The sequence below is a fragment of the Hypanus sabinus genome, chromosome 5 (assembly GCF_030144855.1).
Source record: "Hypanus sabinus isolate sHypSab1 chromosome 5, sHypSab1.hap1, whole genome shotgun sequence".
Lineage (NCBI taxonomy): Eukaryota > Metazoa > Chordata > Chondrichthyes > Myliobatiformes > Dasyatidae > Hypanus > Hypanus sabinus.
In genome coordinates this window covers 110,778,528-111,066,885 of record NC_082710.1, presented here as the reverse complement: position 1 = coordinate 111,066,885, position 288,358 = coordinate 110,778,528, and the positions used below count along the sequence as shown (strand labels likewise).

Below are 288,358 nucleotides of genomic sequence, written 5' to 3'. Positions count from 1 at the left end.
AATTTCCATGTAAGAGAAAAAAGCTTGCAGTGTTTTGCTATGAGAACAGAAAACAATACAAATATAGTTCCCTGGGACCATGTATGCCAGTTCTGCATTTTCTGGCATTCTGTAATGCTGATCTATAACTTGTGTGATTGGCTCTGTTAAAACTCCATGAGCAGGGCTGTCGTGCATTGCCTTTAAAAGAAGAAGAATATGGAATTCTGATATATAATATCTTGTAAATTAGTGAAAAGTTTGTATTTATTTCACAGTTTTTGTACGAATGCAGCTTTTTTGATGCTGTAAGGCTGTAAATTACAATTGGTTTAGGCACTAGAAAAATAACTAAGTTGTTTCAAATACTGACATGCAGCATTTTGATGATGTACCACAGTTTATACACTACAAGTAAGTTTTCATTGTACATGTGCATACAGAAACTGTTAAGACACTGGAGTACAATTTAGCCATTTGACCTATTGAGTCTGCTCTGCCATTCCATTATGGCTGATTTATTATCCCTCTCTATCCCATTCACTGTCCAAATTGATTCTTGGGGTGAAGAGGTCCAACAAGGAAGGATCGAATGGAATGATGCTGCACTCTCTAGACCAGCCTTTCTCAACCTTTTTGCCCTGGAGGAACCCTTGAAATAATTTTCAGGTCGTGGGGAACCCCTGCGCAAAAAAAAATATCTACAGCTCACGATACATTAGCATGATCTGTAAGTTGTAGATATAATAATCCAAAAATAACTTTCAATGCTCTTTTAAGTAGAGAAGGAATTTTTAGCCAACTTTTTGTGAAAAAACAGGTAGTTAAGCTTAGCTTGCCTTTTATTGAAATTAATCTTTCTTCCCCTTTCATAAATTTTAAAAGCTCATGAGGCAAACTTAATACATTTCTGTTAAATAAGCCAAAATGGGATTTAACTTTTCAATGATTTACACCTGATTCTGATTCTAATTAGGGTGAAGGATAAGCATACCAAGGTTCGGGAACTTTGACTGACAAGAAATATTGAGGCTCTGGTCAAGAAAAAGAAGGAAGCAAACATTGGGTCAAAATGAATGAGTGAATATCTTGTTGACTATAAAAAGATTAAAAATACTCCAAAGAGGGAAATCAGAGGGCAAAGAGACAATATGATGTGAATCGGGTAAGTAGGGTTAATGAAAGTGTCTAGCTGTTCTATATCTATAGCAAGGGTGGCAAGGAAGTGAGTAAGTCCTCTTGGAGATCAGCAGAGATGTCTATGACTTGAGCCAAAGGAAATGGGTGGGATTTTTAGTGAATATTTCTCCTCTGTTTACTGAGTAGAGAATTATGGCTGCTCAAAAGATAAGGGAAACAAATGGTATATTTTGGAGGCTGTTCATGATACCAAGGAGGAGGTTTTGACCATAAGACATAGGAGCGGAATTAGGCCAATTGGCCCATTGAGTCTAGTTGGTCATTTCATCACACCTGATCTATTCTTCCTCTCAGCCCCAATTTCCCCCCCCCCCCACGTATCCCTTCATGTCCTGACCAATCAAGAACCTATCAACTTCTGCCTTAAATATACATAAAAACTTGGCCTCCACAGCTGCCTATGGCAAAGAATTCCACAGATTCAGCACTCTCTGGCTAGAGAAATCCCTCCTCATTTCCATTCTAAAAGGATACTCCTCTAGTCTGAGGCTACGTCCTCTGGTCTTACACTCTCCTACCAGAAGAAACATCCTCTCCACATCCAAAGGCATTTCACCACCTTTCACCATTTGATCTCTTTCAACAAAATCACCCTTCATTCTTCTGAATTTCAGTGAATACAAGCCCAGAGCCGTCAAACCACAGACTCAACTACAACTTCCCAAGCCCCTTTGCCCTTCAGATTTTTGTATTTTCTCTACATTTAGAAAATATTCAACCCTGTCATTTATTCTACCAAAGTACATGACCATATATTTCCCAACACTGTATTCCATCTGGCACTTCTTTGTCCACTCTGCTAATCTATGTAAGTCCTTCTGTAGCCTCTCTACTTCCTCAAAACTACCTGCCCCTCCACCTATTTTCATATCAAACTTTGCAACACAGCCATCAATTCCATCTTCCAAACCATTGACATATAATGGAAAAAGAAACAGACCCACCACACATACAATCCTGTGGAACAGCACTAGTCACTGACAGCCAGTCAGAAAAGGCTCCCTTTACTCCCACTCGTTGTCTCGTGGCAATCAACCACTGCTTTATCTATGCCAGAATCTTTCCTTTAATACCATGGGCTCATAGCTTGTTAAGTAGTCTCATGTGTGACAACTTGTCAAAGGCCTTCTGAAAATCTGATTACACAAAATTAACCGATTCTCCTTTATCTATCCTGCTTGTTATTTCTTCAAAGAATTCCAACAGATACGTCAGGCAAGTTTTTCTCTTGTTGAAACCATGCTGACTAAGGCCTATTTTATCACGTGCCTTCAAGTACTCTGAAACAACATATTTAACAATCAACTCCAACATCTTCCCAATCACTGCTGTCAACTAGCTGGCCTATAATTTCTTCTCTTCCGTCTCTCTCCCTTCTTGAAGAGTGAAATGACATTCTCAATTTTCTAATCTTCTGGAACAATTCCAGAGTCTAGAATCTAGCCTCCACAATCTCTTCAGCCACCTCTTTCAGTGTACACCATCTGTTGATTTATCTACCTTCTGACCTTTCGGATTCCCAGGAACCTTCTCTCTAGTAATGGTAACTTCACACACTTCATGACCCTGACACTTGGAACTTCCACCATACTGATAGTGTCTTCCACAGTGAAGACTGATGCAAAATACTTACTCAGTTTGTCTGCCATTTCCTTGTCCTCCATTACTACCTATGCAGCATCATTTTCTAGTGGTCTGATATCCAATCTCTCCTCTTTTTTTGCACTTCACATATCTGAAGAGTCCTTTGGTATCCTCTTCAATATTATTGGCTTGTTTACTTTCATATTCCAACTTTACCTTCTTAATGAGTTTTTAGTTGCCTTCTGTTGGTATTTGAAAGCTTCCCAATCCTCTAACTTTCCATTAATTTTTGCTCTATTATATGCAATCTCTTTGGCTTGTATGTTGGCTTTGACTTCTCTTGTTAGCCATGGTTGTATCATCTTGCCTTTGGAATACCTCTTCTTCTTTAGGATGTATACATCCTTCTGAATTGCTTCCAAAAATTCCAGCCATTGCTGCTCTGTTTTCATCCCTGCCAGTGTTCTTTTCCACTCAATTCTGTCCAGCTCCTCCCTCATGCCTCTATAATTTCCTACATTCCACTGTAATACTGATACATCTGACTTTAGCTTCTCCTTCTCAAGTTTCAGTGTATACCTGATCATATTATTATCACTTTCCCCTGAGGATTTGTTTTTCATCAAGCTCTCTGATCAGCACCCAATCCAGAATAGCTGATCCTCTCGTGGGCTCAACCATGAGCTACATTAAAAACTACCTAGTAGACATTCTAGAAATTCCTCCTCCTGGTATCCCACACCAACCTGATTTTCCCTATCTACCTGCATATTGAAATCCACCATAACTATTGTACATTGCACCATTGGCATACATTTTCTATCTCCTGTTGTAATGTGTAGACAACATCCTTACCACTATTTGGGAACTTTGCATATAACTCCCATCAAGATCTTATTACCCTTACAGTTCCTTAGCTCTATCCACAATGAAACAACACCTTCCGACTTCTTTCTAATGATTTGCTCTCATTTTTTACCAACAGAGCAATGCCATCCCCTCTACCTTCCTACCTGCCCTTTAGACGCAATGTGTATCTTGGACACTGAGCTTCCAGCTGTAATCTTCTTACAGCTGTGATTCAGTGATGCCTACAATATCATACATGCCAATCTGTAATGGTGCTACAAGTTCATCTACCTTATTCTGTATCCTGCATGAATTCAAATATAACACCTTCAGTCCTGTATTCACACTTCTCAATTTTGTCCAACTTTTACATTGCAAGTCATCCTGTTGACTGCAAATTTGCCCTAACATCAGCCTGTCCTTACTAAGAGTCTCACTATGCATTGATTCTGGTTGCAAACCAGCTACCTCAACTTAATCAGTATCACTCCGGTTCCCATCCCCCTAACAAGTTAGTTTAAACCCTCCCATACAACTCTATCCAACCTGCCCAGAAGGATATTGTTCCCACTCGGGTTCAGGTGTGACCCATCCTTTTTGTACAGGTCATACCTTCCCCAGAAGAGATCCCAAAGATCCATATATCTGCACCATATATATCCATATATCTACCTCCTGCACCAGTTCCTCAGCTGCATACTTAACCGCCAAATCATTTTATTCTTGCCCTCACTGGCATGGTGCACAGGCAGAAATCCAGAGATTACTACCCTAGAGGTCCTGTTACACAGTTTTCTACCTAGCTCCCTAAAATCTCTCTTCAGGATCTCCTCACTTTGTCTATCTATGTCATTGGTGCCAATATGTATCAAGACTTCTGGCTACTCACCCTTAAGAGTACCATGGACCAATTTGTAAGATCCCTGATCCTGGCACCAAGGAGGCAACATACCTTCCGGGTGTCGCTATCATGCCCACAGAACCTCATCTCTGCTCCTGTGACTAAGGAATCTCATATTAACCCTGCAGGTTTCTTCACCTCTCTGTTCTTCTGAGCCATAGGACCAGACTCAGTGCCAGAGACCCGGTCTTACAGCCTTACAGCACATTAAGGTGGATAAATCCCCAGGGTCTCACTGAGTACATCCCTGGACTTTGCGGGAAGTGAGAAGGGAAATAGCTGAGGCCGTTGCGGAGAAACTTCCTTCATCGCTAGCTGCTGAAGAAGTTCCCAGTGACTGGAAGGTGACTAATATTGTTCTATTATTTAAGAAAAGTAGCAAAGACATAACAGAGATACAGGTTAGTCATCTTGATGTCAGTAGTGGAATTCTGAGGGACAGGATCTACCAGCATTTAGAAAAACAGAGTCTGATAGGAGGTGTCACTGATGCTGTGTGTGGAAATGTACCTGATGAACGTTCTAGAGTTTAGTGAAGCGATAACCATAAAATGTAGATGAGGGTAGGACAGTATACGTCTATTTGAGGAAGTTTGAAATCATCGAGGAGGGTGTAGTGGTGAGCAAGTGCTCAGCGCAGTCTGCCGCCAGAGGAGGGTGTCTACATGTGATGGTCTCTCTCTCCATCTCACTTGCTGCGTCCCAGAGAAGACATCTGCATTCAAATCATCCCTCCCTCCCTGAAAGCTGTTGGAGGATGGTGCCAGCCAAGGTTTAACCAATGTAGCTTTGGATTGTTTGATATCCTGTGTTTTCACTCTTTTTCTTCTTGTGTTTGCACAATTGTTTTTTGCGAGGGATTGTGGTGAACTATGTGCCTGTCTGGACACGCCCCCTGCTGACTGCTCCTGCGGCTCCTCCCACAGGCCCCTGTATAAAGGCGATCTGAGGCCTGACACTCGGCCTCAGTCTCCAGGACATAGTATGATGGACACTCACTCCTGGTTCCTTCTTCCAGTCAATAAAAGCCGATATCTCGCCTTACGTCTCAGAGTGAGTTATTGATGGTGCATCAGGGATTTATGAAGATATTGTCAGGACTATAGAACATCAGTCTTAGGGAGAGATTGGCCAAGTTGAGTTGTTATTTCTTGGAATATAAGAGAATGAGAGGTGACCCTACTGAAATGTATAAAATAACGAAAGGCAAAGGTAAGGGGGATAGTAACTGTCTTTGCCCCAGGAAAGGAGACTCAGACTTGGGAGAAATAGATTTAGGGTGAGAGGGGAAAGATATAAAAGGAACCTGAGGGGCAATTTTTTCATACAGAAGGTGGTGAGTATATAGAACGAGCTGCCAGAGGAAGTGGTTGAGGCTGCTACAATAGTATAATTTAAGAACCACTTAGATAGGTACATAGAGGGAAAGGTCTCAAAGGGTCTTGGCTAATTACAGGAAATTGGAACTAACTGGGTAGGCATCAGGGTTAGAATGAACTGGATGGGCTGAGGGGAGTGATGTTGACTATAACACTGGCCCATTGTGAGAGTGGGCCAGTGTAGGAATGGGAACCCTACATCTAAGATGTACAAGAAAAACTGTCTGCAGCAAGTTGGAAACCAGATCCATGCCTATCCAAGGAGCATAATAAAATGTTCATAACTATGTTAAACAAAATCAGAGAAAACAGTTTAAAATAGGCATTGATGCATCTTAGCCGTACTGTTCTCAATAAGGGTGCAAGAGTCAATGTAATGAGGTTCACCAAAAGGCCACCAACACCTATCTGTCCTAATGCATTAACAGTATGCCTATGTTCATTGGAGCCTAGGCTCAAGGGGCTTCAGCGAGAAAGCAAAGGTGAGTAGCAGGTAAGAACAGTTAAGTATTTTTTATAGTTAAATAAAAAGACATCTAATTACAATTATTTAAATAAAGTAGTGATGCAGGATCAGGTGGTGTTTGCACATTGTGGGAGCTTGTAGCCCCCATTGTGATTCATGGCGCTTGAGGATCTCAGGCTCAAAACTGATTACCTTGAATCAGAGCTTCAAACACTGTGATGCATCAGAGATGGGGTGGGGTGGGGAGGGGGGGATTTACCGGGATACCGTGCTTCAGGAGGCAGTCACACCCATTAGATTAAGTACCTCAAATTCAGCCTGTGAGCAGGGACAAGAAGGCGTGACTGTGAGTGAGGCCGTTGGTTGGGGATGTCCTTACGCTTGTCGATAGACAATAGGTGCAGGAGTAGGCCCTTCGGACCTTCAAGTCAGCACCACCATTCACTGTAATCATGGCTGATCATCCACAATCAGTACCCCATTCCTGCCTTCTCCCCATATCCCTTGACTCCACTATCTTTAAGAGCTCTATCTAACTCTTTCATGAAAGTATCCAGAGAATTGGCCTCCACTGCCTTCTGAGGCAGAGCATTCTATAGATCCACAACTCTCTGGGTGAAAAAGTTTTTCCTGAACTCCTTTCTAAATGGCCTACCCCTTATTCTTAAACTGTGGCCTCTGGTTCTGGACTCCCCTAACATCGGGAACATGTTTCCTGCCTCTAGCATGTCCAATCTCTTAATAACAGTCCAACAGGTCTGAAGTTCTTGCTCCTTGTGCAGGTAGGTGGGTCCGGAAGCCATTCAAGAGAAATGTGACTGGAATTGGGAATAGAATAGTCAGGGGAGTCGACACAATTCTCTGTCACAAAGATCAAGGTTCCAACTGCTGTGTTGCCTGCCTGGCACTCAGATTCAGAACATCTCATCTGACCTGCAAAGGAATTGGAAGTGGGAGGAGAAAGATTCAGTTGCTACAGTCCATTCCTTTTGAGGGGACTATAATATAAAATCAAGGATGTAAGGCATTTTAAGGCATCGGTCAGACCACATTTGGAGCATTGTGAGTAGTTTTAGACCATAAGACATAGGAGCAGAATTAGGCCATCTGGCCCGTCAAGTCTGCTCCACCATTCAATCATTGCTGATCTTTTTTTTCTCCACATCAACTCCAGTTCCCGGCTTCCCCGTAACCTTTAATGCCACGTCCAATCAAGAACCTATCAATCTCTGTGTTAAATACAGACAATGACTCAGCCTCCAAAACTGCAAAGGGCAACAAATTCCACAAATTCTCCACCTTTTTGCTAAAGAAATTTCTCTGCACCTCTGTTTTAAAAGGGCACCCCTCTATCCTGAGGCTGTGCCCTCTTATCATAGACTCTCCCACCATGGGAAACATCCTTTCCACATCTATTCTGTCTAGGCCTTTCAACACTCAAAAGATTTCAATTAAATCCCCCTATCATCTTTCTGAATTCCAGTGAGTACAGACCCAGAGCCATCAAACGTTCCTCGTATGATAACCCTTTCATTCCTGGAATCATCCTTGTGAATCTGCTCTGGACCCTCTCCAATGCCAGCACATCTTTTCTAAGATGAGGGGCCCAAAACTGTTCACAATACTCAAGGTGAGGCCTCACCAGTGCCTTATAAAGCCTCAGCGTTGCATCCTTGCTCTTGTATTCTAGTCCTCTTGAAATGAATGTTAACATGGCATTTGCCTTCCTCACCACTGACTCAACCTGTAAGTTAACCTTTAGAGTGTTCTGCCCAAGGACTCCCAAGCCCCTTTGCGTCTCAGATTTTTGGATTTTTCTCCCCATTTAGAAAATAGTCTGTACATTTATTTATACTACCAAAGCGCATGACCATGCATTTTCCAACATTTTTTTTCATTTGTCACTTCCTTGCCCATTCTCCAATCTGTCTAAGTCCTTCAGCAACCTACCCGTTTCCTCAACACTACCTGCACCTCCACCAATCTTCATATCATCTGCAAACTTGGCAACAAAGTTTCATCTACCTAAATCACTGATCTGCAGCATAAAAAGAAGAGGTCCCAACACCAACCCCTGTGGAACATCACTAGTCACTGACAGCCAACCAGAAAAGGATCCTTTTATTCCCACTCACTGCCTCCTACCAATCAGCTAGTGCTCTATGTTAGTAACTTTCCTGTAATACCATGGGCTCTTAACTTGTTAAGCAGCCTCATATGTGGCACTTGTCAAAGGTCTTCTGAAAGTCCAACATCTTTCTGACCACTGGGATCAGGCTAACTGGTCTATAATTTCCTTTCTTAAAGAGTGGAGTGACATTTGCAATTTTCCAGTCCTCTGGCACCATGACAGTGTCCAATGATCTTTGAATGATCATTTCTAATGCCACCATAATATCTACCTCTTTCAGAACCCTAGGGTGCAGTTCATCAGGTCTGGGTGACTTATGTACCTTCAGGTCTTTTAGCTTTTTGAACACTTTCTCTCTTGTAATAGTGACTGCACCCACTCTTCCTTCACACATTACAACATCAGGCATACTGCTGGTGTCTTCCATAGTGAAGACTGATGCAAAATACTCCTTTAGTTCATCAGCCAACTCCTTGTCCCCCATTATTATTTCTCCTGCCTCATTTTCCAGCGGTCCTATATCCACTCTTATTTTTCTTTTATTTTTAACACACTTGAAAAATTTTTACTATCCACTTTGATATTATTTGCTAGCTTGCTTTCATATTTCATCTTTTCCCTTCTAATAATTTTTTAGCTGCTCTCTGTTGGTTTTTAAAAACTTCCTAATCCTTAATCTTCCCACTAATTTTTGCTTTGTTGTATGCCCTTTCTTTTGCTTTTACAATAGCTTTCACTTCCCTTGTCGGTCATGGTTGTACTATTTTACCATTTGAGTATTTCTTCATTTTTGATATACATGGTACCTTCCTCATTTTTCCCAGTAACACACATCATTGCTGCTCTGCTGACATCCCTGCCAGCAGTTCCTTCAAATTTACTTTAACCAGCTTCTCTCTTATACCACTGTAATTTCCCTTACTCCACTGATATACTGCTACATCAGACTTTACTTTCTCCCTGTCAAATTTCATGTTGAACTGAATCATATTGTGATCACTGGTTCCTAGGAGTTCTTTTACCTTAAGCACCCTAATCGCCTCCAGTTCATTACATAATACCCAATCCAATATAGCTGATCCCCTAGTAGGCTCAACTTTGGGCCCCATATCTAAGAAAGAATGTGGTGACATTAGAAAGAGTCCAGAGGAGGTTCAAAAAAATAATCCCAGGAATGAAAGGGTTAGCATATGAAGAGCTTTTGGTGGCTCTGGGTTTGTATTCACCGGAGTTTACAAGAATGGGATTGGATCTTATTGAAACCTATCGAATATTGAAGACAGTGAATTTTGAGAGGATGTTTCCAACAGTGGGGGCATCTAAGACTGGATAGCAAAGCCTTTGAATGCAAGATATCCTTTTAGAACAGAGGTGAGAAGGAATTTCTTTGCCACAGTAAGCTGTGGAGGCCAAATCATTGGGCATATTTAAAGCAGAGGCTGATAGGTTCTTTATTAGTAAGGGTGTCAAAGGTTATGGGGTGAAGGCAGGAGAATGAGGTTGAGGGGGAAAATAAATCAGTCATGATCAAATAGCAGAGCCAAATTGATGGTCTGGATGGCCTAATTCTGCTCAGAGATAAAGAGCAACTTAAAGATAAGAAACATAATGTGCAATTTCATTTCAGCCATTCCCACTATTCAGGAAACTTAGAGAGACAAATGAGTAAATAAAGTCCCGAAGGATCATTGGGGACCCGAGTCACCCCGACCACAAACTGTTCCAGCTGCTACTATCCAGGAAACGGTACCGCAGCATAAAAGCCAGGACCAACAGGCTCCGGAACAGCTTCTTCCACCAGGCCGTCAGACTGATTAATTCACACTGATACAATTGTGTTTCTATGTTATATTGACTGTCCTGTTGCAGATACTATTTATTATAAATTACTATAAACTACACATTGCGCATTTAGACGAAGACTTAATGTAAAGATTTTCACTCCTCATGTATGTGAAGGATGTAAAAAATAGTCAATTCAATTCAATTCATTCAAACAAAAACAAGGTGTTTTTATGGCTTTGAGAGATTTATTACTATTCTACAGAGTGCAAGGTTATTACAGACAACTGCAAATCATGATCTTATCACAATTTCTCTATTATTCAGTGTTACCTATTTAGGAGTTTTTAGGTTTGTTACACAGTTTTGAGTAGTAGGTCTAATTAAAATGGAGACAGAATCACAGTCACTGCAAATAGATTCCCATCTAATAAGCTGGCTGTTGACTATGACAGATGTACAATTGTTAAACCACCACCCCCCTCCATAACTCACTGCACAATTACCGTCAAGATTTCCGTCATTGTCCTTATCTTGAGTAGAAAACATCATGTTATCATTTTGAAGCAATTCCCTATGATAATCAGAAACATTGTGGATATTGACGGGAGCCCCCAGCCTTAATTTGTAATTATTTTCTGACCCTTCAACATTAAAACTGTCAAATTTAATATTCACAGCGTTTTTACCATGTTCAATGACAAATTTAACCTCATAGCGCTCTTGCTGTGTGATGTTATGGACGTATGAATTTCCAAGCCAGTAGTTGCTGTTTATATCACCAAAAGTTTTTTCATATTCTGACCATGTTTTCTGGAAGGATATGGTACCGCCTTTCACCACCCTTTGCACCAGAATCCATCCACCGTTTTCAGTTTCCATATCGCAGTAGACCAACAGGGGTGAACTGTTCTTGGGCTTAATGGCATAGATTCCACTGGGCTGATTCACGAAACGGCTCAATGGCCTGCAGTCTTGCTGAAGTCGCACTGTTAAATCAATGAGATTGCACAGAGTTATACCTTTTTACACACAGGTGGATCTGTGTAATACAAACCAATCAAACGTGAGCAAAATACTACAGACATTGGAAACTTGCAAAGCAGCCAGACAGTGCTGAGACTGGTCAACAGGTTGTGCGGGATATCTGGAACAATAAAATGAAGCAAGAGAAATGGAAAGAGCGAGTTACAAAATAAAGATTGAAATGCTGGGAAATTCCCGAGTATTAACTCATTTTCTTTCTGCAAAGATACTTTCTGACTTGCAGAGTATTTTCAATATGCTTTGCTTACATATTTAAAGTAACAAAAGCTGTACATCTGCTTTATGTCCCCAAAGGTTAGACTATAAGACACAGGGGAAGGATTATAGAACTCAGCCCATCGAGTCTGTTCCACCATTCCATTATGGCTGATTTACTATCCCTCTCAACCCCATTCTCCTGCCTTCTCCCAATAACCTGTGATGCCCTTTTACTAATCAAGAACTTAACAAATTCTGCTTAAAATATACCAAATTACTTGAGCTCTACAGTTGACTGTGGTAACAAATTCCACAGATTCACCATCCTCTAGCTAAAGAAATTCCTCCCCAACTCTTGCATCCAAGTGCAAGGCACCAATAAATATGGTGCTTGATTGCATTTTACAATTGTGCTAATCAAAACTACTTCTTAGTTCTTGGAGCAATTTCCCTCTTCATTGGTCAAAAGTAGTGTAAACGTATATGCTGGTTTATTAACAAAAATAAGAAAGGTCAATGATTTGGAGAAATATCCTTTTGTATCAAGTTCAGACAGAACCAAATCAAATGGTTGAATATTAGTACTGTGCCAACATAATAAAGAATAAAATTATCTTGGGCATTTCTGGAATGTCAACATGATATACACTCAGTGGCTACTTTAGTAGGTATCTCCTGCACATAATAAAGTGACCACTGGGTATATGTTCATGCTTCTGCTGCTGTAATACATCCACTTTAAGGTACAACATGTTATATATGCTGAGATGCTCTTCTGCACACCACTTGCACTGTGTGGTTATTCGAGCTGCTGCTGTTTTCCTGTCAGCCTGGCCATTCTCCTCTGACCTCTCTCATCAACAAGGTGTTATCACCCACAGAACCACCGCTCATTAGATGACTTCTGTTTTTCACACCATTCTCTGTAAACTCTAGAGACTGTTGTGAGTGAAAATCTCGGAAGATCACACCATTTCCCTGTTGGAGGCTATCACTGCACTTTATACTGAGTATCTTGATATAAAGTCAAGATATGGCCCAATTACACCCAATTTTACTTCCAATGGAAAATCAGAAATATTTGTTATCAACACAGACAATTCAGACATCACATCTGTACAGCTAAGATGATTGAATGGTGAAGGTATGGAAAGCAGACACTAAGACCAAAGCTAATTACAGTTATTTACCACGTCCATTTTTGCTGTTCTTTAAATTCTGAATTTCCAGTTTCTGTTCAGTCGAAAATGCATGTGCATTCACAACTCCCTCGAGGAAGTTAGAAATGTCACCAGACATAGCGGAACATTTTCCAATCACAAAGATTGTAAGAAGAAGCGAACCCAATATTTTAAGGGAAGCCATGCTTCAAAGCTGAAATAAAAGTAAGTAATATTCATTAAACATTTCAATAGTTAATTCTTAAGCCAATATAAACTACTTCTTAAATTAAGACAACTTACTAGTGTTGGTCCTTTATGAAGGAGCTGGTGGAAACATATAGTGTAATTCCTGCAACCCCACTACATTTTATACCTCAAGCAGACTGGATGTAAACTCATTAACATGGTAAATATTTACATAAGTTTTATTGACCAATCTGAAAGTTTTATTGTCAAGTACACACCTTAACAGCTTGAGTATACTGGTTGGTAATAACTGCTTATCTGTTGTAGTATAAAATATAAAAATTCCTTTGCATTCAGAAATTTCCCCTACAGAGATTAAGCAATATCCAAAATATAGCTTATCAAAGTATGAATTGTAATGCTTCTGGGGTTCAGAGCCAAATGGTGGGTAGAGTTGGCACAAAAAGAACTGCAAGCTGATGCTAGAGCTGTAATCCATAAGACCATTAGACATAGGATCAGAATTTGGCCCATCAAGTCTGTTCCGCCATTCCATGATGGTGATTTATTTTACCTCTCAACCCCATTCTCCCACCTTCTCCCCATAATATTTGGCACCCTGACTAATCAAGAACCCATCAACCACTTTAAATATACACAATGACTTAGCCTCCACAACTATCTGTGACAAAGTATTCCACAGGATCACCACTCTCCGGCCAAAGAAATTCCTCCTCTTCTCTGTTCTACAGGGGCCTGTGTCCTCTTGTCCTAGACTCCCCCACCATAGCAAATGTCCTCTCCACATCCATTTTATCTAGCTGGTGTTCACGGGTTCATGGACTATCCAGAAATCTCATTCTGAATCAATAGGAACTTCATGGCATTAATTCAAACTGCAGTTCAAAACACTCCACCCTTCACTCAAGGAAGTATATAGTTGACTTGGAGCAAATACAGATGAGGCTTAATAAATGTGTTTTTAATTTAAAGCAATTATTTTATGAGAAAAGATTGAGTATATTGGCCCTGTATCACAGGAATTCAGAAGGAGGGATCATCTTTCTGAAACATATGAGGTAATTAGTGGGAGGAAATCCAAACTGATGAAAGAAAGAGACAGTTGGTAAAAATTGAAATGGAAAAGAAATTGTTCTCTCAGAGGGAATTTTCTTACTTGGAAAGCTATCAATGTAATTCTGTCATGGACGGTCACATGGCCAGCTATGAAAGGAAGAGAGCTGGGCATGGGGCTAGCAACCCCATCCTGTAAAAACACAAAGCTATAGAAAAGCCAACAGAAGCTCCAATGTCCTCATCCCTGAGAGAGAAAAGATCTTTGAAGACGGGTTACACCTGGCAACTGATCCAGGACAAAGCACTCTGGTGAGCCACTGTTGGCGGCCTATGTTGCAGTAGGGGTTATAGAAGGCTGTCCATGTGGAGTCACTGAACGTGCGCAAGACTGAACAAGATTGATGTTCAGGCTACAGAGGAACCAAGAGATGTAAGGAAAGCACCCGGCAGGAAAATGGAATCACGGCCAATCATATCTGTCATGATTGTACTAAACATCCTGTTCCAATTCCAGTGCCTTGTGTACATCAGAGGGAAACGAGGGGGATGATTTCTGAAATGTCAGCCTTTCTCCACAACAGTCCCACGAACTGGGTGTTCTTCTGGTGTGTGAATGGACTATTTTAACGACAGACCAATTGGGAAATGTTTTCATGTTTGTGTGTGTATATGGATTTATAAATATATTTGATTAAATACCATCTTACTAGATTTAACAACTAAGATGACACCTCAGACGAAGGATTGTCTAAGGGAGACAAGCTACAGAGCCATGGTAAATGGGGCTGTGTTTTGGGCTGAAGAGAATTACACAGTCAGTGTCACAATTACTCTGCTGTATTAGTACCCTGAACTAAGAGTCACTGAACTCTTCAGCCCATGTAGCCTGTGCTGAACCATTAATCTGTCTAATCCCATATTGCCTTCATTCTTCTAAACTGTGGAGAGTACAGGCCCAGCATGCATAATCTCTCTTCAAAGTAAGGTTCCCCCAACACAAAAATGAATGTCTTGGGAACTGGAATTGGTTTATTACTGTCTCATGTACCAAGGTTGGCTATCAGCACACATGTGATGGGCTGAATGGCCTCCTTCAGTATTGAAAATCTTTCTTGACTTCAGTTTCTTAAGTTCAAATTTATTGTCATGGAATTGGTTTATTATTGTCTCGTGCTAAGATACGGTGAAAAGCTTGTTTTGTATGCTGCTCATACAGTTCAGATCATTGAGGTAGAACAAAAACAGAATGCAGAATAACTTGTAACAGTTACAGAGAAAGTGTAATGCAGGTAAACAGGAAGGTACAAGATCAGCTGCTGGAAATTGGATAAACACTCACAAAATCAACAAGAACAGTTTACCCTCTCATCCCTCAGAGGCTGGCGGGTAAACTGACCTTATGGGGACTCAATGCTCCTCTGTGATGGAGAGACACCAGTCCGTCCGAGTTGTCACGCTCCATCTCAGTGTGCCCTCGGGGTTGTGTGCTCAATCCGCTGTTGTTCACGCTGCTGACTCCCGGCTGTACTGCCAGATCCAGCTCAAACCACATCATCAAGTTCACTGATGATACAACAATGATGAATCAGCACACAGAGAGGAGGTAGAGAGGCTCATCAGCTGGTGGCAGAATAATGACCTTGGTCTCGATATGGACAAGACGAAAGAGATGACTGTGGGCTCCAGGGATGTACAGATCAACCACTCTCTATTGCACATCAACGGCTCTGCCAGGAGTTCCTTGGTATGCACAATACTGATGATCTTACCTACACCCACAACAGCCCCTCAATAGTCAGGGAGGCAAATTGAGGTGTACAAGGCTCCCTGCCCCCTTTTACCAACTTCCTGCAGGAGCACCATCAAGAGTGTTTTCCCTGGCTGCATCATTGTGTGGTTAGATGCTGCAAGACCCTACCAGAGGACAGTAGAGAAACCACTGAGCCGATCACCAGGGTCTCCTTCCACCCCCTATTTGTGGCATATGCAGCGCCCAAAAGCATTGTTGAGGATCCCTACCGCACATACCACAAACAACTTGACCCACTACCATCAGGAAGGAGGTGCAGGAGCATCAGGACTGGGGAACAGTTTCTTCCCTCAGGCTCTGAGACAAATGAATACCCTGCCACCACCGAGGTCTCGTCACTGGGACGACGACCTGCTTTCTGTTCACCAATGTTCAAAATACAGGCATTTTGAATTATATTTTATTAACTTATTTATGGTAATATTTCAATTTCTGTGCTATGTGTGAAATATGTTTTGTGGGAGCACTGTGGTCTGGAGGAACGTTGGTTCATTTGGTTGTATATATGTACAATCAGATGACAATAAACTTGAACTTGAACCTGAAAATGCTGGAGGAACTCAGCAGGTCAGGCAGCATCTATAGAGGGAAATGAAAAGTGGATATTCTGGGTTCAGACGATACATCATGACTGATAAAAGGAGAGTCTCTGTACAAAAGGTTGACTCTTCACTTCCCTCTGTAGATGCTACCTGACCTGCTGGGTTCCTCAATCAACTCAATGAACCTTAATTACATTTCCCTTTTCTAAGTCCTTCCTTATCACTCCCAAGGGGTAAGACTTGTAGAAACTAACCCAGCTGTAGTGTCACCGGAGCTCTTTGTCATTTCTATACGGCTTCTTAAGTCTTGCAGTCAGATTTTTTCACAATAAGGACCATTTATCTAAGGTACCAACTTTAAGCAATTCATGTACATGGATACTAATTTCATTCAGAGCATCATTTTTTAATTTCTCTCTATTTAAATAGTATTCCACCACTTTCCCCAAACTGGATGTCCTATCTCTTTCAGTGACAAAATCCACCCACTATGGTCCTCATGCTATTCTCTCCCTCCTTCCAATTCCATTCTCCTTCCAATTCACACTGCAAGACTGTATGCAATGCAGCCAGTCTCATCCAAATAAATAGGATAGCTGGTGAGTATCTGGGCTGCAGCGCCAGTCCCTATGGAATGCACTGAGCCTCCGAACCCGTGTTGGTTGAGCTGCTGAGTTCCTCCAGTAGATCGCCTCTGGCTTCGGATTCCAGAATCTGCAGTCTCTCGGTGTCTCCACCCTTTGTTTGTTGGAGAAATGCAGAGATAGTTAAGAGAGGTAAGTCTAAGTGCACGATATCAAGCAGAGCAGATGGTGTTGGAGAGGCTGTACTGATAATTGTAGATCCTGGTAATAAATGTGGGAGAAGACCATGAAACTTGCAAGCACAGTGTACCCAGTTCAGAGTGCAAGATTACACATCTCCAAATTTTCTCTTTCAATTGCTTCTGGGTGTAAATATCATCAACACTTACAGTACAATGCAATTATTTCAGAATGCCAAACGCTCATACAGAAATGAACTGGGACATCAGCAGGGTTTGTTGCCTATTGGGTGCACACATAGCTTTATGTCTTCTGTGCCATAATAGTCCTATGATAATACTATGCAAGCTAAGTATTCAAATTACATCTTAAAGATTAAAAAGTAGCTTTATTTGCCATATGTACGTTGAAACATACAGTGAAATGCATCGTTTGCATCAAATCGATCAGTGAGGATTGTGGTGGGCAGCCTGCAACCATCAGCACCATTCCGGCACCAGCATAGCATGCCCTCAATGCCATGCTATGCATTTTCAGTACGTGGGAGGAAAGCAGAGCACCCGAAGAAAGCACGGGCAGTCATGGGGAGAACATACAAATTTCGTATAGGCAGCGGTGCAAACTGAATCCCCATCAGTGATCACTGGCGCAGTGGAGCGATTGCACTAACCACTATGCCACTGAGCCGCTATAGGAAACCTTGCACATTCTGCATCTCTCCAGTGCCTCATACGTTGCACCACTGCAGTAAATACAAGAACGGACTGCAGACCAGGATGAGCTTCAGCCTGGAACAGACATCAGCGACGTCTTGTGCTTCACAAGATGCAGCAGTGTGGTGATATTCGAAGTTCAAAGTAAACTTATCACCGAAGTATGCTGTAAATGAGCCACATGTACTCCACCGAGATTCCCTTTCTTGTGGGTATTCACAGGAAAATAAATACAATAGAATCAATGGAAAACTACAACAAGCAAAGACTGACAAACAACCAAGTACAAAGGAACAAATTGTGCAAATACAAAAAAAATCATAATATAAATAAATATATAGAGAGAGAACTGATTGACTGACTGACTGAGAACATGAGTTGGAGAGTCCTTGAAAGTGACTCAATATGTTGTGGAATCAGTTCAGAGTTGAGGTGAGTGAGTTATCCACACTGGTTTGGAAGCCTGATGGTCAAGGTGTAATACCTGTTCCTGAACCTGGTGGGGCATCTTTAAGGCAGTTGTACCTTCTTCCTGATGGCTGCAGCGAGAAGAGAGCATGGCCTGGATGGTGGGGTCCTTGATGATGGGTGCTGCTTCCTTGTGGCTGTGCTCCTTGTAGATGTGCTGAATAGTGGGGAGGGTTGGGCTGTATCCACCACTCTTTGTATCGGGCATCTAAATGGCTCTGTTCACTGGGAGACACAGATTTAACGTGTGTATCAGGCGCATGTTTAAAATGTGAACACCACATTAGTGGAAGTTGAAAAGTCACATTGCATGACAAGTTTCACAACTACTTCGTTCAGTGACTTGGAACCCCATGGCAGACAGTGGTGGAATTTAATCCTAATCTTACAGCAGGTGCAGTAAAGGGTTACGCGACCGCACTGCCCCTATCAATGTTACCATGCCAGATCTGCTAATATTAACTGTTCACAGATGTTTCAAAATTTGGTGGATTTTTGTTCATTTTCTCCTGAGCCTGTTCTGACCAAGGTTTAGTTTAAGTTGGCGTCATGGTCGGCACAAACCTCAGGCGCTATGATAGGATGGTGTTTAGCACGGCGCGATCACAGCTTGAAGCACTGGAGTTCCGAGCTCAGTTCTGGCGCCATTGGTAAGGTGCTTGCATGTTCTTCCTGTGACCCTGTGTGTTTCCTCTGGGGGCTCTGGCTTCCTCCCACAGTCCAAAGACACACAGGTTAGTAAGGTAATTAGTCATTGTAAATTGTCCTGTGATTAGGCTAGGGTTAGTAGATGTGTTGGGCCAAAAGGGCCTGTTCCACACTGTATCTCGAAGTAAATATTGATTCTGGCAAAAGAGGTTTGATAGATTCATTTACCCTGTTTCGCTTTCCATGGGTGCTGCCTGAATTGCTTATTTTTTTCATAATTTTCTGGTTTTGGTTCAGCCATGACCACTGACAAAAGGATCCTAACAACTGGAATATGACATTTATGCAATATGAATCAGAGGGGATTGGAAATAGGCAGAACCATGCACTGCTGACACAATTTGAGATCATTAAAGAAAAAAGTCTTTCGTACATATTTTCACAAGTATTTCCTGATACAAGTCCTTCAGGTTTCCAAAAAGCCTTTTCCATTCATTACTTCACATCAAGGGTTCCTAACCTGGGCTCTGCGGACCCCTCAGTTCATGGTAAGGCTCCTTGGCATAAAAAAAGTGGGAACCCTTCCATGATCTCTATCTGACAGTAAGCTTTTCCAGTATATACCCACTTCAATCTTCTTATTCTTAGATAATACAGTCTTGGTGTTAAATGCAGCATTCCAATTATTAGAAAAAAAGAAGTTTTGGAGTTCAATTGTTCTTTTTTTTTGGTCCAATTTTTTCAGATGGAAGCAAGACATATATCTTACGAAATTGATATGGAAATTACGAATTCAAAATTGAATGAATAAAGCTCAGCCTGAGCAGAGTTAACCAACTGCAATGATCTAATTGTATTTAGTAATTGAGACTTTGTCATCATATGCTTGTTGTTTATTTGAAAAGATTAGAATCAATACACTTTTATCCTTTTATTGCTGTTACTTGGAAATGACATGAAAGTGAACAGCTACATTGCAGCTACCAGCATTAGCAAACTGCTTAATGTATCTGGTTAATTATCATTTGATAAAGGGTTTCGATATTTGTTTCCAAGAATATCAGTTATTGCTCGACCAGAGGGTGGGTACGGGCAATATCATTTGAATGGAAATTGCATCTAGCTCACTATCAAATTAATCAAATAGCTGTGTTGTGATGTTCAAATAGTTCTGATTATAGCAATGAAAAGAAATGACTACCACCACCTATCATCTTTGATATAGGTAACATATACACTCAGTGGGCTTTTTATTACATACCTCTTGTGCCGAATAAAGTGGTCACTGGTTGTATGCTTGTGGTCTTCTGCTGCTGTAGTCCTCGTACTTCGAGGTTCAACGTGTTGTGCATTCAGAGATGCTCTTCAGCACACACCACTGTTGTAACGTGTGGTTGTTTGAGTTACTGTCACCTTCCTGCCAGCTTGAACCAGTCTGGCCATTCTCCTCTGACCTCTCTCATTAACAAGGCATTTTGCCCTCAGAACTGCCACTCACTGGATTTTTTTTTTGTACCATTCTCTGTAAACTCTAGAAACTGTTGTGTGTGAAAATCCCAGGAGATCAGAAGCTTCTGAGATACTCAAACCACCCCATCTGGCACCAGCAATCACTCCACTGTCAAAGTCACTTAGATCACATTTCCTCCCCATTCTGATGTTTGGCCTGAACAACAACTGAACCTCTTGACCATGTCTGCATGCTTTAATGCATTGTTACTGCCATGTGATTAGCTGATTGGATATTGGAATTAAAGAGCAGCTGTACAGGTGTACCTAATAAAGTGGCCCTGAGCGTATGTGAGTGGTAACGCAATCACTTGCATTTAGTAATTAAATTGAAAGCTGATGTTTTGTTACAATGCCAGATGCTCTAGGAAAGTCATGGTTGACTGAAGGGCCTGAGTTATAGGGAAAGCTTGGCCAGGCTAGGTCTTCATTCCTTAGATCGTGGGAGCATGAAGGACAAAGTTGTAGAAGTGTTTACAATTACGAGACATAAGAAAGGTGGATGGTAAGAGTCATCTCTAAAACTAGGGGACATAGGTCTAGAATGAAAGAAGAAAGATTTAGAAGGGCCTTGAGGAGCAACACCTTGTATTCAGACCGGGTAGCCTCCAACCTGATGGCATGAATGTCGATTTCTCCCTCCAGTAAAACAATTTCCCTCCCCTCCCCTCTTCGTCTATGCCCTACTCTGGCCTCTTACCTCTTCTCCCTTACCTATTACCCTTGGGTCCCTTCCTCCTTCCTTTTCTCCTATGGTCCACTCTCCTTTCCTACCAGATTCCTTCATCTCCAGCCCTTTACCTTTCCCACCCATCTCACTTCACCTACCAACCTCCAGCTATCTTCCTCCCCCTCCCCCCTCCTTTTTATTCTGGTGTCTTACCCCTTCCTTTCCAGTCCTGAAGAAGGGTCTTGACTGTTTATGCATTTCCACAGATACTGCCTGACCTGCCGAGTTCCTCCATCATTTTGTGTGTGTTGCTTTTGGATTTCCAGCTTCTAGATTTAGAAGGGACCTGAGGAGCAACTTTTCACCGAGCGAGTGTCCATGTATGGAATAAGCTGTCAGAGGAATTAGTTCAGCCAGATACAATCTGAGAAGCTATTAGCTAGGTACACAGAGGGTGGGGCTAAATGCAGGAAACTGGGATTAACTGGGTGGGCACTATGGTCAATGTGGACTCATTGGACCGAAGGGCCTGGATTCATGCGTATTTGCTCAATGGCTCTGTGACTCTTTATGTGATCCATTCAAATTCCCACAGCCTACTATTTAGCTGTCCACCTGCCCCACCGATAGAAGGCTCTTACAGTTCCCAAATTATCTTCATCAGCCAGCTCTGAATCCACAAGATCCAAATGGGAGTAAGTCATTCTAAATCCCAAGGAGCTGTTTAACACCAAACCTTCTCTTGACATACCTGCCTCACACTCATTTTCAGTCGTTCTTTTATCTAGCTCTTCTCTCCAATATAATCTCTCTTTCTGCTTGATTTTTCTGGATCTTCATAATACATACCTTTATTTTATTCTTTAATTACAAGGTTATAGAAATTCTCAGTACACATGGTGTGATGAAACTACCAAACCTGTTTTAATTCCCTATTGCATACAGTTCATTTTTCTCACATAGTTTTAAATTACTTTAATTTCATCTCAAAGCTGCAGATAGCTGTCCTTTTTCTCATTCCATCGAGAGCCAAAGACAAAGTTTTGAAGGTTGTAGTTGAATTACAGAGTAAGAGAAACACAAAGAGCAGAAAAGTAAAGGTCAAGGTTAAAAACATGATAAAATATGTGAAGTAAATTCCCTTCAAAGTGTAACTAATATACTTAATATACTTGAATAGGAATTGCCAATATATCTTCCCATGACATATGTAAGACTGCATGGTTGTCAGTTGAAGTCCTCTTTGGTACTATGGTGACAAATTAAAATTTGCTCGCAAAACGTTTCTGAGTGTAATGGGCCAAATGCTAGTGGGAGAAAGTTCATCCATGAATTGCAGATTGCAGTGAGTAATGTCAATTGTGACATTCCACAGTCAGAATCTTAAAATGTAGCAGATCAGCATTAACCTTTCTGTGTGCTTCAGGAAACTGATAATGAAAGCTATCGTAATTTTGTAAATGACCAAAGTGAATATCAAATCACAAGATAATGTCTATTAAAAGATAAAATAAATAGAATTGCTGCGTTAAATTAAATATTTTTATCACAATGCTAAGATTGTAAGTTAATGATTTACCTGATAACTAAGTTCTAGTATTTGTTGACAAATGACATTAATAAGACATGAAGAAGTGATTCTAACTTCATCCTGGTGATAAGGGTGTTAACTTGTGACATATTATGTGGCTTACTATTTTTACAAAATTGGTATCCAGTTGCCACCTGGCAGTACTGAACTACACTGTAATTGTTGAATAAATTAGAAGTATTTCATGCTCAAGTTCAGGTTCAAAGGTCTCAAAGGTCAGAGAAATGTATACAATATACATCCTGAAATACTTTTTCTTCACAACCAACCACAAAAACAGAGGAGTGCCCCAAAGAATGAATGACAGTAAAATGTTAGAACGCCAAAGCCCCCCAGCAGCTCCCCCCATGTGTAAACAGCAGCAAAGCAATGATCCCACTCCCCCACCAGCAAAAAGAGCATCAGCACATGCCACCAGGCACTCAAGTGTGCAACAAAGCATCAGCAAAGTCTTTAGGGACTTGCAGTACCCCGAAGACTACTCGTTCACCCGGTATTCGACATACCACAGGCTCTCACTCTCCCTAATAAGGGAGAAAGAGGTGTCTCCGTTTCACAGCAAGAGGAGAGACATAACAAACAACTCCCTGATTTATGATGTTAAAAGTCTGTTGCGTTGCTTTTTCCGAGCTCTGTGCCCAAAGAACTTGGTTCTCTGGTGCTTTCAATCTTCCGTGTACTCCCACAACACAACGGATTCCTGCAGAGACACCGACATTCAGTCCGCCTGTCTCCAGAGTGAAGAGCCGAAGTCAGCATGTAACTCGAAGTCAGGGTCTTCAAAAGAATCCTGAAAGGGAAATGGCGATATTGAAGATGGAAGCAGAGCTGTTTTGGAAGATGCAAGGTAAGAAGTTGCCGTTAGGTGCCATTGTCTCCTCCTAAGTTTAATTGCCATCCAACCATACAGCCAAAGGAAACAGCGTCCCTCCAGGCCAAAGGTACAAAACACAGTACCAACTGTCAAAAACAGCGCAAGGCACAGATTGGTGTTATTGTTCCTCTCCGAGCCTTGTGGCACATCGGGCGGCAATCTTGCCATTTCTTTAGTATTTTGTCTGTTTTATTTTACAAGGCCAAGTTGCTAGCTTGAGATTAAACCCGGCACAGATGGAAAGTCTGCAAAGAGCCAGCCAGATTCGAACTGGGGACCACACAACCTCCCCCCACCCCGCTCCAAAATCCGGTGCTGGTGCCACTACACCACCTGCTGGCTTATGCAGCACATATAAGATACATACAGTCAGATAGAAAAATATATGTAGCCCAGTCTTCTGAGTGCTATGTTTTGTATATTGATGGTGCATGGGATCTTGTCGACAGGATCAAGCCCACAGCGGACCAATCATCATGAGCTAAAATATAGTGCAGCCATGGATAATCGCAATCCAGCTTGCCTTCCACGGCACAGACTCTAGAGGGCAGTGCCAATGGGGAGAACCAGCCACCAACGCAGCATGGAGGCCATGCCACATTGCCTCTGGCTATCTCCTCCCCTGGGTGACTGCAACCAATGGCCCCACAGCATGAAATGCCAGTCCACACTACAACTGAGGGCATGCAGTTTTCCTGTCATCAGTCTTACCAATGAACCAGTGAACCAGACTTGCAATATTCCACATTACTAGTGTCCAACAGGGTCTTGTAACCACAAGAAAAATGTCCAAGACAATCACTTGCATCATTTGTTGAAGCATTGTACTGCCTCTGACACCTTCTTCCCTGGGTGGTTAAACCTGGCTGATGGCGGAACAAATCCAGCGCCATTGCTCTTGAGCAACTCCCTACTGGGGTTAAAGGACTTACGGTATGATAACATATATACCTTGCCGTGCGCTTTGTAAATCTGCTTCATGGAGCCCTTGGCCAAACTCTAGCCATTAACAAGTTCTGCAAAGTCCTTTGCATTGTGTGTAAGATGTCAAAACGTTTATATAGCAACATTTAAGAAAATGCAAGAAAGTTATTTTACAGGAACATTGCCAATTAAATGTTGACACTGACAAGAAGCAAGAAATTAGGCAGAGTCCCAAGAGCTAGGTTTCAGATCCACCTTAAAAGAAAGGATGTACTTGCTCAGAAGCTCGGTTTTATCAACTTTGGGTGCACTAAATAGGAGGTTTGTTTCACCTCAGTACCTAATCGGGAGATCTATCAGTTAGGGTGTGTCTCCGGCATTTTGGTATATTGAGCTGCCTGCACATATCATTATGGTCACCTCATTGACACTACAGACATAGGATCTACATCAAAACCTTTAAGAGTTCTCTCTCCATGGCAAACCACTTAACTGCAAGCAGAGCAGTGACGTCTGGTGCAAATCATTCCTGCAGACACTCACACACAGACAACTGATCTGCTAAACAGGCAGCCACAATGAAGCGGAAAGGCATTAACATCCCAGCAGCTAATCTGCAAAAGCTGATTCCTCAAAAAAGCAGCTTCCACCATTAAGGACCTCTACCATCCGGGACATGCCCTCTTCTCATTCGGGAGGAGATACAGGGGCCTGAAGACCCACACTCAATGCTTCAATGATTCTTCCCTGCTGTTATTAGATTTCTGAATGGTCCATGAACACTACCTTACCATTTTTCTCTCTTTTTCACTACCTATTTATTTATTTTATATTTTGTATCATAACCTATAGCACTTTTTATGTATTGCACTGTACTGCTGCCACAAAACAACCAAGTTCACAAAATATGTCAGAGATATTAGTCTTGATTCTGATTCTAATTCTAATACAAAGTGCACAGCTTGGTCCTTGTTTGTGGGTGGAAGCACAAATTGAAGGTTGCACATCTTGCAACAATTTTGGTCATTTACGAGTAAGTGAATGTCACACAAGATTGCTGATATCATCGGAATGTGTGAATGGCTCCAGGAAGATTGCATCTGTCATGGGATGAACTGGGATGTACAATTACTAGGTCCAATTTTGCAATGGGTAGAACTGGCTGCAAGTGCATTGAAATGTGCTGAATCTATTTTGTGTTATATAGGAAATAGAAAAGCAGATAGTTGAAGGTGGAAATGCAGAGCTTAAGGCCCAGATGAAAACCATTCCCTGTTGTTTTTACTACAGAGGATTCTGGTTAATTGGGACACATTGGAACCAGTACAATAAGCTGCCCCAATTAGGTGAAATTTCATGAAAATAGTTAAAAAGATATAAAAAACAATAAACTGAGTAACAACTCATGTATTGAAATAAGCACCACTAATAATACTAGAGTACTATAAAACTGTGTATTAGTTCCTAATACTTATCGATGGAAGAATTCATCCAGTGTAGGCAATGAATAAAATGAGCACAGACACCTGGTGCAGATCATAGACTGCTTTTATTCAATGATATTGACAATTGCAGCCTCTAAATCTTCATTTTCATTGTAACTTTCAAGATGACTGTTGATACCTTCAAATTCTAAGGACAGTACTTTCTAAGGACAGTAGTTGATAAGGACGGTAGTTGGTAAGGACGGTAGTTGGTAAGGACGGTAGTTGATAAGGACGGAAGTTGGTAAGGACGGTGGTTGGTAAGGACGGTAGTTGGTAAGGACGGTAGTTGGTAAGGACGGTAGTTGATAAGGACGGTAGTTGATAAGGACGGTAGTTGGTAAGGACGGTAGTTGGTAAGGACGGTAGTTGATAAGAACGGTAGTTGGTAAGGACGGTAGTTGGTAAGGACGGTAGTTGGTAAGGACACTAGTTGATAAGGACGGTAGTTGGTAAGGACGGTAGTTGGTAAGGACAGTAGTTGATAAGGACACTAGTTGATAAGGACGGTAGTTGATAAGGACGGTAGTTGGTAAGGACGGTAGTTGGTAAGGACGGTAGTTGATAAGGACGGTAGTTGGTAAGGTCAGTAGTTGGTAAGGACGGTAGTTGGTAAGGACGGTAGTTGGTAAGGACGGTAGTTGGTAAGGACGGTAGTTGATAAGGACGGTAGTTGGTAAGGACGGTAGTTGGTAAGGACACTAGTTGATAAGGACGGTAGTTGGTAAGGACGGTAGTTGGTAAGGACGGTAGTTGGTAAGGACACTAGTTGATAAGGACGGTAGTTGATAAGGACACTAGTTGATAAGGACGGTAGTTGGTAAGGACACTAGTTGGTAAGGACGGTAGTTGATAAGGACACTAGTTGATAAGGACGGTAGTTGGTAAGGACAGTAGTTGATAAGGACAGTAGTTGATAAGGACGGTAGTTGGTAAGGACGGCAGTTGGTAAGGACGGTGGTTGGTAAGAACGGTAGTTGGTAAGGACGGTAGTTGGTAAGGACGGTAGATGGTAAGGACGGTAGTTGCTAAGGACGGTAGTTGATAAGGACGGTAGTTGGTAAGGACGGTAGTTGATAAGGACGGTAGTTGATAAGGACGGTAGTTGGTAAGGACGGTAGTTGGTAAGGACGGTAGTTGATAAGGACGGTAGTTGGTAAGGACGGTAGTTGATAAGGACGGTAGTTGGTAAGGACGGTAGTTGGTAAGGACGGTAGTTGATAAGGACGGTAGTTGGTAAGGACGGTAGTTGGTAAGGACGGCAGTTGGTAAGGACGGTAGATGGTAAGGACGGTAGTTGATAAGGACGGTAGTTGATAAGGACGGTAGTTGATAAGGACGGTAGTTGGTAAGGACAGTAGTTGGTAAGGACGGTAGTTGATAAGGACGGTAGTTGGTAAGGACAGTAGTTGGTAAGGACGGTAGTTGATAAGGACGGTAGTTGGTAAGGACGGTAGTTGATAAGGACGGTAGTTGGTAAGGACGGTAGTTGATAAGGACAGTAGTTGGTCTTCAGTTGGTCTTTACAGTAGTTGGTGGTCGTAATCTATCAAATGTTTGGCAAAACTGAAACATAACCTTCCAACTCTTATTCCTTGTGCCCAACACTTGAAGGCAATCACACTACATGCCTCTTTACAACCTTGTTGACCTGTGCTTCTGAGCAACGTTTTTAAACTTTCAGCCAATTTTTCGTAGCCATACCACTGACCCATACTGATATGCAGTGACACAATTGAGAAGCATGATCAGAGATTGAGGAAGCTCCTGGAGAGAGCACGTGAGTACAATCTAAAACTGAACAAAAGTAAATGTAAAATCAGAACCACAGAGATCAAATACATAGGTCACGTACTCAGCGCTGATGGGCTAAAACCAGATAAGAAAAGGTCAGGGCTGTGGTACAGTTACCACCACCCAAAGATAAGCAAGAACTGTTGAGGTTCATCGGCATGATACAGTATCTTGCCAAATTCATTACCAACTTATCGGAGGTCAGTGCTCCACTTCGAAAGCTACTAGAGAGCAAAACTGAATGGCATTGGGAAGATGAACAAAAGAAAAGTTTTGACACATTGAAGCAGTTGGTTACCAATGCACCAGCACTCAAGTTCTATGATGTCAATAAACCGGTGACGATGTCTGTGGATGCAAGTTCAGAAGGAGTAGGAGCTGTTATACTGCAGGATGGGAGCCCTGTGGTGAATGGATCATGAGCACTTACAGACTGTCAACACCGATATGCTCAAATCGAGAAGGAATTACTTGGCATAGTTTATGGGTGTGAGAAGTTCCACCAATATGTATATGGCAAAGAAATCCAGGTTGAGAGTGATCACAAACCACTTGAGAGCATCTTCAAAAAGTCACTTCATCAAGCTTCTATGAGACTGCAAAGGATGCTTCTCAGGCTACAGAGGTACACCTCACAGTCACCTATAAGCCAGGAAAAGAACTGCACATCGCTGATGCTTTGAGCCATGCTTACCTCAAAGAGCAAAAGGAAGAGTTGCTAGGAAGAGAGCTGGAGGTCAACTGGATTACACCTCAGCTACCCATCTCTGAGGAGAAGTTGAACATGTTCAGGAAAGCGACTGCAGATGTTCCTGAAATGCGAATGCTAAGAGACATTACAATGAATGGATGGCCAACAGAAAGTAAAGATGTTCCAAAGGAAATGCAGAAATACTGGACATTTAAAGAGGAAATCAGCTATGCATCAGGACTAATGTTCAAAACGGCAAAACTCATCATACCAAACCAAATGAGACAGGAAATGCTCAACAGAATTCACGAGTCACACCTGGGGATAGTGAAATGTAAAGAAAGAGCAAGATATGTTCTCTATTGGCCAGGTATGTCAACTCAGATAGAGGACATTGTGTCTCCGTGTGCTGTCTGTAATGAAAACAAAAGCAGCAATCCAAGAGAGCCTCTGCTTCCCTACCCACTACCAGGAAGACCATGGGAGAAGATTGGCACAGATCTCTTTCACTACAATGGTGCAGAATATCTGCTTTGTGTGGACTACTATTCAAAATATCCAGAGATCACCAAGTTAAGTGACACATCTAGTCAAGGTGTCATTCCCACAATGAAGTCGACATTCGCAAGACATGGTATTCCAGATATTGTCGTTAGTCACAATGGTCCACAATAGGCCAGTGGTGAGTTTAGAGGGTTCTCAGAAAGCTGGGAATTTCAACATGTTACTTCCAGTCCTGGGCACACTCAGTCTAATGGACAAGCAGAGAGAACGGTACAAACGGTAAAGAACATGCTCAGGAAGGCACAGAGCAGCAACGGTGACCCTTACATTGCTCTGCTTGAATACCGCAACACACCGATTGAGGGTGTAGGGTTGTCTCCTGCACAGCTGTTGATGGGACGCCGTCTGACATCCAAACTGCCAACATCCACAACTCTACTGACTCCTGAAGGTAATGCTCAAGTACATGATAAGCAAAAGTACAAGCAAATAAAGCAAAAGAGCTACTATGACAGACATACAAGACAGTTGCTAGATCTGCATATAGGTGAAAATGTCAGAATACAGAGAGGAGACACTTGGCAACCAGCTGTGGTGGTGAACAGACATCAGCAACTAAGATCCTTCATAGTTCGCACGCCGGTTGGAAGAGTCTACAGGAGGAACAGGAAGCATCTGCTGAAGGCAGGTGAGAGGGTGTTTCCACGTACAGACACACAGGACATCTCCATGGATACAGACATAGAAACAAACGACACCAAGAGTGATGCAGACTGCAAAGACACAGAGTTCTCTCGAGAGACTGACACTGATGAAGGACAAGCACAGTCACAGTTGTATCACACACGGTCTGGGAGACAAGTCAAACTTCCAGCTGGATACAGAGACTAGATCGACTGACAGTCTCACACAGTGTGAGGCAAAGTCACACATGCTATAAGTTCCAAGTTGTGAAATAAAAGGGTTAATAGTCTATGTTAGTAAAAGAAAATACACTGCTGTTATTATTGTAAGATACAATGCAGAATACAGTATAAGAAGTTAAGATGTTTGTTTGTAGTTTGTGTTATGGCTGTTGCAATGTAAGAAAGGCATACCTAGAGGCATTGTTTTTGTAATTAACAGTGTTGTAAAATGAAATATCTTGAGAAGGGGGATGTAATGTATTGTGTGAGTATTCGAGGGTCAGAGTGCGTATGACATCAGGACGGGGGTAAGAAAAATGGAAGTCTGTTGAATAAACGTGGTTGTTCAATCTACAGCGGTGTCCGAGTCACGTCAATACTACAGTGAGATCATTTCTATGGATCATTGGCCTTTGGACTAGTTGGCAACATAACCATCACCGAGCCAATGTGCTCCGTGCTTGAGAGAGTGGTAAAAGTACATCAATATTGGCCTTACTCAGGATAGTTCAGGTGAACTCTGCCACCTAGTGGATCATTGTAGAATCTAATATTTTCGAGGCTTGCTGAATACTACATTGTAAGTGCGGGTCACACTGAGCAAACCCTCATCACTGATGTGGGTTAGTTTCCGATTTTAATTAACACACACTCTCCTTAGGGCCATTGTTACCACAGCAAATAATATTTCTAAGGAGACTCACTGGGAACCATTTGGTGGTTAATAGATGCATGGTGACAACATGGTTTAGCAGGAATAGCATAATGTTCATTTTCTCCAGGCTTGAAGTGTCAAGGTAATACTGAAATAACCTCCTGGACCACTGCAAGGACAACTCTTTGACATACTGTGGTGAAAGTTAACGTGTAGTATGTGTGGATCTGGGAATGGATGCCAGAGATCTGAAGATGCTCCAAGCCATTTATTCCTGCATTAACCCCATTGTACTGGGTAGGCTCTGAACGGTCACCCTGGGAGCGTAAAATTGTCCATTTTAATGTATAAATTTCTTCGTTGCAGCATTATTACTGTTTAATTGATTTCCTAGAACTCCTGAGAAATTGAGGCAGAACAGGAGAATCAGAACAGGTTTAATATCACTGGCAAATGTCGTGAAATTTGTTGTTTAGTGGCAGCAGTACAGTGCCATGCATAAAAATAAAAGCTGTAAATTATAGAAAGAAATATATAGATATATATTTAAGTAGTTAGTACAAGAAGAAGTAGCGAGGTAGTGTTGATGGGTTCAGTGTCCTTTCAGAAATCTGATGACAGTGGGGAAGAAGCTGTTCCTGAGTTGCTGAGTGTGTGACTTCAGGGTTCTGTACCTCCACCCTAATGGTAGCAATGAGGAGAGGGCATGTCCTGGGTGATGGGGGTAGCACTCAGCCAGCAGTGTGAATCTATTGTTTTGTTACCTGCCTGAATTCACAGTACTTGTGCTGAGTTACTTTGCAGACACTTTAGTGCCCTGTTTGGTCAGAGAAGCACGGGTACTCTTTGGACCACAAGATGGCCAGAGTTAAGTTTTACAGAGGAGAGAATCACATTCAAGATTTATTATCACTGATATAACTCATGAAATGTGTTGTCTTGTGGCAGCAGTACAGTGCAAGAAATTTTTTAAAAAACTTTAAGTTCGATCAATACTGCAAAAGAGGAATAGCAGTATTCATGGACCATTCAGAAATCTGATGGCAGAGGGGAAGAAACTGTTCCTAAAATATTGAGTGTGTGTCTTCAGGTTTCTGTACCTCCTCCCTGATGATAGTACAGAGAAGAGGACATTTCCCAAAAGGTGAGGGTCCTTATTCTTGACTAGTAAGGGTGTCAGAAGTTACAGAGAGAAGGCAGAGGAATGGGGTTGAGAAGGAAAATAGATCAGCCATGATTGTTGCAGACCCAATGGGCCAAATGGCCTCATTCTGTACCTATGTTTTATGGTTAATGATGGATGCAGCTTTCCTGTGGAACCATTTTTTGAAGATGTCCTCAATGGTGAAGGAAGGGGAATGTCTGCAGGCAATAGTGGTAAAGAAGATGGTGAACAGTGTATTCAGTGTCATTGTGGAAATGCCGTATTTTAGTTTGTGGTATTATTCATCTTGCACACTGGTTGAGGCTTCATGGTTTAACAACTATGGGAGCAGAAAAAAATAGACTTTTCTCATTGCCTCACATGAGGTTAACCATAAAACTTGGTGAAATATGGGTTAATTAATAAATGGATGACGAAGGCTTCAATGCCAGCCAATGATAAAAATGAATTGATTAAGGAAATGCATCCAATCATGTTAATCTTAATATTAAATTATAAGAAAAAAGAAACCAATAAACAAATTATATGTCACTTCTCTACTGACTGGTGGCACAGAAACACTATCAGTAATACTGGTAACTCACAGCTCAGCCACTGGGCTCAATCCTGACTTCCAGCGCTACCCGAACAAAGTTAGCATTCCCCGGTAACTGTGTGTGTTTGTTCCATGTGTTCTAGTTGCCTCCTACATCCCTAAGAGACATGCAGGTTAGTGAAATAATTGGCCACCAGTGTGTTGGTAAGTGCAGTGGTAGAATCGGGGGGAACACAGAATATAGAATACAGTACATGCTCTTCAGCCCACAATGTTGTGTAGAGCTGTCAACCTCTTCTAAGAACCATCTAACCCTTCCCTCCCACATAGCCCTCAACTTTTCTATCATCTATGTACCTATCTAAGAGCCTCTTAAATGCCCTAATGTATCCCTTCTCCCAACACCCCCCCCCCCCACTGGGAATCACAACCACACATCGTAAAAAAACTTTCCTCTGTCATCCCTCCAATACTTTCTTTAATGACCTTAAAATTATGCCCCCTACTGTTAGCCATTTCCATCCTGCAAAGAAGTCTTCAGCTATCCACGTGATCTACCTCCTTATAACCTTGTATGTCTCTATCAAGTCACTTAAACCATAAGGCTATAAGACATAGGAACAGAATTAGGCCATTCAGCCCATTGAGTCTGTTCTGCCATTCCACCATGGCTGATCCCAGATCCCACTCGACCCCATACATCTGCCTTCTTGCCATATCCTTTGATGCCCCAACCAATCAGGAAACTATCAACTTCTGCCTTAAATATACCCATGGACAGCCTCCACTAGTCTGTAGCAGAGTATTCCACAGGTTCGCTACTCTCTGGCTAAAAATATTCCTCTTTTCTAAAGGGTCACCCCCCCCCCCCAATTCTGAAGCTGTGCCCTCTAGTTCTGGATGTCCCCACCATAGGAAACATCCTCTCCACATCCACCCTATCTAGTCCTTTCAACATTCAGTAGGTTTCAATGGGATCACCCGCATTCTTATAAATTCCAGTGAGTACTGGCCCAAAGCTGCCAAACGCTCCTCATATGTTAACCTCTTCATTCCCAGAATCATCCTTGTGAACCTCCTCTGGACTGTCTCCAATGACAACGCATCCTTCCAAAGATATGGGGCTCAAAACTGTTGACAATACTCCAAGTGTGGCCTGACTAGTGTCTTATAAAACCTCAGCATTATCTCCTTGCTTTTATATTCTACTCCCCTTGAAATAAATACCAACATGCATTTGCCTTCTTTATCACAGGCACAACCTGTAAATTAACCTTCTGGGGGTCTTGCACGAGAACTCTTAAGTCCCACTGCACCTCTGATGTTTGAACCTTCTAGTTCGCACTATTGTTCCTTGTACCAAAATGCATTATCGTACATTTCCCAACACTATATTCCATCTGCCACTTTTTTGCCCATTCTTCCCAATTTGTCTAAGTCCTGCAGCAATTGCATTGCTTCCTCAGCACCACCTACCCTTCCACCCATTTTCATATCATCCAAAACTTTGCCATAAAACCATCAATTCCATTATCCAAATGATTAAAAAGCGATATGAAATGTAGCAGTCCCAATACAGACACCTGAAGACTTCCCAATTTCCTCTTGTCCAAGGGGAAAAGCTCAATCTTGCTCAACATATCCTCATAAGACATGTTCCCCAATCCAGATAGTAGGCAGCCATCAATCCCAGAGGATCATGGGTTTGCACTTCTGGTGGACCGTGTCCTCTCCAGGGAACAAGCCTGGGTGGGAAGATTTGAAGAACCGGCTGTTGCCCATGCAGCGGGTTCTCCCCCTCCAAGTCACTGATGTAGTCCAAGGGAAGGGCAAGTGCTGATACAGCTTGGCACCAGTGTCATCGCAGAGGTTGCCAGAGTAAAGTTGTGAATAACATCAAACGGCCTTAGGGACCCCGGCTCCAGATTTCTTCCTCAGGGTTTACTCCTGAAGCCTTTCCCATTGGTGGATATGGCCACAAGGCAGCAGAGGTTTAAAATCAGAGCTTTCTTTCTCCTAGGTGGGCTGCTGTCCAAGGCCGATGAGCCCCACCTGCCTAATCCAGGTAGCATCCTGATAAATCTCCTCTGCACCCTCTCTAAAACTTCCACAACCTTCGCATAATGAGGCAACCAGAACTGAACACGATATTCCAAGTGTGGTGTAACTAGGGTTTACCTGTGGCTTTCAAACTCGATCCTCCAACTAATGGAAGTCAACAGACTAGTCACCTTCTGAACAGCCATATCAACTTGTGTGGGAATGGCTGGGAAAGATAACTGGGATTCGTGCAAGATTGGTATAACTGGGTGCTTGATGGAGTCAGTGATCTAAAAGACCTGTGTCCATGTTCAATGAACAGAAATATGTTTATGAACAGACTTAACAGTACCAGCAGCAAGAGTAGCAACAGCATTCGAAATAGATTCAGATCCAGCTGCCTCATCATTAACAGGAGAAACAAGAATTACAGATCCTCTGTGCATGAATTTTGGCCCAACATGGCCGATGATATGACAAGTGTGGAAGATTATGTCTGTCAGGAGCTTCACACACTCTTAACCAGGGATTCCCAAACTTTTTTTGCCATGGCCCAATACCATTAAGCAAAGTTAATCTGAAGACAGAGAGATCACCTACTCTGGCTTCCTGGCAGAAACTTGGTCTCTGGGTAAGTTAACTGATTGTTACCATAGCCACGGACAATTCAGAGACTCTTAGAGAGCTGATGCATGACAGAAACATGGAAGGCTATGTGGGAGGGAAGAGTTAGATTGACCTTACAGTAGCTTAAAGAGTCAGCACAACAGAATTAAGATCAGAATCAGGTTTCTTAATACTGACATAGGTTATAAGATTTATATTTTTGTGGCAGCTGTACAGTGCAATACATGAAAGTAGACAACAAATTACAATGAGAATTAGTGCAAAATGGGAGATCAAAAAGGTGTTCATGGTTTTATGACAACGGAGAGATGGAAGCTGTTCCTTGATCATGCAGAAAAGGGGCTGTACTGTGTTGTAGGTCAAATGTTCTATGTTCTAATGCCAGCAGCACCTGCAGAAACAGGATGAGTACTGTGCTGGACATTCTCTGTTCCAATACCAACTGTACCACAGGATAATAAGATGTAGGAGCAGAATCAGGCCATTTGGCCCATTGACTCTGCTCTGCCATTTCATCATGTCTGTTCAAATTTTCCTCTGAGCCCCAATTTCCTGCCTTCTTCCTGTATCCCTTCATGCCCTGACCAATCAAGAATCTATCAGCCTCTGCCTTAAATATACATAAAGACTTGGCATCCACAGCTGCCTCTGGCAATGAATTCCACAGATTCACCACTCTCTGGCTAAAGAAATTCCTCCTCATCTCCCTTCTAATAGGACGCCCCTCTATTCTGCGGCTGTGTCCTCTGGTCTTAGACTCTCCCACCATGGGAAACATCCTCTCCACACCCACTCTATCAAGGCCTTTCACCATTTGAAAGGTTTCAATGAGGTCACCCCTCATTATTCTGAATTCTACTGAAAACAGATCTAGAGCCATCAAACGATCTTCATATGACAAGCCATTCAATCCTGGAATAATTTCCATGAACCTACTTTAAACCCTCTCCAGTTTCAGCACATTTTTTCTAAGATAAGGGGCCTAAACCTGCTCACTATACTCCAAGTGAGGCCTCACTGGTGCTTTATAAAGTTTCAACATTACATCTTTGTTTTTATATTCTAGTCCTCTTGAAATGAATGTTAACATCACATTTGCCTTCCTCACCACAGGCTCAACTTTCAAATTAACCTTTAGGGAATCCTGCACAAGGACTTCCAAGTCCCCTTGTGTGGTGTCTGTGCACAAGTACATATCAATTAAATAAACGCACACACGCGGGAGATGGCTTTAACTGGTGTATTCATTTTGCAGCAAGAGAGAGAGAGAGAGAAAACAATGCACGTGCGTAGACTCCAGATCAATATGTAGATCCTAAGGGAGGGGGGAGGGGGTCATTGCTCTAAAAGAATTAGATCCATTCATTACCCTTCCTCGCCCTTTAGATTAATGCAACATAAAATGTATATGTACAAAGTATTCAATTTTTCTTTCATACACCCATATTCCAGATAAACATGCTTTCACAATAACAGTCCATAACTAATTTCACAGTTCTAAAGGTTCAGTCTTATGGGTGGTGCTCTGTTTCTTTCAGGTAGTACCTTGGAACTGTGGAGTGGCATCATGCTTGGCAGGTGTCTTGTCTAAGACAACATTCTCAGTTTCTGGTGTCACGTTGCTGTCAGTGACATCATCACTGAGAGATATGTCCAGTGACTGTAATGTGTCCGTCTTGTTGGATACAGTCGACTCAGGAGTGCTAATCGATTGAGCATCCAATATCTGGTGCATATGACATCTCCAGCTCTGATCTCCAACATCCTCTATGTGCATTGGTGGTCCAGTTCTTGTAGCTATCCTACAGGGTGTCCACCTATCTCCTCGGTAATCACGTGCTAGGACTTCCTGTCCATTCTTAAAGCCCCTTGCTGCTTCACTTGGCAACTGGCTCAACTGTTTATTCTGTACTTCCGTCCGAAGGTCTGGTTTCAGGAGGTCTATGTCAGAATCAGAATCAGAATCAGGTTTATTTCTGACATGTTTCGTGTGTTACGAATTCCCGTAACTGGATCACTTACCAGCAAAGATAGAGAGGTCCGTTGAAGTCTGATGGTACTATTTTTTAAAAGTATTTATTGATAAAGGGGCACAAAATTAAGATTAATGCAAACATACAGATAATATACGTCGTCAATACTACATCTAAAGCGCAGGTATGATCATAACCAATAAAACGTAACTCTATCGTTGTCAAGGGGATAACGTATTGTCCGATGGAAATATAAAAGTCATTAGCTCGTTCAGGCTGCAGCATTTTGGGTTTAAGAGAGGAAGGCGTTTAAACTTGCCCAAGTCTTTTATGATGTCAATCCGTTGAGTCAGGGGAGCAGGTTTCCCCATTGTTAGCTAAAAAGCCATTTTCCGTGGTTTCAGCCACCAATTCCAGCCATGGAATTGAACGCACGTGGCTTGGTTTCCGATGACCGTCTGCTGTTACGTGGTCGCTTAACATTTCTTCTGGTGCGTCTGAGGTGTTGTTCCTACAGTCCCTCTTTTATTCTGACTCGCAAGGTCATAGATGTCAATCAGGTTGGGGGGTGATGCAATCTCTCCCTCAACCAGCCCACTTTGCCCGAGGGCATTCACGTAGCAGAGCATCTCAATCCACAAATCTGTCTCCAAGAGACAATGGCCATGTCCCGTAGCTTTACATTGCTATGGGGGGGAGAAATGTGACATCCTGCACGTCTCCCCCTCATGTCTTGGGCCCCCCGTTTGACTCAACCCAACAGTGATCTGGCGATTCTCACAAAGGAGGGGGCTATGGACGTAACACGTGAAACTTGTTAAGTCATCTATTCCCGGCCACCACATGTAGTTCCGGGCGAGACTCTTCATCTTGACTGTACCCAGCTGTCCTTCACCAATTTTCTAACACTCTAGTGTGCAGTTTAGAGGGAACCATGACAGTTTACTGTTCATGAGTTCCAATACACAAAAAGGAAGTTGTCCATCTTGTGCTGTACAGCAATGTCCTCCTTGTTCATTGCTTTAATGGACTTCTTGAAGGTTTGGATAAACCTTTCAGCTAAAGCATTCGTTGCTATGTGGGGAGGGGGCTGACTTGAAATGTCTGATATCATTTTACTTCATGAACTGTCTGAATTCTTCTGACGTTTATTGTGGTCCATTGTCACTCACAGTTTGTTCTGGTAAGCCATTTCTGGTGAAGCTAGTCCTCAGAACAGAGACAGTCTTTGCTGATGTGGTTGACTTCACTGGTACACAGTAACCTCCGGCCACTTCGAATGAGCATCCACAGCAATCAGAAATGTGGAGTCCATGAGTGACCCAGCAAGGTCAATATGTACTCTTTGCTGTGGTGACAACGTGTGTATCAGTGCCTGTGGGGGTGCATTTTGGCATCCCAAACAGCTTTTGGTGAAGTATTCAATCTGCTATTTACGCGCGCTCACCACATGTAGCTCCGGGTGAGTCTCTTCATCTTGACTGTACCCAGGTGTCCTTCATGCAGATTCTCTAACAGTCTGGTGCGCAGTTCAGAGGGAACCACAACACGAGAGCCACACATCAGTGTTCAGATCCATCTTTGATAATGTGTGACAAAACAGCTCCAATGTCATAAGGGGACATATTGCACGCTAGTCTGGTGGGCAGAGATGGGTCATAATAGGTGAGCAGTTCATCTGATGTTATTAGTCTCTTTGTTTCCTTGAATGCTCTTTCACATCTCTCTGACCGTTCCCACTTTGCTCCTGTCTGTAACAGTGTGGTCAATGGGTGCAGCACTGTAGGAACAGTCCCTTGTGAGTGTCGATTATACAGGAACAGTCCCTTATGAGTGTCGATTGTGAGGAACTTCCTGCTTGACTCCTGAATCTCCGTTTGCAGATAGGCTTGTGATAAGTCTGTCTTTGAAAACCTCTCCCTACCTGTCAAAGGTGTAATATTTGAGGGAAACTGGAGGCAGTAGATTACAACGCCCAAGTATGACCTGAGTTGTGACACGTTTTCTGGTTTGAATAACTGTAGCCCTGCTTCAATCTTCTTTTATGACTTCTGTAAGCCATGCTTGTCAATGACATGTCCATAATATGAGATTTCAGTGTTGGAAAAACTCACATTTCTCCCTCTTTGCGTGCAAACCACACTCACTCAGCCTGGCCAGCACTTTACCAAGGTTCTGCAGGTGCTCTTCATCATTTTTTCCAGTCACGATGATGTCATCAATGTAACGTTGTGTTCCTGGGATATCCTGGAGCATTTGGTCCACTGCTTTTTGCCAAATTGCTGGAGCTGATGCGACGCCGAAGATGAGCCAATTATACAGGAACAATCCCTTGTGAGTGTCGATTGTGAGGAACTTCCTGCTTGACTCCTCAATCTCCGTTTGCAGATAGGCTTGTGATAAGTCAATCTTTGAAAACCTCTCCCTACCTGACAAAGATGCAAAAATGTCTTCTATTTGTCGCAGGGGATACGGCACAGTCCACAGCACCAGGTGGATGCTCACTTTGAAATCCCCACATATGCAAACGGCTCTGACTTTCCCTTTCTCAATCACAGTGACAATGGGCATAGCCCAATCACTCCAATTAGCCTTGGAAAGAATTCCAGATGCCTCCAAGCTCTGAAGTTCAGCATCTACTTTAGGATGTAGTGCATAAGGAACAGGGCGCACTTTATGCTGTTTCAACCAGTTCAGTTCTGGCCTTCATGCCTTTGAGTTTACCAATCTCCTTCTCAAACACCTCCTCATTAGCATTCAGTGCTGTGCCAGTCTCGAGTTAGAGCTTCCGTTTGGGCTGCTGCCGCCTGTTGATGTCACTCACACTGAGAGCTTTGATTGAGTGCCAGTCTAGTTGGATCTTTCTCAACCATTCACATCCAAAAAGTGCTGTCCCTCCACTTTTCAATTCATGAAGCTCTAACTGCTGTGTTCAGCCTCTAGACATCACAGTTACTTCCAGTTTGCCTTCGGGAGACATTTTTTTGCCTTGTAAGTCTTTAGCATTCCTGAGGTCTTAGAAAACAGTCTGTTGTAGTCAGCCACTGGAATTATGGACAAAGCTGACCCTGTATCCAGCTTCACTTTCAGTTTTACACTAGACACATCTATTGAGATCCAGATGATTTTCTGATCTGCTTCAGTTATACTCTGCATTTCTAGTTTACCTTTGTCAGATTCCATATTGTCTGATTCTGTTTTACATTCAGTATCTTTATGCATTTGCTTAGCTTTGTGTTTGAGACTTTTTGCTTGGTTATGCTTTTTGTCTGCCTTGCACACTCTCTCTAGTCTATCTGACCTTGTCTGTGACACTTTCTGCCGACTATTTCTTGAACTAACAGTCATTTGTATCATAGGAGGATTTGCAACATCTTTGGCTTTTTGCACCATTTAGGGACATCCTGCACCTTTCACATTCTGACCTCTCTTTCTGTAGTTCTGCTGCAGTCTCTAGCGATATTGCAATAGTCAATGCCAATTCTAAGATTATGTCTCTTTTGGACAAAGGCTCTTTTGAGTGCTTTGACTATGTATGCCACATACAGTATAAGCCTGTACCTTAATACATCAGAAAATCCATCTGTAAAGTCACAGTACTAGGAAAGTTTGTGCAATGTATTCAGAAATGCTTTCATTTTTTGGCTGGTTCCTTTTGTAAAATCTAAATCTCCCAGTTTTTGCCAGTGGTTTACAGCTCAAGTGATTTTGTAAAGTTGTAACAATTTCATCGAATGTCTTACTTGCTGGCTTTTCAGGGATTACGGGATGCGTGAGAGACTGTGGGTTCTTGCTCCCATTAGGCTATGAAGTGTACGGGCTTTCTTTTGCTCCTCCACATTGTTCACATTACAATAGAGTTCAACCCTCTCGATATACAATTCTGAGTCTTCATTAGTGCTATCAAATTCAGCAACTTTCCCGACTGAAGCCATCACCATGTTATTTTTACTCTAAATTCAGCACGTCTTTCACTGTTACTATCTCTGTCCTCACACAGTTGTTGGTGTCTCTGATGGCCTTCCCGTGCTGTTTATCTCTCGCTGTTTCGTCCCGCAAATGTCGGTGCATTTACTGGTAGTCTCTGACATTCAGCTTTGTACTTGTCAGCAATTTGTTGTGTCTGTACACAACTACATATCAATTAAATAAAAGCACACAGGAGATGGCTTTAACTGGTGTATTTATATTGCAGCAAGAGAGAGGGAGAACACTGCAGACAACAGATCAATGTGTAGTACTAAGCGGGGGGGTCATTGCTCTTAAAGCAATAGATCCATATATTACACTTCATACCTCAGCTTTTTGTATTTTCTCTCCATTTGGAAAATTCCCATCACTTTCATTTCTTTGACTAAAGTGCATGATCGTATACTTCCCAACACTGTATTCCATCTGCCATTTCTTTGTCCATTATCCTAATCTGTCTAAGTACTTCTGTAGCTTCTGTACTTCCTCAAACTACCTGCCCCTCTACCTATTTTCATATCATCTGCCAACTTTGCAACAAAGCCATCAATTCCATCATCCAAATCATTGACACATAATGTAAAAAGAATCGGTCCCAACACAAACCCCTGTAGAACACCACTAGTCATTGGCAGCCAACCAGAAAAGGCTCCTTTTAATCCCACACTTTGCCTCCGGCCAATAAGCCACTGCTCTATCCGTGCTAGAATCTTTTACTGTAATACCGTGGGCTCGTAACTTGTTAAGCAGCCTCATGTGTGGCACCTTGTCAGAGGCATTCTGAAAATCCAACTACACAACTTCAACCAATTCTCCTTTGCCTATCCTGCTTGTTATTTTTCCAAGGAATTCCAACAGATTTGTCAGGCAAGATTTTCCCTTAAAACCATGCTGACTATGGCATACTTTATCATGTGCCTCAGCACAGTTCAATGTTCCTGTTCCAATACCAGCTACACTTACAACAAGAGGTCGAGTAACTGTGCCGTACAGATCTACATTCTGTGTTCTATCAACACTGGCATCTGCAGAAACAGGCCAAGTAGTGTGGAGTACAGATCTCTGTTCTATGTTTCAATACTAACAGCACCTGTTCTATCACCAGTGGAAACAGGTTATGCACTGTGCTGCTCAGATCTATGTTCAATGTTCACCAGCTGAACTTACAGAAACAGTTCAAATACTGAGCTGTTTAGATCCATCTTCCATGTTCCAATTCCAGCAGCAAATGCAGAAACTGTGGAGTACAGATCTATGTTCTAACACCAGCTGCACCTGCAGAAAAAGGTCAAGTACTATGCTGTAAGATCTATGTTTTATGTTCCAATACCAGTGACTCCTGCGGAAACCGGTCAAATACTGTGCAGCTCAGATCCTTATTCGATGTTCTAATGGAAGCAGCACCTGCAGGAGCAGGTGTATAGTTCTATGTTTTACATACGTTTTAAAACCAGCACCATCTGCAGAAACAGGTTGTGTCGGTAAGGCATCAAAGTTAGGAATGAAAAGGTTGAGCATGGTACGACTAGAGTCCTGAGCTGCGAGTGTGTCAATACAAGAAGTATCATCGGAAAGGCGGGTGATAGTGCTGAAGTTGAGGTGGCTGGTTTACAAACAGAGGCAATGTGTGGTGAGGAGAGACTGTTGATTGGGCAAAATTGCCATCAACAGGATGACTTGCCAACGTAAGAGACAGACAAAATCAAAAAGGGTGAATACGGGACTGAAGGTGTTATAGGTGAATGCCCACAGTATACGGTATAAAGTAGCTGAACGTGTTGCACAGTTGTAGTATGCAATGTATGATGCACGCAATACTGAATCATAGCTGAAAGAAGATTATATCTGGAGGTTTAATGTCCAAGGATACACATTATATCAAAAGGACAGGCAGAAAGGCTGAGGGGGTGGAATTGCTCTTTTGGTAAAAAATGAAATCAAATCATTAGAAAGGGGTAACATAGGGTCAGAAGGTGCTAAATTATATGGATAGAGCTAATGAACTGTAAGGTTAAAAGTACCCTAATGGGAGTTGTATTCAGACCCCAACACAGTAGCAAGGATGTGGTCTACAAATTACAACGGGAGGTATAAAATGTATACCAAAGGAGTAATGTTACAATAGTCATGGGGGATTTCAGTATGCAGGTTGCTTGGAAAAATTGGGTTAGTTTTGGATTCCAGGAGAGGGAATGCCTACAAAATGGTGTTTTAGAGCACCTCATGGCCGAGCCCATGAGAGGATGAGCTATTCTGGATTGGGTGTTGTGCAATGAACCAGAATTGATTAGAGAGCTTACGGTAAAAGAACCCTGAGTGGCAAGTGATCACAATAAGATTGAATTCACCCTGGAATTTGAGAAGAAGCTAAAGTCAGATGTATTAGTATTACAGTGGAGTAATGGGAATTACGAATAGGCCAGAAGTGTTTGTTAAAGAACACTAGCAGGGATGATAGCAGAGCAGCAATGACAGAAATTTCTGGAAGCAATTGGAATGCGTAGGATATATACATCCCAACGAGGAAGAAACATTCTAAAGGCAAGATGACACAACCATGGCTAACAAGAGAAGTCATCGCCAACATAAATGCCAAAGAGGGGGCATATAACAAAGCAAAAATTAGTGGGAAGTTAATGGATTGGGAAGCTTTTAAAAACCAACAGAACACAACAAAAAAGTCAATAAAAAATTTAAAGATGGAATATGAAAGTAAGCTAGCCAATAACAATATTAAAGAAGATATCAAAAGTTTCTTCGGATATATCAAGGGCAAAACAGAGGTGAGAGTGTATATTGGACCACTGGAACACAATGCTGGAGCAGTAATAATGAGTGACAAGGAAAGGGTGGATGAAATGAGTCAGTACTTTGCATCAGTCTTCACTGCCGAAGACACTAGCTATATGGTGGAAGTTCCAGGTATTGGGGTCATAAAGTTTGTGAAGGTGCCATAACTAGACAGAAGGTTCTTGGGGAAACTGAAATAGCTGAAGGTAGATAATGTACCAGATGATGTACACCGCAGGGTTCTGAAAGAGGCAGCTGAAGAGATTGTGGAGGTATTAATAAGGATCTTTCAAGAATCACTAGATTCTGGAATGGTTCCAGAAGACTGGAAAATTGCAAATGTCACTCCACTCTTCAAGAAGGGAGAGAAGCAGAAGGAAGGAAATGATAGGCCAGTTAGTCTAACCTCAGAGGTTGTGAAGATGTTGGAGTGGGCTATTGAGGATGAGGTCTCGGGGTACTTGGAGGCACATGATAACATATGCTGTAGTCAGCATGGTTTCCACAAGGGATTATCTTGACCTGACAAATCTGATGAAATTCTTTAAAGAAAAAGCATGCAGGATGAACAAAGGCGAATCGGTTGATGTTGTGAACTTGGATTTTCAGAAGGCCTTTGACAAGTGCCACACATGAGGCTGCTTAACAAACAACAAGCCCATGGTATTATAGGAAAGATTCTGTCATGGATAAAGCAGTGGCTGATTGGCTGGAGGCAAAGAACGTGAATAAAGGGAGCCTTTTATGGATGGCTGCCATTGTCTAGTTGTTTTCCACAGGGGTCTGTGTTGGAACCGATTCTTTTTATGTTATATGTCAATGATTTCCCAGATGGGATTGACAGCTTTGTTGCAAAGTTTGCAAATGATATGAAGATAGCTGGAGGGGCAGGGAATTTTTCCAGAAGTACAGTGACTACAGAAGGACTTAGATAGATTAGAAGAATGGACAAAGAAATGGCAGATGGAATAAATACAGTGTTGGGAAGTGTATGGTCATACACTTTGGTAGAAGAAATGAAAGGGTTGATAATTTTCTAAATGTAGAGAAAATGCAAAAAATTAAGTTTGATTATACATGCCATCTCTCTCACACACACACACGTGTGTGTGTGTGTGTGTGTGTGTGTGTGTGTGTGTGTGTGTGTGTGTTTTACAACTTTGAATGAAAATGGATTTAACTTGGCTTTTTTTGTCACTGATCAACAGAAAAGTTCTCTTTTGTGTCAAAGTGAAAACAGATTTCCACAAAGTGATCTAAATTACAAGTATAAAACACAAAATAATTGATTGTATGAGTACACACTCCCTCCCCCTTTAATACGACACACCAAATCACCACTGGTGCAGCCAAGTGGTTTTAGAAGTCACATAATTAGTTAAATGGAGATCTGTTTTTGGACAACACACACAAAATGCTGGTGGAACACAGCAGGCCAGGCAGCATCTATAAGGAGAAGCACTGTCGACGTTTCGGGCTGAGACCCTTCGTCAGGACTAACTGAAAGGAAAGATAGTAAGAGATCTGAAATTAGTGGGGGGAGGGGGAAATGCAAAATGATAGGAGGAGACTGGAGGGGTGGGATGAAGCTAAGAGCTGGAAAGGTGATTGGCGAAAGTGATACAGAGCTGGAGAAGGGAAAGGAGCATGGGTCGGGAGGCCTCAGGAGAAAGAAAGGTGGGGGGAAGCACCAGAGGGAGATGGAGAACAGGCAAACAACTAAATATGTCAGGGATGGGGTAAGAAGGGGAGGAGGGGCATTAACGGAAGTTAGAGAAGTCAATGTTCATGCCATCAGGTTGGAGGCTACCCAGCCAGTATATAAGGTGTTGTTCCTCCAACCTGAGTGTGGCTTCATCTTGACAGTGGAGAAGGCCATGGATAGACATATCAGAATGGGAATGGGACGTGGAATTAAAATGTGTGGCCACTGGGAGATCCTGCTTTCTCTGGCAGACCGAGCGTAGGTGTTCAGCGACATGGTCTCCCAGTCTGCATTGGGTCTCACCAATATATAAAAAGCCACACCGGGAGCACTGGACGCAGTATACCACACCAGCCCACTCACAGGTGAAGTGTTGCCTCACCTGGAAGGACTGTCTGGGGCCCTGAATGGTGGTGAGGGAGGAAGTGTAAGGGCAGGTGTAGCACTTGTTCCGCTTACAAGGATACGTGCCAGGAGGGAGATCGGTGGGAAAGGATGGGGGGGACGAGTCGATAAGGGAGTCGCGTAGGGAGCGATCCCTGTGGAAAGCAGAAAGGGATGGGAGGGAAAGATGTTCTTGGTAGTGTGATCCTGTTGGAGGTGGTGGAAGTTATGGAGAATTATACGTTGGACCTGGAGGCTGGTGGGCTAGTAGGGGAGGACAAGGGGAACCCTATCCCGAGTGGGGTGGTAGGCGGATGGGGTGAGTGCAGATGTGCGGGAAATGGGAGAGATGCGTTTGAGAGCAGATTTGATGGGGAAGAATGAAAGCCCCTCTGTTTAAAAAAGGAAGACATCTCCTTCGTCCTGGAATGAAAAGCCTCATCCTGAGAGTAGACGCAGCAGAGACGGAGGAATTGTGAGAGGGGGTAGCATTTTTGCAACAGACAGGGTTTTTTTGTTTTCTGTTTTTGGAGACCTATGTGCAGTCAAGGTGTTTCAATTGATTGTGGTAAAAATACACCTATATCTGGAAGTTCCAACTGCTGGTGAGTCAGTATCCTGGCAAAAACTACACTATAAAGACAAAAGAACACTTCAAGCAACTCCGTGAAAAGATTATTTAAAAGCCCAAGTAAAGAGATGGATTCAAGAAAACTACCAAGTCACTGAATATTCCTTGGATAAAAATAAAAACACAAAATGCTGGCAGAACTCAGCAGGCCAGACAGCATCTATGGGAGGAGGTAGTGACGACGTTTCAGGCCGAAATCCTTCATCGGGAGTGAAGTAACATGGGATGGTGGAGAGGGGATAAGAAGTGGGGGGAGGGATGAAGTAGAGAGCTGGGAAGTGATAGGCTGAAGGGAAATGAGCTAGAGGGAAGGTGGAGAATTATGGGAAATAAAAGATAAAGAAAGGTTGGGCTAGGGGGAGATTATAGTGAAGGGGGAAAAAGAGAAAGAGAACCAGACTAAAATAATAGATAGGGATGGGGTAAGGGGTGGGGGGGAGCAGGGGTATCAATAGAGGTCTGTGAGTTGAATGTTCATGCCGGCAGGAAGGAGGCTACCTAGGCAGAAGATAAGGTTTTGCTCCATCAACCTGCGTGTGGCCTCATCTTGACGGTAGAGGAGGCCATGGACAGACATATTGGAGTGGGAGTGGTCTGTGGAATTGAAGTGTGTGGCCGCAGGGAGATCCCGCCACTACTGGAGGACTGAGCACCGGTGTTCGGTGAAACGGTCTCCCAGTCTGCAGCGGGTCTCCCCAATGGCCACATCGGGAGCACCGGCTACAGTATATCACCCCAGTTGACTCGTAGGTGAAGTGGTGCCTCACCTGAAAGGACTTTCTGGGGCCTGGGATGGTGGTGAGGGAAGAAGTGTGGGGGCAGGTGTAGCACTTCTTCCGTTTGCAGGGATGAGTGCCTGGAGGGAGGTCCGCGGGGAGGGATGGGGGGATGAATGGACAAGGGAGTCACGTAGGGAGCAATCCCTGCGGAAAGCCGAGAGTGGGGGGGGAGGGGAAGATGTGTCTGGTGGTGGGATCCCGTAGGAGGCGGTGGAAGTTACGGAGCATTATACGTTGGAACTGTACGCTGGAGGGTGATAGGTGAGGACCAGGGAGACTATCCCTGGTGGGCTGGCGGGGGGATGAGATGAGGGTAGAGGTGCGTGAAATACAGGAGATGCGATGGAGGGCAGAATTGATAGTGGACGAAGGGAAGCCCCTTTCTTTAAAAAAGGAAATCATCTCCTTTGTCCTAGAATGAAAGGCCTCATCCTGAGAGCAGATGCAGCGGAGGCAGAGGAATTGAGAGAAAGGGATAGCATTTTTGCAGGAGACAGGGTGGGAGGAGGAATAGTCTAGGTAGCTGTGAGAGTCTGGTAACTGCATTCCTTGGAGTACAGTTGTCAACCATCAAGAAATGGAAAGAATATGGCAGAGCTGTAAATCTGCCTAGAGCAGGCTGTCCTCAAAAACTGAGTGACCGTGCAAGAAAGGGACTAGTGAGTGAGGCCACCAAGAGACCTAAAGGAGCGACAAGCTTCAGTAGCTGAAATGGGAGAGACTGCGCATACAACAACTGTTGCCCGGGTGCTTCACCAGTTGCAGCTTAATGGGAGAGTGGCAAAGAGAAAGCCACTGTTGAAAAAAAGCTCACATGTAATCACGGCTAGAGTTTGCCAGACGGCATGTGGGAGACTCTGAGGTAAGCAGGAAGGTTCTATGGTCTGATGAAACCAAAACTGAACTTCTTGGTCATCAGACTAAACACTTTGTCTGGCGTAATCCTAACACCATATATTATTAAACCACACCATCCCTGCCATGAAGCTTGGTGGTAACTGCGTCATGCTGTGGGGATGTTTCACTGCAGCAGGCCCTGGAAGGCTTGTGAAGGTCGAGGGTAAAATGAATGCAGCAAAATACGGGGAATCTTGGAGGAAAACCTGATGCAGTCTGCAAAAGAACTGCGACTTGGAAGGAGATTTGTTTTCCAGCAAGACAATGACCCCAAACATAAAGCTAAACCTACACAGGAATGGCTTAAAAACAGCAAAGCTAATGTCCTGGAGTGGTCAAGTCAGAGTCCAGACCCCAATCCAATTGAGAATTTTTGGCTGGACTTGCAAAGGCCTGTTCACTCACAATCCACATGCAATCTGACAGAGCTTGATTGAGCAGTTTGTAAAGAAGAATGGGGAAAATTTGAAATGTCCAGATATGAAAAGCTGATAGAGATGTATCCACATTGACTCAAGGCTGTAATTGCTGCCAGAAAGGTGCATCTACTAAATATTGACTTGAAGGGGGTGAAGACTTACGCAGTCAATTATTTTGTGTTTTATATTTGTAATTAATTTAGATCACTTTGTAGAGATTTGTTTTCAATTTGTCATGAAAGAGTCTTTTTCTGTTGATCAGTGTCAAAAAAGCCAAATTAAATCCGCCATGAATCAATGCTGTAAAATGATAAAACACGAAAATTTCCAAGGGCGTGAATACTTTTATAAGCATTATATATACAGTATATTATACAATTACTGTATGGACATCAACAGCATAGAGAATTTTAAATTGTCCCATTCACTCTAATGATTTAACCACTATGGAGGATTTCTCACTCTTGGGGGAACATCTTTCCTGACAAGGAGTTGGCAGGTGAGACTTGTGGTTGTGAAAACAATCTCCTGTTCTGGATCCTCCACCGTAGTTTTGTAGGAATTGATTCTGAGACTGCAAGAAGTTGTTCTGACAACTCTGGATACCTTTCCTCTCCTTCCTTTTTCTTCTTCTGGTTTGTGCACCCAGATCTTGGGGAAGTGCCTCTGCTTCACTGGAGAATTCTCTTAATAATTCTTCTATTTCCCCCTTTTCTCATCCACAGCATCATCTGACAAATGCTCTGTTTTCGTATCTCCATTTACTCCATTCTTTTTGGCCCTCCGTTCATCCAACTGGGCTTTGGGCTTTGCTCTACTTCTACAAGGAGCTTTGTGTTTCCCACTTAGAGTTAATGCAATAACCTTAATGCACGCAGGGTAGATTCTGGTTCTTTATACTTACAAAATCCAAATGCTTGCAACTTTCCTGAACCTCCTTGAACTCTCTTCCAGCTTAAGTTCAGGCCACATTTCACAAGTAACTGGCTGATAAACCTAACAGAATCTTTCTCAGATACATTGCCAACAAAAACTGTTGTAGTCGGACCACTACAACAAATTTTTCTTCACTTCACACTTCCTGTGAGTGGCATGGTTCTTCCTTGGTCCAAAATGATCTCCCAACCAGAGGCGGAGAGGTAGGCACCAACACCTGTTTGCCCCCTGTTGAGCAAAGCTTCATTGTGTATGGCATCATTCAATACTTTTCTTAATTCACTTTCAATTGGGGATCTGGCATGCAAATGGTGGGTGGACCTTCGGTCAAGTTGTAGTGTCTCAGCCAATCATGCCCCATAATGCTGGCCGTCCTGTTTTAACCACATACAAGCCCAATGTGGTTTGTTGGTTGTTGTATTTCACTATTATGAATTTCATTCCCACTGGAGTTATCTTTTCTCTAGTATAAGTTCTTAGTTGGATATCTGCAAGTTTCAATTCAGTATCTTTGAAATGCCATTCAAACTCTCTTTGTGGAATGATTGAAATCACTGAGCCAGTGTCCAATTCCATTTTAATTATTTTTCCATTCATTCCTGGTCTAAGCCATATTGCTTGTCTCATGCTACCTTTCACATTGTAAATCTCAAGGATTCCCAGTCCTGAGTCACTCTCATCATTATCAGAATTTTCATCAACAACATGAAGATTAGTGCTTTTTAAAATTGCAACTTGACTGTATCTCTTTTCCTCTTCCACATGAGAACATATATTTTTATCTGCCCAAGATGCTCTTTGTATGTGTCCAACTTTGATGCATTTTCTGCAAGTTTCGCCTATAAGTCTCTTTTGGTCTGGTTTATGTAAGCCCTTGCCACAATGGCAACACAATTTGATTGGCCAGGCTAGTTTCAATTTTTCAATTCTGTTCATGCTCACTTTCATCCCTAACTGCAACTCAATTTCATCTCTGTCTGCTGTTTTGATTGGTACAGCAATTTCAACTGACCTTTAAATGTGAGGTGTAAGTTAGTTAAAAGCCAATTTTGAATGTTTTCTTGTAAGATACCACAATCCAAACAATCTCTCAGTGCATGATTAAGCCTATCATTGAAGTCACAATGCTCTGACAATCTCTTCAATTCAGCCACATACACTGAAAAGGACGCCCCTTCCTTTGATTCCACTTATGAAAGCTAAAGCATTCTGCAATCAACGGTGATTTTGGTTCTAAATGTTCCTGTATTACTTTCATGATATCAGCAAAGCTCATTTCGGTTGCTTTGGTTGGAGCAGTCAAACTTCTAAGCAAAATTGGCTTTTCCACTCAATGTGCTCAGCAAAACTGGTAATTGTTTCTCAATGGCTATTCGATTTGTTTTAAAATATTGCTCAATTAGTTCAATATACATATTCCAGTTAACTATTGTGTAATCAAACGTACCTATCTTTCTGATGCTGCCAGCCACTTCAGCTCTTTTTTAATGATTATTCTCACCCAGTATGTAATGTTTATGAACCTGTGGATTCTTCCATTTTCGGCCTCTTTTTTCTGTGTTTCCTTTTCTGAAGAAGCGAGTACTGCTGCTTTTCACTCAACCATTTCTCACAACACTTTTTTTTCACTCAGATGTCTCATTGCATTTCAACATAGGTAGTCATCTCAGGTTCCTTTAGAACTTTATCTTTGCCACTGTTATATATTGTAACTCCAAAACATTAATCTTATTGAAAAGAAAAGGCAGAAGTTCAAAATAGAAACATAGAACATAGAAAACCTACAGCACAATACAGGCCCTTCAGCCCACAAAGCTGTGCCGAACATGTCCTTACCTTAGAAATTACCTAGGGTCACTCATAACCCTCTATTTTAATGAACTCCATGTACCTGTCCAGGAGTCACTTAAAAGACCCTATCGTATCCACCTCCACCACCATTGCCGGCAGCCCATTCCATGCACTCACCACTCTCTGCTTAAAAAAACTTAAACCTGACATCTCCTCAGTAACTACTCCCCAGCACCTTAAAACTGTGCCTTCTTGTGCTAGCCATTTCAGCCCTGGGAAAAAGCCTCTGACTATCCACACGATCAATGCCTCTCATCATCTTATACACCTCTATCAGGTCAGCTCTCATCCTCCATCGTTCCAAGGAGAAAAGGCCGTGTTCACTCAACCTATTCTCATAAGGTATGCTCCCCAATCCAGGAAGCATCCTTGTAAATCTCCTCTGCACCCTATCTATGGTTTCCACGTCCTTCCTGTAGTGAGGCAACCAGAACTGAGCACAACACTCCAAGTGGGATCTGACCAGGGTCCTATATAGCTGCAACATTACTTCTCAGCTCTTAAACTCAATCCCATGATTGATGAAGGCCAATACACCGTATGCCTTCTTAACCACAGAGTCAACCTGTGCAGCAGCTCTGAGTGTCCTATGGACTCGGTCCCCAAGATCCCTCTGATCCTCCACACTGCCAAGAGTCTTACCATTAATACTATGTTCTGCCATCATATGTGACCTACCAAAATGAACCACCTCACACTTACGTTTTGGTACCAACGACATAGGTAGGAAAAGGGAAGAGGTCCTGATAAAAGACTACAAGGAGTTAGGAAGGAAGTTGAGAAGCAGGACCACAAAGGTAGTCTTGGGATTACTGCCTGTCCCATGCATCAGTGAGTATAGGAATAGAATGAGGTGTAGGATAAATGTGTGACTGAGGGATTGGAGCAGACGGCAAGGATTGATTTCTGGATCATTGGGACCTCTTTTGCGGCAGGTGTGACCTGTACAAAATGGACGGGTTGCACTTGAATCCCAGAGGGACCAACATCCTGGCGGGGTGGTTTACTAAGGCTACTGAGGAGGGTTTAAACTAGAATAGTTGTGGGGGGGGGGGGGAACCGAACTGAAGATACTGGGGAAGAGGAGGTTAGCTCACAAATAGAGAAAGCTTGTAGACAATGCAAGAGGGAGGACAGGCAGGTGAGAGAGAAGGGATGCACTCAGACCGAAAGCTTGAGATGTGTCTAATGCAAGGAATGTTGTGAACTAAGTGGATGAGCTTAGATGATGATGTGGTGGCCATTACAGAGACTTGGATGGCTCAGGGACAGGATTGGTTACTTCAAGTGCTGGGTTTTAGATGTTTCAGAAAAGATGGGGAGGGAGACAAAAGAGGTGGGGGCATGGCACTATTGATCAGAGATAATGTCACGGCTGCAGAAAAGGTGGAAGCCATGGAGGGATTGTCTACGTTGGGTGGAGGTTAGGAACAGGAAGGGGTCAATAACTTTACTGGGTGATTTTTATAGGCTACCCAATACTAACCGGGATATTGAGGTGCAGATAGGGAAACAGATTCTGGAAAGGTGTAATAATAACAGAGTTGTGATGGGAGATTTTAATTTCCCAAATATTGATTGGCATCTCCCTAGAGCAAGGGGTTTAGATGGGGTGCAGTTTGTTAGGAGTGTTCAGGAAGATTTCTTGGCACAATATGTAGATAAGCCTACAAGAGGAGAGGCTGTATTTGATTTGGTATTGGGAAATAAACCTGGTCCGCTGTCAGATTTCTCACTGGGAGAGCATTTTGGAGATAGTGATCATAATTCTATCTCCTTTACAATAGCACTGGAGAGAGATAGGAACAGACAAGTTAGAAAAGTGTTTAATTGGAGTAAGGGGAATTATGAGGCTATCAGACAGGAAATTGGAAGTTTAAATTGAAAACAGATGTTCTCAGGGAAAAGTACAGAAGAAATGTGGCAAATGTTCAGGCGATATTTGTGTGGAGTTCTACATGGGTATGTTCCAATGAGACAGGGAAGTTATGGTAGGATACAGGAACTGTGGAGTACAAAGGCTGTAATAAATCTAGTCAAGAAGAAAAGAAAAGCTTACAAAAGGTTCAGAGAGCTAGGTAATGTTAGAGATCTAGAAGACTATAAAGCTAATAGGAAGGAATTAAGAAGGAAATTAGGAGGGCCAGAAGGGGCCATGAGAAGGCCTTGGCAGGGAGGATCAAGGAAAACCCCAAGGCATACTACAAGTATGTGAAGAGCAAGAGGATAAGACGTGAACGAATAGGACCTATCAAGTGTGACAGTGGGAAAGTCTGTATGAAATCGGAGGAAATAGCAGAGGTACTTAATGAATACTTTAATTCAGTATTCACTATTGAAAAGGATCTTGGTGATTGTAATGATGACTTGCAGCAGACTGAAAAGCTTGATCATGTAGCTATTAAGAAAGAGGATGTGCTGGAGCTTTTGGAAAGCATCAAGTTGGATAAGTCGCTGGGTCCGGATGAGATGTACCCCAGGCTACTGTGGGAGGTGAGGGAGGAGATTGCTGAGCCTCTGGTGATGATCTTTGCATCATCAATAGGGACGGGAGAGGTTCCCGAGGATTGGAGGGTTGCAGATGTTGTTCCTTTATTCAAGAAAGGGAGCAGAGATAGCCCAGGAAATTATAGACCAGTGAGTCTTACCTCAGTGGTTGATGAAGAAGATGAAGAAGATCCTGAGAGGCAGGATTTATGAACATTTGGAGAGATATAATATGATTAGGAGTGGTCAGCATGGCGTTGTCAAAGGCATGTCCTGCTTTGCAAGCCTGATTGAATTTTTTGAGGATGTGACTAAATACATTGATGAAGGAAGAGCAGTAGATGTAATGGATTTCAGCAAGGCATTTGATAAGGTCCCCCATGCAAGGCTTATTGAGAAAGTAAGGAGGCATGGGATCCAAGGGGACATTGCTTTGTGGATCCAGAATTGGCTTGCCCACAGAAGGCAAGCAGTGGTTGTTGATGGTTCATATTCTGCATGGAGGTTGTTGACCAGTGGTGTGCCTCAGAGATCTGTTCTGGGACCCTTACTCTTCGTCATTTTTACAAATAACCTGGATGAGGAAGTGGAGGGATGGATTAGTAAGTCTGCTGATGACACAAAGGTTGGGGGTGTTGTGTATAGTGTGGAGGGCTGTCAGAGGTTATCGCGGGACATTGATAGGATGCAAAACTGGGCTGAGAAGTGGCAGATGGACTTCAACCCAGATAAGTGTGAAGTGGATCATTTTGGTAGGTCAAATATGATGGCAGAATATAGTATAATGGTAAGACTCTTGGCAGTGTGGAGAATCAGAAGGATCTTGGGGTTTGAGTCCATAGGACGTTCAAAGCAGCTGCACAGTTGACTCTGTGGTTAAGGAGGTGTACTATGTATTGGCCTTCATTAATCATGGAATTGAGTTTAGGAGCCGAGAGGTAATGTTGCAGCTATATAGGACCCTGGTCAGTACTGTGCTCAGTTCTGGTCACCTCACTACAGGTAGGATGTGGAAGCCATAGAAAGGGTGCAGAGGAGACTTCAAGTCACGTCAAGTCACTTTGATTGTCATTTCGACCATAACTGCTGGTACAGTGCATAGTAAAAATGAGACAACGTTTTTCAGGACCATGGTGTTACATGACACAGTACAAAAAACTAGACTGAACTACGTAATAAAAAAAAACAACACAGAGAAAGCTACACTAGACTACAGGGATTGGGGAGCATACCTTATGAGAATAGGTTGAGTGAACTCGGCTTTCTCTCCTTGGAGCGATGGAGGATGAGAGGTGACCTGATAGAGGTGTATAAGATGATGAGAGGCATTGATCATGTGGATAGTCAGAGGCTTTTTCCCAGGCCTGAAATGGTTGCCACAAGAGGACACAGGTTTAAGGTGCTGGGGAGTAGGTAAAGAGGAGATGTCAGGGATACGTTTTTTTACTCAGAGAGTGGTGAATACGTGGAATAGGCTGCCGGCAATGGTGGTGGAGGCAGATACGACAGGGTATTTTAAGAGACTTTTGGATAGGTACATGGAACTTAGAAAAACAGAGGGCTATGGGTAAGCCTAGTAATTTCTAAGGTTGGGATATGTTGGGCACAACTCTGTGGGCTAAAGGGCCTGTATTGCGCTGCAGGTTTTCAATGTTTCTATGTTTTTATCTGGGTTGATCTCCATCTGACTTTTTTTTTACTTTAAGCAAAGTATCATGTAGTTGCATTATGACATACCCCATTTACTTACTTTTACATATACTGTAACCCATAATGAATTATTTAAACAAAGAATCAACAACATATTTACAATATTAACAATCAACAAAATATCTACAATATTACTCACATATTACTGAAGTATTAAATTCACAACATATCCATTGCAAATCCATAGATTGTCTTCTGTTCTGGAACAGCAATATCTTTCACAACAGATACATATATTTGCTCTTGGAACATAAAGTTACAAAGAGTTGCTAAAGGTCACACACTCTTTGCTGTCTCGGTCTCTTTATTGTACAACTGCTGCAGCATTAGGAGCAAGCTTAATGTGCCCTCATATAAAATAACGGAAATAACCATTACTGACTGTCATTCCAAATGCATAATAAGGCCAAGGGATTTGTTGACATAAATTTTCCAATCACGCCTGCCTGATATCTAATGAGTCTTCCTGTCTGCTATTGAAAAAGTCACCAGGAACCTCAGCTGACTGCAGAGAGCACTACAGGACAAATACAGTAACATATGGTCTTTTAAATGGTTAATCCAAGTGATCCACAGCTTCCTCACTGTCAAAATGCACTGCTGTGCTTGTGCCAGCAAAATGCCCAAATTTCCAGTTAATGGGATTGTTATGATTAGATGGCAACTGAGAGGAGAAGTATCACGCTCAAATCTCCTCCCCACCGGGGTGCATTACTCCATGAAAAGAACAGAAATATGATCATATAATCTGAGTATTCATAAATACAAGAGATTCTGCAGATGCTGGAAATCCAGAGCAATAAACACAAATGCTGAAGGAACTCAGGCAGTATTGATGGGACGGAATAAAAGGGATACATGCCCTTCAGAATCAGGTTTATTATCACTGACATATGCAGTGAAATGTGTTGTTTTGCAGCAGCAGTACAGTGCAAAACATTTTTAAAAATTACTGTAAATTACAATATGAAATATAATTTTTAAAAAACAAATAAATAGTGCAAAAAGAAAACAAAAATAATGAGAGCGTACTCTTGGGTTGGTTCACTGTCCATTCAGAAGTCGGATGGTGGAGTGGAAGAAGCTGTTCCTAAAACGTTGAGTGTGTGTCTTGGGGCTCCTGTACCTCCCCTCTGCTGAGAGTAACGAGAAGGGAGTGTGTCCTGGGTGATTGGGGGTGCTTTATCTTGAAACCTTGTCTCTGTACCTAGGTAGATTTAAAAATATATCATTGCACCATTTTGCTGAATTGTAAGAAATTCTTCGAATGTTTTGTTAAATATTTATCTTTCAGCCATATTAGCAAATCAGATCATTGCCTTCCCTTTGACTGAAGGATCCCATACTGCTTATGGATATGAAGTGCACTAAATATATCTGTGACAAACGACATAAATGGATTCTGATGTATCAGATATCCAGAGGATGTGAATGTCCTTACATAAATGCATCACTTCTATTTAAAGTTTGCATTCACTAAGGAGAATTGTTAATGTTGTGTTGCTCAAAGATATAGCTTCTGTTTTTCTTTTACATTATTCGATGGCAAAACAATATTTTCATTCCAATAATGCCTTATCAAGTTCAGTACATGTTCATCAAAGTATCAGAATCAGTCATAAATCAGACAGTTTCAGCTGACAGAAGACCATCACAATGATCAAAGAGTCTCAGATAAGGCATCACAGTGACACAGAACTTTATAGCACCAGGAATCGGGTTACTGAACCCGCCGCTGCCTCTATGAAGTTTGTTCATTCTCCTGATGACAGTGTAGGTTTCCTCCAAGTGCTCCAGTTTCCTCCCATATTCCAAGTAAGTTGTGGACATGCGATGCTGTGCTAGAAGCATGGGTGACAAATTTGTTGGTTCTTGACGCAAGCAACGTATTTCACAGCACGTTTCAATGTTTCCATAAGATCATAAGATAAAGGAGCAGAATTAGGCCATTTGGCCCATCAAGTCGGCTCCACCACTTCATCATGGCTGATCCTCTCAGCCCCAATCCCCTGCCTTCTTCCCATATCCCTTCATGCACTGACCAATCAAGTATTTATCAACCTCTCCCCTTAAATATACATAAGGATGGCCTCCACAGCTGCCTGTGGCAAAGAATTCCACAGATTCACCACTCTCTGGCTAAAGAAATTCCTCCTCACCTCCATTCTAAAAGGATGCCCCTCTATTCTGAGGCTATGTCCTCTGGTCTTGGACTCTCCCACCATAGAAAGTAACTTCTCCACATCAACTCTATCAAGGCTTTTCACCATTCAATAGGTTTCAATGAGGTAACCCGTCATTCTTCTGAAATCTAGTGAATACAGGCCCAGAGCCATCAAACTCTCTTCCTATGACAAGCTATTCAAGCCTGGAATCATTTTCGTGAACATCCTTTGAACTGTCTCCTATTTCACACATCATTTCTAAGATAAGAGACCCAAAACTACTCACAATACTTGAAGTAAGACCTCACCAGTGCTTTATAAAGTCTCAGCATTACATCCTCGCTTTTATATTCTAGTCCACTTGAAAAGAATGCTAACATCACATTTGTCTTCCTCACCACAGACTCAACCTGCAAATTAACCTTTAGGGAATCCTGCACAAGGAAGTCTGTCCCTTTACATCTCAGTTTTTTTGTATTTTCTCTCCATTTTCTTAACCCTTTCATTTCTTCTACCAAAGTGCATGACCATACACTTCCCAACACTGTGATCATCTGCCATTTCTATGCCCATTCTCCTGTCCAAGTCTAATCTGTCCAAGTCTTTCTGTAGTCGCTCTACTTCTTCAAACCTACCTGTCCCTCCACCTGTATTCATATCATCTGCAAACTTTGCAACAAAACCATCAATTTCATCATCCAAATCATTGACATGTAACATAAAAATAATTGGTCACAACGCAGACCCCTGTGGAACACCACTGGTCACTGGCAGCCAGTCAGAAAAGACTCTGTTTATTCCTACTCATTGTCTCTTACCAATTAGCCTCTGCTTTATCCATGCTAGAATCTTTCCTGTAATACCATTGGCTTGTAGCCTCATATGTAGCACCTTGTCAAAGGCCTTCTGAAAATCCAAATACACAACATCAACCGATTCTAAGAGCAAACACGAGGAAATCTGCAGATGCTGAAAATTCAAACAACACACATAAAATGCTGGTGGAACGCAGTAGGCCAGGCAGCATCTATAGGGACAAGCACTGTTGACATTTCGGGCTGAGACCCTTCGTCAGTACAAAGGGTCTTGGCCCAAAACGTCGACAGTGCTTGTCCCTATAGATGCTGCCTGGCCTGCTGTGTTCCACCAGCATTTTGTGTGTGTTGTGTCAACCAATTCTCATTTGTCTATCCTGCTTGTTATTTCTTCAAATAATTTCAACAAATTTGTCAGGCAAGATTTTCCCTTGAGGAAACCATGCTGACATTGGCCTGTTTTATCATGTGCCTCCAAATACCCCAAGACCTCATCCTTAACAATCAACATCCAACATCTTCTTCCCAACCACTGAGGTCAGACTAACTGCCCTATAGTTTCTTTTCTTCTATCTCTCTCCTTTCTTACAAAGTGGAGTGGCATTTGCAATTTTCCAGTCTTCTGGAACCATTCCATAACCTAGTGATTCTTGAAAGATCATTACTAAAGCCTACACCATCTCCTCATCTCCCACTTTCAGAACCCTGGGGTGTACACCATCTGGTCCAGGTGACTTATCTACCTTCAGACCTTTCAGTTTCCCAAGAACCTTCTCTCTAGTTACGCTAACTTCACTCACTTCATGACACCGGACTGCTGGAACTTCCACCATGCTGCTCGAGTCTTCTACAGTGAAGAGGATGCAAAATACTCATTCAGCTCACTTGCCATTTCTTTGCCACCGATTACTACCTCTCCAGAATCATTTTCTAGTGGTCTGATATCCACTATCACCTCTCTTTTAGACTGTATATACCTGAAGAAACTTCTGGTATCTTCCTTAATATTATTGGCCAGCTTACTCTCATGTTCCATCTTTACCTTCTTAATAACACACACAATCTGTTGGAGGAACTCAGCAGGCCACACATCATCAATGGAAAAGAGTACAGTCAATGTTTCAGGCCGAGACCCTTCAGCAGGACTGGCAAGTAAAGACTGATTAGTAGATTTAAAAGGTGGGGAAAGGGGAGAGAGAAAAACACAAGATAGGTGAAAACTGAAGGGGGGAGGATGAGGTAAAGAGCTGGGATGTTGGTTGGTGAAAGAGATACAGGGCTGGAGAAGGGGGAGCCAGATAGAAGAGAACAGAAGGCTATGGAAGAAAGAAAAGGGGGGGAGGAGCACCAGAGAGAGGCAATGGGCGGGCAAGGAGATAAGGTGAGAGAGGGAAAAGGGGATGTGGAATGATGAATGAGAGGGGGGTGGCATTACTGGAAGATCACCTTATCTCCTTACCTTTAGGTTTGAGAGCCTGTAGTGAGAGTGTCTCCAGAATGATGCCTGCTTGTTGTGCTGAATAGAAACTTTCATATCATCAACTTCAGTGTCTCTGCAGGATTTCGATCACAATCACAAGAGGATTGAGTTTTCCAAAAAAATTAAAAAGAAAATAATTTACACTCGTGAAGATAGAAGGAAGTCAAAAAATTCTTCGGAATTCTTTGAAGTAATGACAAACAGGATAGACAAAGGAGAAACAGTTGATGTTGTGCGTTTGGATTTTCAGAAGGCCTTTAACAAGGTGCTACACATGAGGCTGACTAACAGGTTAAGTGCTCATGGAATTACAGGAATGATTCTGGCATGGCTAAAGTAGTAGCTGACTGGTAGGAGGCAAAGTGTGGGAATAAAGGCAGTCTTTTCTGGCTGGCTGCCAGTGACTAGTGGTGTTCCACAGGGGTCTGTGTTGAGACCGCTTCTTTTTACCTTATATGTCATTGACATGGATGACAGAATTGATGGCATTGTTGCAGTTTGCAGATGATATGAAAATAGTTGAAGAGGCAGGTAGTTTTGAGGAAGTAAAGAGTTACAGAAGGACTTTAACAGATTAGGAGAATGGGCAAAGAAATGGCTGATGCAATACAGTGTCAGGAAGTGTATGGTCATGCACTTTGGTAGAAGAAATAAAAGGGTAGACTATTTTCTAAATGGAGAGAAAACTCAAAAACCTGAGGCAAAAAGAGAGACCTGGACATCGTTGAGCAGGATTCCTAAAGGTTAATTTGCAGGTTTAGTCTGCGGTGGGGAAGGCAAATGCGATGTTAGCATTTCTTTCAAAGGGCCCGAATATAAAAGTAAGAATGTAACTTTGAAGCTTTACAAGTCACTGATGAGGCATCACTTGGAGTATTGTGAGCTGTTTTGGGCCCTTATCCTAGAAATGATACGCTGATACTGGAGAGGGTTCAAAGGAGGTTCACAAAAATGGCTTGTCATATGAAAAACACTTGATGGCTCTTGGCTGGTATTCACTAGGATTCAGAAGAATGAGGCGTAACCTCATCGAAACCTATTGAATGGTGAAAGGCCTTGATGGAGTGGATATGGAGAGTATTTTTCCTATGGCGGGAGAGTCCAGAACCAGAGGACACAGCCTCAGCATACAGCAGTGTCCATTTACAACAGAGATAAAGAGGAATTTAAGGCAGAGGGTGATAGATCTTTGATTGGTCAGGGGTTGGTGAGGCTGAGAGGGAAAATGGATCATCCATGATGAAATGGCAGAGTGGACTCGAGGGACCAAATGGCCTAATTCTGCTCCTATGTCTTATGGTCCTATGATCTAAAATAAAATTCAATCCAATTATAATATCCTAAGTTCATCTGAAATTAAAGATGCTTTCATTCCCTGTCGATGTGAAACTCTTTGTATTTTCTGGTGATGTATTATTTACCACTGGATGGCGCTGTTAGAAGCCACTGCATCTAGGATTTACTTCCTCGGTCTAATGTAAAATAATAGATGATTGTGTACGCTCTTTAATGAGAGAACATAATCCAGGCAAGTGAGTTTGGGCACAGTGCCCACCGGCAGTCCAAAGGTTATAATACAAGAGGCTACCCACTCTTTGTACTTTACGCTAATCAGCAATCGACCTGAAATCACTGCCAGAAACTGTTTCTTTGAATAATATGGGCTTGTATATTTTTGGTGAGTGTTAGCGTTTGTAATAAAAAGTGAAATCTATCCTCGCAATTAGTATTTCTGACCAATTTGTTTTTAAAAATTAGTACATATCTTTAATGATTAGCAGAGGAAAAGGCCTCAATGTTGGAGTTTTGATTATGATACTATTCCAACGCTCTCCTTCCTGGCATCCTGCCTCGTAATCACTGTAAATAAACACTCAGACAGAAAACGACTGCTGTATCCTTATTTTCTCCATATTTTACAAACTCATGAACCCTGTGCTTCCTGGCAAACATTAGTTCTCAGTCTAGCAATGCCCATGATCTTAAAATTCTCATGCTTGGTTTCAGATTCTCCCCCTACTAGTCTGTGTAATTTCCTCCAATTCTGCAACCTATTACGCTCTGCAAATTCTAGTTCCTTGTGAGGCATTCTATGTTTTCATGGTTCTATTACTGACTGTTCTGCTTGAGCTAATTGTGTCTTATTCTTTGTGATTTCCTCATTAAACCTCAAAACTTGTCTGTGAAACATTACTTCTACCTCCCTCCTCCTGTAGTATGCTCCTTTAAGCTTACCATCTTGAATAAAATTCTGCTTACCTATCCTAACAGCTCTCTAACCGTCACTTAAAGCAATGATGGTGCCTGGGAAACCTTCACCTCCTATCATAAGCCTTCCCTCTTCATCATCTCCCTCTCTGCAACTTAAAACAGACCTGTTCTTTCACTTCTCCAATGACGATGAGAAATTGTTTACTCAACTCTTTTAATCCCCACAAGATATTCTGAAGATGCTGGAAATCTTGAACAACACTCATACAGAGCTGGAGGACCTCAGCAATCACGAAGGGCAATAAACAACCAACTGTTTGATGTCTCGATCCAGAAGTTGGATGCTTATTCATCTCCATAGATGCTGCCTAACTTCCTGAGTTCAAAGTTCAAAGGAAATTAATTATCAAAGACGTATGTGTCACTACACACAGTATAATACCCTGGGATTTATTTTCTTGGTGCATTCACATAGAACAAAGAAATACAATAGACTCCATGAAAAACTGCACAAGCAAAGAATGACAAGCGATCAACCATGCAAAGAAGACCAACTGTTCAAATCCAAAATAAACAGTGAACAAATAATACTGAGAACACGAGTTGTGGAGTTCTTGAAAGAGAGTCCATACGTTGTAGAATTAGTTCAGTGCTGAGTTGAGAGAACTGATTCAGGATCCTAATGGTTGAGGGGTAATAATGGCTCCTGAACATGGTGGTGAGTTGCTCCAGCATTTTGCGTGTCTTACTCCCCACAACTGCTGACTGACCCATTGATTGATGCAGGATCTTCTATCTGAATTTCAGGTCCCTAGAACCTGCAGTTCTTTTGCATGAATTCTATTCTCGCTCCCTCTCATTGTCACATTTTGTTTGGTAATGCTCTTGTTAAGCGCTCAGTGATGCTGTATTATATCAAAGCCATCACAAGTGCAAGAGGGTGTTGATACATATTCACGTGCTGTCCTTTATAGCTGGTTCCTAAGGTTGTTATGGCTGGGGGGAGGTAGTGGGGATAAACTCCCACTATCTATTAAATGCTCTCAGTATCATGCATCTCAAATGACCTCTGACAACCAAGTTCAACTCTTGGCCTTCACATGTGGCTTAGCTACTAAACCTGGTGGAACTATTTCTTCTGGCAGGAAAAGAGTTAAAGGCAGGTTACTGGCGCCTTAAACCCAGTCACCTTGGGCAGATTGGGCAGCTGATGGTTGGCAGCTCATCTACGAGAACAAAAACTCTGATCTCAAATCTTCGCTACCAACTCATGGGGGAATCTTCGGGAGTAAACCCCAATGAAAATTCGGAGCTGGAGTCCCTAAGCAGCCCTAAGTTGAGTTCAATGCTGACTGGAAACTCCTGCAACGCCACAGGTGCCTAACTATATCGGTCTCTGCTGTTCCTTTGGATTCAGTAACTGTGTGAAGAGGGGGGATCCTACTGCACAGGAAACAGCTTGGCTTCCATATTGTTCAGTCCAGGTTTGCATACTGGCTTGTGTCTACCCTGACCAACAGAGGGCCTCTTCTGTCATAGCCATGCAACAGCCTATACCAATCTGGAAACAATTCCATTGACATTTATGTGTATTTATTCCAGCAGTCCACATGATCCTAAAGTAGTTGATAAATTCTTGATTGGTCAGGGCATAAGGGGATAGGGGGAGAAAGCAGGAGATTGGGGCTGTGAGGGAAATTGGATCAGCCATGATGAAATGGCAGAGTAGAATCAATGGGCCAAATGCCCTAATTCTGCTCGTATGTCTTATATTTTCTGAGGAAGGAACTGTTGAGTCAAACTCACATTTTTCTGTATAGATTGTTCAGCCAGTTAACTGTGATATATTAGGTAAGATTACCAAATGTCTTGTAGCAAACTGTGAATCTTTGAAATAAATCCATTTATTAGCATTCACCAACTGGTCCAAGTTTGAAGCATAGCAGGAAGTAACAATTAGTTAACAGATGACAAACCGGAAACAATTGTTCTTCACCAGTGAAGACTCAATGATATTCTTAATAACAATCTGTCAGCCTCTGGGATAAATATTTTATGAACAATTGTCAATTTAAAAAATGTGTGCTTACATCTCTTTCAGCTAACAGTTTAAGAGGACTTAGAAAGGAACAATATATTAAAACATTTCTCACCCTGTCAAGGGACTACATGAGCAAAAGGTGGTGACAACTGAATTAATTATTAAAGTTCATTAATTCTGGAGTTTAATCATAAGTAATATCTCCATTATATTTTGCATACTTTCAGAAACATGATCGAGGCAGAACAATTTCATAGGAATAGTGGAAATACATTTTAAAAACATAATGTTTGCTTTATACTGAAACAAAAACATGCTGAGTCATCCAAACAAGGGACTGTCATACCTAAAAAATTTAAAAGAGAAAAAATGTAAGAGTGAGATTCTTAATCAAGAAGTATGGACACAAGTACTTATATGAGCCTCTGATGATCTTAAAGAAATTGATCAAAGACCCAATACAGACATGCATGAAATAAAGTGTGGCACTAACTGGTCAGAAAGTGAAACAGAAATGCAGCAGTTAATGTTGCTGCCTCTGATCTCCAGTGATCCTGGTTTGATCTTCATCTCAAGTGCTACATGTGCCCTCCAGTGCTCACTCAATCCTGCCCTCAGAGTTTGCTCAATGCTGCCCTCTGGTGTTCAATCAATGCTCATTCCATGCTGCTCTCCAGTGTTCACTCGATGCTCCCCTTTAGTGTTCGATCAGTGCTCACTTGGTGCTGCTCTCCAGTGTTTGCTCAGTGTGAGAGCAAGCGGAACCAGGCCATACCATCAATCTCATCATGCCACTTAGGGACTTGGGCTATATTAGTATTGTTATTGTTTTCTTTTTATGTTTTTTCTTGAAACATAACCATACGTGCTATTTGTGCTGTAGTATGTGCAGTGTGCTGTTGGTAATGTGTTCTGTTTCCTTTAGCTATATCCGTGTATGGCTGAATGATAATTAAACTTGAACTTGACCTCTGGGTTGCCCTGGGTGCTCACAGTGCAAAGTTGATTGTTCAACAATTGATAGTAAATAGCCGAACAGTTGTACGGTCAGGAGATTCACTGGAACAGTGGGAGTTGCTGGGTGTGTTAGGTTGCTGAAAAATTAGTGGGCTGATGGAAATACTGCAAGACAATGCTCTGGACAGCCCACTTCAATACCATGAGAACATATGAAAATAAATATTCAAGTTTCAATGTTCAGATGTATTTATCACATTGAAACAGACAATAAAGTGCACTACTTGTGCTAACAACGAACATAACTATGGATGTGCTGAGGGCAGCTTGCAGGTGTCACCACACTTTCCAGCGCCAACATAACATGGCCACAATGTTCAACAGAAGAACACAGCAAGTGAAAACAAACCCTGCTTCTCGCTCCCACGCACGTACTCAATCCTCCACCCCCAGCACAACCCATCTCCATCTTCCAGCCTCCAGCAGACTCGCACTCTCAGACATCAGACTTCCCCAGAAGCTTCACTGAGATTCGAGATCTTTCGATTGGCTTGCTTCCAAATGTTCTAAATCGATACCGGCTTTTTCAAACACACGGGGATGGGGTGGGGGGGGGGGAGGAATGAAAGAACATCCCGAGTGGGTTATATAAACATAGGAACAGATTTAAATTCAAAATAGCTCATTGACATCTGTACCAGGGTGCAATGAAATTCCTTGTAAATCTCACCGAGTACACAGTCTGCGTGGTAGTTTTAAATACAATAACAAATAGAGGCATGAGCACGAAACAACAGAACGGCGCAAAGATCATCGAGCAGTCTGAAACCGTGCTGAAAGAAAAGCGATAGTGACAAAAACAGAATTACCAACAGAGTTGAGGAGTCTGAGAACATGGCAAGTGGGTGTAGAGGAGCTCATAGGACAGGTGTAGACTGCTTAGCATCTCAAATCTGTTCTGCCGTCTGATAAACCCAAGTCCCCTTCAAATGGAGGTTACATGCTAAGAAGGAGTTACTTACTGCCTGTTTTGCCACTGGTGTTCAGTACAGCCCCTACAAATGGGAAATACAGATTCACTCTAATCTCTCCACTACAAATAAGGATCAAGTGTACAAATTTAGCTTCTAATTTTTAGATAAGCAGCAGAAACAGGATGGGGAGGGGAGATGGTAGGGTAACGGGAATGCAAGGGTTATGGCGGGGTGGTGGGGGTAACGGGAATGCAAGGGTTATGGTGGGGGTGGTGGGGGTAATGGGAATGCAAGGGTTACGGTGGGGGTAGTGTAGGTAACAGGAATGCAAGGGTTACGGCGGGGTGGTGGGGGTAACGGGAATGCAAGGGTTACGGCGGGGGTGGTGGGGGTAACGGGAATGCAAGGGAATAAGTAAGCAATAAATATTGAGAACATGAGATGATAAGTCCTTGAAAGTAAGCCCATATAGGTTGTGGGAACATTTAAATGATGCAGTGAGTGATGTTGCGTGAAGTTATTCCCTTTGGTTCAAGAGCTGACGGGTAAGAGGTTGACAGGTAATAACTGTTCCTGATTCTAATGGTTTGAGTCTTGAGGCTCTTGTACCTTTTTCCTGATGGCAGTGTCAAGTAGACAGCATGGCCTGGGTGGTGGTGGGGAGGGGGTGGTCCTTTACAATGGATACTGCTTTCATGCACAATAGTTGTGAAGGCTTTACCCGTGATAGACTGGGCTGTATCCACTACTTTTTTTGTAGGATTTTCCATACAAGGGCATTGGTGTTTTGCTGTGATGCAGCCAGTCAATACACTCTGTATCTACAAAAGTATGTCAAATTTTTGGATGTCATGCTGAATCTTTGCAAACTCCTCAGGAAGTAAAGGTGCTGCCGTGTTTTCTTCAGAATTGCACTTACAGAATTGCTGGGCACAGGGCAGGTCCTCTGAAATGTAAACACCAAGGAATTTAAAGTTGCTGACCCTTTCCACCTCTGATCCTCTGATGAGAACTGGCTGATGGACTGAAGTCAGTAACCTGCTCCTGTGTCTTGCTGACACTGAGTGAGAGGCTGTTTTTATAGCACTCAGCTAGATTTTCAATCTCCCTCCTATGTGCTGATTCATCACCACCATTGATTCGGCCTATGATAGTGGTGTTGTCATCAAGCTTAAATATGGCATTGGAGCTGCGTTTAGTACACAGTCATAGGTCTACAGTGAGTAGAACAGTCTTGTGGAACAGTTGAGGATGTGGAGATCGTAGAGATGTTGTTGTCAATCCAAACTGACTGTCGTCAGCAAGTGAAGAAATTGAGGATCCAATTGCACAGTGAGGTATAGAGATCAATGTCTTAAAGCTCACTAATTAGTTTTGAGGGGATGAAAAGGGTTAACATATGAGGAGTATTTGATGGCTCTGGGTCTCTACTCACTGGAGTTTAGAAGGATTATGGGGGAGATCTCATTGAAACTTATTGAATGATGAAAGGCCTCAATTGAGTGGACGCAGACAGGATGTTTCCAATATGGGGGAATCTTTGACCAGAGGGCACAGCCTCAGAGTAGAGGGTCATTCACTTAGAACCAAGATGAGGAGGATTTTTTTTGCCAAAGCATGGTGAATCTGTTGAAGTTATTGATAGTCTTAATCTTAATGCATGGTGAACTGGTTGCTGATTACAGAAATATTGGTTGGCTGTGAGTTCTTCCTGGATTTTCTATTTTTATTTTATCTGTTTATTTAGATATAGAAGATACCAGAGCAGAATTAGGCCATTCAGCCCATTGAGTCTGCTCTGACATTCCAACACGGCTGGACTATTTTTCCTCTCAACTCCAGTCTCTTGCCTTCTCTTTATAACCAAGAGTAAACAAGCTCAGCTTTAAATATACTCACTGAACTGGCCTCCACAGCCATCAATGACAATGAATTCTACAGATTCTCCACCGATTGTCTATTGTCTGGATCCTCATCTCTGTTCTAAGTGGATGTCCCTCTATTCTGAGGCTGTGCCCTCTGGTCCTGATCTAACCTGATTTTGGAAACATCCTCTCCCCGATTACTCTGTCTAGGCCTTCAATAAGATAGGTTTCAATAAGATTCCCCCCATTCTTCTAAACTCCAGAGAGTACAGACCCAGAGCCATCAAACACATCCCATCCCTTAATCCTCGGATCTTTCTTGTAAACCCTCTGGACCCTCTCTAATGTTAGCACATCTTTTCTTAGATAAGGGGCCCAGACTGTTCACGATACTCAAAATGCAGTCAGACCAAAGCCTTATAAAACCTCCGCATCACATCTTTGCCCTTATATTCTAGTCCTCTCAAAATGAATGCTGACGTTGCATTTGCGTTCCTTACTCACCCTGCAAGCAGGCACAGTAACCGGCTCTTCCGCCCCAACCAGCCTACTAACCCAGACATCTGTGGAATGTGGGAGGACACCAGAGCACCCGGAGAGAACCCACTTAATCATGGGAGGTAGGGAAACTCTTTACAGATAACATAGCTACATTGCGCAGGCCGAATTATGTGTACGGCCACCATTAGACTCCAAAAAGAGCCATTATTTCAAAGAGATTGCCAAACATAAGATTTCAGGGTATCCCAAAGCTTCCTTGAAGATGTGAAGTATCCTTACCAAATCCTGGACACCTCTGTTCAATGTAGAAAAGGAATCACTTAGGTCAGTATTGAGATTCTGGAGGTCATTGATCCAACCCATACAGGAGCCCTAGATCTGGTGGAAGGAGCAAACCACCCACATTCTTGCTCCATCAAGACTCAATACTCAGTTCAGATAGCTAACTAATGTTACCTCTCAGCGATCCCATACCCAACCAGTCCTCACAAGATAACGAGTACATATTCTTCACTTAAGAGATACATGTTTACACACAACTCAACTTCTTGCCATAAGGATGAAGTTCAAAGTAAATGTATGATTGACGTACATAGATGACACCATGTGTAAACCCTGAGATTCCTTTTTTTGCAGGCATTCACAAGAAATACAGAAAAAATATTAATCAGTGAAAGACTACACCCAACTGGGTAGACATCAACCAATGTACAAAAAAATCCCAACAAACTTGCAAATAGCAAAAGAAAGAGAAAATATAAATATATATAATAATAATAATATTAATAATAATCATAAATAAATATCAAGGGCACAGATTTTTCCATACCAGGCTCTGTTGTCACCTGTCAATATACTCTCCAGCACACATTTACAGAAGTTAGTCACTTGGATGGGTACATGGATCAGAAGTATACAGAGGGATATGGTCCAGATGCAGATCTGTGGGACTAGGCAGGAAAATGGTTTGGCTCAGCCAAGAATTGCCAAAAGGCCTTTTTCTGTGGTGTAATGTTCTATGGTTCTAAAGTTATAGGTGTAATGCTAAACCTTCACAAACTCCCAAGGAAGTAGAGGTGCTGCTATGCTTTCTTCCTAATTGCCCTTACTGGACCCAGAGCAGATCCTCTGAAATAATAACACAGAGTAACTTAAAAGTTGCTGACCCTTTCCACCACTGATGAAGACCTCCAGTTTCCACTATCTGTAGTCAGTAATCATCTCCTGGGTCTTGCTGACATTGAGTGAGAAGCTGTTGTTGTGGCACCACTCAGCCAGATTTTCAATCTTCTCCCCCCCCCCATATGCTGATTCATCACCATCTTTAATTTGGCCAACGACAGTGGTGTTGTCAGCACATGGGAGGGAGCTGTGTAAAACGAGTAGGGCAAGCCTGTGCTGATGGAGACCTTGTTGCCAATCTGAACCGTCTGCTGTCTGCAACTGAGGATCCATTTTCACGAGGAGGAATTCAGGCTTATTGATTAGTTCGGGGGGGGGGGGGGAAACACTCTCAGCCCCGCCCCTTTGCAATGAGGGTCACGTGTCAAACCCGGCGCCGCCCCTTGGTATAAGGATGATGTAATCCCATCCAGCCCCACCCCCTTGTCATGTGGGCAGTCACGTGCGCTGCCAACCCCCGCCTCCTTTCCCGCAACAGTCACGTGCCCACTCTCCGCGCCTCCGCTTTGTTCCGGCCTCATTCTAGTTCGGATGCCGGCAGCCCGGCCTCGCTTTCGCTGGGCTGTGGCCGGCTCCCGTTGATTGGAGGGCGGCGCGCAGGCGCCCTATGCCGGGGGGAGGGGAGGGGGGAGTTAGCAGAAAGTGTAGCGACGGTATCCTTTAGGCCGGGTGTGAGTTGGTGTCGCGCCGGGGAGGGGGCGGGGGTTTAAAATATAATAAAGCAGAACTTCTCTCCCTTTAACGCTGCGGGTTTCCCCTTCCCAACCCGCCCCCCTCCCCGCTCCCTCACCCCTCCCTCCCTGTCCCCTCGGCAACTAACGGGGAGCCATGATGTGAAAGTGAACGGCGGGCGAGTGGAGGTGGAAAAGCGGACCGAGAGGTAATGGGCCGGCTATCCCGAGGGGACGGGTTCGGGCCAGCAGCTCCCGGGGTGCGGGGCGGGACGGGACGTACGGGCTGAGGAGGGGACTGGCTCCGGAGGCTGGCCGTGGCTGCAGCTGTCGGGGGCACACGGCATTTCGTAGCCGGTGTAACCTCACGCTTTGCTACCGCAAGAGTGTCCCGCACATATAAAACATCAGGCTGCACGCATTGCAACACAGTCCCGCGTTGGTTTGCGTTTGTAGGGGAGAAATCGTCATTGCAAAAAAAAACAGTAAAGGTTAATCGTGCAGAAATCATGGATTGGAGTTGGCTGTGAAATGTGTTTGTGCGCTTTCGGGAATGTGCACAGTTTTAAATGTGCTGCAGCGTTGCAAGTTCTGGGGGAGAGCTGAAGACTTGAATACAAAATCAGGGAATGAGATCATGTTGATACCATTCACAGCAGGAATAATGGTGCAGTGGAGGAAAGCATGGGAACTGATCCTTTGGGGGGAGTGTGGTGGTGTGCGAATAAATTCACGTTAAATTGTATTATAACGCGCGATGTGCAATTGGCGAGTAGGGGAATGTAAAATGATGCATCTGATTGACATTTTAGTAAAAGTGAGAGAGTGATGTAGTTGGAAAAGAGCCGCAGTATGATATAAAGCCTGTAATACACTGTTAGGTATGAAATAGATTGTTTAATGTCATTACCAGAACACAAGTGTAAAGGAGATTGAGATGATTGTTACTCCGGATTTTAAAAAAATAAAATAAAGAATGTAATAATTTTTAAAAACAAATATCAGCACATTAGATTTATTGTATCTCATTTAATATATTGCAATTTTTTTGAGCTTATACAGTACATTGATTGTATGTCCATAAAATGACGCCAGGTACAAAGTGTCTGTACATAAGATGCTGACAGCTAGACAAAATATTTTAAGTTAGTGAAATGACGTTTACATCAGATAGTTGGGTTCATTAGTAGCATCACTAATAATCGTGCCCCGATACTCCCAGACTGACTGAAAGATTAAGCGATACAGTACCTCTGAGCCTGCAGCAAAATCGTGGCAAGAATGCACAATCTGTGCTTTTAAAAATAACACACATTTATGAAGAAAAATTAGGTCTGGATTTTGATTGTGACATTGCAGTGATTCGGGTGGATTAATAGGGAGGAAATGATTCAAGATATATGAATGAAAGTGGGAGGTCGAGTAGAAAAAGCTAGTACAGTCAGGCGTCTGCACCTGAGCTCTGGGGGAGGGGTAAGGTGCTGAGAGGGATGTTGCCTGAAGGGATTCAAAGGATGCCGAAACAGAAATACTGCAATAGAGAAATGCCGATGAATTGTGTGAACTGAAGTCTACTTGCAGAAGAATAGGATCACTGCTGCATTAACAGCCAGGAATAGGAGAGAGGCAAAACAAAACTTGTGTGTCATTAAGAGCAGCAAGGATTTTCTCATTGCTGTGGGAGGAGAACGTGGTCATTTCAGATTGTATGAATGAGGTGTTTTTCCTGAATGAAGCAGTTTAGCTGACTGGGTAGGAACGAGAAAGGAAGACAGAAGGCAATGTTGATGTGCTAATTGGAGCTGAAGGGACAGCGAGGCTGTGAATATTGTATTTTTCTGCAAGTCCTGAGAGGAGAAATCTAGGCTATTCTTGGGGTGAATAGATATGAACAGGCTTTATTGGTGTTGGAAATCTGGCATACTGAAGTTTTTAGGAGCAAATGAATTTGTAGTTAAAACAATGAGTTAAAACAGAATGGGTGGTTAGAAATTTCTTTCACTTCAGCAAGTTCTGTTCTGCATTTTAATTTTTCTGTGGCTTTGACATGTAGTTGGACTGTGAGTTATTTGACCTTTATGTTTCTGTGCTGGGGCAGATATTTCAGATTTATCTTGTATATTCAGTGCAACTTAAGTAAAACGTTTTTTTGTATTGTAGCCTGTGACTTTTCTTTGCTCATCTTTCTCTCTTCTCTGTCACCCTCCAGTCATTTGAGAATCAACTGGCCAGTGAAAATGCATCACTGAGACATGAATAATCTACTGCTTGCCTGGCTCTGATGTAATTTTGGCATCTTTTTGGGCATTATTGAGAGTAAATTTAATCTTGTTGTAAAGCAGAGGTTTAAATCATTTAAGGTTTAGTTTTGCATTCTGCAAGGAAATTCCAGAACTGAGGAGCTTGACAGTGAAAGCACCAGTGATGGGATTTGGAAAAAATAGTTGAGGAATCTCAAAGGGCTAAGAATGGAGAAATGCTGATGTCTTGAGTACCGGTGTTAGAGCAGTTCAAGAATGTGGATCTGGTGGAGGAGACAGGTATTTAAAATAAAATGTTAATATTAAACAATTGATTAATTTGAAGCCAGTATAGCTCAACAAGGAAAGGGGAGAGTAATGAATGGGACACTGAAGTTGTCATCAGAGCTTTGTTGGACGTTGGTTTTCAGAAAGGAAATTGGAAACCATTTGTAATGTCAAATCTAGAAGAGATACGGGAGTGAATAAGGATTTCAGTAGCTGAGCTGAAGCAGGGTTGTGTGTCATAAGAAGATGGAAACGGCCCCCAAGGTTGTGATTGTTTAATTTTAGACATTTGCTATAAAGAGGAATGTTGCTGGACTTAAATGGTTTGTGGCAGGACCAGTGATTTTTGATCTTGATATTTAGTTGGAAGAAAGGTGCTTATCCAGTGTTGCAGGAGAAAATCTGAGAATGAGGTGTCAGGAAGAGGTGATGTAAGACTTAGCATGCTTAAATTGAGTAAGGAAATGTCAAAAGACAGCAATGAAGGAGACTTTGCTTGTAAACTACTGCCATAACTTTCTTGCCTTATGATATGTTCCAAGAAAGGAAAGGAAACAAGTATATTGCTATGCTGGTCTTTGTACCTGTGAGTAATTTGTCTGGTTTGGAATGAATTCAGGAGCTATTCTTTAACAGAGGTAATTTAATCTTAATCATCATTATGTACCTATTGTATGATGTGGGTGATCATGATCTCATGACCACAATTCTTCTTAGCAGTTGTTTCTACAGAAGTGATTTGTCGTTGCTGCCTTCTCAGCAGTCTTTACGAGGAAGGTGACAATTCGCCCTCCCCATATCAGTACTCTTCACCATGTATGCCTGGTGTCAGTGGTTGCATAACCAGGACTTGTGATGTACACCAGCTGCTCATATGACCATCCACCACTCGGTCCCATGGCTTTACCAGGGAGTTCTCCACTTTCAGTGGCTTGCACTTACATTGACTAGAAGTGAAAGTGGACCAGCCACATAGGGTACAAGAGCAAGTCAAAGATGTCCTTATTCCTGAACTGTTCGGAGTGGTAAGATTCCAACGTACAGTGCTCTACTTGTTTGGTGAATGTAGATCCAACAGTGCTTTACAAATCCATTTCCATCCAAGACAAAAGTGCCTCAACTGGTATTAAATATGCCACTATAAACATTCCATTTGCGTTCGGGGCTGCAGTGTGAATAATCTACAAAATTCACTGTAGAAACCTCTGACAGCACCTGGAGCCGTGAATTCTATTGCCAAGAAAGTCAAGGGCATCAGGTGCTTTTCTAAACCATGATTTTCAGTCTCTGAGAGTTATGGAAAACACATAGGTGACCAACACAATATTCTCTTAGCAATAACGTGATCTTCAGCCTCTGAGAGTTATGGAAAACACATAGGAGACCAACTCAATATTCTCTTAGCAATAATGTGGTGTTCAGTCTCTGAGTTATGGAAAACCTAGGTGCACAACTCAATATGCTCTAAAATTTGCAGAGGTTCTAACAGGTTGCTCTCCACCCGCCTCCTAAAGGAATTTGGAATGGATATCCCCAGCAATATGCACATTCTGTAAATTGAATGTTTGAATTCCAATTTGTGGGACTTTGTGAAATGTCTGATTGAGAAATATGGTTATCAACTTTGAGTGGATGGTTGTGACAGGAAGATTAATTCATTCGGGTACTTGAAATGTGCAATATTTATTTTTAACCACAATATTTTGTGGTGAGGATGGTGTTTTGAATGAAAATATAAATAAACTTGATTCAATGGGTATGTTTTTTGTATGTGGTGGCTGTTTAAGATCAGTGGGATTGATTAAATGTGGAGTGGATTTTTTTGGAACTGGGTTAAAATTGAACTTTTTGAAAAGCAGGAATAGTTTGAGTTCACCAAGATAACACAGTTTTGGATAGCACTGTACTGTTTATTGATGTGACCATTTGAAGTTGAGTAGGGAAAGGATGATTGATCAGCAGCTGAAAGAATCTGACTTAGTCAGTTATGAAGGTGATCCAAACTTGATGTTTGTGATGTTATTAAAATTGATGGCATTTGGGAAAGGTTCATGAAAACAATTTAAAATGTGGTAAAATGACTTCCATGCATCATTACCTTAAGTAAATTTGACCTGGGTGGGCAAAGCAGAAAATATTCAATAAAAAAGAAAAAAGTAACAATAATAAATACATAAGGAATCAATATTGAGAACAGGAGATGAAGAGTTCTTGAAAGTGAATCCATAGATTGTTGGAACAGTTGGGGCCAGTGAGGTTATCCCCTTTGGATCAAGAGCCTGATGGTTGAGAGTTAATAACAGTTTCTGAACCTGGTGGTGTGAATCCTGAGGCTCCTGTACCTCCTTCCTGATGGCAGCAACAAGAAGAGAATATGTCTTGATTGGTGGGGGCCCTTGATGATGAATGCTGCTTTCCTGCTTCAACACTGTGTAGATATCTGCAATGGTGGGGATGGTTTTACCTGGATGGACTGGACCATATCCACTATGTTTTGTAAGATTTTCTGTTCAAGGGCATTGGTGTTTCCATACCAGGCTGTGATGCAGCCAGTCAATATGCTTTCCAACACTCATCTAAAGACATTTTCAAAGTCTTAGATGTTATACTGAATCCTCACAAACTTCTAAGAAAGTAGAGGCACTGCCATGCTTTTTTTGTAATTGCACTTGCATGCTGGGCCCAGGACAGGTCACCTGGAATGATAACACTGAGGAATTTAAAGTTGCTGACCTTCTCCATCTCTGATTCCCCCAGTGAGGACTAGTCTATGGACCTCAGGTTTCCTCCTCTTCAAATCAATAAGCACCCCTTAATCTTGCTGGCATTAAGTAAGAGGTTGTTGTTGTGGCACCACTCAGCCAGATTTTCAATCTCCCTCATATGCTGATTCATTCCCACCTTTGATTTGGCCAACAACAGTGGTATCAGCAAACTTGATTATGGCATTGGAGCTGCATCTGGCCAGAGAGTCATAAGCATAAAGCGAGTAGAGGAGGGGGCTAAGCACACAGCGTTGTGGTGCACCTGTGATGATCGAGATTGTGAAGGAGATCTTGCCAATCCAAACTGTCCTGGGTCAGCAAGTGAGGAAATCAAAGGTAATGGTGCTATTAAGGGGGTTGACCAGGTGTGCGTTTATTTGAGGCCTTAAAGGAGAAGATAAACGGTGATGAGGGAATGTCAAAGCATGAGCCTGAAGCAAGGGATGGTTGTAGTGTTCAATGAATGACTCATTTGGGTAATACTGTTCCGTGTGGTAGCTGGCTGACCCTAATTAAATGGAGTGGGGGGAATGAAAAAATGTGCAGTATGAGATTGAACAGGAATAGGACATTTAATTATAGTTCAACCATGGACATAATGATGGATTATGGAGACTAAGGATGGGTAATTGATGGCAGTAACATTATGAAATATGCACATGGTTGTGAAGAATACGATGTAAAAGATGTTGACATGTTTTAACTGATACTCGTTTTTGTATGCAAGGTACTGTATTTTTCTGCAAACAGTTCGTATACAAATTCAATTAATGTAACACTGTTGATACTAGAAAGCAAACTCTGCATTTGGAACTGTGAATTTGTTTCACACTGCTGGGAAACCAATGTGTGTTCTGCCTCAAACTTTTACATATTGGTGTTTTTTTTTTAGTATCAATATTACTATCCATCAGTAACAGAAAAAGAATTGAAAGTCACTGAATCAATAAAAAAAAACAAGCTGGATCTGGAGATCCGATTGCTGGAAATGTTCAGGGGTTTATATAGCATCTGTGAGAAAAGAAATGGTCTCAAACTCAAATGGGATCTTCAATCTTTCCCGTTTATTAGTGGGTTTGTGATGATGTCAGAAAACAGAACAAATCTTCCCAGGGACTCGATATCAAATGTGACATGAATAGAGGAGACAAGTTAAGTTGCATTCCGCTATGTGGCCTATTACAGTCATAAGCGGCACGGTAGTGTAGTGGCTAACACAACACTTTACAGTACTGGTGACCGTGTGGGTTTTCTTTGGGTGTTCTGGTTTCCTCCCAGTCCAAAAATGTGTCGGTTGGTGGGGTCATTGTAAATTAGGCTAGGGCTAAATCGGAAGGATTTGCTGGGTGTTCTTTTCTGTTCTTATTTCTTCACAACCCCTCTTCAACCAGTACCCTCTTGCCAAAAGAAAGTTATTAAATATTTACTTTTAAACTATTTCAGTCTGCTTTAATCTTCAATTTAAACTTCTACCTCCCTCTAGTATTTCCCTACCTTTCCTTTCTAATTAAATGGACTTTTGGATACTCTATTTGAGTAATGTAGAGCTGAGAAATTTTCAATTAATATTTGGCTCATTTGTTTGCTTATTTGGGTTATAATTAGTCACAAACCATTTGTATTGCTTTATTTGTGATCACAGCCTATTTAAATTTATTTGATAATTGATTAGTAGGCCAGTTTTACAACTCGGATCTTCAGTCACTTGGCATTGGGACTGGATGTTTAACATGGTAGACATCTTGGATTGAGTCCTCAGCATTTTCAGTTGAGAGGATGAATAGCTCAGAAGTTGTTGTCCATGCAGGTACCAATGACCCGGGTAGGACGAATGTTGTTCTGTATGGGGATTTCAGGGAGTTGGGTGCTAAGTTAAAGGGGAGGACCTCCAGGGTTGTAATCTTGGAATTACTACCTGTGCTACATGCTAGAAATAGGAAGGTTATACAGTTTAATAACATGTGGCTAAACAGCTGGTGCAGGAGGAATTTTAGATCATTGGGCTCTCTTCCAGGGAAGTTGGGACCTGTACAAAATAGGTCTGTTTGTATCTGAACTGGAAGGGGACTAATATCCTAGTGTTTGTTAATACTGCACAGTGGGTTTAAACTACAGTTGCAGGGGATGGGAACCAGAGTGCCAGAAAAATTAGTGGCAAGTTTGTGGAGACAGATGTTGGTAAGACCTCGGACAAGTCAGGAATCAAAGTGGGAGAGGCAAGTGAGCTCAGGGCATGGATCAATACCTGGAATTATGACATTGTAACCATTAATGAAACTTGGTAGCAGGAGGGGCAGGACTAGCAGCTGAATATTCTGGGATGCCATTGTTTTTAATATAACAGAGTGGAGGGGTGGAGTTACTAATCAGGGAGAATGTCACGGCAGTGCTCCATCAGGACAGACTGGAGAACTCATCTAATGAGGTGCTTTGGGTGGAACTGAGAAATTAGAAAGGTATGACCACGTTAATGGGGTTGTGTTACAGGTGACCCTACAGGAATTCAGAGGAACAAATTTGTTAAACGATCAAAGACTTGCAAAAAACACAAGGTTTTTACAGTAGATGATTTTAACTTTCCACATATTGACTGAGAATACCATAGTGTAAAAGGACTAGATGGAATAGAGATGGTTAAATGTGTTCAGGAAAGTTTCCCTAATCAGTACTCCTGAAGTCCCAACGAGAGTGTGTGCGATACTGGATCTACTATTAAGGAATGAGCTGGCAGGTGACTGAAGTTTGTGTAGGGGAACACTTTGCATCCAGAGACCACAGTGCCATTAGTTTCAGTGTAATTATGCAAAAAGATAGGTCTGGTCCGCGGGTTGAGATTCTAAATTGGAGAATGGCCAATTTTGATAGTATTGGAAATGATCTGGTAAGTGTGAATTGGGACAGGCTGTTTTCTGGCAAATGTGTCCTTGGTAAGTGGTAGGCATGAAAAGTGAAATTTTGAGAGTATAATGCTTATATGTACCTGTCTGAATAAAAGGTAGTATAACAGGTATAGATAACCTTAGAGATAATAAGGCCCTGGTTAAGAGGAAAAAGGGGGTGTGTAACAGGTATAGGCAGGTAGGAACAAATGAGGTGCTTATGGAGTATAAGAAATACAAGGGAACACTTAAGAAAGAAATCAGGAGGGCTAAAAGAAGGCATGAAGTTGCTCCAGCAGACAAAGTGAAGGGGATTCCTAAATGTGTTAAGAGCAAAAGGATCGAAAGGATCAGAGTTGGTCCTCTGGAAGACCAGAATGGTAATTCATGTGTAGAGCCAAAACTGATGGGGGAGATCTCAAATCTTTTGCATCTGTATTTACTCAGGAGACAGACAGAGTCTATAGAAGTGAGGCAAAGCAGCATCAACTTCATGGACCATGTACAGATTACAGAGGGGGTGGTGTTTGCTATCCTGAGGCAAAACAGTGTGGATAAATCCCCAGGGCCTGACAAGGTGTTCCCTTGGATCCTATGAGAGACAAGTGCAGAAATTGTTGGAGCTCCAGCAGAGATACTTAAATTAACCTTGGTGACAGGAGAAGGTACCAGGGGATTGGAGGACAGCCACTGTTGTTCCACTGTTTACAGAAGGCTGTAAGCATAAATCAAGAAATTATAGGCCAGTGGGTTTGACATCAGTTGTGGGAAAGTTATTAGAAAGCTTTCTAAGGGACCGAATATATAAGTAGTTGGATAGACATGGACTGATTAAGGATAGTTAGCTTGGCTTTATGCATGGTAGATCATATCTGACCAACCTTTTTTGAGGAGGTCACCAAGAAAGTGGATGAAAGTAAGGTTGCAGATGATGCCTACATGGACTACATACAAGGCATTTGACAAGGTCTTGCACAGGGCGTTTGTCAAGAATGTTCAGTTGCCCAATATTCACAATGAGGTAGTAAATTGGATTAGGCATTGGCTTTGTGGGAGAAGCCAGAGAGTGGTAGTGGATGTTACCTCTCTGACTGGAGGCCTGTAACTACCGTAAATTCCGGACTATAAGCCGCTACTTTTTTCCCACGCTTTGAACACTGCGGCCTATACTACGGTGCGGCTAATGCATGTTTTTTTTCATGCCGCCAAAAACATTTTGCCTCGTAACAGTAGACCAATAAAATTGATGAGTAGTTCACAGAGGTCCAATGAAATTGTGCGATAAATCAAGCGCACTTTCACAATTAAATTATTGTAAATCAGTCATTTGTACTCACCCTCATCAACATGGAAAACACTCGACGAAAAGCATATGATGCAGCTTTTAAGTTAAAGGCGATCAATCTGGCGGTTGAAGAAGGAAATCGAGCTGCTGCACATAATCTTGGCATAAATAAATCGATGTTGAGACGGTGGAGACACCAGCGTGATGAACTGAGTCAATGCAAAAAGACGACAAAAGCTTTCAGAGGTAATCATAGCAGATGGCCCGAACTTGAAAACTTTCTTGAAGACTGTGTTAACACACAGAGAGCAGGCGGCCGCGGTGTTTCCACCGTGCAGATCAGACTGAAGGCTAAAGCAATCGCCACCAAAATGAACATCGAAGATTTTAGAGGTGGGCCATCGTGGTGTTTTAGATTTATGAGACGAAAAGGCCTGTCCGTCAGGGTACGCACGACTCTGTGTCAGCAGCTCCCTCCCGACCACGAGGAACAACTTGCTAACTTCCGCACACTCACTCAAACAAAGATAGTGGAGAATTCCATCAGGCCAGATGATATTATAAATATGGATGAAGTACCTTTGACGTTTGACCTGCCTCTCACTCGGACTGTTAATAAAAAAGGTGACTCGTCCATCACACTGAAAACAAGTGGCCATGAGAGAACGCATTTTACTTGTGTTCTGAGCTGCACAGCATCCGGACTAAAGCTTCCACTGATGGTGATTTTTTAAGCGGCTGACAATGAAAGTTCAGTGAAAGCTGCCATCAAGAGTACAAACTCAATTCCAGCTGTGATTCCTGGGGGCACCATGAAGTATTTGCAGCCACTGGACATCAGCGTGAACCGGGCATTTAAAGTGGCGCTGCGCGTTGAGTGGGAGGCTTGGGTGATGAGCGGCAAGAAATCCTTTACCAAAACAGGACGCATGCGAAGAGCATCTTTAACTCAAGTCTGCCAGTGGATCCTAAATGCGTGGAGCGGTGTCACAACTTCCACCATCACCAGCGGGTTTCGAAAGGCTGGACTGCTGCGTGATGAAGAGGACCGCGTGCGCTCAAGTGAGAGCGACAACGAAGAGACTGAAGTGAGTGACGAGATCCTGAGGTTTTATTCCATTCGGACACTGAAGGACTTTGATGGTTTTAGTGCGCAGGAGGAAGATGAAGAAGGCGATCAATAACTTTTCCTGGTAGGCTGCAGTATATATATTTTTTTTTACCAGTCGTTAGGAGATATTGGAATGTTGTTCGTGCACTGTTCAGTAAAAAAGTATACGCAACATAATTTGTGTGTTGCGATATGTATGTATATTTAAAAGTAGCTGTGTTACAGGCACTGTTCGAAAAAAAGCATTTACAATATATATTTGTTACCATACGGATTTAATTAAAAGTTAAAAAATCCTCACGTGTAATATCTTTCTGTGTAAATATCTCATATTACAACGTGGGACGCCTGCGGCTTAAAATCCGGTGCGGCTTGCACAAGTACAAAATTGATTTTCTTTCTAAAATTAGAGCGTGCGGCTTTTAATCAGGTGTGCTCTGTAGTCCGGAATCTACTGTAATAGTGTGGTGCGGGGATCGGTGTTGGATCCTTTGTTGTTTTTCATCTATTATCAATGATCTGGATGATAATGTAGTTAACTGGATCAGCAAATTTTCAGATGACACAAAGATTGGGGGTGTAGTAGACAGCAAAGAAGGCTATAATGGCTTGCAAAGGGATCTGCATCAGTTGGAAAAATGGAAAAAAGCAGATGGAATTTAATGCAGACAAGTGCAAGGCTTTGCACTTCAGTAGGACCAATCAAAGTAGGTCTTACACAGTGAGTGCTAGGGCACTGAGGAATGTGACAGATCAAAGGGGATCTGGCATCACATGTAGATAGTGCCAAAAAGAAAGCTTTTGGCACATTGGCCGTCATAAATCGATGTACTGAGTTCAGGAGATGGAACGCTATGTTGAAGTTGGGTATGACGTAGGGTGGGTCTAATTTGGAGTATTGTGTGCAGTTTTGGTCCCCTAACTACAGGAAAGATGTAAACAAGTTTGAAAGAGTACAGAGAAAATTTACAAGGAGGACCTGGGATATAAGGAGAGATTGAATAGTTTACAATTGTATTCCTTGGAATGTAGAAGATTGAGAGATTTAATAGAGGTATGCAGAATTGAGGGATATAGATACTGTAAATGCAAGCAGGCTTTTTCCTCTGAGGTAGGGTGGGACGATAACCAGAGGTCATGGATTAAGGGTGAATGCTGAAAAGTTTAAGGGGAACACAAGGGCAGTGGTCCTGGTGCAAGTTGATGGGAGTAGGCAGTTTAAATGGTTTTGGCATGGACTAGATGGGTTGAAGGGCTTGTTGGGAGAAACCACACACGAGAACATTATATTTGGAGCATCGTTGCTGGGGATATTGTCCTGGGAGAAACCACACATGGATTTTCTTATCTGCTTGGAAGGTTAAGGCTGCAGTGCTTTGAATTGTATATACCCCATGTCTCAAAATTATATAGGATGATATTGCTGCTACATGATGGCTATAATGTCATCCCAGTGAAGAACCTTGGCCTGAAACGTTAACTTTTTATCTTCCACAGATATTGTCTCACCTGTTGAGTTCCTGCAAAATTTTGTGTTACTATAGTTTTTGATGCTTCTTCATCCATTTCCTTTGAAACTAATGCACTGTGCTACTGCATAGATGGGATCTGTTTATAAGACCATAAGGCATAGAAGCAGAATTAGGCCTCTTGGCCCATCGAGTCTGCTTTGCCATTAGATTATGGCTGATTTATTATCCCTCTCAACCACATTTCATGCCTCCACCCTGTAACCTTTAGCACCCTTACTATTCAAGAGCCTATGAACCTCTGCTTTAAATGTGCCTTTTAAAGGAGAAAAATTAGTACCTTCTTTTAAACCTCCTTTTTAAAGTAAACCTTAGTTGAAAGCAGTAGACCTGGACCTCAATAGGGAATGAATCTCCTAGTTCATCCATGGTTTCTGATTTGGAAACACCTGAATTGTCCTCTTGCTGATAAAGTCCATGATGGTAGTGGCATACTCGCCTAGGCTGGCAACTAAATAACTCTTCCTAGGAAGGGGTGATTAAGAATAATCATCATGACTTTCTCTACTGCAGACAGCAGTTGCCAGTTGGGTAATTTCTTGAAAAGTTCGCAATTCTGCTGTGCAGCAACTAATTTCCCCAAATGTGAGCTGAACTCAGAATTTGTGGTGCAAGTTTTAATCTGTTAATTTTAGAATTTGGTCTTTCTACTTTGTGGTTTTCCAGTTGATGTAGCCTCAGCATCTGTGTGTAGTCCCTGTCTGGCTGGACTGGGAAGCTTAATGTGGTTTGGAGCTGAATACAGAATCACTGTCGAGTTAAAAGTGTTTCTTTCTGCAAGCACTGACCGTCTCCTTTCTGTATTCTTGGCCTTCAGCTGGTTGGGACCTGTTTGGACTGAATGTGGTGTTGATACTGAAGAATCCATTTCATGGCCATGAAGTTTTTGGATCTCCTGTGTCATTCCTACTCACTGTCAGTTCTTTGGGTTGAAAGTTAATCTTCAGGCACCTGTTTTTGCTTTCTCCTGACGTGTAACATGACTTGTCTTGTATTTCTTGGTCATTTTCACTAAAACAGTCTTGGTGGTTTATGGTTGAGGAATCTTTATTGTAGTTGCTAATTATGTTAGATGACAGGTCACTATAAGTATTGAGGACATTCTGCCCCCTGATGGTTAGAGTTTTTCAGGTGTCTGGGTATATTTTTTGTTAAGACAAAATGGGAAGACTGCATTACCTCCTTCATTTTCCCTTCTAGAAGGTAATGTACCCACTGGTTTTCTTTTACCTGTACCTTGCAGAAGCCAACTTCAGTAATGAAGGGATTAAGATACTTCTGTTGGATTAAGATCTTCCCTCTACAGCCTCCAACCTGATACAACCCCAATGTCATTCTCAATTAGTAATCATAGAAGATTTATACAGATTGAAGAAAGGACTTTTTTGGTTATGACAAACAAAACTGCAGAATGTAGGAGAGGGAAGGAGTAAGCAGGTGATACATGAGACCAGGTGGGGAGGGGAGGTGAAGCTGGGAGAGGATAGGTGGATGAGGTAAAGCTGAAGAAGGAATCTAATAGAAGTCAATAGATCATGGAAGAAGAGGAAAGAGAAAGGGATCTCAAAGGAGGGTGATGTTTCTACACTCTGTCTTCTCCAGCTCTGATAAAGGATTGTGGCCTAAAATGTCAACTGTTCACTCTCCTCCTTGGATGCTGCCTTACTTGCTTGGTCCCTCCAGCATTTTGTGTATGTTTCTCATGGATGAGAAGTTAAAGTAGTCTAGTGTACATTGGCGAATGCAGTAGGAACCCTTGCAAATTGAGTGCAGGTGTGCTATACAGCAATCACCCAATCTGTATTTAGATTCCCTCGTGTAGAGGAAGCCATGTTCGTTGCAGTAAGTTAGATTGGGAGAAGTGAGTGAATTGTCACTTTGTGTGGAATGATCGGATCCATGATGGTGGAAAGGAAACTGGTGTATGGATATGTGTTGCACTTCTGACTTTTGGGAAGATACGTGACATGGCATTTGGTAGGTAGGACTAGAGAGTCACAAAGTGAATGGTCCCTACAGATGCAGAAAGGAGAGGGAAAAATGTGACTGAAGGGAAAGTTGGATCACGGTGGAACTGGTGATAACTGCAGATTACTGTGGGTGTAATGGTTTTATCATCTGCTTGCACAGGGAATGGTTACTTGGCCCATCAGTTCTGTGCCTGTTCTGAGCAGAGCCGTCCCTCGAGTTCCTTTCCCTTTAGTTATGTCACATTATAGTTATGTAGATTTATTATTGAAGTACCCTTGTTACCAGATACAATCCTGTGATTTGTTTTCTTGCAGGCATACTTAGCAAATCCAAGAAACATAATAGAAACAATGAAAATCTGCACCCAACAGGATGAAAAAACAACTGTGTAAATACAAAAGAAAAAAATAATGAGAAATAAATTTTGAGAACATGAGATAAAGAGTCCTTGGAAGTGTATACATTTGTATGCAAAATCTGAGGCCAGAGCATTCAGACTGATATTAAAAATCTTGCTTTTTTTCATATCTTAAGAAAGTAGAAAATAGTTTAAGCCTGGATTCTCTCCTCTCAGTTGAAGTCTCTTTAGATCATAAAGATTCTCACAGATACATTGCTTTTTATCATCAAAATGGATATAATATATGGCATCTCCTCATTCAAGTTATTGTTGTAATTTATGAACAGTTGATTACCTAAACACTGTTCCGGTGGCACCCATTTAATGCAAGCTCATAATACAAAATGACCCTTTTATTCTGACAATTTTCTGCTCTTAATCAATCACTGTCAACATTTTGCTCCATTTGCATGTCTTCTATTCTTACTCTTTCTCTACCAATTCCTCGTTTCTCTATGATACATCTCATTCTGTAAGAGATCATCTGATTTATTTTTTAGAAGCCTTTAGTCGTTTTTTGTTAATCACACATGTTCTGATTTCCCCTACAATAGTATCTTTGTGAATACTGAAAATGACCTATTACTGAGGCTTTCTATTCTTCAAAAAAATGAGCCTTTTCCTTTGATTTAATCTGTTTAATTTGTTGGCCATGGTTGTCTTAACATGTATTGTAAACTATGTATTTGTTAGCAATTACGTGTAGTGATGTTTCTCAGTCTACCATAGCCAGCTTGTGATTCATCCCATCATTATCTATGTTCAAGATCTTCAGATTGAACTAAATCACCTCCTGTCTTTTGTCCCACATGCATGGAAAACTAATTTGAACCTTCCCCCTCCTATGTCAGGCAAGCAACAGGCTGGAGAACGAGTTATTTCAGAGAATAATATGTTTTAACGTCCCTTCTTGGCATTTTGTACTCCCTGCAACTCTGAGTATGATGAGATGGACTCCTGACCTCACAATCTATCCTTTCATGACCTTGCATCTTATTCAAAGTTCAAAATAAGTTAATTATCAAAGTACATATGTCACCATAATGCAAACCTGAGATTCATTTTCTTGTGGGCGTACTCAATAAGTCCATAATAGGATAATAATCACAGTTGAATCAATGAAAGACTGCAACATCTGGGCAGTTAACCAATGTGCAAAAGACAAATGGTGCAAATGCAAAAGGAAAGGAATAATAATAATAATAAATAAGCAATAAGAATCGAGGACATGAGATGAAGTGAGTCCATAGGTTGTGGGTACATTTCAGTGATGGGGCAAATGAAGTATTGTCTGTCTGCATTGTATTTCTTTGTAACTGGAATGCATTTCTGCATTCTTTATTATTGTTTTCCCTAGTATTACCTCAATGCACTATTATTAAATCAATTAAATGTAGAACAAAGTTTTTCATTGTACATTGCTATATGTGATAATAATAAACCAATTTAACTCTACATTTCTTATCACTTCCTTGACAAATGGTGCCCTGGTCCCATGGTGATGTGGTCAGTTGGTCAATACGCCTTGCAGATTCTTGGCTGAACCACAAAATCTATGAAGGTCATTTTGTGATGCTTTCTCTTGACATAGCTTTTTCCTCTCCATTGAGCTTTCTGAAGGTGTTGCTTCCTGATGGTCTGAGTTGTGGCTGACTAAACTGAGTCCATAACTGAGAGGTATAAAAGGAACACAGCAAATCTTAAGTGTTCTTCTGACATAAATGTTTTATACTTTTTAAGCACAAAGATAAACTCTAACTGTAATCACTTTTTAACACTTGGAATGTAGACAGGTAATTTGCAGAATTAGGTATTTACAATGATAGCAGAATGTCATTGAATATTCATTACTTGTAGCCTGTCCAAAAGACAGAAAACTAAGACTTGTTCTAAATATGAGGTGGCATGGTTATGCCTTTAATGCTGTATTAATATGGAGGTGGGCATCTAATGCCTTCCCTGATCTCCTGAAGATTGCAATGACAAACAATTAACATGAGTGCTCATCGATTATTTCCCACTTTGTGATTTCAATAGAAAATAGTCAGATTCTCCCACTCCCTAGCAACTGGTTTCAGTAGCCTTAAAGTACCAGTTGAAGTTAAATTTTGGGCAGGTTTTATTTTCTGAAGGCTGGTTCTGTAGTCTCTATCCTTATTTAATATCCATAATTTCATAACCCCAGCCAGATGTGCACCAAAATCTTGATTAAACAGTGAATGGTCAACCCAGAAGCTCTGATCGTTGCCGGACTCTTCAGCTAGGCTAACCTCAGGACTGGTACCAAAACATCATCAGCACATCTCCTCCATCAGAGGCGCAGAAAGTTCAAACTCTTCTACACAGCTATTAAAGTGGACTACTGACCCACCTGTTGCCCACAATTTGGAAAATCAAACCATCAGGCTGTGCTCTTTCTCCCCCTTTACATATAGACTTGAGGATCTGGTACAGAAATTGAACAGTGCTGGTCTGAGGAAATAGATGATTTGAATTGGTGGACTGGTTCATATTCAAGGACTCATCAGCAAATCTAAATGAGTCATTGTCACAGACTTGATGAGCAAGTTTGCATGGAGTTGTGTACCAAAGAAGTCAATCTGAAGTCACTGGAAGACCATATATTAACTGGAAGGTCCACTCCCTACTGAAGTCCATCTCTAAGGGGTTTAAATTCGGTGACCCTGTCTTATCTAGGTGCAACCTTCACAAGCCTCTTAGATGCCAAGAGATAATACCAGACCAAACTTGAATTGCAGACTAGCTGTTAGTTATGGCAAGGCTTGCATGCTGTAATGGGGAAAGTAGGGCTGAACCACTGGCAGCAACGCTTCCCTCACAGGAGAATTCAAGGCAGTCTATGCATGTTAGAATGGTAGTGAAATGACACCTTCACCACAGCCTCCAAATCATGTATGGGCCTTAAGACATGGGTACAGAATTAGGCTATTCAGCCCATTGACTATTCAGTCGAGGTCAAAGACTTTAGATCTGCCTTTTTGCGAGTGAACCTGTGAGAAGCAAATGTCTGAGATGGCGTCTGTGTCTGTGCTTTCAGATCATATGTGGATCTACTGGTAGGAGTATTCACAAACAACTTTACCCCCTCTCTCAGGTTCCCACCTGCTTTAGAGAGACTATTGCCAAAGAAAAATATGTTCTTCAAATTTGCTGATGATACTAAGCTGGGTGGCAGTGTGACATGTGATGAGGATGTTAGGAGAATTCAGGGTGACTTGGATAGGCTGGGTGAGTGGGCAGATACTTGGCAGATGACATTTAATGTGAATAAGTGTGAGGTTATCCACTTTGGGAGTAAGAACAGGAAGGCAGATTATTATCTGAACAGTGTAGAGTTAGGTAAGGGAGAAATACAAAGAGATCTAGGAGTCCTTGTTCATCAGTCACTTAAGGTGAATGAGCAAGTGCAGCAGGCAGTAAAGAAGGCTAATGGAATGTTGACCTTTGTTACAAAGGGAATTGAGTACAAGAGCAAGGAAATCCTCTTGCATTTGTACAGAGCCCTGGTGAGACCACACCTGGAGTATTGTGTACAGTTTTGGTCTCCAGGGTTAAGGAAGGACATCCTGGCTGTAGAGGAAGTGCAGCGTAGATTCACGAGGTTAATTCCTGGGATGTCTGGACTGTCTTACGCAGAGAGGTTAGAGGGACTGGGTTTGTACATGCTGGAATTAAGGAGATTGAGAGGGGATCTGATTGAAACATATAAGATTATTAAGGGATTGGATAAGATAGAGGCAGGAAATATGTTCCAGATGCTGGGAGAGTCCAGTACCAGAGGGCATGGTTTGAGAATAAGGGGTAGGTCATTTAGGACAGAGTTAAGGAAAAACAACTTCTCCCAGAGAGTTGTGGGGGTCTGGAATGCACTGCCTCAGAAGGTAGTGGAGGCCAATTCTCTGGATGCTTTCAAGAAGGAGCTAGATAGGTATCTTATGGATAGGGGAATCAAGGGATATGGGGACAAGGCAGGAACCGGGTATTGATAGTAGATGATCAGCCATGATCTCAAAATGGTGGTGCAGGCTCGAAGGGCCGAATGGTGTACTTCTGCACCTATTGTCTATTGTCTGTTACTGCTTGATGGAATGCAAAGGTAGGGAGGTGTAATATCAAGACATTTGGGAGACCAGATTTTGAGTTGCATTTACATCATCTCCTTATTTAATGAGGGATGTGAATGTATTGCAAGATTTACTAGTTTATTAAGTGTCTTAAGTGGGTTGTTGTATGAGGAATGTTGAAGAGACTCACATCTGCTGGAGTTCAGAAAAGAGAAAACTTGTTGAAATTTTGAATGTAGAAGAGGTATATCCTATGCAAAGATTTACAAGCAACAGACACAAAATGCTAGAGGAATTCAGCAGGCCAGGCAGCATCTATGGAAAAGAGTGCAGTCAACATTTTGGGCTGAGACTGGGAAAAAAAGTGTCAGAATAAGAAAGTGGGGATAGGGGTTTAGAATTAAAGGATTTGGAGTTAAGGTTTTAATTTAAAATGAGAGATGAGGCAGGTTGTTCTGTAACAAGAATCATAGGCACTTTTAAAGTATTGAAGCAGAGTCTAATGATGGAAGCTACTTCAAGATGGAGGGGGATGAAGGATCACTGCAGGTAAATATTTCTAAGTAACTTTATTATCAAAGTATAAATATGTCACCAAATACAAATGAAAATGAGATTCATTTTCTTGTGGGCATTCATAATAATTACAATGAAAGACCTTACCCAACAGGACGAACAAACAATCAATGTGCAAAAACAACAAACTGTGTAAATATAAAAAGAAATAACAATAAATGAATAATCAATAAATATTGAGAACATGAGGTTGATGAGTCACAGAGAGTGAGTTCAGTGACGGGTGAGTGAAGTTATTCCGTCTGGTTCAAAAGCCTAATGCTTGGGTGGTAATAACTTTTCCTGAACCTGGTGGTGTGTGGTTCTTATGGATCTTGTAATGTTTTTCTGATAGTGATGTAGAGTTTATGTAGTCATTGTCAAGGAAAATGGCGAAGTCGGCTTGTGTTGTGACCTACTCTCTTTATTTGTATGTTTGTGAACATTTGCCTCCAAGGATATGAATTCAACTATTTCAGCTAAGATAAACAAAACATCAAATTCTAGGCAGTGAACGCTATTGTAACCAGTCCATATGTTGTAGCACAATACAGAGGTTAAACAAGAGTTGGTGTGAATGGAATGATCTTGATGGAAGTCTACCTTAATCATTAAAGAGGCAGAAATTGAAGTTGCTGCGGTTGATGAATTAAAGAATGTATACAAAGAAATAGAACAGAAAGATTTGAATGGAAGAAAGGATAAGAGTTGAGGGAAAAAGGTATTTCTACTTCAATATCTGGCGGCTTTAAACCTGAAGGAATGTAACTACATTGAATAGTTTTCATTTATAATGTTGATAGATCTAGACTTGAGTTAGTTGAAAGTTTAATTCTTACCTTTTTGTTCACTTCCATTAGTGAATGTGCCTCTAACCAGGGATCACCAACCCTTCTTATGACGTGGACCCTTACCTTTAACCAAGGGGTCCATAGACCCCAGGTTGGGAACCCCTGCAGTAATCCCATTTTCACAAAGTTTATTGCGGTAAAAATCTCAGCTTTTAAATTTCAGAGTTGCAGTGTTCCTTGCCTTTTGAAACTTTTTTTGTGTATGTGGTTAAATGCCATTTAATAATCTTCAGCAGTTTATTTTGGTAGCTGACTCTAGGCCATAAAATTATTTGAATTAAAGTAAGCTGAAGTATTTGATTTGTTAATGAATTGAGTGAATTAACATCACTTTCTGATGGTGTTATACATTGAAATTTCTGTGTGAAATAGTTTGTTAAATATGAATATCTGCCTGTAATATAACTATTACGATGTTAAGTGTTTAAAATTGGTTTTGAAATGTCTGTAAAAGGGATGCAAACTATTTGAGGAACTAGTCAAAATACAGCTCAGAAGTTCAAATGAAGGTCATTGATCTGCACTGCCAACTGTGCTTCTCTGTACAGAGATACTGCCTGACGAGGCTGAGTGCTTCTAGCCCTCTTTTAAATTTCATGTTTCCTGCATCTGCATAATTTTACTTTCAAGCAGACAATAACACTAGCTTGACATGAAGATTCAATATTATGTTCCTAAAACAGCCTTGTGTTTAAACTGCAAGTTACAGCTGTTTTCCTTTCTCTTGAGGAACATATAGGTTGAATTTTGTGATTGAAATGGAGATGGAAACCGGTAAGAATGTAATCTGAGAAGATGGCATTATAAAAACTGAAGTGATCGATGAACTTGAAATTTGTATAATTTTTCATATGCATGACATATTTCTAATCATTTAAATGACAATCTGTAAATTTTAAGGCATCTATTGGGCATAAAAAATTATCTTTCAGAAATCCAGAAAATTAATTTTTTTCTATTATACTGTTCAACTGTTCTATTCGAGTTTTTAAAATATTTTTACATTTAGGGTTTTTTAAACACTATGTATTCTGAAGTGTTTCAACATATTCATCTGTGGTTTGGATTTTTTCTAATTTGGTTGTAGATTTGATTTCAATTAAGACACTTGTGGTGTTTGCCTTCTGCAAGGGTTGTAAATAAGTTTTAGAAATTATGATCCATTATCCCCGTAGTACCATTAGAGACAATGCAAAGATGTTTTAAAGGGATGATGCTCCAAATGCAAAGGTGTATATTTCCAAAAAGGATGAATAGACTAGGTTATCTTGCTCTTGTGGGGGTGGGGGAAATGACTTGATGCAATATTTAAAAAAAAATTGAGGAAGAACATAATTAGATGTTCTCTCTGTAAGACAATAGGGAGTTCATAGGAACCACTTTATTCAAATAATGTTGAGAATGTGAACTCAGTGCAATGTATTGTTTGAAACCAATAGTATTGATGTATTTAGAACAAATGTAGCCCTTTTTGATTGAGAGAAGAAAGAAAATTAGGAGAAAGGTGTGTGTGTGTGAGTATAAATGGCTGGTTGGATTGAATGACGTGTTCCTGTGCCATTGCCTGTGTAACTGTTGAACAAAATAATGGAATGTCTATCTCTGACTTCTGTAGGTAGGACTGAAATCTTTCATTTAGGAAGTGCTGTGAATGAAATAGTGAATCAGTCTTTCTGTGAGTAGTTTCCTACACACTTGCATCACATGGAATTTCTCTTTCATTACCTCCAGATGAATATAGAACTTGATCATGGATGACCACGTTCACAAATTGCATTGTACATTTGTGGTAAGACCCTAATGCCGTCAGATTTTTGACTGGACAATGAACCAATGTATAGTGTCTCACTTTTTATTGTTCCCTTTTTGCACTACTTATTTAATTTGTATGTTATTGTAATTTATAGTTTTATGTATTGCAGTGTACTGCTGCCGCAGAACGTATTTCACGATGTACGTCAGTGATACTAAACCTGATTCCGGTTGCTTGATAGAAAAGTAATGGCAAAATGTTATAACTGACTTAAGATGGGTATTTGTGTGCAGTGTTAATGCTATAACTTGGACAAGGCTACTTTATAGCAGAAATACAACTTGAATTTTTCTTTGTACCCATGGGTTTCATGGTTTTAAAATTTGCTTCATCACTCTTTTCATCAAAACTCCAATATAACTTGTAAAATTCTGCTGGTTTTTGATATGCACTCAGCTCATTGAGCGACGGAGGATGACAGGTGACCTGACAGAGGTGTATAAAATGATGAGAGGCATTGATCGTGTGGATAGTCAGAGGCTTTTTCCCAGGGCTGAAATGGCTAACGCAACAGGGCATTGTTTTAACGTGCTTGGAAGTAGGCACAGAGGAGATGTCGGGTAAGACTTTTTAGGCAGAGAGTGGTGAGTGTGTAGAATGGGCTGCTGGTGACTGTGGTGGAGGCGAATACAATAGGGTCTTTTGAGAGTCTCTTGGAGAGGTACGTGCAGCTTAGAAAAATAGATGGCTTTGGGTAACCCTAGGTAATTTCCAAAGTAGGTGCATGTTTGGCACAGCATTGTGGGCTGAAGGGCCTGTATTGCGCTGTAGGTTTTCTGTGTTTTCTAACATTATTTCCTTTCTGAACAAGCCAGACACTTGAATTGTGGAAGTGAAATGGCATGTCAACTGAGTGTAGGTATGATTTGAGATGAAGTAGTTATAAATGTATGTGATCTAGGGCTGACCCCTCTGGCATGTTTATTCCAATGATGGTTTTGTTCTACCCTGAAAGGTTTCTGCACTCATTCCAGTACGATTCTTTAACCATGGGACAGAAAAATGAGAGGTGCTCCCCTACACTAGGTATGTGCCTTTTGATGCCCGCTTTCATAAGGGGCCTTATGAGGGTGGGTGCCATTCAAATTCTGCATATTTCTTGAGTGGTAAATCTGTAACATTCTGCTTTTCCATTGGGCTTCAATCAAGGGCTTGTATTGCTAGTACAATAAAGGGATACTGTGATTTTTGAAAAAGAGCAATTGCTGGGATGCATATGCATTTATTTTCAGTGTTCTCCACAAATGCTTCAAGATTGTCATTTTTGATGGGGAAAAATCTAAAACGAATGATGTTAAGCATTTATTATTAAATAGAAAACCATGATTATAACAGTCATTTCAAAAATCTAGGACTTTGTCGTGTCAAGACTTAACATTCCTTCCTGGGAGTTCTGGAGAATCTGAGAATACAATGTGTTCATTATATTTGGGGTGGAATGAAATGCATCTGGTGTTTGAATTTGAGATGGGTGTGCATGAAATGCATTGAAATTAAGTGTGTGCTGTGTGCCTGTTTGGCTCCAACTGCTGCATGTTTGTTGCAAACCTTTTTCTGAATGTCCTTCATGTATTCAGGACCACCCCTCTCCCCCATCTGTCTACAAATAGTTGTCAATTCTCTGTCATCTGTGAACACCAAAACCATATCATAGAGTTACAACTAAAGGTGAAAGACTAAGGGAGACTGGGGAACAGTACTTCGTTGATTGATATTAAAATCAAACATTATAGGCAGCTATGGGATACAGGGGCATATATAATCTCTGAAATCTTGAGTAGATGCTTAGAAATCATTTGTAGAATTAGCAGAACTCTGAGGTGAAATATTTAACAAACTTGAAAGTATGAGGTAATAGCAAAAGTAGAAGAATTAAAATCTTGAAATTTATAGTGTTTTGCTCAAGCCTTTGCAAAAATGGATGACAGAATTGCAGAGGGACAGTTATAAACTGAGCAGTTTTGAAAGGTGAAACTTAACCACATTCGTGAGTTATTTAAATCAAGCTTTGAAATTGCCTGTTTAATTTATTTAAGTAATTACACCTGACCATTTTGAGGGATAGTACCTGAACAGTCTGACAGATACAAATTATCAAGTCATTGTGGCTCTATCTGGGTAATTCAGTGATATGTAGTCTTGACACTTAAGTAAAATACGGTGATGAGGGAGTAGGCATTGTAATGAACATTTTTATTAATTGGTCACAGGGCTGCAGTTTTGGAATGCACTGTGAATGAGATGAATCATAAACCCAAATTTTCCCCATTTTGCTTGAAGCGGCTTACAGAATCAAACATTCTGAGAGAAGATCGCAGAAAACACCATTCTGTGGTCAGTCAAATGGAGAAGGACTGATGGGTAGGAAGATGAAGTCATTCACAAATGATGAATCAACCATCAAAATGGTGCAAAGTTCCAGAATGTGAAAGAGTAAATTATGTCCCTGTTCATAAGCCATTTAAACTAACAGTTCATTCATCAAAAACAGACATGTAAATGTTGACAAAGACTACAATTCTGGAAGTAGTTGCCAGATAAGGGAAAAAGTCTGTACAAAACAGGTCAACAGCCTGTAATTGAAAATAAAAGTAAACTACAAATGCTAGTAATCTAAAGTTTTTAAAAAACACAAAATCTTGAGCAGTTTGGGCCTTAAATCCGTGAAGAAAAAATGGTCAGATTTTCAGTTTTCACCAGAGCAATGTACAGTGTTCACTGCATCTGAACTTGATGGTGAATTTACTTTACTTTGGTTTCCTGAAAACTGGTAGAATATAATTTTGTTATATAGAGCTTTGATCAGATCTATTTAATCTTCACTTTTGGACACTTGTGAAGTGGTACATGCTCTCCCTGGATTACATATAAATTCCTGTAATATTACATTCCAAAGTCTTGTGTTATTTCTCTGTACTATATTACCTAATTACTTTTTGACAATTAATTGTTCTCGTAAGTCCTGTGTGCTTTGATACCATTACAATACTATAGACCATCAACTAATCTATTGGAGGAACAGTAAAGCAGCATCTGGGGCGGGGAAAATAGAGTTGTGGGTTTTGACCTAAAACATTGACTACTACTTTGCACCAGAGATGCTGCTTGAACCACTAATTTCCTCCAGAATTTTGCTCCGGGTTCCATCTGCAAAGTATAGATACCATGTTGCTCATTTTTTGACTTCTGAACAAAGTTGATTTATGTACTTCGTAAATACACTATCTATTCATTATACGGGGTAGCCTTCATTTTAAGATGGTGCTGTTTAACTTTGTCAGACAGTAATAATTTTTATCTGTCAAACTGTCATTACAAGTGGGTTAGAAGGTAGTGTGGTGAAAGTGGGCTTCCACCTGCAAAAGCCAAGTGATTGGATTCTCAGTGTGAAAGCAGCAATTTCTAACACTGAGGTTAAGGTAGAGACTGTGCTTTGCTCTACGTGAGGATTGTCATTTCATCTTTATAATTTCCTCATTAAAAAGGTAATATTAATTTAGCAGTGGCAATAGTTCAAACGCTAGGGAAGATATAGTCAGCATTTGGAAATGCGTTCATAGATGACAGTGGTTCAAGGAGGGTCTTGGTATTATTGACAAGACAGCAATTTGGGATAGGCATTAAATTCAATCTTGACAGAATTGTTTGAGGATTTCTATATTGCACATAAAGGCCCCAGAAGATGGTATCAGTTTCAGTGTGTACTAAAGCCAGTGCTTGTGTTATCATTGCAATTGAAGAAACTTTCTTGTTTATTTGCCCTTGTTGACTGCTGAATACATTTTATTTTTCTCAATAAGAATGAAACTTCAAAGCTAAGTTTTCATTTTGTACAAGGGAATGGGGGATATGGACTTGGTGTAAAGTTGCACTGAAATAAAACAATATGTTACTGTTGTGGCAATTGTGGTAAGAGGTTGAATGGCCTATTCCTGTTCCAAATCTCTAAATTATTGCAGAGTACATTCAGACTGAAAATACTGTGACCACACTATGCTAGTGGTAAAGGAAATGAATATTTGCCCCTACAGATAAGTGTCAAGCAGATGAATTGTTTGCCCCAGTTATGGAGCTGCTTGATTTGCTGGTGCAGTCAAGTGGACAGTTTGAAGCTGTGGAGTGGTGAAGAGAGTAATGAGCTGAGAGATGTTCCTCCTCTGACTTGCTCCAATAGGCACTGTTTTAATGTGGCTCTTCCAGCTAAATTTCTGTTGAAAGATAATCTTCAAGGTATTTGTAACTTGAATGAAGAGATGGTTTGGTGCACTGTGATTGGAGATGAGTAGTGACTGTTATGCACGGCTTAACTCATTTTTGCATGTCATGTAAATCTTGATGCATGCAGGCATGGAGCAGTTCCATCTAAGGAACTGTGTGGGGTGCTGGATATTATGGGGGGGGGGGGAAGCAATGAAAATGCAGCTTTTGACCTTGTGAACAAGACATTGTCAGTGCCGTGGATAATTAAAAAGTACATTTTGTAAGCTATATTCTGGCACTAATCTGTGAACTGTTTCAGAAATATTCTGACTTGTAGTGCTGCTATGATTTGGTTTCTATGCAATATGTAAAATTTTGCAGGTGATTGACTTGATCATGTTTTTTTATATATATAAAAAAAGACCATAATGATACAAGATTTCTTGTGCATAGCACCATCGAAAATGCATTTTGCTTCAGGTAATTTACATTGACATTGAAAGTTTAAGTGCAATGTCCAGAGTCCGAACAAATGCATCTATATTCAAAGTGCCCTATTTGTTCACTTGAGTATGTAATACCATTTTTATGTGTTCAATTAGACAAATAGACTTTCATCAATATTAGAGGATTTAATTTTGCTTTTTAGAAAAATAGAAATTCTGATCTAAACATCTTTGATAAACATGACAAGAAAGGTTCAATGGGCTTGGGAACATTAGTGGGGAAAGAGTATTTCATATTTATGACCTTTCATTGGGGCTCATCAACTCTTTCCACATGATGTAGGGGTTCACTTGTGTTATCCACCTCCAGTCTTCCCATTTTTGGTCCCTTTCCCATAACCCTACCACACCCCCACCAAAATGTGGTTCACCCACCTGTTATCTTTCCCTTATGGTTCCCTTTATCATCTTCCTTGCCCAGTGCTAGCACTGATATTTTGAGTTCTTATTCTTAGCTGTCTCCACCTTAACCCTCCTCTCCCCCTACCTGGTACTATCTGCTTTTATTGTTATCCTTTGCCTCTGTCTTCCATCTTTACCTCTCCCTGTCTCCTACATGGCTCCATCTGTCCGCCATCCTTCACAACCCCTCTTTTCTTTGGTCCTGTCATATCACTCCCTCTCTTTTTTTATATAGGCTTCTCTGTAGGGTTTTGACTTGAAATGTCCCCACCAGTGCTCAACCTGATGAGTTCCTCCAGCAGGTTTTGTTGTTCCAGGTTCCAGCATCTGTGGCTATTTGTGTCTTCACTTGGATTACTTCCAATTTAACATGCTGCATTTGGAGCTCGTGCACTGGTCTCTGCAACATTCGATTCCCAGCAAGAACACCATCTCAGTTCAGACTGAAAGGATCACCCTGAACTTGTAATTGTTTGTCACTTTAATGCTGTATCTGACTCTGGTCCCTTTAGCTGCTTGCACCTGAACTTGAACAACATCTCATCTTCCAATAAGGCATGTTCCTGCCTCCAGGGCTGGACACTTTCAGACAGCTGGCCTTTCTAGTTTGTATCAGAAATGGCCAGTTCTGATAAATTGCCATATGTAAAATCAGTTCATTCTGTCTTTATCCATGACTGGCTGAGTAGTTCAGCATTATTTTCAGATTCTGTGGTAAACTGAAAAGTGGATTCTTCAAAAATAACATTGCTGTGCAGTCCTTGGTCTCTAATTACTCTATAATCCATCATTAGTGTAATTAAAGTTAAAACCAGAGACTACCTCCCCTGCGTGAGGTGGAAGGGAGGGGGTACTAAGTGGGGAATGGCAAAAAGAGCAAGGAGATCATCGAAAGAAATAGGATTGTGTTTTCATTAACTAAGCCTCGATTTAAAAATATTGTGACTTGAGTATTTATTCACAAAAATTCCTGATCTAAGCAAAGAAAACTTGGCCAAATAGTATATTTGCCAAGATTGTCGTCACTTATGTGTGGCAGCTGGTGTTTAAAAACACACTCCACAGGACAAATGCTTATTAGACAGGGTGTCAGAGAACTGTAGACTTGGAATGCACTATTGCAGATCTTGAGTAATTTGTGTTCACTCATTTTTTTTGCTGTAAGAGCCTACTTGTCAGTAGCTTTATTTTTCCTTTATTTTAAATATGCTCCTTATTGTAAGAGTAAGTGTTTAATTACTTGCTTGGCACATTGCCTTGAAATTTAGCAGCATTTTAATGATTCATTGTTGGCTGACTGGAGTAAAATTTTTTGTGCTCTTTGGATTGTACATGCTGTGACAAGCAACACATGTTTCAGTCCTGGATGATGTCATCCCCTTTTTGTAGAAGAAAATAGAAAATCAGTATATTTTAAATTGTGCCCCATTGGAAAGTGGGGTTCAGATGGATCTGTTGTCCTTGTAAATGCATCACAAAGCTAGCATATAGTTATAGTAAGCTATTAGGGACCAAATGATCTGTTGACTTTTATTGATCATAAAAGTAACAGACATTATATTAAAATTATATAGCTCACTGGTGTGACTGCACCTGAACTATGGTGTAACAGTCCACTCTCTACCTATTGCTGTAATAGTGGGAGAACAGCAGAGGTTTATCAGATTGATATATGTGGGCATGGGTGAATAGGTGGAGATGAATATTGCCCTCTGTCTAGAGATAACCAGATTGAATTACAGAGAAAGAAAAAGTACATCTCAATTTCCAGCCAAGAATAAAAAGATATCCAGACAATAGGAACAGAAATTGTTCTTAATTGCTACCTTAACAGATCCTTTGAACTAACCTCTTTTATTCAAAGGTATCTTGGCATTGTTGGACAAATTCTACATGATTCTTTTTGAGAGTTGCTCATTCATAAGCAATTGTATTTTAATCAATCTGAATTGAATATTCTGCATCCTGAATACATTGGTACAATTTGAGGATTTACATTGTTACTTTTAAATCAATTTTTATGATTCGCCCATCTTGGTACATGCCAGTGTTGTAGTTGTGTATTTGTAAGCTGATTAATTTCTCAGCAAACTTATCATCTTCTTAATATTGACAAAGAATTGCTTACTAAGAAATACTAAACCAATGACCATTTGTGTTTCATGTAACTACGACTGTGTGGAAGATGGGGAGGGTGGCGTGGGTGAGGAATGCTTGCCTTGTTAATCAGCGTTGAACATTTTGCCCTCACCTTAAACCTATTTCTTTGATGATTTGATTTCTACCCTGATATAAAAGCAGTCCTATGTTAGTGTCCTTGGAATGGCATCATCCCTTTGGCTGCCACCATAAGCACTTTTATCCTGAAGTCTAAGTTTCTAGAGTAAAGTGTTCCTTTCTAAGACTCCTCTTGCTCCTTAGTTGCTCTTAACTTGTTGAGATTTATACTGAGGTTTTCGATTAGCATGGAGGACCAGGTTTGATGGGCTCCCATTTAACCTAAATGAATCTGTATTTAGGACATAAAGCTTCCATTCACAGGTCCCCTCATATCCTATTATTCCAACATATAACAGAGGAGACCAGAATAATAATTCAATGCATCTTGGGTCAGAAACTGTTAGGTTCATGTGTGAAGGATATTGTCATTGGTGACTTGGTAATTGTGAAGTTACTTCAATGTTATTGAGCCTCTAGTTTTCAATCAAATTTTGATTGTATGACTCAGATATAAGGAATTAAAAAATTCAATTTTGGATCTGTTGGGCTACATGTGCTAACAGATATTTATACATAAAAAGCTATAAAATTACCTTTTGTATTTACCTTCTGAAATTAAAACTTGTAATTTCAAATATATTATTTGAAATGGAAATGACATGTCAATTTATCATTATTAAATAAAACTTGGGCTTGTAGAATACAGAAAATCTAAAGAAATTGAAGTTTATTGTTATTGCTCACAATTTCACTGTCTCGAATGATCCACTGTTTGAAAAGATTGTTGAAGGTCAGCTAGGTTTTCCTGGCACGATGGAGCTAGAGATGTTTCTTCCAACACACAGGATGGTTCAGGTTCCAGTTGCAGCGAGAGGTGTTGAGACCCAATTAGCACAATTTACCCACCTGCTTCTGACCAATGATTGCAATAAACATGAGCTGATGTCAATTCTGGTGTATCGGGCACTATTTCCAGGTGGGACAGGACGAAGTGGAGTCCAGCGGCAATGGCATCATCAACGGACCAATTTGAGTGATAAGTGAACTGGAAAAGGTCCAACGTAGTAGGAAAATGGATTAACACAATCCATAACCAGTTGCTCAAAGCATTTCATTATTATTGATGTCACTGCCACTGGATGATGGTCATTGAGAGAGTTTGCTGTCACCCTCCTGGGGACCATGATAGTGGTAGCCATCTTGAAACCTGAAGGAGCAGTGGAATATTCTGGGGAGTTGTTGAAAATGTCTGTTGGAACGTCTATTAACTGGGCTGCCCAGTCCCTCAGCTCCTGGTTAGGTACGTTATCAGACCCTGCAATTTACATAGGTTGACTGGCTGGGGTGCCTGTCCCTTGGTGGTGGGGGGTAGGGTCAGTGGGGAGAGGGGTTACGATAAAATTTGCCAAAATTCAGCATAATTTCCTTAGGGGGAATTCATGCTGAACAATTCTGTGGAAATCTTTTGAAGAAATAGCAGATATGATAGGCAGTCAGTGGATATTGTTTACTTGGATTTTCAGAAGGTCTTTGACAAGGTACTGCACATGAGGCTGCTAAACAAAATAAGAAAGATACCAGCATGGATAGAAGGTTTGGCTAGAAGGAGGCAGAGAGTGAGAATTAGGGGCCTTCTCTGGTTGGCTGCTGGTGACTAGTGGTATTCCATGGGTTGATGTTGGGACTGCTTCTTTTCATGTTATATGTTAATGATGTGGATGAAGGAATTGATGGCTTTGTGACCAAGTTTGCAGATGCTATGAAATTAGGTGGAGGGGCAGGTAATGTTTAGAATGCAGGGAGTCTGCGGAAAGACTTGGACAGACTGGGAGAATGGTCATAGAAGCGACAGATGCAGTATAGTTTTTGGAAGTGTATGGTCATGCACTTTGGTAGAAGGAATAAAGGCATAGACTGTTTTCTAAATGAGAAGAAATTCGTAAATCAGAGTTACAAAAGTTTTTGTCCAGCAGCTCAAATGGATAATATACAAGCAGACGCAACCAACGCCATTTTAAAAACTTTAGCTCTAGGCACAATTTAGTGTCTAATGGCCACACAAGGAAATACGACTGACGCTAGTTAGAAACTGTTCAGTAACAGTCTCCAATCCCAAATAAGCAGTGTAGTGTCCCAAATAAACAAAGGGAATCTGCATGCATCCTCAAAGGTTATAAACGTTCATTCCAGTTTCTGAGAATTGAAGCAAGCTGGTGTTGATCTTCAACCAGTTGTTTCAGTGGCATTTTGACAGACCAGGTAAAAATTAATATGCATTGACTTCCTCCATTTGATGCTCGTCAGCACAGAACTACTGTTGAATGAGGAAGCTTCAGTAAAGAATTATTAATAGTTTTATGCAACATCCTCACCACATTCTACAGGGGTTGTATCGAGAGTATCCTGAGCAGCTGCATTACTGCCTGGTTCGGAAATTGCACAGTCTCGGATCATAAGACCCTGCAGCAGATAGTGAGGTAAGCTGAGGGGATCGTCGGGGTCTCTCTTCCCACCATTACAGACTTTAGCACCACACGCTGCATCCGTAAAGCAAACAGCATTGTGAGGGACCCCACACACCCCTCATACAAACTCTTCTCCCTCTTGCTATCTGGCAAAAGGTACCAAAGCATTTGGGCTCTCACGACCAGTCTGTGTAACAGTTTCTTCCCCCAAGCCATTAGACTCCTCAATACCCAGAGTCTAGTCTGACACCAACCCCCACACCCCCGTACCTCTCTCAACTGAGCACCACTCCACTCACTTTGCAATTTTTGCTCATTTCTTTCTCAATTCCTGATAAAACATTGTTTATATTTACATTATTTATTATTATATTGTAATTTGCCCTTTACTGTGCCTGTTGTCTTATTTATTAATTATTGTTCTGTCTTGCACTGTTTTGTGCACTTTATGTAGTCCCGTGTAAGTCTGAAGTCTAGTGTAGTTTTGTGTTGTTTCATCTAGCACCATGGTCCTGGAGGTATGTTTTGTTTTTACCAGCAGTTATGGTTGAAATGATAACAAAAGCGACTTGACTTGAAACATCCTGAAGACTTCTTTCAAGGATATCTGAATTCTACATGAATTGACTTTTCAGAAACTTGAAGATCTTGCTCAGATTCATTTGAGTAGATTTAATGAGTGTCTGAGAAAAAGCTGGAATGGCATTAAACTTGTGGCTGATCTCATCTTTGGCTTACCTTTAACTTCTGTGGTTTAAAATCGATCTTGGCCTTAAATTGTTACTGACTCAGCAATGGACATTAAAATCTAAAATTTTATAACTACCAGAAGGTCTACCTCCCCTTCGGTTTGGTCTCTTTTTGCTAGTTGATTATGCCATTCAGTTGTTATGGTGCTTGTCCCTCAGTTGAAATGTTTCCTAACTGTTCATGAATTTTCTTTTTCTTCCTTCTCCTTGAAATAAACTTCTTTTTGTGGTGATTTTGTTGGACTACGTGTATATTAAAATATAATAGAGCTTCGTTCCAATGACTCTACATTTGGCATGCAGCACGAGCTGATGTGCTAAGATATAACTGTTAAATGCATTTTGTTTTGGCAGTTGAACTCCTTTTTCACTTGCCTCCTAAGAATTACTGGTGAAACAGTTAAGATGGTAGTTTTATACTTATTGTCTCCACTCGTTATTACTCATAAATGCTATGTTCTAAAGAGAAATTATATCGTGCTTTTGTTGGACTGTTTAGCTGTTGTGTTTGAGCAGTGAGTGAACATTCTTTCACTGGCTGGGTTATTACCGTATGGAATATGAACAAAGCCATTACTGTTTGAGTATAATGGTGTTGAACAAAGGGAACCATTCCATCAAATGTGCTGGTGTTTTCTTTTGTTGGACTGACTTGAAAGTATTTGGGCTTCATTGAAAATAAAATATCAGCAAATAGAGGCTGTTTCATAATTCTGATCGAAAGAATATCTGTATAGGATATTTTATGAACATTAAGTATTCTATTTCAAAGTAAATAACAATTTCCTCAAATTGACTTTTTGGCCATTTAAATCTTGAACACTGCAAGTTGGAAGTGATGTTTTGAAATACATATTTCAAAAAAATTGAACAAATTAGTTCAGATTTTGTCTGTATGCGTCCTTAAAGATTGAACCATGAATTCCAACTTGCCCATGGATGACACCATCAGCCACCTTTTACTCTTTGTCTCAAAGCTTTCTGATAGAACTTTTCGCTCCTTAACTGTGGTGATCTCTGCTTTTGGCAAACCTAAACCCAAGTTGGAATTTGCAGAACAGCTCACAAGGGTGATCTTGAACTTCCAGTTGGCTTTGCTTTCCCCCCATCAGTTCTGATCTCCGCTTTTGGTTTCTTGCATTATTCTTACACAACATCTTATGTCAAGGTGTGGGAACCACGTATTGATTCTTTATCTGCATTGTATTCTGTGTTGTGTGTTTATTATGGTAACGTCACATGAATAGGGGCTTGGTAAAAGCGAAGGGAATAACTTTGGTATTCTTATTTCATGGCAGTTTGTGGCTTGAAACCAACAGAGGTTATATCCTTGCAGACCATTTAATATTGCTTCAAACTTGAATGTTTGCTAATTGCCATTCAGGGATTGAATAAAGGGTTTGACTTTTGGAGCAATCATTGGAGCAGTGAGCATGTCATACAAGTGTAAGTCCATACAGTCGAAGCAGGCAAGAATTGTTTTGTTTCAGTTTGGATCAGTTTTGCCACTACATGTAGGTGAACTTCAGACGTAGGGGCATTGAAATTTTTTGGATAGCCAAGCTTTCCAATTCAGAACTTGCTCGTTCTGATGTAATAGCAGAAAATGCTGGGTAGCATCTATAAGGCGAATGCAAGGTTTAGCATTTTCGGTTGATCCTGGTGTTTGGGGATTTTTGGTCTGGGATATTACCTTGCTCCATGGATGCCTATGTTTTTTAGATTTCTAGTAAATGGTCAGTTCTGATGTAACCTGATCTTTGGTGTTTGATTTGGTGTCTTTCCATAATTTTACACCAGATTTTCTGAATTGTCTTTTTTCTCCATTTGGACCACCTCTCAGATATCTGCCATTAACAAGTTTTCTGTACTCCCCAAGTATACATCATCTGTGTCTGTCTCCAACTTATCAAATATTCACTGTTCTCTCCATCCTACACCTTTCTCTGCAAGCTCAAATATGCTTGTTTAATGAGTTTTCTTAGTTTTGAAGTCATTGGCGGAAAACGTTAATTTGGCTTTACACTGTAGATGCTGACCTGTTAAGTATTTTCTGTTTTTCATACATTCCTGCTCGAAGGTTAGTTTGTTCCATGCTGCAAGGTGTAATAGTCATCTCCTTTTATAGTGGGTTTCTTTGCAAATTTAGTAGTATGTGATCTGATGGTCATTAACTTTCCTTTATTCTGCAAACATGCTAACATAGCTACCTTTTTTCGAGTTTTAATTGAAATTACTGTTTTCAATCTTCACCTGTTTCAGTTTGGTTGTTGCAACTATAGCATCTTTGCTTTCTAATAACATATTTCAGATTTGAGTGTGTTGAGTGGAGTATGAATGGAATGAGCTGTACAACCCATTATTTAGCAAAATGAAAATTAATATGTCAGTAAAACATTCCAAGGCATGTCAGGACTGTGACTATACTTCTAAGTCACTCCCACACTGACCTCTTGTCCTCTGCCTTCAATGCTACAAATGCAAATGAAAAGAATAACATCTCTCATTCTACTGAGTAGCTTACAACCCAATGTTATGAACACTGAATTTTCCAGTTTCAGATAATCCACAGCCATGGTGTTCTTCATTCACCTGCCCACCTAATTATCTTGTTCTTTCTTTTTCCATCTGCCCAACATCCCCTCCCCATCCTCACAGGTATATACTGGCAATCTCTCCTCAATCTTTCTAGATGCAGGGTCGTGACCAAAAATCTCAGCTGATGCCTTTTGTCTGCAAAGATATAGCTTGCCCAGTTGAGTTTATCCAGTATTCTGTTAGTGAACAAGAGACTGCTTGATCCAGGTGATTATGGCCTTGTGATGAATAATTTAGTTAAGTAAGATTAACAAAAAAACTTTCGTCACAATCCTGTATTGATTCTCCACTGAAAAGTAGAACCTGCTATTTGCCCAATTCTAAAAGCACTTGGCTGTATTAGGTTGTATGGGATCAGGTGGGTATTCTGAACAAACACTGGAAACTAATCCATTGATCAGAATTCGAAGGGAGAGAATTTTCATCCATAATTAAATGTGACATTGTATAATCACCTTGTCTTACAACTAAGTTAGCTGTTTCTGTTGTTACTGTGATGAGTTAACCTCATAGTAAACCTGATGAATAAACCTCATAAGAAGTAGGAGTAGGCCATCTGACCTGTTGAGCTTGCTCAGCCATGACTGATATGGCTATGGGCTTATCTCCAACCTGCTTTTTCCCCATAACTCTTAATTCCATTACTATGCAAAAGCTATCCAACCTTGTCTTAAATATGTTTACTGAGGTAGCCTCCACTGCTTCATTGAGCAGAGAATTCCACAGATTCACCACTCTCTGGGAGAAGCAGTTCCTCTTCATCTCCATCCTAAATCTACTCCTTGGAATCTTGAGAGTATGTCGCCTAGTTCTAGTCTCACCTACCAATGGAAACAACTTTTTCTGCTTCTATCTTATCTATCCCTATCATAATTTGATACGTTTCTATAAGATCTCCTCTCATTCTTCTGAATTCCAGCAAGTACAGTTCCAGGCGACTCAATCTGCCTTCATAGTCTAACCCTGGAATCTCTGGAATCAACCTGGTGAGCCTTCTCTGCACTGCCTCCAAAGCCAGTATATCCTTCTTCAAGTATGGAGACCAGAACTGAACACAGTACTTCAGGTGCAGCCTCACCAGTACCCTGTACAGTTGCAGCATGACCTCCCTGTTCTTAAGTTCAATCCCTCTAGCAATGAAGGCCAACATTCCATTTGCCTTCTTGATAGCCTACTGCACCTTCAAACCAACCTTTTGTGATATATGCACAAGCACTTCCAAGACCCTCTGCACAGCAGCATACTGCTATTTTTTTTTACCATTTAAATAATAATTTGCTCTTTCCTTTTTCCTTCCAAAGTGGATGAGCTCATGTTTACCAACATTGTACTCCATCTGTCAGACCCTTGCCCACTCACTTAACCTATCTATATCTCTCTGCAGACTCTCCTTAACTTCTGCACAATTAGCTTTTCCACTCAATTTAGTATTATCAACAAACTTGGATTCACAGCACTCAGTCCCCTCTTCCAGATCATTTTTGTGTATCGTGAACAGTTGCAGGCCCAGCACCGATCCCTGTGGCATACCACTCACCACTGATTGCCAACCAGAGTAACACCCATGGAGTCCAACTCTCTGCTTTCCTTTAGTTAACCAATCTTCTATCCGTGCTAATACATCACCCCTAAATCTATGCATCCTTATCTTTTGGATAAGTCTTTTATGTGCACCTTATCGAATGCTTTCTGGAAATCCAAGTATCCTCTGTCCACTGCGCTCATTATATCCTCAAAGAATTCCAGTAAGTTTATCAAACAGGACCTGCCTTTGCCTTTGCTGAATCCATGCTGCCTTTGCCTGATGGATCCTTTTCTTTCTAGGTGCCTCACTATTTCTTTTTTAATGATGGCTTCTAGCATTTTCCCCAACTACAGATGTTAAACTAACTGGCCTATAGTTACCTACCTTGTACAGTACAGTTCCAGAGTTGGTTTCATATTCTTGTTACATTTACCTACTGAACAGAACCGATTCAGTCAACTTTTTTTTAAGAGCATCAATGTAGCCCAAGATAATTTGCCTCTCCTGTATTTCATAAACATGGTAGAAACTGCAGCTCTGCTTGGGGAGAATGGACACTTTTTGGCATTGGTAGGAAGTGGTTGAGTGGGAGATTGCACACCTATTGTCAGTGCTGCACATAGATTTACAGAAACGCCTGATAGTTTTTCATTGTGTAGCTGGAAAGATGGACTTCTAACCTGATAATGTCATTTCTGAATCTAGGGCCAATGGCTCATGGATTTTCAAAATCATTTGTTTAAATTTAGAGGAATATGAAAAATATCATTTTGAAAATGCGCTTGACGTGACTGATAAGATGTCTTGGCTTGTATTCTTTTTCTTCTCTTCTGTACTATTTAGCAGCAGTAAGGTGCGCTGACATCTAATCTCTTTAAGTTACTATTTTTAGGTTTGAAAATGGTATTTATATCGATCGCAATTTATGCAGTTCTGTGATCAGTTTTAGAGACAGCTGTTGATCAGTGACAGAAATGAAAGTAGTGCAATTTTATGTACAAAACCTGCAGAGCACTTGGAGGTGCAGACTATAGTGGGGTTAGCACCTACAAGTATTTCCTGTGAATTTCAGACAGGATGTCCTGTCCGAAATTAACCATCATCGGGGTTTTGAAGATCTGACTATGAATCCTGATACTACATTCAGGTGAGAATGTTTTGCATTTTAAGTTCTCCTCACTTTATAATACTTGGCAGGTTTGAAGTTCATTTACTGACCCTGATCCTGCTTCCTTGGGGAAACACAAGTAATCTAGTCCCTAAGCATGAGATTCTGCAGATGCTGGAAATCCAGAGTAATGCACACAAAATGCTGGAGGGACTCAACAGGTCAGGCAGCATCTCTGAATAAGTAAATAGTTGATGTTTTTGAGATAAGATCTTTCATCAGCTCAAATCATTGACTGTTTATTCATTTACATAGGCGCTACTTGATCTGAGTTTCTTCAGCATTTTGTGTGTGTTAATCTAGTACCTAATTTTTGTTCCATTTGAGTCCATCTTATGCTTCAAAATTCCACTGCAAATGTTTCCAGAGTTTGACATTTTAGTACACTTCCACACTAAATAGTTCAGGATTTTTACAAATTGATAGTCTATTAATTGACTATGATGCCATGGATCCCAGAACAGTTTCCGGGATAGTAATGTTCAGGTCAAAAGTGGATGCAGATGATCCAGTTGCTAAGCTTGCAAAGTAACTTGATCTTCAGATGGCATTTATGAAATGTTAATGTACTTGAAAATTGTTGTAGTTCCTAATGATACTGCTTGTTGTAACAGGTTTTGTATTGATCAATGTCCTTGGAATTAGGATCTTAGAGTAATTTTTAAATTACATACATTGCACATGACATTTAGGAACTCTTTCACAGTTCTGCTCATTTCCAGTCTGCTACATTGACATTTGGGAGCAACTGTGTATAACGTTTTATTGGTCAGTGGATCTAAGAATTTACTTAAATACCAAATTAATTTGTTACACATGACTGGCTGTTTTCACATCCTCTGTGGGTTAATAATTCATTGCCTTATTTTGCCCAAAGATAGTGTGATAGGCCATTTGGAATTTATACAGCTAATGGGGTGAATATCCCCACATTCTGTTAATAGTTGCATTTTCTATGCTTGTTCCTTTATTTTCCATAATTTATTACATCATACAACATATAAACTGGCCCTTTGGCCCAACTGGCCAATACTGACCAAGATTCTCATTTTTTTTTTCAAAATAATATATTAAATTTAGAGGGAAAAAGTTTCAGGATTCAGGAAGACCAAAAGTCTGCAGGCACTGAAGTTGGTGGTGTTCAGCTGCAATGGGATCTGTAGAAAAGTTACCTAATACCATGCAATTACCTAATACAAGTTCAAAGTTGCTCACGATAAAGCAAAATGTGATTCCATTAACTTAGAATGGAAGAATGAGCGGTCATGATAATAATTGCATATATAGTTCAATATCAGCATGTTTAAGCTAAATCGTACTCTGATAAATTATTCAATGTGTTCTGCAGCCACAGTTGTTGCTTACACTCTGTATAGAACCTCTGTTCAGGCAAAAGCTGAATGAGTGAAATCATTGTCATATATAAGCTGAGGTTTTCAAATCACTCAGTGCATGCAAATGTTTCATTATAGAAAAATTCTTGGGTATACCACTCAAGTGCTCAGTAATTAAGGTACAAGTTTAAAAGATTTTTGAAGTGTGGAAATGCAGCAAATTAAAGATACTTTTAAGATGGAGTACCTCTTTAAGAAAAGACTTCCATAAAAGTTAAGTAAAGCAAGGGACTGAAGATCATGATTAAACTTTGAGAAGGGCACTGGGAAGCTGTGCATTTCTTTCTTCAAAATCAGATTAACAATTTTTTTTGACTAATAGTGCTTGTATTTTTCATATTCAGCTCTTTGTTTGGAATTGGGCTTTGGGAATTTTCATAGGATGTTCAATATCTCCTGATGTTATCTGTTGTGTTTTCAAAATGTGCATGATGTGGTGTTTCCTTGGTTTGGATAGATGTTTGATTCCAAATCTGCATCTTCATTTAATGAATAAATATGAAGGGAATACAAAATTAATGACAGTACAAATGCACTAAACAGTCATGAATAGTTGTTCTTCTGTTTTGCAGCAAACGTTATGCATGATGAATCGAGTTTATGTTAAATGTAATCATATTTGTTACATTAAATAATTCAAATTCAGACCAGCAAGTTGTACAGTGTTGCAAAGCTCCTATTGTAGTTGTGTACTGATGGATATTTTGCAATGTAAGTTATTCTGGCTTTTCCCGTGTTCTTTCATTGGTCAAAAGTTTGCAGGAATTTATCAGTTGCTGGTCTTATTACTTATTGGAAAATGTTACGTTTTGAATTTGTAAATAAATCACATTCATTCTGTGAAATTTGTCATTGCATAAAGAACATTTTAAGGCTTTAGAAAAAAGTAACAATGTGAATTTATATTGTTGAGTTGTACATAGCAGAGAAGCAGGACCTTCAGCCCACTGTGTCAGTACTAACATGCAATCCCAATTGTCACCATTAATTCCATTTCCTTCTCTGCCTTGCTCGTTGAAGTAGCTGTCTAAATGCCTGTTAAATATTACTGTTCCTCATTCTTGTTTCAGATTTCAATTACACTTTCTATGGAAAAAGCTACCCCTCAAATCCCCTTACAATTCTATGCCCTCTAGTTTGAACATTCTAAATGATGACACCGTGGATGAGTTATGCGGAGACTCTGCCCATCTACCTTATCTATGGCCTTATGTTTTGTATGTTCTGCTCTGGTTTAACTTCACACTTGAACAGTGCGTGCTGCAGGAACTCCCAAGTCAGACAGCATCTGTAGACGGTAATAAGCATTCTATGTTTCAGACCAACACTCTCATCTGGAGTAGAAGGGAAAGGGCAGAAGCCAGAATATAGAAGTTAGGAGACAGAAATATTGATAATTTATTCATTTGCATATATGCTGATTGACTTGCTGAGTTCCTCCAGCATTTTGTGTGTTACTCAAGATTTCCGGCATCTGTAAAGTCTTGTGTTTATCACTTCACACTTGATTCAGTTAAATTCCATCTGCTATTCCCTTGCCCAGTTAATATTTATCTTGTGTCTTTGAGTAACTTTCAGTGTTCTCCATAACACCAATTTTGGTGTTGTGTCAAAACTTAGTAATTGTGACGCCTTCATTCTCATCTAGATCATTAATGTACATGAATAGAGGATCCAGTACCATTCACTTCACCACCCCACTGCTTGTGGTGCCTCAAGTCTGCCCTGCCATTCAGTGTAATCACTGATCTTTGCTGGTCTCAAATCTTCTATGCCAGTCACTCAGAACCATAAATTCCTCTATCTTTCAAATATTTTTGTTTCTGCACCATAAATATACTAAATGTTCTGGCTTCCACTACCCTTGGGGAGAGAATTCCAGTGATTAACTCCTGCTGTGAGAAGATCTGTCTAAGCATCATAGTTTTAAATGATCAGCACCCTCCCCCCCCACTTCAATTTTCTAGATGTGTTCTCTTGTTTGTGGTTAAGTCTTTCAACCTTAACTTGCATTTTAAAATAAGGTGACCACTCATTCATGACTCTTAAGAAGTATAGACCCAAACTGTCTAGCCTCTCTAGAACAATCCTCTCGTCCCAGGAATTAATCTGGCAAAGTCTCTTCAGACTGCTTACAATGTTAGTTTATCCTTTGGTAATTGTACACTATTCCAGATGTGACCTCAATAACAACTATAACAAAACCTATTCTTAATTTCTGAACCATATGTAATGAATGACAATCTGCAGTTCTCCTAAAGTACTCAGTGGGCCTGCTTGCTAACTTTTTATGATTTGGTCCTTTTAAGAAACATGCTATAACATTATGGGAAACAGTATAACTGGCTAACTTTTTAGTACCTACATAAATTAAGTTATTGATCATACATTTGTTATATGATATGTCATATGATGTGGGCAATCATGGTCCCATAACCATAATTGTTCTTGGCAATTTTTTTTTTACAGAAGTGCTTTGCCATTGCCACCTCCTGGGCAGTGCCTTTATAAGACGGTGACCCTAGCTTTTATCAGTACTCTTCATAGATTGTCTGCCTGGCATCAGTGGTTGCATAACCAGGGCTTGTGATATGCACCAGCTACTTATATGACCATCCACCACCTGCTCCTATGGCTTCATGTGTCCCTGATCGGGTGGGATGGGGGCGGGGGGAGAAGCTAAGCAGGTGTCATACTGTGTGCAAGTGACCTGCAGGCTAATGGAGGGAAGGAGTACCTTATGCCTCCTCTGGTAGAGCCATGTCTCCACCCCATCACCCCTAAGTTCTAGATAAATATGATGTCCTTAAGCTGTTCTCACTGTTCTGCTTCTCAGCACATGATGGAGGCAACATGGGCATGACAATTGACAATTATTGTTTTATTTAATAAAAGGAGTTCGCCAGTGACACTGGATCTAGCTAGTCAGATTTGGGTAAAATAGTGTAACTGAGATGCTCAGTGCCAGAATACTGTTGTGAAATATATTGTTACAAACTGAGGAATGAGGTAGATTCAGTCATTTGCATTTAAATATTTGGGATGTATAAATCATCTTGTTTAATAATAGCGCAATGTTGCTAATTCTTTGGCAGATTTGATGGTAAATAATCCAGGTCATGTTTTTGCCTTGTGAGGAAATGATATAATATTTGTTGGATTCTGATGTTTGTAATCCAAAATGTGTTTGGAAATCAGGAAAGAAAATTTCCAAGTATAGTGGTGCTAGAAAGTTTGTGAATCCTGTAGAATTTTCTCTATTTCTGCATAAATATGATCTAAGTGTGATCACGCATATCCTAAATCTAGATAAAGAGAACACAATTAAATAAATAATGCACAAAGCATTATAATTGTTTATTTATTGAGAAAAATAATCCAATATTACATGTATATGTTGGGAAAAATTATGTGAACCTTTGCTTTCAGTAACTTGATCAATCCTGCACATGGGCTTGGAGGAATTTTAGGCCTTACAAAACTGCTTCAACTCTGGGATATTGGTGGGCTTCCTTGCATGACCTGCTTGCTTCAGGTTCTTCCACAACATTTCTATTGGAGTAGGGTCAGGACTTTGACTCGGCCATTCCAAAACACAAATTATCTTTTAAAACCATTCTGTTTTTGATTTACTCTTATCTTTCAGATCATTATCTTATTGCATTATCCAACTTCCATTAAGCTTCAGGTGACGAACTGCTTCACTGACATTCTCCTGTAAAATATCTTGATATAGTTTTGAATTCATTGTCCTCTCAACAATTGCAACCTGTCCACTATATCAAAAACACTGAATAATAATGGTGTTCATGGAAAGAAACCGCTGCTCTCCAAAAAGAATTGCTGCATGTCTCAATTTTGCAGAAGACCACCTGGATGTTCTACAATGCTGAGTTCAGTCCCAGAGCTTTGTAGAACATCCAGATGGTCTTTTGCAAACTTGAGATGTGTAGCAACGTAAGGTCTGTTTATGTGCACCATGCCTTGATCTTGGAACAGTATTCTGTGGATAGATGAGACAAAAGCTGAACAACTTGGCAGAAATCCACATTGCTGAGTTTGGAGGAAAATGGCTACTACTACTATTATGTCGACTCAGGCCTAGGGGGCCGGCATCGGGCAAGGAAAAGGGCACTGCGCACCAACACCATAACCTCATCCTAACTGTGAAGCATGGAGAAAGGAGCATCATGGTTTGGGGCTGCTTTGCTGCCTCAGGGCCTGGACAGCTTGCAATCGTTGAAGGAACAATGAATTCAAAGGTGTATCAAGATATTTTACAGGAGAATGTCAATGTAGCAGTCCATCACCTGAAGCTTAATGGAAGTTGGATAATGCAACAAGATAATGATCTGAAAGATAAGAGTAAATCAAAACCAGAGTGGTTTAAAAAGAAGAAAATTTGTATTTTGGAATGGCCGAATCAAAGTCCTGATTTTTATCCTATAGAAATATCGTGGAAGGATCTGAAGCAAGCAGTTCATGCAAAAAAGCCCACCAGCATCCCAGAGTCGAAGCAGTTTTGTTTAAGGAGGAATGGCCTAAAATTCCTCCCAAGCCAATGTGCAGGACTGATCAACAGTTACTGGAAACGCTTGGTTGAAGTTATTGCTGTGCAAGGGAGTCACACTCATTACTGAAAGCAAAGGTTCACATACTTTTTCCAACAAATACATGTAATATGGGATCATTTTTCTCAATAAATAATTGGGTTCTCTTCAATAGGTACATTGAATGTCAGAAAAATGTATACAATATACATCCTGAAATTCTTTTTCCTTTCAAACATCCACGAAAACAGAGAAGTGCCCTGAAGAATGAATGACAGTTAAATATTAGAACCCCAAAGTCCCCCCCAACTCCCCCCTCCCATGCATAAGCAGCAGCAAAGCAATGACTTGGGTTTAGGAACTGCATGAAGATCTGATCACATTTTAGGCCATATTTATGAAGAAATTGAGAAAATTCTTCCTGGACTGATTGCAAAGGTGAGCTATCTCCATTACTGTGGACTCACTTTTGCAGACTCTGCGCTTCATGTTCTGTGTTATTTGTTTACTTTTTTATTATTTGCACAATTTGTTTTTTTTCCCCACATATTGGTATTGGTTTTTAATTCATTTTTATTATGTTTCTTTGTTCTGTGGCTGCCTGCAAGAAGGTAAATCTCAAAGTTGTGTACAGGATACATACTTTGATAATGTACTTTAAAATTGATATTGGAAAATGCATCTAAGAGTTATAAGACCACTTGACCAAAGACAAGAACAGGAAGGCAGATTACTATCTGAATGGTGTCAAGTACAACGAGATCTAGGAAGGACTTTCTTGCCATCGAGGGAGTGCAGCGTAGGTTCATAGGGTTAATTCCCGGGATGGTGGGACTGTCATTTAGAATGGAGTTCAGGAAAAACTCTTTCACCCAGAGAGTTGTGGATCTATGGAATGCTCTGCCTCAGAAGGCAGTGGAAGCCAATTCTCTGGATGCTTGCAAGAAAGAGTTAGAGCTCTTAAAGATAGCGGAGTCAAGGGATATGGGGAGAAGGCAGGAATGGGGTACTGACTGTGGATGATCAGCCATGATCACATTGAATGGCGGTGCTGGCTCGAAGGGCTGAATGGCCTACTCCTGCACCTATTGTCTATTAATACCATTTTTGCCTCAGAACTAATCAGTAAACTCAAGGCCTGGGCCTCAATACCCCCTCATGCAATTGCATCTTGAATTTCCTCACTTGCAGACCCCCAGTCAGTTCAGATTGGAAAACAAAATCTCCTCCACACTCTCCATCAATGCAGGTGTACCACAGGGATATGTGTTTAACCCCCTGCTCCACTTGCTTTACACCTATCACTGTGTGGCTAAGTACAGCTCCAACACCATACTCAAGTTCACTGACGACACCACTGTTGTGGGCTGTATCAAAGGTAGTGTTGAATCACCATACAGGAAGGAGATTGAAACTTTGCCTGATAGGTGTAATAACAACAACCTCCCACTCAATTTCAGCAAGACCACGAAACTTTGTAGACTTCAGGAGAGGGAAACCAAAGGTCTATGAGTCAGGACTTAATGGAGGATCAGAGGTGGAGAGAGTCAGCAACTTTAAATTCCTGACTGTCAGAGGATCTGTCCTGGACACATCATATAAATGTAATTGCAAAGAAAGCACAACAGCACTTCTACTGCCTTAGGAGTCTGGAGATTCAAATGGCTTCAAAGAACTTCACAAACTTCTACAGGTGGAAAGTATATTGACTGCTGCATTATGGCCTGGTATGGGAACACCAAGGCTTTTGGGCAGAGAATCCTACAAAAGCAGCTGAAGTCAATGTATCAGTATTACAGTGGAGTAAAGGAAATTACAGCAGCATGGAAGAGAAGCTAGCCAAAGTTGATTGGAAGGGGTCACTATCTGGGAAGATAGCAGAACATCAATGGCTGAGATTTCTGGATGTCATTCAGGAGTCACAGGAAAGATGCATCCCAAAAATAAAGATCCTCCTCCTAAAGGAAGGATGTGGCCATTGTGGCTGAAAAGGAAAGTCAAAGACAGCACTAAAATAAAAGAGGGCATTTAATAGCAAAATATAGCAGATGGCCTCTTCGTACAACACTCCTTCCATTGACATCTTCTGGATAGATCATGAAACCATACATTTCACTTCTTTTCCATCTTATATGTTTGCTTTCCATCTTGGATATGATTCTGGAACTATTGAAGCCTGTCATTTGCTGATTAGAGATCGTCTGGGTGCTCCAATGCTCTGCAGTCTCTGAGAGGATTCTGGGAGAGGCAGAGTGCGTGAATCTCATGGTGGGCAGACTGTGGGATGGGGCTCAAACCGATGTTCAACTCCACTGATTAAAACGACAAGGGAGATTCAAACATCAAGACAAATGCGGAGTGTGAGAGCCTGCCACTTTGCCTAGAATGTTGTCCAGGTTTTCTGTGTTTTGGATGTGGACTTGGACTATAGACCCTTTTTTCCAGTTTTATTTTTTATATTCTGTGTTTTTCGACCTTTCTTCTTGTTTTTTTTTTGTGAGAGGAGGGGATTTGGGGGTTGATGTGCCTATTCCATTTTTGTTTGTTTTCTCTGTGCGGGGGGTGGGGGGATTTGGGGGGTGATCGTGCTCCCTTTCTTTTCTTTCTTGATTTCATGGCTACCCAGAGAAAAAGAATTTCAGAGTTCTGTAGTTTGATAACAAATGAACCTTTGAAATTAGTGGGAAGCTTGAGGATTGAACTTTTAAAAACGAACAGAAGGCAACAAAAAGAAAAAGCCATAATGAGAGAATAGATGAAAAATGAAGGTAAGCTTGTAATAATATAACAGAAGACACAAAAAGGTTTTAATATTAATATTGTTAAATGAAGTTTAGTTTATTTAGCAGTCGTTAGTCCAGATAAAATGTTCCTCAATCCAAATAACATAATGCACTATTTATACCATATTTGTTTGTCAGTGTCCCATATGTTTAAAAACAAATGCTAGATTAAATGTCTAACACCTTATGATTGTGACATTTACATTAATTTTTATAAAAACAATAAGTTATTGACCGTCTCAACAAGAGCTTGAAAATGGTTTTTGTTGGTTTGCTGATAAAACATTCACAATTCCCGGTGTACTGTTGAACACAATATGACATGGTGTTAAATGGAATGTAGGCGCTACTTGTGGAAAGTAAACCATAGTTTGTGTAATTAAAGCAGTGACTTGTAATTTTATATGAAGAATAGTTGTAAATATTCTGAGGCTGATTTTTATAATGCTATTCATTTTGTTATGCTTAGCCTAAAATCTATGTTGAACTGTCCTGTATCATGATTAAAATGCTACATATAACTGCAAATAATTGTTCTGAATTACAATTTGTAGACGGAGAAATATCAGTATCAGTTAAAGAACATATAGTTGAAGATTCTAGAAGTTATTTTTTCAGTTTATGTTAGAATTTGTGTCTGTTCTTCCAATTCTCTGGTCACAGCCTGTATTAGAAGAGGTTTGGGTAATGTTGCACTTGACTGGTAGGCTTCCTTTTCATACACTAATGAGCAGGCATCTGGCTGCTGGTTTGTTTCAGCATAGAGACCCATCCTGTAGGAAGTTAGCACTCAGTTACCCAGTGTGACTGGGATCTCAAAATTGATTTTTTCCCCCTTTCAGGCGTGAGGCGTTACAGTTTTGGAACTGCTGTGGACTTCTGCAGAATACTAGTTAAAGTTCATTGAAACACTTGAGGCACGCAACAGACCTTCGTACTTATACTGATGCTATACAGTGGGCTCAGTTCAGCACTGTTAGACATTAGATCTGTAACTTTAAAAGCCATTTTGAAGATCAAGTACATTGTTTTTAAAGGGATCGGTCTTTGGCTGTATTTCCGCAGCTTTCTTTCAGAGAAGCCAGTCATTCCTTTTTGATAATGCTGAGGAATTTCTAAGATGATATCAAAACCAGTAATGACTAAAGCAGGCATGTTGGATCTCGCTCATTCTGAGATGTGTGGCTTTGGGTGAAGATGCTTATCTTAAACCCACCGCCAAAATCTTTCTTCACTTAAGTCATTAGAGATATTGAAAAGTACTGCACAGGAGCAGGTCCTTCAGCCTACGATGTCTGTACCACTGGCACATGGCGTGAATCAGTTCATTCCCTACACCATCCAGCCCCAGCAGCATATTCCAGGCATCCTGCACTGTTTTAGAAAAAACTTTGCGTTTCCTTTAAACTCTAACCTTAACACTATGCTCTCTGGTATTCGGCATTTCCACCCCCAAGAGAAAACATCTGTTTATCTACAGTGTCTCTCATAACTATGTATTTCTGTAAGGTCACAGCTGTGTCTCTGATTCTCCAGAGAAGACAATCCAAGTTTGCCTCTTTTTAAAGCTAATGGTCTCTAATTCTGGTGAGCCTGCACTCTTTCCAATCCTTCCACATCCTTGCTGTAATGCAGCGACTGGAGGTGCACATACTACTTTGAACGTAGCCTAACTAAAGTTTTATACAGCTGCAACATGGCTAGATGCAAGATGCTGAAGGAACTCAGCAGGTCAGGCAGCATCTCTGGAAATGAATAAACAGTCAATGTTTCAGGCCAAGATCCTCCTTCAGCACTGGAATGGAAGGAGGAAAACGCCAGAATAAGAAAGGGGGAGGGGAAGGAGGACTAACTAGAAGATGATAAATGAAGTCAGGTAGGTGGGAAAGGTAAAGGCTGGACATGAAGGAATCTCATGGGATGTGAGAGTGGACCCATGGGAGAAAGGGAAGATGGAGGGACACCATGGGGAGATGGTAGGCAGGTGAGAAGAGGTTTGAGGCCAGGCTAATAGATGAAGAGGGAAGGGGGACGGGAATTTTTTTTTAACTGTAAGGAGAAATTGATGTTCATACTATGAAGTTAGAGGCTACCCAGACAGATAATGAGGTGTCAATATGGCTTGTCAGCTTTGATGCTTAATGCCCTAACTAGAAAGCAAAGATACTGTGGGCTGGCACCCTCAAATCGTCCTAATTATAACTGCTACCATTTACTGCACTTACTGTATTTGACCTTCCAAACTTGCCAGTCTTAACTCTAACAACTATTGTTCTGCCCAGTTTTCCATCTGATTTATAACCTGTTGTTTCTTTTGACAACCTTTGGTATTTGCAAATCATCCACTGTCCTATCCTCGTCAGTTATCTTCATCACCTCCTCCAAAGGAAACCTCCCACTTGACTCAGTTAGGATTTACCTCCCTCTGAGATAAGCTGACTACGCCTAATAAGTATATGGTTTACTCAACTGCAGGTAAGTCATGACCCTGAGAATCTTCAAAAATATCCTTACCCTCTCACTGGCCTATAAATTGCTGAGTTTGTCCTTGTTGCCCCTAATCAACGTTGGCTCTTCAGTTTTGTCTTCTGTGGCTAAAGAGATGTTCCTGCAATCTCACCAATATCCTGGGATGGATGCAGTCATGCTGTGGGAACTTGTCCGTCTTAATATTTTTCAAAGCAGCCAATGCCAGCTCCTCAATATTGCATTTCCTAGAAGGACCCTCCCTATTGACATCATTCTGTCTTTGGTGATTACTTATTCAAAGTACTCATTTACATGCCTGATACCTTTGACTTCAAAGCTCAAAGTAAATTTATTATCAAAGTACATTTCTTTCACCATATACAGTTGGTCCTCCTTATCCATGGGTTCCGCATGCACGGATTCAACCAACCGCAGATCAGAAAAACCCGGAAGTTCTCTCTCCAGCACTTGTTGTTTGAGCATGTACAGACTCTTTTTTTTACTTGTCATTATTCCCTGAACAATACAGTATAACAGCTATTTACATAGCATTTACATTGTATTAGGTATTATAAGTAATCTAAAGATGATTTAAAGTCTACGGGAGGATGTGTATAGGTTACTATGGATAAGGATCGAGAAAAAAATGGAAGTTCTCTAAGTCGGAACAGGTACATTCGGTATTATGTAGTGTCAGTCAAATGTTTGTCTTAGTGTATCGTATATATTTTACCTTCCTATGCATATAAAACACTTAAGAAAGGTATGTATTTCAATAATTAAACCACTGCTTTGCTTAGTAATAATTGTAGCTTTCATTGGGGTAGGCCTTCACATGCTCCATTATTCTCACTTTATCCTTTAAAATTGTTCTGCTCATTGACCGACTGTAGCCTAACGCTTTTCCAATGACCGATGATGTTTCACTTCTTTCCGATCACTTTATTATTTCCACTTTATTTTCAATCGTGATCGTTTTCCGTCAACGGAACAGAAAGACTGCGGGTGGCAGGTCCTGAGCTCCGCTGGGTTCTGAAGTCTCAGGTTACTGAGACAGGTTAAATAAGGTCCGCAGTTCCATCGGGTCCTAAAGTCCACCGCACTGAGACAGGTTAGATAAGGTCCGGAGCTCCGCTGGGTCCTAAAGTCCATCACACTGAGACAGGTTAAATAAGGGACTTGAGCATCAGCTTTTCTTGGTATCTGCAGGGGGGTCCTGGAACCAATCCCCCGCGGATAAGGAGGGCCGACTGTGCAACCCTGAGATTAGTTTTTTTTGTGGGTATTCACAATAAATACAAGAAAAATAATAGAAACATTGAAAGACTGCATTTAACAAGTTGGGCAAACAATCAATGTGCAAAAGGTGACAAACTGTCCAAATACAAAACGATGAAGAAAAGGAAATAATAATAATAAATACGCAATAAATATCAAGAACTTGAGATGACAAGTCCTAGAAAGTGTGTCCATAAGTTTTGGGAATAAGTAGTGAAGTTCTATGCACAGGTTCAAAAGCCTGATGGTTGAGAGAATAGCTGTGCTTGAACCTGGTGGTGTGGAATACTCTTTTTGTTCACTACCATCTTGTTTCTAATATGCATATAAGTGCCTTGGGACTTATTTTAATCCCACTTGCTAAGGACATTTCTCAGTGCCTTTTAGCCATAAGACCATAAATTTTCTTTTTTCCTTCCTGTTTCCTTCAAAAGCATTGTCTGATTTCAGCCTCAAACTGTACATATGCTTCCTCTTTCTGTTTGACTGCTCAGATTAATTGGCCTTTCATTTTAGAAAACCTCCCATGTCCGATGTGGATTTGACCTTAAATACTAACATCTGCTTCATTACCTGATACTGTTAGGATTGGCCTCCCCCATCTCCTCCCCCCCACCCCCATTTTATACTTGACCTGAAGGCCATGTCTTACAGAATTATGGCCACTGTTCCCAAAGTCCCCAACTGTAACTTGGATCGCCTGGCCAGGCTATTTCTATAGTATAAGTTCTTGTACCTCACTATGTAATAAGGGCTATGGTCAGGGTGCCAGTTGATGGGGCAAGGAAGGTTACTGGTTCATCACAGACTAGATGTCGAAGGGCTTTGTTTCTGTGCTGTAGCAATCTATGACTCTGTCCTGTCAGTGAAGCAGCGATATTCTTCTTTATCATTAATTTACATTCCTTCACCCTGGGGTGTTAAAGTTGCAAGTCCTGCCTTTTTCCAACCAAATTTCTTCCCCTAGGCAGTTAATTTGATCAACCATTCTTGTTAGTCCCCCTCACCCTCTCTCTGTCTATTGCCTGAATCACTGCACTGTAAACACCTTAAACCAATTTTTATAATGCAGTTTACATTGTAAGTACATGCTTGTATTTATGCACATTTCATTCCATATCTGTACTTCTGGCTTTTTATAGAATTCTTTATTCTGTGTAATTGTTGTATATAGAACTCGCACAACACAGCAAAATGCTAATACATTCAAAATGTAGATACCAGGTGAATAAAATTGATCATCAGCCTTACCCATTACACTCATTGCAAAGACTGGAACATTGTTGTACCTAAAAGCACTTTAGACCATATCTTATATTTTCGATGTTGGGTATTGTTTTGCCCTAAATACATTATGTCCATTACAATTTGATGGTTACATTCATTTTGCAGAAAACACTTTCACCAAAAATTATTACAGGCTTGAATGGACTATCGAATATTGATAGAGATCAGAATCAGGTTTAATATCACTGGCATATGTCATGAAATTTGTTAGCTTATTGGCAGCAGTACAATGCAATATATTATAGAAAAAGAAAACTCTGATTTACAGTAAGTATATGTATATGAAATATTTAAACAAAATAAGTTGTGCAAAAAAGAGGACATTTTTAAAAAAGTAGCGAGGTAACGTCCATTCAGAAATTGGATGGAAGAGGGGAAGAAGCTGTTGCTGAATTGTTAAGTGTGTGCTTTCAGGCTTCTGTACTTCCTTCCTGATGGTAGCAATGAGTACAAGGCATGACCTGGGTGATGCAAGTCCCTAATGATGGACACCGCCTTTCTGAGGCGTTGCTTCTTGAAGATGACTTGGATACGACAGAGGCTAGTGCCCATAATAGACCTGACTAATTTTACAACACTCTGCAGTCCCGTACAATAGCCCCCATATACCAGACAGTGATGCAATCATTTAGAATGCTCTCCACAGTACATCTGAGACATTTGCAAGTTTTTTTTTTGATGACATACCAAATCTCCTCAAACTCTTCATGAAATATAGCTGCTGTTTTGCCTTGATAGCTGCATCAGTATGTTGGGTCCGACATTGACACCCACTTGAAATGGCTGTCCACTTCTCAACCCTTTCTGAAGTCCACTATCAGTTCTTTGATCTTATTGATGTTGGGGACAAGGTTGTTGCTGCAACTAGCTGGGATATCTCTCTTCTGTATGCCCTCTTGTCACCCATTGAGATTCTGCCAACAATGATTGTATTATTAGCAAATTTATAGATGGCATTTGAGCTGTGCCTTGCCACACAGTCATGGGTGTAGAGAGAGAGCAGTGAGCTAGGCGTACATCCCTGAGGTGCACCGGTGCTAACTGTCAGCGAGGTGGAGATGTTTTTTCCAATCTGCATCTGTTATAGTCTCTGTTAGGAAGTCGAGGATACAATTGTGGAAGGAGGTACAGAGGGCCAGGTTCTGGAGCTTTTTGATCAGGACTGATGGTGTTAAACACTGAGCTGTAGCCAATAAACAGCATCCTGACATACAGTAGGTATTTGTGTTGTCCACGTGATCCAAGGCCACGTGGAGAGTCAGTGACATCGTGTCTGCTGTAGATCTATCGTGACAATAGGCAAATTGCCGTGGGCCGAAGTCCTTGTTGAGTCGGGAGTTGTTTCTGGCCCTAACCAACCTTACAAAGCACTTCATCACCGGAGGTGTGAGTGCTACAGCTCACCTGCTCTTCTTGAGCACTGATATAATTGTTGCCCTTTTGAAGCAGGTGGGAACTTCTGACTGTAGCAATTAGAGATTGAAAATTTCTTTGAATACCTCAGCCAGTTGTTTGGTACAGGTTTTCAGAGCCCTAGCAGGTACTCCATCAGGGCCTGTTATGTTGTGAGAGTTCACCCTCCTGAAAGATGGCCTGATGTCGACCTCCAAGATCGAGATCGCAGGGTCACCGGGTGCTGCAGGGATCCTCCTAGCTGTGATTTTATTCTCCCTCACAAGGCAAGTATAAAAGCCGTTGAGTTTGTCTGGGAGTTAAACATTGCTGCCCTTCATGCTGGAATAGTTCCTTGGCTCTCGAATTAGCCCTGTGTATGTCATACCTGGTTTTCTTGTACAGACTTGAATGCCCCAGATCTAGCTCTCTGCAGACTATGAACATCCTGGTTCATCCACAACTTTTGATTTGGGTATGAACAATAAGTTCTCATAGGCACACACTCATCCACGCAGGGTTTAAAATTATGTATAGAATTAGAAGCATTTAGTCAGTCTTCCTAACGCAGGGATGTGAAAAAATATGAGCACATGCACTTAGGATGAGAGGAAGGAGCTTTAAAGGGGGATCTGAGAGCATACTGGGTGGCATGGTAAAGTGGCGGTTAGCCTATATTACAGCATTTAGGACCAGTTCAATTCTGCTACTCTTGGTAAGGAGTGTGTACGTACTTGCAGTGACTGTGGGTTTCCCTCAGCTGCTCTGCTTTCTTCCTGCATTCCAAAGATACATGGGTTAGGGTTAGTTGTGGATATGCTATGTTGGTGTGAGAAGCATGGCGAATCTTGTGGGCTGCCTCCAGCACATATTTTGATTGTGTTGTTGTGTTAACAGCCAGATGTGGTTCTTGGCAAAACTAACCTCTTAGTCACAGTTTGTTTTTTTTTACATGGCACTCAGTTAATATCTGGAATTGATTACAGGTGGAGGTGTTGGAGATGGATACAATCATTGCATTTAAAAGACATTGAAACAGGCACTTGAATAAGGCATGGAAGAGTACCTACAAGTGTTGTTAGTGTAGATGGTCAGAAAAGTTGGCATGGATGTGGTGGGCCTTCTGTGCTTAATTTAAAACATTTTTCATGCAAATAAGGCTTGTAAAGTGGTGTGAGGCACATTTGAAATTAATGTTCTCTTTGAGCACTGCAGAAATTAGTGTTTTATCCTTGGGTGGGTAACAAATGTGTAATATAACATCTGTTTCTGTTTCTATTTTGAGCAATGTTGGTTACTAAGTAAAACAACGAGCACTTAGCACCAAGTATTTGTTCGAGTTTACTGTTGAAAATATGTATTTGTATTAATTTGGGATTCTGATTCTCTGTGTTTGCAATACTTTAAAACTTGCTGTTGATGTAAGTTTGGAAGTCAATTTAGCACTTGATGTCAAAGGAAAGGAGGTCTCCGATTTATTGTTAGTGCACTTCAGATTTAAATCAAACTAAAGGCATGTGGACTGTATGGATTTACAAAACCCCAGCTATGGAGTTGATTGGATTAGATTTTGCTGTGAAGTATAAAATCCCAGAAGCTACTGTTTGTTATTTCAAGATCCAGGGAGTGCTGCTTTACAATCTTTATCAGCAAAGTCTTCAATGCAGTGGATTCCAGTTAATTGGGGCACATAGGGACTAGTACATTTTGGCCTAATTAAGTAGCTGCCCCAATTAGCTAAAGTTTCATGAAAATTGTTAAAAAGGTATAAAAAAGACAAACTACTGTTTAACTGAGTAACACATTACATATTTAAATAAAATACAGAATAAATTAGAACACTACCGATAGTACTTTAAAACGGTACAAGTTCCTAATAGTTATCAATGGAGGAACTCATCCAACTTATGCTGCCGTGTTCTTTTGACTGTAAATGAACAAGATCAGTGCAGACACCAAGTGTAGATGGGTGTTGTGGCATCTTGGTAAAGGTCTGATATTTTAAAAGTCAAAATTTTAAAAACCTCTGCTTTTTGAATCAGTATCTGTTGGTCCAGATGGATAACTTGGCAGAAGCACACACAGAACTGAAACCATTTTAAAAATTATTCGACGATAGTCTCTGGCAAAATTAAGTGACATGGTGTCCCAAATAAACAAAAGGGATCTCAGCTATTTTCTTGATTTGTTTTTGTTTTTTTAAGAGTTTGTCCCAAATAAGCAGCTGTCCTGATTAACTGATGCCTAGTTATTCGGAATCCACTATATATCAAAAATTAATTTATTGTAAAGTAACTTAAATTTGCTTTAATAGCATGCGGTGTGATATATATTGCTTAGCAGTCTTTGGACTTAGTTAATTCTCTATTTTCATTTTTAAAGTGTATAAATCAGGATCTACATTGTGTGAATATTTCAGTCTTTTCTGTTCTGCGGCAAGTTTTACAATAGCTAAAAGTTATGCATTTCACTTCTGATTTGACTTTTGTTCATAATATCACCGTTGGCGTACACAAGGTTTTCTTGACTGGAAAGTACTAAACAGTGCAATTTCATTCCACACAGGTGCACCTAGTTATTTATAGTCTGAATGCCCCTCTTTGACTACAAAATTTTCAGGCATTGTGTGCTAATTTCAAATGCAAATAGATTTACTGCCATCTATACTGTAGTACCCAGTTCTATTTTGGAAGAGGGAATATTTCATTTAACTTTACAGTACTAGCATGTGCTTGAGTTCATTTTGTCTGCTTCCATTGAAAATGATCTCACTCTGTGCAGAGAAGTCCTACCCGATTTACTTGTAGCCTGTACAAGCAGAATTGAGGTGGTGGGGTCCAGGCCCCAGTGTATTGAAGCAACAGAGCCCAATGTTTGGATGATGACCCCTGTTTCCATCCAAGGGGTCAGTGTGGACATGGTGGAGGATTACAAATGACTGGGGATACGAATGGACAATAAACTGGACTGGTCAAAGAACACTGAGGCTGTCTACACGAAGGGTCAGAGCCGTCTCTATTTCCTGAGGAGACTGAGGTCCTTTAACATCTACCAGACGATGATGAGGATGTTCTACGAGTCTGTGGTGGCCAGTGCTATCATGTTTGCTGTTGTATGCTGGGGCAGCAGGCTGAGGGCAGCAGACACCAACAAGATCAACAAACTCATTCGTAAGGCCAGTGATGTTGTGGAGGTGGAACTGGACTCTCTGACGGTGGTGTCTGAAAAGAGGGTGCTGTCCAAGTTGCATGCCATCTTGGACAATGTGTCCCATCCACTCCATAATGTACTGGTTAGACACAGGAGTACATTCAGCCAGAGACTCATTCCACCGAGATGTAACACTGAGCGTCATAGGAAGTCATTCCTGCCTATGGCCATCAAACTTTACAACTCCTCCCTCGAAGTGTCAGACACCCTGAGCCAATAGGCTGGTCCTGGACTTATTTCTACTTGGAATAAGTTACTTATTATTATTTAATTATTTATGGTTTTATATTGCTATATTTCTAAACTATTCTTGGTTGGTGCAACTGTAACGAAACACAATTCCCTCGGGATCAATAAAGTATGTCTGTCTGTGTCTATGATTTAGGCACCAGGTTAGATTGAAAAGGGCAGGATGTCGGGGCCTGAAGTGAGGGACGGGCCAGTTCAGTTCACTGCTCTGTGCTAAACTAAGTGTCCATGGACAAGACTGTCTTTGTGGACTTATGTTCTAAATGCTATTTGCTGTGTTAATTGTTTGCATGAGTTTTTTTCCCTTCTGCACATTGGGTGTTTGACAGTATTTTTCATGTTTTTTTTTTGGGGCTTTGTTTCGTGGCTGCCTATTAGACGAATCTCGTGGTTGTATAATGTACACATACTTTGATAATAAATGTACTTGGTACTTTGAACTTTTGAACTTTGATATGAATGAGTGTTTAGGAGACCAGTGGAATGGGTTTGCCAGCTGTTGTTGGGCTGCAGGTGACATGAGCTGGGTTTTTACTATATTGAATTCAAGAAGAATACATTCACGTCAACACAAGTTCATTTTACAAATCCTGTCTTAGAGGCACCATCCAGCCCAGCAACAGTGTCCATTTTAAAAACTGTCAAAAGCATTTAAAGCCTTGTCCACCATAAAGTATTTAAAAATAATACATCATTAGCCTGAGTTGGGCTCAGGTTAAATTTGTTAATACCAGTTTTATTATTAGAAAATGGCCAAATAAGATGCTTCTCCAGAGAACACACTTCTGCAGTTATCCTCTGCTCTGTGGGAACTTTGTGACTGTTTGACTTCTGAGCTGTTTGGGTTACAAAGTTCTTGGGGACAGAACCCTGCTGTGATCTTGTGAATGCTTGTAATGCCATTGACGACAACATACAGGATTGTAAAATTTGTTGTCCATTGGCGACTTAATCCCTAGTTTAATTGCATTCAGCCACTTCACTTTGTCTCTGGGAAGTGGGAAAAAGATTAGGAGAAATGATTAAAAACAAATTGCAAAGAAGTTTTGAACTTTTTAAGAAATGCAGAGGTCCTTGAAAGCCTAAGCTATCTGGGCCCCCATCTATGGGAGTTGGAATCAGTGAGGTCTATTCCTCATTGGACTGGGTTTGCAAAAAGTAACATTTGTTTTACTGAATGGGGCAGAATATTGCAAAAGCTGAATATCTGAAAAACCTGTAGCATCTGTTGGGTATGATTAGAGTAGCTATTCGCAGATTAGGCATATGAAGTAATACAAAATTGATTTTAATAGAATTTTTAATGTAGACTCTTGCTGCCTCAGTGTTGGAACATTTACTATATACAACAAATGCTGACTTTGCTAGTGATGTCTATCCTTTGATTAAATAAAAAAGACAGTATTTGTGCATTTTTTATTGTCTTCTAAATGCCCTGTAACAGTTGTATTTCAATTTGCAGTGTTTGTTCACTCTAATTCCAGATAATGTTATAGGTGAACGTCTTGAGCATTAAGATGTTTGTCTCTGCAGATCACCTGATGTGATTATTGCCAGCATTTGCTGTACTAGTGCTTGAGCATTTGATTGAAAGGAGTATGATTTTATTGATAATTTTATGCAAAATGTATTATTGTAGGGTAATTTATTAAGATAATTGAAATTTTTTTGCATCCGCTTTTGATTATAATTATACTATTTTTAATGTTACTTGCATGAAAAGCACTTGCTTATCCATGAAATTTGAATGATGAAGGATTTTTCTTCTGTTTATACGTATAGAATAATTGATAATATACTTGTATTTTCAGAATTCAACCATAAATAATCCTTTCTAAATTGATATTCATGTTTTGTGACTCATTAATTTCAAAATGGCATGGGAAATATTCTGATGATACTCTTAAGTTGCTGCCTGGATTGGCTCCTTTCTGGTTGCTCTAGTTACTTTCTCCATATCAGTCTTCACTGAGGTAAACCATTTTAGCTGAGATCAAGAACCCAACCTGAGATCTGTTTTTCCTGGTTCCCTTACTGCAAAAGGTATCAGGGGACTCAAATACAGATGAACTGTGTTACAGCCATTCGGGGAGTGGAAGTGAATGCCTCATGGCATTCAGAAATTATCACCAAAAATGGTGAGAAACGTTTTTTTTGGTGTTTTTGACATGGATAAATAATGTGGTGTTACATTATAGAAAATCCTATGGACGGCTTTCTCGAATCAGTTGGCCCGCCCCCTCAATCACTGGAATTGCCTGTACATATTTCCATCTACATGATTATATTAAGGCTCTGGGTGGAGTGAAGGGGAAGTAATGTTGTAAATCTGACATTTTGCTTTTTTCCTTGAATTTTGGGCAGTATTACCATTCATGATACAAAGAGCATTCTGTTTGAATGCAATATGATCTTGTCATTTTGTCATTTAGTACCTAGAACAGTTGTCAAAGAGTCAAAGGTACAGCATATAAGCAGCCAAGAACATACTGACCATCAAACACTCATTTTTAAATAAGTCCTTCCCAGTTACATACTTGAGGCAATTTGGTGGCCAATTAACCTACCAACCTGAGCAATTGTGGTATGTTTTTACTGAGGAATAGAGCCAGATGGTCACAGGGGGAGTGTGCACACAGTATTGCAAGTCAGGATCAACCCCGAGTCACAGGAGCTGTGTGGTAGCAAGATCCTTAAGCATCTGAAGAATTTTGGTATTAACTATTAATTTTACTTGTATAGATCCTGTGTGGACAGTAATGACATCACGCTTCCGGTTGCCAGCTGGCAGGACTTACAATGTGCGAGCATCTGAACTGGCTAGAGATAGACAACACACAGAAGTGGTGTGCAACGTGCTTCTTCTGGATAACACTGTTCAAGCATTCAAAGTTAATGTAAGTTGATAATTTATTTTCTGAATTTGAAACAGTTTAAAAAAAAATTGGCTTCCATTCAGTAACTTTGGCTTACTCACTGAAGGTTGATCGAAGAGACCAAACAAATGGCAGTGTAGTGATTGAGTGAGGGTGTGGTTTGTTCCGTGGTCTGGTGTAATGTGGAAGGGTGTATGATGAGTCTGATGAGGTATTTGCTTTCTAATTCCGAATAGAGAAAGAGATTGTGTAAGAGTGCAGTGCCCGTTTAGTTTTGTTTTGGGTTCTGCTGGTGTAAACAAAAATATCCGATCCAGTGGAGATACGGAGTTAAGTTCATGACAGAGCAGACTGCAGATTCATTTGGCTTTCTCCTGCTCAAAGTTTTCTTTTGCAGAAGTGCTTCTGTGGGGAAAAATATAAAATCCATTTTGCTAATTATGTTATTTGGATGCAGTATTCCAACTTCAGGGAATGAAATTCTTGAGATTGGCAGAAGACAATGCTGTACAGAGAAATAGAGTCTATGCCATCTTCAGTTGGGTGGCAGTATTGAGAATATAGACAAATATTTTCTTTTTAAGTTTGAAAAAGTAGTTTTCAGCAATAAAAGAAAGTGTAGTTAATTAATTTAATTATGCATCTTAGAATATTATATATGCAGGTGAAATTATTATGCAATGAGTAGTATCGACTAAAGAATCATCAGGATTTCCTGTGTAATCCTCCTGTAATCCTTCTGGAGACAAAAAACTGCATTTATTGCAATGTGGAGCGTCAATCCATCCAGTGGATTAATTTGTGGTCGAGCAGCTTCCATGGAAGGAAAGGGATTGTTAATGCTCTGCCTCGATCTTGCATCAGGACTGTATCTGCATATGGCAGAAACTCGGTTTTGTGGCAGGGGGGTGGGGTTGGTAGCAAGGTTTTCGCCTTCAATGTGGTGTTTCAGTATGCTTAGTGTTATCAAAGTAGTTTACATGTTGGTACTCTGATAATAAAGTTACTTTAAGCTTTTGAACTCCCCTAAAGAGGTTTGCAGTGTTTTTCCTTTCAAATGTTCCTGTTTAAGCATTGTAAAGACCAGAACAATGTGAAATGTATTTTGTCACCACTTTGCAAAATTCACTTCTGATATGTCTGCTCTTTCCATTGCTGCTGCTTTTTTCTAGTATTAATTTTAACTGATTGGATACTATTGGTTATCCCTCATGTCAGAAAAGGCTTATCATTTGAACAAGGGTGTGGGAACATTTTTGCTTATTGCTGATGAGAGAAAGCAGTTGTCGTAAAGGAAGGAACATAGGGGGGATTGGAAAGAAGTTACTCTTGTCTTTAAACACTATTGTTTCTGACAAAATTGGATAATTATTCAAGAAGCCCAAATAGGGCATTTCTTCAAGAATAATTTGCATTTTCTTTGATTCATTATTCTCTGCACAAAGAAACCTTTCAACTGAACTTTGCCTCGTCTGTATTGGGTTGCTCTCAAGAAAAATGTAAGATGCCTTGGTCTCCATTCTGATGCAGTGATTTACTGAACTTGGAAATATTAAGCTTGTAGCAGTTAATGACCACTGTTGCATCTGGAAAAAGAAATTTCAGTATTGGTTTTCAGGTGGTAATGTAGCATTAAAAAAATTGCATCTAATTTTCTTAGTATTTTGGTATTTTGAACATTACTTTTGGCCCACTGTTAATGAATGCCACAATTAAAACCAAACTATTAACTTTTTTTTCTGTCATCTTTAATTTTAATGTTCTGTGTGGAGCCAGTCAGACAAGGAAGGGCTTAATTTCCAGTACTTTCTTTATATAACCACTCCTATTCTGATATTGGTCATTCTCTAACTTAACTTAAAATCAGGGAGGGTATAATAGATCAGTATTCCTATTTCAGGTTACAGTACAGCAACTTCAAAAACAAATTGTTCAGACTTCCAGTGACGCTGAATAAGATACCAGTGATGTGCCCATACTTGAATTTCTTGCTCAAGATTGAACATAACCTGTAAACACAAGATTTCTGGAGCTGTCTCCCTGTAAGAAATCAATTTTTGAAATGAGAAGAGAAACATTATTTGGATAAAGTATCAAGAAAGGAGTGTCTTTAACTGGCTGGTATAAAGATACCAATATCCTGATCCTGAATACAATGCTGTGATTGGGCAAGATCCCCAGAGAGAAACAAACGGACCATGTTTCAGATCTGTGACCTTTCATAAAAGAAGAAAGATTAGCGATAATGATGAATAAAACATAGAAACATAGAAAACCTACAGCACAATACAGGCCCTTCGGCCCACAAAGTTGTGCTGAGCATGTCCCTACCTTAGAAATTACTAGGCTTACCTATAGCCTTCTATTTTACTAAGCTCCATGTACCGATCTGAAAGTTTCTTAAAAGACCCTATTGTATCCGCCTCCACCACCGTTGCTGGCAGCCCATTCCACACACTCACCACTCTCTGAGTGAAAAATCTTACTCCTGACATCTCCCCTGTACCTACTCCCCAGCGCTTAAACCTGTGTCCTCTTGTGGCAACCATTTCAGCCCTCGGTAAAAGCCTCTGACTAACCGCACAATCAATGCCTCTCATCATCTTGTACATCTAATAGGTTAGAGAAAGGACAAATGACAAGGGCTACGAAAGGGGAAGGAGAAATAACAAAAGGTTGATAATGAAATGTGGATGCGGGACAAGTGCAGAAACAAAGATTAACCCAGAAGCCAAGGAAATGGGGGCAGAATTAGTCTCTTCTGGCAGGGGTGTGATAGTTTTACTTTTGCCATAGTGGATACCATTCTTAAAGACAAAGTTCCTATCTCAATAAAAATAAAAAGAGTAATTGGAAATAAGGAATTCTTGTGGCAGAGGAGGATGATGTAGATGGTGACAAGTGGAAAGAATGGAAGTTAAAAAGAGGAGTCATTTTTAGGTGTGAAGTGTACTATCAGAATATAAGATATTAAATAGTTCTGGAAGATGGATAGCATACTGGTGCAACTGTCCCACACATTCAGCAACCTCTGTTTGAGTTGGGCTTCCCCACTGCTGTCTGTGTAATATTTGCACATTCTCCTTGTGACCATGAGGGTTTCCCCTGAGTTTTTCAGTTTCTTCTGCCAGCCCAAAGACATACCGTAAATTCCAGACTATAAGCTGCTACTTTTTTCCCACGCTTTGAACACTGCAGCAACACTGCGGCCTATACTATGGTGCGGCTAATGCATTTTTTTTTCATGCTGCCAAAAACATTTTGCCTCGTAACAGTAGACTGTTATGAATCCCGTAACTGGAGAACTTACCAGCAAAGATAGAGAGGTCCGTTGAAGTCTGATGTCACTATTTTCAAACGTTTTATTTATAAAGGGACACAAAAGTAGGGTTAATACATACATTCAGATAGTGCACATTGTCAACACTCAATCTAAAGCGCGGGTATAGTAATAATCATCATTAAGAAGTGAGCTCTGCTGTTGTCTAGGGGTTAATAGATTGTCCGTTGGAAATATAAAAGTCACTCAGAAAGTCTGCAGGCCTCAGCCCTTTGAAAATCGCTGGGTTTCACGTGGGGCGACCGAGAGAGAGAGATTGGGGAAGAAGAGAAAGAACTTGCCGAGTCTTGATGAATCTTCCGTGAAATCGGGGGGGGAGCGTTGGTTTCCTCGCCCCAATGTTAGTTAAAAGCGGTTTTCTGTGATTCCAGCCACAAATTCCAATCCCGGAATCTAACGCACGTGGCTTCCTTCAGAATGGCTTCCCGCTGCTGCGGGATCACTCTCGTGTCTTCTTGGTGCGTCTGAGGGGGCTGTCCCCCTGAGACTCCCCTTTATACTTCCTCACGGGGTCGCAGGAGTCAGTCAGGTTGGGATGATGCAATCTCTCTCTCAACCAGCCCACCTTGCCCGAGGGCTTTTCACGTGGTCTCCATGAGACAATAGTCGCTGTCGCCTTATTCTGTATCCCGGGTGGGATGTGCAATTTGGCACGTTTCTCTCTCTCTCTCTCTCTCTCCTACTGGGTCTACTGACCCCCCCCCCCCCTCGACAGGTGCTCTTGCGATTCTCACAAAGGAGGGGGCTGGGATCATAGCAAGACCAATAAAATTGATGAGTAGTTCACAGAGGTCCAATGAAATTGTACGATAAATCAAGCGCACTTTCACAATTAAATTATTGTAAATCAGTCATTTGTACTCACCCTCATCAACATGGAAAACACTCGACGAAAAGCATATTATGCAGCTTTTAAGTTAAAGGCGATCAATAACTTTTCCTGGTAGGCTGCAGTATATATATATTTTTTACCAGTCGTTAGGAGATATTGGAATGTTATTCATGCACTGTTCAGTAAAAAAGTATACGCAACGTAATTTGTGTGTTACTGATACGTATGTATATTTAAAAGTAGCTGTGTTACAGGCACTGTTCAAAAAAAAAAGCATTTGCAATATGTATTTGTTTATGTTACCATATGGATTTAATTAAAAGTTAAAAAATCCTCACGTGTAATATCTTTCTGTGTAAATATCTCATATTACAACGTGGGACACCTGCGGCTTAAAATCCGGTGCGGCCTGTACAAGTACAAAATTGATTTTCTTTATAAAATTAGAGCGTGCGGCTTTTAATCAGGTGCGCTTTGTAGTCCGGAATCTACGGTAGTTTACTGTTGTAAATTGCATCAAATGTGGGTCAGAGAATCAAGTATTTCAAAGAAAAATGTAACAGGGAAATAATTTGGGGAATGGAATTGATCTGTAATTACCCTCTACATCATGGGGAGGTATGGGGAAAAACTAAATATTTTTAGAACTGTTGTATTACAGGGGCATGGGTGTACATGTACTTAATTTCCTAAAAAGGATGTCATTGGTAGATGGGTTGGTGAAGAAAGCTAACAGTCATGCTGACTTTCATTAGTCTGGGCATTCTTACCACTTTCTGCATGAATTGCTCCCTCTGCGATTCCCTTGTCCATTTGTCCCTCCCCACTAATCTCCCTCCAGGCACTCCAGGGTCCAGCTGTTGTGTCTGGTGCTCCTGATAAGGCCTCCTCTACATTGGTGAGACCTGTTGCATATGAGCGGACTGCTTCATCAAGCACCTCCACTCCATCCGCCAAAAAGTGGAACTTCCCTGTGGCCAAACATTTTAATTCAGATTCCCATTCCCATTCCGACATGTCAATCCATAGCTTACTCTTCATGAGGAGATGAGACCACCCTCAGGGTGGAGGAGCAACACCTTATATTCTGCCCGTGTAGCCTCCAATCTGATGGATGGAATATTGATTTCTCCTTCTAGCTTTAAATAAACCCTCCCCCACTCTTCTATTCCCCCACTCTGGCCTCCTCCAGGGTTCCCACATTCTTTCCTTTCCAGCCCATTACCTTTCCCATCTACCTGGCTTCACTTTTCATCAGTTTCTCAAACTTAAAGTAATTGCACCCCCCACCCCCACTCCTTCATTCCCATTTTTCCCATTTCTCAATCTCACCTTATTTCCTTATCTGCCCATCACTTCCCTCTGGTACTACTTCACCTTTCTTCCATGGTTTTCTACTCTCTCCTAAGAGATTCTCCCATCTCTAGGCCTCTATCTCTTTCATGAATCAACTTTCCAACTTTACTTCACCCCTCCCGCTCTCCCGATTTCACCTATCACCTACCACCTTGTACTTCCACCCGAACCCCCAGCTTCTTACTCTGAATTCTTACCTTTTTTTCCCAGTCCTGATAAAGGGTCTTGGCACGAAATGTCGGCTGTTTACTCTTTTCCTTCAATACTATCTGACCTGCTGAGTTCCTCCAGCATTTTGTGTGTGTGTGTGTGTGTGTTGATTTCAGCATTTGCAGTTTTTCTTGTGTTTGTGGTTCACCTTTTGCATTCTAGCTATCCTCTTGCTCCCCCCCCACCTTTTTATTTTGGCATCTTCCCCCTTTTCATTCCTGAAGAAGGGTCTCAGTCTGAAACATTGACTGTTCATTCATTTCCATTCCGTTCATTGGATTTCCTCCGGCGTTTTGTGTCTGTTGCATTGAGTGTAGATATTGGCATGTTATGTTGTAGTTATACAAGATGTTAGAGGGATCACATTTGAAAAATTGTGTTCATTTGTCATTATCCTATTATAGGAAAGATGCCACCAAGCTTAAGAGTGCAGAGAAGAATTGTGTGGATGTTGCCAGGCTGTGAGAGACTGCAGAGAGATTGGAACTGTATTCATTTGAATGTAGGAGAATGCACGGTGTATAGGGGCCATAGGTAGGGTAAATGCATAGTTTATTTTTCCCAAGTTTGCAGAATCAAGAACTTAAGATGTAGGTGAGAAGGGAGCGATTTAAGGGGAACTTAAGGGACAACTTTTTCGCCTAGAGGGTGTTCCGTATATGGAATGAACTACCGGCAGAAATGTTAAGGCAGGTACATTAACAATGAATGTAGAGATTTGTGGATAGGAAAGATTTAGAGGAAAATGTATCAAATGTGGGCAGTTAGGACAAATTTGGATGTGCAATTTTTGTTGTGTGTGTCAGTTCGGCAGAGAGCCTGTTTTTGTGCTGAATGAGTCTTATACTTAGAGATAAATTGCCACACCCAGAAAAAAATATATCACAAGCTCTTGAGGCAAGTAAAGATGGGCATAGCTTTGGCTCTTATTTTTTTCAAAGCTCTTTATACGGTATTTAGGTATAGGGGCAAAGAACTGGAACGTTTGTAAAGTGGCACCTGTTAACTTAAAAACAATGAAGAGAGGCTTCAGTCAGAGAAAGTTTAAAAAAAAGCTCTAGGTTTTTTCCTTCTCTTTTTGTCTGCTCAGCTAGAACAGTAGAGATGCCAGACAGGATAATTAAATGTTCTTCTTGCAGGATGTGCAAAGGGAGGAAGACATCTGGTGTCCCGGATGACTACAACTGTGAGAAGTGCATCCAAATGCAGCTTCTAATAACCTGTGTTCAAGGAGTTGGAGCTGGAACTCGAACTCTGGAGGGGATGATAGATGGGGCATATAGAGAGAGATTTACACCCAAGGTGCAGGACTCAGGAAACTGGGTGACAGTCAGGAAGGGGAAAGGAATCAAGGAGCCAGAGCAGAGTACCCACTGTGATCATCCCCCTCAACAATAGTTATATCAGTTTGGATACTGTTGGGGAGAGTTCCTAACAGAGGAAAGTCACAGTGGTCAGATCACTGGCACTGTGTCTGCCTCTGTTACTCAGAGGGAAAGGGGGAGAAGAGGCATGCTGTGGGGATAAGGGATTCGTTAGGGGAATGGACAGGAGGTTCTGTGAGTGAGAACGAGTTTCTTGGATGGTACCTTGCATCCCAGGTGCCAGAGTATGATATATCTGGGATTTAGTCCTCAGCATTCTTAAGTGGGAGGGTGAACAGCCAGAAGTCATGTACCATGTAGGTACCAATGACATGGGTAAGATGAGTGATGAGGTTGTGCATAGAATGTTCAGGGAATTTTAGGTGCCAAGTTAAAAGGCAGAACCTCCAGGGTTGTGATCTCAGGATTGCTACATGTGCTTTGTGCTAGTGAGGACAGATTAAGAAAATGGGCAAAAAAATGGCAGATGGAATACAGTGTCAGGAAAGTGTATGGTCATGCACTTGGTAGAAGAAATGAAAATGTTGACTATTTTCTCAAGGAAGTGAAAATATAAAAACTGAGGTCACACGTACAACATGCTGGAGGAACTCAGCAGGTTGGGCAGCATACGTGGAAATAAGCAGTCAATGTTTCAGAGTGAGACCCTTTGTCAGGATTCGGCCTGAAACGTTGACTGCTCGTTTCCACGGATGCTGCCCAACCTGCTGAGTCCTTCCAGTATGTTGTACATGTGGCTTTAACCACAGCATCTGCAGTTTACTTTGTGTTTAAAAACTGAGGTGCTTGGGGGTTTCCAGATTTTGGAGTTCAGTTCCAGCGCCATTCTGCAAGGACTGTCTGTACATTCTTCCCCGTGAAATGTGTGGGTTTTCTCCAGGTGCACTGGTTTACTCCCACAGTCCCAAGGCATACCAGGTTCGTTAATTGGTGACTGTAAATTGTAGCATGATTAGGATGGGGTTCGTTGGGTTTGCCAGAAGCTGTGCGGCGTGGCTCGAAAGCTGAAAGGGTCTGCTCCGTGTTGTATCTCTAAATAAATAAATTTTTTGCTGGCAGCAGTTCTGTAGTGGCTTGTATGTAAGTATTCAAGCCCTTGTCCAACAAGGTATTTTCACTGTATGTTACTGTTAATTCTTTTGTTGGGTTTGTTGACTTAGATGAAGTAAAAGATTGCTTCACATGAATTACATTGCAGTCTTTGCACTCACGATTTGAAATTCTATTTTTGAGTAGGAGGCCACTTGAAGGTGGAAAGAAAGACAATTGGGCAGTAGTAAAACAGGCCCTTCTGTCTACTGTGTATATCAGCATTGAGAAAGGACGGAGGTACACTAATCCCATTTGCAGGCTTGGGGAATTTTGCCCCCACCGTTGGGTAACATATTCCAGATTCCACCTTCCTCAGCTCCCCATTACTCTTTACTGCAAACCAGTACCCCCTCTTTGCAAACAATTCTTCAAAGGGCATATTTTGTATACCTCTTTCAGGTTTTCCCCTTTGTTGTCTGCACTCGAAGGAAAACAACCTCAGCCTGTTGGATCCTTCATTAGTAAAGCCCTCCAGCCTAGACAACATTATGATAAATCTCCTCTGTATCCCCTCCAGTGATCATATCTATCCCCTATGGTGACCACAACTGTACTCCCATCTTCCATTTGTTTATCAAATATTTTATAAAATTGTACCATAAAGTTGTAGGCAAAACATAGGAGCAGAATTAGGCCATTTGTCCTTCCAAGTCTGCGACATCAGTCCATCTCTTAATACCCCTCTCAACCCCACTCACCTTCCTTCTCTCCATAACCTTTGGCATCTGGACTAATCAGGAACCTGTCAAACTCCACTTTAAATATACCCAAAGTCTTGGCCTCCATTGTCATCTGTGGCAATGAATTCTACAGATTCACTACCATCTGTCTAAAGAAATTCCTCCTCATCTCTGGTCTAAATGGGTGTCCCTCTATCTGGTTTTGGGCTCTCCCACTTTAGGAAGCATCTTCTCCACATCCACTCTATCTAGGCCTTCCATTATTCAATAGGTTTCAATGAAATCCATCCACATTCTTCGAAATCCAGCAGGTTCAGTCCCGGAGCCATCCAGTGCTCCTCATATGTTAACCCTTTTGTTCCTGAATCATACTTGTGAACCTCTGGAGCCTCTCCAATGCCAGCACATTTCTTACATCATGGGCAAAAAACTGCTCATAAAACTCTGTGGTCTCACCTATGCCTGTAAAGCCTCAGCAGTACGTTCTTGCTTTTATATTCTGGTCCTCTTGAAATGAATGCTAACATTGCATTTGCCTTCCTTACCACCAATTCAACCTGCAAGTTAACCTTTAGGGAATCCTTGCACTTTGTCCCTTTGCACTTCTGATTTTTGAATTTTCTCCCCACTTAGAAAATAGTGTACTCCTTTATTCCTTCTGCCAAAGTGCATGACCATGCATTTCCCTGCACTATATTCCGTATGTCACTTCTTTTCCCATTCTCCCAATCTGTCCAAGTTCTTCTGCAGACTCCCTGCTTCCTTAACACTGATTGTTCCTTAACAGGTCCTGCCCTTTCACATATCTTCATATTGTTTGCAAACATAGTCACAAATCCATAAATTTCATCATCAAAATCATTGACATATAACATGAAAAGAAGCGGTTTCAACAACAACCCCTGTGGAACAACAGTCTCTGACTGTTCTTTGCCTCTTGCCAGTCAGCCACTCTTCTGTCCATGCTTGTGACTTTCCTGTAATGTCATGGACACTAATCTTGTTAAGCCACCTCATGTGTGGCACCTTGTTAAGGCCTTCTGAAAATCCAAGTAAACAACATCCACTGACTCTCCTTTGTTTATCCTGCCTGTTATTTCCTCCAAGAATTCCAACAGGTTTGTCAGGCAAAGTTTCCCCGTCAGGAAATCCTGCTGATTTGGCCTATTTTGTCATGTTTCTCCAAGTGCCTCGAAACCTCATCTATGATAGTAGGCTCTTAACATCTTCCAGACTACTGAAATCAGTCTAACTGCCCTATAATTTCCTTTCTTCTGCCTCCCTCCCTCAAAGATTGGAGTGACATTTACAATTTTCCAGTCCACCAGAAACATTCTAGAATCTAGTGATTCTTGAAAAATCATTCCTAATACCGACTCAATCTCTTCAGCCTCCTGTTTCAGAACACTGGGGTGTAGGCCGTCTGGTCCAGATGACTTATCTGCTAACATACCTGTCAGCTTCCCAATGTTCAAAGTAAAATTTATTATCAGAGTACATACATGTCACCATATGCAATGCAGAAGTTCGTTTTCCTGAGGGCATACTAAGCAAATCTATAGAACAGTAACTCAAATTGAGCCAATGAGCAATAAACTATATTTAAATAGCAATATATAAAGAGTATGAAGTAACAAGATCTTTAAAGTAAGATCATCAGTGGTAACACCAGAAATAGAATTGAGTGTAGTTATCCTCCTTTGTTCAAGATCCTGATTGTTGAAGAGTGGTAACTGTTCTTGAACCTGGTGGTGCGAGTCCTGAGGCACTTGTACCTTCTACCTGATGGCAGCGGTGAGAAAAGAACATGGCCTGGGTGGTGAGGATCTTTGGATGCTGCATTTCTATGGCAACATTTGATGTGGATGTGCTCAATGGTTGGGAGGGCTTTACCCATGATGTACTGGGCTGAATCCAGTACCTTTTGGAGGATTCTCTGCTCAAAAGTCTTGGTGTTCCCATATCAGGCCAGAAATGCAGCAGTCAATATACTTTCTACCTGTAGAAGTTTGTGAAGTTCTTTGAAGCCATTCGAATCTCCACAGACTCCTAAGGCAGTAGAAGTGCTGTTGTGCTTTCTTTGCAATTGCATTTATATGATGTGTCCAGTACAGATCCTCTGAGATAGTGACACTCAGGAATTTAAAGTTGCTGACCCTCTCCACCTCTGATCCTCCAATAAGTCTTGACTCACAAACCTTTGATTTCCCTCTCCTGAAGTCTACAAAGTTTCATGGTCTTGCTGACATTGAGTGGGAGGTTGTTGTTATTACACCTATCAGGCAAAGTTTCAATCTCCTTCCTGTATGGTGATTCATCACTACCTTTGATACAGCCCACAACAGTGGTGTCGTCAGTGAACTTGAGTATGGTGTTGGAGCTGTACTTAGCCACACAGTGATAGGTGTAAAGCAAGTAGAGCAGGGGGTTAAACACATATCCCTGTGGTACACCTGTATTGATGGAGAGTGTGGAGGAGATTTTGTTTTCCAATCCGAACTGACTGGGGGTCTGCAAGTGAGGAAATTCAAGATGCAATTGCATGAGGGGGTATTGAGGCCCAGGCCTTGAGTTTACTGATTAGTTCTGAGGCAAAAATGGTATTAATAGACAACAGGTGCAGGAGTAGGCCATTCAGCCCTTTGAGCTGGCACCACCATTCAATGTGGTCATGGCTGATCATCCACAGTCAGTACCCCGTTCCTGCCTTCTCCCCATATCCCTTGAGTCCGCTATCTTTAAGAGCTCTATCTAACTCTTTCTTGCAAGCATCCAGAGAATTGGCTTCCACTGCCTTCTGAGGCAGAGCATTCCATAGATCCACAACTCTCTGGGTGAAAAAGTTTTTCCTGAACTCCATTCTACTACCCCTTATTCTTAAACTGTGGCCTCTGGTTCTGGACTCCCCCAACATCAGGAACATGTTTCCTGCCTCTAGTGTGTCCAATCCCTTAATAATCTTATATGTTTCAATCAGATCCCTGTCATCCTTCTAAATCCCAGTGTATACAAGCCCAGTTGCTCCAATCTTTCAACATATGACAGTCCCACCATTCCGGGAATGTTGGGCTGTAATCGATAAAGAGCATTCTGATGTATACATCTTTGATGTATGGAGCTTCTCCTTAGTAATAGCAACTACACTCACTTCTGCCCCCTGACATTCACACATTTCTGTCATGCTGCTGGTGTTTTCCACAGTGAAGGCTGATGCAAAATGCTTATTAAGTTTGTTTTCCATTTCTTTGTCACCATTACGACCTCTCCAGTGGTCTGATATCCACTCTGACCTCTCTTTTATTCTTTATATATTTGAAAAACCTTTTTGTATCTTCTGTTATATTATTACCAGCTTACCTTCATTTTTCATCTATTCTCTCATTATGGCTTTTTCTTTTTGTTGCCTTCTGTTCGTTTTTAAAAGTTCAATTCTCAAGCTTCCTACTAATTTCAAAGGTTCATTTGTTATCAAACTACAGAACTCTGAAATTCTTTTTCTCTGGGTAGCCATGAAATCAAGAAAGAAAAGAAAGGGAGCACTATCACCCCCCAAATCCCCCCACCCCCCGCACAGAGAAAACAAACAAAAATGGAATAGGCACATCAACCCCCAAATCCCCTCCCCACACAAAAAAAACAAGAAGGAAGTTCGGTCGAAAAACACAGAATATAAAAAATAAGGGGTCTATAGTCCAAGTCCACATCCAAAACACAGAAAGCCTGGACAACACTCTAGGCAAAGTGGCAGGCTGTCACACTCCACATTTGCCTTGATGTTTGAATCTCCCTTGTCGCTTTAATCAGTGGAGTTGAACATCAGTTTGAGCCCCATCCCACAGTCTGCCCACCATGAGATTCACGCACTCTGCCTCTCCCAGAATCCTCTCAGAGACTGCAGAGCATTGGAGCACCCAGACGATCTCTAATCAGCAAATGACAGGCTTCAACAGTTCCAGAATCATGTCCAAGATGGAAAGCAAACATATAAGATTGAAAAAAATTGAAAAGATTGAAATGTGTAGTTTCATGATCTATCCAGAAGATGTCAACGGAAGGAGTGTTGTACGAAGAGGCCATCTGCTATATTTTGCTATTAAATGCCCTCTTTTATTTTAGTGCTGTCTTTGACTTTCCTTTTCAGCCACAATGGCCATATCCTTCCTCTAGGAGGAGGATCTTTATTTTTGGGATGCATCTTTCCTGTGACTCCTGAATGACATCCAGAAATCTCAGCCATTGATGTTCTGCTATCTTCCCAGATAGTGACCCCTTCCAATCAACTTTGGCTAGCTTCTCTTCCATGCTGCTGTAATTTCCTTTACTCCACTGTAATACTGATACATTGACTTCAGCTCCTTCCTCTCAAATTGGTGGGTGGTCTAGCGTATTATGACCACTGCTTCCTAAGGGTTCCATGAGCTTAAGCTCACTAATTAAATCTGGTTCATTACACAACACCCAATCCAGAATTGCCTTTCCTTTAGTGGGCTGAACCACAAGCTGTTCAAAAAAAGCCACCTCGTAGGCATTCTACAAGTTCCCTCTCCTGGAATTCAGCACAAACCTGATTTTCCCAATCTACTTACTTATTGAAATTCCCATGACTATCGTAATATTTCCCATTTTACATGCCTTGCCTATCCTGGCTACTGTTCAAGAGCCTGTATATAACTCCTATCAAGGTCTTTTTATCCTTGCATTTTTTTTTAACTCCAATGCAAGGATTCTACACCTTCTGATCCTATGTTATCTCTTTCTAAGGACTTGATTTCATTTTTTTTAACCTTTAGAGACACCCCATCCTCTCTGCCTATCCACCTGTTCTTTTAATAGTAGGTGTATCCTTGGATGTTAAAGCTTCCAATTATGATCTTCTTTCAGCCTGCTTCAGTGCTCACACCAGCATAACTGCCAGTTTTTAAACTCTGCTACATCATTTACCTTATTCTATATCTGTGTGCATGCAATGTCATGCCTTCAGCCCAGTATTCTTCACCGTTTTCACTGTTGCCCTCTCACCTGCCTGTCCTTCCTCACAGTCTCACTACACACTGCATCTACTTGTATGTAGATTGCACCAGCACTCACAGACCTGCCCACAAAGATATTGGTAACCCTTGGGTTCAGTTGTAACCTGTCCTTTTTGTACAGTTCATACCTTCCCCAGAAGAGATTCCAATGATCCAGAATCTGAAACCCTGCACCAATTCCTCAGCCATGTGTTCATCTGCCAAAGCATCCTATTCTTAGCCTCACTGGCATGTGGCACAGGCAGGAATCCAGCGAATACTGGAGTTCCTGCTTTTCATCTTTCTACCTAACTGCTTATATTCTCACTTAAGGAACTTGGCCATTGGTACTGATATTCACCTTTAGAATGCTGTGGATCAGATCTGAGGGACTTGGCACCTGGGAGGCAACATACCATCTGGGTGTCTCTTTCACGTCCACAGAATCTCCTTTTTCTTGTCTAACTGTGAAATTCCCTATCACTACTGCACTTTTCTTCCCCCTTCCGTCTCGGCCACAGAGCCAGTCTCAGTGCCAGAGACCTGGTACAGTTTCCCCCGATAGGTCGTTCTCTCCCTGCCCCAACAGTATCCAAAGCTGTATACTTACTATTGAGGGGAGCAGCCACTGAGATACTCTGCACTGGCTGACTATTCCCTTTCCCTCTCCTGAGTCACCCGGGTTTCCGCATCTCACACAAAAAATATACCACTATGTCTGGGGCCATTCTTGGCACACTAGCTACACAGTAGCAGACAAGGAGAGAACAAAACTCAGTAGAAACTTAAAGCCTCTGACTGTTCTGCCTGTCCGTTGAACCAAAGCCTGACTACTCTAACACTGTCCACTCTTACAATGGCTGCCACATCTAGGTTTTTTTTAAATTGGTCTTTGCTGAGTGCCTAAGAGATGATTATGATTGTAGCTTGCCAAAAGTCCCGAAAGGCCCAGGGCTCTTTTAAACCTTGTGTCACCTCAGCAAAAGAAGCAACTGCTTGTGATAATTGCCGCCCACCTTGGAGATTTTCGTTTCCTCCTAGATGGTACTGCTGACGGACAGCAGCGTTTTGTGGGCAGCTCATAAAACTACTAGATACTTTACTAGATGTACTTTTGACTTACAATCACTGTAATCTGCAGCCTGTAATTTCCCTTTAAGAAATGTATTTTTGAAAGAGCAGTTTTCCACTCTGAAGGATTCAGTGAATCTGACTCTCAAGAATGCAGGTAGGGTCATTGCTGGGGGAAGTTTGGAGGAATAATGAGACTGGGTGACATTCAAACACATGCCATGCCTCATTCCCATGCCATTGGCATCTTCTGTTCAGATAGGTTATCTGCACTTCTCATAAACGAGAGAAACTGCCAAAGCTCAAAATCCAAGCGCACACACAAAGTGCTGGAGGAACTCAGCAATCCAGGCTGTATCTACAGGAAAAAGTACTATCAATGTTGCGGGCCAAGACCCTTCAGCAGGACACTTCTCTGCTGTTTAATTATGGTCATGTATGCACTTTCTGACCCAATGTCTACATGATTGTTTAGTCTACTTTTTCACTCCATTGGCTTCCTGCACAGTATTGACTCATTTTCAGCATGTATTTTTTTCCAACCCCTTCCCAATTCCATGCCAATTCCCCATTCCATCTTCAAAGTTTTATATTTACCAGTGCTAACAGATTATTGAATGAATTTTCGGAGTTTTATAAAGAATTGTTGTCTTAAAGTACTTCATAATTTTACCTTACCAGCACATAAGTGCCACTTCAAAAAAGGCACGGCAGCACCTTCGCTTTTTTTTTAGAAGTTTGGGCAGATTGAGCATTTCATCTAAAACTTTGGCAGATTCAGGATGTGTGGTGGAGAGTATCCTGTCTGGTTGCATCATGGCCTAGTATGCAAGCTCAGTCCATCACAGGCAAAGCTCTCCCCACCACTGAGCACATTTACAGGGAGTACTTCTACAAAACAGGAGCATCCATCATTAAAGACCCCCACTTTCCAGGCAATGCTCTCTTCTCACAGCTGTCATTGGGAAGGAGGCACAGGGAGCCTATGGTCCACAGCAGCAAGTTCAGTAACAGTATCCATCTCTCAACCATCAGACATTTGAACCAGAGGGGATAACTTCACTCCCCTCAACACTTAAATGATCACTGAACACAGCCTATGGACTCACTTTCAAGGACTCCACAACTCATGTTGTCAGTATTATTTATTTATTATTATTTTTTTATATTTGCATTTTGTCTTTTGCTCATTGGTTGGTTGTTGGTCTTTTTTTGTTGTTCCAGTCCTGATGAAGGATCCTGGCCTGAAACATTGATTATTTATTCATTTCCATAGATGTTGTCTGGCCTGCTGAGCTCCTCCAGCAATTTGTGTATTGTTTTTCTTTGATTATATTCTATTTTCTTGTTCTGTTGCGAATGACTGCATGAAAATGAATGTCAGGATAGTATATAGTGACATACATAATTAGATAATAAATTTACTTTGAACTTTGGTATCAGATTGCGTAGCTAATTCTGGACTGAAGCTGTTCTCTGATTACTAGCTGAAGGTACTAAGCATTTTTCTTTGTCTCACTTACATGTGTTTCCTTGCCAACATCAATCTCAGGATGCAGTTTTGAAAAATAACTGACAAATGTTCCATGAGTCAAAATTCAAATTTTAAAATAGTTAACAAATCTAGATATGAGAAAATTTGAGATGGACATTAAGCAGCTTGATTAATTGTATGTTTTTGTAGTCTCTGGGGTATAGCTCTTGGAGTTCTCAACATTGGCTTCCAAACAGCAGAAAGTCTCAAAATATTAGGCTAAACAACAAGAAGGAAAAATGATTACCTTCCGCTAATCAGAGCTCCCTCACACTTAAGTGTTCTTCTCTCGGTTCTTCCATTTCCGCCATATCTGCTCTCAGGACAAAGCTTTTCATTCCTGAACTAATGAGATGTCCTCCTCCCCGTCCTACAAAGAAAGGGGCTTTCTTTCCTCACCATCAATACTGCCCTCATCTGCATCTCTTCCATTTTGTCCACATCTGCCCTCACCCCATCCTCAAGCTACCCCACTAGTGATAGGGTTCTCTACCACTACACCTGCCTCGCATCCAGCACACAATTCTCTGTAACTTCCACCATCTCCAATGGGATCTCACCACCAAGTTCATCTCTTTCACCTTACCCCCTTTCCGCAGGGATCACTCCCTGTGTGACTCCCTTCTCCATTAGTCTCTCCCCCCAATACTTATCCTTGCAAATGGAGAAAGTGACACACCTACCCCTATACCTCTTTCCTTACTACCATTCAGGGCTCCAGGCAGTCCTTCCAGATGAGGCAACACTTCACCTGTGAGTCTGTTGGGATCATCTACTGTATCCGGTGCTCCAAGTGTGGACGCCTTATATTGGTGAGACCCAATGTAATTTGGGAAACCTCTTCACCAAGCACCTACTTTCCTTCTCCCAAAAAAGAGTTATCTCCCTGTTGCCACCTATTTCAATTCTACTTCCCATTTCCATTCTGACATGTCAGTCCATGGCCTCCTCTACTACCATGATGAAGCCACACACAGGTTGGAGGAGCAATACTTCGTATTCCATCTGGGTAGCTTGAATGATGGCACGAATATCAATTTCTTGAACTTCCAGTAATTGCCTCCACCTTCCTCCTTAACCATTCCTGTTTCCCCCCCTGTCATCTTATCTGCTCATCAACTCCTTCTGGTGCTCTCCTCTTTCCTTTACTTCCATGATCTTCTATCCTCTCCTATTAGCTCCCCCTCCTCCAGCCCTTCATCTCTTTCACCAATCAACTTCCCAGCTTTATATTTCACCCCCTCCTCTTTCCCGGTTTCACCTATCACCTACCACTATGTACTACTTGCTTCCCTCCCCTCACCTTCTTACTTTGACTTTCTTTCCAGTCAGTCCTGATGAAGGGTCTTGGCCAGAAATGTTGGCTCTTTACCCTTTTCCCTGTATGCTGCCTTGTCTGCTGAGTTCTTCCAGTGTTTTATGTGGGTGTTGCTTGGATTTTCAGCACCTACAGATTTTCTTATGTTTGTGACTTAACAGTACTTGAAAGGAGGGCATGTTGCTGTGTTACTAGTAAAAAGGGCTGGGAAAAACTGATTTGCATAAACACTGCTAACTTGTGTGGTGACTGTTCAACGCAACTTGAGTATCACTGAAAATGGACTAGACATTTGAATGCTCATTTAAGATTTGACAGACTAACCTTTATATGAAAACTATTTTCTGTTTAACTAGTACAGTGTAACTAGAGTAAAATTAGTTTATTTTATCAGGATGATAATTATTTAATTTGAAATTATTTAATATTTAGGGAAAAACCTTGTGCGATAAATTTACTCTTAGTTAAATGACAGCCTTTTTATGTACCTGGTTGTCAGAACACTGAACCAGCATGAATGTAGGATTTCTGAGTAGATACCTGAAATTGTGTACATTTTGACATTCTGCAAGTTTGTTAATGTTTGGGAATTTTGCATATGTAGTTGGTAGCTTGTAGTTCTTGTGTTTTATTTGTTCATAGGGTGTAGATGTCACATACAAAAGCAGAGATAATCCACTTGATCGCCAGCACTATTAGAATTCTATTTGTTATCACTGACACATGATGGGAAATCCCTTGTTTTGTGGCAGCAGTACAGTACAAAGATAAATCTACAAGTTACAGAATGATTGCAAAAAAAAGGTATTGTTCATGGACCACTCAGAAATCTGATGGCAGAGGTGAAGAAGCCGTTCCTACAACAATGAGGCTCTTTAACCTCCTTCCTGATGATAGAAATGACTAGAGGTGAATCCTGGTTGGCAAGCATCCTTAATGATAGATGCTACCTTCTGAGGCACAGCCTTCTGTAGATGTCCTCTCGTGGGGAGGGATGTGTCCATGATGGAACTAGCTGAGTCTGTATCCTGTTCACTGCAACTGTTAACTGATTTTTCTTTGTACAAGGTAACCCTTTCTCTGTTAATATGGGTGATCTCATTTTTTTTTACATTCCTTCTGCAATCTCCAATTACGTGTTTTTGTAGGAAATCTCTTATTTCCGTCTACCGGTGTCTTATCACCGGCTTAGGATATATTACCCGTGGTCCTCATCAGTGGTACTGATGGTGAGAAAACAGTACTGCCTGCACTGATTGTTGCACCCGTCTCCCAACCTGGAAGTGTGCTTTTCTGGCTTTTAACTAACGCTTGAACCAATTATATTGTTCCAGTCCTTTCTTTACAGTGGTAGCTTTACAGTGGCTTATCCTTGAAAAGTTGATTTCAATGCCAGCAGTGATTGTCCATCCTCAAATTGTCAATCGGCTAGGATCTGCTTTTGTACCAGTGTAGCAAAGGAGGAGGAATTTCTTTAGCTAGACGGTCATGAGCCAGTGGAATTCACCTCTTCTCTCTTCCCCCCCCCCCCCAGGGAAGTTTTTATGTTTTATTCTTTTATAACATTGAATCACAGTGGATTTAATTTGGCTTTTTTTGGCACAGACCAACAGAGAAAGAATTTTTGGTGTCAAAGCGACAATAAATCTCTACAAAGTACTCTAAATTAATTACAAATATAAAACAAAATAATTGATTGCATAAGTACTCAAGTTCCTCAAGTCAGTATTTAGTAGGTGCACCTTTGGCAGCAATTACAGCCTTGAGTCTGTGTGGCTAGGTCTCGATATCAGCTTTGCACATCTGGACACTGCAGTGTTTCTTCATTCTTCATTACAAAACTGCTCAAGCTGTCAGATTGCTTAGGGATTATCAGTGAATGGCCCTTTTCAAGTCCAGATACAAACTCTCAATTGGATTGAGGTCTGGACTCTGACTTAGGCACTCCTGGGCTTTAAATTTGTTGTTTTTAAGCCATTCCTATGTACCTTTGGCTTTATGCTTGGGGTCATTGTCTTGCTGGAAAATCTTCTTCCAAGTCACAGTTCTGCGGACTGCATTCGGGTTTCCTCCAGCGTTTCCTTGCATTTTGCTGCATTAATATTACCCTTTACCTTCACAAACCTTCCAGTGCTTATGCCAAGCATAGCATTTAGTCTGATGGCCAAAACGCCCAATTTTGGTTTCATCAGTCTATAGAACCTTCTTGCAGCTGTGACTTCTAAAACCAGTTGGCTGTATCAGTAATGGATTGGTGTGTCATATTAAAGGGGGCGAATACTTATGCAATCAATTATTTTGTTTTTATATTTGTAATTAATGTAGATCACATTGTAGAGATCTGTCTTCACTTTGACACTGAAGAGTCTTTTTCTGTTGATCAACGTCAAATTAAATCCACTGATTCACTGTTGTAAAACAATAAAACATGTAAACTTCCAAGGTGGGTGAATATTTTTTATAGGCACTGTAGATTCTTGATTAGTCAAAGTGTCAAAGAATATGGAGGGACGGCAGGAGAATGAGGTTGAGAGGAATAATAAATCAGCCATGATGGATTGGCAGAGCAGACTCAATGAGCTTGAATGGCCTAATTTTGCTCATGTGTCTTCTGGTATTATCAAGAAAGGACAGCAAATTTCCTTCCCTGAAAGACTACAATGGACAGAATGTGTTTCTTTTTGTGTCAAAACAGTGGATTCATGATTGTCATTGTCCTTTATGATTTCCTGTCATTTAATTTTCTTGGCCGTTTATTACTGCATAGTCACTCTAGTCATTTTAATTTACCATAACTGTGTTACACAATGTTTGTTCTCTACTTGCCAATTTATTCCAGGATTTTTAGTTTCCATTCTACTTGAAGTGATTAATGTGCTTCTATGGGTCAGAAAATTGCATTGTAACTACTAGCTCCAGGTCATACATTTATTGATTGTCCATTAAGTAAACAAGCTGCTTCATATATGAAAGCAGGCCTGTTACATTCTATGTGGAGAACTGGCACAAGGTCACACTTGAAAATTGAAAGTTATTTACTGTTTTCATCTGTGTGATGTGAACATCACTGACAAGGTCAGCATGCATTTCCTATCACTAAATTCCCTTGAAGTGAGTGAACCACAATCTTGAACCTTATGGTAATCCTTCTCTAAGATGATGGGTAGGCAGTTCAATACTTTTGGCCTGCATTTTTTGGCATTTATTTAGATTTGCCGGAACCTCTACACACAGTTAAGTTTGGTGATTGGTTTAATTTAAGCAGTGATAATGATGTACTGTAACCCAAGTTTTTTAAACTTCATTGGTTGTGTGTGAGTTGTTAGATGACCTGAGGCCTCTTAATGATGGATCTAAGACTTGAATTTAATAATGAGAGTTGATGTTAACTGAATTTCAATTGTTGTAACATGTGCTCCTGTATTCTGCATAGTTGTTAGGTGATTTATGAACACCATTCTTGTTCATTGTTTTTCTTATAATGGACAGATGAACAGAGTTTAGCAAATTCTAGAGATTTCTGCAGGTCTTTTGCTGTTACCCTTGAATTCTTTTTCACCTCTTTCAGATTGCACATTGTGCTTTTCGTGTGATCTTTGCAGGATGCTCACTTCTAGGGAGAGTAGCAACAGTACTGAGTACTGTTCATTTGTAGACAATTTCTCTTATGAAATGATGATCTCTCAGTTCTTTAGAAATGCTTTTGTAATCTTTTGCAGCTTGATGCATCCCTTCTGGAAGCTGTTTTGATTGAGGCATGGTGCACATAAACAAATCTTTCTTTTTGTTCACTTACCTGATTGTTGAGGGTTAATAGCTGTTCCTCAACCTGGTGGTCTAGGACCCAAGGCTCCTGTACTTCCTTTCCAGAGGCAGCACTGAGAAGAGACCACGGCCTGGATGGTGAGCTTCTTGATGATGGATGCATGCTGACCTTTTATGGCAATGCTCGATGTAAATGTGCTCAGTTGTGTGGAGGACTTGCCAGTGATGAACTGGGCATTATCAACCAGTTTTGTAGACTTTTACATTCCTGGGCATTGGTATTTCTATACCAGGCATGTTGCGACCAGTCAGGTACTTTTCACTTTGCGTCTGTAGAAGTTTGTCAAGAGTTTTAGATGAATGCCAAATCTGTGGAAACTTCTAAGAAGTAGAGGCACTAAGGTGATTTTTTGTGATAGCACTTGTGTGCTGGACCCAGCAGAGGCCCTCTGTTATGATAAGTCCAAGGAATTAAAGTTATAGACCCTCTCCAACTCCAATCCTCTAATAAAGACTTATTCTGTAGCTGATAATCAGCCCTTCAGTTTTGCTGGCGTTGAGTGAGAGGTTGTTATGCAATTGACCAGATTTTCAATCCCCTCTTATATTGCCTTTTAAGAGTATTCAGCTCCTATAATTACTTCCACATTTTATTGTTCGATTTTCTAAATTTAATATATATTGTAGTAGGATTTTTGAGCTAATCTACAAAATATTGTGCATAATGTCATATTAGAAGAGAAATTCCAAACCCTGTCAACAATTTACTAAAATTTAAAACCAGATTTGAGATCTCCTTTGTCATTATGCCAGCTTTGCTCAGTATCAATATATTATCTTACCAATTTATCCAATTTGTATATGTAGAAAATTGGAGGATCGCCTGGTTTTCAATGAATCCATAAGAATACTGTAAATACCCCCTCTCTCTATTGTTCAAAAGTATGGTGGATTTTCAACAGACCAAACCAAAATGAAGTCAAAAGACCATTCAAGCTAAGTCAGGGAAATAGCAGAACAACAAAGATTTTGCTGCTTCTTACTTTTGGGTGTATCTTATCAATTTTGAGCTACTAATCATGAAAATCACCATGGAATTTCCCTATCATGCACCATTTTTAAAAAAATAGTCTATATTTGCTATTTCAATTCATAATTCAAGTCAGAATAACTGGTGCCAAGACTAAGGAAGACATTTTTGTTGGTCTACAAGTCAAGCAGGTCATCAGTGACAGACGCTTCAAAGAACTCTAGTGGGATCAGAGAAAATTACATGGAAAATATTCAAGGATATTGTTGAAAATTTTCTTGGCATCTACAGAAGAATACCAAACTACATGTAGCTGGTTAACAACATGCTTCAAACATACAAAACCATGAAATGCAGCATGTCACTAAAGATTCATTTTCTGCATTTCCATTTAGACTTCTTCCCTGCAAGTCTTGACATTGTCAGTGGCGAGCTTAGTGGAAGGCTTCATCAGGACATGGCAGTCATGGAGAAATGCTATCAGGGCAATTGGAATCCATCAGCGCTGGCTGATTACTTTTGGACACTTATTTTACTTTGGACATTTATTCCAAGAAGACTGATGATGATGTTGACATTGACTCAGCCCTGAGAGGTCAGCATCGGGCATTTTCATGCCTTACAAGGCACGGAAAGAAAGACTGTGTGGCATGTCACTCCTCACACAGACATTTTGAAGTATTTTCTTTATTATAAGAGGTCAGGTTGCGAGCTCAACACTCAACCCAGCATGGATGGAAAACGTACTTGGGAACGACCTGACTGGATTCAAACCCGGGAACCTCCATTCCAGAGTCCGGCACTGATGTCACTGCGCCACTAGCTGACCTTAAAAGTCCAAAAAGACTACTGGCTGTAAAAACTACAAGAGGTGGTTCAACTAAGTACTGAGCAAATGGGGATGAATACTTTTGAATTGCTGACATAGAATTTTTAGTTCTTCATGCTTTACAATTTTCCTTGTTTTTTTAAACTATACTGTGAAAAAAGGAGCATGTAATTAACAAATAAAAATTCTCAGTTAAATTGATTAAAAATTCCTGGTCATGATGCTCATTTATGTGAGCGAAGGGTTGAGGGCTGAATACTTTTTCAAGGCACTGTGTATGCCGTTCGCCACCATCTTTCATTCAGCCAACAACAGTGGTGTCCAAAGCAAACTTAAATTTGGCATTAGAAATGTGTTCAGTCACGTATTCATAGATATAAAGCACGTAGATTAGGGGGCAAAGCACCCAGTACTGATGGATATTGAGGAGGAGATGTTGTTGCCAATCTGAACTGAATGGAGTCTGCAACTGAAAAAACCAGTTGCACAAGGGGTTATTGAGGCCTAGGTCTTGGAGCCTATTAAATAGTTCTGAGGGGATGATGGTGTTGAAATCTGAGCTACAGTCAATGACTAACATCCTGATATTTGCATCCTCATGGTCCAATTGTTCCAGAGCAGAGTGTAAAGCCAATGAAATGGCATCTGCTGTGACCTGTTATGACAGTAGGCAAATTTTAGTGGATCCAGGTCACTCCTCAGGTAGGAGGTGATGTGCTTCATCACCAGCCTCTTAAAACACCATCACTGTGGATGCAAGTGCTTCTGGGTGATGGTCATTGAGGCAGGTTACCACTTATTAATGGGCAGCTGTATCATTGAAGCCTGCTTGAAGCAGGTGGTATCTCAGACTGCCGAGGTGAGAGGTTAAAGATATCAGGAAATTCTCCTGTCAGTTGATTAGCACTGCTCTTCAATACTCTACCCAGTATGCCATCTGGCCAGATGCTTTCCATAGATTTACTGTCCTAAAGGATGCTCACGTTAACTCAAGCTGTAATCTCAGGACCATTGGGGCCTTTGGGTGTTCATGAAAGTGCCTCCATGTTCTGTTAGTCAAAGTGAGCATAAAAGCCATTGAGCTCATCTGGGAGCAAAAACCTTGTCATTTATGTTTGCTTGTTTTTGCTTTTTAAGAGGTGATGACATTCAAGCCCTGCTACAACATTTGAGCATCCTTTTGTGATTCAAGTTTTAGTCCTGAATTGCCACTTTGTGAGCTGGCTTTCCAGAGGTCTTACCTGGATGACTTGTACTTTCCTGAATAGTCAGTCCTGAATGCCACAGATCTTGCCAGGGCAGATTGTGAATCTAGGTCAAGGACGGGGAAGTTTTGAGGATCCAGCAGAAAATGGCTAAAGCACATTTTTTTAAAAAAATTGTATAATATTAATGTAGCGCCTCATTTCCTAGCGTATCCGAACCGACTCACAATTAGATAGCCTACGGGGGTTTGCGAGCACAGAGCTTTGGAGCCTCTTCGCCATGGGGAGCCGGTTGACAGAGGCTTAAAAGTGAGGCTGAAGTTTTCGAATAAAGTTTTTCCTTCGACTGCAGTTACCGACTCCGTGTCGTAATTTTAGCGCTGCTTGTAGCACACCGCTACAATTGGTGACCCCGACGGTCCAAACGATTTTTGGACCAGAAATGACCGACGCCGCCTCTGTTCATGCGGTTTCGTTGAAACTGCCGGGTTTCTGGACACAGCGCCCGGACCTATGGTTCCAGCAAGCCGAAGCCCAATTCCACGTTCGCCGGATCACCTCAGAAGACACCCGCTACTACTACGTGGTGGGCTCCCTCGACCAGGACACAGCTGCCCAGGTCACGGAGTTCGTACAGTCGCCCCCGGCAGACGGCAAGTACACGGAATTCAAAGCCCTGCTCCTCAGGACTTTCGGACTGTCACGGCGCGAGCGGGCTGCCCGTTTACTGCACCTGGACGGCTTGGGCGACAGACCTCCATCGGCTTTACTGAATGAGATGTTGTCTCTGGCCGAGGGACACACAGGCCTCATGTTTGAGCAGGCATTCCTGGAGCAGCTGCCCGAGGATATACGCCTGCTGCTGTCCGACGCGGATTTCAGTGACCCCCGGAAGGTGGCAGCCCGGGCGGACTTGCTGTGGAACGCCAAAAAGGTGAGCGGGGCGTCCATCGCACAGATCTCCCAGCCACGCTCCCAGCAGCAAACCAGTCCAGGCCCGGCCGCAGAGCCCACTAACCCCCGGCCCAATGACCACTGGTGCTTCTACCACCAGCGGTGGGGCGCAGAAGCCCGCCGTTGCCGCCCGCCCTGCAAGTTCCCGGGAAACGCCAGGGCCAGCCGCCGCTGATGGCTACGGCGGCTGGCCATCGGGATAGCCTCCTGTATGTGTGGGATAGCAGGTCGGGACGCCGGTTTTTGGTCGATACTGGGGCTGAGGTCAGCGTTTTACCTCCGACGAGTTACGACACCCGCAGCAGGGCACCGGGTCCCCCCCTGCGGGCCGTGAATGGCAGCACAGTAAGGACCTATGGCACCCGTCAGGTGCAGCTACAGTTCGGCCCCAGCCAGTTCACGTGGGACTTCACACTGGCCGCCGTAGCCCAACCGCTTCTGGGTGCGGATTTTTTGCGAGCTCACAGCCTGCTGGTTGTCGAGTTCCTCCGCATGCCGTTCGGCCTGAAGAATGCCGCACAGACGTTCCAGCGGTTAATGGACGCGGTGGGACGGGACCTGGACTTCGCGTTCATCTATTTGGATGACATCCTCATAGCCAGCGGCAGTCGTCAGGAGCATCTGTCCCACCTCCGTCAACTCTGCGCCCGACTGAGTGAGTACGGTCTTACAATCAACCCTGCCAAATGCCAGTTCGGACTTGATACCATTGACTTCCTGGGCCACAGGATTACTAAAGACGGGGCAACCCCTCTGCCCGCTAAGGTAGATGCAGTCCGCCACTTCCCCCGACCCACCACGATCAAAGGCCTTCAGGAATTCGTAGGTATGGTCAATTTCTACCGCCGCTTCCTCCCTTCAGCTGCCCGGATCATGCGCCCCCTGTTCGCCCTGATGTCGGGTCCGAGCAAGAACATTACCTGGGACGAGGAGTCCGCCGCCGCTTTCGTTCAAACGAAGGAAGCTTTGGCTGACGCCGCAATGCTAGTACATCCCAGAATGGACACCCCTACCGCCCTCACAGTGGACGCATCAAACACGGCAGTCGGTGGGGTGCTGGAGCAGCTCATCGCAGGTCGCTGGCAACCCCTGGCGTTTTTCAGCAAACACCTGCGGCCACCCGAGCTCAAGTACAGTGCTTTTGACCGGGAACTGTTGGCGCTCTACCTGGCAATCCGGCATTTCAGGTACTTCCTAGAAGGTCGGCCCTTCACCGCGTTCACGGACCACAAACCGCTTACCTTTGCGTTTACGAAAGCATCCGACCCCTGGTCATCCCGCCAGCAACGCCACCTGTCCTACATCTCTGAATACACAACGGATGTCCGGCACGTCTCGGGTAAGGACAGTGTCGTGGCGGATGCGCTCTCTCGCCCTACCGTTCATGCCCTTTCCCAAGGGGTAGACTTTGAGGCACTGGCAGAGGCACAGCAGGTAGATGAGGAGATTCCGAGTTACAGGACTGCAGTCTCTGGTTTGCAGCTCCAGGACTTCCCCGTGGGCCCAGGTGAGAGGACCCTACTCTGTGACGTCGCCACCGGCCAGCCCCGTCCGGTCGTCCCCGCAGCCTGGCGGCGACGTGTTTTCGACTCCATTCATAACTTGGCGCATCCCTCCATCCGGACAACTGTCCGGCTGGTTTCCAGCAGGTTCGTTTGGCACGGTCTCCGCAAACAGGTCAGTGAATGGGCCAGAACGTGCATGCACTGCCAGACGGCCAAGGTTCAGCGGCACACCAAAGCCCCACCGCAGCAGTTCCATCCCGCCCACCGGCGTTTCGACCACATTCATGTGGATATCGTGGGCCCCCTGCCAGTGTCGCGCGGAGCGCGTTACCTCCTGACTATCGTGGACCGGTTCACAAGATGGCCAGAGGCGGTCCCGCTCACCGACACCACCTCCGAATCTTGCGCCCGAGCCCTGCTCGCCACCTGGATATCCCGCTTTGGTGTACCAGCCCACATTACCTCCGACAGAGGCGCCCAGTTCACCTCCAGCCTGTGGTCAGCTATGGCCAGCCTTTTGGGGACTCAGCTGCACCACACCACTGCCTACCACCCACAGTCGAACGGGCTAGTGGAGCGTTTCCACCGTCACCTGAAGTCGGCCCTCATGGCCCGCCTGCGAGGAGCCAACTGGGCGGACGAGCTTCCCTGGGTCCTTCTCGGCATCCGCACAGCGCCCAAGGACGACCTGCACGCCTCGTCGGCCGAGTTGGTATACGGCGCGCCCCTGGCCGTCCCCGGGGAGTTCCTACCAGCCCCGAGGGGGCAAGAGGAAGAACCCGCTGCAGTCCTGGGCAGACTTCGAGAGAAGCTCGGTAACCTGGCCCCCATACCCACTTCACAGCATGGGCGGCACCCGACCTGCGTACCCAAAGACCTACGGAACTGTGAGTTTGTGTTTGTGCGAAGGGGCGGGCATCGGCCACCGCTGCAGCGGCCATACGAGGGGCCGTTTACGGTGCTCCGGAACAACGGGTCCACGTTCGTGCTGGACGTTGGGGGGAAGGAGGAGGTTTTCACGGTGGACCGCCTCAAGCCGGCCCATGTGGACCTGGCGCAACCGGCCGAGTTTCCGGCGCCTCGGCGCAGAGGCCGACCTCCCAAGCAGGTTCTGGCCCAGGCTGTGGACATTGGGGGGTGTATCGCCGGTTCTGGGGGGGGGGGGGGTTATGTAGCGCCTCATTTCCTAGCGTATCCGAACCGACTCACAATTAGATAGCCTACGGGGGTTTGCGAGCACAGAGCTTTGGAGCCTCTTCGCCATGGGGGGCCGGTTGACAGAGGCTTAAAAGTGAGGCTGAAGTTTTCGAATAAAGTTTTTCCTTCGACTGCAGTTACCGACTCCGTGTCGTAATTTTAGCGCTGCTTGTAGCACACCGCTACATTAACACTTTTTGGATATATAAATAGGAAGAATGTAGCTAAAGCAGGTGTGATCTCCGGAAACAAAGCAGATATGTTGTATCAGTTATGTACATCAGCCTGCACCACAGGAATGCTGCAAATATTCTGAAAAGAAGCACTAGCTAATTCCAAATGCTGGAGAAGCTTGTGATAATCCCATCACAAGGGATAGAGCATTAGAAAAACACACAGGGTTAAGATGCTGGGATCCTGCGGCCTGCAGACTAAAGTTTTAATGGAAGTTTCTACAGAGAGAGTAGGCCCATTTGCTTAAAATTTTCCAAAACCTGACAAAGTGTATCAGAAGATTAGAAAACATCCATTGTGTCTCCTTTGTTCAAGAATGAATTAAAATGAGACAATGACCTGAAGGATAGTTTAATATTGTTGGCAAGATGTCAGAGTCGATGATTAAAGACAAAATAACTAATTAGAAATTTTAATATAATTAAATCTTATGTAGATTTTTTAAGGTAAGTAAAGTTTTAACAAATTTGCCTAAATGAGGATATGAGAATTGATAGAAGGGAACTTGTAGATGCTATTTCCAAAACACATTTGACACTAGTGCAAAAATGATGATAACAAAGTATAGGAAGAAATGTCATGAATTAAAAACTGATGATTTCCTAGAAAAGAGATTTGGAATAAATGGGGCTTTTTTTGAACTGTAAGTTTGTAACTAACTGAATATCACAGGGAATAATTCACTTCCTAGAAGGGAACATGCTAAGATTTTCAAGTTTGCTGTTGATACAAAAATAGGCGGATAATTTATTGTGATGAGGACATGATGGTTATGCAAAGGGCTACTGATTGAATCATTGAGCAAAAATCAGCAAAAGGAATTTAATGTGAGAAAGGGAGATCATGCACTTCAGTAGGAGGAATCAAAATGTGGGTTATTATCTAAATGCAAATGAGTTCTTGTGTATGAATTGCAAAGTTAGCAAGCAGGTCCAACAAGCAATTAAAGCAAATATTATGTTGACCCTTAATATAAAGTGGTTGGACCTTAAAAATGTGTAGATTTTGTTCTATTTGTACAGTGCGTTCTTGAGACTGCTTCTGGAAATACTGTCTGTTGTTTTGGTTCCCTTATTGAACAAGGAAGTATAATAGCGTTGGAGTCAGTCCACAGGGGATTCATCAGGCTAATTCCTGGGCAAGAGTGTTTTCCTGTCATGAGACTAGGTAGTTTGGGCCTGTATTGCTTGTTGTATAGTAGAATTAGGGGTAACTTTATACAAAAACACAAAATCCAAGGGTATTTGATAGGGTAGATGTTTTCAATATAGGGAGAATCACAAACAAAAGGCCATAGCTAAAAGGGTTTTGACAAGCTCCCTCATGGTAAGATGGTCTGGAAGTTTAGAACATAAGATTCAGGATGAGATAGCCAATCGTATCCAAACCTGGTTTAGTAGAAGGAGGCAGAGGATGGTCAGTGGCATGCTGTAGGAATTGCTCCTGCATCCATTGTTATTTGTCATCCATGTTTACACTTGGTAGTTTGGATGAGAAAGTTGTTAAGTTTGCAGTTTATGGAGAACTGGCAAAGAAGAGTTGAGCCCAGAAAAGGTGATTTATTGCTTTGAATGGCAGAGCAATCTTGAAAGGACTGGTTTTTCACCACCTATTGTGAAATGAAAGAGAGTCAGTGGAAGACTCTATTAACAAGCATATTGAACTGGAAGCAACACACACAAAATGCTGGTGGAACACAGCAGACCAGGCAGCATCTACAGGGAGAAGCGCTGTTGACGTTTCGGGCCAAGACCCTTTGTCAGGACTAACTGAAAGGAAAGATAGTAAGAGACTTGAAAGTAGGAGGGGAAGGGGGCAAATGCGAAATGATAGAAGACGGGTGAAGCTGAGAGCCAGACAGGTGATTGGCAAAAGGGATACAGAGCTAGAGAAGGGAAAGGTTCATGGGACGGGAGGCCTAGGGAGGGGGGAGCACCAGAGAGAGATGGAGAACAGGCAGAGTGATGGGCAGAGAGAGAAAGAAAACAAAGGGAGGGGGGAAAAACAAAAAAAAACTAAATATATCAGTGATGGGGTAAGAAGGGGAGGAGGGGCATTAAAGGAAGTTAGAGAAGTCAATGTTCATGCCATCAGGTTGGATGGTAACCTGGAAGATTGGAAGATCAAGAGAGGGGAGGGAGGTGTCAGAAATAGACCAGGTAAATTTGACGGCAGGGTGAAAGTTGGAGGCAAAGTTAATGAAGCCAATGAGCTCAGCATGCGTGCAGGAGGCAGCGCCAATGCAGTCGTCGATGTAGCGAAGGAAAAGAAGGGGGATGGATACCCGTATAGGCTTAGAACATGGACTGTTCCACAAAGCCAACAAAAAGGCAGGCATAACTGGGACCCAAGTGGGTGCCCTTGACTACACCTTTGGTTTGGAGGAAGTGGGAGGAGCCAAAGGAGAAATTATTGAGAGTAAGAACTAATTCCGCTAGATGGAGGAGAGTGGTGGTAGAGGGGAATTGGTTAGGTCTAGAATCCAAAAAGAAGCGGAGAGCTTTGAGACCTTCCTGGTGGGGGATGGAGGTGTATAGGGACTGGACATCCATGGTGAAAATAAGGCGGTGGGGGGCCAGGGAACTTAAAAACATTGGAAAAATTCGAAGCGTGAAAAGTGTCACAAACATAGGTAGGAAGGGATTGAACAAGGTGGGGATAAAACAGCATCAAGGTATGCAGAAATGAGTTCAGTGGGGCAGGAGCAAGCTGAGACAATAGGTCTACCTAGACAGGCAGGTTTGTGGATCTTGGGTAGGAGGTAGAAACGGGAAGTGCGGGGTGTGGGAACTGAGGTTGGTGGCAGTGGATGGGAGATCTCCAGAGCTGATAAGGTTGGTGATGGTATAGGAGACAGTGGCCTGGTGCTTCTTAGTGGGGTCATGATCAAGGGGTAAATAGGAGGAAGTATCAGAGAGTTGCTGCTGTGCCTCGGCCAGATAGAGGTCACTACACCAGACTACAACAGCTCCCCCCCTTATCAGTGGGTTTTATAGTAAGGTTGGGATTGGTGTGGAGGGAGTGGAGAGCAGAGTGTTTGGAAGGAGAGAGGTTGGAGACCGTTTTGCTGAACACCTACGCTCTGTCCACCAGAGAAAGCAGGATCTCCCAATGGCCACACATTTTAATTCCACGTTCCATTCCCATTCTGATATGTCTATCCATGGCCTCCTCTACTGTCAAAATGAATCCAAACTCAGGTTGGAGGAACAACACCTTATATACCAGCTGGATAGCCTCCAACCTGATGGCATGAACATTGACTTCTCTAACTTCCATTAATGCCCCTCCTCCCCTTCTTACCCCATCCCTGATATGTTTAGTTTTTTTGTTTTTTTTTCCCCTCCCATTTTTCTTTCTCTCTCTGCCCATCACTCTGCCTGTTCTCCATCTCCCTCTGGTGCTCCCCTCCCCCTTTCTTTCTTCCTAGGCCTCCCGTCCCATGATCCTTTCCCTTCTCTAACTCTGTATCCCTTTTGTCAATCAGCTTTCTGGCTCTCAGCTTCACCCCACCCCCTCAGGTCTTCTCCTATCATTTCGCATTTTCCCCTCCCTCTCCTACTTTCAAATCTCTTACTATCTTTCCTTTCAGTTAGTCCTGACGAAGGGTCTCAGCCCGAAATTGCTTGAATTTCCAGCATCTGCAGATTTCCTCATGTTTGCATATTAAACAGGATGCAATTTACAAACCCATGTGTCTGTGGGATCAGGGCTGAAGGGTGAGCTGCGGACACCTGAGGAACCAATGCTGACAGCAACCGATAACTAGGGATATGGGCCAGCAGGGATCATTCAGCTATCCGGTTGACTGGGACCCAGCGCAATAGCCAACCAATCAGAACAACAAGACAGACCAATATGAATGGAAGTACTAGGCAGAAATAAGCTCAATTGTGCACTGGCGATGTCACTTCGACTGGTGATGAAACTTATGTGACCTATCTTCAGGCCAGATGGACAACCCTGCAAGCAGCCACCTGTTAATGAAGTAATAGACCTGCTATAAGTTCTTGTGCCTCTTAATAACATGAAGGGCTTTGTGAAAGTCTTTGCTTAAGCTCCTATTGTTGGATATTTGCATGTAAGCAGTATTGTATCAACTTCAAGAGAACTCGCACCATTCACACCCTTCTTTACAGTAGTGGAAACTGCGAGCAGTGTCACACTCTTGGGAAAGCTCATGTTGCACAACCTCTCATGGTACCAGAACACATTCTACACAACCAGGAAAGCTCACCAACACCTCTGTTTTCTGAAGAGGCTGAAGAGAGCTGGACAATACACATCTGTACTCACATTATTCTACGCAGATGTGCTGTTGAGAGCATCCTCACAAGCTGCATCACTGCATGTTATGGAAATTGCACAGTGGCAGACAGAAAGGCTCTAGCACAGGTAGTCAGAACTGCCCAACACATCACTGGCACCAGCCTACCTGCCATCAAGTACACGTATACAGAAAGCTGCTTGAAAACTGTCAGTGCCATCATGAAGGGTCCCATCTGCCTTGCTCATGGACTGTCCCACTCCCATCAGGGAGGAGGCTACGCAGCATATATGCCAGGAATACCAGACACTTCCACCCACAACACGCCCCACCACGTCCTCATCCACCACTATTTTATCATTTCCTGTTAGTCACCTTATGTACAGACACTCCTTTGCCTAGTGTCACTCTATAGAGAAAGTATGTGTATAAGCTATCTTATTGCAGTTATATTTGTATGTATTTATTGTGTTGTTATTGTGTTTATCATATTGTGGTTTTTCTTTGTGCTGTATCGAATCAAAAGTAGCAATTATTTTGTTTCCTTTACACTGTGTACTGGAAATGACATTAAACAGTCTTGAAATGGAATTAAATGCTTGAATTGTTAGCTAATCCCTTTAGTTCGTCAGTGATTGTAACGAAAGTTCATCTAATGAAAGTTAGCTTTCTCCATGTAGCCTATTTGATTCAAATATTTTTGGCTTGGCCATTAAGGTTTACTTTTTAAAAATGCTCTCATCCCAGTGGAATGCATTGTCTGGGAGCATGGTGGAGGCAGGTGTGTTTTTTCAAGATTTAAGTATCTAGATAAGCCTTGGAATTGCCCTGCCATAGAAGGCAACAGTCCAACTACTGGTAACTGAGATTTCGTCAGTAGTAGTGGGTTGGTCTGAGGTTTATTGGGGAATATCTCAGAATCACAGATGACTCAGTAATTCAGTTCTTTGAGTCCTCGCATGCTTGAGTCTCTTGTCGCACAAACTGTGCTATGGGAATTAGTTGAGCCGCAGTATACAATAGACCATGCCATTAGGAATAATACATCTTGGCATTCGCAAAGGATTGTCCAAGAGAAGGCTAGGATAAATATAAAGTTTGCACATTGTAATCAATGGAATTACACAAGGACCAATGCTGTGCCTTTACAATTTGCAATTTTTATTAATGACTAAGATTATAATGTGCAAAAGCTTTTGTTCTATTCATGTCTTATGGAGTGCAGTGGTTGAAGTGGGCAGCTCATCGTCACTTTCTCAAAGGGAAATTCTGGTTCAGCCTGACATCCCTTTACTGATTTAAACAAAAAGAACAGATGAAAAAGTAGGCTATAAGAAAATTATGTGAAGGAATATAGTGAGATAAGCAAATTGATAAATATTCGGCAGTTGACATGTAACATGCTGAAATATCTAGATTAGTGAAATGCAGACTAAGTAGGTATAAAAAGTTATTAGGAAAGCTAAAAGACTATTAGTCTTGAAACGAAATGAAGTATAATGCAGTTGTGCTGAAGCAAGATATTGGTGAGATTGCACCTGAGTGCTAGTTGTCTTAAAGAAAAAAATTTGCATTAGGCTGTAGGTTGATTTCTAAGTTTGTCATTGACATCTGACTTTGTTAGCTTCTGAAATTGAAAACCAATCCGTTTTCATGGAATGGACAAGGAATTTGATTGAAACAATGGTTGGTAGAGGACAGTTTGCCTTCTGAATGTTTCATACAGTGTGTATTTTAGTGGAGATGACTTAGCTCTGAGTCCAAGTTCTAGTCCTTGTCCAAATTTTCATCTATGTAGTTTCCTGACTGGGGTTGAGTACCAGATATCAAATGTTTGCGGATTATTCTGTAGATGAATGTCACTTTAGCTGAATGTTTGTTGGAGCTGAGGCATAATATTGGAACAGGAAAGATTGGGAAGACAGGAAGCAATCATACAACCTTGACCCCATTCAGTCCTGGTGCAGGCTTTCAATCCAAAGTGTCAGCAGTACCTTTCATCCCACAGATGCTGTTTGACGTGCTGTGTTCCTCCAATAGATTGTTGCCTGATCCCAGTCAGTTCTGGGATTGAGTATGTTATAGACCATTAAATTCGATCACGCTTTGCATGTATTTGTATTAAAGATGTAAAACGAGTAAGGCAAGTGACAGCATTTGATTATGATCGTACATAGCTCCTCCTGATTAATAACATTGAATATGTTTGTGTATGGTGGTTGTGCATTTTAGCTTTTAAGCTTGGATATGGACCTGGTGACAACCATGTCCATTAAGTGGAATCTGCAGTGAAATTCCAGGTGTAGCTTCTCAGCCAGTTAGAAAGGGAGATTGAAGGAACTTTGTAACATGTTAGATAACAAAATACTCCAGCTACCACAACTGAAATTTTCCCTGAAGATGACGATAATTATGGTATTTCTTGAGACCCTGAGCATCTTCCTCGCCCTTCTCTTTCCAAATGGGGTAGAAGACATCAGTTGAAAGACCTAAAAATGTGGACGTGGAAGGATGTTTCCATTCGTGGGAGAGACTAGGACTAGAGGGCACAGCCTCAGAGCAGAACGATGTTGCTTTCAAACAGTGATAATTTATTTAGCCAGAAGGTAGTGAATCTGTGGAATTCATTGCCATGGGTATATTTAAAGTAGAGGTTGATAGGTTCTTTCATTAGCAAGGGTATCAAAATATTTTGCATCAATCTTCACTGTGGAAGGCACTAGCAGTATGGTGGAAGTTCCAGGTGTCAGGTAATGAAATGTGTGAAGTTACCATTACTCGAAAGCTTGTTCTTGGGAAACAAGTCAGAGTTGGGACAGATTATTTTTCACAGTATGTTAATGATTAGGATGGTGGAATTGATGGCTTTGTATTGCAAAGTTTGAGGGCAATACTAAGATTGGGGGAGGGGCAGGTAGTTTTGAGGAAGTAGAGAGGCTACAGAAGGACTTAGATTAGGAAAATGAGTAAAAAAACTGGCAGATGGAATACAGTGTTAGGAAGTGTACGGTGATGCACTCTGGTAGAAGAAATGAAAGGGTTGACTATTTTCTAAATCGAAAATACAAAGTTCAGAGGCGCAAGGGAACTTGGGAGTTCTTGTGCAGGATTCCTTTTCTAAAGGTTAATTTACAGGTTGAGTCTGGTGAAGAAGGCTAATGCAATGTTAGCATTTCTTTCAGGAGAACTAGCATATACTATAAGAGCAAGAATGTAATGTTGAGACTTTATAAAGCACTGGTGAGGCCTCACTTGGAGTCTTGAGTGGTTTTGGGCCCCTCATCTTAGAAAGGGTGTTCTGAAACTGGAAAAGGTTTAAAGGAGGTTCATGAAAATGATTCCAGAATTGAACGACTTGTCATATGAAGAGTGTTGGATGATTCCCAGTCTGTATTCACTGGAATTCAGAAGAATGTGGCGTGACCTCATTGAAACCTATTGAATGGTGAAAGGGCTTGATCGAGTGGTTGTGGAGAGGATGTTTCCTATGATGGGAGAGTCTAAGACCAGAGGACAAGTTCTCAGAATAGAGGGGCATTCTTTTTGGATGGAGATGAGGAATTTCTTTAGCTGGAAAAGTGGTAAATTTGTGGAATTCTTTGCTGCAGACAGCTGTGGAGGCAAAGTCTATGTGTATTTAAGGCAAATAGATTCTTGATTGGTCAGGGCATGAAGGGATATGGGGAGAAGGCAGGAGATGGCAGAGCAGACTCGATGGGCCAAATGGCCTAATTCTGCTCCTATATCTTCTTAAGTAGTTCTTTGCCATGTTTGAATTTCTAGCAGGTGGTCTATTTGCAGCTTTTGGATAACCTCTTGAACTTTGATTCTGAGAAATCGGGTTTCTCAAAGACATTAATATTCAAACGGTCTTTAAGAATACCCCTTTCTATGTTGTATTGACCACCCGTTTCTTTAGGCTTTCCTCCATTCTGAGTTCAGAGATAGCTTATTTTTGAACGTTTTGTGGATCAGTTATGAATCGTGCACTCTAACATGTTACATGAAGAATTGTGCAAATGTTACTCAAGGCAAACAATTAATTTACTCAGGCATCTGATTCAAGAATGGAAGAAACAGAAAGTAACTTTTCAATGAAGTGATTTCTTTGGCCAAAGGAAATGAAAGATGAGTAAATAAAGGTTAAATAAAGATAGGTGGTTTAAGTCCTGCTGAAGGGTCTTGGGCCGAAACGTCGACTGCTTTTTTCCATAGATGCTGCTGGCCTGATGAGTTGTTCCAGCATTTTGTGTGTGTTACTTGGGTTTTCAGCATCTGCAGGTTTTCTCTTGTTTATGTTGAAGACTGTCTTGTCAGTTATAGAAATGTGGTCACCAGGCTTGATTGTGTGTGATTGCTCAGTTATCTCCACTCAGGCTGGCTTCAAACATGTCAGGTAGACCTTTAACACGAATGTTCTAAGCCAACCATCAATGTATTGCATTATGCAGTTATAATAAATAGCAAAAGTGGAATTTGACACAAGCAAAATACTTGCCTTTTAAAGTCTGAAATAAAATCAAAATCTTCTGATGTGTTAAATGTTAATATGCTGAACTGAGCAGATGTAGACAATGTTAATATTATAACTAACCTTTCATCATCTCTGATACAATCTAAAATACTAAAATGTTTCTATCCCCACAGATACTACCAATTTAAAACGGACAAATGATAAACACTCAGGGCTATCCATGTCAGTATATGTGTGGGCACTCAAAGGGCATTAATTTGAGAACAAGATTCTGTCAACATCTAACAGCAGCTGTCCTTTAAAAAAGCAATATTACAGTCAGCATCAGAACCATAAATTTGTTGGCTGCCTTCCTTGGCTTAAATGCAATGTTAATACTGCCTGTAACTAAATCTTTTAGTTAAAATGCACTGCCATGTCATTCAGCATACCCCAGTTGTTGGAGTTGGAAATTCTTCCCCTAATGATGAGGGGACCATAAGACATAGGAGCTATTCTGCTCATTGAGGCTTCTCCACCATTCCGTTATGCCCGATTTATTATCCCTCTTAACCCTATTCTGTCTTCTCTCTGTCTTCTGACTCTCTTACTAATCAAGAACCTTATCAACCTTCATTTTAAATATACTCAAATGACTTGGCCTTCACAGCTGTTTGTGGCAATGAATTCCACAGATCTACTACCTTCTTGCTTAAAAAAAAATTATCCTCTCTATTCTAAAGGAACGTCTGTCTATTCAGAGGCTGTAAGCTCTGTTCCTGGACTCCTCCACTATAGGAAACATCCTCTTTACCTCCACTCTGTCTAGGCCTTTCAGTATTCGATTGGTTAATTCATTTGGTCCCATTTATCTGCATTTGGCCCAAATCCCTCTAATCCTTTCCTATCTTTGTCACTGTCCAAATCCCTTTTGAAGGTCATAACTGTATGTGTAGCTCTACCACTTCCTCTGGCAGTTCATTCCATGTACCTACCACCCTCACAGTGAACCTGTTATCCCTTAGCTTTCTTTTAAATCTTTTTGCTCTCACTTTAAACCTATGCCTTCTGCTTTAGGGCACCCTACCCTGCGGAAAAGACTTTGGCTTTTCATCTTGTATATGTCTTTCATGATTGTATATACAGCCGGCCCTCCTTATCCGCGGGCAATTTATTCCGGGACCCCCCCCCCCCCCCTCCACCACGGATACCAAAAACCGTGGATGCTCAAGTACCATATTTAACCTGTCTCAGTGTGGTAGACTTCAGGACCCAGTGGAGCTCTGAATCCGCAGTGTTTCAGTTCATGAAAATAATCATGATCACAATTAAAAATAAAGTGCAAGTAATAAAGCGATCAAAAAGAGGTGAAACGCTGTCAGTCATTGGAAAAGCATTAGGCTACAGTCGGTCAACGATCGGAACAATTTTAACGGAGCATGTGAAAGGCCCTGCCCTGATGAAAGCTACAATTATTACTAAGCAACACAGTGGTTTAATTATTGAAATATATACGTTTCTTAAGTGTTTTATTTGCATAGAAAGGTAAAATATAAACTATATACAAAGACAAATGTTTGACTAACTGACACTAAATAACACCGGATGTACCTGTTCCGGCTTCAAATCCGACCTAAAGACGGACTCAGGAACGGTACTCGTTCATAACCTGGGGACTGCCTGTACTTCTAAATCATCTCTAGATTACTTATAATACCTAATACAATGTAAATACTATGTAAATAGTTGTTATACTGTTGTTTAGGGAATCATGACAAGAAAAAGTAGTCTATACATGCTCAAACAATGAGTGCTGGAGAGAGAACTTCTGAGTTTTCCCGATCTGCGGTTGGTGGAATCTGCGGATAAGGAGGGCCGACTGTACCACAATGTTCAGTGGCCACTCCAGTGGTACAGGAGTGGAACTCGGTATGGTCTTCTGCTGCTGTTGCCCATCCACTTCAAGGTTCAACATTTTATGTTCAAAGATGGTGCTGTGCACATACTGTTGTAACATGTAGTTATTTACTTAACTGTCACCTTCTTGTCAACTTGAACCTGTCTGGCCATTCTCCTCTGAGCTCTCTCATCAAGAAGGTGTTTCCACCAGCGGAACTACTGCTTACTGGAAGTTTTTTGTTTTTTTTGCACTATTCTCTGTAAATTCTAGAGATTGTTGTGTGCAAAAATCCCAGGAGATCAGCGGTTTGAGATACTCAAACCACCCTATCTGGCTTCACAATCACTCCACAGACAAATTTTCTCAGATCACATTTCTTCCCCATTCTGATGTTTGGTCTGAACAGCAACTGAACCCCTTGAACATGTCTGCACGCTTTTATGGATTGAGTTGCTGCCACATGATTGGCTGATTAGATGTTTACATAAATAAGCAGATTTACGGATGTAACTAATAAAAGTCACCACTGATTGTATGAGGATGCTAGGATGTGAAGGGAAAAAAATCCCAAAATAATCCTGTTGTGAATCCTCCAGGGTTTCATCCCAAGATGTCGACCTGTACTAGAATTGTCACTATTTGTGCTGAGGGCCATATTCAATATTAACAAATCAATCATTAACCAAGTCAGGAATGCATGATGTAATTATCTCCCTCATGGTACATAATTGCATGATGGTATCAATTGATGAAGGTGCAAAGTGATTGGGCTCAATCATTAAAGCTTCCTCGATTATTCTCATCAAAATAAGGTTTCAGTTTCCCTAAACATGCTTGTTTTTAGCTAATATCAGAAGGACCACATTACTGAATTCCCTCTTGTGACTCTCGCTGCTGAAGTTATAAAACTGTAATGGGTTATATTCTTCAATCTAAATGGTAATAGATCTCTGGGGGAGGTGTGACCTGTTCAAAAGTGACGGGTTGCACCTGGACCCAAGTGGAACCAATATTCTCGCAGGCAGGTTTGTTAGAGCTGTTGGGGAGGGTTTAAACTAATTTGACAGGGTGGTGGGAACCAGAGTGAAGGTACTCAGGGTAGGACAGATGGTAAAAAAGCATGCAGTCAGACTGTCAGGAAGGACAGACAGATGATAGAACTTAATTGCAGCCAGCAGGGTGAGTTTCAGTGTGTTAGGGATGCAGAATCAAGAAGGGTAGAAATACATTACTCAAAAGTGCTGTATCTCACTTCATAGAGTATAGGAAATAAGGTAGATGATCTTGTCACACTATTACAGATTATCATATAAAATGTTGTGGCCATCAGTGAATCGTGGCTGAAGAAGGACCGTTGTAATTGGGAGCTGAATGTCCAAGGTCACGTATCAGAGGGATAGGAAGGTAGGCAGAGAAGGTGGCTTGTCTCTGCTGGTAAAGAATCAGTAGAAAGGTGTGACATAAGATTGGAAGGTACTGAATCCTTGTGGGTTGAGTTAAGAAACTGCAAAGGTAAAAGGACCCTGGTGGCAGTTATATACAGGCCTCCCAACAGTAGCTGGGATGTGGACCACAGATTACAATAGGAAATAAGAAAGGTGTGTCAAAATGGCAATGTTATGTTAGTCATGGGAGATTTCAACATGCAGGTCAATTGGGAAAATCAGATTGGAAGTGGAGCTCAAGGTTGAGTTTGTCATTAAGCCTACTAGGTGATCGGCTATCCTGGATTGGGTGTAATGTTACGAACTGGAAGTGATTAGGCAGCTTAAGGTAAAAGAGCCCTAAGAGTCAGTGATCACAAAATAATTGAGTTCAACTTGAAATGTGATGGGGAGAATGTAAAGTCTGACATAGCATTATTTCAGTGGAGTAAAGGAAATTACAGTGGTATGAGAGAGGAGTTATTCAAAATAACTTGGAGAGCAGAGCAGCAATGGTGAGTTTCTGGGGAAAAATGAGCAAGGTGCAGGATAGATGTATTCCAAAAACAAAGAAATACTAGGCTAAGTCAAAACTAATGTAAAAGCAAAAGAGGGGGAATACAACAAAGCAAAAACTAGTGGGAAGATAGAGAGTTGGGAAGCTTTTAAAACCCTAGAGAGAGCAATGGAGGGAAAAGATGAACAGTGAAAGTGAGCTAGTAAACAATATCAAAGTGGATAGTAAAAGCTTTTTTCAAGTTAAAAGAAGAGATGAGAGTGGAATAGGACTGCTAGAAAATGAGGCTGGAGAAATGATACTGGGGGACAAGGAGATGGTAGTTGAACTAAATGAGTATTTTGCATCAGTCTTCACTGTGGAAGATGCTAGCAGTGTGCCAGGTACTGAAGGGTGTGAGGGAAGTGAAGTGAGTTCAGGTACTATAACAAGGGAGAAGGTGCTCAAAAAGCTGAAAGACCTAAGGGTACATAAGTTACCTGAAACCAAATGAACTGCACCCTAGGGTTCTGAAAGAGGTAGCAGCAGAGATTGTGGAGGCATCAGTAATGATTTCTCAAAAATTATTGGACTCTGGCATGGTGCCAAAGGACTGGAAAATTGCAGATGTCACGCCACTCTTTAAGAAAAGTGGAAGACAACATAAGAAGAAAATTGTAGATCAGTTAGCCTGACCTCTGTGGTTGGGAAGATGTTGGAGTTAATTGTTAAGGATGAGGTTATGGAGTAATTGGTGACTCAGGACATGATGGGACAAAGTCAGCATGGTTTCCTTAAGGGAAAATCTTTTTTTGACGAACTTGTTGAAATTCTTTGAGGAGATTCCAAGTAGGATAGATAAAGTTGATGTAGTGAATGTTGTATGTTTGGACTTTCAGGAGGCCTTTGACATGGTGCCACATATGAGGCTGCTTATCAAGTTAAGAGCCCATAGTATTACAGGAAAGTTACTGGCATGGTTGGAGCATTGGCTAATTGGTAGGAGGCAGTGGAATAAAAGTAACCTTTTCTGGTTGGCTGACAGTAACCAGTGATGTTCTGCAGGGGATGGTGTTGGGACCGCTTCTTTTTATGCTTTTTATGCTGTATGCTGATGGAGTAGATAGCTTTGTTGCCAAGTTTGCAGATGATACGGATGGTGGAGAGGCAGGTATGTGGAGGAAACAGGTAGGCTGCAGAAGGACTTAGACCTATTACGAGAATGGGCAAGAGTGTCAAATGAAATACAATGTTGGAAAATGCATGTCATGCACTTTGGTTGTAGAAATAAATGTGCAGACTGTCTTCTAAATGGGGAGAAAATCCAAAATCTGAGATACAAAGGGATTTGGAATTCCTTATACAGAACACCCTAAAGCTTAACTTGCAGATAGAGTCGGTGGAGAGGAAGGCAAATGCCATGTTAGCATTGTTATGTACCCCGTAACTGGGTCACTTACCAGCAAAGATAGAGAGGTCCGTTGAAGTCTGATGGTACTATTTTTAACAGTATTTATTGATAAAAATACACAAAAAATAATATCAATGCAAACATACAGATAATATACGTCGTCAATACTAAATTTAAAAGCGCGGGTATAATAATAATCAATAAGAAATAGCTCTATCGTTGTCTAGGGGATAATGTATTGTCCGATGGAAATATAAAAGTCACTTTAGTTCATTCAAGCTGCAGCTTTTGGTTGGAGTGAGAGAGGGAGGTTTAGAACTTGCCCGGTTTCCGTTTTATGATGTTGATCCTTCGAAATGGCGTCGGTGGTGATCTCTTCCTTAGCTAAGCCGTCTTCCGTGGTAGGGCCTCAATCCCGGGGCAACGGGCAAGGACACGCGTGGGCCCTCCACCGGCTGTCGCTATTAAACGCTGTCACGGGACTTCTAGCGTTTCTCCTGGTGCGTGTCAAGGGGCCGTTCCCCAGACCCTCTTTTATCTCCAGTCACGGGGTCTCAGATGTCAATCAGGGTGGAATGATGCCATCCCCCAACCAGCCACGTTGCCTGAGGACTTCCACGAAGCACAGTATTCAATACACAATTCCGTCTCCAAGAGACAATGACCTGTTCCGTGGCTTTGTATCGCTGAGGGCCAGGACATTCCAAACGTCTCTCTCTCATTTCCTGGGTCTCCTGACCTGACTTAATAGCGATCTTGCGATTCTCAAAAAGGAGGGGGGGGGGCACAGGCGTAACAGCATTCATTTCAAGGGGTCTAGAATACAACAGCAGGGATGTGATGCTGTGGCTTTAGAAGGCTCTGGCGAGGTCGCACCTTGAGTATTGTGAACAGTTTTGGGCTCCTTATCTAAGAAAAGATATGTTGGCATATGAGAGGGTTCAGAGGAGGTCCACAAGTATAGTTCCTGGAATGAAAGGGTATTTATGAAGAACATTTGGCTCTCGGCTTGTACTCACTAGAATTTAGAAGGATGAGGGGAGATCTCTTTGAAACCTTTTTTGAATGTTGAAAGGCCTAAGAGCGGATGTGGAAAGGATGTTTTTCATGGTGGGGGAATCTTGGACAAGAGGCCACAGCATTAGGATAGAGGGGTGTCCATTTAAGACAGATGCCGAGAAATTTCTTTAGCCATAGGGTGGTGAATTTGTGGAATTTGTTACTACAGTTAGATGTGGAGGTCAGGTCATTGGGTGTACTTAAGGCAGAGATTGATAGGTTCTTGATTGGACATGGCATCTAAGGATATGGGGGAAGACTGGAGAGTGGAGCTGAGGAGGAGAAAAGGAGCAGCCATGATTGAATGGTGGAGTAGACTCTATGGGCCAGATGCAGTTATTTTGAAACAAGATGTACAAAAAAAAGAACCTCATTCTAAGGAGAGCAATACTAGCGGAACTGGATACAATAGTCCATTATTTGCTGTGGAGACTAAGTCTTTATGTATATTTAAGGCAGAGGTTGATAGTTTCTTTACTCATTAGGACTTAAAGGGATATGGGGAAAGACAGGAGATAGGGGCTGAGAGGAAAATTGGATCAGCCATGATGAAATGGTGGAGCAGACTTATTTGGTCAAATGGGCTAATTTTGCTCCTATATCTTATGGTCTTACCATCTTCTAGATTTGGACCTCTTTGTACAAGACCTTTCTATGACTGCTGTCTGTAACCAATGCATTGTCATATCAATTTCCTTTTGTGCATTTGCCATAATTTGGACTTTTCACTGCAACAACTCAAAAGGCTCATTGGTGTTATTTATTAAAATCAATTTTTAAAAATCTTTCCAAGTATTATCTGTGCATGTATAACTTTAGTGCTGAAGCTTTTTACTTGGTAAACCACTTGAGGAAGGAGGCGGAAGTTTTATGAATTAATTTACCACTTCCTTTCCCTGAAGACTGAATATACGGGATTCTGAAAACATGATTCTAATTACATTCTCTTGGGATGTGATTGTGCTTGGCTTACAACAGATAATTTTTGATCCGGACTTCTGTCAACCTGAAATTATTAACCTGCTCAGTTGAGGAAAAACACCAGAGACACAAAATTACCTCTGAAACGGTTTTTATTCAGAGAGGAGTTCGCAGCCCCATGCACTTCGGGCATAAGGTAGCCAACTCCCAATTTGTCGGTTTACAAAGGTCATACTTATACCCAAAAGCAGGGTACTACATTCGCAAATATGGCTACTGATTCAAATTCATCAATTGATTGGCTATTGCATAGCTAAGCATGTGAAATACTTGGAATAAGCATAGACGCAAGCGTAATACTTGGAATGGGTATGGACACAAGCAAAACACTCGAAATAGGTATAGAGCTCAAAATACTTTGCCGAACACATTGTCTTGTGGTCGCAAGGTTCCTCTTCTTTGTGATTCCCAAATGGTGTCTGGCATCTTATTTTAGCTACCTCTTCCCTGTCCTCTTACACTTCCCCAATTACGTATCCTCTCCCTGGTCCTGTCTACATATTTTGCTGCACTTGCCCCTCATCCACCCCTTCTACATGTACCCCTTACCCTTTTCACATTTTCATTCCCTCCTGTGATCATGAAATGATCATTCATCAATATCGTGAAAATCCTCTGGTGCAGGTTCAAGGAGTTCAGTGGCCTCGACGGTTGTTCATACTACCATCAGTGTCTTAGCCGGCAGCAGGTCCCCTAATGAGGCCATCATGTGGTTCAGGACACATTTGACAATGGTGATACAGACAAAAATCCCCATTAAATAACCCCACTAATTAACCAGTCCTTCCACGCACTGAGTCCTCAGTCACCCCCATCCTGCCCAACCTGTTCCTTCCTTGATGGATCCTAACTGTTCATCTATTTTGTTCATATACTGCGTTATGTTGGCAGTAGCATCGTCTAGCCCCATTATGCATTTGTCTTTTACGATAGCACAGAATCCACCCTCCCTGGCGAGGAGATAGTCAAGTGCATAGCGATTTTGCATGGAGAAGAGCCGCAGTTGGTTAAGGCTGTCAGTTATGAGTCTTAAGGCTCCCCTGGTGGCGTTCCCGGGGCTCATGAGACCACAGGCCAGATAGTTCCGATTGTGGGCCGCCATAGCGGCTCCTGATGTCCCCAAAGAGAAAAAGCCAGCTGCCCCGTATCCAGCCACCTGACTTGTGGTTAGGGTGGTCAGGACTCGGTAATCTGCACAAAATTCCTGGGAGACCGCTCTCTTGTACCTCCCAGACGGGCGGGACAGGGCACCCCAAATTCCAGGGCAAGTGATCGCGGTGGGGAGGAAGGTGCCATAGGCCACCGAGGAAGGGTATGGGTACTCCAGGAAGTTGGTGGCAATGCCGTTATAGAAGAAAAAATACCCTGGGAGGGTATACATGGTCTCAGTGCAACCCTTACCCTTTAGGTGTATGGCATCACTCCATTCTGCTATACCAACAGAGGCATACACTCGTTTGGTACCCCTACGATATTTAGGTCGTAGGAATACATGATCATTGACTCGGAGCGGAGGTGGGTGTGGTTCCCTTCTCCACAAAGAAGTTGCACCCCCGGGCCAGGGACTGGCACTTTGTCTCATGGCAAGAGCAAGAGATCCCTAAGGGGTGACACTCCCTTTTCCTACAGGGCTTGGAGAGGCAGGTGACATCATTCGAGACATACACGTCTGAACATCCCCACCCTGTTCTGAAGTAGCAGTTCTCATATACTCGGTCACCCTTTGGGGGCTTGGGATTCCCCTCCCACCAGAGATCTTTTTTTCATCCACCTGTTGGACGGGGGGATTAAACAGTCCGCGACCGGGGCCGTGGAAGAGTCATAGGTGAATTCCATCCTTTTTCCCTCGAGCAATGTTTTGCTGGCGGGGGCACATCGGAAGGGTTGATCAACACGGTCCCAGTGTGGGAAAACGGTAAATAGCGAGGAGACACTGGCGGGGTGGGGATAGCAAATGATGGTTGTAGAGCCATACAGTCGTTTGTGCACGTTTTGGAAATATTTATCACTTATAAACCCTGAGGAGGATCTTCCAAAGGTGGGGCCTTTGGGGAAACCCCAATCCCTTTTCTGCCTTGAAATGCCCCCTTCGATCTCTTTAGGGGTTTTGCTTCCTCGTCCAGCCATCCCTCAACCTTTGCCCTATACCCCACTATCCCTAAAAGAATATAGATAACCAAGAGCATCGTACCTTCCATTACCAAAGCACAATTTCAAGGATGTGGCACCACAAGGAAAAAGGAATTTAAACACACAACAGTTCAAACAAGTCCATTTATCAGTCCCTTCATTTATCTGTAGTTTCTAGCGGGTCCGAGGTCCAGCGCTTGCAGTTGCTCAGATGAATCCAACGTTCTTGTCCCTTCACCTTGACAGCAGAAGGGGTCTGCAAGAGGACCTGGTATGGTCCTTTCCACTGGGGTCCCAGCTTGGGTCGATCCCAGTTCCTTATTAACACCCAATCTCCTGGTTCTGCTCCCTGCCAGTGGCCTTCTCTGTCAGGAACAGGTCTTGAGGCTTCCTTCACCTGAGTATGTAGAAACTGAAGAGACAAAGTTAAATGCTTGAGGTAACACTGCAATTCCTCGCCCATCATTTGTAGATCTACTTGTATTGGCTGGGGGGGGTTCTGGTCACTGCCCATGGGGTTCTATTTGGGCACCTGTAAACTATTTCAGCAGCAGTTAGCCCGGTACCGATTTGAGGTGTAATGTGCCTGTGATACAGTGCCAGGGGAAGGACTTTAAGCCAACTTAGTCCCGTTTCAAGGGTCAATTTAGTTAGTTTATCCTTTAGGGTGCCGTTTGCACGTTCTACGATTCCTGCAGCTCGGGGGTGGTAGGCACAGTGGAACTGTTGTTCAATCTTTAGTATTTCGCAGAGTTCTTTGTTTACTTTCCCAATGAAGTGTGGACCATTATCAGATGAGAGTCTTTGTGGGGTACTATAACGAGGAATAACTTCCTTCAGTAGCATCCGCACTACCGTGGAAGCCTTGTTGTTCGTTGTGGGGAAGGCTTCAATCCATTTGCTGAAGACGTCAATTATAACTAAACAGTACTTGTAACAATTCACCTTAGGTAACTCAATAAAGTCCATTTGTAATGTGTCAAACGGTCCTGCTGGGGTTGGGGTGCACCCTTTATCACATCTAATAGATTTACCCAGGTTTATTTCATGGCAAATTAAGCAACCCTTTGCCTGTCTCTCCGCTGCCTCATTCAAACTGGGGGACCACCATGTTTTTAATAACAACATACACATTCCCTCCTGGCTGAGGTGGGTGTCAGAGTGGAGGCGGTCGAGCAGGACAGGCAGGAGAGTATCAGGAATACAAGTCTGGCCTGCTGGGGTCTGCCAGAGGCCCGTTGTGTTATTAATAATACAACCATGTTTCTTCCAAACATCAATCTCTGCTGCAGGGGCGTCCCCCTGTAATCGCGCGATGTTGGATATGCCTGGGTTATTGACCGGCTGCCTGGCAGGCAGAAGGCGTGGGGTCGAATCCACAGTTATTGCTTTAGAGGAGGAGGCTCTCTAGGCTGCCAGGTCTGCTCTGGCATTGCCTTTACTAAAACGGGAGAGTCATCGGATAAGCGGGCGGCACATTTTATAATAGCAAGCTTACCGGGGAGCTGGATGGCTTTGAGCAAATTGTCAACGTAGAGGCCGTTGGCAATGCTTTTGCCAGCCGACGTTTGGAAGCCCCGCCGCGCCCATAGTTTGCCAAAATAGTGAGCGACCCCAAATGCATAGCGTGAATCCGTGTAAATATTGGCTGTCTGACCCGAGGTGAGGATGCATGCGCGAGTGAGGGCGAAAAGCTCAGCCTGTTGGGCCGAGACTGGTGGGTGGAAGGCTGCCGCCTCCGAGGTGGTGTGTGGGGTCACAATGGCATAACCCGATTGCCGGACACCATCTGGGGAGACAAAGGATGAGCCGTCCACAAAAAGTATTAGGTCCGGATTGTCAAACTCAATGTCCTGGAGGTCTGGCTGCGGAGAAATGAGGAAGTGGTTTTGCTCTACGCAGGAGTGGAGAGGCTCAGATAGAAGGTCAGGTGGGTGATCCACAAAGGTAGCAGGGTTAAATGTGGTACAATAGGCAAACGTCAGCAACGGATTATGGGTAAGAGCAATCTCATAGCGGCTGAGTCTCACCTGAGTGAGATGTTGAGTTTGGTGCGTCATTAGAAGGGCAGTTACCACATGGGAAGAGTAGACTGTCACTGGTTGATGTAGGGTTAAGTTGGATGCTGCGGTGACCATAAGATAAACGGCAGGAAGAATTTGAGTGCACGGGGGGTATCCCTGGGCTACTGGGTCCAGCGGTGCTGAATAATAGGCAGTCGTACACGGCTGGTCCTCGTGTCTGGGTGAGAATAGCTGTTGCACATAAATCGACAATGGAAACGTAGAACTGAAAAAGGCCTGTCATACGGTGGCCGACCCAGTGCAGGTGGGGCAGAAAGGGAGGCCTTAAGAGAGTTAAAAGCGGCTGATTGGTGTTCGTCAATTATCAAGGGAGGGGGGGGCCTCTGGAGAGGCTAAAGGGGTGAGCAGCTTAGTCAGACATGCAGCGTTAGGGATCCACTGCCTGCAAAAGTTCACTAGCCCAAGGAATTTATGCATTTGCTTTGGAGTCTGCGGAGGGGGTGTCAGGGTTATGAGTCAAGTTCTGTCAACCGTAAGTGCTCGATCTGCAGCACTTTTGTGTGCTGTTATTGAGTGGTAATGTCTCAGTGTCTTTGGTGCTTTATTGAAATGATATTGTCTGTACAGGCAACCCCCACGTTATGGCCATCAACATATGGAAATTTACAGAATTCACAAATCAGTTCCCAGAAATCCACGATACAGAATAAAATTCGTTGTAATGGAATTATGTCAGACAGGGAATTTAAATAAATGCAAAATGTAAAACAAGTTTTGCCTATGTTTTTAAACTGCATTTCTTGTTGCCTGCATTGATGAGGTGTTGCTGGTATGTTAATTTTGTCCATTAAACTGTATGTCACTATTTAAAGTGTGTTTCTCTGTTCAAACTGAAGGCTGGAGTTGGTAAGTAGAGACATGAGGCTTTCACCTATTACCACCATCTGTTTCCCCTACCTCACTCTAAGCATTTCTAATCACTTGGAACTCCAAAGGCAACTGCTGACCACTCAAGATTTGCTTTGGAAACTTTCAAAGCAAGTCTCAAGTTTTTTGCTGCTATGAACTAGCAGCTGTAGTGCTATCATTACTATCGAGAGAAAAGCATCTCCTAGAAATGTATTCCACATATAACATGGGATTTGATGGGAATTAAAGTTTCACGTTATGGAAAAAGTTGTGATACATTTTTTGGGAATGCAACCCCTTGGTGGTTGTCTATTTTTTGTGTTATCCCATTTTGAGTTGCATGATCGGATGGTGAGCATAAATGTCAAATCCTATTCAACACCAACCCATGGCAGAAAATACAAATTAACCTATATATTCCACACTCATGGAAGATGTAAGCTTCTGTACTCTCGCGCCTTGGAGTTCGGTGTCTAAACTTTAATGCAAGTGAAGCACATTTTCACCATTTTTTGGAATGTGAAGTGAGCATGGATCCCATTATTCCAGCTGATCCAGAATCTTAAATTGCTCTCTGCTCATTACGATCTGCAGCTTGATGTATGATGCTACCACCGAAGCTCAACTCTTTATTTTTCTGACTGGGCTTACATTTTTTCAGTTCACTTGAACCAAAACATGATGTGCCTCAGATTCTACCATCACTATCCAGAATTGTTTTTATTATCCTTTTTTATGATCACATTTGCTCTGTTTTGCCTGTAACATTATGAATGATCCCACCTATCCTGATCATGGACTGTTTATCCCACTCCTCTCAGGGAGGAGGCCACACCAGGACCACCAGTAACTCAAGAAGTTACTTTTCCAAGCAGTAAGGCTGACTAACACCTCCATCCACTAACTCCACCACTACAAAACATCTTGTCTAGATCTTTATGGGCATGTGATCAATCTATGCATATAAGCTATCTTATGTATTTATACTTATTGTGCTTTTATTATTATTATTATTTGTTTCTTATGGTTCTTTTGTGTGCTGCATTGGATCCGGAGTAACAATTATTTCCGTTCTTTACACTTGTGTACTGGAAATGACATTAAACAATCTTGAACCTTGACTTGATAAGCCTGAACTTGAGCAGGCTTATGGTTTACATTTGTCAGATCAAGCAGAGTGTATAATGGCTTCCTGTGCTTTAATGATTCTTTGGATGGTTAAGACAGGCTTCTCAGATCCATGCCCCACACTTGGAAAAAGTGCAAAAATCAAAGGTGGTTAATAGGAGGGGATAAAACTTCATTTTGGCTCTTTATTATTAAAGATAGATGAGAAGGTATGATTTTGAAAATTGCAGGGGAGGAAGTTTACACTTGGAACAAATACTTATAATGAGTGAAATGAGTTTAAAAAGGTGGTCATGAACTGTCGGTAGTTAGATAGACAGGTGAGCAAGGTCACTTAGGAAGTTTGGGAGTGGGGAAAGATTGTGAGAGTGGCTGTGAATAGGAGATGCAAGTACTCAGATTGACAGCTGAACAGTGTCACTTGTGATGAAGCTTGGGAGTGGGGAAGAGATTGTGAAGGGTGGTTGTGAACAGTAGTTTACTTGGAGAATGGTGAAGCAAAGAGAGCTCAATGAGATGATAGCAAGTTGATTCTGAAATGGGATAGTTCACAGGAAGCTTTGGGTGGAGTAGAGTAATTTAGAAAGGTGAGATGTGAGCAGTGTGATCCAGCTACTGTTTGAATATATATATATATATATATATATATATATATATTTTAAAAATCTGTCCACAGAGCAAGGGAGCAAATCTCAACATGAGGGCCTTCCTTTCAGAGTTAAAAGATTCATCAATTTGAGATAATTTGGTTTTAGAATCATCAGATTATTTCAGAAAATGATTATACGATCCAGTACAAAGTAAAACTGTTACTTGAATTTTAACATTGGAAAGATGTGCCAATTCAATGGTGTGATGTTGCCAGAAGATTGTGATTTTCATGTCTTAATACTTGAACATACTTACCATATTTGGCTGAGGATTAGCACTGTGTTTGGGTCACCAGTTAAACTCTGTTAATACAGGAATGTATTTGTGTAATTGTAGTGATAAAGCAATATATTTGCACAATTCAGTAAATGAACTCGTTAAAAATGAGTACTGTAAATCTTGAATTGATCTTTTGATTTAATTGCTACCAAGAAAAATAATTACAGTAGGTTTATTATAACAAGGCACAGCAACATGCCATCTGTTGTACATTGTGAGTAAAACATTTCAAATTGTTTTTTCTTAATGGTGCATAGTAAACATTAGAGGTAGAATTCATTCCCAAGGTGGATTGTAATTTAGTTGTAACAAATTAATTTGTAGTGTGATTAAGTTTATGATTTTGTATTCCAGAAACACGATCAGGGACATGTTCTGTTGGATTTAGTCTTCAGGCATCTTGATTTGACAGAACGCGATTACTTTGGTTTACAAGTGGCAGATGATACAACAGACAGCCCTGTGAGTATTCCTTTCTGACTTGAGAGAATCTGCATTGTTGATTTTTCAACGTTAGGTTAAGAGCATATGATAGTTGGCGTCTTTAGTTTTTTTTATTGTCATTTGTACAAAGATGTTGTCAAAAGATTGTCTTGCATAATGCTTATACACATGAAATTATTACAGTGCTTTGCGGTTTGAATAAGGTGAAACAATAACAACGCAGGATAAAGTGCTAAAGCTACTGAACAAAGTGCAGTGCAGGATCATGTGATAGGTTGTGAGGTCAAGAGTCCATCTTATTGGACAAGAGACCTTTCAAGAGACTGATAACAGTGGGATAAAAGCTGCCATTGAGGCTGATTGTATCCTCTGTCCAATGGGAAAGGAAAAGAGGGAGTCTGGTTGGGGTCTTTGATTATGCTCGCTGCTTTACTAAGGCAACAAGAAGCATAAGCAGAGTCTTGTAGAGGGGAGGATGGTACCAATAATGTGATGTGTCCAAAATTCTGCAGTTTCTTGGTCACATGCAGAGCAGTTGCCAGCCCAAGCCATGATGCATCCAAACAGTATTCAGTGGGAAAGAATTATCTACATTTTAATGGAGTAGACACAGACAGAGAAAGTGCTCCTGCTTGTGGGTCAAAGCATGATAAAATCATTAATGTAAGATGGTTGACAATATTTGAAAAAATCTTTTAACCCAGTGATTGATGTTGAACTGGCTGCTATGATTAAAATAAATGAATGGTGCAGGTATGGTTGAAAAGAGCCAGGGACGGGTTGAAATCTGATGAAGAAAGCTAAAAGGAAGCTCAATATGAGCATTAGTGTTGTTGTGGACAGGTCAGGCCTAATGCTACATTTCCCATGTATTCTTGAAAAAAATGCTAACTTGAAGATAATGTTCTCACACAGAGGGAAAGCAAGCTAATTTATTTGTAAGTAGCTAGAAAATTGCATATGTATTTCTGGTGTGCAAAAAGAAATTAATTTTATATGAAACTATAGCGCAAACGTCTAAAGAATTTGAAATACGGGACAAACTATTGATGAATGCACAAATGTGCAGTTGGTATTATTTCAAGGTTGAAATTTCAACTACATGAATTTTATTTTGAAACATGGAAGCAATTTTTGTTTATAGCTCAAAGCAATTTTCCTTTGCACTTTTTCAAACACTTTGGGAAAGGAGAGAAATAACTAGGAAAGCTGGTAGCTGTTACACATTTGTGTTTCTGCTGTAGAACTGGGTTCTTTTTATGCATACCATTGGTGAACTACCTATTTGTGGAGCATATTTGTTTTAATTTGATTTATTCAGTAATACAGCAAGGAGTAGACGCTTCAGGTCCCTTCGAGCTGCACTGCCCCAGAAACCCCACAACCCCGATTAACCCTAATCTAATCATGGGACAATTTGCAATGGCCAGTTAACCTACCCGGTATGTGTTTGGACTGTGGGAGGAAACCTGCTGGAAATTGAATTCCCTCTGAGCTGTAATATCATCGCGCTATCCGCTTCACTACCGTGTCATGTGTGTTATATTAAAGGTTTCATCTCGTTTTATTTCTTGCAGTTACAGAATTGAAAATAAAATTGCACAATATTCACATTAAAAGAATCCTATATATTGTGCAGTTGTCCTTTTGAAAATGCTGACCTTTAATTGAATTTTGTTTTGTTATGCAAGCTTGTTTATTTTGTATTTGCATTTTAGTAATTCAGTCTGATAGGAAATGTTAAAAGTTGTTTTCTTAAATGTTTTCCAGCGATGGCTAGATCCAAACAAATCCATCAGAAAACAGCTAAAAAGTAAGTTTGAACTTCAGTACATTTCACTGCCTGAAATATCTGCTTTTGCAAGTAATTCCCAAGTAAAAAGCTGATCATTTTTATTGCAGGAGGATCCCCATACAACCTGAATTTTAGAGTCAAATTTTTTGTAACTGATCTCAATAAGCTGCAAGAAGAATACACAAGGTGGGTTGAGAATATTTTTAAAACCATGGAAGGGTGTAGAGGGCTTGGTAAAAGATGTTAGAAGAAAGTTTTATGCACAATTAATTATTAAGGTCTTTTAATTTACCATTTCAGTTGATTTACAAAATAATTCTCATAAGCTGTTCTATCACTTTCCTATACTGTTTATCTGTATTATTCTCCTTTTATACTACAGTTGCTGATACTTTTATACTGGCTGATCATGTAGTCACTGGACAAATGGTCATTTTTCATTTGAATGGAAATAATTGAGGGTTGCATCAATAAAAGTTAATTTCTATTCATCTTCCAAGTATGAAAGCTTGAATCACATTTTTAAAAAATGAAGAGAAAGCAGTGTTATCTGTTTCCATCTACCTATAGCATCTGTCTCAACACTCTCTTACCACCCCCACCCAAAAAATAAAACCCTGATTCCATTTGCCATCAATCCTCTCCCACATCTTCATCTTGTTCCACCTATCACACTTTTAATCAATTGTCATGCCCAACAGCTTGTGGGAACCAAGGGGGAGATGTCTAGCATGTTATGATAGCATCTGTCTTGCCTCTTCCCTCACTTCTGTATGCTCCCTGACTTCCCTCTATGTTTTTTAGCCTGATGTCACCTCTCAGCCTGAAACAACCACTAACCTTAATGCCTTCACAGGTTCTGCTTCACCCACTGAGTTCTTCCAGCAACTTACTTTTTGAAGCAATGTCAGCTTTCACCTTTTCAGGGTAGTCTTTAGTTTAACCTTGACCAATTAATTTGCATACAGGAGCAAAAGCCCATGTGATAATGACCATTTAATGAACATTCTCTGAAATAGTTGCCCAATCTTAAAGTAGGACAGAGAACATGTAAATGATAGGATTGAGTAGCAACTTTGGAAAGAGAACTAATATTAATATCAGGTTGAAGCAATGTTAACCTTAGTTAATGAAACAGTTTTATCCCCTGCAAATGCAGTCTCATTCCACTGGGCATTTTTGTTCACCTTCCTAGCATTATGTGTTTGTGGGTTTTTATCTGATTCCATAAAGTGTATCTTGAGTCTATAATTGCTGAGGGTTCTATTTCAGGGTGGGGAATCAGGTGAAAAAGACTGGAATGTGTTATAGGTAATTTTCATAAATGGAATATTCTCTTTGCCCTTGGGTATAGTATAACTAAAAACACTGAATTCTCTGATCCAACTTGAAGCCTTGTAACTTCCTATTTGCAGCATGCTTATGTACTAGAATGTCAATTTATTGCAATAAATTAATTCATAGGTACCCACACCAAAACTTTGGATTGTTAGTGGTTATTTAACATGATCCAGGGAAGTTTGGCCAGGTGGATTCAGAATTGGCTGCCTGCAGAAGGCAGAGGGTCGTGGTGGAGGGAGTACATTCAGATTGGAGGGTTGTGACTAGTGGTGTCCCACAAGGATCTGTTTTGGGACCTTTCCTTTCTGTGATTTTTATTAATGACCTGGATGTTGGGGTCGAAGAGTGGGTTGGTATGTTTGCAGACAACACAAAGATTGGTGGTGTTGTAGATAGTGTCGAGGATTGTCAAAGATTGCAGAGAGACATTGATAGGATGCAGAAGTGGGCTGAGAAGTGGCAGATGGAGTTCAACCCGGAGAAGTGTGAGGTTGTACACCTTGGAAGGACAAACTCCAAAGCAGAGTACAAAGTAAATGGATACTTGGTAGTGTGGAGGAGCAGAGGGATCAGGGGGTACATGTCCACAGATCCCTGAAAGTTGCCTCACAGGTAGATAGGGTAGTTAAGAAAGCTTATGGGGTGTTAGCTTTCATAAGTCGAGGGATAGAGCTTAAGAGACACGATGTAATGATGCAGCTGTATAAAACTCTAGTTGGGTCACTATTGGAGTACTGTGTCTAGTTCTGGTCGCCTCAGTATAGGAAGGATGTGGAAGCATTGGAAAGGGTACAGAGCAGATTTACCAGGATGCTGCCTGGTTTAGAGAGAATGGATTATGATCAGAGATTAAGGGAGCTAGGGCTTTACTCTCTGGAGAGAAGGGGGATGAGAGGAGCCATGATAGAGGTGTACAAGATATTAAGTGGAATAAACAGAGTGGATAGCCAGCACCTCTTCCCCAGGGCACCACTGCTCAGTACAAGAGGACATGGCTTTAAAGTAAGGGGAGGGAAGTTCAAGGGGAATATTAGAGGAAGGTTTTTCACTCAGAGAGTGGTTGGTGCGTGGAATGCACTGTCTGAGCCAGTGGTGGAGGCAGATACACTAGTGAAGTTTAAGAGACTACTAGACAGGTATATGGAGGAATTTAAGGTGGGGGGTTATATGGGAGGCAGGTTTTGAGAGTCGGCACAGCATTGTGGGCCGAAGGGCCTGTAATGTGCTGTACTATTCTATGTTCTAACTTTAGAGGTGATCTTAGTGAACTTGATAGATTCAAATCCACATTTAACATGCAGAAAGCTGGTGATTTATCTTTTCCCAACAATTCACTATTCTGGATCTGAAAGGTGAGCATTGCTGTTTAAATCCAAAGGTTATTACCATTTAAATTCATAAAAATGTTTAATCTGAAATCAAAACAATTTAAGAGAAAAAATGCATGGGATCAAAAATTTAGTAGTATAATGTAAGTTGGCAACTTGTAAAACCTGAAGTGATCTTAATAACTTACATATTGGTATCCTTTATTTACCATTGATTTTTATCAGTGCTATCCAAGTTGAAAGTAGATATATTATCAAAGTTCATATTTGTCACCATATACATCCCTGAGATTAATTTTCTTAAGTCTTAAGAAGCATAGCAGAATTGCTGAAAGACCACACCAACAGGACAGCAACCACTGTGCAAAAGACTACAAACTATACAAATACAAAAAGAAAGAAAAAATAAACAATAAATATCGAGAATATGAGATGAAGACTCCTTGAAAGTGAGTCCATAGTTTGCGGGATCAGTTCAGTAATGGGACAAGTGAAGTTGAGAGAAGTTATCTGGTTCAGTAGCCTGAGAGTTGAAGGGTGAACCATGATGACATTCTGCGGACTAAGTACAAAACCATGATGGTGGATGTAAAGTAGACCCGCTTCCAAAGCAAGATTGTACAATTACAAGAAATACTGAAATTGTGATAAATATGTGTTACTAAATTGTTGCTTTCAATTGAGTCAGCAGCTGATATTGTTACCATTGAATTCATAGACAATTCTGGCCTTGTAAAGAATACTTTGTTTTAATGCTTGTGCCACCAGATGACCAAAGAGAGGAACAGCAAGGGTAGGGCAAAATGTAATGAAATTGCACTGGTGCTGGTAGCTTGTGTTTCTAGCACAGTTATCTTGAAGATCAATTAAACCAAAGAACTTTGTAGTATACTTTCTGTGCAGTCTTATATATGCTGCCTGCATGATCAAAATTAACATTGTCCGAAGACAAACATGAGGAAATCTACAGACACTGGAAATTCAAACAACACACACAAAATGCTGGTGGAACACAGCAGGCCAGGCAGCATCTATGGGGAGAAGCGCTGTCGACGTTTCGGGCCAAGACCCTTTGTCAGGACTAGAAGACATTTGGTTTCCGTATCTGTGGAGAAATAGTGAACTTCAGCCACGTTGATGGAAAGATTGGTGGAAATGCTGTATGAATTTCAAAAAGTCTTTGGAAAGGAGAAGCAACTCTTCAGAGTGCAAATAGGGATTTGGAATTAATAGGATGATTCCTAAAGATTGATACAACTACAATATAATGAATATGCCCTTTCTGGATCTCAAAGTTATATTTCCAAGTTTACTGATGCAAAATTAGGTGTGATTGTGAGTACAGAGGAGGATGTAAACATGCTGACTGACTGGACAGATGGAAACATGTGAGGTTTTACACTTTAGTGGACACAGCAGGAAAGTGTAATAGTTGTTAAATACTGAGAATTTGAGTTGTATTGTGCTTAGAGGGATCTGGAGATGCAACTAAAGGTCAATGTGAAGGTGTAGCAATTGTTTCGAAGGACAAACCATATGAGAAAGTACAAGTTTTGTTGTAATCATTCAGAGATTTGGTGACCCCCACATCTGAGGTATGTATATAGTTTTTTCCTTGTATAAGAAAGTATATACTTGTCATTGGAGTGTGGTGAAGATTCACTAGGCGGATTCCTAGATTAACTAATAGATAGCGATACCAAGGATATACAGTGGCATGCAAAAGTTTGGGCACTGTGGTAAAAATTTCTGTTACTGTGAATAGCTAAGCAAGTAAAAGATGACCTGGTTTCCAAAAGGCATAAAGTTACAGATGACACATTTCTTTAATATTTTAAGCAAGATTACTTTTTTATTTCCATCTTTTATAGTTTCAAAATAACAAAAAAGGAAAAGGGCCCGAAGCAAAAGTTTGGGCACCCTGCATGGTCAGTACTTAGAAACACCCCCTTTGGCATGTATCACAGCTTGTAAATGTTTTATGGAGCCTGCTAAGAGTCTTTCAATTCTTGTTTGGGGGATTTTCGCCCATTTTTCCTTGCAAAAGGCTTCTAGTTCTGTGAGATTCTTGGGCCGTCTGCATGCACTGCTCTTTTGAGGTCTATCCACAGATTTTCGATGATGCTTAGGTTGGGGGACTGTGAGGGCCATGGCAAAACCTTCAGCTTGTGCCTCTTGAAGTAGTCCATTGCAGATTTTGAGGTGTGTTTAGGATCATTATCCTGCTGTAGGAGCCATCGGTGTGATTTTTGCTTCCAGAATTTGCTGGTATTTAATTCTTCCCTCTACCAGTGAAATGTTCCCCGTGTCACTGGCTGCAACACAAGCCCAAAACATGATTGATCCACCCCCATGCTTAACAGTTGGAGAGGTGTTCTTTTCAAGAAATTCTCTACCCTTTTTTTCTCCAAATATTTTCCAAATATTCATTGCGGCCAAAAAGTTCTATTTTAACTTCATCAGTCCACAGGACTTGTTTTCAAAGTGCATCAGGCTTGTTTAGATGTTCCTTTGTAAACTTCTAACACTGAATTTTGTGGTGAGGACGCAGGAAAGGTTTTCTTCTGATGACTCTTCCATGAAAGTCATATTTATGCAGGTGTCGCTGCACAGTAGAACAGTGCACCACCACTCCAGAGTCTGTTAAGTCTTCCTGAAGGTCTTTTGCAGTCAAACAAGGGTTTTGATTTGACTTTCTAGCAATCTTACGAGCAGTTCTCTCAGAAAAGTTTTCTTGGTTTTCCAGACCTCAGCTTGACCTCCACCGATCCTGTTAACTGCCATTTCTTAATGACATTGCGAACTGAGGAAACGGCTACCTGAAAACCCTTTGCTATCTTCTTATAGCCTACTCCTTCTTTGTGGGTGTCATTTATTTTAATTTTCAGAGTGCTAGGCAGCTGCTTAGAGGAGCCCATGGCTGCTGATTGTTGGGACAAGGTTTGAGGAGTCAGGGTAATTTATAAAGCTTTGAAATTTGCATCATCTGGCCTTTCCTAACGATGACTGTGAACAAGCCATAGCTCTAACAAGCCAATTAAGGTCTGAGACCTTGGTAGAAGTTATCTGAGAGCTTAAGTCTCTTGGGGTGTCCAAACTTTTGCATGGTACTCCTTTCCTTTCTTTCACTCTGAAATTGTACAAAACAGAAATAATACACTAATCTTGCTTAAAATGTTGAAAAGAATGTTTCATCTTTAACTTTATGACTTTTGGAGATCGATTCATCTTCTACTCACTTAACTATTCACAGTAACAGAAATTTTGACCGGGGTGCCCAGACTTTTGCATGGCACTGTAGATAAATATTGATCATGGGCAACGTGTCTTGCACTATCTATTGTATAATGTTGTTTGAACTTGTTTTTATTAGGTACCAATATTTCCTGCAACTTAAGCAAGATATTCTTAGTGGAAGGTGAGTATTATTCCTGTAACTTCCGGAAAAGCTTTTTCACTGACCAATTCTATGTCTTTGGCTGGCATATAATAAAGAATTTTCAACCGAAATACCTTGAGGCTGTAGCTAGGGAAAAAAATTCAGATTTAAAGTCTATTCCAGATAATTAAATTTAGTCATTAATTCTGTCTCTATACACTACAATCACCTTTCTAAGTCTATATCTTTATGAATAAATGCCATTTAAAACATTTTCTCATAGGCATTCACTTACAATACATTAACTCGCAATCTCTCCTATTCCTGATACTACCACATCATCTATATTTTACACATTTTAAAGATCCCTTATCATGGTTGTTGCTGTAGTCAACATAGCTTCCTAATGCAGGTTAATTCTATTTGGAAACGTGTCAAGTTTAAAATAAAAACTCAATGGTGATGGTAAGTAGTACCTGTCACTATGTAGAAATTCCACAGGTGAGGCAACTGTGGGGAAAAGAAGATGGTATTTCTGGTCAAAAGTCCTTCTGAAAAGGAGGCTCTTTGAGCTGAAATATTAACTTCCAGAAATAGTACATCATAATCAGGTTTAATATCACGGGCATATGTTGTGAAATTTGTTGTTATGCAGCAGCAGTACATTGCAATACATAAAAAAACTATAATTAACAGTAGGTGTATATGTATATAAAAAGTTAAATAAGTAGTGAGGTAAGTGTTCACAGGTCAAATGTGCATTCAGAAATCTGATGGTAGAGGGGAAGAGGCTATTCCTGAATCATTGCGTGTGCCTTCAAGTTCCTGTACCTCCTTCCTGATAGTAGCAATGAGAAGAGAGTATGACCTGGGTAATGGGAGTCCTTAATGATGGATGCCGCCTTTTTGAGGCATCGCTCCTTGAAGATGTCCTGGATGCAGGGGAGGGTTAGTACCCGTGATGGAGTTGGCTGAGTGTACAATATTCTGCATCTTTTCCAATCCTGTACAGTGGCCCCTCCATACCAAATGGTGATGCAGCGCATTAGAATTCTCTCTGTAGAAATTTGCAAGTGTTTTTGGTGACATTCCAAATCTCCTCAAACTCTAGTGAAATATAGCTGCTGTCACTTGTGTTTTCAGCAATTTATTTTTATTTCCAAATTCTAGCAACTCTACTTTAAATTACTCAAGGATGAAGACCACAAAGTTCTTGAATTGATCTCTCTTGGATTGCACTAACGATTTCTTCCATAGTATCACAGTCCTTGAGGTGGAAATATTTTTTATGCATTTGCTCTCTATAGCCATTTTATATCAGTGATTCAAAGTGAATATGCAAGAACAGTGAAATATTAATTCAAGGTGGAGTTTCAGATGATTCGCTGTATATATTCACTAATATGATGGTCCAAATTTCCAGTGAGAATGTCACCACTGTAGGAAAGGAAGGTTTGTGCCAAGAGATGAAGTGCTTTGAGTTTAAGGTAGTTTATATGCTAGACAGCTAGTGACAATTGTTGGAATGATTGCTTTCCAAGAATGAAATGGAGTATTGAGGTCAAGACTATTGCACAATTTAGTGGATAAATGTATAAAGAGTAAACTATAGAGTGGAATTGATTTTGGCTGAAAATGACATTGAACCCAATAGTTTCTTTCTTACCCTACAGCTAGTTCATTTATTTAAAAGTTTTAGAGGTATGAGGTTATTTATCTCAGTCTGAAAGCACGAAAGTAATTGCCCAAGACAAATCATGTGACCACCAGATATTAAAAACAAAATTTAAAAACAAATTTCTAGATCAATATTTTGATCAGATCACATAAGACATTGGAGCAGAATTAGGCCTTTCGCCCTTCGACATCTTCTTCGCTATTTGTTCATAGCTGATTTTTTTTCCCCTCTCAACCCCATCCTTCTTCCTTCTCCTCATAACCTTTGACTCCCTTACTAATCAACCTATCAACCTCCACTTTTAATATACTCAACAACTTAGCCTGAGCAGCTGACAGTGGCACCATCCTCTGGCTAGACCAATTCCTCCCCTTTGTTTTAAAGGCATGTTCTTCAGTTCTGAGGTTGTGCCCTCTGGCCCTGGACTCTGCTGCTATAGGAGCATTCTCTCATGTCCAGTCTATCCAGGCCTTTCAATATTTGGTAGATTTCAGTGAGATTCCCCCACATTCTTCTAAACTCTAGCAAATATAGGCCCAGAGCCATCAAATATACATTAACCCTTTCATTCCCAGGATCATTGTCATAAACCTTCTCTGGACCCTCTCTAGTGCCAGCATATCCTTTCGTAGATATTGCACCCAAAACTTGCTCACAATACTTCACACAAAATGTGGGAGGAATTCAGCAGGCCAGGCAGTTGAGTTCCTCCAGCATTTTGTGTGTGTGGCTTGGATTTCTAGCATCTGCAGATCTTCTCTTGTTTGTGATTGGATCACAGAACTTCAAGTGTGATCTGATTAATGCCCTCATAAAACCTCAGCTTTACAACCTTTATATTCTAGTCCTCTCAAAATGAATGTTAACATTACATTTGCCTTCCTTACTGCCAAATCAGGCCGTAAGTTAATCTTTGGAGAATTTTGCATGGTGAGTTCTAAATCCCTTTGCCCCTCTGATTTCTGAATTTGCTTCCTGTTTAGAAAATAGTATACATAATTATCTACCAAATTGCATGACCATGCACTTCCCTACTCTGTATTCCATCTACTACCTCTGCCCATTCTCTTAATCTGACCAAATCTTTCTGATTTCTCAACACTACCTGCCTTTTCATCTATCTTTGTATCAGACAGTTATATAGAAAGTTATCATTGTTTAATGTTAAATTCAAACCACAGAAATCATCATAACTATCAGGTTTTTCTCCATTGTGGAATGTTTACAGAATAGACAAAATCTCAGTTGTCCAAATCTAGTGTTCTGCTTCAATTTGGAGCTAACTGAAGAGTTTACAATATTTCTGCTTTGCCAGTGGCATAAATCATAGAGCTAAATACTATATAGCATTTTTGCTTGAATATGCAAAGATGAAATTACTATTTTTTGTCTGATTGTAATTTTAATCGAGGTGGCATTTAAAAACACTGAGTTAGTTGCAAAGTGCAACTTTGTGTGAATAAATTTGCTTGAATTAAGTGTTTTTAAAGTATTTGAGTTGCACCCCAATTGAAGCCTTAAACTGGGGTTAGTGCACCAGTGTTGTTACAGATGGGGAAATATGAGGATGTGTGGAAAAAGTGATGGCCAAAAATGATAGTCAGCTGTATGATATTGCATACTTTGCTGAGCTGCATCATAAGGTACTTTCACTATTTTGAGATGTTGGAATCCCTGTTGACTTCTAGAAGTAAACAGCTCAGCCTGGATTTGTTAAAAATAATTTTTGGAGGGGCTCCAGTTTGGGATTCCACTTTCCAGTCGTGGTCTTTTCACTGGTTATGCATGCCTGCAGCATTTAGTGAAAGATACATCTGACAAACTTGCTGCATTCATTACCAAGGCATTTTGCACATGAGTCAGTAAATATCTTGAATACCCAGCTTTGTCAGTTATGGTGCAGTGATTCCAAAGTTCTCCCTCTCTCCAAATACCTCCCACATCAAGTCAGTTTTTAAATTGCAATTGATAACTGCAGAATATTTTGAATGTCTGTAAGAAAGGTATGCAACTTGCAAAGTGAAGATTTTAGGTTGAAGTCTTACCTGACCAAAATGTTTAGGTGTCCAAATTTTCATGTTAGACGTGGAATAACTGCATTATTTTTAATTTCTCTGTTATAGGTTGCCTTGTCCTTACAACATTGCAGCCCTTCTGGCTTCTTACTCTGTTCAGTGTAAGTATTGGCTTAACATTTTCTCCTGTAAGACTGGGGTTGCTCCTTTGAATATTTCTTTACTATTCAACATTTTTAGAAACATAGAAAACCTACAGCACAATGTAGGCCCTTTGGCCCACAAAGCTGTGCCAAACATGTCCTTACCTTCGAAATTACCAAGGGTTACAAATAGCCCTCTATTTTTCTAAGCTCCATGTACCTATTCAGGAGTCTCTTAAAAGACCCTATCGTATCTGCCTCCACCACCGTCGCCGGCAGCCCATTCCACGCACTCAACACTCGCTGAGTAAAAAAAAACTTCCCTTGACATCTCCTCTGTAACTACTTTCAAGCCCCTTAAAACTGTGCCCTCTCATGGTAGCCATTTCAGCCCTGGGAAAAAAGCCTCTGGCTATCCACACGATCAGTGCCTCTCGTCATCTTATACACCTCTATCAAGTTACTTCTCATTCTCTGTCACTCCAAGGAGAAAAGACAGAGTTCACTTAACCTATTCTCATAAGGCATGCTCCCCAATCCAGGCAACATCCTTGTAAATCTCCTCTGCACCCTTTCTATAGTTTCCACATCCTTCCTGTGGTGAGGTGACCAGAACTGAGTGCACTCTATATTTGACCTATCAAAATGAACCACCTCACACTTATCTGTGTTGAACTCCATCTGCCACTTCTCAACCAAGTTTTAATGTCTTGGTGTAACCTCTGACAGCCCTCTACACTATCCACAACGCCGCCAACCATTGTGTCATCATCAAATTTACTAACCCATCCCTCCACTTCCTCATCTAGGTTGTTTATGAAAATCACAAAGAGAAGGGATCCTAGAACAGATCCCTGAGCACACCACTGTCACCGACCTCCATGCAGAAAATGATAGGTCTACAACCAGTCTTTGTCTTCTGTGGGCAAGCCGGTTCTGGATCCACAAAGCAAGGTCCCCTTGGATCCCATGCCTCCTTACTTTCTCAATAAGCCTTGCATGGGGTACCTTATCAAATGCCTTGTTGAAATCCATGTACACTACATCTACTGCTCTTCCTTCATCAACGTGTTTAGTCACATCCTCAAAAAATTCAATCAGGCTTGTAAGGCATGACCTGCCTTTGACAAAGCCATGCTGACTATTCCTAATCATAATATGCCTCTCCAAATGTTTATAAATCCTGCCTCTTTGGATCTTTTCCATCAACTTACCAACCACTGAAGTAAGACTCACTAGTGTATAGTTTCTGGGGCTATCTTTACTCCCTTTCTTGAATAAGGGAACAACATCTGCAACTCTCCAATCCTCCAGAGCCTCTCCTGCCCTCATTGATGATGCAAAGATCATTGCCAGAGGCTCAGCAATCACCTCCCTTGCTTCCCACAGAAGCCTGGGATACATCTCGTTCTGTCCCAGAGACTTATCCAATTTGATGCTTTCCAAAAGCTCCAGCACATCCTCTTTCTTTAATGTCTATATTTTCGAGCTTTTCAATCTGCTGTAAATGATTCTTATAATCACCAAGATCCTTTTCTGTAGTGAATACTGAAGCATAGTATTCATTAAATACCTCTGCTATCTCCTCCGGTTCCATACACATTTTTCCACTGTCACACTTAATTGGTCCTATTTTCTTAGGTCTTATCTTCTTGCTCTTAACAAACTTGTAGAAGGTCTTGGGGTTTTCCTTGATCCTGTTCACTAAGGCCTTCTCATGGCCTCTTCTGGCTCTCCTAATTTCATTCTTAAGCTCCTTCCTGCTAGCCTTATAATCTTCTAGACCCCTATCATTACCTAGTTGTTTTTTTTGAACCTTTCATAAGCTTCTCGTTTCTTCTTGACTAGATTTTCACAGCTTTTGTACACCACGGTTCCTATACCCTACCATCATTTCCATGTCTCACTGGAGCGTACCTATGTAGAACACCACGCGAATATCCCCTGAACATTTGCCACATTTCTGCCATACGTTTCCCTGAGAACATCTGTTGCCAATTTATGCTTCCAAGTTCCTGCCTGATAGCTTCATATTTCCCCTGTTACTATTGGGTGGTCTATAAAAAACACCCAGTAGAGTTATTGACCCCTTCCTGTTTCTAACCTCCACCCACAGAGACTCAGTGGACAATCCCTGCATGACTTCCTCTTTTTCTGCAGCCATGACACTATCTCTGATCAGCAGTGCCACACCCCCACCTCTTTTGCCTCCCTCCCTGCCCTTTCTGAAACATCTAAAGCCTGGCACTCTAAGTAACTGTTCCTTCCCCTGAGGCATCCAAGTCTCTGTAATGCTCACAACATCACAGCTCCAAGCACCGATCCACACTCTAAGCTTATCCGCTTTGTTCATGATGCTTCTTGTGTTAAAATAGATGCATCTCAAACCATCGGTCTGTGTGCTTCTCTACCACCTGCCTATCTTCCCTCTCATACTGTCTCCAAGCTTTCTATTTCTTTCTTTTTCAATCTTTTTATTAAATTTCATATATAAAGAAAAACATAACATAATATTAAATAGGTTATAAATGCACTAGACTTGAAGTTAAATTAGTAGTAAGATAACAGTATCTTATTAAAATATCAGCCAAAAAAAACTTACAATAATCAATCAAACCTATATTGATTATACATGAAAAAGAATAAGAATAGTCACCAAAAGAAAAAAAAATGTAAAAATGCAAGAAAAAATGTATATTAAAAAAAAATAAACCTAAACTAACATGGGCAATAATAACAGTTTATATGAGTATGATAGTGTCAAAAACTCCAGAACTCCATACCAGAACAAGAATAAAAAGAGAAAAGGTCTGGAAGAGACCAAATTAATTCATATGAAAGTGTCGAATGAACGGTCCCCAAGTTTCTTCAAATTTAATTGATAAATCGAAAATAGTGCTTTTAATTTTTTCTAAGCTCAGACAAGAAATAGTTTGAGAGAACCACTGAAACGTGGTAGGAGGATTTACTTCTTTCCAATTTTGTAATATAGACCTTCTGGCCATTAATGTTGCAAAGGCAATCATTCATCTAATTGAAGGGGAAAGTCAACTACCATCCTCATTTGGTATACCAAAAATTGCAGTAATAAAATGAGGTTGTAAATCAATATTCCAAATTGAGGAAATGGTAGCAAATATGTCCTTCCAAAAGTTATGTAAGGTGGGACATGACCAAAACATGTGGGTCAATGAGGCCACAACTGAATGACATCTGTCACATTGAGGGTTAATATGAGAATAGAATCGAGCAAGCTTTTCTTTAGATATATGAGCTCTATGTACGACCTTAAATTGTATTAAAGCATGTTTAGCACATATAGAAGAAGAATTAACCGTTTGTAAATTTTTTTCCCATTTTTCTGTTGATATATTATATTGAAGTTCTTTTTCCCACTCTTGTTTAATTCTACCTGATATTTCTGGTTGTATGTTCATAATCCTGTTATAAATAAGAGCCACTAATCCCTTCTGACAAGGATTCAAGGTAAAAATCATATCTGAAAAATCTATCAAAGTTGAATTGGGAAAGGATGGTAAAACTTTATATAAAAAATTTCTGATTTGTAAATATCTAAAAAAATTAGATTTAGGTAATTTAAATTTGTTGGAAAGTTGGTCAAAAGACATCAAACTACCTTCAGAAAAAAGATCACGAAAACATATTATACCTTTCCTTTTCCATATGCTAAAAGCTTGATCTGTTAAAGAAGGTTTAAAAAAGAAGTTAAGTAAGATAGGGCTATCAAGAACAAAGTTTTTCAGAGTAAAAAACTTACGAAATTGAAACCAAATTCGTAATGTATGTTTGACAATAGGATTGGATGTCTGTTTATTGAGTTTAACTAAATCAGCAGGAAGAGAAGAGCCAAGAACAGAGAATAAAGAATATCCTTGTGCATCATTACATTCTAAATTTACCCACTGTGGGCACAATGGTGAATCCAAATCTAGTTTCCAATATATTAAGTTTCGAATATTATTCGCCCAATAGTAAAATCTAAAGTTAGGTAAAGCTAAACCACCATCTTTTTTAGATTTCTGTAACTGTCTTTTACTTAACCTGGGGTTTTTATTTTGCCACACAAATGAGGAAATTTTTGAATCAATGTTATCGAAAAAAGATTGTCTCCAAGCTTTCTTTGTGAGCCAACTGTCCCTTCCTCCGTCTCTTCAGTTCAGTTTCGACCCCCCCAGCAATTCTAGTTTAAACTCTCCCCAATAGCCTTAGCAAACCTCCCTGCCAGGATATTGGTACCCCTCAGATTCAAGTGCAGCCTGTCCTTTTTGTACAGGTCATGCCTGTCCCAAAAGAGGTCCCAATGATCCAGAAATCTGAATCCCTGCCCCCTGCTCCAATTCCTCAGCCACGCATTTATCCTCCACCTCAATCTATTCCTATACTCACTGTCGCATGGCACAGGCTGTAATCCTGAGATTTCTACTTTAGAGGTCCTGCTTCTCAACTTCCTTCCTAACTCCCTGTAGTCTGTTTTCAGGACCTCTTCCCTTTCCCTACCTATGTCGTTGGTACCAATATGTACCACGACCTTTGGCTGTGAAGCTGTTCGTTTCTAGCTGTTTATTTTCCTTTTATATCCATTGCTGTACAGTTACTTTCAAAACAGGTTCAATTAAGGTTATGGCAGGGCATGCAGCATACCTAAAATAAGGTGCCAACTTGAAGCTGCAAAACAGGATTTCATAGATGTTAAACTGGTTGAACAAACTGTGGGTGTATTCAGTCCCACAGCCAATGAATTGATGAATATCCCCTACACCCCATTCCAAGTAGGTGTGAATAATCGTGAATAATTACTGTGAGCTGGAGATACAGTAATGCACAGTCTAGCCACAGGTAATACCTGCATTACTAGAAGGGTTGTTCCTTGTAAACTGTTAGTTTTTTCCCATAATGTAAAGTGTGTCATGTGTGCATGTATCTCTGAATAATATACAGAATCTTATTATGTATCTCCAATGTTTGGGTCGTGATGTGTGAATTCACGATAAAGCTGAATTTCTGTTCATCATATAGCCTTGGCACGGGGTTTGCCTGTGCAAAATGGAAATGTTTAACATTCAGAAAATCTGTGGATGATTAGACCATTCAGCCAATTGAGTATGCTTCACCACTCAGTTACAGCTAATTTATTTATCCCTCTCAACTTGTTTTCCAGCCTTCTTCCAATAACCTTTGGCACTCTTACTATCGAGAATCTGTCAATCTCCATTTTTAATATACCTAATGCCTTCTGTCATAAGGTTATTGCCTCCGAAGGGTTCTTTTGCCTTAAGCTCCCTCATCAAATCTGGTTCATTACACAACACCCAATCTAGGATTAACTTTCCCCCAGTGGGCTCAACTATGAGCTTCTCTAAAAATCCATTTTGGAGGCCTTTTACAAGTTCCCTGTCTTGGGATTCAGCGTCTACCTGATTTTCCCAAACTACATGCAGGTTGAAATCTCCCATAACTATTGTAGCATTACTCATGATTTCATGCCTTTTCTATTTCCCTTTGACATTCTTTTCTTCAATGTCACTGTCATTAGTTGGAGCAGAGCATTGGTCACAGTTACCCACACCACCTTGATGCTGAAGATATTCTCTTCCAGAGTATAAAACTGCTTCACCACTTGCTGCTTTTAGTTTGCCAGACCCTGTCATCTGTTTTTACTGATGCCCAGTATATGTAGACTGTAACAACACATTTTTTCAGCTATTTGTGCTAGCTTGCAAGTGTTGAATATGGTTTGTACATTCCAAAAAACAGTTTTGATCTTGATCAGGACCGCCATCATCATGCCAATAGCTTGCTCTTGGTTTTCACTTCTGTCAGTTGTGCAGATCCCAAGTGGAGACTCAGGGATACCATCGCACACAGATACAGTTGTGCTAGAAAATCCGTGAACCCTGTAGAAATTTCCCTACTTCTGCATAAATAATGTGAGTCCTTAACATAAGTCCTAAACCTACAAACCCCATTTCCATAAAAGTTGGGATATTTTCCAAAATGCAATAAAAACAAAAATCTGTAGAAAAGTACAAAGAAAAGATTTTCAATAGTTTTACTGACCAACTTAATTGTATTTTGTAAATATACACAAATTTATTATTTGATGGCTGCAACACACTCAGCTAAAGTTGGGACAGAGTTAAAATAAGATTGAAAACTGCACAGAATATTCAAGTAACACCGGTTTGGAAGACTCCACATTAAGCAAGCTAATTGGTAGCAGGTGAGGTATCATGACTGGGTATAAAAGTAGCGTCCATCAAAGGCTCAGTCTTTGCAAGCAAGGATGGGTCGTGGCTCACCCCTTTGTGCCAAAATTCGTGAGAGAATTGTTAGTCAGTTCAAAAAGAACATTTCCCAACGCAAGATTGCAGAGAATTTAGGTCTTTCAACATCTACAGTACATAATATTGTGAAAAGATTTGGAGAATTCAGAGACATCTCAGTGCGTAAAGGGCAAGGTCGGAAACCACTGTTGAGTCCTCAGGCGGCACTGCCTAAGAAACCGTCATGCTACTGTGACAATTATAGCCCCCTGGGCTCGGGAGTACTTCGGAAAACCGTTGTCACTTAACACAGTCCATCGCTGCATCCAGAAATGCAACTTGAAACTGTATTACGCAAGGAGGAAGCCATACATCAACTCTATGCAGAAACACCGGCGAGTTCTCTGGGTCTGAGCTCATCTCAGATGGACCGAAAGGCTGTGGAACCGTGTGCTGTGGTCAGATGAGTCCACATTTCAGCTAGTTTTCAGAAAAAACGGGCGTCGAGTTATCTGTGCCAAAGATGAAAACGACCATCCTGATTGTTATCAGCGAAAGGTGCAAAAGCCAGCATCTGTGATGGTATGGGGGTGCATCAGTGCCCACGGCATGAGTGAGTTGCATGTATGTCTTTGGCGTATATTAGGATTTTAGAGAGACCTATGTTGCCATCAAGGCGACGTCTCTTCCCGGGATGTCCATGCTTATTTCAGCAGGACAATGCCAGATCACATTCTGCATGGGCTACAACAGCGTGGCTTTGTAGACACGGAGTGCATGTGCTTGCTGCCAGTCTAGATCTATCTCCTATTGAAAATGTATGGCGCATCATGCAAGACAACGGAGACCACGGACTGTTGAGCAGCTGAAATCTTATATCAAGCAAGAATGGACAAAATTTTCAGTTGCAAATCTACTACAATTAGTATCCTCAGTTCCAAAACGATTAAAACATGTTATTAAAAGGAAAGGTGATGTAACACAATGGTAAACATACCCCTGTCCCAACTTTTGTTGAGTGTGTTGCAGCCATCAAATTCTAAATTTGTGTATAGTTACAAAATACAATTAAGTTGGTCAGTAAAGCTATTGAAAATCTTTTTGTACTTTTGTCAGTTAAATAAAGGTTCACGTGAATTAACATATCACAGACTTTTGGTTTTTTTTGCATTTTGGAAAATATCCCAACTTTTCTCGAAATGGGGTTTGTAGATAGAGAACTCAATTAAATAAATAACACAAAATGCACAATACTTGTTCATTTATTTATTGAAAAATGATCTAATATTACATGTATTTGTTGGAAAATGTATGTGAACCTTTGCTTTCAGTAGCTAGTGTGACTCTCTTGCACAGCAGTAACTTCAACCAAGCATTTCCAGTAACTGTTGATCAGTCCTGTACATTGGCTTGGGAGGAATTTTAGGCCATTCCTCCTTTTAAAGAAAACTGCTTCGACTCTGGGATGCTGGTGGGCTTCCTTGCATGAACTGCTTGCTTCAGATCATTCCGTGACATTTCTAGAGGATTAAAGTCAGGACTTTGACTTGGCCATTCCAAAACATGAATTTTCTTCTTCTTCATGCATTCTGTTGTTGATTTACTCTTTCAGATCATTGTCTTGTTGCATTATCAAGCTTCTATTAAGCTTCAGGTGATGGACTGCCTCACTGCCATTCTCCTGTAAAATGTGGTGATACAATTTTGATACATTGTTCCTTCAGTGATTGCAAGCTGTCCAGGCCCTGAGGCAACAAAGCAGCCCCAAACCATGATGGTTCTTCCACCATGCTTCATAATTGGGGTGAAGTTTTCCTCCAAACATAGCAATGTGCATTTCTGCCAAAAAGTTCAACTTTTGTTTCATCTGTCCACAGAATATGTTTCCAGAAAAGTTACAGAACATGCAGGTAGCCTTTTCCAAACTTGGGATGCACAGTAATGTTTTTTTGGAGAGCAGTGGTTTCTTCCGTGGTGTCCTTCCATGAACACCATTCTTGATCAGTGTTTTCCTTATATAGTGGACACGTGAACAGAGACTTTAGCAAGTTCTAGAGATTTCTGCAGGGTATTTGCTGCTACCCTTGGATTATTTTTCACCTACAGCATCGCACATTGTGCTCTTCGTGTGACCTTTTGAAGGATACCCACTCCTGGGGAAGAGTAGCAACAGTATTGAGCTTCCTCCATTTGTAGACAAATTATCTTGCTGTGGACTGATGAACACCCAGGTCTTTAGAAATGCTTTTGCAGCCTTTTCCAGCTTCATGCATCTCTACAATTCTTCTAAGGTCTTCTGAAAGTTGTTTTGATCGAGGTATGGTGCATATAAACGGATCTTTCTTGAGAAGCAGTTACCTGACTTTGAATGTCATTTTTATAGGGCAGGGCACATGTCCAACCCACACCTTCAATTTCAACTCATTGATTGGAATAACTGAATCCAAATAACTCTTGTAGAAGGCATTACCTCAGAGGTTCACATACTTTTTCCAACAAATGCATGCAATATTGGTCCGAATCGGGAGCAGCATCTCCAACACCATCACATTGAACCCGGGTGCTCCCCAGGGTTGCGTGCTCAGTCCACTGCTCTTCACTCTGCTGACCCATGACTGTGCTGCAACACACAGCTCAAACCACATCATCAAGTTCTCCGATGACACGACCGTGATGGGTCTCATCAGCAAGAACGACGCGTCAGCTTACAGAGAGGAGGTGCAGCGGCTAACAGACTGGTGCAGAGCCAACAACCTGTCTCTTAATGTGAACAAAACAAAAGAGATGGTTGTTGACTTCAGGAGGATACAGAGCAACCACTCCCCACTGAACATCAACGGCTTCTCGGTAGAGATCATAAAGAGCACCAAATTTCTTGGTGTTCACCTGACGGAGAATCTCACCTGGTCCCTCAACACCAGTTCCATAGCAAAGAAAGTCCAGCAGCGTCTCTACTTTCTGCGAAGGCTGAGGAAAGTCCATCTCCCACCCCCATCCTCATCACATTCTACAGGGGTTGTATTGAGAGCATCCTGAGCAGCTACATCACTGCCTGGTTCGGAAATTGCACCATCTTGGATTGCAAGACCCTGGAGCAGATAATGAGGTCAGCTGAGAAGATCATCGGGGTCTCTCTTCCCGCCATCACGGACATTTACACTACACACTGCATCCACAAAGGAAACAGCATTATGAAGGACCCCATGCACCCCTCATACAATCTCTTCTCCCTCCTGCAGTCTGGCATTGAAGCAGTCGGGCTCTCATGGCCAGACTAGCAGTTTCTTCCCCCAAGCTATCAAACTCCTCAATACCCGAAGCCTGGACTGACATCTTGCCCTATTGTCCTGTTTATTATTTATTGTAATGCCTGGACTGTTTTTGTGCACTTTATGTAGTCCTGTGTAGGTCTGTAGTCTAGTGTAGCTTTTTCTGTTTTTTTTAACGTAGTTCAGTATAGTTTTTGTACTGTGTCATGTAACGCCATGGTCCTGAAAAATGTCCCATTTTTACTATGTACTGTACCAGCATTTATGGTCAAAATGACAATAAAAGTGACTTGACTTGAAATAAATGAACAAGTATAATAATTTTGTGTTATTTATCTAGTTTTAGGGCTTGCGTGAATATCTGATCCCATGTTAGATCATATTTATGCAGTAATAGAGAAAATACGACAGGTTTTGCAAACTTTCTAACACCACAGTTTAGGATTCTTCATTGCTGTTTTATTAACAATTTTTTTTGACCAATCAAAGTTGCTAGCCTTGACCTAAACCCCGGAAACACTTTCAGTCTGGCCTCTATCCTTTGACCTGTTTGGCATGGATGATCTTACCCTGACTCCAGCCACCAATGTGTAGCTTTTTAGGTCATTGAGGCACGCAAGCCACCAAACCCACCGCAAGATTGTGGTTCTCTTGGAGGCTTGCAGGTTAATTCACCACTAAAGCATTCCTGCAGTAGATAGCTGGCAGGCAGACAATAGCATCTGAGTGATTGGGTTAGAGTTAGGACATTGAGTCATAGTTGTACAGTAGGGAAACAGGCCTTTGGCCCAAGTCTTATTTGCTGACCAAGGTGCTTTTCGGTACCCTCAAGAGCTTTACTGTCCACCAACCTGTCAAAAAATGTTTTTTAACCGTTGAAATTGTATCTGCCTCTACCACTTCTACTGGTAGCTCCTTCCAGTTCTACACTACCCCCGGGTGGAAAATCTAGCTCCTTGGGTCCCCTTTATATCTTTCACCTCACCTTTTGCCTGGGGAGAAACTGTGTTGCTGGTCATCCAACATGATTTGATAAACCTGAGGTCCCTCTCCATACCCCCCCACCCCACACCAGTTTCCTTCTGTCCAGGTAAATCAAAGCTCTTGTCAAGGGAACATTCTTGTGAATCTTTTCTGCTTCATCTTGAGCTTAATCGCATCTTTCCTAGGGGTTGGCAGCAGGACTGTCACACTGTTCGTGGCGCAGTCTCTCCAGTACCCTGTTGAGCTGTAACATGATATCCCAGTTCTTGTGTCTCAAAGACAATTGTGTTATTCCCCTTTCGCACCTTGTTTTGCAACATTCCCCAGAGTCTGTCATTTAATGAGTTTTACCTTCCCAAAATACATCACTGATCTTGTGCAAGTTGATCTTATTTGCCATTCCTTTTCCCACATTACCATTTGATCTAGATCCCATTGTAATCTCAGGCATCCACTTTCACTGAAAATCGCATAGACAATTTTGTTGTCATTGTTGTAACTGTTAATGAAGTCACCGGAGAGACTTAGCAGGTACATGTAGAAGTCTTTATTTGGGACACACAGGAGCTGACAACCTTTGGAGTCACAAGAGAGAGAGAGAATCCCTGATCCAATATATGTTAAAAATCAAATGTAACAGGATAATTTCTATAGCTACAAAGCCTTCAATGCTTTTGAGTTGCATGTAGTTTTTAAATTCCTGGGTCTTCCCACTAACGCACCCAAAATGAGTGTTAATTACTGTGGTCTCAGAGTCATATTCATGCTGTGGAGTGTTGATTACATTCATGCCTAAGCAGACATCTCAGTCAGTTGGGTGTCTTCTAGTCTGCAATACAGGTTTCCCTCACTAGCCGAAGGCAGAGCATTCCTATGAAACAGTTCGTAAGCCGGAATGTCGTAAAGTGAATAAGCAATTACCATTTATTAATATGGGAAAAATTCCTGAGCGTTCCCAGACCCAAAAAATAACCACAAAATCATGCCAAATAACACACAAAACCTAAAATAACAGTAACATATAGTAAAAGCAGGAATGATATGATAAATATACAGCCTATATAAAGTAGAAATACTTCTCTGCAATCACTACAGCACTGTCCAGCGCAGTGTATAATCTCACTACATAGTGAAAGCAGTCTCTCCAGTAACCTTTAAGCTATGAAACCGCCAAGTCATACCAAATAACACATAAAAATAAACAGCCTATATAACGTAGAAATATTGTATGTACAGTGTAGTTTCACTTACGGGAATTGAGAAGACAGCGAGCACACTGATGATGGTGTGTTGGGCTGAGTCGTCGGAGGTTGGGGTGCTCGGTAGTTGTTTCCAATAAATTGCAGTTTCACCATAGTTAATCACTTGCTTGTACAAATGACCACCTTCTGTAATTATTTTCTTTAGTTCTGCTGGGAACTTTTCGGCAGCTTCAGTATCAGCCAAAGCACTCTCTTCGGTAAACTTTAAGCTATGAAGCTGCCCTCACCTCAGAAACCAATCAAAGCACCCATGATGACCTTTAAATGCCACTTTCATAACACTTTCACCACCATTGTCCAGTGCTTTCTGTTTCAGCTTATTAAAAAGATTGACTGATTTCTCCTTAAGTATAAGATAACGGAACACCACGTGTTGTATACCCATCAATCCACTCAAGCAATAGACTTTCCATTTTATCCATTATTGGATGCCGACTAAGAGAGACCACTTTGCTACCAGCAGAAACAACAGTAACATCAGCAGCTTTCAAAATTCTTTCTCTCTGTGTGTAAATAGTGCGGATAGTAGACGCAGGCAAGTTCCACGCGCGGACAATGTCCTTACTTTGTTCACTGCAATTGAAACGCTTAATTATGTCTAGTTTTACGCTTATAAAACCCTTACACGCTCTTTTAGGCTTTTCCAATACCTTAGAACTCATCTTGCTAACGGATGTACAAAATAAATAGAGATAAAGCACAGATGCTTACAGACACGTGTTTGAGCAATGGCGGCTAGAATGCAATTCCGGGGAGGAGCTTGGCTGCTCGGGGCGCATGCTTTTTTTTCGTAACAGTAAAAACACCTGTTAGCGAAAACAGATAAATAATGTAGGTCTTTTGTAACAGCAAGGTGTTGTAAAGCGAAAGTTCGAAGCATACAGCCACCTGTATGCTCTTCTGAGCTGCATTTTAAATTCAATCTACAATCCATATTCAGATCTGAAGGCTGATTGCTGTTGAAATTAATATTTGCGATGTTGCATCTCCAGAAGACGCCCTAACAGTCATAGGCAACTTTACTAATGATGCCATATATATAAAACAACAGGAACCTGCTCTCCACTGCCACCCTCTGACTCCTCCCACCCAATTACTGTAATTGGTTAGTTCGCCCTGATTCTTATGAGAGAATGGGTAACACCAGTTTTGTTGAACTGGTCCTGCCCTGAGTACAGATGGCTGCTTGTGTCCAAAGGAAATGAGAAAAAATATAAAAACGAGAAATAACTAAGTAATTTCCTTATTTTGTTTAGCTAGATTAGCACATAAACAGGAACCAGTTTTTCAAAATGGGATTGGTAGGGCTCATCAGTAATGATGCCCTACAGAGACAGGATGAAAAACTAGAAGCCTGGTGCCAGGCAAGTAACCTCTTTCTCAATGTCAGCAAGATGAAGGAGATGGTGATCAACTTCAGGAGAACCCATACCACTCACAACCCCCTTTACATCAGCAGCACAGCAGTCTATGTATTTAAACTATCTTGTGAATTTATTTACAATTATGTTTATTGTGTTCTTTTATCTTTTGTGTTGTTTTAGTGCTGCATCAGACCTGGAGGAACAATTATTTTGTTCTTTACACTGATGTACGGGAAATGACATTAAGCAATCTTAAATCTTGAATTATTCAACTATACAGGCTTTAAGACTTGCTCAAAAATTGAGTTGTCTTCATTAGTAACAGAATTTGCAAAAAGATCAGTTAAACATGTCAAAAAAATTTGAAAGAAGTTGGTATTGGAATGATGCAGTAGAATGGTCTGTCATTAGTAGAAGTAATCTGTATTCCTGTTCCTTATTAGAAAGCGTCTAGCATGAGTCATGAGGGTAAAAATTGGTTATTCTAGTCTCATGTAAAAAAAGTAACCTAAATTTCAATGATGAAAAGATGTGAATGTCCAGTGTCTATGGAAAGAAGTAAGGAATTAAAGAGAGAAAGCAATGTTTATACCACGTATTTTTATTTCAGAGCAGTGTTTTTTTGTTCTAACTATAACAATTAATTTTCTTTCAAAGCGGAACTGGGAGACTACAACAATTCCGAGCACTTGCCCGGTTACCTCGCTGATTATTCTTTTATTGCCAACCAGCCTCAAGACTTTGAAAAAGAGATTGCAAAATTACATCAGCAGCATAAGTGAGTTGGTCCAGTGTGCATTCTATGTTGGAATTTTTGTTGTGATTAAAATATTTGTGTTTTATTTCTCTGTATAAATTATTTTTTCCTTATAAACAGAGGACTGTCTCCAGCAGAATCTGAATTTAATTATTTAAACACAGCCCGTAGTTTAGAACTATATGGAGTTGAATTGCACTTTGCAAGGGTAAGTTTAAATCTTTCACTTCACATGTTGCTTTAGATGTCACTAGTTGAAGCTCTTCATTGTTTCTACGAAGTAGTGTTAATTGATCATTAAAATTATCTTCTGCATCACTTCTAAGCTTCACAAGCACAATAAAGGTGTATACTTAGTGAAATCATACATTTCTTTGAAGGATTTTTGTACTTCTAATTTCAGATCACACAAAACTTGAGATTTGGGAAGGGGAGACATCACAATCACATTTGCTAATCACCTAGGCCTAGAGCAATTCATTTTCTTCCAGTATTGTATTTGCTCATTGCAGCCAGCAAATTCCCATGTAATTAATTTGTTGGTTCAGCCAATGTTAATCAAGTGCAAGTGTAGCCTGAGAAAATGTTGCATAATTCTGTTAGAAAATGTTTGCATACACTGTCCAATATTGAACATTGTATAATCCAACTTAATTCCAAGGAAGCAGAACATAAAGACCTGAGAGGTGATCTTGAATTATGAATTTAAGGTTGTTGTTTCTGTACAGCTAGTGTATCTATAAAGGAGTCAGTTTCAAAATTGGGTGATGGTGATTCATAACCATGATGAGGGATCATGTCTCTTTGGAATGCACTGTCCAAGATGCCATTGAGTATATTCAAGGCAAAGCTTGCTTTTTTTTATTTCAAGGGTCATAGGGATGGAGCCGGAAAGTGGCACTGAGGTACAAGATCAGCCAATATCTTAACTAACAGTGGGGCCAACATAAAGGATTGAAGTTCTGTTTTTTTTTCCTTTGTTAATGCTCTCTGACAAAATCATGAAAGTTAACTGTGTGCTCTATGACTGTGCCTTGTGATGGTGCCCAACATTATATCTATTACACATCTTTTTACTGAATAAATCGGAAGTTGAATTAACTATATTTTTACAGAACTGTCAGACATGCTTATTGCATTAGTGGTTCAATTTCAATGAGGAATGTATGAATGTGTAATGTGAAATCATATATGAACAAGATGGAGTGACAGACTGAATGAGATGTCTATTGCTATCAAGCACCTGACATTTAATCCTGTTTTGTTTTCATCAGTCATTTGAAGCTATAAGCTTTATACTGTAATATGGCTCTTCAGAGATGAATATGATCCAATGAATGAATCCCTCTTTCCATGCCTGATGTGAGTGACTGAGATTCCATCCTGATGGAACCCCATCAGGGGTTGCTCTCGTGATATTGGATCTCTTGTACTTGGGTTTATGTTACAAGAATCATGGTTGGTGCCCTTGCTTCTGCAAGCGTAAATTAATAGGGGAAGGGTTTAGAACAACAATTTTAGTCATCAGATATGCGTATAGCGATGGACTAAATTTACTTAATTTTGATATTCATAGCACTTTGTATGCCACATTTTGGACCAAACAAATATAAAAATGGAAAATTTGATCCTCTGTGCAAGAAGATTATTTAGAGACATTGTAATCTCAAGCCTCAAAGGCTGCAAATTAGTCATTGGCAGACTTTCACCTTTTTACCAGCCCTGAATTCAGTGTTTCATACAGCTGAGTTCCCCAAAATGCTGTCTAACGTTTCTTTTACATTATTAATCTAATCCTTAAGGAAATAGTTGGAAGTTCAGAAGGCTGCAGTGTTCTAATAAGCAATTTAATATTTGGCTCATTATTTGAAAGTTGCATTTCAAATTTTAATTTGGATTTTAGTATGTTTTGATAATTTCATGACTTTTCTAAATCTGGAAATTGAGAATATTTCACATAGAGGTAAAGTCCTGGAAGACTGGGTCTGTAGATTTATGTCTTCTGCCTTAGATGCCAATTTGAGACCTAAAGTTTGATATGAAATTATCTCCTTTTTAGGATCAAAGTAACAATGAAATTATGATTGGTGTTCTGTCAAGTGGAATTGTTATTTACAGGAGCAGGGTACGAATTAACTACTTTCCGTGGTAAGTACAGTCTCTGCCTACTCTTATAGAATTAATTAAAACAGCCTTTTGACCAAATTTTTAAATCTTTCCTCTTTAGGCTGACTCCTTTTTCACTGTCTGAAGCACCTTATGGTATTATTGCTGCTTTAAAGGAGTTGTATATTAAAGTTAATTTCTGTTTTTGAAATGACGATTTTCCTTATAAACTTGTGAAAATTTTGCAAAGATTCCAAAATGAATTGGTCCAAAATTTGATAGTTGTCATTTATCACAAAAAATATTTTTAAGTATTTGAAACATTTGTGAGTGAGTCCTAAGACGTAATAAATATAATCATAGCAAGATATACGTTGGCTTTGTGCCAGCATAATATTTTGGATGAGAGTAGTGTCTTCTCTATTGTACATTTTATACTTGCATAGCTTTTGTTTCTCATATCTGTTTGTCATTCTACATATTGATAGCTCTGTAGGAAGAATATCATAAATAATGCAAGGGTGAGGAGTAGTGAATCATAGACCTTCAAACTTGGCAAGAAATAATGATTCACAAACATGAGAAAATTTGTAGATGCTCAAAATCCAAAGCAATATACACAGGAACTCAGCAGGCCAGGCAGCATCTATGGAAAAGAGCAAACAGTTGACGTTTTGGGCTGAGACCCTTTATTAGGATTGGAAAGGAAAGGGAGAAGTTAGAGTAAAGAGGTGGGGGGAGGGGATGAAGAAGTACAAGGTGCCAGGTGATAGGTGAAACTGGGAGAAGGGGAGTGGGAGAAGCAAAGAGTTGGGAAGTTGATTGGTGACAGATAAAGGGCTGGAGGAGGGTGAATCTGTCAGAGGTTAGAGACCAAGGAAGAAAGGGAAGGGGAAGAGCATCTGAGGGAGGGTAAAAAGAATGAGGAATGGTGGCAGTGAGAGGGGAGGGGCAGTTACAGGAAGTTCAAGAAATCGATGTTCATGCCATCAGGTTGGAGGCTACCTAGACAGAATATAAGGTGTTGCACCCCCAACCTGAATGTGGCCTCATGGCAGTAGAGGAGGCCATGGACTGAAATGTTGGAATGGGAATGGGAAGTGGAATTGAAACAGGTGGCTACCAGGAGATCCTGCTTTTTGTGGCGGACGGAGTGGTCCCCTAACCTAGATCAAATCTCACAGGAGGCCACACCAGGAGCATCAGATCAGTAAATGACCCCAACAGACTCACGGTGAAGTGTCACCTCATCTGTAAGGATTGCCTGAGGCCCTGAATGAGAGAGGAGGTGTAGCGGCAAGTGTGGCATTTGTTCATTTTCCTCCTTATTCCCTCCACCTCAGTGTTCTGAAACTAATCTGCCTAGGCTACCTCGTCTTAGGAGAAATGAGAAAATTAGTCCTCATTCCAATCTCATTAGGTTGCTCTTTATCATAATATAATGTCCTCACATCCAGGACTCCTCCAGAAGAAAGATCTGAACATCAACTCTGTCAAGTCACCTCAGAGTTGTTTATTTCATTCAGATCAGTATTTATTCTAAACTGCGAGGAGTACAAGTCCCGTCTTAAATGTTCTTGGTAAATTCATTTCATCATGGTAAGACTTAATTTTGTGAACTAACTTCGTTTTTCTTCCAACACAAATAGAACCTTATCGAAGGAGGGTGCAACTCTATGCAATACTCTGGCTTTGTCTCAAAGTCCTTCCAGGAATAGCAAATCTTTTCTATATCTGTATTACACTCCTTTGCCGTAATGGCCAGTATTCAGTTTACTTGCTGTGCTTGAATACTAATTTTGTTTATTGCCCAGTACTAAGAAAATCAGTCTTAAATTTCTGCCTTAAATGGAAGAAAAAATAAAAACTCAACAGGATAAAACTATCTTAATTTAAGAAACTGTTTGTTTATATGAAGGGTTCCCAACCCGAGATCCATGGATCACTTGATTGATAGTATTGTTCCATGGATTAAAAAGGGTTGGGAACTCCTGGTTTATGTATGTATAATAGCTGTTTGTCTTTGCATGGTAAGTTATTCATTTAAGATGTGAAGTTAACTTAAATTCGTCCTGTAGTCTACTGTTCAGTCTGCACTTTGTGTAGTGTGTAGTTCTGGTTGCCACATTATTAGAGAGATGTGATTGTGTGAGATAGAAGTATGTAAAGTATGGATTGGTAGGTAGTCAATTTTTTTCCCATGTTAGGGGTATCAAATACAAGAGCACAGGTTAAAGATGAGAAGTCAGTATCTGTATTGTTCAAAGATTCGAAGGCAGTTGGAGGAATTGAATACTGTCACTGTTTAAGGAGCATTTTGCCACTTAAGAACACTAGTTGTATATGATCTTGGTGTGTGCGAATGAGATTAATGTAGATGAGCAAAAAAGTTGGGATTGGATGTGATAGATGGAAGGACCCACTTCCAGGCAAGACCAACTTCTGACATTAAAATTTCTATCTGAAGAACCTTGAGTGTTGGTGGTAGTCATAATTCTGTAAAATGTTTTGCTGGAAGTAGTTTGGGTTCATGGTAGTAGAGATGGAAAGGAGAACAAACCATCCCTGGATAGTGAATGGCTCAGCTTTTATAGGCGTTTCTAAGTTGATTTTGTCTGTAAGACAGGAAATAAGTAAAATCATGAAAGCAGAATTTGATCATTTGGCCCATTAAGCCCTCTCTAGCATTCCATCATGGCTGACTTAATATCTCTCTCTAAACCCCCATTCTGCCTTAGATGCCCTTACTAATCAAGAACCTGTCAGCCTCTGCTTTAATTATACTCAATGACCTGGCCTCAACAGCTCCTTGTGGCAGTGAATTCCACAGATTCATCAACCTTTGACTAAAGAAATTCCTCCTCATCTCTGTTCTAATGGGATGTCCCTCTATTCTGAGGCTGTGCCCTCTGGTCCTGGACTCCACCGCTATAGGAAAATCCTCTCTACGCTGGAGATACATAACCATATCTCCATCTTATTGTAAAGAATAGCATCAAAAACATAACTGATAAGAAAGGATAATTACTTAAAGTAGAGAGAGAAAGCTAGTTAGTAAGAATGAACATGTGTATGTCAAACTTAAATTTAATAATATGGGAGCTCATTTGTAAGTGGACACGTCCATGAGCTGGACATTCATTACCTTGGGTTGCCCTGTATCTTAGCATGTTTAAGTTTTGTTATGAATGTATTTATCCATTCCTGAAACCAGTTTCTTGTACCTTTTGTAAGATTCCAGCATTGATTAGAATTCAGCATTGTCTGCTTACAGCTAAGGATGTTTATATTGATCGATAAAGACTAAAATTTTTAAGCAATAATTAAGTTTTAAATGAGGGCTATTCAGTGGATCAAGATATGGATTTTTCTCAAGTTAATGAGAATTCCAACAGAAGGTTCAGAAACAAAATAAATAGCTGGCTTTGGCAATAAACCGAGATTGAAAATAGCTTTGGCACTGAAGAATAAAAACTGGAAGTAGGCTGAGAAGAGGTGAAGAGAAAAAAAGATGAAAATAAGCTTCTATTAGTCACTTGCTAATTTTAAAATTCAAACAGTATTTTTAAAATAAAGTTACATATACAGAAAGATCAATGCATAAATTAAGCAAAAGTATTTGAGCAGAATATACAACTGTGCAAAGCACGGGTCTGTTCAAAGAAGTATAAAATGTGTGCTGTGGATAAGCACTCATAGCTGTACAGAGGCTTTTGCTGAACAGTGGCTAAGTGGACTGACTGATCTCAAAATATTCAATAGATATTAGCTCGACCAGTTAGATGCCAAAACATAACTGTTTTTTTTTTAACTTTAGGAAAATATAAATTGGCAATTCACAGCATTAAGGCTGTGGCAGTGCCACCACCTATACTCTTCTATGTTCTATGGAAGTATTTGTAATTCATTATTTTATTGTCTTAACAGGCACTGTTCAGTCTACGTTCACAGCTCATTGAAAGTGAGACAGGTTGACAGGATGGTTAAAAAGGCTTATGGGGTACTTTTCATCATTAGATCAGGTGTAGAGTTAAAAGGGTAGAAAAGTTATCCTAGAACTCTACAACACTGGTCAGATTACAACTCAATTCTTGTATACAGATCTGGTCCCTACATTACAGGACAACATGATTGCACTGGAGCAGATGCAGAGGAGTTTTTTGAGTTTGTTACCAAGACCCAAAATATTTTGATAACAGGTGAAAGATTGGGACTATTTGATTTGGAACTGAGGGCAAGTAAGTAGGAAGGTTCTACTGATGTTATCACAGGGTTTTAAAATCCAGGTAGCATAAATATAAACTACCTGATCGAAATGCCTGTAGGCGGTGCAGTACACGGCAGCAACAGCCTTTCGGATCTGGTGCTACTTTAGTTTTTTAATTTAATTTCAAGGCACAATTAGGGTTTAGGGCAATGGATAACAGAGCGACTATCTATTATCGCCAGATACTGCTACAATACGGAGATTGCCCAAAAACAATCCTTCATGAAAATCTGATGGTTAGATTGCGCGACCTCGGCTTTCTGAGGGAATCGGGCCTGCAGTCCTCAGAGTCGCCTGATGCCGGTGGCCAGAATTGGGGACGTTGTAAGCGGTGTGCGAGGAAGCGAGGTGTGTGGGCAGGAGTCTGTGCCAGGAAAAAAGTAAGCCCTAGCCAGCCGGCCCTCCCATCCGTTCTGCTCTCCAATGTCTGCTTGCTGAGGGAATCGGGCCTGCAGTCCTCAGAGTCGCCTGATGCCGGTGGCCGGAGGTGGGGACGTCATAAGTGGTGTGTGAGGAAGCGGAAGCGAGGCGAGCGGGCAGGAGTCTGTGCCAGGGAAAAAGTAAGCCCTAGCTGGCCAGCTGTCCTGTCCATTCTGCTCTCCAATGGACATTAAATTGAACTACATCTGTGGCAACGAAATTCTCGGCGGGAGTACAGAAATGGACAGAATCCCGGACACCGACATTCAGCTGATTATTTATGTAACAGATTTTCCCCCAAGCCATCGAACTACCAACCTACTGACCTCTGCTGTGCCTATTGCCTTGTTTATTATTTATTGTGCTGTAGTGGGCTATGACTCTATGACCCAAGTTTTCAGCTCCATTGATTTTCCCCGTTAGTTATTTGAACACGAATTACTATGCAGGATTGATTCAGAAACCTTGCCAAAACAAAGTTATTCCAACAGGTTAGCAAATTTGCTAACATTCTCACCTCTTAAGCCAGGAAGTGATGAACTCCAACGTGTAACTGGGCTTATACTACATGCAATACTAGGATGCTGAAATGGTAAAAATGTCATTGGTCAGATGATATCCTGTGCAGTGTTCAAAGAACAGCAGTGCTTCCCTGTGGTATATTTGAAAATGAAAGTGAGCTAGCTGAAGGTCAATACGAGCTGTTTGCTGTATTTCCTATACTGGAATGAGTGGCCACACTTCTAAAGTTATCTGGTTGAAAAAATCATTTTGAGTATCACGAGGAAGCTGTTTGAAACGTGCTGTGAATGAGATTTTCTTTTTAACTTTTTAATTGCTGATACTCCAGTAATATATTTGAAATTGCTGCTACTAACTGTTTTCTTCTACACAGGTTGAAGATTGTAAAAATATCGTTTAAATGCAAACAGTTTTTCATTCAACTTAGGAGAGAATTGGTAAGAGACCTTTTTTTACTTTGAACCTTGAACCTTATATTTGGTTTTAATTTGAAATCATGTTGAGCTAGAATTGTAGAAGTAGATTTCAATATCAGATGTGTTATGAAATTAGATTGAATATGAAATATGAAACTATTTTGTTTCCACTTGTATGTTCCTTTACATTTCACACTGGTTTAGAACAACTTTTGATGAATCACAATGCATATTGGACATCCATTACCTATGTGAACATTGGGGAAAACTACACACTGTCATAGGCACATGCACCAAACAGTAGGCAAGGAATAACCAGCTGATCTATGTACTGAACAGCTATAATGCCTTGTGTGTTATGTACCATGTAGTGTAACAGCAGAAGTGAGAAACACTCAATGGAGAGAGAAGACAATCTGGAAAACTCCATTCTTTTCTTTTCAGATGAACCAAACTAGTTTAGTATATCATTTTGGTTATGACATTTGATTTCTGTATCTCTTCTGTGATGGGAACTGCATCCTAGTCAGGAACTGGTGCATCTCATATTTGAGAATATGCAGGGTAAGTGTACATTACAGTGGATGATTTTTATTTCCTCTCTGAAAAGAACTAGCTAACATTGAACTTTATTTCTCCTGCATTATTGATATGCGTGATATTTGGCCCCACTCAGTCTGTCATCTTCCCCTTTTGCTAACCAGCACCACCTCCTGCCCACCAGGTATCCACACACTTCCCAAACGTCATAACCAATCCGACCTGTCTAATTAACTTCTTTAAGTCTGTACTTGTATTAGCCCTTGATTTTTTTTTGTAAGACTAGAATCAACTCTTAGTTTGCTAAGCTAGCATATACAGACCCAGTGTGTTAAAGCTGTTTGAGTAGTAAAAATCTTTCCACATGGAATCATTCTCATGGCATTGTTCTACAATCTACTAGAGACAGTCTTCTAAATGTGTGCAGCCTGGGCTGAATGTTCACTGACTTGTAATATTCATTCACTTGTGTGTGCAGAGAATCTCAGGTTGTTGCATATAGAAACAGAAAAAACCAGTTATCTGATCACAAATTAGGTGCGCTACTTGCATATTTTGATCAGATTATACAAGTAGAGCACCTAGTTTGTGATCATATAATTTTAGATATGTTGAAAATCAAGCATTGACTTGTACGCTGTCTCAGTGGATGACTGATCTTTAATCATTCAATTACTTACACTGCTGCAGTGCAAATAACTACACCTGCCAAAATTGGAATTGGTCGAGGTGATTGAGGAAGTGTTCATGAAATTGCCAACAAAAAGTCCACAATACTTCATGCAGCTTTGTGTAATAGAATATTTAATTGTTAGATCATTCTTTTTGCCACACGCTAATGGTATTCTTTCATTCAAGGAGTTTTGACAATCTGACCAGGATTTTTAAACTAAAATATATATTTGTTTAAACCTGACAAACCTACTTTGACAATAGCTTTAGAATCTACACTTTGTGGCCATTTTATTAGGTACACATGTACACCTGATTGTTAATGCAAATATCTAATCAACCTATTATGTGGCAGCAACTCAATGCAAAAAATCATGCATACTTGGGCAAGAGGTTCAGTTGTTCAGACCAAATAGCAGAATGGGGGTGGTGGGGGAAGTGATTTGATCGTGGAATCATCTTTGGTGCCAGACTGGGAGGTTTGAGTATTACAGAAACTGCTGATTTCCTGAGATTTTCTTATACAGCAGTCTCTAGAGTTTACAGAGGATGATGCAAAAAACATCCTGTGTCTAGCTGTTCTGTGGACGAAAATGCATTGTTAATGAGTGCGATCAGAGGAGAATGGCCAGACTGATTCAAGCTGACAGGAAGGCAACAGTAACTCAGATAACCACACATTGCAGCAGCAGTGTGCAGAAGAGAATCTCTGAATGCATGACACGTCAAACCTTGAAGTGAGAGGGCTTGCAGCATCAGAAGATCACACTGGCTTCCACTCCTGTACCTAATAAAGTGGTCATTGATTGTATATCTCATTGACATTGCAGACGTGAACTGCAGAACAGGCAGTGGTGGAATTAAACAGGAAATTGAGAATCCAGAGAGGTTGCTTGAAAAAATTGTGTTTTTAAAAAAAAAACATAACAATTGGAAGCAGTTGTAGTCTGCTGGAACACTTGCATCTAATTGCATCCACAATTAAGATAAAGCTGATGTTTTACCTCCGTGGAATCATTTGGATGTTTTAGAATTGTTTGAAGGGATAGAGAATGCACCAGTGTATTTTATGTCCCTATTGATGAAAGAAGGGGACTGGTGCAAACATTCACATCATGGACGAAGAATGTAGACCATTGGTAATAGTTGATTTGAGAGATCTTTCAAATGGATAAATTGCTAAATTTCTTTTTTTTTTAAAAGCTCGTAATTTAAACAAAACAGTAAACACCATTTTTCCAATTATTTTTTTCTCCTGGTGTTGTTGCTGAAGGTTATCAAATCACATTTAATGCCATAAGCACAAATGTAGAGAAGTACAGGTGTAATGAAAAGCTTAATCTCATACCCGTGGTTTCAGACAGCAAAGAACATATATCATACCAGGCTGTGAAGGGAAAAAAAAAACCGGTAGAAACCAGACAGTGCAACCAATTACACAGTCAGAGATTAAACTGTGGCCCATTGTGTTCTTTTGCTGAGGTAGGATTAAGGTTCTGCTGATCAGTTCAAGAATATATAGGAAAGTAGCTGTTTCTGAACATGATGTAGGATGCAAGGCTTTCTTTACCTTCTGCATGGTGGTAACAATGAGAAAAGGGCTTGACCTAGTTGGTGGCTATCCTTGATGATAGATGCTGCCTTGAAGCAACACCTCCTATAGATGATTTCAGTGGTGGGGAAAGTTGTGCCTATGATGGACTGCCCTGTGTCCACTACTCTCTGCAGTCTTTTGCATTCCTGTGCATTGCAACCAGTCAATATACTTTCAATAGTGTATCTATCTGTAGAAGTTTAAGGCTGAAACTCTTTAAGCTTCAAAGACATTACAACAGCTGGTGTGCCATCTTTGTGATAAATATGGTATTTAAATAAGATGAAAGCAATTGTCCTGTTGTTTGAATATCCCTGGGGAGAGTACAGATCAATGTGTAGAAAGGCATAAGTTAAGCAAGGACAGTCAAGGATAGAGTGGACAGCCAGCATCTTTCTCCCAGGATGGCAGTGGCTAATACCAGTGGACACTCTTTTAAAATGAATGGAGAGAGGTTATTTACACAGAGAGTGGCAGGTGTTTGGAATGCACTGCTGGGCTGGTATATTAGGAACATTTCAGAGACTCTTGGATAGGTGTATGGATGTAAGAAAAAGAGAGTTATGTGCTATGTAGATGACAAGGGTTGGATTGTTCATGGAGTAGGTTAAAGTGTTCGAACAACATTATGGGTCAAAGGGCCCGTACTATGCTCTACTTTTCTATGTTCTACACTTGTCTAACAACTTAGAATTTTAATCCTGCAATTTTTGATATATACTGCTTTTAAATACCTGTAGAATGTGAGGTGTTCAAACAGGAAATTGTATGAAAACATATGCATCTCTCTATCATTTACAGCATCACAACTTGCAGGAAAGTTGTAAGACTGAAAGAGCGCAGAGAAAATTTACAAGGATGTTGCTGGGACTTGAGGACCTGAGTAATAGGAAAAGATTGAATAGGTTAGGACTTTATTCCCCAGAACATTGAGGATTGAGGGGTATAGATGGGGTAAATGCAATCAGGCTTTTTCTACTGAGGTTCAGTGAAACTATAACTAGAGGTCATGAATTATGGGTGAAAGGTGAAGTGTTGAAGGGTAACATGAGGGGAAAATTCTTGACTCAGGGTGGTGAGTGTGAATGAGTGACAGATCAAGTGGTGGATGTGGGTTTGATTTCAACTTAAAGAGAAATTTGGATAGGTACATGGATGGGAGAGGCATGGAGGGCTAACGTCCTGCTGCAGGTTGATGGGGGTTGGCAGATTAATGGTTTGGCATGGATTAGACAGGCTGTTTCTGTGCTGTGGTTTTCTATGACTCTATCAGAGTATGAGGCAAATACAACAATATGGGAGTAAGATAGCCAGCAAGAATTTCTCTCTCTCTCTCTCTTTCTGAGACTTTAAATTTATTATATCAGCTTCCACCCAGCTGGTCATACCTGAAAACAAACTAATGGAACCTCTGTTTTTAGTTACTCGCAGCCTTTTTCTCCACTCCTGTATGAATTGCTCTGCAGTTCAAAGCACCATTTTTGATTCCTGAATTTCTGTTATTTTTAATGTTTGAAATGGAAATTAACTTTGTAAAATATTTCTTCAGTCTTTGTTTTAGAATATCATGTGTAGGTGGGAACTACAAGGTCAACAGATTGATAATATGACACCTCATTCATTGTTCTGTTGGCTTTTTGCAATGGGTATCAGTTGATCTATATTTTTATGGCCACAATACCAATTGGCTTAGTGCTCTTCCTGCAGTGCATTTGATTCTAATGCTTCTTTTGTAAAACGACATTATACACTGCATCTTGTAAACAACCTGCTGACCTTTGTGTGACATGACCTACCTCGAGCAAAACCATGTTGACGATCCCTACTGATGTCAAGTTCACCAGCCTATAATTTCCTGCCTTATTCATAGAGCCTTTCATAAACACGAACAACATTATCTATCCTCTTATCCTCTGACACCTCATCCATGGCTAAGGATGTTTTAAATGTCTCTGCTAGGCACCTGTAATTTCTACACTACCCTCCAACAGGGTCTGAGGAAACACCTTGTCAGACCCTGGTGTCTTATCCACCCTAATTGGTCTCAATACAGTAAACACCTCCTCCTAAGTAATCTATATAGAGTCTGTGACCTCACCTTTGCATTGCCTCAATCTGTGTCCATCTCTCAAGTAAATACAGATGCAAAAAATTCCATTTCACTAAACCTGCTATCCGTGCCTTTTATTTTGACAGGAACATACAAACTCTACTCTCAAGATTTCACCTTTAAAGGCCTTCCACTTACCAAGTACACCTTTGCCAGAGAACAACCTGTCCCAATCCACATTTGCTAGATCCTTTCTGATGCCATCAAAATTGGCCTTTCTGCAATTTAAAATCTCGACCCGAGGGTTAGACCTATCCTTTCCATAATTACCTTGAAACTAATCATGTTATGATCACTATGATGCATTATGTTGCAAAGTATTCCCCTTCACAAACTTCTGTCACCTGCCCTGTCTCATTCCTTAATAGATCTAGTAGTGCATTCTTTCTAGTTGGGACTAATATGTGCTAATAGCTACTTCTGGCCTCACAAGCTTGTGTCACAGATGACAATCCTGAGATTACAACCCTGGAGGTCTGATCCTTTAACTTAGCACTCATCTCCCTGAACTCACTATGCAGGACCTCATTACACCCCCTACCCATGTCATTGGTACTGATGTAGACCAAGGCCTCTCTGGCTGCTCTCCGTCCCACTTAAGCATTCTCTGGACTCAATCTGAGATGTCCCTGATCTTGGCACCAGGGGGCAGCATACCATCTGTTCTCATCCACAGAACCTCCTTTCTGTTCCCTTAACCAATGAATCCCTTATCACTACAGTTCATCTCTTCTCTCACCTTCCCTTCTGAGCCACACAGCCAAACTCAGTGCCGGAGACCTGCAGCTGTGGTTTTCCTCCACTAGGTCATCAGTTTTTACTGTGGAAGACACTAGCAGTATTGTGAAAGTTCCAGAGATCATGAAAAGGTTCTTGAAAAACTGAAATGGCTAAAGGTAGATAAGTCACCTGGACTAGATGGTGTACACCCCAGGGTTCTGAAAGCGGTGGCTGAAGAGATTGTTCAGGCATTAGTAATGATCTTTCAATAATCACTAGATTATGGAATGGTTCCAGAAGACTGGAAAATTGCTAATGTAACTCCACTCATCGAAAAGGGAGAGAGGCAGAAGAAAGGAAACTATAGGCCAGTTAGTCTGATCTCAGTTGCTGGGAGGATGTTGGAGTTAATTATTAAGGATTAGGTGTCAGGATACTTGGAGGCACATGATGAAATAGGCCGTAGTTAACATGGTTTCCTCAAGGGAAAATCTTGCCTGACAGATCTGTTGAATTCTTTGAAGAAATGACAAGCAGGATAGAGAAAAGAGAATCAGTTGATGTTTACTTGAATTTTCAGAAGGCCTTTGACAAGGTGCCACAGATGAGGCTGCTTAACAATCTGCAAGCCCATGTTGTGACAGAGAAAATTCTAGCATGGATAAATCAATGACTGATTGACAGGAAGCAAAGAGTGGGAATAAAGGGAGCCTTTTCTGGTTGGCTGCCAGTGACTAGTGCTGTTCCACAGGAGTGTGTGTTGGGACCGACTTTTTTGTACCTTATATGTTAATGGTTTGGATGATGGAATTGATAGTGTTGCAAAATCTACAGACAATTTGAAGATAAGTGGAGGAGCAGGTAGTTTTGAGGAAGCAGAGAGGCTACAGAAGACAGATTAGGAGAATGGGCAAAGAAGTGGCAGATCAAATACTGTTGAGAAGTGTATTGTCATGCACGTTAGTAGAAGAAATGAAAGAGTTGACTCCTTTCTAAATGGAGAGAAAATATAAAGAACTGAGGTGCAGAGTGGCTTGGGAATCCTTGTACAGTCAGCCCTCCTTACCTGCGGGCTCCGCGTGCATGGATTCAACCAACCGCGGATCAGGTAAACCCGGAAGTTCTCTCTCCAGCACTCGTTGTTTGAGCATGTACAGTCTTTTTTTCTTGTCATTTTTCCCTAAACAATACAGTATAACAACTATTTACATAGTATTTACATTGTATTAGGTATTATAAGTAATCTAGAGATGAATTAAATGTACCGGGTTATGAATGAGTTCCATTCCTGAGTCTGTCTTTAAGTCGGATTTGAAATCGGAACAGGTACATCCGGTATTATGTAGCCTCAGTTAGTAACACGTTTGTCTTAGTATATAGTATATATTTTACCTTTCTATGCATATAAAACACTTAAGAAACATACGTATTTCAATAATTAACCACTGCGTTGCTTAGTAATAATTGTATCTTTCACGTGACTGCCGCAAGTTAGAAACTGTTCGGCAACGGTCTCCTGTCCCCAATTAAGTAGCATGGTGTCCCAAATAAATAAAGGTAATCTCAAATATTTTCTCAATTAGTTTTGGTTCTTTAAGATTTGACCCAAATAAGCAGGTGCCTTGATTAATTGATGGTCCAATTAACCAGAGTCCACTGTGTATGGCATTTAGTCGAAATGACCTATTTGTGTTTTGGATGCTAAGCAATTTACATTGTTGCACTTAAGGAAAATTTGATGTACAATTGTTGCTGGTTACTGACAATTGAGAGACTACTGAAGTCAGTTTGCCACATTGATGAAGGCTATTGAGCAAAACAATAATTACTTTGGACTGAAGGAAAAATATAGATTCGAAAAGATGGACACAAAGAGAAAGTTACAGAAATGCTTAGCAAGTTGATCATCATCTTTTGGTGAAAGAAACAGTCAGACCTGAAATATTGCCCATTTCCCTCCACTGTTACTAATCTGTTGTACGTTAATTTTAACCTGAGATTGGTGCATACTACACAGTCTCTATACATTGAGACTAATGTAACTAACATTGTCCTCAATTGGTACATCGGCTTATGTCAGCGTCTGGCTTTGTCAAGTATTAAGACCAGGATAGTCCATGTTTAGGCTCTACTAATATAAATTTATAAAGAGCTTTGTGAATCATGGTCAATTAATTTATGATGAAGACAACTAAGTAAAGTAGAATTGGTTATTTATATACTCAGTAATAGTGTTTGATCAAATTGTATCAGTGGGACATGAAGAAAATTGAACAAATTGCTTTGATTTTAGATACTCTAATTACACTGGGAATTGTAAAGAAACACTTGAACTTAATAGACTTATCTTAAATTTCTCTCCATCTAGCATGAATCAAGAGAAACATTACTAGGGTTTAATATGGGGAACTACCGAGCTTGTAAGAATTTGTGGAAAGCCTGTGTGGAGCATCATACATTTTTCCGACTAGAAAGACCGGTACCTCCACAGAAGAACTTTTTTGCACATTATTTTACGTTGGGGTCAAAGTTCCGATACTGGTAGGTCCTAAAGATTCATTGTGTCATTGTCCTCAGTGAAACTAATTATTTTTATTAGATATTAATAGCATTTAGTTCAAATTAGTTTTCTCTTGTATATCATGATGTATTAATGGAACTGTAATTTGTCAGTTATGATCTTGCCTGATATTGTTTTTCTCAGATGTACATATTTTCATACTGGTTAATGGTTTTAAATTAAGACAGAATGATTCATTGCATTAGCATTAGGATTCTCATCTTTCTGCTTGCTACCAAAGTAAAAGTACATGTTTACCACAAAAACGTCAATATACACACACTGCAGTCTTCAGAGCATTGATCACATCTACGCGGAATGTTGTCGCAACAAAGCGGCATCCATCATCAGGAACCCCCACTACTTAGGTTGAGCTTTCTTCTCACTGCTGCCGTCAGGAAGAAAGTACAGGAGCCTCAGGATTCTCAGCACCAGATTCAGAAACAATTACTACCCCTCAACTCTCAGGATAATGAATCAAAGGGGATAACTGCACTCAACTTCAACTCACTTTCAAGGACTCTGCATTTCATGATCTCAGTATTTGTTTATTTATTTATTTTTATTATTTCTTTCTTTTTGTATTGCGCAGTTTGTTGTCTTTTGTGCACTAATTGAATGCCGGGTTGGTGCAGTCTTGCATTGATTCTATTATGGGTTTTTATTTTATTACGTATTTTTTGAGTATGCCCACAAGAAAATGAATCTTAGGGTTGTATATGGTGACATGTATGTACTTTGATAATAAATTTACTTTGAACCTTTGCTGGATTTCCCTTGAAATTAGTGTTAATTATTGAAGCCTGATGCAGAATTCTCCACTATCTAGCTCTGATACAGAGAATGTAACTTTGTTTGAACAGTAAGTAATAATGCATTGTATGTCATTATTAAACCAAATCCAGCAAATTTTAGTCATTGACCACTTCAGCTTTTATAATGTATGTGATACATTTGAGAAGTATTAAATTGTAATTGCCAATTTCTGGTTGTATATATTTCTCTTATTTTATGGACCAACTGTCCAAAGCTTTTTAATTAAACTTACCTCATTGGTTGAACAGATTTTAACATTAGCCTGCATTAAATTCTAAGCTTGTAATAAATCTTCCCATATGAACCATTTGAGGAGACGACCAGGTCTGATATGAATTGTTGTAAAGGCAATCAGCATGTATTTCTACATTGATAGGAAAATAATCACATCTTGAATCTTTGATATATTATTACATCATAGTATACTCCTTTTGTATCATATTGGGAATTATATTAAACAAGTTTCAGAATTCGCACATGAAAGATTGAGCATTGAATAAAATGCTACAGAAGGATAGATATCAATAGTTATTTGGTTTAGAATAATTGACATTTAATCCAAACTGGGTTGAAAATTTGTAATATGATTTCAGTTTACAACACACTTTGACAAATTGCTGCACATTCTCACTGACCCACAGTGAATGCAACATACGTTAAACTGAAATGCCAATAACTCTCCTGGTTGCTCTTTGTGGTTCTGTGCATGTAGTCATGGTATCACCACTTCATGATAAATGTGAGCTGTGACTTTGTACTCCCAGCATGAGTTCAGAAAGAAGTGAATATAGCTGAATTAAATACTTTATCAACATTACAGTAATGAAAATCTCTGTCACAGTGTATTTTAAAGTAAGTTGATTATTAAATTTTTAAATGATTTTAATTTGCAGTGGGAGGACAGAAGTTCAGTCCGTGCAATATGGAAAAGAGAAAGCAAACAAAGACAGGGTATTTGCCAGGTATATGATATTTTGCTATTCTTAAATTTTTAAGTAAAGAAATTAATACGTTTGTATTACTGTTGTAGTATATTAGTGACTGACCCATATCACAACATTTGAAACTTCTCCATTATCCATAAGACGCAAGATTCTGCAGATGCTGGCAATCTTGAGCATCTCACTCAAAATGCTGGAGTAAGTCAGATGCTCAGGCCATGTACAGTATGTGGAGGGAAATGAACAGTCAACATTGTGCTGAGATCCTTCATCAGCACTGGGAAGGAAGAGAGCAGAAGCTGGAATTAAAAAGTACAGGGAGGGATGAGGCACAAGCTGGCGCGTAGTCTCCATTTCTGGAAACAGATTACGTCTTTTACAAACTCACTGGCTCCCATAGTTACCTAGAATACAGCTTTTTCTACCTTATCACTGATTAATATTCTAAAGTTTGTCTATTTCCATAGCATCTGTTCTCAGGATGATGCTTTCCATACCGGGACTTTCAAGATGTTACCTTCTGTCAGCGAATTTGGTTTCTCTTCCTCTACTATCAATGCTACCTTCACCTGTTTCTCCTCTATTTTCTGCATGTCTGCCCTCACCCCATTTCCCCCTATAATAGGGATAGGGCTCCCCCTTATCTTCGCCTACCACCCCACAAGCTGCCTTATCAACACGTCATTCTCCAAAACTTCTGCCATCTCCAATGGGATCCCCCCACCAGGCATATCTTTCACTCCCGCCCTCTCTGCTTTCCACAGGAATCACTTTCTCTGCAGCTCCCTTGTCTGCCTGTCCCTTCCCACTGCTCTTCTTCCTGGAATTTATCCCTGCATCTGTGCTAAGTGCTACACCACCATTCAGAATCCCAGCCCCACCCCCCAGCCATGATTTATGGTGGTTGAAACTTTGGGCAGGAAGTGTGTGTCAGCATGTTGGGAGTTAATGCTGGACTGAAATGAAAGATTAATATCCCATTGTTGCATCCATGCAGCCTCCAAAAGGGCCACAACCCTGTCGTGGTTTGGAGGCTTGCATGCCTCAATGACCTGGGAAACTATGCTGGCTGGAGCCAGGACTTAGTGCTTTAGCCCTTGGTAGGGTGACCCATACCAAACAGGTCAAAGGGTAGAGGCCAGACTAAGAGCGATCCACTGATCCTCCAGGTTTGGTGGTTCAGTTCAGGACTAAGAGCCCTGACTGGTAAAAGGAAATTGTTACAGATACAGCAATCCTTCTACACCTGAGTGCATTGGTGTTCCTGAGTCTCCTCCAGGATGTGCATGACTGACAGAAGTGAAAACCAAGCTACTGACACGATGAAGGAAGCGTAGAACTCCACCAGAGAAGGAGGCCCTTCATTGCTACCCGAAATGCCAGCAGCCTAGCGAGCAGTAGAGCCATCCATGCAGAGACTTGCATCTGTCCAGTGTCCATGTGTTCTTGTGCTCACCAAAACACATTTAGAGTCATGGAAAAGTACAGCACAGGAGCAGGCCCTTTGGCCCATCTAGTTCATGCCAAAACCATTTAAGCTGCCCACTCCCATCGATCTGAACTGGAACCATAGCCCTCCATGTCCCTACCATCCATATACCTATCCAAAATTCTTTTAAATGAAATCAAGCTCACTTGGGCCACTTGTGCTGGCAGTTCATTCCACACTCTCACAACCCTCTGAATGAAGACATTTCCCACCTGTTCCCCTTAAACTTCTCACCTTTCTCCCTCAACCCATGATCTCTGTTTGTAGTACCACACACCATCAGTGGAAAAATCCTGCTTGCATTTACCCTATCTATACCCCTCCTGATTTTGTGTACCTTTATCAGATCTCCTCTCAATCTTCTACATTCTAAGCAATACACAGAAGATAGAAATCTACAGCACATTACAGTCCCTGTGGCCAACAATGTTGTGCTGATCAAGTAACTACTCTAGAAACTACCTAGTATTACCCTACCACATAGCCCTCTCTTTCTAAACTCCTATCTAATAGTCTCTTAAAAGAACCTATTGTATTGTAATGTCATATACATTAATGATCTGAATGATGGGGTGGTAAATTGGATTAGTAAGTATGCAGATGATACTAAGGTGGCGTTGTGGATAATGAAGTAGGTTTTCAAAGCTTGCAGAGAGATTTAGGCCAGTTAGAAGAGTGGGCTGAAAGATGGTAGATGGAGTTTAATGCTGATAAGTGTGAGGTGCTACATTTTGGTAAGACTAATCGAAATAGGACATACATGGTAAATGGTAGGGAATGCAGTAGAACAGAATGATCTAGGAATAATGGTGCATAATTCCCTGAAGGTGGAATCTCTTGCGGATAGGCTGGTGAAGAAAGCTTTTGGTATACTGGCCTTTAAAAATCAGAGCATTGAGTATAGGAGTTGGGATGTAATATTAAAATTGTACAAGGCATTAGTGAGGCCAAAGTTGGAGTATTGTGTACAGTTCTAGTCACCGAATTATAGGAAAGTTGTCAACAAAATAGAGCACAGAGGAGATTTACTAGAATGTTACCTGGGTTTCAACACCTAAGTTACAGGAAAGGGTTGAACAAGTTAGGTCTTTATTCTTTGCAGCGTAGAAGGTTGAGGAGGGACTTGATAGAGGTATTTTAAATTATGAGGGAGATAGATAGAGTTGACGTGGATAGGCTTTTTCCATTGAGAGTAGGGGAGATTCAAATAAGAGGACATGAGTTGAGAGTTAGGGGGCAAAAGTTTAGGGGTAACACGAGAGGGAACTTCTTTACTCAGAGAGTGCGTGGAACGAGCTTCCAGTAGAAGTGGTAGGGGCAGGTTCGATTTTGTCATTTAAAAAAAAAATTGGATAGGTTTATGGACAGGAAAGGAATGGAGGGTTATGGGCTGAGTGCAGGTAGGTGGGACTAGATGAGAGTAAGCTTTTGGCACAGACTAGAAGGGCCAAGATGGTCTGTTTCCATGCTGTAATTTTTATATGGTTATAACCACCTCCACCATACTTCCAAGCACCTTAAAACTAAGCCATTTCAGCCCTGGGGAAAAAGCCTCTGGCTATCCACACGATCAATGCCTCTCATCTTCTTATACATCTCTATCAGGTCACCTCTCATCCTTCATCGCTTCAAGGAGAAAAGGCCAAATTCACTCAACCTGTTCTCATGAATCATATGTTGATTTATGAAGTCCAATGTTCCAAAAGCTTCCTTTATGACCCAATCTACTTAGGACACCTCTTTCAACAAATTATGTACCTGTATTCCCAGATCCCTTTATTCTACCACACTCCTCAGTGCCCTACTGTTCACTGTGTAAGACCTACCCAGGTCGGTCCTACCGAAGTGCAAAACCTCCCACTTATTTGCATTAAATTCCATCTGCCCACTTTTCCTGCTGATGCAGATCCCTTTGCAAGGCTTGATTGCCTTTCTCATGTCCACTACACCCCCTATCTTGGTGTTACCTGCAAATTTTTTGATTCAGTTAACCACATTAACATCCAGATCATTGATATAGATGACAAGCAAAAAAGGACCCCGCATTGATCCCTGCGGCACACCACTAGTCACAGGCCTCCAATGAGAAACACAACCATCTACTGCCACTCTCTGGCTTCTCCCACAAAGCCAACGTCTATTCCAATTTACTACCTCATCCTGAATGCCAGCAGCTGAACCTTCTTGACCAGACTCCCATGTGGGACCTTGTCAAATGCCTTGCTGAAGTTCATGAAGATAACATCTACAGCCTTGCTTTAATCCACTTTCCTGGTAGTTTCCTCAAAAATCTGTAAGACTGATTAGACATGACCTACCACATGTGAAGCCATGCTGACTGTCCTTAATCAATCCATACCTTTCCAAATGCTTATATATCTGGTCCTTAAAATACTTTCCAATAACTTTCCCACAACTGATGTCAGACTCACTGAGCCTTTTTTAAACAGAACAACATTGACTATCCTCCAATCCTCTGGTACCTATCTTGTCACTAAGGATGTTTCAAGTATCTCTGCTGGGGCCCTGGCAAATTCTGCACTTGCTTCTCAAAGGGTCCAAGGGAATGCCTTGTCACACTCAGGGGGATTTATCTACCCTGATTTGCCTCGGTAGCAAGCGCCTCCTCCTCTATAATCTGAATAGGGTCCATGAAGTTAATGCTGCTTTGCCTCATTTCTGTAGAGTCTAGCCATCTTCAAACCAATTATTGAAATCAGACAAGCAATCACTCTCCAGGAGGCTGGTATTCGGTGATCTGCTTGTGTCTTGCAGTAGAGTAAGGAATAACTGGTAAGATGCTTCTCCTGTCTTAGCAGTGTTCAGGGCTTCCTTCCTGCCAGTACCTAACTTTAAGCTTTCCCTACCAATCCTGGGTAGAGACTCGGAATACCATAACACACAAATGTAGAAGGATTCTTCATTGTTGTTTCCGTAGCCGTTTTGATTGACCAGTCTGGGTTGTTAGCCCTGAGCTGAACCCCCAAACCTGGATGATTGCCCAAAGTTTCAACCACCTTAAATCATGGCTGGGGGGTGGCACAATAGCCACAAATGATCTGCCCATCCCCTAAGGCAGGGGTTCCCTACCTGGGGTCCATGGACCCCTTGCTTATTGGTGTTGGTCCATGGTGTGAAAAGGTTGGGAATCCCTGCTGTAAAGCTGAGCCTTATTTGCTCATTTTCCCTCAAATGACACGCACTTTTAATAAGCATGCATGTCAGTATAACTCCTCAATGAGTACATTCTTTATTCACTTTACACATGCAAGATTCACCTGCACATCAATCAAATGGGTTACCCATTTCAACTCATAACCTTCCAAGTCTAGGCAAGCTTAACAGCGATAATCAGGAAGTGTGAGTTGGCTGTCCTGGGGCTGGTGGTGAGAATGGGAAAATGTCCACCAGTGTAGAAGTGCACATGCAACAAAATGAGCATTTCCTCACCTTGAAGGATTGCCTGGGAGTCTGAATGGTGGTGAGAGGCAGGTGTAGCACTTAGCGTAGATGCAGGGATAAATTCCAGGAAGCAGAGCAGTGGGAAGGGACAGGTAGACAAGGGAGTTGCAGGGAAACCAAATATAGATGGATAACCACTTTGCAAAGCATCTCCATTTGGTCCTCCAGGGGCAAATTCTCCATTCGATTCCCACACTTTACCTATTTGTGGCAAATAGTAACTTTAAAATGAATATTTAAAATGAAACATCACATTGTCCTTCAAAGCAAATTGGAGCCTTCCCGACTCTGTCAACCCTGCAACTTTAAGTCATTCTTTCTCCTTCTGTATCAGAACTGGCCACTTCCCTGCAAGTCATCAACTGTGGTGTTCACTGTATGTGAGGCTGTTATCCTCTTTCCATTAATACAATCTATGTGACATGCATTATAGCCCTGCATTTCAACCTTTTCATGTTTTCTCCATAATCTCTCTCATTGCATGAAGAACTGTGCAGATGTTTCTACCATAGTAGGCAATATCACAAATAAAAATGAGTATAGGAAGGAGATAGAAAGTTTGGCAACAACTTTTCCCTGAATGTCAGCAAATTGAAAGGGCTGACCAATGACCTATGTTCCTATCGACATCAACGTTGTTGAGGTTGAAAGAACTTAGAACTTCAAATTCCTAGGAATGAACATAATCAGTAGCCTGCCCTGTTCCAGTCACACAAACATCACAGCTAAGCAAGATGACAAGTGTCTCTATTTCCACAGAAAGCTAATGAAACTTGGCACATCCCCATTGACCCTTCACAATTTTCAGTGATGCACTACAGAAAGCATAATATGTATGCATAATGGCTTGGTAAGAAACTGCATTGTTGTAGGTGCAACTCAGCACATCATGGAAACCAACTCCACCCTCCACCCATTGACCCTCTCTTTACTTCTCACTGTCATGGTAAAGCAGCCAGTATAATCAAAGACATTCTCTCTTCACCGTGCTCCCATCAGGCAAAAGATATAAAAGCTGAAATCATGTCTTGCTAGGCTTGACTGCAGTCTCTACTCCACTGTTATAAGACTATTAAATAGTTCCCTAGTATGATAAAATGGACTCTTGTCTTCACAACTACCTTGTGTTGATCTTGCACCTTATTATCTACCTGCACTGCCCTTTCTCTGTACCTGTTACACTTTATTCTGCATTGTTATTGTTTTACCTGGTTCTTCCTCAATGCACTGTATAATGATTTGTTCAGTATGAACAGTATGCAAGACAACCTTTTTATTGTATGTCAGTACATGTGACAATAATAAACCAAATTCCAATTCCATTTTACTCATCACTTTTATTGAATTTTTATTCTCTAACCACCTCACTAATCCATTAATCAGATAAGCTCCTAGAGCTCTTCTCACAGTTAGCTTGGTCTCACTCTATCAGAACTATTCCTTTCATTCTATCTGTCCTTTCCCATCCTTTCTACAGATTAAAACGAACTTATTCTCATGGAGGTCTTTGATGTTAGATATTAAGTTTCTCTTTCCATTGATGCTACCTGACCCGTGTGTTCACCATTTTTCTGTTTATTTCAGATATTCAGGAGGGAGGAATGGATGTTGATTTTTCATTGAGGGTTTGAGAGAATCCTTGAATCAGTTCTTCTGTTCACCTGTAGTGAGGGCTCAGTACAGCGTTTCCTTTAGGAATCTGTTGGGTATGTGAACGACATAGTGTGTTTAGTTAGGGTCAGTGTGCTGCGTTTGCTGACCTGGTAGTTTGCTGATGGTTCATTTCTAGCAGTGGTTTGGGAACATTTTACTGAGATTGTGTTAGAGGTATCTCTACAGTGTTTAGGTGCCTGCTGCAAGTTGAGCATTTGACTATCTGTGGGAAGCATGGCTGTATATTTTAAATTTGGTTCTGAACTCAACTATATCCTCCTGAAAGTTGGGTTTTGCAGGTTATGTATATAAGGTAAGAAGGGTAAGTTCAAACATGAGGTGGGGGCAAGTATTTTTTTTAAGCTTGGTGCGTTCCTTCTGTTAGAAAGGCTCATATTCAGAGAATGGAGGGATAGAGAAATTGTGGGGGCAGAAGCGATAAGTTTAGTTAGGTATTTAATTGCTCGTTTAATTAGATCAGCACAACATCATGGTCCAGAAGGCCTGTTCTTGAAATGTATTGTTCTATCATGCAAGTCTTTGTTAACTGTTCTAATATTAACACTTCCTCCAATTATGTCACTTTTCGTTTGACTGTTGCTCTGTGAAATTCCTGCATCAAAAATGCTGTTGTCAAAGTCTTATTTTCTTTAATGTAATCATTGTTTTTGATGTGACCAACAGTTATTAGCCACCTTGGAGATATTGGTGGTGAGCTGCCACAGAGCACCTCTGTTGTTTCTGTTGTGAATATAATCCTAATGTGTTATTGTTTTACAAATTGCAATGACAAAGATTAATAATTGGATTTCCAAGTAGAGATAGTGTGTGACTTGGAGGGGAACTTGAAGGTTGCCATGTTCCTGCACCGCTGCTGCCATTTTTCTAGATGGGAGAAGTAGAGAATTGAGTTAGTACTGAGGAAAAAATTGCGGTGAGTTGCTGCAGTGTATTTTATAAATTCTACATGCTGACAAGATGTGTTGAAGCAGAATAGGTGAAGACAGCACATATTACTTGAATAAGTTGTGTTGTAAGTTCAGTTTTAAGAAAGAATAAATGTTGTTAATTACCTGTAGATTACTGGAGCACCAAAAATTCAGGACTGAACCCTTTTAGTGTGGTGTGAAGTAATTGTGTTTGAGTTTCATTAATTTTGTCTCTGGTTTTTGGCATAGAGGACCAATGGCTGTGCAGACACAGCCGTGGCGGTCAGATTAACCACAGCTGAGAACAGCACACTGATGCAATGTGGTTGCATTTTCTGCGAAATTTCCAAATGCACAGGAAATTCATCAAACCTATTTGAGAGTGGGTGGTACCACCAAGTTTAAATTGTCAAGATATTTTCCTTCAGTTACTTCACTGCCTTTTCAATAGGTCTAGGTTAAATAAGTTTGTATCCATATTTTGCAGGTAACGTTTGAAATTGTGATATATTGTACACAGCTAGTTTGGAGATGAGGTGGAGATGTGCATTATTCAACCTATGGTTTCTGTTTACTACGCTGTAGGAAAACTAGTTTAAAAGGTATATTTTCAAATTAATTGCTTGTGACATCCTAAATGTCTGAAACAAACAAGTCATGAAGAAATGTGAATGGTGAGGCTGTGGATCAATATTCCATATTTTACTGGTTTACTTTGCATTTGAATTCTAGTGTAGGCTGTTGCAATAAGTGGTTTTGAACGTGTTTAGTTTGAGGCTTGACATGATGTATTTATAACACTTGATGTTCGTACTCAATAGTAGAGTATAATTTGTTAATCGAGAACTCAATGTGTTGGTAAATGTCTTACTGTATTTGCGATTTGTGGAAATCGCTCACTTAACTGTTTTGTGTTGGACTGTGGTGGTTTTTAACCATTTGTACAGATGGTGGCTAAAGCATTGCAAAATGATTGATGTGTTCTTGATGAAGCATTGAGACCTTGTATTGAACGACTGTAGTTAATGAGGATGAACTAGGATTGCATTTATTTGAATTTAAAACAAATGTACAAGTGGAGGTTTTCAGGATATTAAGTCAGATACATAGAAGGAAATTACTTGGAGAGCTTGAAGGCATACTGAAAAATTAAACCCAGACCTGAAATTTGAAAACCGTACGACATCCACGAGTAGATAGCAGTTTGGGAGTCCTCTGTGCAAGTAGGCGAATGGAAATCAATCACATTGAGTATTATCTAATGTAGATGGCTGAACAGGCTCTGGAGGCTAAATGTCCTCATCACTTTCATGCCATTTGGAATTCCTCTGTGGATCTAATTACTTTTATAATCACTCTGCTTAAAACCTAATTGTGAAGCATGTTAAATGTTGCATTTTCTCTTTGAATGATTAGATCACCCAGTAAACCATTGACAAGAAAGGTGATGAGTGGGATGGACTGGGAATCTGTAAGCAGGAATTCGCTGTCAGATGATCGACTTGAAACGCAGAGTCTACCTTCGCGTTCTCCGCCCGGAACTCCAAATCAGTGAGTAGCAAATGCAGGCTTTTAATTTAATTTGTAGGGTAATGAATTTTAACAGCACTGCTTCTAGAGCAAATATTTTCTGCCTCTGACAGTGCTGCTATTTTTGTGCATTCATCACTGTCATTTGCACTCTGCCTTAGTGCATTAAGGATTGATTTTCAGCATGTTCTAGCATGCAGCAGGGAAAACGCATGAAAATGTTAGTATGGTTTACTTGCACATATTTGGGTGATTTTGCATTCTTTTTTGAAAAAGTGTTGCATTTTTGTGGCCTTTAAGGATCAGTATGACTAAAATGTTTTTAAGTGTTTAATTCGGTGGTTCTAGGACAGATAGGATCAATATCAATGAATCAATATCAGGATAGTGACAGGAAGTGTGTGTCGAATACTAAGTATGTGCGTGTTGAACACTATACAAAATGCTGCTTTGTTGATCTTTTCAAATTTCTGTTCCAGGGTAGTTAAATGCCATTCAAATTTGTCCAAAAATACCAGTTGCAGCATTGTTAAATGGCTGTGCATGCTTATGGAACATCAAATATTTGAAAGCATAAAACAGCCATCAGATTACATCTTCGTAATCAATCCAGTTCATCTCCGCATGGCTTTGTTTTGCAATCTTGATGGGGTGCATTCTGAATGAGTGCAATCATACTTTTTTAAAAATACACACAAAATATAGAGTGGGAAGTGAAGCAGTCTATCATGAATTCTTTTATTCAAATGTATCTTCATTGTAGTGGTGCTGATCTATTTATTAGGACAGGAATCCAATGAGAAATTTTGCACATTTCCATTTGCTCCGGTCCTGTCAAAGGCACTTTGCTTCTCTGACAACATAAATCAATAGCCAATACCACAATACATATGTGATGTCATTTTTATTGAAGTATTACTTTAAGATAATGGAAATATCAAATTGTACCTTACAGTGAACATGGAGCTGTAGAAAGTTACAAAAGAAATATGAGATGGAGAGGAAAGGGAAGTCCACTTGTGGGGTGAATTGTTAAGGCTTGATCATTGCCACTCGTATGTCTGGAGATTAAGTAGAAGGAGATGGATGAGACAAAAACAGTTTTTTTAAAAGAGCATGCTGCAACCGTGGGAAATAAAACAATGCATTTGATGGAAAGCCCGAAACAAAAGAGAATTCTAGAAATTCCCTGACTGTGGTGGCAGGCAAAACTCAGCTGATATTTCATGAGAAGGCAGCTGACCTTTGGTCATTACTGAGCAGTTCTGACATGCATTGGAAATACAAGTATGTGTTGAGCTTTTCAGACAGTGTGAGGTTGTGGGAATAGAATGGAGACTTAAGTGATATACAACTGGAAGAATGGTGCCACCCATGTGGACTGAACAGAAGTGTTCTGCAAAGTGGTCACTTAATATATGTTTGAGTCTCTGTGTGGTAAGAGGGGAAGAAGTAACAAAACAAATGTTACATCTTCTGCAGTGGCATAGGAAAGTTCCATGCAATGAGGAGTTGCATCCTCTGAGGTGGCATAGGAAAGTTCCATGCAATGAGGAGTTGCATCCTCTGAGGTGGCATAGGAAAGTTCCATGCAATGAGTTGCCACTGTGTGGAGATGAAAGCAAACCAAGGAGTTTCAGAGGAAATATTCTCTGCAGTATTCCACAGTTGCTGAGTGTTCAAAACATCCAGCTTTTACTTCACTTTTATGGCATTTTTTTTTGCTTCCTCTGCATCGAGTTGATCCTTGTTAGTACAGTCAATCCAACCAGAATTCCCTCTTGCAGGTTCTCTTCTGTACTTGCGGCATCCAGAATCTTAACAGCTAGGCCTGGAAAGTGTCGGGGTCTGCAGGGGTTTGCCTCTGAACTGGCCCTCAAACCTTGACTTTTGGCAAGTTTGTTCTCTAAGTTTGCCAGCTGCTAGGTTGAGGATAATTTTAAAATTTCTACGTTTGTTTATAATAAATAGCTAAAATTTAATTGAATAAAATATTTTTTAAAGAATTAGACTACAGAACATAGGAGCAGAATTACACCATTCAGTTCATCGAGTCTGCTCCGCCATTCCATCATGGCTGATTTATTATCCCTCTCAACCGCATTCTCCTGCCTTCTCCCCGAAACCTTTGACACTCTGGCTCTGCAAGAACCTATCAACCACTGCTTTAAATATATTCAATGACTTGCCCTCCACAGCTGGCCATGGCAATGAATTCCACATATTCACCACCCTCTGGCTAAAGAAATTTTTCTTCATCGCTATCGTAAAGGAATGTCCTTCTATTCTGAGGCTGTACCCTCTGGTCCTAGACTGCTCCACTATAGAAAACATCCTCTCCACATCCATTTTCTTTAGGCATTTCAATATTCAAGATTCCCCCCCTCCCCCCGCCCAAACTCCAGTCAATACAGGCCTAGAGCCATCAAACACTCCCCATACATTAACCCTTTCATTCTCGGGATTTTTCTTGTGAACCTCCTCCACTGCTTTCCAATGTCAGCACATATTTTCAGAGATAAGAAACCCAAAATTGCTTGCTATAGAGTTCATAAGAAACACTTCATGAATTATTTTGTTTTTTTTTAACTCTGAGCCTAGCAGTTCCCATTGATATCAATGGAGGTTAGAGCTAGAATCCCAGAGGAAGTTCTGTTCTTTGCTTGCACATGAAATGCAGGGGAACCTCAAAGACTTGGTTCTGCCAGTAGGCTCTATATGGATTACAGTATTGAAGCAAGCTAGGAAATTTGGTAGAGACATAGAACACGACAGCACAGAAACAAGCCCTTCAGACCATATAGTCTGTGCCTTATTATTCCACCTGGCTCCACTGGCCTGCACATGAACCATAGCCCTCCATGCACCTCCCAATTAATGTAGTTATCAACCCCTCTTTTAAATATTGAACTCAAACCCATATCCATCACTGCTGTTGGCAGCTCATTCCACACTCAGCACCCTCTAAGGAAAGAGATTTACCCACTTTCAAGGAATTAAAGATCTGTATTCCCAGATACCTATGTTCTACACCCCTAACCCATGAAATTCTACCCTGGTTTGTCCTCCCAAAGCTTATTTCACCTCTTTGTAAACACTAGACAGCTACAGTGCCTATAAAAAGTATTGAACCCCTTGGAAGCTTTCATGTTTATTGTTTTACAACAGTGAGCCACAGTAGATTTAATTTGGCTTTTTTAACACTGATCAACAGAAAAAGACTAGCGTCAAAGTGAAAACATCTCTACAAAGTGATCTAAATTAATTACAAATATAAAACACAAAATATTTGATTGAGCAAGTTTTCACTCCCTTTAATGTAATACACCAAATCATTACTGGTGCAGCCAATTGGTTTTAGAAGTCACATAATTTGCTAAGTGGAGATCACCGTGTGCAGTCAAGGTCTTTCAATTGGTTGTAGTAAAAATTGGTTCCAGTTGTATCTGGAAGGTCCAACTGGAGTGGCACGCAAGAAGAGGTCTAGTGAGGGATGTCACCAAGAGACCTATGACATCTTTGGAGGAGCTACAAACTTCAGTAGCTGAGATGGGAGGAACTGCACATACAACTGTTGCCTGGATGCTTCACCAGTCGCAGGCTTTATGGTAGTGTGGCAAAGAGAAGACTGCTGTGGAAAGAAACCGACATACAATCTCAACAAGAGCTTGCCAGAAGGCGTATAGAAGACTCTGAAGTCAGCTGGAAGAAGGTTCTATGGTCTGATGAAACGAAAATCGAGCTTTTGGGCCAGCAGACTAGATGCTATGTTTGGCTTAAGAATACACCATCCCTACTGTGAAGCGTGGTGGTGTCTGTGGGGAGGCTTCACTGCAGCAGTCCCTGGAAGGTTTGGAAGGTACAGGGTAAAATGAGTGTAGCAAAATACGGGGAAATCCTGGAGGAAAGCCTGATGCAGTCTACAAGAGAACTATGACTTGGGAGAAGATTTGTTTTCCAGCAAGACAATGACCCCAAGCATAAAGCCAAAGCTACACAGGAATGGCTTTAAAACAACCAAGTTAATGCCCTGGAGTGGCCAAATCAGAGTTCTGACCTCAATCCAATTGGGAATTTGTGGCTGGGTTTGAAAAAGTTTGTTCACTCACGATCCCCATGCAATCTGACAGAGCTTGATTGAGCAGTTTTGTAACGAAGAATGGAGAAAAATTGCAGTGTCCAGATGTACAAAGTTGATAGGGACCTAACCACACAGGCTCAAGGCTGTAATTGCTGCTAAAGGTGCATCTACTAAATACTGACTAGAAGGGGATGAACACTTGGGCAATCAGTTACTTAGTTTTATATTTGTAATTAATTTAGATCACTTTGTAGTGATCTCTTTTCACTTTGACAGTTTTTTTTGTCTGTTGATCAGCATCAAGCCAAATTAAATCCATTGTGATTTAATGTTGTGAAACAATAAAGCATGACAACTTCCATTGGGGGGTGGGGTGAGTATTTTTTTATAGGTATTATAAGTACCTCAAAGTTCAGAGTAAATTTATTATTGAAGTATATATTATGGTTACGGATCCCACAACCCACCTGGGTTGTAGGGGCACTGTACCAGTTGCTTCCATCTTTCACGATTGTGGGCGAACATCCGGGTTGTGGCAAAGCTCTGTCCAGTCCACTGTGCAATGTTGTCTGTCTGTTTCTTCCTTTGTCTGCCCCTTTTTCTTTTCCCTTGCACTATTCCCTGAAGAATGGTCAGCTTGCCATTCTTTACTGTGGATACTAGAACTTCATAGTGTCTCATGTGCTGGGTGATGTAGGTGATGGTTCCTGTTACTATATGCAACCCTATGTTTCCATACAGAGCTGCTAAGTATTAGTGTGTGTGATCTGATGCATTGCCATATAAGAAACTATGTGTGTTATAAACAGTAATTGGAATTGAAGTGTTTCCCACATCCTGGGGATGTAAAAGGCACTATACAAGTTCAAGTTGTTGAAGTATAACGTAGTGTTAGTCTTGTTAGGGAGGGAGTACAATGGTGAAATGAAGCTTTCTCTAAATGTTAATAAATGCTTGTGTTATTATTAGTAGTAAACATATTGTGGTAGCTGATCTGGTGACTGTATATCTAATTTACTTTTTTTCTCCTTTGTAATAAATTTTTGGGATAAAGCCGGAGCTCAACGTTCACTCAGGATGGAAGTCGTCTGAGACCTTCATCTGTAGGGCACTTGGTTGACCACGTAGTACACGTTTCATCAAGTGAAGTCTTTGCTAACCACAAATCTCCTTCCTCCACACAAGCAAACAGTATTATTCTGGAATCATCTCCGTAAGTTTCCTGTTCATTATTTGGTGCACTGTTTTAGGAGGTTTATGTTATATCTGGGCATTTCAGGATTTTGGCATCTTAACTGGATCAACAAGAGCTCATGTATCAGTTTAATTTTAAAAAATCTCTCTTCACTCATCTTGGCCTTTTATTTTATTAGATGTTATTTCATGGTTAGAACCTAGAACAGTACAGTATAGTTATAGGCCCTTTAGCTTGCACTAGACTTAAATGTGAGATGTTTTGAATGAAGCCACATTTCTTGCAGTTCAAGGTTTGATTTGTAGTTTGTGTGATATAACAAGCTGTTTGACGTGGTTTAGTTCCAATTAAATTCCATTGAATTAATTTTGGAGGTAGCTGTACTGTTGTGAAATTATAACTACTTTCTATCTTGAAATGCAATATCATACCAATTGGATTTATTGTATGTGGAAGTCAGCACTGACTGCAATTAGCAGACCCTGTCTAGTCAATTGACCCGAACCCTGAACGTGGGTCTTGGCTTCAACTTGCAAAAGTGATAACTAACATGCTTAGTTAGGTAACATAGCCACTGTAAGGGGTATATCATTAGACTAATTGTGTATGATCTGGCGCACAATATGCTACACTTTATCATAGCAAAGTAATATTCTTTCAATCCCTTAAATTCAGCTGAAAACCAAGAACTCTGCTGTTTTAAGGTTTCTAATCAGCTGTTAATAATGTGTCGGGGACCTTTTCCGTGGAAGAAATATTGATGTGGCCCATCTACAAAATTCACAACAGCACCTGAGACATGTTTTTTGTTGGATTTACCAACCATAGGATCCACCAGCTGAAAGAATAAGGATAGTGTAAAGACGGTGTGCCATTTGGGGCTGTACCAATCCTAAACTAAACCATTTGTTGAAGAGCCTTAAATTTTCAGTTTTCTGCTTGCTTGTTTTCTACCGCTAATGAAATAAACAATAAAGGGAAGTGCTGGAAGCACGTAGCAGATAAATCTACATCTTTGGCTAGAAGAGTTGTTAACCTGCGGTGTCACTTCCAATGCAAAGAGAGCTTCCAATATTGTAATTCTGTTCTGCAATTTCTTGAACTTTGCTCATTGTGTTTAAGACTAAAGTCGTAAATGAAGAACCCCCTTCTCTCTCCCTTCCCACCCTTATTTAGTGTCTTTCCCTCCTTGTACAGCAGCTTAAACTTTTTTACTCGTATGTATTTACCGATGTTTTGGCACAAGGCAGTATCTATTTGAATTTGCAGTATGCTGAAAGAGGAACGTTCTTCTAGTTGTCAGGAAACAGTTGGAGAAGGACAGCCTCCTGCATTGCCACCGAAACAAAAGAAAAATTCAATCCTGTCTCACCAGGCAAACACTTCCCAGCAGGAACTGGGCTCCCACTACAACGACTTCTTGGATGTTCCAATAACATCAGAAAAATCTACAGTAAGTAATGTTTGAGTATTGCATTTCACAGAATTTCAATGGCCCATCTGAAAGAAATTCAACTTATTCCAGTCTCTTGTCTCTCGCCCGTACTCATGCAATTTATTTCCTTACAGATTCCTACTTAGATCTCCTTTGAATTAGATCATAAGGTATAGGAGCAGAATTAGGCCATTTGGCCCATCGTGGCAGACCCACCTTCAAACATGGTTGTTTATTTTTCAAACTCGTTCTCCCAACTTCTCCTTTAACCCCTTTACCAACCATTCTCTACTTCAAATATACCAGTGACTGGGACTGTGACAGTGAATTCCCCAGACATTTCTCCTCATCTTAGTTTCAAAGGGACATCCCTTTATTCTAAGGCTTTGCTGTCAGAAGCTGTATTTTGCTACTAATGGAAATATCTTTCCACTCTATCCAGCAAGTTCCAATAAAATCTCCTCCCACCCCCCTGCCCCATCCTTCTGAATTCTTATTGAGTACACGCCCAGAGACGTAAAACGCTCATTTTGTTCAGCATTTTATTCTGGGATGATTCGTATGAACCTACTGTTGGCCCTCTCTGGGGTATAGGGTCAAAATTGCTCTCAGTATGCCAAATATGGTTTGACCAACACCTTCTAAAACCTCAGCAGTACATTTTTGCTCTTTTGTTCTTGTCATCTCAAAATGAATGCTAACATTGCATTTGCTGCCTTTGTAACTCACTCATCCTGGATTAGGACTCCCAAGTCCCTTTCACCTCTGATTTATGAGTTCCCTATGTGATATACCATTTCCCGCATCCTTGCCTATTCTCCTATATCCAAATCCTTCTGCAGACACCCTGCTTTTTGTGTCCCTCCAGTTATATAGGTATTGCCAGCAAACATGGCCATAATACACTCACTTTTTTCGTTCAGGTCATTAATGTACTGAGTAAAGTGATTAGTTGTGGTCCCAACACTAACCCCTGTGAAACTCCACTACTATTATTCTTTGCCTCTGCTAAATTATCTGGCTGCACAGTCAAAGGGAAACTGCTTGCTCCACTTTTTAAAATGTTTTTCTCATGTTAATTTCATTTTTGTCCATCACTTGAATTCTTTGTCCCTGAAACTTGACCCTTCCACCAATGGGAACTGTCTGTGTGTTTCATGATTTGATTCTGTCATTTCTCCTCAGCCACCTTTTGCCTTTTAAGAAATAATGCCACATGTACTATAGCTTTGTATTCCCCAGACCTTTATTCTTGTAGCCCTTGTAGAATCCTTGTAGAATTGTGCAGTGTAATTTTCATTGCCTCTCCTCAATCGTCCTGCCAAAATCACAGACCGCATTTCTTAGTATTAAGTTCCATCCTGCGTACCCATTCCATAAGACCATAAGACATGGGAGCAGAATTAGGCCATTTGGCCCATCGAGTCTGCTCCACCATTCAATCACAGCTGATTTCTTTCTTAAACCACCCGACTCCCTGGCTGTCTCCCCATAACCTTTGATGCTATGGCTAATCAAGAACCTATCAATCTCCACCTTAAATACACCCAACAACATGGCCTCCACAGCTGTCTGTGGTAACACATTCCACAAACTCACCACCTGTTGGTTAAAGAAATTGCACCCCATCTCTGTTTTAAATGGATGCTGATAGAGGTGGATAAGATGATGAGAGGCATTGATGGAGTGGATAGTCAGAGGCTTTTTCCCAGGGCTGAAATGGTTGCCAGAAGAGGACACAGGTTTAAGATGCTGGGGAGTAGGTACAGAGGAGATGTCAGGGGTAAGTTTTTAAACAGAGTGGTGAGTGCGTGGAATGGGCTCCCGGCAACGGTGGTGGAGGTGGACACGATAGGGTTTTTTAAGAGACTTTATGATAGGTACATGGAGCTTAGAAAAATAGGTAGGCCTAGTAATTTCTAAGGTAAGGACATGTTTGGCACAACTTTGTGGGCCGAAGGGCCTGTATTGTGCTGTAGGTTTTCTATGTTTCTAAATTTTAAGAGTCATTTAGATAAGTTTAGGTTGCTCAGAGGATGTACAGATTTGTTCAAAGCAAATCTTGAAGCCTTCTTTTAAATGAACGAATGGGTTCATGAATACCCTCACCACCAGTTTCAGGAACATTTATTACCCTTCAACCATCAGGCTCTTGAACCTGAGTGAAGAATTACTCACCTCAACATTGATCTAATTCCACAACCTATGGACTCACTTTCGAGGTCTCTACAACTCATGTCCTCAGTATTATTCATTATTTATTTATTATTAGCTTTTTTGTACTTGCACTGTTTTTGTCTTTGCACATTGTTTGTCTGACTTTGTATAGTTTATCATTGATTCCATTGTGTTTCTATGTATCTACTGTGGACACCCACAAGGGGATGAATCTCAGTATAACTGGATGGCATATACTGTGAATACTTTTAAAATTAATTTACTTTGATTTACACCATTTGAACAAAGGTGCAACATTTGCACTTGTTCAATATACATGCATACCCCAAACACAAGGATGTTTGGAAGATAATGGCCAAGACCTTTCCGATTGCCTTTTTTTTCCTGCCTCTCTCCTCTACAGCAATGGGCCCAGATGATTTAACCACTTTAAGGGCAACTAGTATTCCTGTTCCAGATCTATCAAATTTTAGCCCATTCAGGATCTCAACAACACTTGCCTCTGCTGAGTCTGTGGCAGCAGCAGCATTTTTCTATTGTAAAGACTGATGTGCAATACTCTTCTAGTACCCAGGAACGCTGTCAAATTCAATGTGTAGATTATCTTCTCCAATTTGCTCTACCTTCTGTTAATACCCTTTTATAGTTTGTCCATCTCTGGAATACTTTTGGAATTCATTTTAATCTTGCTGCCAGTCCTTTTGTGTGCTCTCTCCATCTCATTTTTTACTTTCCACATCTCATTTTTACTTCCCTGTGAATTTTCTGAAATTGGCCTGGTCGTCACTTTCTCATTCTCAACACGATTCGATTTTTTTTTGTCTATTTTTAGGCTTTAATTTCTCTATCTTCACCCTCATGAGATGGTAAGTAGTTTGTAGCCAAAACAACACCTTAAAAAGCATTCCAGTAATGATAGTTCTTCCTATCAACTTCATTTCCAGTTTACCCAAGTTAAAATTGTTCTCATCCCACTGTAATTGTTCCTTCTCAAATTGAATGTTTTCATCTTGGAGTAGTCCACATATTTCTCATAGCTCTTCCAAATATTATATTGTAATTAATTTTTCCTACATGTTTCTTCACTTGGCCTGGTTCATTTTCCAGAACTAAAACCAGCCAAACCAACTTCATGGTGAGCCACAAAATGTTTTACCATGAGGTTATACTTTGTTTCACTTCTTGCTTCTCTAGTATTTTCTCAGATAATTCACATGCTCTGTTATTACTGTGTGGCTTTTGCACATCTATGATTTCCCAGAAATTCTTTCCTTAGTGTCCTTGCCACTAATTAGTGATATCAGTCGTGCAAATGCATCCCTTGTTCCCTTAAAAATAATTTATGTCAAAATGCTTGAAAAGGAATGACAGAATAAATTTAATAGGAGGTAGCAACTAGTGCCTGAGCGATTGTGATTCATTAACACGGAAGATGTCAGGTACATAACACAAGTTGTTGGGAAGATCAAAGGTATATTGACCCTTGGAAGATCAGAAGTTTGAGAATCCTGGGTAGACAGAACCTGAGATAGTATTGTCCACTACCTAAGGAGGATTTTCCTCCTTAGATATACAGGTATACGTCACTTAATGTCCACGATACGTTCTGTGAAATTGGATGTTATGTGATTTGGATGTTGTGTGAACACCATATTATATACTTTGCCTCTTGCTGCTGCTATCACTACGTGGTTTTGCTGCGTTTGGAAGCCAGATGCACTTTACGGTAATATTTTTGAAAGAAAATTAGAGAAATTACGCTACTACACTCAAGAGGTGTGCAATACATGAGATTGGTTACGTCTGCTACGTCATGTTCTCTGATCGGGACTACAGACATATACGCGATTGGACGTTAAGTGGGGCACACCTGTTCCACCGTGCTGGGGGGTGGGGGGCACAGTAGTGTAGTGGTTAGCACAGCGCTTTATAGTACCGGCGCCCCAGGTTCAATTCCCGTCACTGCCTTTAAGGAGTTTGTATGTTTTCTCCCAGGTGCTCCAAAGACATACCAATTGGTAGGTTAATTGGTCAGTGTAAATTGTCCCTTTATTAGGCTAGGATTAAATGGGGGGATTACTGGTCTGGGGAGTTTATTCTGCACGCTATCAAAATAAATAAATAATGCTCGCGATAGGGAGAATGCAACATGTTCATCTGTTTAATTCCTAGAGATGGGACATAGACCCTATGTGAAGAGATCGAGTAGGGCCAATACTCTAGAGTTTAGAAAATAAAAGGTGACAACATACAAATGTATAAAGTTTTTGTGTGGTTTGAACAGGATTGACGCAAGGTTCATTTCTTTCTGCTGGTATGAAGTGTTGAAATCAGCCTACATGCACCATTTCCGCAGGCAGCTCATTCCATGCTCTCACCGTCCTCCCTCATGTTCCCCTTAAGCTTCTCACCTTTCACTCTTAACCCATGACCTCTAGTTGGAGTCTTGCCCAACCTCAGTGGAAAAAGCCTGCTTGCATTTACCCTGTCTATACTCTTCATAATTTTGTATATCTCTATAAAATCTCCCCTCAATCTTCTACATTCTAGGGAATAAAGTCCTAACCTTTTCAACCTTTCCCTGTAACTTAGGTCCTCAAGTCCTGATGATACCCTTGTTTTTTTTTTCTTTGCACACTTTCAATCTTATTTTCATCTTTCCTGTAGGTAGGTGACCAAAATTGCATGCAATACTCCAAATTAAGACTCACCAATGTCTTGTACAACTTAAACATAACAACATCCAACTCTTGTACTCAGTATTTTGATTTATGAATGCCATTGTGCCGAAAGCTTTCTTTATGACTATCTACCTGTGATGCTACTTTTTAGGAATTACGGATCTATATTCCCAGCTCCCTCTGTTCTACCACACTCCCTACTGCTCACTATGTAAGATCTGCCCTGGTTGGTCCTACTGAAGTGCAGAACTTCAGACTTGTCTGTATTAAATTCCATCTGCCATTTTTCCAGCTGGTCAAGATCCCACTGCAAGCCATGATAGCCTTCCTCACTATCCACTACACCCCCAGTCTTGGTGTCATCTGCAAGTTTGCTGATCCAGTTAATCACATTATCATCCAGATCATTGATATAAATGTCGAACAACAATGGACCCAGCACTGATCCCTGTGCCACACCACCAGTCACAGACCTCTAATCAGTGTGGCAGCCATCTACTACCGCACTCTGGCTTCTTCCATGAAGCTAGTGTGTAACTTACTTGGATAAAGCCAATGTTTAATCCAATCTTTTTCCAAACAGACCTATGGAGAGTTGGTCACTGAGTATATATGCCAGGGAGAGATCAATAGATTCTTAGATATTAAAAGAATTATGGAATTGGAATTAGTACAGGAAGGAAGTGTTATGAAATGTGATTCATGATTTCACTTAACAATGCAAGTAACAAGCAGCTAAAAAGGCCTTTTCCTGCTTTGACTTTGTCGTCTTATTTTAAAATAATGCATTTAAACCGATCACAAAAAGTGTTTATTATATTTGAATGATTAAACTGAAAACTTGTTTCTGTAGTGTTTTGTGCTGTTATTGCACATCTGTATTAAAATTGACTGTATTTTGTTTTTATATTTTATGGAAGATTGCATTTGGCATCATGCATGTGAATTTAAGACTGTCATAATTCACAGGATTAGTTCTATTTCTGATGGTAGGAAATGATATACATCTGCAAACAACCTCGATTATAGCATGTACTGACTTAGTTAAGGTCATAGTGCATACCAGAATGAAAATTCTGATAAGAACGTATCCGATTTCACCACACAAACAGTGGAAACGGACCTTCTAGTCTTAATGTAAATGTTTTTTGTGGATTAAATACTGTGTTCAGCGATATAAAGGGATGATAAATCGAAGGAAAATAACAAGCATGCAAAGTATCCCAGGTTCTTTGAAAGTCTTGGTACAGTTAGCCAATGTGCATGCCATGGTCTAGTACATCAAGGACACTTCAAAATGCAGTTGTGTGGAACTGAAAATAGCTATGTACCATAATCTTTCAGATGTTCTAAATGCTATTAAATAATATTTGATCTTAAATATGTCATTCTCTTTCTTTTGTTTTCACTTGAAACAAAAGAATGCAATGCAAAGAGAGATTGTATATTTTGGCATCTTAAGGCTCCAAATCAGTCAGCATCCTGATACAGAATAGTTACTGAAATTTCAGATAGCTGCCTTTGCAAAACTGTATACACATAAATGTGTGTTCTTTTTATTGATGTTATCTGACTTTTCGTTTAAAAATTGAATTGATATCTATAGTTGGGATTACCACAGAAATCAGCAAACTAAACCCAAGATCAAAAGGAAAATCATTAAAATTGTTATCTTTGTGCCTTTTAAAAGCCTGTATGTTTAAATCACATCTATATATGTACATGGATAAGAAATTTTGGAAGGATATAGGCCAAATGCCTGCATATGGGCAAGTTGGACTGAAGGGTCTACCTCCGTACTATACAGCTCTGATTCTGTGACTCTAAAAGCGTAACTGAACAAGAGTATTCCTTTCATTCTGTTTTACTGAAGGAGATAGATGATCCTGAGTCTTAAATTGTACTTGCTTCAGTTCAAGGTCAATTTATTATCAAAGTACATATATATCACCATATACTACACTGAGGTACACTTTCTTGCAGGCATTCACAGTAGGGCATAGAATCAATGGAAAAATGCACATAAAGACTTGTTTGGCATTGGATGAAACTGCAGATACAAAGATACTAAGTAAATAATACTGAAAAAATGAGTTGTAGAGTACTTCAAATTAAGTTCATGGGTTCTGGAATCAGTTCAGAGTTGAGGTGAGGTTATCCACGTTGGTTCAGGAGCCTGATGGTTGAGGGGTAATAGCTGTTACTGAATCTAGTGGTGTGGGACCTGAGGCTCTTGTACCTCCTTCCAGATGGCAGCAGTGAGAAGACAGCATGGCCTTGGTGATGGGGTCCTTGATGGATACTACTTTCTTGTGGCTGTGCTCTTTGCTAAATGATGGGGAAGGTTTTTCCTATGGTGGGCTGGACTGCATCCACCACTTTCGGTAGGACATTCCATTCTTGGGCATTGGTGTTTTTTAAACCAGACCGTGATGTAACCTGTCAACATACCCTCCACTTTGTGGCTTTAGAAGTTCGTCAAACATGACATGCCAGATCTGCGCAAACTTCGAAGAAAGAAAAGGCACTGCCTCCAATTCTTTGTAATGGCATTTACCTACTTGTCCCAGGACAGATCCTCAGAAATAATAACACAGAGGAATTTAAGGATAATGACCCTCTCCACCCCTGATTCTGTCATTTGTTCTAGCTTATTGACCTCCCCATGTTATTTATAATCATCTTTTTGGTTTTGTTGACATTGAGTGCAATGGCACCATTCAACCAGATTTTCAATGTCCCTCCTCAACCCTCATTTGGGTTTAGGCCTGAATTTGTCCATAACTTATCTGCAAAGATGAATGTTCTGCCATTATTTCGTAATTTTGTAATGTTTTGCCTTTTGCCTTCTTTTCTACAGCCGAATGGTATTGTTCCTCATGACAATCTAGTTCTAATAAGAATGAAAGCGGATGAGAATGGGAGATTTGGTTTCAATGTTAAGGTAGGACACGTTGTATTAACAAACAATATGCCTCACTTATTTTTAAATAATTTTTCTGTAGGAAAAATGGGAATTATTTGCAAATCAGTTCATCATTTACAAGAAAAGGTACTACTGAAAAGTCCATTTGGTTGAAAGGCAGTTTAAGCTGATTAGCAAACTCTGGTAAATATCTTTGATCCTGTTGGAAGATTATTAAAAAGAAAGGTGCATGCAGGGAAGCATTAACCAGATTGCTTGGGCCTTAATGAACATTTTTGCATCTTTGTTCACTGTGTGTGAGATACTGGATTACCAAGGATTACAAATATTAACCATTTTATTCAAGGAGAGCAGCAGAGATAAAGCAAGATGATCACCAGCCAGTGATTTGTAAATTGGTGGTGGGGAATTTGACATGGTCCCATATGGTAGGCTGGTCCAGAAGATGAAGACGTGGACTTTGGTTGAATAGCGTAGACTATTTTTCTAAATGGAGAGAAAATTCAGAAATCAGAGGTGGAAGGGGAGATGAAGAATCCTCATGCAGGATTCCCTGAAGGTTAACTTGCAGGTTGAGTCGATAGAGAGGAAGGCAAATGCAATGTTCGCATCCATTTTGAGGGCACTAGGATATAAAAAGAAGAATGTAATGTTGAAGTTTTATAAGGTCTCACTTGGAGTAATGTAAGCAGTTTGGGGCCCTTTATCTAACAAAAAGTGTGCTGGCATTGGAGAGGATCCAGATGAGGTTCACAAAAATAGTCCTGGAAATGAATGGGTTAACATGTGAGGTGCGTTTGGCACTCTGGAGTTTTAAAGAATGAGGGGGATCTCATTGAGCCCTATAGAATATTGTAAGGCCCAAGGCAGAGTGGATGTGGAGAGGATGTGCAGAGCAGAGCTGGCTGAAGTTTCTGGGAATAGTTCACAAAGTGCAGGATAGGTATGTCCAAAGGGGAAGAAGTTCTCAAATGGTAGGGGTAGGCAACTATGGCTGACTGCATAAAAGCCAAGGAAAGGGCTTATAAGGTTAGCAAAAGTGAGTGGAAAGTTGGATGCTTGGAAAGCTTTTAAAATCCAACAAAAGGCAACTTCAAAAAAGCTATAAGAAAGAAAAAGATGAAATATGAGGACAGACCAGCCAATAATATAAAGCAGGATACCAAAAGCTTTTTCAGTTGTATAAAGAGTAAAAGGGAGGTGAACATTAATTTTGGACCACTGGAAAATGATGCTGGTGAGGTAGTAAAGGGGGGGGGGGGGGGGTAAGAAATGTCAGATGAACTTAATGGATACTTTGGATCTCTCTTCACTGTGGAAGACACTAGCAGTGTGCCGGAGGTCCATGAGTGTCAGGGAGCAAGAGTGAGTACTATTGCAATTACAAAAGAAAAGGTTCCAGACAAACTCAAAGGTTTTAAGGTGCATAAGTCACCTGGACCAGGTGGACAATATCTCAGAGTCCTGAGAGAGATTGCTGAAGAGATAATGGATGATAAAGGCCATGATCTTTCAAGAATCACTTGGAAGATTGCAAATGTCACTCCACTTTTTAAGAAGGGAGGAAGCAAAAGAAAGGAAATTGTAGGCCAATTAACCAACATCAGTAGTTGGGAAAGTGTTGGAGTCTCATATTAAAGATGAGGTTTCAAGGTACTTGGAGACTAATGATAAAGGAAGTCAAAGTCAGCATGGTTTCTGTAAAGGGAAATCTAGCCTGACAAATCTGTTAGAGTTCTGTGAGGGAATAACAAGCAGGGTGGACAAAGGAGAGGCAGTGGATGTAATTTACTTGGATTTTCAGAAGGTGTTTGATAAGATTCCACATATAAGTCTGCTTAAACAAGATAAAATTGTATGGCGTTACAGGAAAGATGCTGGCATGGATAGCAAGAATGGCTGACAGGCAGGAGGCAGCAAGTGGGAATAAAAGGGACCTTCTCTGGTTGGCTGCCAGTGACTAGTCCTCAGTATTGAGACCGCTACTTTTTGCATTGTTTGTCAATGATTTGGATAAGGAATTGATAGTTTTGTGGCAAAGTTTGCAGATGATAAGATGGGTGGAGGGGTAGGTAAACCTGAGGAAGCAATGTGATTGTACCAGGACTTAGGCAAATTGGAAGAATGGGCAAAAAGAGAGCAGATGGAATACAGTTTTGGGAAATGTACAATAATGCATTTTGGTAAAAGATACAATAGAGAAGACTATTATCTAAATGGTTCAAATATCAGAGGTGCAGAGGGACTTAGGAAACCTTGTGCAAGACTCCCAGAAGGTTAATTTGCAGGTTGAGTCTGTGGTAAAGAAGCCAAGTGCAATGTTGACATTTATTTCAAGGTGAATAGAATATAGAAGCAAGGAGCTAATGCTGAGCCTTTATAGGACACCAGTCAGGCCACTCTTGGAGTATTGTCAACAGTTTTGAGGAGCTTTTGGCAGCTTTGGTCCTGTACTAACTGGAATTTAGAAGAATGTGGGGGGATCTCATTGAAACATACCGAATGTTGAAAGGACTAGATAGGGTGGATGTGGAGAGGATGGTGGGGGCATCCAGAACTAAGAGGGCACAGCCTCAAAATTGAGGGGCGATCCTTTAGAACAGAGGTAAGGAGAATTGTTTTTTTTTAGCCAGTGAGTAGTGGATCTGTTGAATGCTCTGCTGCAGACTGCAGTGGAGGTCAAGTCCATGTGTATATTTAAGGCAGAAGTTGATGGCTTCCTGATCGGTCAGGGCATCAAAGGATATGGTGAGAAGGCAGGTGTGTGGGCTTGAGTGGGATCCAGGATCAGCTGTAATGGAATGGCCCAACAGACTCGATGGACTGAATGACTTAATTCTGCTCCTATGTCTTAAGGATGTTTCCTATAGTGGGACAGTCTAGGAGCAGAGGGGAGAGCCTCAGAATAGAGGGATGTACATTTAGAATAGAGATGAGGAGGAAGTTCTTAGTTAAAGAGTGGAGAATTTGTGCAATTTATTGCTCAGGCGGCTATGGAGGCCAAGTCATATTTAATTTGGTGGTCGATAGGTTCTCCGTAAGTGTGTCAAAGGTTATGGGGGGAATGGGATTGAAGGGGGATAATAAACCAGCTATGATGGAATGGTAGAGCAGGTTCATTGGGCCAAATGGCTTAATTCAGCTCTATGTCTTATACTCTTGTACTTATGCAAAACTGGCTTTCTCTGTGATATCATTTGTTTTGCGGCATTAATTAACAATGTCCAGCATAGTTACAGGTCAGTAGTTTATTGAGATGTGGGATCTTTATAGGGCTTTATAGAGATTTGGTTTACTTTGTGTTTTAATTGGTTGTTGGCATGATGTGCTATCTCATTGTGCTAAGCTGCCCATAATGAAAATTCAGTTTTCATTCGTATTTCATATTATTCCTTTTTTTTTATAGGGAGGCATTGATCAGAAAATGCCAGTCATTGTATCAAGAGTGGCTCCTGGAACACCAGTAAGTGACTGTGTATAAAGATTTATCTGAAATAGTATTTGGTTATGTGATTCAGTTACACCAGCATTCAGAAGCCTGGCCCTCTGATCTCAATGCATGAGTTTGACTCCTGCTTTGGAAGTAGGATAATTCAATTTAACTGAAGATCTGGAATAAAAAGTTATCAAGATTTATACCGGTGAATCTATTATAAAAGCCCACCTCCTTTGTCATTCAAGGATGGAAATCTATACCTTTGCCTCTTCTGAGTCTGTGTACGACTCCTGGTTGTATATGTAACTATGTAACAGTTTCTTCCCCCAAGCTATCAGACTCAATACCCAGAGCCTGGACTGACCCCTTACTTCCCTATTGTCCTGTTTATTACTTATTGTAATGCCTGCACTGTTTTGTGCACTTTATGCGGTTCTGGGTAGGTCTGTAGTCTAGTGTAGTTTTTTTTCTGTGATGTTTTTTATGTAGTTCAGTCTAGTTTTTGTACTGTGTCATGTAACCCCATGGTTCTGAAAAACGTTGTCTCATTTTTACTATGTACCGTACCAGCAGTTATGGTCGAAATTACAGTAAAAGTGACTTGACTTAATGGCTGTCTCTTTTGTTTAGCAATAATTGAAGATTGACAATAAATACCAGAATTGCCAACAGTGTCCATGTGCCAAAAATGAGATTAAAGCATTAATTTAGTATTTTTCACAGAATGTCAGATTTAGTCCTTGAGAATCTGACTTTTGGTGGGTTAAGAAACAAATGAAATGTCTTAAGGAAGCTCTTTTATTTACACTATTGCACTGCAATATTCAGTTGAGTCTTGTTGTCCAGCACTGAGGAAATGTTAAATTAAAATTCCACTTAATCTCTGAAATATAAAGAGAATAATAATTTATTTTCCTTGACATGCATAGAACTTTTTAAGATTCTAGCAAATATAGCAATTTTAACTGCCCTAAACAAAGATAAAAAGTTTAGTTTTATTTGTTACATGTTTATCTTGAGTCCAAGGAGGTGCTGGAGGCAGCCTGCAAGTGTCAGCATGCTTCCAGCATCAACATAACTAACCCATAAATTGGAGTGTGGGAGGAAACCAGAGCACCCAGAAGAAACTCATGCGATCGTGGGGAGAACATCTTAATAAGTAGTGGCAGGGATTGAAGCCAGATAACTGATGTTGTAAAGTGTTGCACTAACTGTGCAGCCCATTCAAATAGCTATGAGTGTTTTATTATCTTGTTTTATCTCGATATGTAGGCTGACACTTGTGTTCCACGGCTGAATGAGGGTGATCAGGTTGTACTGATCAATGGCAGGGATATATCAGAATACACTCATGATCAGGTTGTCGCTTTCATCAAAGCAAGCTGTGAGATACGCTCCGAAGAACTTTTATTACTCGTTCGGCCAAATGGTAAGTTTGGAACTTCGAAACTGAAACTTTGTTAGTTGCAAATTGAAGCTTGTTCAAGCTCAACAGACTTGAATATTTAGCTTGTTTGACTGAAGCCTTCTGAACTAATATTTCCCCAAATAGTATATTGGTCCAGTCAAGTTAAGTTTTTGTCATTATGCACAAGTGTAGTCGGTGATGGTGTGAAATTTATCCTTTCAGCTGTTTATGATGTTGTGGAAGAGAAGGCAGAAAGTGAACCCGATTTTCAGTATATTCCTGAGAAGTCACTTTTGGATGTAACACACCAGGATGACGATGCCTTAAGAGAGTCGATGATACATTTACGGGATGGTTTGGAGACTGGAACGATTCTTGCACAGTTTGATGTAAGAACCTTTTCATTATGAAAGTGTATTCAATTTACTTAAATCGATCTTTTTGAACTTATAAAAGTAGTCTCCCACATGTGCGCATAACACAGCAATCTCTGAAGATGTTACAAGGTATGGTGATTGCTAATTGAAGATTAATATGAAGTCATTTAAACTGTTGGTGCTAGTTAACCAATTAATTGACTGCTCTTTCATAACCCTTCAGTCATTGGAAAAGCAACTCCCTGCCCTCCTCTTCTCCTCCCCCCCCCCCCCCCCCCACCAATGTCCAACGATCCAACGATTTTGGAAATAAAGAGTATTTGCATCTGGTGTAATGTTACACACTACACACTCTACATGTTGATTTTTTTGTCTTACTGCGATACGGCACAGAATAGGCTCTTCAATCCACACGACTCAACAACCGATTTAACCCTAGCCTAATCAGAGGACAATTCATAATGATCAATTAACCCACCAACAGGCACATCTTTGGACTGTGGGAGGTAACCCCATGGTCACAGGGAGAACGTACATACTCCTTACAGACAGTGGCAGGAATTGAATCCAGATCACCTGTACTGTAAAGTGTTGTGCTACCGTGCTGCCTATAGGAAGCTATATAGCTATAAGAAGTTGATTACATAATGTACAACAATTTCCAAGTGCTGTGGCATCTTTAATATCTGTCTGGCCAGACAAGAAAAGGAAGTAATGTCCAATTTATTAAATCATCTCAGGAAATGCAGTGCTTGTGTAGTTTAGAAAAGGATCGAGAAGCAAAGCGAACCCTAGTCAGGATTTAAAAACAATTTCTGGCTAATGGTACTGGGGAATCAAATAAGTTGAGCTAATGACTTCAAATGCTGATCGTCCAGTTGAATTCACTGAAATATTTACCAAATCTGTAGCCATTTAAAGTGCAAATAGCTCCTTGTATGCATTGTCAATAAAACTATGGAACAGTAAGCGTTGCATAGGTTTATTTTGATAGTTTTTGTCTAGCCTGTTATATTTCTATATCGTCATTGAAGATAAAACTGTTCTTTTTTTCTCTTAGCAACTGTATAGAAAAAAGCCTGGTATGACGATGGCATGTGCCAAGTTACCTCACAATATTTCCAAAAACAGATACAGAGACATCTCACCTTGTAAGTAAAGGCTTTAATGTTATGGCAATGTGGCCTTGCTCTATGCAAGGAACTTAGAATCAACAAGATCTCACAACAGAGAAGTGTTTTATTCTTCATCATGAACAGTTATTTTTAATCTGGTCATCTTTAAGGAAGACAATGGACATCTGTAATAAGACATAGGAGCAGAATTAGATCATCCAGCCTTTCAAATCTGCTACCATTTGATCGTGGCTGATTTATTTTCCCTCTGAACCCCACTCTCCTGCTTTCTCCCCATAGCCTTTGACACCCTGACTAATCGAGAACTTATTAAACTCTGATTTAAATAGATCAATATATTGAATGACTTTGCCTCCACAGACATCTGATAGATTCATCGCCTTTTGGCTGAAGAAATTCCTTCTCATTTCTGTTCTAAAGGGATGCCCTTCTACTCTGAAGCTGTGAAACTGTGCCCTCTGGTCCTCTGGTTATAGACTCTCCTACCATGGGAAACATCCTATCCACATCCACTCAATATATGTCTTTCAAAGCTTGAGAGATTTCAGTAAGACTCTTTCCTCTCCCCTCCACCCCCCCACCCGCCATTAGAAACATAGAAAACCTACAGCACAATACAGGCCCCTCGGCCCATGATGTTGTACTGAATATGTACTTATTTTAGAAATTACCTAGGGTTGCCCACAGCCTCTAATTTTTTTTCTAAGCATGTACCTATCCAGGAGTCTCTTAAAAGACCCTATCGTATCTGCATCCACCACTGTCGCCGCAGCCCATTCCATTCACTCACCACCCTCTGTGTAAAAACAACTTGCCACGATATCTTCTCTGCACCTACTTCCAAACACCTTAAAACGGTGCCCTCTTGTGTTAGCCATTTCAGCCCTAGGGAACAAGCCTCTGACTATCCACATGATTAATACCTCTCATCATCATGTACACCTCTATTAGGTCACCTGTCATCCTCCATCACTGCAAGGAGAAAAGGCCGAGTTCAATCAACCTATTCTCATAGGGCATGCTTCCCAATCCAGGCAACATCCTTGTAAATCTCCTCTGCACCCTTTCTATAGTTTCCATTTCCTTCCTTTAGTGAGGTTACCAGAACAGAGCACAGTACTCCGTGGGGTCTGACCAGGGTCCTATAAAGCTGCAACGTTACCTCTCAGTGCTTAAATTTAATCCCACAGCTGATGAAGGCCAGTGCACCATACGCCGTCTTAACCACATGGTCAACCTGCGCAGCTGCTTTGAGTGTCCTATGGACTCGGACCCCAAGATCCCTCTGATCCTCCACACTGCCAAGAGTACTATACTATATTCTATATATACTATAATATTAATACTATATTCTGTCATCATATTTGACCTACCAAAATGAACCACCTCACACTTATCTGGTTTGAGCTCCATCTGCCACTTATCAGCCCAGTTTTGCATCCTATCAATGTCCCGCGATAACCTCTGACAGCCCTCCACACTATACACAACACCCTCAACCATTGTGTCATCAGCAGATTTACTAACCAATCCCTCCTCTTTGGATCCGAGGCAGCATCTCCAACACCATCACACTGAGCATGGGAGCCCCCCAGGGCTGTGTGCTCAGTCCACTGCTGTTCACTCTGCTGATCCATGACTGCGCTGCAACACACAGCTTGAACCACATCATCAAGTTCGCCGATGACCCGACCGTGGTGGGTCACATCAGCAAGAATGATGAGTCAACATACAGAGAGGAGGTGCAGTGGCTAATGGACTGGTGCAGAGCCAACAACCTGTCTCTGAATGTGAACAAAACAAAAATGTTGATTGTTGACTTCAGGAGGGCACGGAGCGACCACTCCCCGCTGAACATCGACGGCTCCTCGATAGAGATCGTTAAGATCACCAGATTACTTGGTGTTCACCTGGCGGAGAATCTCACCTGGTCCCTCAACACCAGCTCCATAGCAAAGAAAGCCCAGCAGCATCTCCACTTTCTGCGAAGGCTGAGGAAAGTCTATCTCCCAACCCCCGTCCTCATTACATTCTACAGGGGTTGTATTGAGAGCATTACACGCTGCATCCGCAAGCAAACAGCATTATGAAGGACCCCACGCACCCTTCGTACAAACTCTTCTCCCTCCTGCCATCTGGAAAAAGGCACCAAAACATTTGGGCTTTCACGACCAGACTATGTAACAGTTTCTTCCCCCAAGCTATCAGACTGCTCAATACCCAGAGCCTGGACTGACACCTTACTGCCCTGTTATCTTGTTTATTATTTATTGTAATGCCTGCACTGTTTTGTGCACCTTATGCAGTCCTGGATAGGTCTGTAGTCTAGTGTAGTTTTTTTTCTGTGTTATTTTTTTTACATAGTTCAGTCTAGTTTTTGTACTGTGTCATGTAACACCATAGTCCTGAAAAACATTGTCTCGTTTTTACTGTGTACTGTACCAGCAGTTATGGTCGAAATGACAATAAAAAGTGACTTGACTTGACACCATTTCATCCAGGTCATTTATAAAAATCATGAAGAGAAGGAGTCCCAGAACAGATCCTCGAGGCACACCACTGGTTACCGGCCTCCATACAGAATATGACCCATCAACAACCACTCTTGGCCTTCTGTGGGCAAGCCAATTCTGGATCCACAAATCAATGTCCCCTTGGATCCCATGCCTCCTTACTTTCTCAGTAAGCCTTGCATGGGGAACCTTATCAAATGCCTTGCTGAAATCCATAAACACTACATTTACTGCTCTACCTTCATCAATATGTTTACTCATCTCATCAAAAAATTCAATCAGGCTGGTACGGCACGACCTGCCCTTGTCAAAGCCATGCTAACTATTCCTAATCATATTATGCCTCTCCAAATGTTTATAAATCCTGCCTCTCAGGATCTTCTCTATCAACTTACCAACCACTGAAGTAAGGCCTACTGGTCTATAATTTCCTGGGTATCTCTACTCCCTTTCTTGAATAAGGGAGCAATATCTGCAACCCTCCAATCCTCTGGAACCTCTCCCATCCCCATTGATGATGTAAAGATCATTCCAGAGGCTCAGCAATCTCCTCCCTTGCCTCCCACAGTAGCCTGGGGTATATCTCGTCCAGTCCTGGTGACTTAATCAACTTGATGCTTTCCAAAAGCTCCAGCACATCCTCTTTTTAATGTCTATATGTTCAAGCTTTTCAGTCCATTCTTTTTAACTCCTGTGAGTATAGGCCCATAGCATTAAATGCTCCTCATACATCAGCCCTTTCATTCCTGTGATCTTTCTGGTAAACCTCCTCTGGACTCTCCAATGTCAGCACATCCTTTCTTAGATAAGGGGCCCTAATATGCTCACAAATGTAGATTGAGTCAACCTGCAAGTTAACCCTAAGGTAATCCCTCACTGGAACTCCCAAGTCTCTTTGTACTTCCAATTTTTGAAAAAGTATATGCCTTTATTCCTTTTACTAAAGAGCATGATGATACATTTCCCCACACTATTTCATCTGCCCATCACCCTAACCTGTCCAAATTCGTCTGCAGCCTCCCTGCTTCCTCGAGACTACCTGCCCCTCCACCTATCTTTGGTCACAAAGCCATCAATTTTGTCATCCTTAATGTATAATAGGAAAAGTGGGGACACAACACTGACCCCCATGGAACACCACTTGTCACCCCAGAAAAGCTTCCTTTATTCCCGTTGTTTGCCTTCTGCCAGTCAACCAATCTTTGCTTATGTATTCTGCAACACATCAACAAATCTCAAAAACTTGCTGAACACAGCACTAATGCAAGGAAAGCTTAAACAAAGTAAAGTCATTCTTAGAACAAGTACTTAAATTAGAAATTACTCAAAAATGTTTGTTCCAGTGACATGTCACCTTCCAGATAAGGTACGATTTTGTTACGTCTCAGCAAGATTTTTTTCAGTACTTCATCCAAAAATGCATTACAAGTCATTTCTTAGAGCAAATGGTATTGCCTCTTATTATATTTCTATATTCATGGAATTTCTGGTGCTTAAACTGATCTTTCAATTTAACTGGTCTGTGGCAGTGTTTATCTTCCAAAGAAGACTCTTCCTGCCATCTCTAAGCTGTCCCTTGAATGCATCGGTACACTCAACAATTGGCAGAAGATTCTGCTTTCTAAGAGAGACTGAACTGCATTCCTTATATATTTTTTTGACCCTTCACTTTATCTATCTCCCTTTATAATCTTATTCTCTTAGTATTTTCCATCAGATTTATTAACCATGGTGCCTTCATCCAAGTTATCCATGTTATGAGGTCCCAGCACTGATCTCTGTAGCACACCACTTATTACGTTTTACCAGTGAGAAATAGTGTTATTCTTTTGGCTGGTCATGCTGGTATTTTGCCTTCATCAGGATTTGGCCTGAAATGTTTATTCATTTTCGTAGGTGCTGCCTGACCTTCGTTCTTCCAACATTTTGTGTGTGCTTTGAAGAGTATTTATTCTATTTTCTAAAGGTTGTTTTAACCCTCTGACTACCACTGTTTTAATCATACCTGAGCAACTTTCTATATTGAAATTCACTATTTACATAACTGTTTTGGAAATGTATAAAATAATTGTAATTTTGTCCATCTTCCTTGGTGTTAACTATAGCAGCCAATGGTCCATCAATTGCCCCTCATTTCATACATCCACCTCCATTTCATTCAATGTTACTGCACTTAAAATGGTGTCCAAATAGAAAATTTAGTAGTTTGGAAAGAAATGAAAATTTTACAGGATTAATACAATTTTAATATTTGGAACCAATGTTAAGATTACCCTCGATGAAGCGTCTCGGCCCGAAGCGTCGACAGTGCTTCTCCTTTAGATGCTGCCTGGCCTGCTGCGTTCCACCAGCATTTTGTGTGTGTTGTTGAGATTACCCTGCTGCATTTTCACTGAATTACTAGATCAAGCAATTTAGCAAACATGATTAAAAACTGATGCAGCGGATTTGGAATTGGATGAGAGAAAGTTTGCTCTTAAATTCCAATTGATATATGGTTAAATCCTCAGTTGGCAGGATGAGATTTCGTTGAGAATATTTTAAATGATAAACAAACATGAAAGTTGCATTTTTAATCATAAGATTTCATCCTGTGTTCATTGCGACTTCTGGTTCTACCTAATTCTGGCCTCCCTAGTTTGCTTGCTCACTTGATCTGGTATTCCTATCGACTTCTTGAAATCTTTTCTATATATTGGGCTTGATGTTACTTTACCGATATGGGCAAGACTGCAATTTCTACCTTGCCTCTTGCTGACACATTTCTCCATCCAGCTTCAAAAGTCATCCATTTGTAGGTGGAGATGCAGTACGGCCACACAGTACTTGGTGCTGTTCTGTAGCCTGAGATTCTGTTGGCAGTAGTGAGAGTTATTGCACAAGGTCATTTATTGAAGGATGTGACATTGCACCAGAATGAAATGAGGTGGGAGTGAAGATTACTAAAGGTCAATAAAATCCATGATGTCAGTGATTTGCTTCCAAAATGAGCCATGCAGATAGTCAGTATTGTTCAAGTTCATTCGGTTAGTCACTCTTGACCGATTTATTAATTGACAGGCAACGCTTCCAAATTCAGTATCATTTTCCTCGTATCTCATCCCACTTCATTTCATTTTGTATCCTGTCTTAACATAATGTGAATCCCCCCCCAACACCATCAAATGTAATGTGTATCCCACCCCCACCCCACCGAATATAATGTGTATCCCACCCCATCTAATATAATGTGTATCCCACCCCCACCCCACTGAATATAATGTGTATCCCACCCCTGCCCCATTGAATATAATGTGTATCCCACCTCCCGTCCCATCTAATATAATGTGAATCCACCCCCACCCCATCTAATATATTCTGAACCCACCCACCCCACCGAATGTAATGTGTATCCCACCCCCACCCCATCTAATACAATGTGAACCCACACCGCCCCATCTAATATAATGTGAATCCACCCCTGCCCCATCTAATGTAATGTGTATCCCACCCCCACCCCATCTAATATAATGTGTATCCCACCCCCACCCCACCCCATCTAATACAATGTGAACCCACCCCGCCCCATCTAATATGTGTATCCCACCCCCACCCCATCTAATATAATGTGTATCCCATCCCCACCCCACCGAATATAATGTGCATCCCACCCCCACCCCATCGAATATAATGTGTATCCCATCCCCACCCCATCTAATATAATATGTATCCCACCCCCACCCCACCCCACCAAATATAATGTGTATCCCACCCCCACCCCATCTAATATAATGTGTATCCCATCCCCACCCCATCTAATATAATGTGTATCCCACCCCCACCCCATCTAATATAATGTGAACCCACCGCGCCCCATCTAATATAATGTGTATCCCACCCCCACCCCACCGAATATAATGTGAACCCACCCCCACCCCATCTAATATAATGTGAACCCACCCCCCCACCACATCTAATATAATGTGTATCCCACCCCCACCCCACCCCATCTAATATAATGTGTATCCCACCCCCACCCCACCCCATCTAATATAATGTGAATCCCCCCACCCCATCTAATATAATGTGAACCCTCCCTCCCCCACCACATCTAATATAATGTGTATCCCACCCCCACCCCACCCCATCTAATATAATGTGAACCTTCCCTGCCCCCACCACATCTAATATAATGTGTATCCCACCCCCCGCCCCATCTAATATATTCTGAACCCACCCCACCCCATCTAATACAATGTGAACCCACCCCTGCCCCATCTAATATAATGTGTATCTCACCCCCACCCCACCCCATCTAATATAATGTGAATCCCCCCACCCCATCTAATATAATGTGAACCCTCCCCCACCACATCTAATATAATGTGAATCCCCCCACACCCCATCTAATATAATGTGAATCCCATCTCTCATCCCACCTGATATTAAAGTGAATCCCCCCCCACCACCCCACCCACCTAGGACATTTGGAAATTCAAAGGCAATCTAGATATTGAACACTTTATCTGAATTAGGCCTAAATATTCCATTGTGCAAATTTACCAAGCTCATTGCTTTTCTTGTAGATGATGCAACACGGGTTATTCTAAAGGGTACAGATGACTACATCAATGCAAATTATATAAATGTGAGTACAAGGTGTCCTTTGGAATTCTATTCTCTACAGCAATAAGCCTTTTCTGAAGAAACTTCGTACAATATAAAGATAATGGATGAACAATGATGCATTTTTTTCAAAATATTACCCAAAAAATGTTTTGCATTTCCCACCAAGTTTTATTTTGTAATTGCCCACGTAGTGCTGCATGAATCATAAAACCAATTGTTATGAGTTGTTTTGGTTCACTTCAGTCGTTTGGGTTGAAATGTTTAAAAAAATATGGATGGAGAAGGCAAAGTAAATCCAGATCAGATCGTTGATCCATTGACATGAATCCATATTCTACCATGACAACAGGAGAATTTAAATTCAACTTATAAAAGAAATCTGGAATTTAATATCTGCTTTCAGTGACCATGAAACTTGCTGAATTTTTTCTTAATGTTTTTCTTAACATTTTTCTTAATGTTTGAAACTAGAGGGGCAACCATTTTATGCATATATAGTAAGCTTCTTGAGTGTTGTTGGCTTCACTTTATCAAGTGAGGATTTGCCTGTGACCACCTGTTCAAGGAAAGGAGGAGCTGATTGATGTATTTAACATCCACAAATCGTCCTGCATTTTTTAATTAATAAAGTCAAAGAAATAACTTGCTGAGGGAGTAAGGAAAATTTGCTTTGGTTGATTAGCTAAGTAAAGCAGAGCAGAACAGAAATGCTTTGAGGTGAGTGTTACAGTTTTAAACCCAATTATGCAGATAATATAACTATAACTGGGTGCCACAGTAGCGCAGCAGTCAGCGCGATGTCAAAGTTCAGAGTTCAACTCTGAAGTTCTCTGTTAGAAGTCTCTGTATGTCCTCTCCTAGAATGTTTCGGTTTTCTCCAGGTCCTCTGCTTTCCTCCTATGGTCCAAAGACATATCAGGTTGATTCATTGTCCCATGATTAGGTTAGGGATAAATCAGGTTGTGGGTCATTGCAGCTTGAAGGGTCAGAAGGGCTTCTTTGTGCCACGTTGCTAAATAAATAAATTACACGGAATGATGTTGAATTAATAAATAACATTTCAAAAGGAAAACTAAAGGTGTAGAAAGGAACATAGAAATCAACAAAATAAGTTGCTTTATAAGACTTGTACCATTATCATAGCAAGAGGTAGAAGGAAAGTGAAACTCCTGTTCAACGCAGGTGAACTTGCGGGTTCTGTGTGCCTGTATTTACTATTATGGTGCATGGCAATGTTTGAGCAGCATACCGTTCCAGACTGAAAATACCAAGCAAATATGATACTAGTTCCACGGACACGTGATCTTTCTGCGGTGTTAACTTTAATGCAGCAGCAAGGCGCAACTGCATGTAATCAAAATTGTACCAAAAATACTTGGCCAATGTTTGAGCACCCTTCAGGAAGGTGAACCCACGGAAAGCAGTCCAGACAGGGTACCTATCTAAGTGTTCACTCATCTTTAACCTCTTGCGTCAGCAGTCTGAGTTACTTGCCTTCTTCAAGAAGGCTTCAATTATACCAGTGCCCAAGAAGAATGCAGTAACCTTCCTCAATGGCTATCATCCAGCAGCACTTATAGCCACAAATTTGAAGTGTTTTGAGGGGTTGGTAATGAAATATATCAACTCCTGCCTGAAAAGTGACCTGGTTCCATTCCATTTTGCTGAATGGCACAACAGGCCCACAGCCAACACCATCTCATTAGCTCTTCATTCAACCTTGGAATATCTGAATAGCAAAGGTGCATATATGAGGATGTTGTTCATTGAGTATTCAATACTCTCATCCCCTCAAAACTAATCAATAAGCTCCAAGTCCTAGGCCTCAGTACCTCCTTATGCAACTGGATCCCTGATTTCCTCACTTACAATCACAGTCAGTTTGGATTGGCAACAACATCTTCTCCTCAATCTCCATCATCACAGGTGCACCACAAGGCTGTCTGCTTAATCCTCTGCTCTACTTGTTTTATACTTATGACTGTGAGGCTAAGCACAGCTTCAAAGCCATGTTTAAGTTTGCTGACAACACCACTGTTGTTGGCCGAATCAAAAGTGATGACTGATCAGCATATAGGAAATATATACAGCATATATTGAAAATCTGGCTCAGTGGTGCCACAACAACAACCTCTCACTCCATGTCAGCAGGACTAATTGGATGATTATTGACTTCAGTAGGAGGAAACCAGAGGTCCATGAGCCAATTCTCATTGGGGAGTGAGAAGTGAAGAGGGCCAGCAATTTTAATTCCTGTTATAATTTCAGAGGATCTGTCCTGGGTCCAGCTTTTAATTGCCATTATGAGGCAAGCAAAGCAACGACTCTACTTCCTTTCAAGTGTGCGAAGATTAGGCATGTAATTGGACTATGGGATTAATGGATTTGTGGCTAAATTTGCCGATGATACAAAGATAGATGGAGGAGCGGGTGGTGCTAACGAAACAGAGAGCCTGCAGAGAGACTTGGATAGTTTAGGGGAAAGGGCAAAGAAGTGGCAAATGAAATTCAATGTTGGAAAGTGTCTGGTCATGCACTTTGGTGGAAGAAATAAATGGGCAGCCAATTATTTAGATGGGGAGAGAATTCAAAATGCAGAGATGCAATAGGACTTGGGAGTCCTTGTGCAAGATACCCTAAAGGTTAACTTCCAGATTGATTCAGTGGTGAAGAAGGCAAATGAAGTGTTGGCATTCATTTCTAGAGGTATAGAATATAAGAGCAGGGATGTGATGTTGAGGCCCTATAAGGCCCTCGTGAGACCACACTTGGAGTATTGTGTACAGTTTTTGGGCTGCTTATTTTAGGAAGGATATACTGACATTGGAGAGAGTTCAGAGAAAATTCTTGAGAATTATTCCAGGAATGAAAGGGTTACCGTATGAGGAACATCTGGCAGCTCTTGGGAGTTGCCCTGGATTTCAGGAGAATGAGGGGGGATCTCATAGAAACATTCCGTATGTTAAAAGCCTGAACAGATTAGATAGGGCAAAGTTATTTTCCATGGTAGGGGAGACTAGGACAAGAGTTCAGGATTGAAGGACGTACATTTAGAACGTTGATGTGGAGAAATTACTGTCATCAGAGGGTGGTAAATCTGTGGAATTTGTTGCCACAAGCAGCTGTGGAGGCTAAGTCATTGGGTGTATTTAAGGCAGAGATAGGTTCTTGATTAGCCAGGGCATCAAAGGATATAGGGAGAAGGCAGGGGAGTGGGGATGACTGGAAGAATTGGACCAGCCTATGATTGAATGGGAGAGCAGACTTGATGGACCGAATAACCTAATTCTGCTCCTATATCTTATGGTCTTATGTGCTTTGGAGAGTACATTGAAGGGTTGCATCATGGCCTAGTATGAAACACCAATATCTTTGAACAGGGAAGCTAATAAAAAGTAGTGGATACAGCCCAGCCCATCACAGGTAAAACCCTCCACATCACTGAGCACATTTATGAGGAGTGCTGTCACAGGAAAATAGCATCCATCACCAGGGACCCATCCCCCACCAGCCAGGCCGCTGCTGTCATCAGGAAGAAACTTAATCTGGTAGTATATGATGACGTGTATGTAGTTGGATAATAAATTTATTTTGAACTTTTAGACTGAAAAAGTTAAAGCCCTGAATACAAGGATGGATATGACTATGTAAGGAAGTGATATGTGGAGCAGTGATTATCAGGTACTAAGTAACCAGTGTTCAGCTTGAAAACAAGTGTACATTATGAGTTTATTGAGACAAAATGGAAGAATGCAGTCCATATTTGTCTTGTATTAATGTTAGTGGAAGTTAAACTTCAAATGTTGCAAGCATATTCTAAAGTAGTTCTCTATCCATGGCCATTCAGAATGTTTATTCCTTGAATTACATTACTAGGGATCATGTTGAAATAAATTATTAAATATCTGATATCATTATGGTCAGCAATACAAAAATCAACATAGAAGGCCTTGCTAAATCTGGGTTCTTAATGTTATCAAGTTTAATTGTCATTCAACCATGCATGAATACCAATGAATCTGAGGCCTCTGTCGGTCAGAGTTGACCACGGATATTGCGTCCTAGCTGCCTAGATACACAAGCCTGGGCAGTATGACATGAAAAGCAAGCTCTTGCCCATGTAGCAAGCTCCCCATTCCACACAACTGATGAACCCAAAGGAGCGACAGTTCGGCACCAGCAGCACTGCAGGAGTTGCCAGTCAACATTGAACTCAATGTAGGACTGCCCTAGGGACTCCAGCTCTGTATTTTTTCCCTTGGGGTTTACTCCCGAAGCCTGCCCCATGAGTGGGTATAGCTGCAAGGCTGTGGCGGTTTGAGGTCAGAGTTTTTCTTCTCCACCCATGAATGCAACCATTCATCCGGGACTAAGGTATGAAACAAGTAGCGATGGTCATACACAGCACAAGGCACAAATAACACATATAAGATAGCAGTCAACATACAGTCTCACAAGAATTAATGTAATGTAGCTTCACAATCTGAAATCTTCATAAATGTGATATTTTGTTTGAATTTTGCCCGATGTGCATTATATAAGTTTTTAGTAGATTGGTGTTGCCCTTTGGTATTCAGTCTAATATGGAACCATACCTGTAAGATAACTGGACAGGAGAAATGGACTTAATTGCCTCTCAGTTATTCTTCAATTTGATGGCATTTAAAATCGTAAGTGTGATTTTTGCACTATTATCCTAAATGGAGAAATATGAACTTAAAATCAAATGAAGCTATTAGCATAAAAGAAGCTTCTTAGACTGGATAGATCATAACTTTGTAATTAGCTGTAATTTGGTTATTTTGTATTTTTCCAGATGGAAATCCCTTCTTCCAGTATAATAAACCAGTACATCGCTTGTCAGGGACCTTTGCCCAACACTTGTCCAGATTTCTGGCAGATGACTTGGGAACAAGGATCTTCTCTGGTTGTGATGCTCACTACTCAAGTAGAAAGAGGCAGAGTAAGTAAATGGAATGAGGATAAATTCAGTATTGGCAGAATTTGTGTGGTCACTTTGTATCCGTGTCATCTTTGTTTCTCTGTATGCTTTTACCCCATGTATCAATCAGATGAGTTACTATGCACAGGGATCCATCAGACACTAAACATCTGTTGGGTTGAATTGCACGTTTATACTCTCTAACCTGTCTGCCGGGGGCCTCCTGCACTGTTTTGAGACCCAATGTAAGCTTGAGGAATGGCATCTCACCTGTCTCTGTACTCTACTTCCTCTACTGAAATCACAAACTTAAGATAACTCACACTCAGTTGAAAAAGAAAATGTTCTACAGATCTTTCACGTGTGATATAAGTTTTGTTTCTCATCCATCGAGGCATATCCTGCTGAACATTTTCTAGAGCTCTGCATTTAAGTTTTTGCATTCCTTTGATCTCATCAGAGTACTCAGTAATCTATCAGCTGGATATATTCTACTTCTCAAACTGACTGCATACTGTTAGAAACCTTCCCTTTCTCCTATCTGTTCCTCTTACACCTTTTCTGTACCTTAGAACTAACTTGTTTTCTTTACCCTGACTTAAAAGCTTTAAGTGTGAAATGGAGCCCGACTAGTTGTGTTTCCAGCTTTTCTCTTATTCCAGGTTTCAAACGTCTACAGGTTTCTATAGACTCTAGCTCTGTTCAAGGTTATTTACAGTATTGCAATTTATAATTCATTTTCATTTGGTTGTAGTGAACAGTTTTAGATAGCGATACTAAATTTTGATGTATATTTATTGGTCGTATAGTTGGGAATGAATTGGAATGTTTTACAGTCATCCGTGGACATGCACTGATCTGATACTGTGATGAACAAAAGACCATTGGTGAATCAACCAAAGGTGATTCAGCCTGGGGCATAGACCTGAGTAATGCCTGCAACCCCAGTAGCCAGTCATTTTCTTTTCAAAGCTCAAAATTCAAAATAACGTTATTACCAAAGTACATATGTCATCGTATACAACCCTGAGAATCATTTTCTTGTGGACATTCACAAAAATACAAGAAACACAATAGAATCAATGAAATAACTCACCCAACAGGACGGACAAACAACCAGTGTGCAAAAGACACAAATTGTGTAAATACAAGAAAGAAGAAAAAAAGAAATAAAAATAATAAGTAAGCAATAAATATCGAGAACATGAGATGAAGGGTCCTTGAAAGTGAGTCCATAGTTTGTAGGAATGGGGTGAGTGAAGTTAGCCTGATGGTTGAGGGGTAATAGTCATTCTTGAACCTGGTGAGGTGGGTCCTGTGGCTCCTGTGCCACCTTCCTGATGGCAGCAAATTGAAAAGAGCATGGTCTGGATGGTGGTGGCCCTTGTTGATGGATGCAGCTTTCCTGCAACATCGCTACTTGTAGATGTGCCTAGTGGTGGGGTGGGCTTTACTCATGATGGATTAAGCCATATCCTCTACTTTTGCACCATTTTTTGTTTCAGAGCATTAGTGTTTCCATACAGAGCTGTGATGCAGTCAGTCAGTATAACTTCCACCACACATCTATAGAAGTTTGTCAAAGTTTTAGATGGCATGCTGAATCGCTGCAAAGGTCTAAGGAAGTGGAAGTGCAGCAATGCATTCTTTGTAATGTCATTTACATGCTGGACCCAGAAAAGGTCCTCCAAAATGAGAACACTGAGAAATTTGACATTATTTTCTTCTGTGCCATTATGAATCTGAGCATTGGAATGGTTCCCCAATATCCATTGACTTCAGTTTTAGCACATTTCGGCAAGTGCTATCATGCTGCTCAACTGCTGCTTGAAACCTAGTTTTTTGGTCAATGATTGAACAGGCTGTGATGAGGTTTGGAGCCAATCAAAGGGAGTGGAGAAAATTAAGATGACAAGATTCAAAGTGTTTTATTTACCATTACTGACTATCCACCTGCACTTGGTGTCTCAATTGTCGAGTCGAGTGGTCTTTGAACACGTGTAGTAAATGGAATCTCAATAGCAGGTTCTTCCCTTAGATGAAGGAAATAGGAGGAAGAGTGGGAGTTGTACTCTCTGTGTTTGCATGGAACCTCCATCACTCCAGAAACTGGTCCTCCTTTGCAAGCCTGTTATAATGTAAGATGTTGAAGCTCTGATGAAAAGTGATCTCCTTGAATATTATTTCCTTTCCCATTTTATAGTTGCTGTTTGATTTGCAGCTCCATTTGTTTTAGCTTTCCATTATTTATAGTAGAATTTCCATTTTCATGTTCCTTTTTAGGGTTAGGCCATTTCTGCTGTTCTGGTGTTTCACTCTTCCAGTTGTACTTATATTGGTTCCTATGCCTTGACCTCTTGAATCCTATATTTTCTCTACTTTTTCTTTTAGTTTGTAATGTGCCGTGTTGTACGACATGGTCGTTCTTGTCTTTCCGTGACCATGATTGTTCTTGTCAATGTTTTCCTAAAGAAGTGGTGTTCTATTGCCGCCTTCTGGGCAGTGTCTTTACAAGACAAGTGAACCCAGCCATTATCAGTACTCTTCAGAGATTGCTGTCCAGCATCAGTGGTCGCATAACCAGCACATGATATGCACCAGCTGCTCGTATGACCATCCACCACTTGTGCCCATGGCTTCACGTGACTATAATCCAGGGGGCTAAGCAGGTTGTGCAAGTGTGACCTGCAGGCCAGCGAAGGGAAGGAGCATCTTACAGTTCACACCTCCTTTGGTAGACTGGTCCAGCCCGCCACCCATTTTCTTTAAGACATGCGTTTTAAAGTATTACTTTTGGTTCTCTTCATTACCTTCCTGTAGATTGGTGACAAGATTCTGGATAACATCCATAATATTTCAGGACCAAATTGACTTGATAAGTAACAGGAAAAGAGACTATAGGAGTTCTTCCATTGAACCACAATGTGAATTTATTTCTGGTTCATAATACATTTAAGAGGGTGAAATGGCCATGTAACCGACTATATGCTAGCCCTCCTTACCAGTTTAGTAGCATCTCCACTTGTGTTATATGATAATACTTTGGCAGCTATTTCTGTTCTGCTTATTTAGCATGTCTTTTAGTTAATGTACATTTTTTTTGTCTCTGAAAGTACATTTGCATGTCTGGTTTCTGAAACGTCTACTTTACTGCCTTCTGTGAGGATTACCAGAATGTTTTAAAAGCTAGCCAGCATTGCACTTCGCAGTTCAGTGTTGATTCCCATCCTTGCCACTCCTGTAAGGACAGTAGGTGTTGTTTGTAATAATGCCACATGAACCCATGAATACTACCTTACTTTTCCTTTCTTTTTGTTTGCTCTCTTTGTGCAGTACTTAATTTATTTTTATGTAGTGCTGTGCAAAAGTCTTGGGCACATCTACAGGTGTTTCTCTCCCCCCCCCCCCCCGCCTTACAAAGGTAGAGCATTCCTGTGAAACCTTTCTTAAGCCGAAGTGGCGTAAAGCGAAGAACCATTAATTTATATGGGGAAAATATTCTTGAAAGCAAAAATCCTCTTTGTAATGCGAAAACAGGGTTACTAATGTAGGTCTTTTGTAAAAGCAAAGTGGCGTAAAGTGTACATTTGTAAAGCAGGGGACACCTGTATATAATTAGGGTGCCTAAAACTTTTGCATAGTACTGTATTTACAAAAAATTATAGTATTTGTCAATGTGGAGCAGAGAGCAAGTTTGTAAGTCTGGTGGGAGTAAAGGATGTTGGGAATGGCAAGGGTAGCGTGCCATGGGAGGGGACAGGTTGCAGAGGAGTGCTAAGGGCGGGGGATAGGGGCTGTGGCGCAGGTGGAGACACACCCTGCCCTGAGGCACCAGATAAGGTTTCTGAATGGACACTGAACCAACGAAAACTGCCTCACTTGTTTTTTCTTTTCTATTTTTGCACTACGTGTATGTGTATCTCTCTAAACTATATTTTCTTGTTATGACTTCCCAAAATAGGTTAAGTGTCACCAGTATTGGCCTGAGCTTTCTGAAAATGCATCATATGGGAATTTTGAAATAGGTTGTCATTTGGAAGAAGGAAACCCTGCATACGTCTTCAGAGAATTGACTTTAACTAATTTAGAGGTACGTCATCGAGGACCACTCTTCACTGTGTGACCTACGTACATTCCTGTTGCATGTCGATCCTTCCTACCTACCGATTAACTATTCAACATCACTGGCTTGTGTTTCCTGATCTCTGTTTGCAGTCCTGAGCACTTATCACAAAATGTTAGCAGATCATGTCATTGGGAGTGTAATGTACGCCCACATTGCTGCAGGAAATTCACCCAATTGGAGTTCACAAGTTGCTACCAAAGACAGTGAGATACAGAATAAAAATAGACCTTTAAAGAATGTGTAGGTAGCAAATAAATAAACACAATCTGAAACAAGATGGGTTTTTTTGGGTTCAAGTGGCCAAAAGTGGTGAGATGGATAATTTTTGAAGAACGTAACCATCTGTAATGCAAGGGTATCCTGTATCAGTGAAGCAAAAATAGTAGTTACTAATTTATTGAACTTTTCTTACTGAGTATCTCCAGTTTGGATGAAGATTCTTATTGCAACCATTTGGGTGTTCTGAAGTCAGTGTCTTTTAGTTTCAGTTGGCAGAAATTATTAAATGCTTGTTTGTTTAATTGGTTCTATATTTGTAAATTTCAGAATAACCTTCATTGATAGTGAAATACAAGCAGGCACATCACATGACAAAAGTGTTATCTGTCTTATTCTCAGTGATCTCACATTTTACTTGTAAGTCAGAAGACCGACACTATAAATCTACTTGCCACTTTGATGTTAAGGAAGCCTTGAACTATTGGAGGTGCCATTTTAAATCACATCTGCCCCTTCATGTGATTGTAAAAGATCTTGCAAGACCTTGCTTGATGTTTATCTCTTTGATACCTGTGAAGCTATGTTCCAACAGGAAAAACAAGAAACTAATTTTAACTGAACTTCTGTTCATGTGACTTTTGATGTTCTGTTGATCGTATGCAATTTTTTGCAAAAACATTCACTAAGTAAAAATACTTGCAGTTGTTAGGTATTTTTCTAGTAAATTATTCTAATGCCCAACCACAGGCACTTAGAAATTTTGCAATATACTGAATGACTCTTTAAGCAGCTTTGTGTGATTAGATTTGTAGTATATATGGAAATTGACTTTCCTGTTGACAGTGTGCAGGTTTAGATGTTTTTCTTCACAGCACTTAGTATTTTTAGAACATAGAACACAGAACGTTACAGCACAGTACAGGACCTTCAGCCCACAATGATGTGCTGACCTTTTAGCTTACACTTGAGTTAATCTAATCCTTCCCTCTTTTCATTTCTAAATCTGCAGTTCATAGCTTCTCAAATTTAACAGGAAAACCGTGTGCTTAAGAATTCAATTAATGGAAAGAACTACAGTTACAATTCAGATGAAAACCAACTTACTGTACAATTTGATTTTGATTTTTGTGCAAAGATATGAAACTCCTAAAATTGAAGAAAATAACAAACCAAGCATTTCCCAAGAAAATTACCTGGAAGTGACTACAGACTTTAAAGCAAAACCTTCTGACTTAAAGTTTAAATGTGGTCAGCAGACCACAGCTGGAAATTCTGAGATGTAAATAAAATCTGAGATAGCTGAGAAAGGTTTAACCTGCTATATAAGCACTTACAGAGTCCTAGAGCACTGTCCATGTAAAAAAAACCTGCCCATCATCTTTGCATAAAAAGCAAAAAAAATTGTACAGCAAGTTGGTTTTCATCTGAATTGCACTGCAGTTCCTTCCATTAATTGGCCCATCTAATCCATGTCTAGTCCCTGCACTTGAATCACAGGTCTCCATTTCCACGCATCCATGTACTATCCAGGCTTCTCTTAAAAGTTGAAATTGAACCTGTATCCACTGCTTCCAATGGCAGCTTGTTCTGCACTCTCACCACCCTCTGAGTGAAGAAGGTCCTCCTTAAACATTTTTCCTTTCACCTTTAACCCATGGCTTCTAATTTTAGTCTCACCCAACCGCAGTGGAAAAAGCCTGCTTGCATTTACCCTGTCTCTACCCCTTATAACTTACTGTACATGCTGTGTTATATTGCAATGGCACCAGTGAAGCAAAATGTTATCCTGGAGCTTACATGGATATGTTTGTTTTTGCTTCAAAGTGCATTTTACAATTGATGTCATCTTAACTAAAAACAGCAGGGAAGTTACCATGCTAATAGTAGGAAAAATAAAGTTTGGAGTTCCTTGGTAACCTGTCAACAATTTGGAAACCCTAATCACCCACTCCTAGAGTCATAGGGAAAGAGGAGAATAGCTTAGAAACATGACATTTAACCTACGACAACCAGTAACCATTGATTTACACCAATCCCATTTTCCCCACATTCCATCAGCTCCCATATGATTGTAGTATTCACCTGCACCATAGCCAGCAATTCTACCAATTCAAATGTCTTTGGCTGTAGGAGGAAAACTGAGCACCAGAAGAAACCCAAGTGATCACGAAGAATGTGCAAATTCCATAGGTCAGGAATGAACTAGTCTGGCTCTGTGAGACAGCAACTCGACTGATTGTGCCACTTACTAGTTTGATTTTGATGGAGGAGTTGGAGGCAAACCCTGCTTCATTTAGTGAGCTGTAATCTATTACAACTTCACAGAGAAATGAGAGCCGTCCACTCACACAGATCCAGTATATTGCCTGGCCCGACCATGGAGTTCCTGATGACTCGAGTGACTTCCTGAAGTTCGTGCTGCTCGTTCGAGAAAAGAGAGTTGGCAAAGATGAACCAGTTGTTGTACACTGCAGGTAAATTGTCTTAAACTGTTTTCAAACTACTAGAAAGGTCATAAACTAAACCATCAAAATTTATTTATTTTTATTGAGGTACAGCGCAGAATAAGCCCTTCTGCCCCACCGAGCCTCACTGCCCAGTAATCCCCGATTTAACCCTAACCTAAGCAAGAGACAATTTACAGTGACTAATCAACTAACAGCTATATCTTTGGACTGTGGGAAGAAACTGGAATACCTGGAGGAAGCTCACGCCCAAGGTCTAAACCAATTTAGACCCAAGATGAGAGATTGTTACTTCCAGAGCAGAAACATCAAATAGTTTTTACTCCAGTTAGTCAGTGGCATTGTTTTAGTCTGTAATTTTATTAGTAAGGTTGTTTAAGATAAATAGATACTTTATTAATCCCAAAGGAAGTTAGTGTCACAGTAGCATTAGAAGTGCACAGATATACAAATATTAAAGAGAAGTAAGAAAGAATAAAATATGTTACCTTAAGAATAAAATGTACAAGATTTACTAGTCAAAGATTAAACATGAATTTAAACAGAAACTTGCTGCAGATTCTTTCTATTTTCAAATATATGAAAGTTGTGTTAGGTGTTTTCTATTTCAATACTTGCACCACAGGAAAATACTAATTAATCATTATAAAATATGTGACTGTTAGATCTTTAAAAATGTATATGCTGGGAGCCTAAACTAATGGAAACCTGAAAGTTGTAGAGTAAATCTTTTTACGTCAAAGACCCTTTGTTAGAAGTGGGTGACACCCATCGTCATAAATTGGGGGGCTGCTTTGTCGAGCATCTCTGCTCCATCTGCTAAAAGCGGAACTTACATTTTAAACTGTGGCCAAGCATTTTAACTCCTGTTCCAATACGTCAGTCTGTGACTTCCTCTTGTGCTACGATGAGGCCACCCTCAGGGTGGAGGGCAACACGTTCTATTCCATCTGAGTTGGCGCCAACCTGATGGCATGAATATTGGTTTTTCTTACTGTTTTTAAAAAAAATCCCTTCCCCTCCCCCTTTTCCTCTATTCCGTACTCTAGACTCACTTCTTATTACCTACCTATCACCTCCTCGGGTGCACTCCTCCTCCCTTTTCTGTTATGGTCCACTCTGCTCTCCTGTCAGATTCCTTCCTGTCCAGCCCTTTAACCATCTGCCTCCCCCCCCCCCCCCATTTTTTTATTCTGGCATCTTCCCCCTTCCTTTGCAGTCTTGAAGGGTTTTGGCTCAAAACATTGACTGTTTATCTATTTCCATAGATGCTGCCTGACCTGCTGAGTTCTTCCGGCATTTAGTGTGTTTTGCTCTGCAGAACTTCTAATGTTTAGGAGGAAAAAGAAACTTGTTAACCACAGGATATCTCTTTGATAAACTGGGGTGACCATGGTGATGGGCTGTAAGTAAAGTTATCTGATCAGTGAGTGAATAGAAAATGAGAATACAGACAGAAGAACAAAGACTTTTGCAGAATGCAGTGCAGGAAGACGTGGCCAGCATTTTCCCCCTCTGTAACTGGAGACTGTGCCCAGCTTGATCGCTTGGGCATGTCTTCCTGCTCATGTGTTCATGTGAATGGGAGCACATTCTAACTGATTCCATTCACTCTTGTTCACAGCTCAACTCCATGATCACTCCAGTTTCACCCCATTGGGGACAGGTCTGCATTCCTTGCTTCATTTCTCATGTTCACTTCTGAGAAAGGGTTTTCAATCTGAAAGATTAACTCCCATTTCTCTTCCCATAGAGGTAGCCTGACCTGAGTATTTCCAAATTTTTTTTGAATATTTTTAATATAAAATGTGGTTGATAAAATACCCAAATCTTCTGCAGGAATAATAATTATTGAGAAGTAGCAATAGGTCATGCCTGCATTACAACAGCTTGAGTCACAGAAATTCATACTCAGTTCATAAATGATTACCCAAAAAATTTGGAATAAAATGCATTCTCTCAGAGTTTATATGGGAAGGAAGAAATGAATACAGTTTTTCCTGCTCTGGTTGCTTTATGGGCTGTTGATGTATTCTAGAATAAAGGGTGAAGAAAAATCCACACTAAATGCAGGAAGAACTCAGTGGGTCAGGCAGCATCTCTGGAAAGTAATAAACAGCTGGAGTTTCAGTCTTGATGAAGTGTCTTTGTCCTGAAATGTCGACTTTCTTCGTTTCCAGAGATGCTGCCTGACCTGCTGAGTTCCTCCAGCATTTTGTATGTGTTGTTCTGGATTTCCAGCATCTGCAGAATTTCTTATGTTAAGGATGAACAGAAGTGAGTCTAGTTAAGAACATAGATGGTATTCTTTTTAGTAAAGGATTATACATTTTTTTTTAAGAAAGTACTAGAATGTAAGTGTCCAGAGATTATTTAAAATATTATTCCCAGGAACTTTGTAGGGGAAAAATTGCCTGTGAACCAAGCAAAGATCCCTGCAAAATATTAAGAAACTTTCAACCTAAACAATTCACGGATGTTCTCTTGGACATCTTCATGTGTGAAATTCAAATCCTAACAGAGATGGGTCTGAACTGTATTATCATAGTACCGTGATCTGCCAATCCTTATTGGTGAAGTTCTAGTGATAATTGACTGTTGGGAGAAGTATCAGAGTATTGTTCTCAAATCTATTGAATCGTGTGCTTCAAAGAATCTTAAGTTCAAAGTACATTGATTATCTAGGTGTGTGTATATTTGAGAATCACAGTGGACAGCTATGTGTGGAGCCGAAAGAGATGAGGGAGATTTTGGACAATTTCTTTTCTTCGGTATTCATTAAGGAGAATGATATTGAATTGTGTAAGGTAAGGGAAACAAGTAGAGAAGTTATGAAAACTATGATGATTAAAGAGGAGGAAGTACTGGAGCTTTTAAAGGAATATAAAAGTGGATAAATCTCCGGGTCCTGACAGGGATATTCCCTAGGACCTTGAGGGAGGTTAGTGTAGAAGTAGCAGGGGCTCTGACAGAAATATTTCAAGTGTCATTAGAAACGGGGATGGTGCCAGAGGATTGGCATATTGTTCATGTGGTTCCATTGTTTAAAAAGGGTTCTAAGAGTAAACCTAGCAATTATAGGTATTGTCAGTTTGACGTCAGTGGTGGATAAATTAATGGAAAGTATTTTTAGAGATGGTGTATAGAATTATCTGGATAGACAGGGTCTGATTAGGAACAGTCAACATGGATTTGTGCGTGGAAGGTCATGTTTGACAAATCTTACTGAATTTTTTGAAGAGGTTACAAGGAAAGTTGACGAAGGTAAAGCAGCGGATGTTGTCTATATGGACTTCAGTAAGGCCTTTGACAAGGTTCTGCACGGAAGGTTAGTTAGGAAGGTTCAATCGTTAGGTATTAATATTGAAGTAGTAAAATGGATTCAACAGTGGCTGGATGGGAGATGCCAGAGAGTAGTGGTGAATAACTGTTGGTCAGGTTGGAGGCTGGTGACTAGTGGTGTGCCTCAGGAATCTGTACTGGGTCCAGTGTTGTTTGTCATATACATTAATGATCTGGATGATGGGGTGGTAAATTGGATTAGTAAGTATGCAGTTGACACTAAGGTAGTTGGCATTGTGGATAATGAAGTAGGTTTTCAAAGTTTGCAGAAAGATTTAGGCCAGTTAGAAGAGTGGGCTGAACAATGGCAGATGGAGTTTAATGCTGATAAGTGTGAGGTGCTACATTTTGGTAGGAATAATCCAAATAGGACATATGTGGTAAATGGTAGGAAATTGAAGAATGCAGTAGAACAGAGTGATCTAGGAATAATGGTGCATAGTTCCCTGAAGATGGAATCTCATGTGGATAGAGTGGTGAAGAAAGCTTTCGGTATGTTGGCCTTTATAAATCAGAGCATTGAGTATAGGAGTTGGGATGTAGTGTTAAAATTGTACAAGACAATGGTAAGGCCGAATTTGGAGTATTGTGTACAGTTCTGGTCACCGAATTGTAGGAAAGATGTCAACATAATAGAGTACAGAGAAGATTTACCAGAATGTTACCTGGGTTTCAGCACCTAAGTTACAGAGAAAGGTTGAACAAGTTAGGTCTTTATTCTTTACAGTGTAGAAGGTTGAGGGGGGACTTGATATTTAAAATTATGAGGGGGATAGATAGAGTTGACGTGGATAGGCTTTTTCCATTGAGAGTAGGGGAGATTCAAACAAGAGGACATGAGTTGAGAGTTGGGAGGCAAAAGTTTAAGGGTAACACAAGGGGGAATTTCTTTACTCAGAGAGTGGTAGCTGTATGGAACGAGCTTCCAGTAGAAGTGGTAGAGGCAGATTTGGTATTGTCATTTAAAGTAAAATTGGATAGGTATTTGGACAGGAAAGGAATAGAGGGTTATGGGCTGAGTGCGGGTCAGCGGGACTAGGTGAGAGTAAGCATTTGGCACAGACTAGAAAGGCCGAGATGGCCTGTTTCCGTGCTGTAATTGTTATATGGTTAATACATCTCTTGAGATTCACCCTCCCACAGGCAGCCATGAAACAAAGAAACACCCTGGAACCCATTCAAGAAAAAAGAGCAAATTCCACAAATAGCCACATTTAGGCCTAAATTGGTAGGATTTTAGGGAGCAGTGTTGTTTAACTAAAGAAGAGTGTCTGTGGTGGGTTTCCTCGAAGTGTCAGCATATTAATTAATGTGAGCATTTATCTGAATTATGTGTATATTAATATCTCAAAATTTGTAAACTGCTGGAGTTTATTTTGCTGTGTTTGTGCCATGGTATTATCAGGAAGAGTTCCTTTAATTGGGATGTTGATTCCAGTGCAGTTTGTATAGACCTGAGGAAGGGTCTCAGCCTGAACCGTCAAGTGCTTATTCATTCCATAGAGGCTGCCTGACCTGCTGAGTTCTTCCGGCATTTTGTGTGTGTTGTGATATACTTTACGGTTTATTTTGCAGTGCTGGTATTGGTCGGACTGGAGTTCTTATTACCATGGAAACAGCAATGTGTCTAATTGAGTGCAATCAGCCAGTGTATCCACTGGACATTGTTAGAACAATGAGAGACCAGAGAGCCATGATGATTCAAACACCAGTGAGTACTGATTACTTCTTTGTCTCCATTGATACATTAAAATCAGTAAATAGGATCAGATGATTTTTAAATTTTCTTTGATTTGGTATACTGTCAAAATAAGTACTTCACATTGTATTTAGATAATCATCAATTCTAGAACACAGCATTACACAACAGGGTTTCTTGTGTTTACAACTATCATCGGCTGTTTGGTCACCTAGTTATATAATTTATGATGTATTTTTTTTAGTATATTTTGCACTAAATGTAATTTTCTACTTGGAAATTTAAGCAGTCAGACTTCTAATGTATATTTGCAACTTTCCTGGTAACTAGAACCATTTTGTTTCCTTCTGAATAACTATTCAGCTCATGATTGAAATAACCATCTCATCTGTAGATGTAATATAATTTCCATTGTTTTTCTTTTTCCTCGAAGAATGCAGGTCATTCCCTGTTTTTGTAAACATAATTGTAACTAGGCTGTTAAATACTTGAAATTTGTATTGACTTGAATCGTTTTCCTAAATGAATTCTCCACTAGGAGGTGCTCTGGAGCATTAAAGGTTGATTGTCAGTTGCATGTTGAAATTTTGGGAAAAAGTCTCATTAAGTTCAAAGTTTATTATCATTATTATCAAACATTTTTTATCAAATTATGTTGACTATATACCATCTGAGGTTCACCTCCCTACAGGCAGCCACAAAACAAAGAAACCTAGTGGGATCCATTTTTTAAAAAAACACCCAATGTGCTGGAAATAAAACACAAGTTGTACAAACGATGAAAGCAGGCAAATAGCATACAGAATTGAAGTTCACAAAAGTCAGTCCACAGTTATGAAGCCAATCACAGTTAGGCTGAAGAAGAAATGTTTTCTCTTGGTAGTGGAAGCCAGAACTTTTTGTGCTTCCAGAATCCTCTTGATTCAACCTTTGGTATAGTTCTACCTACTGTTTACCACTAAATGTACAATTAAAACAAAATGCCTGAAAACATTGTGTAAAAGTTGACTATGTGACTAAGCATAATTGTTGGGATATAAAGTTAAATCATTTGTTCAGGAGCAGAGTTGAACTGCACCAAAAACAGGCTCTTTGACCCACACATCCATACCAACATGTTGGACCTTCAACCCAATTCCCATACCCCAACATTATAAGCTCCCTTGTCTTGCCCATTTCTTGTCTGTTTAAGCATAGTGCTTCTGTCTGATTCCACCACCACTTCTGGCAGTGTGATCCAAATACTGTTTCTGAAAAAAATTACTCGTCAGATTTGCTGTAAAACTCCATCATCTCACCTTAAACCTATGTTCTCTATTTTTGAGACCCCTTTCATGGGAAAACAATTTTGAATATTTATCCTGTGCCTCTCAAGTTTTTGTGTACTTCTGTCAAGTTTACCCTCAACCTCTGCTTCAGGAAAAGCAATCTCGGCCTATTCCATCTATCCCTCTAACTGAAGTCTTGCAGCTTCCTGGTGTATCCCCTCTGTAATCTCTTTCTCTAGAGATTATTTATTTAGTACAGAATTATCTCTTCTGGTCCTTTGGAGCCACGCCCACACCACCTAGAAATCCCCAATGTTCCCCAATCAACTCCTAACCTAATCACAGGACAATTTACCATTTAGCCTACTAACTAGTAATCTTTGGAGTGAGGGAGGAAACTGGAGCACCCAGAGAAAACCCACACATTCCATGGGTAGAATGTACAAACTCGTTACAGAGGATGCGGGATTGAACTCTAACTGGGAAGCGCTGAGCTGTAAGAATGGCATGTGATGCTATTAATTGGGATAATAGTGATTAATATTGATTGATAGTGACTAATTGGATAACAGGATTGCAGAGTCATACAGTACGGAGTCAGGCCCTTCAGCCCAGCTCATCCATACTGACTCTTGCCCAACAAGCTTGTGCTGGCAAATTGAATAATTACATCTAAATTTAATGTGACTCCTTCATTTAGGAACCTATGGGATGACTTGTTGATGTACTGGCTCCAATTGTTAAAAAAGTCCTTTATGAAATATGCTTTCATTATTTCACCCACTTAATCAATATAATATTAAACTTCAAAATTTTGCCATGCAAATCAATTTTATATAGATCAAAATATAGATAAATCTATTAAACTTAGCAATTGTATTCTTGTACCTTTTATTGTTTTTGATGTGCCTGCTTTACTATTGTTTCTTGCATCCCATTTTAGTTCAACATTTTTGATAAATGGTGAAGTGCAAAGTATCATCTTAAACAACATTCTAACATACTCCGTCATGTACAGACAGACAGATTTTATGGATCCCGAGGGAAATTGGGTTTCGTTACTGTCGCACCAACCAAGGATAGTGTAGAAATATAGCAATATAAACCATAAATAATAGTAAGTAAATTATTCCAAGTGGAAATAAGTCCAGGACCTGCCTATTGGCTCAGGGTGTCTGACACTCCAAGGGAGGATTTGTAAAGTTTGATGGCCATAGGCAGGAATGACTTCCTATGATGCTCAGTGTTGAATCTCGGTGGAATGAGTCTCTGGCTGAATGTACTCCTGTGCCTAACCAGTACATTATGGAATGGATGGGAGACATTGTCCTAGATGGTATGCAACTTGGACAGCATCCTCTTTTTTAGACACCACCATCAGAGAGTCCAATTCCACCCCCCCCAACATCACTGGCCTTACGAATGAGTTTTTTGATTCTGTTGGTGTCTGCTACCCTCAGCCTGCTGTCCCAGCACACAACAGCAAACATGATAGCACTGGCCACTACAGACTTGTAGAACATCCTCAGCGTCGTTCAGCAGATGTTAGAGGACCTCAGTCTCCTCAGGAAGTAGAGACGGCTCTGACCCTTCTTGTAGACAGCCTCAGTGTTCTTTTGACCAGTCCAGTTTATTGTCAATTCGTATCCCCAGGTATTTGTAATCCTCCACTATGTGCACACTGACCCCTTGGATGGAAACAGGGGTCACCGGTGCCTTAGCCCTCCTCACCACCACCAGCTCCTTAGTCTTTTTCACATTAAGCTGTGGATAGTTCTGCTCACACCATGTGACAAAGTTTCCCACCATAGCCCTGTACTCAGCCTCATCTCCCTTGCTGATGCATCCAACTATGGCAGAGTCATCAGAAAACTTCTGAAGATGGCAAGACTCTGTGTTGTAGTTGAAGTCCGAGGTGTAGATGGTGAAGAGAAAGGGAAACAGGACAGTCCTCTGTGCAGCCCCAGTGCTGCTGACCGCTCTCTCTGACACACAGTGTTGCAAGCACACATACTGTGGTCTGCCAGTCAGGTAATCAATAATCCATGACACCAGGGAAGCATCCACCTGCATCACTGTCAGCTTCTCACCCAGCAGAGCAGGGCGGATGGTGCTGAACGCACTGGAGAAGTCAAAAAACATGACCTGCACTGTGCTCGTCGGCTTGTCCAGGTACATTAAATACTAATATGGTGAGGCTGCCATCTAATGCCTGCTATGTGCACATCTTAATTCAGTTTCAGCTTTTATTGTAATAATTAATTATAGTTATTTTCAGGGTTCTCACTCTACATTACAAGAAATTGATGGCCTTTTTAATAGCCAAAAATAAAAGCAACAATACTTATATTAATAAAGTAACATGCTGCCTGCCCTCTGACACGAGTGTCTTCCGAAGGGCAAGCCTTCATAGGTAATGTAATAATATCAAAGTTCAAAGTAAATTTATTATCAAAGTACGTATGTGTCACTGTATACTACCCTGAGATTCATTTACTCACAATAGAACAAAAAACTGCAACAGAATCAATGAAAAACTACACACAAAGACTGACAAACAACCTATGTGCAAAAGACAAACCATGCAAACACAAATAATACTGAGAATATCAGAATGTAGCAGTTGTATATTTGCATCTCATTAATGTTAGAAAAATATCTGAGATATCTTCAGAAGAAAAGGCCACAAAAAGGAAACTTATGACACATTTAATCAAAGATGTAGGCTTTTAGGATTTTAAAGTTAGGAGGAGGAGTTGGAGAGGCAGATTTGTTTCTAGAGCACTGGACTTATAAAGCTGAAGTTACAGTGGTGGCCAGATTGGTGAAAAAGTTTTTTCATTCACAGGACCCTGTTACAGAGGAGAGCTTTAAGGCCTAAGGCGATGGTTTAAAAAAATTCCCTTTGTCCAGATGTTGCAGACATCCAGATTCATTTTGAGGCCATGCTCGGAGAAATAAATGATAATGGTAACAAGAAAAGAGTTTGCTATAGGGTATAGAGTTAAGAATCCAGTATTCAGTGTTCAGCTCAAAATAGTGGTGTCTCCTCGAAATCTGAAAGGTGGTCAGTGATTCTTTTAGTGCAGACTGTGGGAAAAGTAGTGACAGGTATTGAAGAGAGACCTGTAGCAGCAGACATCTGGAGAACAGCACCATTGGGGATGTCATCATTTACTTGTATCTGATATTAGAGAATTCCTCTCCTGGATGGGGAAATCCTATGGTACAGTTTAAGAACTCTGACATGTAACACAAAAATGCAAACATCTTTGCTAGATCGCCTGAAGTGGATGTTGAATATGAATTAAGTTAAAATTATTTTTTTTTCCTCTCTCCTTCCCACAGAGCCAATACAAGTTTGTTTGTGAAGCTATTATGAGGGTTTACGAAGAAGGCATTGTGAAACCATTGCAGTCAATACTGTATAATTAACCTAAGGATAAGACCTTATTGTTGAAACTGGTTTACGGTGTCATAATGTGCTTGCACATCATGCTGCCCTGACGTGAGGTTTGGAAGGTTGGCAAACTGGAGCATGGACATTGAGAACCTAAGCACTGTTGCACTTTATGTTCAAAAAGAAATAATAATTTCTGCGTGTGTGATCATACTGACGACAATTAACATGATCACAGCCGCCCTCAGTTCTGAAATGCTGTGTCCACTGCTCTGGTTTTGTTCAGGGAGACCGTCAACTTTTGGATTCCTCTGTAGTGCCAAGAGGTAGAACTACCTATATAACTCTTCCCTCACCTGCCAATGGATATGTCCTCTTGCTTGCTTGGTTTAACTATTCAAATAGTCACTTCTAAAGGCACACATTTTCTGTACATGAAATTGACAACCATCCTTGTGAGACCCTTTGCAGTGGCATCCATGAACCTGAGTTGTGCACGGGAGTGGAATTACAGTTTGTTTTGTTTTCATGCTGCCTTGACTAATTTTTAAAATCCTCTCATCCCCAGTAATACTGCGTTCTGTAATATCAAATATAATTAAAAATAAACTTTAGGGAGCACTTATTAGTCAAATTGGCCCAAATTGTCTCACTTTCAGATTTTGATGTGCAGTTGTTTAACCTAGAGCAGTCACTCACTATATATTCTCCTCTGTTCCCTGATCAAATACCTTGCTCTTCCTGCACTCGAGTCCCACTGTTCCTGATTTAGGGTGGACATCAACTGTTTATTTTAAAATTTATCAAAATAATTTTCTCAGATCTGTTTATTACACTAAGCATTAGAACTTCAAATGTAAATAACTATAATAAGAAACGTAGCCTTAACCACCCACTTCTTATCAGGCTATTAAAATCCAAGTGCTGGTTGCTGGTTAGCTACATTACCTAATGGCTAGGACAATCTACTCCAAAGACTACCCAGCCCCGGTGCTGAAATTTCACCTGACTTTAATGGACACCACATATATTTGGTGCTCATTTTCCACAGGTCTGATCCTGCAGTGAACCATACCATAGGCAAGGGTGTGTACCTAGAATCTTTTTATTTAATTTTTTTTCCCTAGGCACTTGGTAATGGGTGCACACCTACCCTATTGGTCCTATAAATAAGCTTGCCTTATTGTGTGCTAATTTTACTTCTGTTTTCGGCACTAGTCATGCACCCAAAAAATTGTACAGCAGAGGGTACTATAGAGTAATTTTATAGTAAGACACTAAATCAAAGTACTGAACAGTACGAAGCACAATAGAGTTGTAAATTTAATGATAAATTAATAACTAATTTATGAACTGTTGACGGATGTTGCAGTTTTGCTGGTCAACATTCCAGCAGTCATTTGCTCCCCAAACTTCATGTTATTGGTATTACTAAACATAGTTTCACTGCTTGCATTCTAATTATGGCTCTTTTGGAGAGGGTTCTGGAGCTTCAGGTCAAATCTTTTTAACAAATATGCTGACAAATGATTAAAATGAAATGTTAATTATATGAATTGGAGCCCTGTGTTACCAACTGAGTAGGTATGTGTACCTGTACATAATTAGGAAGACGTTCAGTTAAAATTATTAATAGTTAAAATAATTCAGCACACCACTACTTCACTGATAAATCTTGCACACATAAATTTTAAACAAATCTTCATGGCATATATAAAAAGTAAAATACTTAAAGGAAAGTAAATATATATTTTTAAAACTGCAGGATCCAGAGGAAATTGGCAGCTCCAGAGGCATACTGTTAATGAGCGGTGTGAATTCTACTGAAATCAGACTTGCCATCAAATAAGAATGGATGAGTGACTGTTTAATTTTTCCCTAAATATCTGCACATCTGTACTTGTGTACACTGTGCAGTTGTAAATAATGCTGTCAAAGTTGAGTGCCATTCATAACCGTTAGCACAATGCAGTTCCATTCACCTTATCAGGGTTGCAGGCAGGAGCAAGTAGGCAATTGGGATGGCGAGAACAATGGTTTCAGTGCAAATGGTAATAATGAAACCTCACTTCCTTTTTCATTTCCTTTGCTCTCCTTGGTTACGCATAACTGCAGTGTTATTTTTCTTAAAGATTTACCTGAAAGGAGGCATGTGAATTTGGTCTTCGTTTCTGTGTTATGCTGTAAATTGAATGTGAATGTATCTATCAACCATGCAGAATGGCAAGCGGTAGAGAATGACTTGGATTTTAAGGATAAATATTTTTCATACCGTTTGTATAAAAAAAATTAAAAATTAAAAAGTTTGTAACTTTCCATTGAAAATTTTGCAGGTTTAAAAAGTGTTTAAAATGTAAATAAGAGCAATACTATTTACTGTCAGTTCAGTGCCAATTCATGCTGTACAGGTTGAATTCTCTTGCTTACTGACTCTAATTATGCAGGTTTAATGTTTCAATCATTTTACAGTTAAAATTACAAATTTCCTTTAGTAACTTTGAGGGCACTTTATACTACAATGTACTACTGACTGAATTATCAAATAATTTGATTTCACACGTGGATGCTAGGCCCTAATCATCCATTGCTTTGTGTGTGAAGCTTAAAAAATGCATACTGATTGATATATCTATCGATTAGGTTTGGTTCTAAAAGTTTGAATGAAGATGTGTACCTAGCTCTGGTACTACATAGGCTTAATATTTGACACTGAAAGAAGAGTAGTCTTATAATTTCAGGACTGCACCAAAAATCCAAATTATAGTGTTCTCACAGCTAAAAGAAATCTGAGTGGTTTGAAAGCTTTATCATTTTGGCATAATTTGCTGGCAGTAACTTGCATCAGCCAGTATTCACCACCAATCTGACTCAAGATTTTATCCTGTTCCTTTCCTTTATTCCCAATACCGTTAATCATATTTGTAGGTCAAGCCACTTGACGGCACAAGGGTATTGTGTATTTTTAAGGATTTTTCAGCCAAGACAACATACTGCAGAGCTATAGTTTGATTTTAGTAGTGGGATCTTTTAAGAGCATTACATATGTTCAAGGCAGCATCTATAAAGTTTTTAAGATTGCTTGCTTTGTTCAAGTTGGGGCTCATTCAGACACCGTAAGAAAACAATGTGGTGTAAGCGATTTCTAGGGCAGAACTGAACTGAATGACTATTTTACCACTGTGGACAATTTACTTAGACAGAACTCGATTAATTTAAGAATGATTTTAAAACTCCCATTAGTTTCTGATTATAAAGTTTAAAGATGATAGTACTGACTAATATGCTGCCAGGTTGAATGTTTTAAGTAAATGTGACAGATTGCATAAAGTCTGAGTCATTCCTACTGCTATGATTTGTTAATCCCGCAAGTTAGTCAAAACACTCCAATGTACCTAAAAGAAAAAAAAAATACTTTTGGTCGACTTTACATTTCCCATTCATAATTTATTTAATTAATCTTAAACTTCCAAAATGTAATATGTAACAATGCCCAAGCTGGCAAATTGTGATGAAGATGCAGATTAGAACTGTCATAATAAATATGCATAATACTGTTAATTGCGCTTTCCTCTAAATGAAAGTAAAACAGTGCCTGATCCTGCAATTTAAACTGTACACAATTTTAATTTTAGTAAAAATCTAATTGCAATTTTTAATGACAAATTTGATTTTATGCTGCTTTTAACCTGCCTAAAAATACTGTTGGTACTGTACAAATTTAATTAGGAATGCTTTTCCTATTTTTTTCATTGGCTTTTTAAGCCTTCACTTGAATTTTATTGACACTGGAAAAAATGTGAAATAAAACTTGAGCTTTTATAGCTCGTATGCGGTAAGAAGGCCTTATACATTTCATTTCGAAATTTGACGTTGTTTGTATTTTGTTGTTGATATCCAACAAGATACCTGCTTGTAGGATATCAACTGTAAAGAAAAGGATTAACTGATTCAGTACCAACATAGTACAAGTGACCAGTCACTTGGTTGCGGGTTGGGATGGGGGAGAAGGAAGCTGAATTAAAAATTCTATGTATGACTTTCTCTTCTAAATTTTTTGTGCAAATGTATTTAATTTCACTTGACCAGAATTGTCTCAATTAGGTACAAACTTAATAGTTTACTTGTGACTCTTAATTGCTCTGTTACAATAAAATGTGCTTACGTAATTTAAAGTGTAGCACTTGTGAGTTTGTTTTGGAGTGGCAGCTGTACTTTAACTAAACTTTTGTAAATTTCTGTTTATTAATATTTCAGTTTTAGTTAGTACTTCATTAGATTCAAGAAATATTTTTCTGTACATTTGAATCGGGTTTGATTTAATTCTGTACATAATCCAGTTACAGCATGTACAGTTAATCTTGCATTTTCTTTACAACAGTAAAGACCTGGTTTTAACAGCAATCAGTAGTCGTTGCAATTTTGTTTTGCCTGCCTAATGTTTGTGTCTGTTCTCATTTCTATTTTGACTTTAATCAGAGGATGGAGGGAAAATACTACACTGCACTCATGTAATGGGTGATCATTCACTAAAGAAATTCTGGTAAATTTCAAGTAATTCCATTAAATAACCAGGAATATACTTTGAGGAGAGAGGGGGAAAAAATACTGGTTTTCCTTTGGGAGGTATATCCTGAAAAATGTGAAGACCTATGAGTGAAAGTTTTAACTGCTTTCTTTTGCCTATCTGCAAGTATGGTGGATTCCTGCTAATTTGGGGCCATGGGTTAATCAGGGCCACTGCTTATTTGGGAGAACTTTTAAAGAGCAGAAGCTAATTGAGAAAATAACTGGGATTCCCTTAGTTTATTTGGGACAGTGGGCTGCTTAATTGGGATAAGAGACTGTTGCCGACCATTTTCTAACTACCATCGCTTGTGTGCATGTCATTTGACTGTTCAACACTACACTATGCTTAGAGCGAGCAGTGATTTTTGTCACTGGTAGTGGGTGAGAAATAAACAGCAAGACAATTCAGAACTCTTTTGCTCACTGTGGTTTCAAGCATTCAGGCTTGGAGACACCAGAAATGGCCATGAGTGAAAATGAAACTATTCACTACTTCAAGTTAGGAAGTACAAAGAATTTGACAATCATTAGAATGAAGATTTAGAGGATGTAATCATTGAAAGCACTA

The 288,358-nt window shown here is 40.8% G+C and overlaps 2 protein-coding genes across 5 annotated transcripts; one reads left to right on the top strand and one right to left on the bottom strand.

Moving 5' to 3' along the window:
• Positions 1-10,604: 10,604 nt before the first annotated feature.
• On the bottom strand, positions 10,605-56,500 carry LOC132394772 (fibrinogen-like protein 1-like protein). The gene is made up of 3 exons (XM_059971181.1): positions 56,419-56,500; positions 12,707-12,890; positions 10,605-11,260 (listed from the first exon to the last, which is right to left on the bottom strand). Exons 2-3 carry the CDS (start codon positions 12,879-12,881, stop codon positions 10,605-10,607), a joined length of 831 nt encoding a protein of 276 aa, XP_059827164.1. The 5' UTR covers positions 12,882-12,890; positions 56,419-56,500.
• Positions 56,501-70,192: 13,692 nt separating this feature from the next.
• Positions 70,193-287,119, top strand: ptpn4a (protein tyrosine phosphatase non-receptor type 4a). 4 transcript variants are annotated; one of them, XM_059970333.1, is made up of 29 exons: positions 70,193-70,457; positions 91,939-91,996; positions 92,976-93,046; positions 129,208-129,362; positions 181,354-181,461; positions 183,214-183,256; positions 183,346-183,424; positions 189,281-189,325; positions 193,088-193,140; positions 206,943-207,063; positions 207,163-207,250; positions 209,102-209,190; positions 214,731-214,794; positions 222,778-222,950; positions 224,679-224,747; positions 233,676-233,810; positions 238,925-239,083; positions 240,362-240,518; positions 248,220-248,303; positions 251,692-251,748; positions 252,994-253,150; positions 253,352-253,518; positions 254,567-254,657; positions 261,721-261,782; positions 266,580-266,726; positions 270,667-270,795; positions 273,376-273,524; positions 278,433-278,568; positions 283,173-287,119. In XM_059970333.1, the coding sequence occupies exons 2-29, from the start codon at positions 91,962-91,964 to the stop codon at positions 283,257-283,259; spliced, it is 2,910 nt and encodes a 969-aa protein (XP_059826316.1). In that variant the 5' UTR covers positions 70,193-70,457; positions 91,939-91,961; the 3' UTR covers positions 283,260-287,119. The 4 variants fall into 4 exon arrangements, with proteins under 4 accessions (XP_059826316.1, XP_059826315.1, XP_059826317.1 ...); XM_059970332.1 differs by having other exon boundaries at positions 240,335-240,518; XM_059970334.1 differs by lacking the exon at positions 91,939-91,996 and having other exon boundaries at positions 240,335-240,518.
• The last annotated feature ends 1,239 nt before the right edge of the window (positions 287,120-288,358 follow it).

What these genes read in the sequence shown, in the direction of transcription:
- ptpn4a (XM_059970332.1), top strand. Translation starts at nt 91,962, where the DNA reads ATGACCACGTTCACAAATTGCATTGTACATTTGTG. An exon ending in GGGTCAAAGTTCCGATACTG is followed by an intron (nt 222,951 to 224,678) that starts GTAGGTCCTAAA and finishes TTTAATTTGCAG; the next exon opens with TGGGAGGACAGAAGTTCAGT. An exon ending in TAACATCAGAAAAATCTACA is followed by an intron (nt 240,519 to 248,219) that starts GTAAGTAATGTT and finishes TCTTTTCTACAG; the next exon opens with CCGAATGGTATTGTTCCTCA.
- LOC132394772 (XM_059971181.1), bottom strand. Translation starts at nt 12,881, where the DNA reads ATGGCTTCCCTTAAAATATTGGGTTCGCTTCTTCTTACAATCTTTGTG. An exon ending in GAACAGCAAAAATGGACGTG is followed by an intron (nt 11,261 to 12,706) that starts GTAAATAACTGT and finishes TTGATTTAACAG; the next exon opens with TGCGACTTCAGCAAGACTGC.